This window comes from Drosophila ficusphila, unplaced genomic scaffold (assembly GCF_018152265.1).
Source record: "Drosophila ficusphila isolate 14025-0441.05 unplaced genomic scaffold, ASM1815226v1 contig_106, whole genome shotgun sequence".
In the NCBI taxonomy this organism is placed as follows: domain Eukaryota; kingdom Metazoa; phylum Arthropoda; class Insecta; order Diptera; family Drosophilidae; genus Drosophila; species Drosophila ficusphila.
Genome location: NW_025063993.1, coordinates 2,186,254 through 2,464,648, shown reverse-complemented (window position 1 = coordinate 2,464,648; position 278,395 = coordinate 2,186,254). Strand labels below are relative to the sequence as shown.

Below are 278,395 nucleotides of genomic sequence, written 5' to 3'. Positions count from 1 at the left end.
GGCACTCAGGTGTGCAAACCGGCCGCTGGCTGGCGGACTCCGAGGCTCATCTTCGGGCACCTCAAGGCATTGAGGCATCTCAATATCATGTAGATTTTTGCTAATGTGCGGTTCGCACTGCTCTGCACCTCGCCACGCCACGCGGGGCTGCCCGCGGCTCAATCTCATGCTCTCATACTCGCCATTAATTAGCTGAATTTATTAGATGGCCATCTCGCGATGTGCGAGATGTGCGGCGGTGCAGCAGCGAACGCCTGGGAATTTTTCGAATCCCTGGCATTGCTCTTCGCACTTTGAGGGGGCTATGCAAAGGAGCCGGAGCTCCCAGCCGGCGGCTATCCCCACTTTTTTTGCTCCTTCCTGAGAGTTTTTCAGGAAGGCGAAGGAGATGTGTGCGTGAGAGAACGGTATATGTTCTTTCCTCAACGGACCTCTTAAAAGAGATTTTACAAAAGTGTTTGACTAAACAAGTTTCGTTTTCAAGGACTTTTAATATGAATTTTTATAAATCTTAATCATATATTCATTTGAGTAGGCAAACCTATTACATTCTGCATTAATACCTCATCACTCTAGTTGTTTTCGTTTTCTTAGTTTTAAGCTGGAAGGAAAGAGATAGATCGGCTGGGAAATATAGTATGTACTTGGAGTAAAGAGTACTTCTCTTGAACAACAGGGGTAGATAAAAGTGTAGTTAAGTAGAAAACCAGTTAATTATTTTAAAATAAATATCCTTCACTTCGTCACAGTGCCACCTCTAATGTACGCACCCAACGTGTGTAGCTGGGAATTGGCGAGTCAAGTCAGTTTACGACGTGGCTTTGTTCATGTCGACGGACATCGGCGAGCGAATGGCACCAAATATTTTATCCGACCAATCGTCGTTTGTCGTCGGGAGGAAAGGGTGAGGCGTCAGGGGAACCTGCGTCGGATTAGCCAACTCTAGTTGGGCCATTTGGAGTAATAAATGGTTCCATATTGTTCCATCTCCAGATCAGCGAACTTTATGTTCAATGTATTGACATTTGATTGCTCTACAGATTGGCTTATTAGCAAATAGGCAGTTGATGGGCATCAAGAAAAATAGAAAAACCTATGAGAGTTTGAGTGGATAGCCACGAAATGGATGCGGTAACAGTATTTTATAACGTCATCCATATTCATGGGAAATATTCATTACTAAAAAGTTTTAATATTCTTTGTCCTGTTTTTAAGAAAGAGCTTCTGCTACTTCAAACTTTAACCTGGTGAAGATATCTAGCTTTATGGTATATAATTGATCGCATTTTTGTTTCGAAATACAGAAGGACATGTTTTCATCTTTAATTTATTGTACTCGTATCTTTACTCTCATAGGAAGTGCAATCAACTGTGGTACTGGTTGAATCGATATTAACAAATGGCTTAATTCTCTCATCTACAGCGTTTCAATTCATTAAAATGTTTCTGCACATTTGTCTGGCTGGCAGTTCGCTGGGCATCCTGATCGGTTACCCATTCCCATACCAACCAGCATAGTTCGGCTGTCCAGAGGCCGAACAATCTTTGCCGCAATTCAATGCGGAACTCTGCCATGCCACTCTGGGCCAATGAACACGATTTTGTCAACCTCTGAAGCCGCCGACGCCGCCAAGGCCCAATGAGGTTCACTTTGTGGCTTTGTGATTTCAAATATTTGTGCCAAAAGTCGCCTCTCAGATTGGCCGAGCGAGATCAGATGGAATCGGAAGAGGGTGGGGGGGTTTAAAAACAGTGACCAACTTTAAAACTTTTAAAATATTCAAACAGAATTAGGCCCCAAGCACAGTTTGTAAATTTGATTAAGAGCCATTAGGTTTTTTTTAACGAGAAATCTATTTTATACAAAGCAAACATAACAATAATTTCCTATACGCATCAGTTGCTCATTAGAGATCTTAAATAAATCGAGTTAGGCTCCATCATACTGCAGACCCAAATGAAACGTTTGGCAATTACTTTGGGAGCCGAGCATAAATCATAGTTTGCTAATAAGCCAGCCGAGTTGACGACGTCAATGGATACTTGGATTCGGATACTGCCGTTTGGAGGGTCGGATGGCAAACCTGTTGCCAGTCAATGGCTTTTGGAATCCGAGAAACCTCAGCTCCTCCCACCGGGTTCAGGTGCAGAAGCCCCGGCAGCGGTTCACCTACAGACCAGATATCGAGTTCCGCCAACAATGTATGCTAAAATGGCACTTCATCAGCTGGCTGGCCGAGGATGATTAGCAATTGGTGGGAGACCCGAAACGAGCCGAAATCCGCGGAGCACACTGAATTCCAATAAGAAAGCGAGGGAGAGCTGGGTACTTATCCAAAAGCGGCAGCAGAGCGGGTGCTAATGATTCCAAAGCGGTTTCGCTTTTGAGTTTCAATACCCTGGACTTGCTATACTCTTCAAGTTACAAGTCCCCTGACAAGTAAGCACTAACTCAAGCCACGGTCTGTACAAAAATTTAATATTTCCAACGAATAAAATATAATCTTAAGAATTAATGTATAAAAAGTATAAGATACTTTTTAAGCAATATAATTTTTATTTGAGGATTTAAAATATTATATATCGAATGAGTTATTTTCAAAAGGCTTGAAGATATTCGTTATACTTAAAAAAAAAAAAAAATTATTTCCACATCTTCAATCTTACTTCTTTTCATAATTTTGTAGAGGCAATATATATCTATATCCCGTAGATCTGGGATGGGAATAACTGTGTATTAGGTTTATAATTGATGTTTCATTGGTTATACTTACGTTTGTTTATATATTTTTCTAATGCATTTATCTTAAGCATAAGGGCTTTTTAATGATATCTTTTTTAATTTTTTTATTTCTTTTCATTTATGTAAATCCAATTCACAAAAGTTGTATATTTTTTTTGATTTTTAATTTCAAAGCAAGTTATATATTAATCAATTTGAATTACAAACTTCCCACTGCAGGTGTATAGAGCAGTCGGGCTAGGATCTCCGCAGCATTCCAATTAGGTTTTGTATATGTCTGCTCTTTTTGAAGTCGGCCCAGCCTCTGCCGCCGCAGACTATTTAACAATTTTTTACTACTACTAAAAATTCCGGCAACAAATGCGACTGTCTCTGTCTGCGAGTCGACGGCGCTCTGTTTGCATCTCTTTCCGCTGGTTAGTTGTAATGCGGGCGTTGCGAAAAAGAATCGCAAGTTGTAAAATCTGGCTAATGGCAAGTTTGTTGCGAAAGCGTTAATTAAAAACCAACCAACCAGCCGGCAAGCCGACCGAACAAAGCGAAAACACATTTGAAAAGTGCATTAACTTTGTTGCCGAGGCGATCTCCGGGTCTGTTTGGCTTCCACTTTGACATTCAACCAGGCTAATACCCGCATTGAACCCGATGTTACACTAATTTGGATCTCGACTCGACTCCGTTCCGCGGCGCATCGATCGATTGACAGTTTAGCCTATCGGCGGGCCGTAATCAGGGCCAATTGTCTGCCGCTTTTGGCTCTCGGGGAAATGGATAATAATCCTTAATATGGAGCATAAATGCGACTGCTACAATTCTCATAAATGGCATCGCAAGTTGACGTTTAATGCCAGCGGTAAGAAGGAAAAATACTCATATATGTAGCTAGTGATCGGCTTGGCAACTGGTTATGATCTGCATAGCATAGGGAAGCCATAATGGCCAAATTAAATTTTAATAGACATGGGCATTAGAAGATTTCCTGGGCTGTTTGGTCTGCAGCAGATGAAGAGGTGAAGTCTTACACAAACAAGAAAGGAAGATAGCTTCGGCGAGCTGATGCTTACCATATGTACCCTTGCAGTTGGAATTTAAATATAGAGAAGACGTATCTCAAATCAATAGTAACAAAATTGTATCCAGGTCTTTTTTGCAAAAGCCTCAAAGCGTTTTTAAAAGTTTCAGCGGAATATCTTCAAAACTGAGAGACTTGTTTACATAAAAACAAAGAGACGGACAAAGGTAGCCTGATTCAGATGGCGACGCTAATTAAAAATGTATATATTTTATGGAGTCTGAAGTGCGCCTTTTCTACGTTGCAAACCTCTGCAAGCGTGTTAAAAAAATAAATAATATTGGCTAACAACATTTAAGAATGCAAGTGACTTGAATAGCTCCTTAATACAATTTGTTAGTACTAATAAAAAATAATCGTTAGTAAAGGAAGTAATGTTTTAATATTTTATTGCACTGTTTTTAACTAAAATCTAGTTGTATGCTCGAAAAGGGGCTATTCATTTTCACGGCCGGGACTTCATGCAATTAAACTTATTTATATACTTTTTATTATAGTTTATTCAGCATTGCAACACCGCTTCGCTAAAATTACCCGCCCATTACAGCAGCTTTCCAGTAATAGGAATATAAGTTAGCACTGTGCAATAAACACTTACCGGATTCGATGCGGTTAAAGCGTGGATTTCGATCCGGCCAAAACGCGGGCTCCCACATGTCAAATGCTGCTGCACTCAGACCCCCGTTGGGAACACCATGGAGTGCAAAATGTCTCACGTTCTGGTTTTTAATCTTGACCAGGCAATTGTTACCTTTCTAATGCGCGTTTTTATTGGCCGCCACGTTCGCATCGGAGATCCCAGTCGCGTTGGGGCTCTGCTTTTGGCCCGGCTCTTGGTCTATAGTCTATGCGGCGTGTCAATTCGAGGCCGGCATAATTTGCTTGCCACTGCACACGAAGAGATGTGGGGATTCCCCTCCACCCCCTCCTTCCACCGCTTTTTGTGCGCGCTAATTTCGTTTGTGCAACATTTTACCGACCCGCATTTAATTTGCGCTCATTTAAGCGGCGGTTTGTGGGGCGCGGGGAGTCGCGGACGTTGAGCCAGTTCACTGCCAAATGCAAAATCCATGTTGCGCCTCGTGCAACTGCACGCACTTTAGCCTGCCACTTGGGCAGAGGCATTAGCGGCATGTTTACATCGGCCGCACCGGTAGCCGCGTAAATCTGAATCTCCTATTCCACTGCGCTTTCAGTTTCAGAATCCGGATGCAGTTAAGGAGTGGACAACAAGCTTTATTAAAGGGTATCACTTGGTAACTAACTACTTCAACTAATTTTAGTGTTTTACAAAATTAACTGTAATCGATTTAATTATGCTAATCTGTCATTTAGATATCGAAAATAAACATATTGCTCTAGAGAAAATTACTGCCCTAACGATTCTTTAAAAGTACATTTCGAATTTCGTTGTTTAAAAACTGTGGTTATAAGGTTCCCTGTATTTTCTTTTATTCTATTATCTATAATTATATTCACAGGAATATCTTGGTCAAAAGAGTTAAAATACATCTGTGGTTGTATAAACATTTTTTTTTCAATCACAAGAACACCATTCAAATTGGCAATATTTTGTTATGAAATGTGTTATTAAGAACATTTACAAAAAACAAATCCAAATATTTTATTTTATTCTACCTGTAGTAGTATTAAGTATTTTAACAAACATTTATAGAAAATTCTTAATCGATGTGAAATATTAATTTGAAATTTAGCAAATAACAACATTATTGCGTATCCTGAGTTCCAAAGGCTTATGAGTTTTGCCGCTTGTGACTCCTAATAAGCAGTTGGGGCTTAAATTCCGCAACCACTTGATGCCCAACGGTATCTGAAAGCTTTCTCACACATTATACCCCTGGAGATACTCGTAATTTTATGGCACTGATTTCATTCCCACCGAACCGAGATGGGGGGACCCAACCCAATCTCAATCCCAAACCCAATACCATCCCAAATAGAATCTTGTGAGCGATGCCGACGCAGAGAACTGGGGAATCAATAACAGAGCGAAGGAAGAGCGAGGACTTGGCTAAAAGGCAGCCACAATTGTCATTGAACGGCCATTCAAATGTCACAAATTGTTTGCCAAATCGCGCATTGGACATGAAATAGTTTCGACAGTTTAATTTGCCTCCCGACGGCGGCGACGCCAACAGCAAACAGCAAACAGCAACTTGCGACCAGAAACCAGCAATGTGCAACTGCAACAAACGGCAATGGTTAGTCGGTGGCTTGGTTTGGTTTGGTTTGGGTTGGCTTTGGGAATAGGTAGTCGGGTGACTGGTTGGCTAACCACGAAACACCTACCAAATGGCTGGCCATTGATCGTCAGCTCCGTCCATACAAAATGCCATCTCTGGCCAGCTGAGGGGACAGGCGCTGCCTCCAGTGATGGCCCCCAATAGATATGAGCCCGGCGATAACGTTGACATTCCACCTAAATTTATAATTTTTCGCCGAGTTTTTCCCTTGTTTGCCTCGCAAAGGCTTTTAATTTTTGCCGCCATGTGTGAGGATAAGCACTGTAAAAAATACACTTTGCCATATGGAAATGACAAAACTTGTTCAAAACAAATTGCAAATTAAAATTAATCAGTAAGGATTGTTAAACTTTTAAATCAATTTTACCCACTCCTCTCTATTATAATTTTAATTCACTTACCCATAACGGTTTGGATGTTATAATCGATGCTTTTAAGGAATAAGAATACAAACATTTTTCATGTTTGACGACATAAATAAGTTGTAACCGTTTTATATTAACTTTTCATTGCCACAGATTGCCAAGCTGTAACAAAATTAAGAAAACCTTTATAGAACATTTAAATATAAATGCTAAAATATATATAATATAAATACCTCTCAGCTCATACTTCAGCCAACAATTTTGTTGACTTTGCAGTGTAAATGTTCAACTTCCAGGAAGCTTTTTGCTTTTGAATTGGTTTCGACTCGAATCGGTACGGTTTTGGCTCTTTGGAGGATTTGTCATCCGACGTCGGCGTTTCGGGCATATGACAAGTGGCCCCCGGCTCGTCCACGTCGATGAGAACGAACTTACCATAACTGATCTTGTTTTAGCCACGGCCATGGCGCCTGCACTCCCTTCTCACGCTCTTGCCAGCTCTTTGGGCTACTGTATTTTCGCTCGCTTTTTGTTTGCCAAATGATTTTCTGCGGTTCATTTGAGTCACGAACTGCCCCGAAATGCGCTTCCACCAGCTCCACCAGCGACTTGGCTCTCGGACTGGGTCCGACTGGCATGTTCTTTTGTCCGTGATTTCATTTTGATTTGCACGACAAATCCAAAACGTAGGTGCTCTGCCGCAAGCCTCTGCCCCATCCTGCGGCTCCCTCCCCCCTCTCACTCCCCCACCACCCACTCCTCCCCCTTACGCTGTCATTGAATTTTAATTTAATTCAATGCAGCCAAATGCAAACAAAAAATTGCATCTGACTCTATTACAATGCCGAGACAAGATCGCCCGGCGATAATAAAAAGCTGGGAACATTTTTTTATAGCCTGCTGCCTCTGGTGCTCTGATTCCCATTATTGGTCATGCCGATGATCATGATGGCGATGATGCCTGTCGATGCTGTTCTTGTTTCCTTGCTTCACCGTGCTTGCACCGCTGCTGACCGAAAAATGTCTTCATTTATGCTACGTTTATGCTAATGGATCGGAGATGGGAACTCCGAATGGGTAATGATCGCGGGAGCGCTTGGAGATCTCCAAAAGGCTACCGTTTTCAAATGGGGGAATGCCTTTATAGAGGAGCAAAAAAGGAAGGGTTTCAATATCAATTTATGAAGTTCAACATATGTTTTGGTCTTCCATTTCCTAATTTTCAAAAATTTATTAGACTATTTAACATTTACAAATGAGGTACAATATACATTGTGGTCATACTCGGAAAAATAGGAAGAACACATAATATTTCCCACAAGCGCACCACTTAAAAGCAAATTTAGGAACCCCTTGCACTATCCAAGGAAAGCCGCTCATGAAAAATTGGCTATTTTTAGCCTTTTAGCCACACGCAAGACTTTTTAATAATAAAAATTTAATTTGTGGCGAACAAATTAATTTCTGAAGCGCATTTACACCTCCTAATCGCAATCACTAAATTGTCGAATGGGGCAAGGCGAGCCCAGACCGAGAGACCAAAACCCAAACCCAAATCGAAGCAGCCGGAACCCACAGAGAAGTGGGCGTTTCCCGAAGGCCCGAAGGAAAGCCGTGGCCAAGACCCACGGAGAGCCATTAGGCGCACCTAAGCGGCAAGATTAGTAGAGGAGGAAAAGGAGGAGGGGGATCTCAGAGGGGCCAATGCCAATGCCAATTTTCCCAGAGTCTGGATGCAGTCTGAACCTATTGGAGTCGCTGGAGTCTGGAGCCGTGCAATTACTGCTTGGAGCACAACGCCGGCTATCACTTGCCCCAACAATATCAATATTTATGCAGACGATAACACCTTCTGATTTACACCAGCCTCGCATGCAGATCCCCGCCGCCTACGGACAAATGGAGTCGCAGTTGCAGTTGGGGTTGGAGTGGAGCTGGAGATGGAGCTGGAGCGGGTCCACTGCCTCTTTTTCTATTAAGAGCTCAACACTTGCGCTACCGCCAGCCGGAGATCGGCAACCGGCAATTTCCGAGTTAACGCCCCGAAAACGAGCACGGATCGCACACATATATCGGCGCATATATATTAAACGAGAGAAGAAACTATAACATGTTCGACATAATGGATATTAGCATAAATTTTGCGCCGGCAACACACATCCACAGATGTGGCTGCCGCTCTGTTGATTGCCCATTGCCAGAAAATGTTGCAGGCCAAAAACACAAAGTCAATTGTACAGTGGAGCCTTAAGCTCAAATTCAGCTTAAAGGGGGGACTTTGGCAGAATTTTATATAGAACTACTACAATATGCACAATTTTTACAGTCCAATAGTATTTTTTTACGGCAAAATATTTGTTAAAAAACAACAAATGCAGTGTAAGCTTTTTTAAAAATCAAGCCAATTTTCCCGTTATATATTTTAATGATTTAAAAACTATAAAATGGAGAAATCACAATCCGTCATAGGTTACATGGCTTTAAATATCTGTCTGTTTATTGGGAATTCAAATTTACTTCTGAAAACCACACTTAAGAATAATGTCGCGATTTTGATTGTTTTCCTGAAAAAAGTTATCAAATATTCTGTCGAGTATTGACCGATACTTCTTAATTACACTCCTATATATAGCCTATTATATAGCCAAATATTCGAATCCCAATATTAAATTCAAATTTTATGTATGCCTCAATACTTATTTTAATGAATAAAAAATGATTAATGATTAAATGATTCAATGTACTAAACTTTTGCCCCACTGTCGTTCTGGGCGGAATGGTGGGAAAGGAAACGGGATCGTTGGCTGAGCTCCCAAAGAACCCAACTGCTGTGGGAAGCTGAAAAAGTAGGGAAAGATGGAAATAATGAAAATTTGCTCAGGCAAATAAGGCGTAAAAAGTAAATAAAATAAAGATGCGCATGTTTATTGTTGCTGGCTTTGGTTTTTTGCGGCGTTGCCGATTGGGAATGTTGCTTTTATTATTTATTGAGTTGTTATTAGTGCAAACTACGCTTGTTGCAATTGCGCAGCTTGTTTATCTGATTTGGTTGCAAGTTGCAGATCGCAGTTGCAAGTTGCTAGTTGCATGTTCAGGTAGCCGCTACATCGCGTACGGATACGGATGCAGATATATATTGGCCGCATGTTGGCAAAGGTGAATGTAGCTGCTGCTGTGCATGTCTTGTGTTGCTGCCGAACAGGCTGAGTTATTGCCCAAAAGCCGTGCGGCAACTTAATTAATACATGCAACCGCATTATCGCCTATCACTTGGCCACAAGGTCAGCGGCAATTACGACATGCACTCATCAAGAGTCAACAATCAAATTAACATACAATGGAATATAATTAGCTGCATCGTTTAAGCGCTTCCTTATTTGTTTTATGTACCTAAGTCTTTAAATTGAGATCCGATACATGCATTTTTACCCAAAAATACGATTTTATTGATTATACAGCTCTAAATTATTTCATGACACGAAATGTGAAAGTTTTGTTTAAAACAACTTAAATGAAATATTTTATTACCTAAGAATTATGAAGCTTTTGCTAAATCAATTTACGAGATATAATGCTCAAAGTTTTTAACTCTTTTTAAAATTTTTATTTCTATTTTTATTGTAAGCAAACAATTTTTTAAATAAAGCTAACGTTTTTAGCAAAGGAGTTAAGATTTAACCCCAGTTTTTGGTGACTGTTTCAGTGGAGACACTTTATGCCAAAGACAACTCGAGCAGTCTTCGAGGTGGAAAAACTAGCCAATCGACCTGGCATTGGCAGCTCCATATGTTGTACCCTCTCCCGCATCCCGCTCCCCACTCTCAATTTCCCACTCCATGACTATTTTCAGCTGAAAATTACTTTATAGTGTTGGCGCGCATAAATTGATGTAATCGTTTGTTACCATTTCTGAAACTGAACTGGACTGCCACTCAATTGCTTTTGTCTTTGGTCAAGAGCAACAACAATGGCCCCACTCTCTTATCGCGCATTTGCGCATGCGCTTCACACTTACTCGCCGGTTCCCCTATATCCCGTACATACATACATATATACATACAAACATATATACTTACGTACATATATCGCCGCTGTTTCTCGTGGACTGAGGCATTCGAGCTATCTTTGGCATGCGCTTGCGTACGATCCGGCATGGCCACGGGAATTTATTTTTTATTTTTCCCGGTTTCGCTTCAGCTGTTTACTCCACTTCGGCAGACACTCAACGAATCCCGGCAGGCCAAAGCGAATTAATTCAATTGATTTCTTTAAGTTCCAGTCGAAATAAAAGTGCAGAAACAAAAAACAGTTCTACTCTTTTTTAAATATTTGATGTAAATGTGTTAATTCTGATTTGGAATTTTGAAGTCCAATTAAACTTTGGTATTAAAAAATACATTTTTTCAGAATGCTTCTTCAGAAAAAGTTCTCAATTTACGAAACTCTTTTTTTTCAACTACCCGATTTCGATATTTTAGTCAATTTAAAGCCTAGCAATAATAAACAGACAACAGTTGCAAGGATCAATAGAGGCTGCTTTCAATATCACGGAATATTAAAGTAGGTGTTGACAGACATTAATGGGATGACGCATCATCTGGTGCCATTAACGCGGTGGTTAGTCGCGAAATCATTGCGCAATTTTGGGTGCTGCTCAATGGGGCATGAATTGGGGAGTAACTGCCGGGGATGTGATTACTGGGAATGGGTACACCCATTAACATCACCGGCGGCACAAAGGACACTTGAGCAGCTGCCCTGTCGAGGAGTCGCTTGGCAGGCGGAGGAACACCCGCTCCATTGAATCGCCTGCGAAGTTGTCACAACAATGAGGGCGCTAAAATGAGCACGATCTGCCGTTGAGCAACAATATTTATCGAGAAACATTGTCCCTTTGTTGAGCGGGACTGCTGACAATGCTCGAGCGACCCCGACATCGAGGGTTGACTGTGCGGTATGTCATCGCTTGGCAGCCAAACAAATTTATTGATTAATGCCTCTTCGGGCTGGCAACTGAATGACTTCGATCTCGATCATAAAAGACCTTCTGTGTTGGCTGGGGAAGAAGTAAACTCATAAATTACCAACAAGAGCGACAATTTTTCCCTCTGATTTCGTTTCTGACTCTTGCTGAATGCCGTTCTCAACAATTGCCAATCACCAAGCGATTGGCTCTGCTCTCCTCCTTCCTTTCTACCGATTGATCAGCGTTCCGTTTGCAAACATTTTAAAACTCGGAACTCATTGCCAACAATATAAAGTTCATTATTTAGCAATAAATTTGTTATGACATGTTTTGCTAGGCGTTGGACCGTCGATTGGCCATGCTTCTTTATAAAGTGCGCAGTGATCAGTTTAGCTTTTGGCATTTCCAAATGATCTTTAAATGGGATCCGCTGCTGAAAAACTAAAAATGCTACAGTTGAAGGCTAAAGTCGGTAGCATTTGCATATATCAAGTTTAATATTTTGGATCCCATGGCAGGGTATAATTCCGTTTGTTGATCAAAAACCTAATGCCAACAGGTGCATTATCCGCTCAGTAAGCAATAAATCAGATTCAGTGTATAATTTACAATCGATTTCCACCCAGAAATACTCGATAAAATTACCAATTAAACATTAAACTGTTGTATATGAATATTTTATGTGGCAATGGCTCAAAAAAATAATAAAGAATAAAAAGAAATCCAATTTATGAGCACCATATTAATGCAACTTGCTTTAATGCACTTGAATTATTTATTAAATCATTATTCTTTATAGCTGTAAAGTTAAATATATTTAATGTTTAACAAAATATTTATCCCGGCTATATTCTGTTTAAAGCTCATCTTTGCTCATTTATGAATTAATAACTAAGGTCCCTGGCTACCCTGGCTAACAAAGATTAAATTATCAACTGCGGGAAACATTTAAATTTGAATTACACCAGATTAACCGATCGCCAAAACACTCTCCATTGAATGGCCCCAAAGCAGGTGTTAAGCTTTCTTCGCCGCCGCCGTGTGCCACCAATGAAGACAAATGACCAGCTCGGTAGCCATTACTTATCCACACTTTACACAGTCCCGATCCGCCGCCCACTGCCCACTGCATCGCGCCGTCTCGCTCTCTCCCGGCGAGTGTGTGGATGAGTGTGGTAACAAGCGTCGAGTTTGTCGCCTAAGTCATTTGTTATTTGCTCGATACCGAACGGTGTTCAAGTGAGTAATTGGCGAGTTGATTTGTTGTGATTTGATTTGATTAGCATGTAGATCAGCGTGATCAGCGCAGCCGAACAAAACGGATAAATTGTTTTCCAGCAGCAGCAGCAACAGTGGCAGTGGCAGTGGCAGCATCAAATTAAAGACACATGACTACAATTTTGCGCTCCACGGCAGTTTGTCGCCATTAGCGTCGAGGTGAAATCTCAGCCAGGAGCTGCCCCAGTCGGCCGGGGATCTGATTGCCCGTGACGGCATTAGAAACACACAGACCAAGCGAGATGCCGACCAACGAAACGAAACAAAAAGAAACGTCGGCCGCGGCATTTGTGTCATTTGTATGCAAGAGTAACAAGCCAGCGGGACGATCGAATGCATTGAGTCCCAACAGATTAGCTGGACGCGGGCCGATGGACCGCCCCAGAGCTCGGACAGCTGGAGATTCATGTGCACAATGAATGGACGGAGCGAGAGCGGCAATCGCAATCGCAATCGCAGTTGCAGCTAAAGCCAACTGCCGATCAAATCGATGCCGTGTATCGTGTACCTCTCCATCCTGAGACGGCACTGCCATCGATTTAATTACAACAAACGCGTCAGCAAATTGCCTGACGCGAACATTTGCACACTTTGAAAGCAAAGCAAACAGTTGATCGAAAAACAGGAAAGAAGGCCAAAACGTACTCCTTCGAATGGGGAATACCTGGTAATTTCCGTTGCCTACTTCAGGGTCCTCTTAATGGAACATCTATTTAATATACATTGTAGCTAGAGCATTTTTCGTCTTTTAGTGCCTCAATTTCAATATAATTTGTAGCAAACGAGTATCGTGCACCACATTTGATGGCTTTCGAGGTGCCTTCGTGGGGTCCAGTGCTGTGATACATCTTACACACAACCCGTGGAACGCAGCAACTCTACAAAGTACCGGGTACAACAACGGAAAATCAGCAAAAATAAATGGAATCAAATGAGAATTGCCCGAGCCTCTGGGATGGCCTAGACAGAGGTCCAAAATGTATCCATCCCCAAGCTCGTGTACCTTGGAGCGCCATCGAGTTAACAGCAAGTGGCGGTGCATTTGGCTTTGATCTAAGGCTCAAATCTCTGGCCCTCTCTCCCAACCTCCCAACCCCCCAACCCCCTTTGCCCCCTCCACCTCAGGTATTGTTGCCTCTTGTTGGAGTCACTGAGCCGCATTGTGCGACGGCAACAGCAGTTGCCTCTGGTTGCCTCCGGTCTTGGTCTCGAGACCGATTCTCGTTTGGCCATTAAATGCCACCGAAGTTCACTTGTGCTCTCCGATCGTGATTGCGACTGAGTGATATTGAATGTCTGACGTTGAGGATGCGAATGAGACGCAGGCGCAACTGCCACTGCAACTGCAACAGCCGCTTCTGCGAGTGCATCTGTATCTATATTTGTATCTGTGCATCTGTGTGCCGGCGAGGTGTGAAAGGTGTTTAGTTGTTGACTAATTGTTGACTTTAAGTTGGGCATACCAAATCGATTCGATTCGAGCGGCAGAAAATCAATTGTGACTGACAAGTTTCGGCAATCATATGACTTTTAACTTTGAGCAAATTAAGTTTTTTGTAGTTTATGCTTAATCCGAAAATAGTCATCAAATTTGCTTCACATCTAACTACTAAACAAAAATAAAGAGTAAATTCTTCGAGTATTTGGAGGTGTGAGACAAAAATAAAAACAGAAGCTTGGGGACTAAAATAAAAACAGGAGCTTCAGGCGATACTAACCATAAAACACTTTGACCTGATTTTGTAAATATTTCATTTATTGGCAATTCAGCCTTTTATTGAAAGGCCTCTTATTTAGCTCACAACATTAATAGCTTAAAGTACTCGGAGGCTTGAGTTGGATTTGAAAAACAACGATTACCATAAATTATCCTGCACCCAGTTTGTAAATACCTTAGCTATAATGTACAAACTTTATATTCATGCTATCACTTTGGCAACAAATAGAAAGAGCTCTGGATCGTTGTACACAAATCGTCCTCTTTAAATGCACTTGAACATTTGTTAGGACCTCCGCATTTTATTTGTTTGATCGCAGGGTGCGGGTAAAAAAGCCTGAAAAATAACTCACAAATTGCAATTTATTATACTCTAAAATTATAGAAACAGCAGTATACTTGGGATAGCACTATTCTCAGAATTCTTTTATGCGAAGCTTGATATACAAAACTAGCAATGTTAAGTTTGACAAAGAAACTAACTATGAACCTTAAAGAGGGCATATAACGAAGATTTTCTCAAGCTGCAGGTGAACTGAATTTACAAGCACCTTCAGTTCCGTGCAGTACTTTGTGCATCTTTGAACGAAATCTTCCTAACTTTGTTTTGGTGTTTTGGTGTTTTGGCATGCACAGCTGATGACCGGCCCGAAAATGTGACCGGGAAATCTTGGATGGGAGAAAAGCGCAGGCCGAGGCTGCCGAGCGTGCTGCCCCCGTGACACATTGCACATGCTGGGAGCGAGGCACCAGCTCCGAGGAACCCCTCCGGAGCCACCGGAGCCGCTGGAGCCGCTGGAGCCGCGACGTCAGGTGAGTGAGAATTGTGTCACATAGTCAGGCGCTGACACTCGGCGACTCCAGTCGGAGTTGGAGCCGCAGTCCGAGTAGCGGTATATTTGCCTGTGCCAAAAGTTTTTCCTGGAAACAATCGCCGCTGCGGCAACAGCGCTTTCCTCCACCGCTGCTACCACTGCCTCCGACTTCACTCCACTCCATAAATCTCGCCACACAATGACAAAATATTTGCAAATCGCAAGGCGCGCTTCAGAGGAGCCGCCACTCGATACAAATCTATTTTCGTTCCCTGGCTGTGTTCAGTTTCGGTCGGCATTATTATATTGTCTACCGGGGACAGTGGTAATACATCTCAGTGCTTTAAGCCTAGGAAATAGCGTTGAAACAAAGTGTACATTTTAAGGTGTTCAAATAAAATTAGTTTGTCAAGGTACACCTGAGTTTATCGTTAAGTAAACAAGAAAACTATCTATATACACTCCTGTAGATGGCTACAGAATTTATTTTGTAATAATTACTAACAACTTCTCAACGGGACAGGAGTAAGCTATTAACAGCTTTTCTAATTGCACAGCTTTGTTTATTTTAATTTAAAACTGATATACAGTTTACTACAATAAAACGTAACTACTTGCAAGTGGGAGCCCTATTTAAAGTTGTACATACAAAATACAAGTATATGCAGAATAGATAATGTATACTTTACAGGCACAAATAATTCATAAACAATGCTTTAGTAATCATTTTTAGTAGGAAGATGTTTATTAATTTATGTGCTATATATTTTCTTTTTTTTTTATTTATTTAAATCGGTATTTCTACATCTCCTTGACCACTGTTCTAGGTGTCCCCATCTTAGCCCAGTTTGGGAGCCTCTGAGAGAGTCTTCGCTTCATCTTCTCCGGGCTGTTTGCCTTCGCCTCCAACTTGTTATGCGGCCCATACAATTGTCTATTCTTTTTCAAATGCAACTGCCGCCTGGTAGCAGCCACATCGCCTCGGAGCTGAGAGCTGGGACACAGACGACGACTTCGACGACGTCTCCCCTGGGGGCAGTCGAGGAGTCTCCGGCTGGGATCTGGTCTCCTGCAGCCTGGTGAGACCCCATCCGATCCTCGTCCACTCCTGGGGCTTCGGAGCGCTTTTTGTTTTGTGCTCCTCGCTGGGCGCGTTTAACATACAAATTGTTACACTTACAAGGTGAAATTTATTATTGCCCACGGCGAGGCAAGGCAGCTCTCCTCTTCTCTCCTTGCAACTCATCTGGGGGCATTTTTCACGGCGGGATTAGTGCTCCCTTCCGGTCTGCACAGTCCCCTTCCTCGCCTTCTGCCAGTTTTTACTTAACTTTCAATTAATGTGCAGTCATTTATCCGCTTTGTTTACATTTGGCTGTTTCTGCAACTTCTCTGTTGAGTGGCTACTGTTGCCGCTGACTTGTCAAGGAGTTTATGGTCCATTCCACCTACTCGGCAATAAATCATGCCTTAATTTATGTCGCCACTCAATAACGAAACCCTGACAACCGAATATGGCGGCACGGTGCCATAATTTCATAGCCAAGTTAACCGTATAAAGAAGGCTCGATGAAGATCGCCGAGTGTGCAGTTCACTTCCAAAGCGAATTGCTTAGGTGTTCCAGTTCCTAAAGTTCAGTTTATGTGCTCAATATAGAGTTGTTTAAAAAAAATAACTAGAAACTGAAAACAATCAAATGCAAGCAAATTACGCTTTAAGAATATATACTTTAGCTTCTTATTTATAGGCATTAAAAATATATATCAAACATATAACGCTTAAGATGTATAAAAATTACAAAATGAATTTAAATTTACTTAGTAAACAAATTAATTAAAATCCATAAGCAAAAACCTCCTTTTAACCATTTCCCATATTTTCTACATCCAATCCCTAATATATAAATTGGCAAATAAAATCGTTTGCGGATTTGGCCATGCGTTGGCACGTCTACAAATCTGCAACATTGCGTTTGCCGCATGCATTTGTCAATGTCGCCGCTTTCAATGAGAGGGTCCTCCGCCCCACCTGCCCCTGCTCCACAACCCCCTCCTCCCTTCCCATCCCCCTTCCCAAAATGCCGCCGCTGCAATATGTAACGAAAAAAACTTTCGCCTGCAATCCGCATGGGTCCATTTCCATTGTAACTAACTCGTGGAGACGCTGCGGGCAACCCGTCATAGGTTGATACTCCGTTTCCTGCTGCATTCAACTGCAACGCGTGACTTGGTTTTGGTTGCCGGAAAAAAGTATCTGAAATACCTATAGGTAACTGCAAATTTGCAGCGTTTTTGTGGTTCAGTTCGCACGTTCAGGGCAGCCAACAATAAATGCCTTTTTAGGCAGCCGTTTAAAGCCAAATGAGTTATGACTGTTGGCACTTTGGCTCGACACATTAGCACCACAAATACGAGCGAGAAAACTTTGACGGATGGCGGTCAACCTTACGGAAAATGAGACCCTTTTCAGGTGATCACGATGGGAAAAGAAAATAGCTCAGGACACATCAAGTGGAGGTGGTTTGAAGTGGTTTTGCCACAATTGACTGGGTTTTATATTTTTAAATAGGCTTTCTTCATATTACAAAAGATAAATGTATTTCAAAGAATGATGAAGCAAATTCACTGATTATTAAAGAAAATAACTAATTTAACTAAAAGTTATAATACTTTTATTTAAAAGAACCCTTATCTCTTTGTGAAATCTTCTGGTCAGCCTGTTTTTCGGGCTCTAAGTTCACTCGACTTTGATCGCCCATCCACGCACTCTTCATCCGCACTTATTTGGGTTGACAAGTTGAGCCCACAGCTCTGGAGATCCACTGCAATTACACACATGTTCCGGGACTCTGGCTGGAAGAGCCTCTCGGGTTGGGAATTTGTAATTGCATGTGCATTACGCACTTGTCGCTCTAAGCTGATCCAGCTTTGCCATGCCTGATTGCCATCACTCCGGGCCAGAATTCGGGGGTCAGGAGAGGGGCTCTGGCAGGGGGGATGCTCCGTAATTAAAATGAAATCAGCATACGGCTTAATTCCGGACTGGGACTCTGCCTCGGAGTGACCAACTGGGGACCTGCCCGACTGCTTGTTGTTTGTCTAATGCGTAACATCGTTTGGATTCCCCACCTCACTGCTCCAAATCTGTCCGTTCCCATAAATCCGTCTGGCATTTTGCATGCCACTCATCATCTGCTAACTTGGTGAAGATTAATTTAATTCTTTCTTTCCCATTTTAGCTTCGTATTTTTAGCATTTCCTTCTGCGTTGGCATTCAGCTTTGGATAGAGCTTATCCCCAGGAAGACCGTTAGCCCTCGCTGGAGAATTCACTACAAAGATTGTTGACCAATTTTCACAAATTTTAGATAAACTTATTAAACTACACTTGAAGCATCTCCTTCTAACCTAACATAGCTGCCAACATGGCGGATTATTAATATTGTACTTTTCCTTTTCTCCCTTGGAAATGTTTGTTTGTAAGTTCATTTGTATAAAGGGTAATAATAGGGATCAAAAAATGTGAAGCTGAAACATGAAACACATTAAAATTAGACTGATTTTTGCAGTTAAATGTTATCAAAAATGTATTATTCCTTTTTCTTAGCCTGCCTTGATGTTTACTTATTTACAATGATAAGGGTGGTGATTCAGGGTGGCACCTGAAAATCCCTTTCTCAACAACCACGGAAACTTCAAAGCCTTCATATCTCGATAAGTTCAATTATGAAAAGCTATCGCGCATCACATCGCGATCAATTATAATCCCTAATGTGCCTATATTCGCCGTACCGCAATAATATCGTTGTTTGGCCGGCGAATGCCTTTTCCAGCTGACAGTTCTTGTAATTGATAACACTAACGGCGGCCTAAACGCGTCATAAAACTGTCGTAAACTGTTGTGCTGATCTAGATTGTCCAATACAGACATCACCCTGAGACGCGAGAGCCAGAGTAATTTACCAAAAACGAATGAACTTGTTGCCTCCGTGCGACGCGATATCTTCCCAGATCCCAGATCCCAGATACGAGCTGCCGGCCTCTCCTGGCTTCTAGCTGATCTGGTGGCCAGTGGCCAGTGGCCAGTGGAGAGTGCTACTGGTAAGGCGATAACCAAAACCGAAAACGATGCCCCCAAGGCACTGGCGGGTCTGGCTGAATCCATTTCAAAAGGCAGGCCGCACTGGTCAAGCGGAGGCGACCTGGGTATCATCGATCATCGATCATCTGGCGGCTCTCGCTAAAAATGGCTTCCAGCTGCGTAGGAAAACACCATCGCATGACCAAATCGCACTCGCGAACTCCTACTTTCTTCTGCACTCTGCTCGAGTTGTGATTGCGGGAATTGCTTCTTTTGCAGGCAAAAGGCATCAGGCAACAGGCAACGAATCTGCTCCTCGGACGAGGATCGTGGCCAATGGCCAGTTTTTCCAGCCTCCTCCAGCGGCAGCTGCCTGTCTTGTTTTGGCACATTTATTATTATTATTATTAAATATCAACGTCGTTTGTCGTTAGCAATTTTTGTTATTTATGAGCTCAAGTTATGCCTTTTGGGTGTTTCGAGAATTTGGGCATGACACACACACTTTGGAGCTGTGCTGGCCCCAGAAGATTGCACTGAATTGTGATTGTGCCTCAGAGATACCACAATGCTTTATCAAGGAACCACTGATAAATATACTGTGTATATGCATCCCTCATTAACCTTTTAAATTTAAGAAGTAATTTTTAAACCTTTTTTATACTTCTAATTACATATTAGATTTACAAAAAAATAAAAAATAAAAATTTATATGACCAACAATAAATGCGTAGATTGACGAAATAAAAGCTCATTGGTCTTAAAAAAAAAAAACAAAAATATTGCGATTTTCTTGTCCCTTATAAGGTAAAATAACATTTTCAATAATATATTAAATAATATTTTTATCTTGAAGTTTGAAAAATTATTTCGCATTTATTTTTTGCATTGCATATCAGCCAAAAATAAAGAAGTATAATTTTTCTAATAATTTGTGGTGATAGAAAACGATTTCTTTTGAGCATTAGATAATTTTTACAATAAATATAAACCATCAAAATATATCAGAATATATTACAAAACAGAAGTCAATTTTTAAAAATAAAAAATTCTAAGCCCCAAATATTTTAATGCCAAATAAAATTGGTCATCACTGGCGCCCCAGTAGAGAAATATACATACTTTTATACCCATTTGTATGACTGAATGTGGATCCATCCATACAGCCAATGCCAATTAATGACCAAATTAGTGAGGCACTCATAGACAAACACTTTGCCTATTATGGCTCGGGATTTTCTACTGATTTGGTTCGAATTGTGATTTATTTCTGCTGACTGTCTTTGATTTCTTTGTTAGTCCCGTCGAAACTGGACTCGAACTGGACTCGTCGGCGATGCGTTGCGATGCGATGCGATGGACTCTGCTCTGGGGAAAGTCGGTGGGAGAACAAAGTGAAATGCATACTCCGCATATAAGTAGGCAATCAAATCGACGCTGAAACATCAAAGTGCCACGGCCTTTCATTTCGATTGCAAGTCGGGCCGAAGGACACCAAAACGAGCTATCAACCTCGAGGCGCATCTGTGGCACGTAGTAAAAGCCAACTGGCCATAAAAAGGTTCCAGCTATTGCTGTGAAATACGATGCGCAGTCCTCAAATACTAATTAGCTCTGGCACTCTAGCGACCCCCTCCAAATCAAACCTGAACTGGCGGCGATGGCCTTTTCCACCTGTCCTACAGAGACAGCAAAATATCTGTTCCAACCTATATCCGCGTGCGCACTGGAGTGGCTAACAAATTGTGAAAACAAATTACTGTCATAAACGTCAGCATTACAAACTGACAACAATCAATACATCAATCTCTGCCCCTTGTCAACTCAAACAAAACACAGGAACAACCACAACATCAATGAATTATGACAGTTTTCAGGCTGTAAAAAGTGGAATATATCGGAAAAAATGTCGCTCCTGCCTTCACCATCGTCGCAATTATAAGATAGTGTCTATGTCTCGATCGCTCCTCGACCAACTCGACATCTCACAGCAATGCGAGAATGACAAAAACTCAAGCATTTAATGATATTAAAGCCCAGGGAGCAATTCCCCCGGACCAACACAAAACAATACAAGCAAAAACCGTACAACTAAATGATTACAAAAATCTAAATTGAATTTCGCCATAAATCGAATCAATGGCCGACTCCCTGGACTCATCCACTGCAGCTAATCCAAACATGAAATATGCCGGAATAACCCAGTCCCGACGCTCAGGAGCTCCACAGTATAAATTCTAAGGTAAACGCATAATCTATGGAAAGTAAGAAAAAAATGGGAATTAACTCAGTTGGTTATGAGCGACTTTCCGAATGAGCTACAATGCTTGCAGGCATTACGATGAATTTGAAAAATAGTTGCTTCTATAACCCATAAATATTTACTTAGGGTTATGGTCTTAAACCCACAAAAAATAGAAACAATTTTAAATCCCTTTAAGTTTATAAAGAGACACTTTAAAATAGGTTGAGCTTAAAACAAAATAAATATTGTTTTTAATCTGTTTTCCAAATTTGTTGTCATAAGTTTGTTGTCAAAAATTAGTATTACTTTTTAATAAAATTCAAAATATATGTATTTAGTTTGATAGTCTAAGTCAAAAGATTAAAAATGGCATTAAATGAGTACACCTTAAAGGTGACTATTTACTTACAATGCAATCGGTGTTTTACCAAAAAAGATTAAATTAATTATTTTTAGGTTTTTTTGTTATCTAATCATCTAATATGCCCTTTCGATACATTTACCATTTTATAGGGAAAGGAAACAAAGTAGCATTGGGTGCTGCCTGTAACGGTGCTGCTCTCAGATTAACTAAGAGATTCAGAAATCAGGGGGAAGGAATCAGGGAGAAAGTTGTAAGGGAGCAAGCCTAGACTGGAGAGGAGCTCGGCAATCAATAACTTAAATTACAAAGTAATTGCACAGGCATTCACAGCACGCTGCGCTTTCTGCGCCTGCCACCAGCATCAGTGGCAGTGGGATCCCGAAGGGGCAGGATGCAGGGGCAGAGTCATCGCCATCGTCGTCGTCATCAGTATCAGATTCAGCATCGGCATCAGCATCAGCATCAGACTCGGATTCAGCATCATCCGCAGCACCTGAGGTTCTCGGCTCTCGTTCGCCGCTGGCTGTCGTCACAAATGTTACACTTGATGGTAATGATGATGGACAGATTGGTACCAAAGTCACTCAAAAAGCGTTGCCGTTGCCAGCTCCGATTCTGATACCCAGACAGCGGCTAAAGCCAAGCCTCAGCCGCGGGCTCTGGACCCGAAGTTGCAGGCCATCGCCAAGACTGAGACTCTGGCTGAGACTGAAGCTGAAGCTGAGACTGGGGCCAAGCCAATCCGGTAGCCGGTCTGTCAGTAAGTTGAAAATTGTTTTAAAATTGCTGTTACATGTCTGAATGCAAGCAGATTGAATTACAAGCTGGCCGAGCAAATGCTTTCTGATCAACATCACAGTCACTGACTGTGGATGTGGATGTGGATAGCAACTGCTACCGACTGACGACTTGGGACTCCAGATTGCCGACTGCGACCCAGTCGCTGCCAGAGTCTAAAATTAAATATTGCAGCACCCGATGGTAAAATCAGTCAACGCACACATATATGGTATAATCTATATTTAAGTGTTGACACATTCGACTCCTGGTCAGCCGAAATCGATGCGAGAACTGTAAACAACATTATTGTTTTTATTTAGGCTCTTTGCAGAAAGTAGGGTCACTGGAACAAACGGATTTGGGGAATTAAATTTTATAATATACAACGAAATAGGGAATACTAGAAGACTTATAAGGCAATGTCTAAAGGGATTAAAATAAGTATGGCTTTATATAATTTAGCCATGGTTTTTTCATGTTTTGATTAGATTGCATTGAAATGTTATGTACGAGAATCACCTGAAATAATTATTTCCCTGATAGAAGTGTAGCATTAGCATAAGTCTTTTCCCTTAGAATTGGCCATCGCAACAGCACTTCTTCCTTGCTGAGACCAAAAGATCCAAAGAAGCCGTCGCAGCATTTCCCTAATGACGGCAGTTTTAGTTTATGTGATTAGACTTGCAAAATGATGCGACACCCGAAGAAGAGGGAAGCCGCATATTGGAGTTGCAGCCACGGAGGAGTCCGAGTGCCCAGAAAGCGGAGGAGGGTAGCTGGAGGTGGGTATCCAGGAGGCGGGGCGGACCGGAGGAGCGCGTGACACTCGCCGCCTGGACCGCTTATCTTTTATTTAACATGCTCGCTCTGTATAAATATGGAGGAGCCGCAGTTCGCGGCATCCACAAGTCTGGCCCACTCCGCGAATAGCTTCATTTGTGGCATCCCGGCTGCTGGCACTCGCTGCCATTCCTGCACTTCATTAATTATGCGAACTGCTCTCGAAGCAGATCGGGCCGCAATTGATGGCCATGGCATGGGAACGGGTCCGCAGAACGGAGACTGCTGCCTGCAGCCATCGTTTGCGGCATGATAAAGTTGTAATTTGTTGGCAGTTAAAGGTGTTGCTTATAGTGCAACTAATCGACGTCATAAACTAAACTATTCGTGGCTAAACGAGATCGGTTAATGTGTTTCCGCCAAATGATGATGACAATGCGGAGTGGACGAATGCCTGCCTCCAATACGAGTTCAATTACGCGATCTGGGATGGTTGCCTGGTAATAAAATGTGGGATGGCCTTAAGTTATACAAGGCTTAATTGAAAACTCCTTTTAGGGGAAGAAGACCCCAGTTGATTACTTTTAGGCAATTGTACTTTTCTTTTTACCTAAACTTTTTAACAAAAGTTTTATACGAGCAACCTTACTTAACTTTAGCAATTTCAAACAGGTATTAAACCAATTTATGTGTAGAAAGTTTAGTGTGGGCTTGGGCATTCTTTTCCTTTTTGTTATTTTTGGGATTTTTAAAAAGTTGTTGCCTACACAAATAAATATTGATTAATATAATTATAGCTTTATGTACGAAAATATTATACATGTATTTATATTTAAAAATTACAATTTTTTCGAATAAATGGTATACAAACATAAGGTTAAGTTATTTGTTTTTACACTTTTTATACATACATTTAATTCTGTTCTTTTCTTTACTATAACCCCAAGAATTCTTTCTTCTAAATCTGACCATTTATATCTTTTCCAGTTTTCATCAATCTTGTTGGCCAGTAATTAAGCTTCTTTTCAGCAGCGACAAAAACTTTCTCTGCCGTTTTCCAGGCTGAGAATTCGGCACACAAAAAGCCAACAGTTGAAGATTCGCTAAGCCTAATTCTGGTTATCGCCTGGTCAAGGGGTCGGGGTCGTTGGCGTCTATACACAATATTTCTTAAATTAAATTATCAAAAAGAATTTCACTAGTTGGCATGCCGAGCCCAGGCTCAGGCTCCCGCTATGCCACGCCCCCCAGCCGCCCCCTTCTCTGGGGCAACCTGCTTTTGGGGGCAGAGGAAAAGCGGAGAAGTGAAGGCCTTGCAGAAAGAAAAACCAAAACGAGAAAAAGAAATTCCGAAAATTTTCCCACACTTCTTGAAGGAGGCGCACGCACACACACAAGCTCTGGCAAAAAGCGAGAGAGAGGGAGAGAGAGAGAGAGAGAGAAAGAGGGAGAGAGGCGCATGCGCAGCCACTCATATTTGTTTATGGCTGTGGAAGAAGTCCGGCAGAAGAAGAAGCAGGGCACTTGCAGCACGGAGCACATGTTGCATTTGCCTCCGCTGCCGTTTTGTTGTTGATGAGCTGCATTATATGGCTGGCATGCATACGAGCCGGCAACTGGAATGGCTCTTCTACATCCCAGTGGGAGGGAGGGGGAGGGGGAGGCGGTGGTGGAGCCGGGGGCAGAAGTCGAGCCCCGACTCGCAGCAGAGATGACGACGTTGCCATCGACATGGACAGAGCCGGAGACGCGGGCACAGACAGAGACACTGGCTTAGACATCGAGGCCGCGCCAAATGCCGGCACTCAGGAAAAAGTTTACTAGAAAATGGAAACCTTAGTATATTCTAATTTTGTATACAACCTGAAAAAACATTCAGAAATTTAAAAACTAAACAAATTGTAGAGCCAATAAGTTCTTAATAAGTTGCAAAGCAGTAATATATAATATTTGTTGAATAAGGTATTTTAAAACAAACGCATCAAATTAGTGATGAATTCTTGGTTTAAGCATTCTTCTCTTAAAATAATTATAAAATTGATTTACTAGAACTTGGATTATTTTCAGTGTGGAGGCCGTTCGGACCAATGCGGTCTTAAGCGGGGCCAAATGGGCAGTGCATGGGGCATCGGGCATCGGACATCGGGTATCCACTTGTTGCCTGGTTGCCGCTATTTACCTTTTGGTTCTGCTTGTTGTCTTTTGTCTCGTCGGGTTTTCACTTTAGCGGTTCTTCCCTGGCTTTTCCTCTTATATTTGAGTTGTTATTTTGTCTTTGTGCATTGACACCAAATTCTATTTTGCAAGCGAACACCCTTAGCTTTTGATAGTTTTTGCTGTTTCTCATGGCTAAGAACAAGAAATTCATGGGAACGGGAGTAAATGCATATAAGTGACTAAAAACTATGACATAAGTTATATATTTATTGAATTAAACCAAGAAGATTTGTCATGTCTAATGAATTGAATAAAATGTCGAACACACAATGCTGATTTTTTAGTTATGAGTTAGTTGAGTAATAAGAAAATTGAAGTGAAAAAACAAATGATTTAATGGCAGCACTATCTTTCAATATGTAAAACAAGCCACATGTAGTAAAAAGCAATGGAGTAAGCAGTAAAACAAAAAATAGGACAATAGTCTTTTCAGCACAGTTAGGGGCTTTGATCCCTGTTGTACTTTTCACTCACCTTTTCTCGCCATCCAATAGGTTGAAAGTTGTCCGAGCGGAAAAGTGATGGTTTATCCGAAGAAAGTCACTAATTCTATCGATCAGCTCCGATTATCGCCGCGCCTTATTTGGCCGACGAAATCCTAAGGCGATGGATGTCTGCGTGACGGGAATACGCTATTGCGAAATGGCTCGAAACTGTTTAACTCTTGCTTTCTATGCGGTTCCTCGGGAGCCCCCTTGGCCCCCAATAACCAATAACCGATCCAGCTGGCGACAAACTGCTGGCCGAGTGTTGTTGCTGGCTTTTGGTTTACCGCACGACAAATTGCTTTGCTTTTGGCATCTCTGAAACAGCCCCAGCCTCAGGACTCTCCATATATGGCCAGAAGCCGTAGACACTTTGCGTGTCGGTGTGTTGGTGCTGTATCCGTGTGCATGTCTGCACTAAACAAATTGTTAAATTTATTGCCCCTCGTAAAGAATGGTCCCAGTTACAGTCAGAGAAGCAGAGCAGCAGAGCAGCAGGAAAGCCGACCAACAAAGCAGCGAAATTTCAGCTGTAATGCACTCAACTCGGAATTACTGGAGTACAGGGAAACCCATTACCAGAGCCCATTACCAATCACTATTTACTGTCTGCCATCGGTAACTAAATGGAAAGTTCTGCCAGCGGCCCTCTGACCAACTTAAACCCACCAACCAGGCCATATTCGCATTGGCTTGATCTGGCTATGACAGCCTCGGCATTTCGGCATTTAATTAATTAGCGAACGTGAACTACCCAAGTTAGCAAATGATCGGTCTCTCATTGGCGCCGTTGTCAATCACTCAATCAATCGATCAATCAGCGCAGATCAGCGGCATTCCTGCGAGTTGCTTTCGAAGCATGTGGAGTGAAAAATTACTGCAAGATGGAAAAACAGAAGAGGAGAAAAGCGTTTCGAATATGCAGCATAGAATTTCTGATGGCCATAATGTGGTTGGATTTTTGATTGAAAACTTTAAACTATCCAGGATACAACGGCTGACAAGTATAATTAATATGGGGACTCCTCGTTTTTAAAAATGTACTCACATATGTCAGGTTTACACAAAACCTTAAAAAATCCATCTTAGCATTCATAATATTGGATCTCTCCATTAAAAATATGTTATATTAAGTATTTAGTTAATTTTTTTAAATAATAACATTCTGCTTTAATCTGGAATTTCAAAATAACTTGCATTGTCGATTATCTGCTGTCAAGAACATCTAGTCAAAACAATTTTTATAATATAGTTACACTTCCAAACATAAGCAGCATAACCAACAGAACTTAAATCAAAAATTTTATAAAATTAATAATATATTAGGATAGGCCAGGCAGACTTTAATAGTTATGTGAATACTAAAGCCTTCATAAGGACTGGAAGAAAAACCGGCAGTTCCTAAAATCATAAACAAAGTAAACCCTAATAAGAGTTTCCTCTTCTTTAGTTTACCGCCCACAAATAGAAACATTTATGCCGCGGTGGAAATGACAGAAGCCCTCTTCCAAAGATAGCCGAAGAAAATGTAACAAATTTCGCCGTGCTCCTCATAAAATACCATTTTATCCAGATCTCGGAGCCCAAACAATTGCCAAGGATCGGGAGGACGGGGGATGCCAAGCAAATTAGGAGGCTAATGAAGAATTTACATTGTTTGCCAAAACGAATTATTATTAAGCATGCGCAGCCGGAGGATTGGGATTCGGATTGGGATGTGCATGTGGATCTCTGCGGTCAACGAGCGGCAGCGGCCAATTATATCGCCGAGCTTTGATCTTGCGACTGGTTCTAGGAGCGATCCGTGGGCTCGGGCCCCTAGTCCGTGGCCCAGACTATTAAGCATACCGAAAGAAAGTTGGAAAATGTGAAGCAATTGTTTCTGGCATTTCGGATGCACTTTGTTCTCGAGCCGACAAATCTACACACCGACTCCGACTCCGACACCGACACCGACACCGACTACGAAAGGGGAGAGGCCGCGTCCTCGGCCTCTAATTCCCAGCGCGAGCTGCGGTGCCAAGTTCACCGAATATTCGGATGGCCGCGCAGATTACGCATTGCGAATAAATCAAATGAAGCGTGTGCTATGCCCAAAGGAAAGTTCCCCCAATTTCAGACGCATTCAATTAATGTCAGTCGTAAAACGTGCAGAAAAGAGGCAAACCGAAAAGAAAACCAAGTCAACACCCAGAAGATTTATAGGGCAGACCGTTTTTTGCTTCGCCTCTCGCAGAATGCTCCGAAATCCACTTAAGTGTGGCTCGCTGTGGCCAAGCCCCAAACTTCGTCGTTCCACATGTGTGCAGAGGTGTCTGGGCCCAGTTGGAGGCCCAGTTACTCACCAGGCACCCAGATCCAGCCTCAGCTTTAAGCACTGAGGCACCGAAAACGCTCCAATTTGTCACTTAGCTTAATTTTGAGCGGGCGAGAATACCCTTAAAAAAGGGGTTAATAACTAACAATTCATTTCATTTGGTTTTTTATGTATGCTTTTTCAAGATTTAAGATAACTTACTTATACTTCAAAATTACCCACATTATTTTAACATGTTTTTTTTAATCCACCTTTAAGGAAATTATAATTTTAAAAAATATGGTCTTGTCCCAATGATTTAGTGTAACAAAAAAAATCGTGAAATATTTCATTTTTTTAAATCCCCCTTAAGTTGTATATGATGTAAATACAACAACAAAAATGTTAAAAAAAGGAAATTATAAAATTTTAATTGTATTTATAAACAGTTTAAAGCACTTTCTAAATTTGTACACATTTTGCTTCAAAACCAAATGTGTACATTTTTTACAACCGCTTACACCTTACTATAAAATTTAATGAAACAAATATTCTTGTAGCACTGAGATAATTTTTAATTGTCATAGGGATATATTAATTAAGCATCCTCATGAGGAAGGAGATCCCCAATTCGTATAGGCCGCAGGGTCCCCTTGTTAGCCCCAAAAGATGAGGGAAAGAGAGCCAGGAAGATCGCACAATTGTTATTAGTATCTTTTTGAGCAAAGCCGCCGACCCAGGCGAATATACATACGAACTGGCGAAAACTGAAGCACGCGCTCTTAACAAATTAGGCTGCGAGTCGCTGGGGAGAGAGAAATGCGCGCCCGATGACATCACAGGCCAAATATGTGCCCCAAAAAGGCGCGGCTCCAAATGGAGTGCAAAGCAGATGAGTGATGGAATGCAGCCGACTGCCGGCGTATGGATATAAAGAAAATCTAGATCGAAATCCGCATCCCAGCGACTCACTAGGGAGCCTTTCGTTTCGACATGCCTTCATCAGGGAAACGGTGGCCAAAAAAGGATCCTAAGTGTATCCCATGTCAGGACACAAACTAGTTTCCTCTTAAGCAGAACAAATTACTTGAGAGATCTTCGGGATTCGCCGGGAGTTATGCAAATTCATCTTCGTGTGATTTATGCGAGCTGGGAATGTCTGGGGAGACGAGGCCTGTCCTTGCATAAGGTGAGGCAAATAAAATTAGCAGTCCGGTTATTGTCCTTGGCAGGATGCCGACTCCTTGCTTGTCTTCCCTCGCGACGACACCTTTATGAAGTGTCAAAGTCAAGAGCCAGGAGCGAGTTCATTAATTTGACATGATCCGTGATCTTGAAACGCTCACCATTCAAACTCATCCGGGACACTTACTCCGATTCGTATTCGCATTCAGTGCTCAGTGTTTATATACATAATTGTTGCATAATAAACTCATTAATCAACGCTGCTTGGCTGGAGTTGTATGGCAGACGAAGTGGTCCTGTTCCACGGGATGCTAAAGCATCTGACATTGCTAATGGTTCAAGATGATGTTTTGATGCATTTCGCCTAACACACCCCTCCTCTTTTAACCCTTAAAATGAATTCACAATCAAAGCATCTGCCTTCATTTTAATCCCTTTGAAGTGTTTTACCGGGACAACGACTTATTAATCTATTAAAAAACATTTTTCGGAATGCTTGAAGTGTTGGTAAAAAAGACGAGAAAAGAAGTTACTATTTGATTGACCTAAAATAATTCAATATAATATTTGAATTACAAAACCATTTATAGGATATGTTCGTTTTTTGTTGAAGCAATTATTAAATATGCCAATGTTTAATACTCTTTAACGTTTTTTTAAAACACCTGAATAAGAAATAAAATATAAATTAAATTTCAGATTATTTAAATCAATATTACTGTTATGCAGATATACACATATTTGTTACAAATATATTAGTAGTATTATAAAGATGGCCGATCTTCTTTATTGCCTTATATCGCCAATAACATTGACAGCAACTTGGGGGTCGGAAAGGCACCAGGAGAAGGGGCGGAAAGACTGTAAGTTACAGCTACAACAACAGACAGTGGCAAAAATATGTCCATGTTCCGTGTTCCTCTCTCCTTCTCTTTCTCCCGCGCAGATCGCCTGTCCAGCAGCTATCTCTATCTGACTTCATGCAATGCAATTCTAAAAATTGAATTATTCATGGCGATTGTACGACAATCAATTGAAATTGAAATAAAATGCTGCCTGCCAGTTGTTGGCGATGTTGTTTTTGCAATTGCCGCTGTTGTTGCGTCTACGCGCGTTGTTGCTGGAGAGTTTGCTACCGCCTTTGACATGTGCGCAGATCGATTTTCCGATTTTTTTGGCCCGGCTTGGCCTGCGTTCGTTCAATTGAAATTGTGATTTAAAGTATCTGTATCTGGATCGATTTGGCATCGATCGTATGTCGCCAAATGTCTTCGATTCTATGGCATTCCGGCTCAAAGTCGGCTTCGGGGAGATTTGTCGCCTCTTTTGCTTGTGCCTTGCTGTGATTTCTTTGGATTTTCGTCATTTTTTTGGCCATGGACAATTTGTATTTGGCCATGTTAGCGCACAAAACAGACCTGTTTAAGTGTTTGGCAATCTTGGTTTGGCCTGATTGAAATTTTCTCTGAATAGTTTGAGTAAGACATGGCGGAAAAAAGAGGCGAGCTTTACATTTTACTTACTTGTATTGGTTAACAAATTAACATTTAGTTATATTTTTATTTTTATTATAAATGACCTTTATATCTTAAAGTCATCAATAACAAGAAAAGAAGCTAGCTTCGGCAAGCCGATGCTTATATACCTTTGCAGTCATCAAATATGTTGAACAAAATATAATCGTCCGATTTTGATAAAATTTAATTTGTATTTCAAAAGTCGTTAGAAACCTTTATATTCCAAAAATGATGATTGTCTGATGAAAAACAACGATGTTATAATTTTATTTCGGTTATTTCTATATATATTTTTCTATCTTTCCTATTCTTAATTCAAGGGTTATTTAAAATCTCCATATTTTGAAAATTAAATTAAAATTCAATTGTAGTTAGAAAACGCCATCTGGAAGAAATCAATTCGATCTGATCAAAAACAACGGTGTGAGAATTTTTTATTTCATTTTCTCGTGTGGGAGCTATGCGATATAGTTGGCTGCGTGCAACAACTACAAAACTTCTGGGAAAGTTTCAGCAAGATAGCTTTAAAACTGAGAGACTAGTTTACATAGAAACCGACAGGAGGACAGACGGACAGACAGACAGACGGACGTGATGCAGATCAAGAATATATATTACTTTATCAAAAATATATATACTCCTTCACTGCGTGGCAAACTTCTGACTGAAATTATAATACCCTTTGCTCTGTTAGGGTATAAAAATATTAATAAAAATATTATTTGTATTTTTAAATAAATAATTAATTTGAATTATTTCAATTGGATATTGTTTTTCTCAAAAGTTGTACACAGCTATTAAAATTGTTAGTCGATATTATTTAAATTATGCATTTATCAAAACTAAGAAAAGAAATATTTTCGATATAACAGTCAAGAAAGCAATATTAAAAAACAATGATACCTTCATTAAAGCTTCTGCATAAAATTAAAAACAGATAAAAAATGTACCCATATTTTTTTAACAGTTAAATACAGGAAACGTTTTACTTAAATAAAGAATGTTTATTACCGGTTAGTTATGTAATATTAGCATTTTTTTAAACCATTTTTTTCAATTCAATTAGATCAAAGTTCCTTGCTCCCTATATCGCCACAATTTGCTGAGGATTGCGCTCTAATAAATATGAGCAGCCATCAAAGCTAATGCCCCAACTCATCACCGAGAGATGAGCACGCGAACTGGCGAGATACGCGCCCGTTGCCAAGGCCTAAACTTAATTAAAAATTCGGACAGAGCTGAGGGAAGATGGGAGATTTGCCCACGAGCAGAAGAAATGTTAATATGACGACAAAAATTGCAGTGCAGCGGCTCCAGGAGCTCCGCCGCCAGTTGGCAGATTATGACGACAACTATGCTGACAGGCAAGAAACTAGCCAGGCTCAGTTGCAGTCGGAGTCCGACTCGGAGTCTCCGTTCCAGTTCATGGCTAAATGCTTTTGGCTGTGATAAATTACACGTCGTTTTAGAGTGTTGCGCTTCCTTGTTACTCCGTCAAGTGGTGTTGACACGGCCGCAGCGAATGCAGAGTATTAAATGATCTCCACCGTGCTGCTCTTTTCTCCGTCCAGTGGTGTTATTAAAATGAAATCATCATCATCACCAAGTGACAGAAGCCGAGAGTCTGGCTCTAAGTCGGAGATGGAGATGGCAATGGAGATGAAGATGAAGGTGGTGATGGAGACGGAGACGGAGACAAAGACTGGCCAAGTGCCCGAGGATCACTGGAGTGGGCATCTGAGCGCACGGAGGCAGCCATCTGATCGTGCTTATGACAGGAGAATTCAATTAGACATATGGAAGCGCGTTGATTGTTCCACTGCCAATCGCCGCTGGTGGGAAACCAATTTAAACAAGGAAATATTAGCAGCCTTAAGTATTTATTTGCAAACCCTATTGAATGAAAATAAATTAATCAGCTTTTTTTTTAAAACATAAAAATATTTAAGATGGGAAACAACTGTTAATATTGTTAATGTGTTAAAAGTAGTTTATTAAAAAAGTAATATTTTGTAAATTGGTTCTATTTCTAAAATAATGCATCTCAATTGCATCTCCAGTTTCCGAGTTTCAACAAAAAAATATTTAAAATATTAAAAAAAATACAAAAGACTTAGGCGACAAACTCGTTTCCCTCATTTTGCGGGACAAGCAACTAATTCCCTCCGAAGTTTACTTGATTTCTCCCAATGTTTATTTACACTGATCGCCGGGCATTAAGTGCCCACCTCTTTGCCACATTAGTCGTCCAATACGAGTCCAAATGGATGCACATGCACAATGAAAACAAAGCAAAGCCAACACTCTCGCAGCCAATACACTCGGATGATAACAGTACCGTGTGTAAAGTCAAATGGGGGTAAGAAAAACACAACCAACAGCCAACCGCATCGAGACAATATTCAATGAAAACGAACGAAACGTTTTGAGATCGTGCCGGTGCCAACAGCCAACCACAGTTCAGCGCTCAGAAGAAGCCCGGCGGTAACTTTTCCAGAGAGCGGAGAGTCTCGAGCCTGCGGCAAACTCAACCACCGAACTGCAAACAGATTGCGAACATGTTCGATGTTAAGTCGGTAACAGAGCCCACATAGAGAAAAACAGAGAACTTATTTTAAGAAAAGCAACTGATTCGTTTTCTAAAACATACCCTATACATACAAGTCGGAATACAGAAAATACTTGTAATAATCACTATATCAATAAAACTTATGATACTAAAGCCACCATTTCAAAGGTGAAGTTTTTACAGAGAGTGTTTAGTTTAATCTTATATTTTGGGGATTTATTACCCCATGGGGTAAAAATAAAAAATAAATTACCTTGCAATAAAATAGCATACTTTTCATTAAGCTTTTCTTCCGTTGTTTTTTATCGACTTTCCATTGAACGCTGATTTTCAACTAAAAATTAGTTTAGGTTTATTCATAAAATCTATATTTTTGAAACTCTTTTTTATAAAAAGAATAAGATTATCTGAGTATTTATAATGACAACATTTTTTAAAACGGAAGATCTGTTTAATTTATTTTGAGGGACATTTTTTTAACAGAATTTTGGTTGGCCTAGCGTGCAGTTCAGTTTACAGATCAAACCGCAGTAACAGGGCCGCGAAGCCGGCAGAGAAGGCCGACGCAGCAGAGGCCGGAGCAGCTGTTCGCCAAACAGGATTTCCCGCAGCGAGGCGATCGATTAACAGTTAAGTTTCGCCTTGCCCTGCCACTGTTACACACGCACACAGCCACAATCTCGAGACGCGTGCGCTTTGTTGTCTTTCTGCTGCTGGTACCAAAGCTGCTGCTGTTGCCGTTGATGTTGCTGCTTGCTGCTGCCTGCCGTCGCTGCAGATGTTGCTGCTGGGATGAGACGATCTTTGAGGCCAGGGCCAACCTGGCAGTCCGAGTCTGTTTGGCGCTCAGAACGACTGCGACGATTTAGTCTCGGGTGGACGCTCCGCTGCCAAGCACCGTAATTCAGGCTTCCGCTGCTCTCTCGCTCTCGCAATCGCAATCGCATTATATCCGACTGATCGCGAAGTTCTTCGGCATTATGTGCGCCACGTGATTGCTACGCTTTCTCGAAAAGCCGTCGCTACATCATCAACGATAATTCGGGCTTAAATAGTGGCAAGTGAATAACAAATCTGATATTGTCAATTAATGCTAATGCAAGAATACCCCAGTGTGTGAAGTTATCAAAAATTCCTGACATACTTAAAATCTGGATAAAATAAAACAACAGCAAAATAGTGAATATTTTAAAAGAAAATAATTTATGTAGCTTTGGAAATATACATCCTAAATAAGGTAAGACTTAAATCTCGAAAATGGCCAACACTTTACGTACAACATAAATCAAAATAACTGTAAAGATGTAATTAAAAAAAAAAAAAAATTTTAAAAATATCAATCATAAATCCATTCAAAAATATCAAATAGCAAACTTAACAATAATAATGAATAATCACAAGCTAAAATCAACAAGAGCTTAAATTTTAATGGTGGGGAAACCAAAAATATAAAATTTTGAAAGAAATTCCGACAAAGCTAAAATTTCATAATAAGGGGAAATTCGTATTTATTTCGAAACGTTAACTCCCAAGAGTTCATACTTAGCACTAAGGACGGCCAAGGAGAACCAGAAAAAGTTTGATAGGGAAGACAAAGGAAGCTCATTGACATGCTCATTAATAATGTTATTGCCTTTTGTGCGATAAGTGTCAAGAAATTACTACAATAGGGGCAGAGAATGGACAAAGTTGGGAGATATTCAAACATTTAATTGTCCAACTGCTGTCGGCAATCAAGCAGAAAAGGGCCAGAGGCAGCGTTTCGACTGGATCGTGGATCCTCGATCGCCAAGGATTGAGGATCGAGGATTGTGGATAGAGGATAGAGGCTAGCGGAAGCAGACAATTCAAACTAGAGCGTGTGACTGCTGAGTGGATTTGCATATTGCGAATGTCCGTCTCCAGTGGCGGGCAGGGCTAATAATAAAGCATATTACCGGCAATTGTCTGCCGAGATCGGAGGAGATTCGGGTCGGAGAAGGGTTTGCTCCGCAGATTGTGTCAATGCTCCGGGGTTCACGGAGCTGTGTTCTTGATTCTTGTTCTATTTTGTAGCGGCTTCAAAATATTTGAGACAATCGTGGTTTGCTTGTTTGAACACCTTTTCTCCCTCAGTTGCCTTTATCTGATTTGGCATTGTCCATCATTTTGTTTGCTTTAAAGGACACATTTTTTTGGCCCTTGTTTATTATTCTTATTGAGAGAAATCCTACAGTTTCCTCCAATTTTTTTAGGTCTGTCAACAGGGACTTGATGAGCTTGTTGAGAATGTAGCTGCGACCAACTGATCTGGTTCTTATTGTCTAAGCCGCTCTGAACTTGTCCCCCTTCGGGTTCAGCGGCTCCCCCCAAAACTCGGACAGGCACAGAACATTTTGTAGATTTCCAGAGATTAGATCTAAACAATCATCCACTTGGCTTACGATCAATAAGTATTTCTGTAGCAGTTTAGGTTTCTAATTAATTGTCTGGTTCAGCTCAATGTGTAACATTAATCTTGACTTAATCGATAAGCCTGTCAGCCAAATCGTTCCTGTGTTGTGATCTCCTCGGCTCGATATACACTCAGAAATGAACAATGGGGCTCTGGTTTTCAATTTGAAAGGAATCGGCACGGGAGAGTCAAATTTGAGCTTGCACAACTCTCTTCTGCTCTTTGTTTTCCCACAACCCAAACTGCCCATCGAACCAAATAAATGCCAAGATAACATTCACCTCTGCAGGGGCTCGGCTCGAGGGCTTTTAATTAGCTCGTGGCATGGGAATTATGTCCTCCTTCATGACTTCTTTTCAATGAAATCAGGGGTAACTAAAGACGCTTCAAGAACCAGCCTCTTTCCCAAGTATGCATCCAGTTACGGGGAACAGTGGCCTTGGTCGCCGTCGTGAAAATGCTAAAAGGATTGAGATGCCGCCTCCGGATAGAAATCTGCAACTTTATCGCCCAAGCGTGCCGTTCGATTGCATTTCTTTCGGGTTTCTCAATAAGGCTCGAAATGATTTCAGACTTTGGCTTTATCTTTGGAGATCAGCAAAGGCGAGATCTGTTAAAACTAAAAAGTCGGATTGGCAAGCAAAAATTTCATATAGTACTTCTTTAATCCGGGATTTTAATACAAATTACCACACCTTTAGTAAAATTAGGTAGTATATAAGTTATATAGTATAAGTTATTTAGGGTATTTGCAACAAGAAAAATTAAACCTATACTTATTCATTTTATTTGTTCCGTTTTAACTCTTTTAACTCTAGTCAAGCTAGGCCGCGTTCTTTATTTATCCTTTTTTTTCAAAACTCCCCCATTCAGTTGCATTATTTTCTGGACGCATTCAGTGCAGATTATCACTCCAACTCCAGTACGAGCATCGGTTCTGGGTCTTTCAGACTCTGAGGCTTTTGTCAGCGATGGGAGATCTCGGCTGCTTGATGATTTTCCTAGTTTCTGGAAAAGCGCACCGCTGTGCCGAAAATTGTCACGGCTTTGCGGTCGCTCGCTCGCTCGAGCGCTCGCTGTGAAGGTGCAAATTTAATGTTTGCCAATTTAGCAAGGCTCTGCTGTCACCTTTGGTGTCCATTAGCGAGCGTTTATATGCAAAGTGCCGGGCATTGGCAGGCCAGCGTCGGGTTTGCCAGCCGGCGGGGATCGGATGGGGCTAACCATTATCACAGAAGCAGCATCACGTTGTGGCACCACCACCTGCTGGGCGCGTTTCGCGGATCAGCTCCCTGCCACTGGCAGCCCTGGCCGGGAAAATTTCCAGATTCGGACACCTTTGCGGAGCACTCAACCTGGCTGCCATCGAAGGAAGTCGAGGCGAATTGGGGAAGCTCTGGTTCTTTAAAACCGCACCAGGAACTACCAAATCACATGCATAAAAAGATATAGTAGGTTGCGAATTAAAGATGATATACAGCACTATTTAGAACAGCAACTGCTTGATTTCGACAAAGAAAACGTATATACAATTCTATTGACTTTTTTAGGAAAGTATCTAAGTTTGTGTGCCAGTGTTAAATGGTATTAACAGCCACAATAACAATTAAAAAGTAATAACGAACACATCTAGGAAACGAGTTCCAAATATATTATTTCTTAATCTTCTGGCTCAAAGTATTAAAAATGGGAAACATAAAAAAAGCTTGTGTAATTAGGCAACAAAATAGTTATTTTGAATTTAAACAAAGTATTTTCATTATTTTTTAAAGTTTTAATTTAAAAGCACACATAAAATTTGGAATATAAAACCAATAAATGAGAATTTAACTTATTGTTGATAATTTGCTGATTTGTTACTTAAACCTCCGAAGTTTTTAATTTCAGTATTTCCGTTTAACCATAATTGTCTTTTTTGACTTATGAAAAAACTTACATTAACTGTCATCACCTCGTAATGATAAAGTTTACTCGTTTTATTCAAAAAGTTCCGATTAGAATATGTTGACCGAATCTCTATTAGCACTTATCAAGTTTACAAAACTAGGCTTAGGTTTTGTGGAATTTATTGTAATGTCCTAACTAAAAGTTATACGATTATATTAATTTGCAAGCAAACACATTTATGTCATTCGGGATGATTTAATATATTTAAGTTTCATTAGCTCTGGTGATAATTTCTGCCTATATATACTCAAAATGGCGCATATACCAAACCGGTTATTTTTGGTTTTTAAGTTTTTTAACTTGCATATACAAGTTTAGAAAACCACAAAAAAAGTTACTTTTCACAAAACAGATTTGGCAACGAAAACTCCCATCGCACACAGATTAGCACACGAATGACTCTAAGAATCTTTATTGTATATCCATGACCAAATTGATACCTCCCTCAGATTCTTCACGCTCATTAAAAAGTTGACGCAAGATTTTCGGAAATATTTTATTGGCTCTCCGCTGTGTTTTTTCGCCTGACCTCAGGCTTTATGGGCAGGCAAAACAAGTCACTGCAGTACATTGCATTAGATGTGTGAACGTGAAGTCTTCCCCGGGAAAAGAAAGAGAGACGGATTCCCGGGGAGAGGGGAGAGGGGGTTGGGGAGGGAGCCAGAAGAAGATGAGGTGCAGGGTCTTCTGACATTGCCGCGACCGAAACTTTGATGGTGCAAGCCCAAACCGGTCGCTGCATACCTCAATTTCTATCCACGACCTGTAGCGAAATAAAAAAAAAAACAAAATTCCGAAAAAAAGAATAAAAATAAAGAGAAACGCAGTGGGTCATCGGTTATGCATGTTGTTGTTTTTGCCGCTGCAGTTCTTCTTCAGCTTTTTGGCGTGGCTTTTGTGGTTGTTGTTATGGCCATGGCCTCGTCTTGCTCACAGCTGAGCCGAGAGTCAGCAAAGACACAGCCAAGAGGAAAATATCTGTGAAAGCAGGCATCGTCAATAACAAGGACAATCGTGAAGAGGTCGCCACAGTTGGATTTTTTCAATTAGACCTTTTAGCAACACGTTCTATGAACAGTACAATTGAAAAAGAGAAAAAAGTTAAGAATGATATTATACTACTAATGTTTTCCAATATATGTATTTTTAAATCATGGAAATAAACAAACAAGCAAGAAGGCATTTCTTACTGCATTTGCAGTAATTCCTTTTTTTTTGGTCTTTTAAGCTACTCCTTTTTTGTAAGTTTAAACTATTGTATTTAGCTTAGAAACAATTTTGGAAAAAATTTTTCTTTATGTTAGGCTTTATTACATAATAATTAGGAACAAAATTAAACGACTTAGTTTTCCTACATGGTCTTTTTTTTTGGGATTTCTTTATTGAAACATAGATACACAAGCAAAAGAGAAGCAGAAAACTTTTTAAATGCAAATCTTTATACAATGATATTGTTTTTAGGCTCGAAACATAAAGTGTAATTCAAATCGGACTTATAAGAACGCGTTTAAACAAAAAGTTAGATTAAGAATTCACCAATCAATAATCATTACTTTTTAATCGATGCACTTGATTATCAAGCAATTTCAACATAAATTTCGTAAAAAGCTGTGACAGCTTCAATATAAATTAAATGGATTATTAACATTTTGCCTCTGTCTTTGCAGATGAACCAGCTGTGCAAAGTGTGCGGCGAGCCGGCGGCTGGTTTTCATTTCGGGGCATTTACATGCGAAGGCTGCAAGGTGAGTTTTTACACTATGCCAATAGAGCAACCCAAATCGATATTTTATAGAACTTAATCCCGACAATTGTGAGAAACTCGACAGACTCAATTTCGCACATTCCGTAAAAAATGTGCAAGAAATGATCTCGATTTTGGCTTTTACTTTTTCAACAAAGCAAAATCGTAAACATTATTACAGTAATTAAATTTCAATTCGGTAGATTAATCGATTTTTAATTGACTATAAGTAGATACGTGCGCGCGGCGGACACAATACAAGGCTCACCTTCAAATGGCATGGGAAAAGTCTGCGAAATTCAGAGCAGTCCGCAGGGCGAGGGGGCGGGTCCGTATATAGAGCTAGGTAAGCCCCAAGGCGAGCACAATTGTAAACTGCAGTCAATCAAATAAAAATTACATGCATATTAGATGAGTCAGCGCAATCGGAAACAAAAGTCCCAGACACCCATCAAACACCACTCAAATTTGAACTTCAAAACCAACTGGGGCCAAGCTCTCCGTCCCGTCGTGAGTTGGCATCGCTTCATAACAAAGGGGCATCAGCTGATGTAGTGTAAATGGATCACGGAGAGAACCCTTTTTTTAGCCATTCAAGCTGTCTTGCGAGTAGTTGGCCAAATCATAAACGCACACTTTGTAAGTGAAGCAAGTTCAATAGGTGGAGCAGGCCAGTGACAGGTGCAAATAAGCGAAAACAATGGCAGATTGAAAGTCCAACTGTGGAGAGGTGTTAAGTGGTTTATCTGATATCGATTTGGTTCACTTTTGAACGGATGGGGTATTGATTGGCTATTCAAGTTAATGAGTAGGATTTTTAACACAGAAGGGAATTTGATAAGATGATACAACCATCCAATAAATTTAAAGTTGCTCTGTACAACCACATCTTAAGCTAAAAGCAGAACTTATAATTTTATAAGATTGTTAATTTTTTAGAGGTGAATCCAGGAGATACAAAGGTTTAAAATAGCGTGGGTTTTTTGTGTATTACCTTATAAAAAATATATTTTTTTTAAGCAACGGTTACAAGACAATACAATTTAAAAACTTGTAGAGGTTGTTTAGAAGTTTTTCATTTTTTCAGGAGGATAGGTCCTTGAAAGATGTAACTTCAATTAGAAATTGTGCAGTTCTAAACGGATATCTCTTAAAGGAAACTGTCCGAATCTGAGTATTCAGAGTAGATAATAATTTTGAAATCTGTTGATTACGCTATTCTTGTAATTCTTCTGTTTCCTTGCAGTCCTTCTTTGGTCGCACGTACAACAATATCGCGGCGATAGCAGGATGCAAGCACAACGGGGACTGCGTGATCAACAAGAAAAACCGCACGGCGTGCAAGGCGTGCCGGCTGCGCAAGTGCCTCCTGGTGGGGATGTCCAAGAGCGGGTCGCGCTACGGCCGCCGCTCCAACTGGTTCAAGATCCACTGCCTGCTGCAGGAGCAGCAGACGGCGACGGGCGTCGGGGGAGGGGGCTCGGCGGGAAGCGGGGCGGGAGTCGGGGTGAGCAGTGCGAGTCTGGAGCAACTGGCACGGCTGCAGCAGGCCAGCAACCAGGCGCGGCAGACCTACCAGGACAAGACCAATCCCTGCATCAAGTCGGCCACCGCAACTTCGCCCAGGATCGAGGGAGCGGCTGTGGGCACGGGAGTGGGTGGCGCCGCTTCCCCCTCGTTCCTCCAGGCGGCCAAGTTCCGCCACCACCACCACCAGCGGCAACTGAAGCTCGAGTCCCGCCTCAGCAACACGCCCAGTGACTCCGGAGCGTCCTCCGCCGGGGATCCCAACGAGGACGGAGCCACCAGCGTGCTGAGCGGTCAGATCCCCACGCCATCGTCGACGACCGCCACCAGCCTGCCCAAGTTGGATCTGAGGCACCCCGCCTTCCCGGCCACCTCGGAACCGGATGCGGACATGCAGCGGCAGCGCCACCAGGAGCTGCTCGAGATCTTCCGCAGCCACTCGGAGCCGCTGTACAGCTCCTTCGCCCCCTTCAGCCACCTGCCGCCCGTCCTGCTCGCCGCCGGCGTTCCGCAACTGCCCATCTTCAAGGACCAGTTCAAGGCGGAGCTGCTCTTCCCGACGGCCAGCAGTCCGGAGCTGGAGGAGCCCATCGACCTGTCCTTCAGGTCGCGGGCGAATCCCCCAGTCCGCTGGTCCACACCTCCAACAGCCCCAGCTTGAGTGAACCCGCCGCAACGAGTCACTGTTTGGGGGAGTCCCCGAGCTTCGTGCGGAAGTCCACGCCCCTTGATCTCACCCTGGTGAGGTCTCAAACCTTGACAGGCTGAGATCATCTCGGGATCGCCGGAGAATTCGAGCGCGAGTGCCAAACAATTTCAAGTAGTTAAGGTTAGGGTATGTACAAAGTAATCAATCAACTAAGTCGATGGGTTTCGGGCAAATATTCGGGATGATCATTTCTTTGCAAATCTATATAAGACATCTTCGGTTGCATCTCTTTCCATTTTTAATTCTTCAAGAATGATTCAGAATATATACAGATATTCAGTATGATGTAAAACATAAATTGAGATTATTTCAATATTGTAACCTAGGAAGAACTTTGAAAATCCATCGACTTGACAAGATTTAAGAAGTAGAAAGAAATTGAACATTTTGGTGCCAGTGAAAATATGTACAAAATCCATAAATATTATATATTACATTAGCTCAATGACAGTAAATAATTTTAACTTTAATAAGTTTATTTACGTTATATATATAATAAAATTTAGCCAAATTTACTTAATAATATCATTTGATGTGCTATGTAAGTTAATTTTTGTTTTCCTTATTTATGTTCAGTTTATGAAAATTGTAAGCTTAAGAACTTTTAATTTAATGTGTTGTTCCCTTATTGACTTATTGTTTGTTTTACTATTTTTAAATAATTTATTTTCTTAGGCAGTTAAGGAATGGTCACAATGTAACAGAAGGAATAAAATAAAAATATCTAGAGACAAATTTACATCGATTATGGAAACAGCGCAGCATTTTGGTCAAGTGTTGCATTTAAATGTACAATTGTATCGAGGAACAAATTTCTTTCCTTCTCTCTCTGGAGGCTGACGTAAAAAGCTCCATTCAATTGACACATGACCAACTTTAGGCTGACCATCTACAGCAGAAATTTGTTCGGTATACAGGTACAAATCAACAGATATATAAGTATTTTCAATTCAACTGTCACGGCGTCTGTGTTTACGTGTATATCCATCAAGTGGGGACCAGAAAATCCTGGCCAGTCAATGCGTTATTCATTACATAACAGTGCGGGCTGACATATTTCCAAATGTCAGGCTACCTAGATGTTGACTATATAAATGTAATTATGACAGGCCAAGACAGATGACACAAGTTGTATCAACTCAATGAGAAACCGAACTCTGGAAAGGGGACTACGCGCCAAAACAAATGACTTAGGAACCAAACTTGAATTCGCTTCAGCTCTGGAAAAATGAATATCTTCTTAAACAAACAAATGGTATATAGTAAAAAATTATAATAATGTGAAGTATTCGAAATTAAACACAAAATACACCTTCTTTATTGTACTCTAAAAATGTGTGCTAATATCTTTCTTTGTAGTACAAATAATTGATACTTAAATTTGTAATAACCTTTTTTAACTCAAGGCGATCTTTAGTAGTCCATAACATATTGATTATACACCACATTTGAAAAGCAACAGCCATTATAGAGCCAAAGTCATATGCATATACCCATCGGCTGTTGTCTACCCATCTTCGCTGATTTATGCACCTTAAACACTTCATTCCACTTGCACTTACCCATTACTCACACTCCGAGGTGCACATATATACGAAGACATAACTCTGTTGATTGGCTGCGAAGCTCTCGAATGGCAATTCACACGTCTATTCGATGGGTCTACGTCTGTCTGTGTGTTGGGGAGAGTGTCTTTGGGAACACGCCCCCCGAGAGCAGCAGCAAAGTGAGATACAAAGCTGAATAATCGCACGACACACGCACAATTAGCCGCGCGAACAGTAGCTGCTAAGCAGAAATAATGCTCCGAGCGAAATGGATACTTCGAGGATGGGGGATCCGGATCGGGATCGGGGAACTGGAGATCTTGAGCATGAAACATCGACTCGCGTGCTCAATATGCCTTTAAAATGCATTTATGCACGGAGATTCGGAGTGGGGCGTTGGGGTACAAGTGGCCAGTGGTGTAGATGCTTGTTGCAGATACTTTCGCAATGAGTTTTATTGGTGTCGTCTATAGAGATCTACCGACCGAAGGAAAAGCGCCGGACAAAAGGGGATGAAGACAGAGCGCACTAATACGTTGATGGGGCTTAAGACCCGTAAAGGGCACAGACCACCCAACTTATGTAATACAATACCTGCTCCAATAATAATCATAACATTTTGTGACGATTTACGACGGCTGAACTTGAAGCATTCAATAAAATGAGAAAAATAAATACATCTATAGCATAGGGAGAAAATGAAATCAGTTTACAATCCGATACAGACACAGCGGGCGAGCATTTACAAACAATGAAATTCAATGCAATAATTCAAGATTCAATTGAATTTTAAGTACGCCCAGAGCCGGGCTTCCTTCTGTGTCCGTAACTAGAAACTGACGATAAGCTGGGACCGACCGACTGTCAGTCAGTCAGCCCCACCGATGGCAATCCATCTCGACTCCGTCCGTCTGTCTCTGCGTCTTTCTGCCTGTGTGTCGCGCACGCGCATAAACTTTTCAGCCGGGGATCACTAAGCCAGTTAGCTCTTTAAGAGGGAATTGCCCCCAAAACTGAGACAGTTTTTGGTAAATGTTAAACGTAAACATTATGGCTGCAGAAATAGAAATTTCCCAGGCAAAGTAAACAAATAAAGAGGTTCAATGCCAGCATGGAAAAATAAAGATTCACATCTAAACTACTATTTTTTTTGCATCCATAGTGTTCACGAAAAACAATCCGTTTGGGAAAAGGAAATGTCAAATCTTTAAGAATAATTTTTAAAAACTAAAAACGATGTTGAAAAGTTGTACAAGGTTATCGCTCTCCTTGGCAACATTTTTAGGGGTTCAAACCCCTACCAAAAAACGCCGCAGAGCGGTAAAATTGAATTGAAACTGTTCGTTTTTTTCGTATTCGTATTTTTTTTAAATCGAAAACACCCCCCCAAATTAAATTTAACTTTTGGCTGCCCATACATATGTTTTTTGTTTACAAAATTTATTATTCTGTATATGATGAAAAGCTGGTTATGTTTAATAGTCACCGAAATTCTTTTATTTTTTTTATAGTTTTCACGGCTAACATGTCCCAATCAGTTAAAAAGTGTTATTAGAAAAAAACTTAAAAATGAAAATGAACAGAAATGTTCTAAAAATCTCACAATTTAAAAGGACAAATTTTTTATTTCTCAAACCTAAACGATCATATAGTAGATCCGTTGAAAAGTATTGGCTCAGTGAAATCGTTTAAAGATAACCATCAAAACGCTGCCACCAAGAGTTCAGAGTTGTCAATAAAAATTAATTGCAATTTTATTGCCACAGAAGCCAGCTCTTGCATACAAAGTACTCTACGCATGCCCCTGAAATGCTTAGAAAACACTAAACTATTAAATGGCACTAGCTAACATGGATACAAAAATTACTCGCAAAAATATGAAGTTATAATAAAAATGCGCCTGCTGAGTCAGCGTACAAATTATGTATGTATATTTAATGATTTTAATCTTTTATATACATAATGAAAGTGAAGTGCGATTTGAACCAGAAACTTTTACAATACCTTTTTCTTTACCAACGATTCAAGTGACCTAATTTCGCAAGGCAACACAAAAACAAAAACAAAACAATATTAATTCAATTTTGCGCCAATTGATGCTGCAGGCACCTTAAATGTTAATAAATGCAGAGCACGTGCGAACAGCTGTAAACTGGATCCATAAACCCAACTTCTTTTTTCAGTTCGAACTGCTGCCTTCTTCATTACAAAGCCTAAGAGTATGCCTTAACTTTTGAGTTTTAATTTAATAGTTTACCTATTCTCATTCGTTAATGGATAAGTTCAGATTTTGTGATTTGCTTAAGGGTATACAAAAAAATAAAATATTTTTAAGATAGACGACGGTATCGTGTAATTTAAATTTTCCAATTAAATTATGCTAAGAGTACGGAAAAAACAGTGTCGCCGAATCGCAAAAGATGCAATGGCGCAGTCCCAGTGGAAACGTGTATTTAATATGTAGCTGTTAGTACCCCTCATATTTCCCCCAAATTTCACCATATGTTTTTTTGAAGTTTACTGGTATATTTTTGCGTTCTCCAAACGGTCACACCATGCCGGCTTTCTGAGCATCCCAATTTTGTATTCCCAAAAGACGCGAATTAATATGCAAAATGTATCCCGTGAGCTCACAAAAGAGGTCCTGGACATTCGCCAACGAGGGTCAACTGATGGCCTTTCGCGTGGAGCAGAACAACAAGTACGTCGAGGACCACGAAGCGGAGGCGCAGGGGCGCGACCTTGAGGAGCACTTCCTTACACCCGCGGAGGAGCGCCTGTTGCTGAAGCAGTACGAGATTTACCTCTTCGACTTCTGCCGCCGCTTTGATCCCCCGATGCCGAAATGCGTGGTGGGCACGGCCTTCCACTACTTTAAAAGATTCTATTTGAACAACACACCGATGGATTACCACCCCAAGGAGATTCTGTAAGATTTTTATTTTTCCAAAGATTCACTATTGAGGAATTCTTAATTTTCAGAAGCTATAAAATATTCTTTTATACTGATATTTTTATTTTTTAGAGCTACATGTGTGTTTGTCGCCTGCAAAGTAGAGGAGTTCAACGTATCCATCAACCAATTCGTCAACAATATCAAGGGCGACAGGAATAAGGCCACAGATATTGTGTTATCCAACGAATTACTTCTTATTGGACAACTCAACTATTACCTCACCATACACAATCCGTTCAGACCCATTGAGGGTTTCCTAATAGATATAAAAGTATGTTTTTGATTTTATTTTGTCAGATCCTTAACTAGTTCTATTTTTAGACCCGCAGCAAAATGCAAAATCCTGAGAGGTTACGCCCACATATTGAAAGCTTTATTGATTCCACTTTCTACACGGATGCGTGTCTCCTGCACACGCCGTCCCAGATTGCATTGGCTGCAGTTCTTCACGCTGCGAGCAGAGAGCAAGAGAATCTCGATAGCTATGTTACGGACTTACTATTTGTTTCCGCCAGGGATAAGTTACCCGGGCTCATAGACGCCGTGAGAAGTAAGTAGATAATTTAAAAAAGTATAGAGTAAAATGTTTATCACATTTTGATTGACAGAAATCCGTATTATGGTGAAGCAATATCAGCAACCGGATCGGGAAAAGGTTAAAGCTATCGAGAAAAAGTTAGATAAGTGCCGCAATCAGGCAAATAATCCGGATAGCGAATTGTAAGATAAAATAGCAAATCATGCGTCCCATTTTTTTAATATTTGCTTTTTGGTAAAGGTACAAGGAGCGCTTACGCCGTTTGTACACCGATGAGGATGATATGCCCGCAGAAGATGCCTCATTCCACATAGCTGATGTGAGCTCGGATACATCAGCTATGAATATCAGTCAATAGTTTTTAAAAATATTTATTTTTATTGAAGTGTGTTCAATTTAAAAGATTTTTCTCGAGATTAAAGTTTCTAAAAACAGAAAATATTTAAAATATCTTTGATTTGATAGTTGTTTTTTTTTTTTTTTCTTTGTATTGGTCTACCATATAATATAATAACTAATCAAAAACACGTAATAAAAAGATTTTAGATAATGTATTTATGGGGGGCATTCTTAAATGTAATTTGGAAAAGAGCACGACAGTGTGGTGACCACTCAAATTTAAGATTTTTTGCTTGCAGTCTACGGTCACACTGCACTGAAAAGAAAACAATACAAGCGGAAAAAAAACAAATAACGGAAAAAAGAATAATGCAACATATATTGCCTTCACTGGATGTCCTTTTCCTTGGTTTACCAGGTCACTACTCAGTGGCACTGATAACTCTGCTCCTGTGCGTTTTAATCGCCTTCTATTTCGCAAATTTTTTTAAGGGCAAAACCGTAGGTGTATTAAAACAAGAGCATCTTTTTGTTACTGCCTTGGTTTTTTTACTGTCAGGAATTGGAGGACGAGGGATTAGGAGCTGACGAGCCGCGTGATGAAGAGGATTTCGAGTCGAGAACGCCCCAGGGAGAGGAAACCGATGACGATGAGGCCTACGAGGAAAACTCCACCGAAAGTGAAGTGGAGTTCCTAGAGGAGCAGCGACCCGGCCAGAACTACAACCACCTGATGGGCCAGCTAAAGGCCAAGAGGCTTCAGCACAAGATGGAGAAAACCCTGACTCCCAGCCAGATCGAGGAGGAGCGCCGAATCGAGCGGGAGCAGCTAGCAGCCATCTTTGATCTCTTGCGTAAACAGGAGGCGGAGTTAAACCTCCAGGATCGAATCAGCGATCAGGATCTCAAGCAGCAAGTGCGGCTCTACCGCTAAAGAAGAGATCAGAAAGCTCAGCTTACCTGAAAGCGGAAACTCGTGTGATCTATAAGTTAAATGTTTAAATCCCCGATTTGCTAGCTTAATCCGAATAACTGATACAAAAACATTTAAAAAGTGGTACATTTTTTATTTAGTAATAGCTCCATTAACAATGTTAAAAGGTATTCTATTAGTTTCGAATTTAAGCCTTAGTAACTCAAATTACTCCATATTGGTTTAAGACTTACAAGTAAGCGATATATGCATTTTCCAATCCATATATGAATCTTTTGAACAAAATGTTTTAGCAGCCTAAAATAACTAACATTTTCATATAATTAGCTGCCAAATATGTTGGTTGGTTTTAAACAGTACTTACATAGCATTAGTTTCTTTACATAAAAATATTTGGGCAAGGAATGTATCGCTGTATTAATTGAAGCTAATAAATATTTTTGTTCGACCAAAAATACTTTCATATTCCAATGCCTTGAATGACGAGGCAAAATGTTTAGATTGTTAAGGGATTAATAGCAATCAAATTTAATGAAACTGTCTGAAATGATTCCCAAAATCTTCTTGTCAAAAAAGAGTTAAAAAATTTATATTTTTATTATAAAACGAAAATTAAAGTGATCATTAAATGCGTATTTTAAAATAGTGCAGTTTCTGTATTGGAAAAAGGCGGCATCCTCAAACAATCCTAGAAACAACATACATATGTACACACAATAATTCTTTAAGCGTCTTTGTTTGAAAAAGGTCTATCTCACAGGAACTAATTAGGATTGAAAACTTGGGGCTCTTTTAAGTCTTGCCGGCAAACCCACTGTTGTTTTCGTTCTGATTTGGTCTGTTTAACAAAACTCCCTGTAAGTCGTACCAACACATAATTAACTTAACGGAAAATAAAATTGATCAACACACCTTCGTTCACGCCACTCAATTTTCCTGTCATGTATTTTCCAAAATATTTTAGTACTAAAATGTTTTTAAATTCACGTGGAGCAGAAATTTTGTTGCAGTTCTAAATACGTTCGGTTTGGTTTGGTTGATTGTTAAACGTGTCGTTGTGGCGCCAATGCATGTTGACTATCGTTCATCGATACACTGCGTACACGGCAACCGTGTGTGACCACAAGCACCCAAATCCGTTGACCAACACTGACTGCAGCAGAACACGGCAGACAGCAAAAACAACAACACCGAAGTGCGTGTTCCCGTGTGTGTGTGCGTGTGAGATTGGAAGACAATGGCTGCAGCTGCGGATCTGGTTGTTCCTACCCTTGCCAGTGAGTATAATCCGGGTGAGACCTGGTTCCTAGGGTCACCCGATTGCTCCGCTTCCCGTTGGGCATCGAAAGCATCGTTTCCCATGCAGACGGCAGCGAGAGAAGCCCCAAATTGCGCGACCTCGTGTTTCCACCTGCTAATCGAGGCCATTTCATGCTTGTCGTCCACAGTTCGCTCTAGCGTGGCCGTAGAGTTGTGGTCCTCAGCGGGCCCCAAGCAGCCCTACGAGCACAAGCCCCACCTGCCCCGCGAAGAGACGAAGAGCTCCCGCTCGATCTGCTTCAGCGCCGATGGCCGGTACTTCGCATACTCCAACGGCCAGGGTGTCAAGGTGCTCGAGACGAGCAAGGCTACCACCGCCAGCTGGCCGGTGAAGTGCGTCTTGCCCAGGCCTAAGGCCTTCTACCTCCAGTTCTCGCCACGTGGCAGCTATCTGTGCACCTGGGAGCACTATGCCATCACGAAGGACCGCCCGGAAGGGTCGCCCAACCTACTCGTCTACGAGGTGGCCACCGGCGCCGAGGTGTTCGCCATCGTCCAGAAGAACCAGACGGACTGGCAGCCCTCCTGGTCAGCGGACGAGTCCATTTTCGCCATGGTTGTCGGAGGTGAGGCGCTCTTCTACGACCTCGGAGCGGGAGCTGACAAGGGTTTCGCCTCCACGTCGCGCAAGATCGGAGGCAGTCGTGGCGGTATGCTGTCGCTGGGTCCGGGCAACTGCCCACCTTTTCTTGCTTTCTACACGCCGGGCGCCAAGGGCGCACCTTCCATGTGCAAGCTGTACAAGTATCCAGCGCTGGGACAGAACCAGACTGTCGCTTGCAAGAGTTTCTTTCAGGCGGACCGCGTCGAGATGCTGTGGAACAAGCGAGGCAGCGGACTACTGCTTCTGACCAGCACGGAGGTGGATAAGAGTGGTGCTTCCTACTATGGCAACCAGGCGGTGCACTTCATGGCCACCAAGGGCGACACCTGTTCCGTGCCCCTTTCCAAGGAGGGCCCAGTGCACTGCGTCAAGTGGAGTCCCAAGGCAACAGAGTTTGTTGTCGTGTACGGGTTCATGCCCTCAAAGGCGGCCCTCTACAACCTCAAGTGCGATGTAATTTTCGACTTCGGAGAAGGCCCACGCAACTGTGCCTACTTCAATCCGTTCGGAAACCTCATAGTGCTCGCTGGCTTCGGCAATCTGCCTGGAGCCGTTGAGGTTTGGGATGTGTCCAAACGCGAGAAGCTGGCGAACCTCAAGTGCGCCGACACCACGGTCTTCGAGTGGCATCCCAACGGGGAATGGTTCGTAACCGCCACGACAGCGCCGAGGCTGCGCATCAGCAACGGGTGAGTGGATTAGACAAGGCGTAGAATGTGAAATGATAGCTATAACTCTCATGCAGGTTCAAGGTGTACCACTACTCAGGAGCCCTGCTCCACGAGACCATGTGGCCGCAGGGCCAAGAGCTTCTGGGCATCGAGTGGCAGCAGTTCGCGGACAAAACGTTTAGCGAGCCCAAGATCACCAAGGCCAAGCACGAGGGCATCAAGTCCAGCCAGCCGGAAGCCAGCAAGAAGGCCTACACACCGCCCCATCTGCGGCTGCTAAAGGAAGGCAAGAACCCGGAGAAGTATCTGCCCCAGCCGACTATTCCCGGACTGGCCCCGGCAGCAGCAGCAGGTAATGCGACGCGCAAGTTCTGGCACAGGCAGTACGACCTGGACAACCCGATCATGCGGCGTGGCGAGCAGACTCAGTGCCAGCTGGTGGTGGCCAACGGGCGCGAGGGTCCGGCAACTACCGGCTCCTCGACCAGCCGGTCCAACCGGCGCTATCGGCCCTACCAGCATAAACGCTACTAGGGTACAGCTTGCCAGCTACTCTCACCCATTTCTCACACATTTTGTATTAATATGACATTAGGATAAGGGACTAACGCAACGCGGCCGTAAGTAGGCTCGGCTGTGTGTTTGCTAATTGCTGTTTGCATTTCTACTCGGCCTGCAGGTGGTGCCAACGGAAACAAACGTAACAACAAGAACAAGGCCCGGAGCGCAAGAAAGGATGGCAACGTTGTGAACGGCGGCGAAGCGGACTCTGCCCCGGCTGAGGCGTCTGAACCAAGTGCTCCGAATGCCCAGCAGGCGCTAGTGTCCATCGCTGGAGAGGAGCAGGGGCAGCGGCCCACTCCCAGACACAAGTTCCAGCAGGACAACGCGGCCGATCAGCAGCAAAGTCCACCGGGGCAGGCCAATGGGCAGAACGTCAGCGAGAAGGATCGCAAGATTCGCAGCGTCGCCAAGAAGCTGTCGGACATCAAGAAGCTAAAGGTGCGCCGCAGTCAGGGCGAGAGCCTGGAGCTGAACCAACTGAACAAGATTAAAATGGAAGCACAGTACCTGGACGAGCTTAAGGCTCTTAAGCTGTCTGCCTAGGGGCACGATGATAGCGATTATGAAGACGACTAGAGGAAGGATAAGAGATGCGAGGAGTAATTGCTCTTGTGATTGTGATACACCACCTCTTCTCACCTCCACTCCATTGAGACCTCCTGTCCGTCCCCTTCCTGCTGTTCTGCGCTCATTTTGCGGCGCCCACTTGCCGCAATATGTTTCTAGTTAAAAACATTTTTCTACTATTGTGATTTCTTAACTATTTTTGGCAAAAACAAACAGTAACTCCTAAACAATACAAATTTATGTACCAAATTGTGCTACCGAGTAAATAAAGATGTTTCCACCAAGATCGTGAGTGGGATTCACTGCTCCCAATTTGATTTCTTCTTGACAAACTTCTCCTGTCCGTTTTCCTGGACCGCCACATAATAACCCAGACTTTCGTACTTGTATCGCATGTAGGCAATGTAACCAAAGACTCCGGCGACGGCGGTCAATCCAAGACCCATTACGATTTTGTTCTGGCATGAAAATTTTAAAATACACTTATGTAGACCCAAAAGGTATCCTTTGATCTTATGGAATCCATACCGGTTTCGTGTACAACTCAAAGTTGATCAGTCGGAAAACTCCGGTACTTCGCATGGATCGGATGCCATCGCCTGGATTCTGCGGCTTGCCTTCACTCATCGTGTCCTCGAATTCCGAACCAATAACCGGTAGAATTATTGCACAATGAAATTGTAAATAAACATGTGAAAATATTCGACCATTGGGCAGTGTGACCCTCTCAGCGAAAAAACCTGTGAATACGGAATACAGTGAAGCTTGTCCTAATGGTAGGTGTCTGTAAAATAGTTTGCTTCCCGTTGTAAAAACTATAAAAATTACATATTTTATGTGAATTGATACGCACAGTCATTTACCAAAATAATTAGCAAAATTTTTAATGTATAACAGACTCCTGAAGCGTTAAACAATGCTGTCAAACTACACATGAACAAATAATGCATTTATGTATTTATGTTAAGTTTTCTCCTCTTTTCAGCAATTTCAAGATAAAGAAGCTCCCGCTTCGCACTTAAAGTTTTCATTTCTTCCAGGTGCTTTTCCTGTGCTCTTAAATTTTCTTGCTCGTAGAAAGTTCGTTGCGCCCGTATTAAAAGCAATTTTTCCTTTTGAAACAAACTGCTAATATAATTTTTTCTTCGCAGTGACTTTTCCGACGGGGATGGGAAAACCAATTTGACCTCAGAAGATGTCGAATTACCAGACTTAAAAGTAAAACATTTATCGGAGATTTCCTCACCAAGTTCGATGTCATTCATGGGATCTGCGCATGTTAAGTTATTACCTTTTAAAATAATAAACGTACATTACTTACAATCGCTGTCAGAGTTTTCTTCACCAGAATCTTCATCTCCAAGTATTTCGCTTAATTTTTCAAAGATGGTTGGTTTTGAGGGAGGCTGTCCATACGGAAGCCCGGCTTGTAGTTTTTTTTTTAAAGTCTCGTACTTGGCTCTTAAACTATGACCAGAACGGTTTACTCCAGACTTGCTCGAATAAACGGTAGCCAGATTTTCCCAGGCCAGTTCTTTTTCTTTCCAGGTCGCAGCATCAGCTTTTTTGTTTTCGAAGATCTTTCTTTGTTCGGCCGCTAAAGTAATGAGCAAAAACTCTTCCTCGGTTGAAAATTTTTGAGCCCGCTTACATTTGTTTTTCTGACTTTCCATTTGAACTGTTGTTTAACCACTTGGGGATTTTCCATTTACAAAGTGCTGGGCAATATGCAAACTAGATTTATACCTTATCTGCAGTTGTAACAGATATTCTTTAAAGTGTCGATATATGCTCTACGTTGTTTAGACTTATGCTAAACTAGAAAGAATTTATCCTTGCAATGCATTATACCTCTTAGTTAAAATTAAACCTGATAGTTAAGTTGATGCAGACGATATTCTTTTTGCCGTTCACAGTACAATTTTGTTGAGGATACTCTTGCCGCCTGGCTATTTTATAGCTAAGTATCCCTAAAAAGTATCAATAAAAAAATAAACGTCCAGGTAAATGCGCTTAATGAATCAGTTGTGTAAAATATAATTAAATGTTTCGTTTACTTCATTTGTTTTCAATTATGTAACAAATAGAAAGAAGCACCAATCAGACGAGTCGACTCTATGAACATCGAAACCAAAAGATTTCAATAAGTTGACACGCCTATTGAAATTGTTATCTGAGTAACGGTTAAGTAAAGCAAATTTGTTGGGTTTTGTGCAACATAATTTTTAATAATAAATATTTATATATATCTATGTTTGTATATTCACAAATTTAAGGGCAGTCAAATTCAAATTGGTAGCCGCGGTCCACGAAGCTAAGCCCCCGTTCCGAGTCGACGGGAAAATCGGCTGTGAAAACAATATACCCCCGATATTCCGGAGAGCTTTTGAGATTCTGTGTGGAGACATGGATTAGAAAGAAAAAAATATAATTGACCGCTAAATAGCTACCGCTTTGTCCACGAAATCCTCGAAACCACTTAGCTCATAATAGAGCAATAGAGGTGGATTCCGTCCGGATCCTGGCTTCTGTTTGTACGGTTCTCGCTGCTTAAGGACACTCAATGCGCGGGTTAGAAACTTTGGCGTAAGGTCGCGGCAATAGGATACGTCCAGATGCTCCAGCCTTGGACAGAGTTCCACAAATTTGAGGAGTGTGTCGTCGCTCAGATCGTTCCAGTTGCGAAGGCAGAGCAGCTGAAGGTCTATCATACAGGTGTAGCGCTCCAAGTAGTCGGCCGGATGTGTCCAGCTGCAAATGGCCAGGCGCCTCAGCCTCCGGTGCGTCCAAATGGGCAGCTTCTCATCCCAGCCCGGTTCCAGGGGCATGTAGTAGCCGTCCACGGCGAAGCCCACAATGTCCTTGGCCTTGCGCTCCATAATCTCGTAGAACTCGCTCACTTCGCGGATCTTGTGGTCGTAACTATCCGGACTGACCAGCGGGGGGATGTGCCACTCGTTGTCCAGCAGCACCACCAGTTGTCTAAGAGAGGGCAACTCTAGAACGGCGCCCAGGATGGGCTTTAAGGTGGCCAGGTTCAGCTTCAGAACAGAAAGGTTCCTGAGGCTCTGCACACAGTTTCCCAGCTGCAGTTTGCTGATCATATCGTATGTTCGAATGTCTAGAACCCGAAGGTCATCTAGCTTGCTATAGGGTAAATGAAAGGTGAGCGGCGAAAATTTTAGCCGTGTAGAATATCCACTCACTGGCACACCTCATCCAGGTATTCCTGCTGCAGCTCATACGCCTTGTGCTGATCCTCGTACAGGTGCAACTCCTGCAGATGTTGGAAGTGGGACAGGTACCGCCCATCAATAGGCGTGGTGAGTCGTAGCTTTCTCAATCCCGGCAGCAACTGGGCCAGTTTGCGAATGCTTCGGTTCGAGGGATAGCAGTCGACGTCCTCAGGATCGTAGTAGAAGCTGGTTACCCGAGGCAGTTCCGCGATTTGCATTTCATCAAGATCTTTGAGCAGGGCGCACAGACAGCTGCTGACGCACATTTCCTTGACGTGTGGTCGCATCTGGGTGAGAAAGTATACCAGATCCTCGTAGTTCGGCAGTAGTTCCCGCCACTTGTCCAAATCTAGTTGCTCGTAGGCACGGCTTGTACGCCACTTGGCTAGGCAGATGTGTCGCAGTCGCTGGCACGTCCTGGCAAAGGACACTTCGGTTGGCAGGTCCTGCAGGCGGTCGAAAATCTCGTCCAGACAGTCGTCGTTGAGCCGAAGGATCTGTGAAACCGGCTCCATGGTCTTGGCCCGTGGAGGATTCACGCTACCGGGTGCGAAATGACTGTAGGGATCAAATTTGGCACCCGTTAAGGGAGGTGTTTCTATCCAAAAGCTTTTCTCTGGATCCTTCCAACGCAACGCAATTGAATAACAAACAAAAATACGATTTTATCTTCGTTCCCTGCAGTGTGACCGGGCCCGGACCGCCGGGTTAGCCCTTAGAAATAAGGTCACACGAAAATAGTTTGTTATTTGAAAAGTTTTCTTAAATGTTGTCGCAAATAAACTTACCCAGCTGATAAGTTGATAACAATAACGCGGAAATATCCCTACTAATCTGCGAAATGTTTTACGATTGGGACTTCAAAATAATAACATTTTTCATTAACAAAAAAATAATATAATTTCTATATTTTCCAAATACATAAATGAAACATTGGAGCACCTAACGTCATTATAGTGATAATAATATACATATGTATGTATGTTTGCTCCTGTATGCATTTTGGTAGTATAAATATTTGTCTAGATATAACAGAACTATAATCTTGTCGATATTAATGAAGTACAGATAATAGTTTTATATCCAATTTAATGCGATTTTATAGTTTTTTTTATATTCATAAATTATAATTAATTTACTTGTTTTGTTTTTTTAATTATTTATGTATAATTGTTTTCTTAATCAGTTCACATCGTTTTATTAAGCAGGCCATACTATCACATTTTGAATTTCTTGAAACCGGTAGTTACTGTATTTTACGTGTTGTGTAACTTTTTAACACTAAGTAATGCAGGATTGCCAGACCGCAGGCTACCGGCAAACGTTGCCATATTTGTGATTACTTAAAACACGTGTGTGTGAGCATTCTTTTTTGTGTGAACGAGCGTGAGGCCAGGAATTTCTTGTGGTCGAAAAATATAGAAAAATAGTTTAATCAAACATGACGGACCTGCTACAGATAGCCGATGCAATCGTTCTGGAGTACCTTCAGTCAAAGGACAAGAACCTGGCCAAGGTTTTCCAACAGAAGACGAAGGCGGTGAGTTTTAATGCACGGCGGCAAGTGCAATGTGTCCGGTCCGAATGCACCAAATACCTATGGCTGTCTGCATAAGCAGTACAAGATAAACAATTTGTATTCCAGATCGGTCCACGAGTTTCATTTTGAGCCATCCACTTGCCTTTTCAAGCCTTCCCTATGACCACGTGTTTTATAACCAACATTTCCATATTTCCTATTGACAGGCCAGCGTTGCTAAAAACACGCCGAAGCTGAGTGAGATTCTGCAGTTTTACCAGACCAAGAGCTCCACCAAGATCCCGGCCATCAAGAAAGCCGCGGGGGGCAGCAGCGACGACAGCGATTCTGATTCTGAGGAGGAGGCGGCGCCAAAGAAGCCAACAGCTGCATTGACAAACGGCAAGGCCGCCAAGCCCGCAGCTTCCTCTAGCAGCGGTGACAGCAGCTCCGAGGAGGAGCAGAAGCCAGTCGCAAAGGCCAAGGCGGCTCCAGCTGCCAAGAAGGCGGCCTCCAGCAGTGAGGACAGCAGTTCAGAGGAGGAACAGAAGCCAGTGGCAAAGGCAGCGCCGGCCAAGGCGGCTCCAGCTGCCAAAAAAGCAGCCTCCAGCAGTGAGGATAGCAGTTCAGAGGAAGAAGATAAGCCCGCTGTCAAAGCTACGCCGGCTAAAACTGCTCCCGCCACAAAGAAAGATTCCAGCAGCGACGACAGCAGCTCTGAAGAAGAAGCTAAGCCAGCCGTGAAGCCAGCAGCCAAGGCTGCACCGGTCAAGAGGGCCGCATCCTCGAGCGAGGATAGCGATTCCGAGGATGATGAGAAGCCCGCAGCAAAGGTTCCCGTCAAGGCAGCCCCAGCAAAGAAGGCAGCTTCTTCCAGTGAAGACAGCTCCTCGGAAGATGAGCCACCCAAGAAGGTGGCCGCTCCAGCAAAGGCTGCTCCCGCCAAGAAGGCCGAAAGCTCCAGTGAGGACAGTTCTTCAGAGGACGAGGCTCCCAAAAAGGCAATACCTGCAAAGGCCTCGCCTGTGAAGGCAACACCTGCCAAAAAGGCCGCTTCTTCCAGTGAGGACAGTTCCTCGGAAGAGGAGGCTCCTAAGAAAGCTGCTGCCCCGCCAAAGCCGACACAAGCCAAGAAAGCCGACACGTCCAGTGAGGACAGTGACTCGGATGAAGAGGAAGCCACCAAGAAGCCGGTCGCTAAACCTGTCGCTAAGGCTACTCCCGCCAAGAAGGCCGACTCCGAAGATTCTTCGGATGACAGCGACAGCTCTGAGGACGAAAAGCCTGCGAAGGCTGCTGCTCCCAAGGCTCCGGCCAAGGCTGCCTCTTCGAGCAGCGATGACTCTAGTGACGATGAGACACCTGCGGTGAAGCCAGCTGTCAAGAAGACGGCTGCTCCCGCCAAGAAGGAGGAAAGCAGCAGTGACGACAGCGACTCTGGCGAGGAGTCCGGCGAGGTGAAGGCCAATCCGGTGGCTAATGGCGGAGCGAAGCCTGGTCAGAAGCGCAAGCTGAGTGGTGGCGACCAGGACGAGGCCACTCCCAACAAGAAGTACAACAACTTTGTTAAATCGGGAGAACAGCAGGTGAGCTGGGCTTTCTTTTAACTAATCATAATTTCTACTTCTTAATATTAAATAGAACCATGCAAACAATCACATTCCAACTGAAAACATTCACAAAGTTCTTTAAAAAAAAATCAGTTTTGAATAGCTCTGAGTTTTTTTGGGTACAAAATTGCTAGACTTGATTTAAAGCAACGACTTATTAATGCCCTAATATGTGTAAATACAAATTTTCCGTCTGCGTTCCGAGCTTCAGCCCCGTAGAATTGGTTCCCCTTGTCCGAATCCTATCAACAGAGTTGATATTTCAATTTCTTGACGTTCGCAGAATAATGGTTTTACCTCCACACCCACCAACAATAACGGCCGAAATAATCAGTTGAACAACAGCGGAGGGGGAAGTGGCAGAAGACGGTCGCCCTTCCGGCGGGTGCGCACAGAAGATGTGCTAGTGGACTCTCGCGTTCAGGACATGTCTTTCGAGGCGAAGGTGAGTGCTGCAATGGATTTGAGTCGCGCGCGTGTGTGTGTTTGCGGAGAGGGCTGAGCAGCGGGCGGGGAAGGGAGAGGGCTTTCCGAGAGGCTAAGAAGGGGGCGACACACAAATTAGCAAGATGCGCCGCGAAGAAAACTCAAATCACTTGTGGCACTTTCCTGAACATTTTTATGCCTGCCTGTCAAATCGTTGCTAATTTGTGTTTTGCCCTCTTCGGCGTTTCTCTTCCTTCCAGGACAATGGCTTCAAAAAGCACGGTGGCAAGGGCGGCACCGGGTTCTCCGGGCGGCCTGATCGCAGCACCTGGGAGACCAACAAGAATAGAGGAGAGGATGGCGGCGAGGGCGGTGGCTTCAAGAAGATTGGCGATCGCAAGAGCTTTGGCGGCTTCGACAACAACCAGCGAGGAGGACGCGGAGGCCGAGGTGGCGGACGTGGAGGCGGCGGTGGTTTCGGCGGACGCGGAGGTGGCGGAGGAGGCTTCGGCGGACGCGGAGGTGGTGGTGGCGGCTTCGGCGGACGCGGTGGTGGCGGCCGTGGAGGTGGACGCGGTGGCGGTGGACGAGGGGGCGGACGCGGCGGTGGATTTGGCAACAAGTCCTTCGACTCGTCGGCGCCAAAGCCAAACAAAAAGATCACCTTCGACAATTAGAGCTAGTTAAGATAAAGCCACCCACCCGCAAACAAACACACACACTCGCAGATGTGTTAACAAATTAACATGTTTATATTATTCGTAAACCACTTTAGAAAAACGCTGCGGGCTCTTGGGGCGAGCGGGCCAACCTTGACCTGAAGCACACGCGCGGCAAGTCCTTCAAACACGAAAAGACCAAGAAGAAGCGCGGCAGCTATCGAGGCGGCCAAATTGACACCGGAGTCAATTCAATAAAATTTGACTAGATTTATACATACATCCTATGAAATAATCAATATTCTAACGAATACGTTTAGTCAGTAAGCAAGCGGAGTAACTATGTAGAATAGTTTCTTTATGCAATAATTTCGCCAACATGTAAAATCTTTCCAAACTTTTGATTGGACTCGATAAAGTCCGCTATTTTTAGATCCTAAGTTTTACGTGAAGTGATTCACTGCGAACTGGCGGTCAATAAAACCGTGACCAAGAGATAATTACCTTTTTATCCTTTTTTTCTCACCCTATATAACTTATGATTTTGCGTATAAAACCCTTCCTTTGGCTGATCTGTCTGGATTACGCTGGAGGACTTTTCGCCAAATTTGTGAACCTTTTTAGATTGTAATAATTTTGTTTTCATCGTAATTTGTTAATCTTAATTTTAAAAAGGTTTACTAAAAATCGAAAAACAAAGGAATTGCCAGACGAAGGGTTTATTATTTCACCTAGTGTGTAAGACATTTTTTATTAGTTTGTGGTGATATCCAATTTATGGTTGCCTGTTGTAAAATCCGTCAGAACTTCAATATGTAAAAGTTAAACAAACTTTAGTTCCACTTAAGTAAGATGAAATGAAATACACACATTTTTTGTAAACCTCAAGTGGTTTTTTAACTAATCCGTTTCTATATCCTAATCCTCTATATCCTTTCTATATACCTGAAACAATGTGTGTGACTTAGAGGTACTTCAAAGTTCTAAATCGTACAAATTAATAAGAAAGGAAGCTAGCTTTGACTTGCCGAAGCTTATATACCCTTGCAGTCATTAATATGTCAAACACAGTGACGGATTTGGATTTTCAATCGGGGGGGTTTTCGATTGAACAAAATTTTTCAGTGTAAATCTCGTCTCTGGAATTTATATGTTAATCTCGGGAATTAACTTTATATCAGTTCATATATATTTCTAATTATTCTAAAATTATTCAATTATAAATGAATAGTTTCAATTCAACTTTACCGCTCTGCAAATGCAGACCTGCAGAGACTGCGTTCTTTTTTGGGTTTTTTTTTTTTTTTTTTGGGGTTTGAACCTTAAAACCCCCACGTCTGACCGCAGCCAAAGCATTCGTGCGTTGTCTAATAAATTGAACATTAACAAAGAAAAATTTGGGTGAAGATGGTGCCGAAATTTCCCACCGATTAACAAAAAAACGAGCGAAAATCAATTTGCGAAGATCTGTTGTCCCGCATTGAGAACGAGGCCAACAATTGGATAAGTCGAGTAGTCACTGGAGATGAAATTTGCTGGATATTTGAATATGACCCTGAGACCCGCAGACAAAATCAGCAACGAAAGCCAGGATGTCGTTAATAATTTTTTTCGATATTCGCGGCATTGTCCATACGAAATATGTTACTGAAGGCCGAACAGTGACTGGACTCTTCGATGTTGGCGTCCTGGAGCGCCTGGAGGCCATTCCAACGTTGCCGCAGCCACCCTATAGCCCCCTGCGACTTTTTCTTATTCCCTAAAATAAAGTCATACCGTAAGGGAATACATCATTCCGGCGTAGTACAGGAGGTCAAGAAAACCGTGACGAAGGTACTGAACGGTCTAAGGTCGAAGGATTACCAAGGGTGCTTCCAATCGTGGGAGCAACGTTGTGTAGAATAAGAGGAAGACTATTGTGAAGGTCGATAGTACACTTTCGATTCAAACTTAATTTTCTCCCCTGCTTAGTACAATTTCTATCAAAAAACAATGAGCTAGTAAAAAAAAGAGTTGTTTTGAAATTTAAATATTTATTAATATGAATTTGATGCTTACGTTATGTGTAACTAGGTTTCAATTTATCTCTTTATGATCCTTCACATTTAGTAATCAAATGTATTGTCAAGTGTTTGCTTTCACATACATAGGTGTGTATATCAACGCGCATTAATATAGTTTCTTACTGGAAAGGGTCCAACAAAATACAAAACATCGTTAAAGATTAAAACAAAAGGCGGGTTGTGGGTGTAATTATAAATCATATAATTAAATAATCACATTGCGTTTAAATCGTATGTAAAAATAATGATATTACATAGTATTCGATTAAAATATCCATGTCACGGTGTGTTTGTGGTTCGAAAGGTATCAGCATATCAATTTACAAACTTTTTCGAGGCATTCCCATGGTTGTTTCGAGATTCTTGGAGTGTGTGTACAAGTTGTAGCTTCTGAACTAGGTTGGTATTCCAGGGTAGTGGTTTGGGATGGGTTTTAAAAATATTTCAACAAAATACATTTATATATTTTTATATAGTTAGTAGTTATATGAGATTCCTGTCGGGTTTCTTGCTTCTCCTAACCATCGGCCCACTCCCCATTCATTTCCTATTTTATACTCCTTATTCGTTCATGTACGGATAGTTGACGTCGCGCAGGGGCACAAAGGTCTCCTTGATGGACTGGGGAGAGGTCCATCGCAGGATATAATGGGGACCGCCGGCCTTGTCATTGGTGCCGGACATTCGACCGCCGCCGAAAGGCTGCTGGCCCACCACGGACCCAGTCGACTTGTCGTTAATGTAGAAGTTTCCAGCGGCCATTTTGAACTCCTGCAGAGCGCATTTGACGAAATCCCTGTAACAAAATGGCATGAAATGGAGAAAGTCGCCGGCAAAGACTCTTCTTACTCGTCCTGGCCGAATACTGCTCCGGTTAAAGCGAACTTGGTTGAGGTGTGCACCAGCTTCATGGTCTCAAGCAAGTCCGACTCCTTGTACACATAGATCGACAGCACGGGTCCGAAAATCTCCTCGGTCATGATACGGTCCTTGGGATCCTTGCTTAGGACAATGGTCGGGTTGACATAGTACCCCTTGCTGTCTGAGTACGTGCCGCCGGCGAGAATCTCCAAGTTGGAGGACTTTTTGGCATGCTCAATGTAGCCAGTAATGCGTTTAAATGCTTTGTCATCAATCACAGCAGACGTGAAGCTGCAGAAGTCTTGAACGTCTCCGATCTTCAACTTAGACGCCTCGCACAATAAGCCCTCCTTGATCTGCAGAAAAGGGGATTCAATCGATCAGTTTACGTTGCTCATAGTTATCGTATGCATTCTCATGTTACCTGTGGCCACAGTGACTCGGGCACATACATGCGCGAGCAGGCGGAACACTTCTGACCGCAGTACTCAAATGCCGAGCGTATCGTGGATGTCACCACCGACTGAACATCGGCGGAAGCATGCACAAAGTGGAAATTCTTGCCGCCACATTCACCAATCAAGCGGGGAAAGTTAACATAGTTGTCAATGTTGTTGCCAACCTGCTTCCACAGGCGATTAAAGGTTCTGTTGTCGGAAGGAGTGGGTTTGAATGGGGAAAATCAATAGATTGGCAATTACTTACGGCACAGAGCCGGTGAAATTGATGCCGGCCAGGTGGGGACTGGCGGTAATCGTGTCGCCAAACACGGGCCCATCGGCCGGCACAAAGTTAACGACTCCATCGGGCACTCCCGCCTCACGCATAATTTTGAAAATTAGCCAGTTGGAGAGCATGGCTGTGTCCGAAGGCTTCCACAGCACACCATTTCCCTGCAAGGAGAAAGGTAGTTGGTTAATTTATTGGAAGTTTTAGGTCGTAGGAATAGTATACCATCAGCGCTGGCGTGTAGGACAAGTTGCCGCCAATGGCCGTAAAGTTAAAGGGGCTGACAGCGGCGATGAAGCCATCAATGCCACGATAACGCAAGGAGTTCTTTGTGACCTTAATGTCCTCGCTGATGGGCTGATACTTAGTGACCTCCTTCAAAAAATAGGCATTCATTCTGCGGGATAAAACAAATAAATGATTTATCATTATGGAAGCAACTGCAAATTTTTTAACACAATAAACAAGGACTTCCCATGAATAACATATTCATAAAAAACATAGTTTTTCATGTTATGGAGTTTAACTTAGAATTTTTGTATAAATAGATCTTGTTCCATAGTACTATTGGGTCGGGATTATAACTTGGAATATCAAAAATTAAAAGCAGCAAATTACTTTTACACTTGTTGAGCATTAATTACATGGCTGAACTCACCGAATAAAGTCGATCAGCTCCGCTGCAGAATCGATTTCCGCTTGTATAGCCGTTTTGGACTGGCCCAACATGGTGGCGGCATTTAGTTCCTGGCGGTATGTCGTCGCCATTAGATCAGCTGCCTTCTCCCAGATCTTCAGGCGGTCCGCAATGGACACGCGGTCCCACTTGGGCTGCGTCTCCACGGCTGTTTTAATGGCCTTCTCAATGAGCTTCTTGTCGGCATAGTAAAAGGTGGCCAGCTTGTGTTGGTGGTCATGGGGCATAACCTGGTACCGCACATCCGACGTTTTGTACTCCTTGCCTCCGATCACGATTGGGATCTCCTCGCAACTCGAGGCCGTGCCCTTCAGAGCCTGCTCAAGGTCCTTGCGCTCCTTCGAGTCCTTGCGGTACGTCAGGATAGGTTCATTTACGATCGGAAAGTCCTTTAGTTTTAGGGCCGGTATTACAGAACCCAGACTTCGGGTGCAACTGCACATAAAAATTGTTATATTATTAATATTGGTGTGTTTAAGTAAACAACTCCCTCAAAAGTAAATTATAATATTCTATATAACAGTTATAATGGTAATGAAAACGGAAAAAATTAAAAAAAAAAACGAATTTCAATATGTATATGTTTTATTGTTCAAAAAAATATCTTTAAAAATTTTTAAGACAAAGGTGTATTATTTTGGATTTATCTTGCTCAACATTAAACAGATTAGATAACTCTTCTTTTTATTAATGCACAGGTAAAAGCTCTGAAAATCGCTAGAAGATTATCGATTTAAACATACTTTTTAAGCCCGGGTTGCTGCAGACTGGACCATCTGATGGAGGAACTTCGCAGCATTTGCAACATCTTGTCGGGATTTGGGGGCCTGCCTCCTTCGCTGCCGGATTATATAAGGTGTCTCGCTAAAGTCTTCGTCGTCGTTGTCGGCTCGTGGCAACTTATGTAGCTATCTGCGCGACGAGCAAGTGAAACGAACAAACTTTTGATTACTAGTCATTTATCAGCAACCTTGACAATTCGTTGGGGGTCCGCGCCGAGTCGCGTGATTTTGATAAGCAGCCAAACGTGAACTACCCGACACACGCCCCCCGAGATAAGGGAACACTGCGTGGCGAAATTGTACGTACCGGCCAGAGAATCTAAAAAAACTTGGGCAGTTTGACAATTGACTTATCTTTGCTTAGGTTATTTTCTTTTTATCGATATCTAAGTTCTCTTTCCCACTCACACTCGCTCATACAAAAGCGCTTTTATGTACAAACAGAACACTACATTTTGACGAGCATCAGCTGTTCTGTCTACAATACGCACAGTGGGATATATTCATTAAAAAGTAATGTTGAATGGGGCTGAATATACACATTTATTTGTTTTATATATTTTTTATCTTTAAATTATTAATTTTTTTCTACCATTGTTAGCATACCGACTACTCCATAAGGAGAGCGATTGAAAAAACATTATAGACATTTTAAATGTTCCTTTTTTTAGCAAAAGTTGTACAGTTTAAGTTGTGAAAGTTTGCCGACTGTTATTGGTTGTGCTTTGGCCCAAAGCCTTGTTTGCCGGGTTATAAAAACATAGATTGCGATCATGTTGTTTTGTTGCAAACCATTTCCACTGTGCGCTGGCTACGGAAATTTCCCATTGGCGAAACCAGAAAGATAGAAAAGGGGCTGAAGAGGGGTCTCGAGCAAAAGTAGTTCTTGTTGTTTTTTAACTGACGCTGCCTTGATTTATGAAATTAAGCGACAAGAACAGTGGGGATGGGGTGCAAAAGAGGCACACAAAAGAAAAAACACCCCACTGTGCGCGTGAGTAGACCCAGTAAGAGGGAAAGAGATGACAGGGAGTGAGGGAGGTGACGAGAATGTGGAGCAAGCACTTTTTAACGTAAGCATACTTTTGCTGTTGTGTCTTCCTCTTTCTTTATTCACTGCTTGTCAAGTGCTTAATAATGTACCATGGGTTGTTAAAGACATTGATTTTTTATACGCCAAAAACAGGCATGTCACGAGATTAATTTTGAGGCCAAATAAAGAAACAAATAAGTTTGCTGCTCAGCTGTAGATACACACGCACACACAGGCGCAATGTAATGCAGCCAGTTTGGTTTGTTTTTGTCATATTTATTGTTGTTGGCCCCAATTACGCAATGCAATTTTTTTTTTTTTGCCGCCTATTGGCCTTCAACTATTACTAGCTATTTTGCCTATTTTTCACCTTAAATTCAACAATTTGACGGTATTTGCTTTGATTTTTGCCTTACTTTGTGTTAGTTTTAAGCGACGGCGGCGGAATTTATGCGAGCGCGCGACGGTTTTTTGTTTTGAGTGTTTTGCGAGACTATTTGGTCAAAAAGGAAGGGGCTGCGGATTTGGCTAACGGCCGGGAGTTATCGGAAGGCCGATACATTCGTGGTCTTTTAGAGTCGCACGCTTCCCAACACTGACGATATGTATCGAGTGCGCGCGAACATTAAAATGAACTTGAAGGAAAATGCTTTTAAATTGTTAAATAAAATATACTTTAAAAATTATGTACTTATTGTTGTTTTTAAGCATTTGCAGCTAAGCTTGTCATTTTTCCTCCGCCTGATTTACGATGCTGGATTTTGAGGCATCTGTTATGCATGAAAGTTTAAAAAAATCTAACATCAAGTAGTTCAAGTTCTACAAATCATATCTAAAAAACTATTTTCGTGTTATTTTATCGATTAAGCCTTAAGCTGTTGACCTCCTTAATATTGCTGGTAATAAATAAAATCCTGAATAAAATTGGTAACTTGACAATTAAATTAATTCAATTGGTTGTTGTATTAAAGAATGTAACTCGTTCAGTTACATCTATCTCTCTTACACGTATTGTCCTCTTATTACAAATTTGGATGTCGATATACTGAAATACCAAAGGACCAAACGACCAATATTTTCAAAATTGGTTTTTTAAGGATATACTGATTTGTTCTTTTTGGGAGTTTTATACAAATGATATATATAATATACCGAATTGTTTGTCTTGTTTTAAATAGACACGACAGCGTGTGTCTTTTTTTAAAAAAAGTGTCAAGTAGCAATCACTCTTAATTTTTATTCCGACTTAAATAACTATTACATTATTTGCGTTGATACACTAACGTAGTAGGAAACTTAACCAAAGTGTATAGTAAAACTAGCTTATTTCGGAGTACCACTCGTCCATCAGCCGTAGTATCCGTTTCCGCCCGCACTGGCTGTCGCGAAGCCCCCACTGCTGCTCGCGTAGGCCACGTCTAGAAAAGAAAGCAGGTCCAAAACACTTGTAGACTATTTGGGTGCAGTTACTTCGAAACACCGAGGTGGATCACTTACTCATGCCGCTGCCGCCGTAGGGATATCCCCCGTAGGGGTACCCGTACTGACCATATCCCCCGCCTCCCCCGAACATCGAGTACGGGTTGTAGGGGTACGAGTAGTAGGGATATCCGCCGTAGCTGTATGGGTATCCGTACAAGCCGCTGCCGTAAAGGTTTCCGTACCCCGATCCCGCCCCCGCACTGGCCCCGCCATAGTAGGGGTATCCGTAATACTGGCACTCCGAAAACTGAAAAAGCGTCGCCACCAGGACCAAACCCAACCAGAGGCAACTGCTCGTCCGTGTCGCTGACATGGTTTTGCTGGATGTGTTTGTCGTGTGTAATCCTCGAACGTTGACTGAATGCAAAACACCAGCATCAACTGTTTTTATAGAGTTCGCCGCCAAATGTTTGCAATTTTTAAAGCACAAAACTCTTTTTTAATGGAGCTTAATCGGCCGCCCATCAGCGACTGCTCGGTTTGCTCGTTCGTGCATAACCCAAGCGGCGTATACGCAATTTTTTGAAATCCGCCTATAAACGCATTTCAAACGTACTTAGTAAGCGTTAACAAAGGAAAAACAAAACAGAACATAGCTATTTGGGCCCTTTTTGGCCCATCGCCTCGATTACTCATCTCACTTTTTCTGATTGCCATTTTGCTATCAATTTAAATTAGTTAACCGCTGTTTTCGGCAGGGGTTCACAATTATTTTGCGTAAACACTGTCATTAACCTTAAAATTGGTTGATGGTCCGCTTAGTCATGTGCGTTGTGAACTGTGGACGGTGCTTTCCACTTCTTTGAGGTTCATTGCCGGTCTAGATCGTGGTCAATGCTCATCAACGCCCTTCGAATGAGGTCGACCATAATAATTCTGATACAATTAAATCCGTATTGGTTTCTGGATTTTCCACTACGATTACTTTGGCCGTTGGCCGAGAGTTCATTGTGAGGGACATTTGGATACAGACTTTTACCCTTGGTCATGCATCGATGGAAAAATGTCCAAATACTAAAAATTTATATATATATCTTCTTGTAAAAGTAAGAGGAGACTGATCCGCACAGAGTAAATTACTATAAAGTAAATAAAAAAAAATTTTTCACTCTCTATATTAATATGATAAACTTCAAAATAAACAACTAATTGCAAGTAAAACAAGAGGGCGACCGTTTTTAGACTTTATGCTTAGTCGTCTCTGCAACCTGCATGTTTAAACCAAATTTTCTAGATGTTATATTTCTTAAAGCTTTAATGTTGAGAGATGATGTTGAGTAATGAGAGAATGGAGTATTGTGTTTTAATACGAGATGAATAGTAAATGGATATTAGTATGGTCCCCGAAAGATTGTGATAAAATGTTTAATTTAGTAAAGTGAATACCGGCTTTCGTGTTCATAAGTGAAGTAATAGCTTAAGAATTTTATTTTTATAAGAGCACTATCTTTCTTCAATATGAAGAAAAGTAAGCTGAAAAAATCCGTAGTGGTGTATAATTTTTTTCTCTGCACTAGTTCCTGCATGTGTGCCCGAAAAGTATACATCGTTTCATTCATAAATATTTGAAGCCTTTTTCCGTGCTGTGTTCATTCGTGTAGGTGTGTGTCATTACACTGGCCAACAATAGCAAATGTCACAATTGGAATTGTCTCGCCTTTGGGTTCTCATGCAGCTGACGTTTGTTTTCCGCCCGCTCTCATCTCTCCTTCCGCCCACTCGCACCCCTTTTCCGGGCTCTCTTTTTGTTTGCCGCATTACTTCAGGTTGTCCAGGTGTGTTTTTTGCACGGCGTAGGTGTTGCATTCTTATTGCTCTGCAGTTGAGTGAGTTGCTTTGGCCCGAGTCTTAATTGCGCATGCTCAAGCCTGGATGTGCATATATATTTTGGGACACCCTGTTTTCTCCCAGCTTGAGTTGGATAAATATGAGCCATTTACTAGTCTAATTCGGCTTTGCAGCTTGCCTTTGATTTGAAACAATATAAGTGGGAACTTTTAATTTTATTGCATTTAAAAGATTGAAAATCGGGTTGGGGTTGTTATCAATCTTATCTTTAGATAATATACTCGACTGTCAAATGGGAGAGATGCTATGTGGTAACAATAACTGGTTAAATATAGAAAAAATTGATCAAACCCCTTAAATAACTGGTAACCTAAAAATTGTATCAACCATATCAACAATATAAAAAGTTGCGTTAGAAAATGTCCAGTCAGTTTAGAATTACTCCGTTAAAGTTAAATACGATCTTGACTTGAACTAATCAAGAGGGATTACCATTTCCCAGGCTCCAATACAGTTCCTCGACCCAAAACGAGCAATTTTCATATTAAAAAGTTGTCTATGCCTTACCTCAGTCCTTTGCTTATTCCCCTTTAGAAAAAAAGAAAGCTATCCCTGAAAAACTTTTGTAAACTTTGCTTCCATTTGAACCCACACTTTTCCGTTATTTTGGGACAGTTAAATGCTAATTGTTTGTCCAAAACGAAGAAACCTCCCTGTGGCCATCAATTTTTCAGCTTCCCTCCTACGTGTAATTAATTAAAAATTTGACGAAGCAGCAACTTTTGTTTGCTGTCGAAATTACAGCAGAAACAAAAAGGTAATTAAAACTTAAAATTATGGAGGAGAGCAACTGAAAGCGTGACCCACAGGAGATCGCCCACTCAACTCACTCAGTAACAGCGGGGACTCACTCAACTTGCTAAAATGCAACTGAAATGTTACGCATACGCTGCGTGGAACCGAGCGAGATGCGAGCATTCAGGCCATCCTGCTGTGAGTGAAAGTCGGGGCAAAATAAGGAAAAAAATCAATTAAAATGCACTCGAGTGCACCGCGCTTCTCTACTCATTTTTTGGGTTTTAGCAAATTTGTAAGACATTTTTGAACGAAAATAAGCGAAGCAAAGCATGCCTTCTCGCTTCCCAACAGTTGCTCTCTCGCTCTCTGTCCCTTGTTGTGTGTGTGTGTGTGTATGAGGCGGGGGGATATTTCAATTCAGTTATTTGTGCAATTTCCCTCAGTCAAGTTGTGTGTTTCTGTGCAGTGTGTGCGCTTCTGGCATCCATCAATCAGCCGACAAAGTTCGACGAAAGGAAAAACCTAGAAATTTTCGAAAAATTACCACAAGTCTCCCTGTCATTTCTCGATTATTGACCGATAACAGCGGATAAAGTGCATCATCTAAAAACGCCGCCAAGTGCATTCAAAATCCCAGGAAAGTAAAAAAGACAACCAGAGTGTGAGTGAGACAGAGACAGAGAGAACGGGAAATAACATTTTCGACAGCTAATAACAGACTGTACTTTTTGGCGCCCAAAAGCATTCTCGTGCAACAACAACCACAAAACAAACAAACAACCCGAAAAACATTCAAACTAATTAACAGCGTTTTACCAAAACGTAATTCAATGTAAACTCTGCATAACAAATTTGACAGGTGAGTTCAGACTGAAACTTTAACTAAAACGATCTATTTATTTATAATGCTATATTGGGAAATATGATGAGTTTTGTGGCGGCTCTATGTTAATGCGTGTTAAATGGATGTTTTGATTGAGGCATATGTGAAAAGCTATTGACGGCAATTGTAATTTAAGCTTTTTGTAATTATAAAACATTCCGTTGTTTCTATTGGGTCGCTTTTATGTATATCTAAATTTTATTTGAATTACATATATAATTTTTATTTAATTTTACATTTATATTGCTAATCAATTTACATTTTATTTTAATGCTTACACAATTTATTTTGTCTTACCAAAAAAAATAAAATATGTATAAAGTTTTAGGCACTTAAGGTACGTTTACCTGTTTTTTAAGTTTTAATTTTTTTTTAAGTACCCAAATTTTAATATTAATTTCCATTATGTACAAGTATTAAGGAAAACTTATTTCGTGCCTCCTACATCTACAATTCTTAAGTTATTTTATCAATAGATAGTATCCACTTCTGTTTTTGTCCATTTTATTGTTCCTCATTTGGCGGGGAGCAGAACGTCCCTTCAGCACTCTCCTTTAAAATAATTCACCGAGTAAATCCCATAAAAATTTCAACAACTTTGGCTATTTTGTTGCGACGTCATAATGCATTTTGTTCGTTTCGGAGCAAGACAATGGCCCAGACACAAGGACACAAACAATACAAAGCGGAGGGGAGCTGGAGGATCGGGGCGCGGGTCTTGAGTGGGGACTAGTACGAAGACTAATTAAAACTCCGCTAGACGTCATAATTGGGGGGTGGTGCTGGTCTATGGTGCTGGTGGCGGATCTGAAAGGATCTGGAACAGGAGCAGGCTACAAGTACATTAAGTACGCGAAGACCATAAAAGGACCCGCCCCTTGGACAAAATATTTTCACTTAATAGCCATGGACCAAAAATCCAGAAAACACTAAAAGAGGATGCTGCAGAAAGGGGCGGGCGAAGAAAGCGAAGATGAGCACAAAGCAACATTCCGCACATTTGCACAGTGTAAAAAAGTAACAAGAACTAAGAAACAGACCGACACAAAATGGTGAAAAGAGAAACGGGAGAAGGGAGAAGGGGGAAGCCAGAATAGAAGAGTGAAATATATATTTTTACCGTGCACAGTAATGAAAGGCCTCGGGCATAAGTTTTAAATAAATATTTGTCCCTCTGTGTGTGTGTGCATGTAATTCAACAAAAACAACTGCAAACACAAACAAAAATGTGCACGAAATGATAGAAGAAACGGACAACCAAAGAAATGGGCGAGCAGGCAAACTGAACGCAGTGGGCTGAAAGTACAGCATATCAAAATTATGAAAACCAAAAAAAAAAAAACAGGCCTAAATATAATAGTGTAAAACAACGCTTCAGGCGAGCACATGATATTCCTACTTTTTGGAATATCAAAATTAATTTCAAATTGTATGCTTATACATATGTTAAAATTAAGATGGCACCATATTTACATACATGTTTATATTTACATATGTAAGCAAGCACGTCTTTTCTTGAACATCGGAGGCATAACAGTCTTTTTAATATTTAACTGAAAAGTAAAATTTATTATTTGATCGTCAAACTGTTAAAGTCTTCTTTTTCGAATACCAGGCATTAAGGTTTATAATTTCCTTTATCTTAAAAAGAGTATACATTAAGAACTACATCGTAAAGTGAAATATTATTTTACTTAGCAAAGCAGTGTGGCTCGATATGGGCAAAAAAGCTGGCAACATGTACTAAATATTATAGCACGTTTTTATAATGTTTGCTCGCTCTAGCACAAAATACTTTATGGCCCACTCATTTGTAGGGTATAATTATGAGGGGCGGCACATGATGGGGCGGCTCCGAGGGGGTGGCACGCTGGGTGGCAAAGGGATCGGGCTAGGTAAACATGCAGAGCAAAACAGCGGCAAGAAAACTGGCTGACTGGCTGACTGACTGTGCCGCTCTTTCTGTTGACTTACCAAAAGGGGCCTAACTAGCGAGGGCGGGGTGAAGGGGGTAACTAGCGAGGGCGGGGTGAAGGGGAGTAACTGGAGGGGGCGCACTACAAAAGTCTAAAAAACGGCGTCGCAGCTACACAAAAAATATTGTAAACTCAACGGATATTTTACTTAATGGGAATTTTCTTTGGTATGTAAATATTGACTATTTCTTCTGTTCATTCAATTTTAACTCAATGGGAAAAATATGTACATATGTGGACAAGAGTCTTTATGCTATGGTGAAAAAACGTAAAGTTTTTGTGCTCAGAACAATCTGCACAGTAAATTGTAATTTGGTTATGATTTTAATTGTCAAAGGACGATAACCACATTTATTTCAAAATGTTATGATTTTTTCGGTGTATCCAGCGAGGGAACCAAAAGTAGGTTGAGGTAGCCACTGTTTGGCGCCGCCATGTTTAGAATGTGCACACAAAGCGTAAGGCTAACAAAAAACGGCTAAGAGAGAGACAGAGAGAAATTGAGAATGAGAGAATATTTCATGTTAGACAGTGTAACAAAAGATTTGCACAGCTTTCATGTAAAGCGTAAAATACAAACAATTATGCAGCTGTTAGGCAAGAGATCCTTTATACACAGGAAACTATTTATTATAGTTATCTGAATTGCTGTATACATACTTGTATTTCTGTACAAAGCACAGCATTTAATAATTAATGGCCAATGAATTTGTAATTCCTAAAAGTGCCCTAGATAGATTCTTCTTTTCATGGAAAATAATATATTGATTACACACTTTGAGTTATTTCGTATTTATGAGTACACTTTAAACACTGAAATAGATTTCAGATAAAAATACTATAAATTGGCTTTGAAAATTAGGAAAACTTCTTTATTAGATGAAAACGCTTTCGTAATTTTATGTTTTTTTGCACAGGTTTGTCGGTCGAATTGATTAATATTTAACCGTTATTTAAATGTTATGTTAACTTTTGGGCACATAATACTTTGAGTGCACTGTCAGCCCCCACATTTCCTGTTTAGTAGGCCGTCAGCCACTTGAGTCCGAGGCTTTGCTACTTGAAATTTTGGACAAAGAAGCGGTGACCTGTCCTCCATTTCCCCTGTTGCTGCCACCCAGTTTCTTGGGCCACCATCCTGTGCAATGTGCAACGTTGTCTGAGTTGAGCTGAGGCCTACAAAATATGACAAATTACAAAATAATTGTGCGCACAGTCAAAACGCTGTCCTCGTTTGTTGTTGCTGTTGATGTTGCCGTTGCTGTTGTCCTTCCTTTCATTCTTTCCTTGCCTTAACCCCTGACCTGTCCTCATCATCATCGTGAGCATACCTTGCAATATTAATGAACTCTTTTACATCGTCTGTCATTTCCACGGCGGCAGGGTAAACCGCAGCGATTCTCCCATCCGCCCCATCTGCCCCGTCCCCCCTGTTCCCTTCTGGGGCATATTCCCCATGTCTGCCTCTTTCCAATACTCATTTGGCTCCTATTTGCATGGCTTTGGCTCCCGAGGGGCGGAGGGCGGTAGGGGTTGGCCTTATAAAGCCGACTTCGACAGAGGCCCGGCAACATGCTGTATTTGCTTTGCGGCAGGCCTAGCAGAAAAATTACACGTTCATGCGGCGGGAAAACTGATTTGTTGGTTCCCAGACCGTTTCTAACCTCAATCCATAATATCCTGCTATCAAACGAATGGTATCCTAACAAAGCTATCTCTCTAACAACATTCATGCAAACTACATTCAAACAAAAGTTAAGTAAAAAGTTAGGTGACAGTTTTTGACCCTATAAAGCATCATTATGTATAAATGAAAAAAGCAAAATTATTAATCATTACAACTATGACTTTCAATATGGTTATATTAAAATATAAACTCTCTTAATAGCAATTTTGATTGCACTAAATATCTACAAAATTTTTACTGTTGCACATACTGTTTTACTGGAACACATATATGTACTTGTTAATAGCATAGAGGTTTTATTAGTCATAGATATTTATCTTTATTTACAATTTATGTTAAACTTTAAACTTACACACAAACAACTTTGAATTCATTTGTATGAATTACAAAATAAAAATATTTGTCTGTTCTGATTGCGTTGAGTTTTATTTATCTGCCTTAAACACTTTAATTTTATCCATTAAATGTTTAGCCAATTCGCACTTATTATACAAACTTTTTAAGTTTAAGATGACACCGATTACTAACTAAAAAAGATTTAAAATTCACCTAAAGAAAATAAAAATGTCATATTAGCCAAATTTTTAAACGCTTGTTCGAATCGTGAAATCATGGCGCATAAATCCGGCTGTTCCCCCACCATAATTGACTGCCACCAAGGGAAGTGGGGGTAGAGCGGGCTGAACTATTCACCCACAACTGTCACGTTAGGGGTCCGTCGGCACCCCGAACCCGATCCCTGCCACCCCCTTTGGGGCATCCGCGGAGCTCCCAAATGAACGCGTTCGCAGTGTTTAAAGTTTGTTACTCGAAATGCATTTTATATGGCCCGTTAGCCGTTACAGTTGTGTTTGCATTGGCCCGCGGGTATTCATTAAAGCCGAGGGATCCGCACGTGGTAAGTGGAAAGCGGAAAGTGGAAAGTGGAAAGCGGGTGGTTGGCACGAACAGGCGGCTTAAAGCTGACAATATTCCGGCTCCGCTCCAAAGGGACGGACGGAAAACCGGCGGACGGATGAAGAGGAGCTCGCTGTGGCAGAACATGGCAAGTTAGTTTGGCGTCGAAAAAAAAAAAAAAGGAAATTAAAGGAAAATGTTGCGTCGCTCCCCTGGTTTGAGTAATGGAAGTTTTGTCGGTTCGGGAAGAGGGATTGGGGATTGGAATTGGGATTCGGATTCGGAATGGAAAGGGAAACATAGAGGGGAAGAGAGGGAGGGGAATGCGATGGGTCTGTGACTGGGGCGACGAATGGATAGACAGACCAGACGCCTGAAGTTGGCTTATTACATGGGCCAACTCCTCGACGTGAGAGTGTGCTGGCCGAAAACTTATTAGACAGTCGGAAATTGAATATTGTTCCTGCAAAATTGTTAAATGTTTGTCCTGGACTTCTCTCTGTCATGTTGATGTTTCCTGTTTCGGCTTGATTCCACCTGCTCGAGGAATACTTTGTCCTGTATGTGTGCGGTTTCCCCACATCTGGTTCCCAAATTGTTTTGTTGTGCCTCGTACGGGGCAAGTAATTAGAGCAATGTTCAAATGTGCAGCCAAAGTTTGCCACACATGCATATTTGCCGATGTTCTGTTGATAAAGTTCTAGCTGTGGCCCCTTGGCTAAAGTGCAAAAAGTGTTGGGATTAGCACACTGTACAGGAAAACTTGATACGAGGGGTAAGCCGGATTAGAGGGAGTGGATCAGGATGTGCGGCGAACATTATTTCTGTCTTCATTTTGGGATTTTAGGGCATGGGATTTTAATTAACTAGACCAACACAGTCATGAATCCATTAGTGACTTTTAAATTGTTCATTTAGTTCAAATTGCTAGTAAAAGCAACATTTTCGAAGGAATATATTAAATACTATGCGTTTATTTGGTATGGAAGCATATAAAAACAAAGTTAATTACTATAAACTTTACTTTGTAGTTCAGCGTTTAGTTTAGATGTTATGCATTTAAATACTATCTGTATATCTCAGCAGAAATTATGCAAAATAATCTGTATTTAAGTATAACAGAGGGCTTAAGATGTGAAAGGGTATGAGGTCCTTAAAAGTACGAGTGATTAGGCTCCATAGCCTCGTAGTCTGTTATGTTCAATGTTGCTTAAAATTCGTAAGCCTGTTTTTGTTGTCATGACGCCTAAGATCTCTTGAGTATGAATATAAACACACACTCAAAGTCCACAGACGGTTGATTAGTTTCATTGCAGGCCCTGATAAGCTCATTAGCGTAATGCAAGTAACAATGTTGTCATTTCGCCACGTTGCAAGGCGGTAGCTGGGTGTCAGAGGGGAATACGCTGCGTATACGCAACGTGTGCATTGCGGGGGGATGGGGGAGTTTGAGCAAAGGGCTGCTCAAATTGTAAGTAAACCCTGGAAACCACAGTTTGCCCAGAGCGATCCCCGGAGCCGCCCACCCACTCACCTGGAGCTTATTAAAGCCCTTCCGCTGCAGACGCTTTCAAAGCGATTTCCATTCTGCTGCCGATCCCCCACTCTACCCAATCCCCCGCTCCGCCGCACTCTTGCCATCTTTCCACGACCATCCAGCTATTCAGCCATCCATCTATCCTTCTTCTTGTCTGTGTCTCTGTCTTAATGCCTCTTGAGTGCTCCGCTTGGCTGGGCTTAAACTCTTTGCTGGCATTTCAACGCTGCAGCAGTTTGCAATTTCACCCCCCCGCCACCTCCGACCTTCGACTCCCAGCCTCCCGACCTCCCAACCTCCGAATTCCCTTCAACTTTGCCACTTTGCATTTGTTTCACCCACACACTCGCAGAAAAAACTCAAAATTGAACTTCAATCTTCCTTCTCCTACAAAAACACTAACAACAACAACAACAGTAGCAGCACAAGAACACAAACGCATGTAAATTGGCCAATTTTCTGTAGCCGCCTCCCCTGCCCAGACACGCCTCCCGCCCCTTTTTATCACCCCGCTGCTGGTTACTTCTGCTTGCCATCTGAGGAGCTCACTTAAAAAAATAGCATCTTATCTATTGGTTACCAGTGTGGTATTTATATTTAACCTTTATTGGATTGAATATATTTGTAATTCGATTACTGCAATTATTTTCAGTATTCAACATGTTGCACGTTCAACAAAGTTCTTAATCAGCAAACATATTACAATTTATAAAGAAAAACACAGGCCAAATATAAAATATTTCCAATTATCTGCTTTTTTCTTTGGTTTAAATTAAAGTCATCACCACAAAATCATTTACAATTATCTGATAATAAAACGACAAACGATGTTAAGACGCCTTAAAATAAAAATATATTTTTTTCACTGCTTAACTGTGGCACGAGCAGAAGCAGCGAAAAATTGCATAAAAATCCTTTTCTTTTCGGTTTTTCTTTTGATTTGTAACTGGCGCACTCTGTTGATTTCTCCTGGCCTCTGCTCGGCAGGACTATTCCTCCTATTCGTCCTTCGCAGCTTCCCTTGGCATTTTATTTGTTATTTGCTTGACAGCCGCTGAGCAGAGCTTCTCGCAAGAACTGCATTTCGCCCAAAAATGCTGGAATATGAAAATTGGCAATTGGAAAGCTTTTGCATTTTTTGTCAGAAAGGGCATCACGAATGTTTCCAACATTCCTAAGCTGACAGTCCAGCTGTTTGTCTTGAACATTTTTTATTCGTTTAATTAGAAAACATAATCCTATCAGCGAAATAGTCAATAGGAGTTTCAAACAAAGTATGTAGTTGCATGTAAAATTACTTTGACAAAGTAATAATATTTTGTAACACCTTTGTCAAGAATTATTTCTTAGGAAATGACCTTGCGAATATTAAAAAACATGACTTTACACTGCAAAACTTAGACATTTTTAACGAACTAAAGACATGAATAGCTACACTGTTTTACCAAATAAACTACTATTGCAACATTTTTAATTGCTTGACCAACGAATCCTCAGTTTGTGTTTCGCCAGAATAATCGCTCAAATGGTAAAGGGGATTTGCTCTTATTGCAGGACTATCAATTAGGAAAAGCGAACCGCTTTCGATTTGCATTGCAATTAGAAATGCTGTCGCATCTTGAGCCGTGTTGGCAACCGAGCGGTAATGAAAAGTTGTGGTTTTCCCTTCCTGTTTTCAGCTCTAGCGCAGACCACAACCAATCGCTCGCTGCTGAATGGGGAGCGCGATGGGGCAAAAGTTTTAATGAAGCTGCCGCCCTCGGCTCGCCTCACCTGAAACCGTTTTCGGTTGACGAAAGCCATCAATCGGGAAATGGAGGTGGCGGCAGGAGCCGCACACTTCAATCCGAAGCTGTGGTAAATGCCTTTCCTGGGCCGACGCTAATCAAATTAGAATGCCAAAGCTCTCGCCGCATAGCTGGCTGCTAAATTATGAGACAGCTACTTTCTGCGGTCGACCGAAGTTTGACGAAGGCAGTTCGGTTCGGCTGCCTTTCGCCCTGCTGGTGTTGCTGATATTACTTTTCATTAATTATTTGCACCCTCGGCTTTCCCCGACCCAGCACCATATTTATTTAAAATTTTAATGAGGCGCTGCCAGCGAGCGTTCCCGGGAAAACTGCTCCTGCCCCGATCCTTCCCGGCGGTTGCCTTGACAAATCCCGGCCAAGGAGCAGCAAGCATATTTGTGCGGCTTCCCTGGGCCACAATAAACTCACGCACACCCCGATACCCGTTGCACACGGAGTCAGATACAGATACAGCTACAGATACAGATACTTAAGTGAAAACATCGTTGCATACTTTTCGGTGCACTTGGACAAGGACACGGCACATGATTGATGTGGCCGACAATGCCACTTGAGGGACGATGGGCGGTGGGCAATGGGTGGCAGAGAGCTTACATGCTCTTTACATGGCCATTAGATATATCATACGTATCTCCGGGCTGCCAGGGAAATAACATTTCAGGCTTGATTCCTCGTGTCCGCTTTCTTCAGCCTTTTCTAAGGGGATTTGTGTGCGTAATATATTTAAACTGATTTCAGTTTGATGCTTCCAGGAGAATAGTTTTCTGCGCCGGATAAATGGAGCGACTTACAATTTTATGGCTTTTCATCTTTTTAATTTTTACTGAATGGAAGTTAGTGGTGGCCATATAGCTTTATTCGAATAAAGTTGAAACATTTATACCTACATAAATACTATATGCATGTAAAAAATTATAAACTGAATTGCTTGCCCTAAAATAAAGATATAATGTTCGAAAAGGTGATCATTTTGACTTTCCTATTTTTCCCAAAAATCAAAAACATTTCGCATTTTATAAATATGTATGTAGTTTGCATTAAAAAAAGCTTTTTTAGAGCTCTAATGCTTAACAAACGTTCTTAATTTATTATTTTACCATTTATCTGAAATAAGAGTACATACTTAAAATTTTTGTAATTAACATTTTTTTCATAAAAAAGCGTACTAATTAATTTTCTTCAATGTTCAGTCGTCCCGTTTAAACATCTCTGTTATTGGCTTGTCATTTGGACCTCTGTTCTCACACGCCAATTAGTGTTTTTTGGGAACTCTGATTCGATATTCTGCAACTTATTCTGGCTATTTGTACAAATCCTGTCGAATGCGTAGCATTTAATTAATTTAACAACTATTTTGGCTGCTTTAGCCATGCAGATAACATACACAAAAATCAAAAATAATTACACAAATAAATTTGTTCGTTTTGTTTTGCTGCTGTACTTGCAATTTTGCATATTTTTGCGTAGCCATGTAAATGGCAAAGGAAAATTGCTGAGGAAAAGAAAAACAAGCGAAAAAGCTGAGAAATCTCGGCTATAAATACACGACGTCAGCGAACGGCGGCAACGACAACTACAACGCAGGCACTCCTAAGTGCCCCCCAATCTTGCCCCCTCCCCAGTACCGCATCCCCACTTTTGGGCGGGACGGATCGGATGGACGGAGATTCTTCGCTCTATGCCAAATGCAGTGGCCTCAGTGCCACAACAACGCTCGAGAGTCGTCACAGGGCTGGGGGCAACAACTTGGGTCTGTCCTCGACCGCCTCTCTCCGTCCCTGCACAGTGGAATATGCAGATTCTGGGAATCGACGGACACAAGACAAAACCAACATGGCGGATGCGTAATTATTACAACACAGATTTGCCATTCTAATGCGAAAACTTTCTGAGAGTTTGAAGTGTACGATATTTTCTATCGAGCAAATACATTCTCATCATCAAACCACTGTGCCGGCATCTTTTGGAGTGGCTCACTCGGTGGAAAATGTTTACGCAGCTCAGGCCTCGAGAAGTGGTTTATGATGCCACGGCAATGGCAACATTTTAAGCTTCATCGGGAATGGAGGGCTTGGCACTGGAATAGTTGAAGAAAATGTGAAGAATGTCCGTGGGAAACGTCCCGAGCGGAGAATCCACCAGAAACATCCGTTAGTGTGTTAAAAAATAAACAGTATCCGTAAAAAATGAAGGGGGCACCCGGATTTGAACCGGGGACCTCTCGATCTGCAGTCGAATGCTCTACCCCTGAGCTATACCCCCATCTGAAGTCAGTCGATATTACAGATTGCCAACAGCATTCTATTTTTGAATGATATTTAAATTTTAGCTTGTTGACTTCCCAATCCTTTTTTTGCGAGAAGTAATAGTAAACTTGTAACCTGATATTTACCTTGTCTGTAATATGAATAAGAAACTTTCAGTTTATTAATAGCAGCTTTTCACTTTCCTCTAAATTTGTTGACTTATTTGAAGCCAGCAACTTCATGTTAAACTTTTATCTAATATGGTTTATTTGACTTGCATAAATTTCTTTGCTTTCTCGCAATCTTCATAATCTTAACTCGTAGTGTAAAAGGCAATATTGTATTTGTCAAAAAGTATATAACTGGTAAAAAATCAGTATTGTATGTTTGGTCAGGATATTGAGGCGAGCCGATCCCATGTCTGTCTGTCTGTAAAACTGCTAGAATCTTGGGATTAAATATTAATACAAAAATTTGCCACGCCCATTAAAAACGTTTATTTAAGTATCGGATATTTGATGGAAAAGGGCCATTGACTATATGACTATATAGTATAGTTTTCCTCCTGTTTTATTTAATTTGTGTGCGAAATTGTATTAAAATAAATATTAACCCATAGAGTTGCTCCTGAAAAAATACAGTAACATTTTGAAGCATTAAAGTAACAGTTGTCTTTATAGCTTCAAAAATTGATTAAAGAGTTTTATTAAAACAAATTTTGTCAAAACTTAAGTCTAATTTCTATGAGTGTATCGTCTTGGTGAAGATGCAACCCTTGCGGATTTCTCTCTGTTGTGTCTGCATCGGAACCGCATATATGTCGGCTATATATTATGTACTAAATCTGTCGTTTTCCTTCAATATGTCAACGTTGTCGTGATATAGCCCCTGCCCCGCCCTCCGCCCTCCCGGTCTGGGTCTGTTCTACTCGGTTCCGTTCCGTTCTGTTCTGTTCTGTTCTGGTTGCGTTGTCGTCGTCGCTGCTGAAATTTAATTAATGTGAAAATTTGCACAGACTCGGGCTATTTATAAGTTGTTGTAAGTGCTCGCCATGACATAGGCAACCCCCTTCTCCGCCCCCCTCGCAGCCCGTGCAGCCTCCGGTAAATGCCATGTGGAAATTGAAAATTGGGAATTTTCCCTGGAGAGCTGAAAGCTAAACTTGGCTGCAGGGGGGAGCGGGGGGAATATTTTTAGGGGCTTTGGCTAATTTAAATATGCAAAATGTTGCATGGATTGATTTTCGTTTCTGTTTGCAGAAGGTTGCTCTCATTTCGGAGGGTGTTGATGCAGTGGGGGTGGAAAACCGGCGGGCTGGGAAATGGAAAACGGGTAGGTGTGCCACAGCCACAATCAAACACTTCAAAGTGAGCCTGAAAAGCCTCTGAACTCTGTCACTGCCAGGCGGCTCCTCTCGACACAATTTCGATCGACCTCCTCCCTTCACCTGTTCACCAGGTGGGCGGGGGCTGGCCACGCCCCCGCTGGCGCCGCAATTCTTAAGAGCCTTGCTGTAGTGCAGGTGTGGGGCGGAGTGTAATTGAATTTTGATTTAAAGTCCTTTGATATATCAGAAACAAAGTGAAGTCTTCAACTCACTTACGCCAGCAGCAGAACCGAGCTGGACCAACTTAGGTCAATTCAATTTGGACGCCCCTGCTCCCACTTTTCATCGGAGAGTTAATCGATAAGCCCCCTGCTCCTCCCAGTATCCCAGTATCCCAATATCCGAAAACACGAAAACCCAAATCCAATAAAAATTCGTTGGGAGTAAACTGCACAGCATTGGATTGGATGTGTGGCGAAGTTGAAAAGTTGTTGCATTAATTGATTTGTTGCAGATGTTTTGGGGCTTTGCCGGCTTTGTCTGCATTTGCCAGGCATTTTCCAAATGGAATTCTTTCTCTGCATTCCCTCTATCTCTCTTTCTGTGTCTGTGCAGCTGTAGAATTATTGCTATTCTACAGTAATTACTTTGATTAAATGGCAAGTGCCATGTGCGTATGTGTGAGCTTGTTAGCCGTCGAGATTGAACATTTAATTACAATTATAGGTTAGCCATCAAAGAAATTGAAACGGATATTGCATTGATTTGAGAATTCAATTAACCTTTGTTATTGTTTTGGTCAAAATCATTAATCCGATTAAAAGTTACATTTATAAAACGTAACTTAATAAGACACCTCGAGAACTTGTGTGGGAGTACGCTTTTAAATATCTGTTAAACTTGATTACCTGCCTCTAGTAAAACAAATACAAGGAGCTTAGCATAGGGCTCAAATCATAACCAACCAGCTTTTAATACCTGAAAGATATTATACTCATAAAGTATTAACATGCTTGAGCATTATTGAGTTGATTTGGAAATCTCTATTTATTCTATTGGTTTTAACGCAAATTCGTTCACTTTTTAAGCTCTTTTGCTGCAACTTAAGTTAGTATATATATCAAAACGGTACTGTATATCGTATAGGTTAATAAAAAATATAGAAAAACGTGTATAAAATGTTAGAAAAAAACAAGAAAGCAAGTTTGCTTTGGCGAGCCGAAGCTTATTTACCTTTCTTTCATCACGAATGTCGCGGAAAATACCTAAAGTTTCTTTTAATTTTATGTACTTTTACCGATTGTTTCTATGTCAGCTATAAGATATAGACATCAGATTTCAATGAAATTCGAGAGTTGTTTAAAAGCTTTATATTCAAAAAATTATACTTTATTTGATCAAAACAACGATGTTACAATTCTAGATTTTTCGATTTTTCCTACATAATAGTTAGATTTTCATAACATTTTTTTGCTTCATGCTTGTGTGATAAAAAAAAAATAAACAATTTTATATCGATTTTTTTCTATTTTTTTTTTTATTTTCTATGACAGCTATTAATAATATAACAATTTAAGAGTCCGCAAGAAACATACAAATTGTTTCCCAATATTTTTTTATCTCCCATACTTACCAATTTACTGGGTGCAATAATAACTTTTGGTAAAGAGTTTTAAAGGATCTGAGGTGTCTCCTTCACTGCATTGCAAACTTCTGACTGAAATTATAATTCCTTCGGCAAGGGTATAATTATGCAATCTGGAAATGCGCATTGAAATAAAATTCCAGGGCTTGGAAAACTTTTATACAATTTTTACTGCTGATACACTTTGACATAGCATTAATTATTCAACAGCGTTTATCCACTGTATTACCATCACAGGCTTAAGTCCTGACCCGGAGCAAACTTATGATGGGCTCATTAAAGCTGAACACTCCAATTTAAATAAATTGCTCGAACTTAACCAACTCAACCCTTAGAAGTTGAGGAACATCCATAATTGACGTGCGCAAACTGTGGTAACTTTGGTGGAAAATATTTTTGTAATTCAAACCCGGCGACAAAAAACGGGAAAACGAGAAGGGCCAACAATCGTTCACCTTTTGCGGTGGCTAAGCCACGCCCCTCGGTTGGAAATGTTTTTCTGGCTTTCCATTCTCTGCCGGTGCAATGCAAACGATGATGGATCCACCAGACTCTGGAGATTTCCACTGCTGCACCACCAAAATGTGTTTTCGAAAAAAAAATAAGAGCAAAAGTGAAAATAACGCAGAGAAACTCCCGAAAGCAGTGCACAGTTATTTTAATTAGAAACAAAGTAATTTGCATATTAAACAGGGGATAGAAATTGGTAGCTAGTAGAAATGAGATGAGGTGTGCACAAAATGCGAGGCGAAAAGGCAGCCAAATTCGTGTGAAATTGAAAAATTACCAATTAAATTGGTAAACGCGAAATAGCAGCCCGACTCGCCAATAAAAATAAAAGCCATAACTTGAAGGCCGACAATTTAAAAGTAAATTAGTAACAACAAAATAAAAATTATTTAACTTTAACCTTTGAACAACTACTTATTGATTATTTTTTGGTAGTGATTGAGCTTTAAAGAAAGCAAAAAAGGTCAAATTTTAAACTGGGATTAAGAAGGATTTTAGTAAATCTGCCCACAACGTTTATCAGAAGTGATTTCTCTATTTTTTAACAATTACTTCAATAATATTAGCATATTCTGCAAGAAAAGCTGTAACTCATCTTGCTGTTAGTAAAAAAAAATACAAAAAAATTCAATTTAAAGAAATTTGACAAAACACATCTACTGTTGAATTTTAAACTATATTCCCTACACATTCTTAGACTAGACAGTTACAAAATCAAAAGAAATACCAGCCCCAAGCGTAGCGAGTGGGGATGAATTTAGATTAAAATTGACACTTAACTGCGATTATCACAAAAAAGCTTTTTAGCCTGGCCAACTAAAAGGAGCCGCAGGCAGCCAGTAGAAGCGGTTTGCAGAGAGAGAGAGAGAGAAAGAAAGCTGACGTGGGCAGGACATGTGAGGGCAATCAGTCAATCACTCAGTTGGCCCGTCACTCATTCACTCACGCATTCAGTTAGTCAGTCAGTCAATCAAACGGGGACAAATCAGAGAGCTTGAAATCGCGTCCCAGTCCTTGAATGCCCGAAAAGCGTTAAGTGTCCCGTGTTTTGTCCTGGTGTTTATCCTTGTTTAGGGACGACAGCAGCAACATCAAAGTGTCACCTCCATCGAAAATTAAATTTCGATTCCGCTTTCTGCGCTAAAGGACATGCAAACTAGAACTGATTTCGAATGCAGCTCCTCAAACTGTAATCAAAACTCAGCTAAAGCAGAGGGGGGCTATAAAATTTGAAATTACCTGATGGCATGTAAACGGAGAAGTTTGCCAGGACCAAGACCGTTGGTCCTTCAGCTTGAGTGGTTGGTGACCAACTTTAAGCAGGAATTCAAGGTGTCAGAGGGAGAATAGGAAAGGTGACATCTCGGGATTTTCGTAGGTTTTTAAGGTAGAATGGAATATAATTATTTCAAGTTTAGCCGGTAGCAACCAAAATTTTTTATTGTCCTTAATATTTTAATGCCGGCTTGTTTTTCCTGAAATTTAATGCAATTACTTAGCAGTAGATGCACTACTTCTGTATTGCATGCTGATATACACATTTAAACATTAGTTTAAACATTAAACTGGTAGATTTAACCGATTACATGGATGAATTGGTTTTTGCACACATTTTTAATTCGTTTCATCCGATTTCTTTCACACTCCTATTACTATTAATTTTGTTTTATTAAGTCTTTAATTCGGTGTCACTTAATATATTCATTCTCGGTCATAAATTTTCAGGTCCCATTTCTTTCGAAATAAATCCCTGATTTCAAAAACATTTGTCCTTATCATAAGATAAGATATATATAAGTTTTGAGTTATATTAGCTTATTTTTAAATTTAAAAAAAATCCTTTTATTAAGAATACTCTACAATGAAGAGATCTTTCACAAATCGAAATAATAGAGTACACCTTTTATGATATAATTTCACAGTAGGCTATACTTTCTTTCTCGTTTTTATCAATAAGAGTTAATAGCTTCAAGCATGTTTTTAATGCGTTATACACAATTTTCGTACCTCGAATATGACAAACTATTTAGTACGCTGGTTTCAAAAAGTGTCACAACAAATCCGGTCAGACGCAACCACCGCCTATGTAACATAAAAACCCACGGAATTTTCACATCATCATTAAAAAAACACAACCGTGAAAATTATATGCTCAAGTGCAGCGGCGTGCGGGGAGCAGGCAGCCGCAGGACCTGTGCAGGACCCAACAATATCTCGGCCGGATCCCCTTCCCACTCTCCTGCCGTTCTCCCAACTCCTCAACTAAAGTGCTGCCCCAAAAGCATTTAGAGGCAAACTCTGCGTCGCGTCAAATGCCTCACGGGCAACTTTGTTGTAGTTCCCCCTTCTCAGCCCCATTTTCTCGCTCTTTTTGCCGTTCTCCATTCTCCGTTCTCCATTCTCCGTGTTGGTTGTAACACGGCAAATAAAAATTGAAAGCAAATGAGACAGGAGAGACAGACACGGGCTGTCCGCTTCGTCCAGGAAACCAGCCCGTTTCAAGCCAGCCTCCTCTGCACCGAGAGAAAAGTTGTATTTTTTATTGAATTTTATCATCAACTTACCAAAAACTCTTCTCACATTTTGAAAATCTATTGCCAACTGAATATGGTTCAAAGATTATATTAATATTAATTTAATATTAAATCGAACTTAGTATTGTAATGATTTTACAAGGTCTAAAAACAGAACATAATTTTGAAATAAAAATGTTCTCAGTACATGCCAACCAGGTTGTTTCTCTTTTCCTCCTCTGTATGTCCTGTGTGTCCTGTGCCTTGACAGCTTGCGCTAAAAACGTTGAGTGTCTTGTGGGGCTCGGCTGCCCCAACCCCCAGTTAATGCGTGACAGAAACACCCCCGCAGCCCCTCAACCCCTCAACCCCTCAACCCCTCCCTCGATCCCCATTTTGCGAATTCAAATTTGATGGCGGCTGTGGCTTCCTCCGCCGCCTTTTATCGTCCTTGTAGCTCCTGCCCCTCCCCTCGTTGCCACTACCTGTCGCTATCCTGATCCTGACTGAGGCTGAAAGTTTAAGCGAATTAAATTATTTGCTTTTTAGATTTCAATATTTCCGCAGCTGAGATTCCAGTCAATATCCATGGAGAGGCGGGCCGTGAAATCGTTTGCCGAAAGAGGGTGTGCAGGCGTGACTGGTATAAATTGGGTTTTTATGATGTGTCTGTAATGATAAAATGCTCTGGGCAAGTGCTAAGCATTTGTTGAATGCTCATTGAAACCCATTGTCAGGGAACATTTAAGTGGGAATATTTCACAAGATATGGACGCGCTGTCAACTCGGATCTTTAAGTGGTTATAGTTAAATGGAAATCGGAAAAGATGCGAAAAAATGTGTTATGGGAATAGTAGTAGGATTTGTTTTTACGTTCTTTTTAGGTCAAAGTTATAAAAAAGCAAAACAAAGAAATTAGTTTAAATTTATAACTCTTAGAGGCGGGAAAGGAAACAATTATCTTCCCAAGCACATGTAGTTTTTCGCACACTGCCTCCCCGACAAGTTTAATTGTATCCCTGCCATGTTGAGTTGGCTCTTCGTGGGTTAAGAAACTGCATACCAATCTTTGTGGGCCAACCCCTGCCAGTCCCTTCGTGACAAATTACCCCTTAATATTTCACATGGTTTCGCATTCAGCCATCAAAGTTTAAGTTGCCATGCCCAACTGAATAGCGACCCCTCGCCTTTTCCACCTTGCGGAGCAATTCTCAAATGATTTCCTAGCACGCTTTTCGGCTGAGCTTTTCGGGCAAAAAGTATAAAGAAAACTGGGTTCCGCCCAGTTGAGTTTCGGCTGTGGGCTCCTTTTCGGGTAATCACAATCATTAAAATAAATAATATACAAACAAGGACGGCCGGCCAAGCTGCTACGTGCCTCCCCCTCCGTTTTCTCCCACTTTTTGCCGTCGCTTTTCCCGCTTGCCTTTTGCCATTTAAATTTCTACTCTAATTCAATTTGGGAGCTGAGCTTGCCTTTTTTCGAATTTTCCCATCTAGGCCGGTCGGCGAAAATATCAAAATAAAGGAGAATTATTTCGAGTTGAAGGCAGCCTTAAGCCTGATTATTATGGAGCCACTGAAAGTTAATTTTTTCCGCTGCGCAAAATGGTTGCAGCACAGCAAAGGAGTCGCCCCAAAGTTTCCAGGGGGAGTAGGCAAACTATTCAAGCGCGCACTCATTTACCCATCCACCCACCCGCTCGGGTTGGGTTGGGTTTCTCCCTTGGCTTCTGCTTTTGCTGTTTGCCGGAGTGAGCCACTCCGTTGCATGCCTCAATGGTCGCGCAAAACATGCCATCATCATCATCAAAGGGAAATAAACCTAAGCGGCCACGAAGCCGCCTGTTCAGCTTGTTCCGCTTGTTCCAGCCAGGCCCACACTTTCTGGCCGAGTCCAAGTGCGATTCCGATGCTGATTTCGATTCTGGCTCTGAATCTGAGCCTGAATGCGGCTCTGACTCTGACTCTTCAGAGGCTTTGACCATCCGGCGACCGCAAAGTGAACTGCTCATGCAACGCCCGCATTCTTTTCTGGCAATGCACTCCGAGGAAACAGGAAAACATTGCAAATTAGGCTAAATTAATTTGCAATGTTTCCTTCAAAGTGTATGTTCTCTATTATTTTTAATATTAATTTCGATATATGTAGTTACGAAGGTAGGTATTAAATCTGGTTCTTGCACCTTGCTTTGTCTTCTTGATAATCAAGATCCTATAAGAAATATCAAATAACATTGGGACACTACATTTTGATAAGATGATAAATGAGTAAGTAACTATTTATATTTATTATAGATTATAAAATAGGGAAAAACCTACTCCTTTTTGTGCTGAGTGTATGGCTGCATCCTTCCGTTCCTGACCAGCTAAAGCATCTCCAATTGCTGGGCTGTTTTGGCAGAGAGGTTAGCCAAGTCATGGATCGCTGTTGATTCGCTGCTAATTGTGGGGCCGATTCTGTTTGGTTTGGCAACGTTAATTGAACTCCTCGTCTTCGGCTTCTTTTCCTTCTGAAAGGAGGAGGAGGTTCTAACGTGGTTGCTTCGGAGCCAGATTGATTGCGCTTTTTGCAACGATTAGCTTGCAACCGCCGCAATAAGAAATCACAATTGCTGTTTACCTATTTAGGGTCTAATTTTGTGCTAAGTTAGTTAGTTACGAGTTTAGTGCTTGTGGCTAAAGTTTGGCTAATTAGGTTAAATTAGCGTGCAACAATGAGTTTGGATGCAGTGGCACCGACAATAGTTTCGAGATGAATAAATTGATAGCTGGCATCATAATTATTATGACTTTACCACACTGACATGATTTGCAAGCCTTGAAACGTTCAACCTGTCGACCTCTAAGGTTCATTTTAATTGGATTGCTAATTATGTTTACCAAACTTTCAGTGAAAAGTAATTATTTGAAGCTTTTTCGAGAGCGCATGCCAATAGAGGCGATCCATGGTTGCAGTAAAATGTTTTGATGGAATCCAAAATCGCTTAAATCCTGCCCGTTGAGTAAAAGGTTTACTTATTTACATCCATTTTTAAACCCTGATGATTTATTAGAATAAATAAATAAGAGCGCAGTGTCCCTACAAATTTCAAATTTCACTTAGCTTCCCAGCATCGACACACGAATCCGCCGCATAGAGTTTTGGTCCGTGGTTCCGTTTCCGTCGCCCAATTCCGCCCCGCTAATTACCCGCGGGACTGGCGGATTGGCGGACTGGCGGATAGGCGGACTGGCGAACTGGCAAAAGGGAAGCCCTTAGCCCCCCGCCGTGGGAGTGTCCAAAAATGTGCGGCTGCTTTGGACGCAAAAGCGGGACTTTGGTTTGGCTTCGCGGTTGACACTGTTTAGTGAACGGATGCGGGCGAGCTGGTTAAATGAAGCAAGTGCACACAAACAGGAAGTGGGATGAGGATGAGGAGGCGGAGGCGGAGGCGGATCTGGGTGACAGGGGTTGAGCCTTATTAAAGGATTTTGTACTTAACGCTGGGCTGAGCACTCGCAAGGTGAGCGCGCGCATATTGATAAAAATAGTCATTAAAAGGGTTGCTCCTGCTCGCTGGCCCCCGCCTTTGTGCTTATAAATACATTTTCATTTAGCTTTGTGCACTGAGACATATTTAAATTAAGAAGCAGCGAATTGTGAAATGCACTCCCCTTCCACATGTGAGCGCTTTTCCTTTCCGCCGGCGCTCCCACAGTTTCCAATTCGGTTTTGTCATTGTCCAATGGGCAATGCCTCCTCCGGACTCTGAACTACGGACCTCGGAGCTCGGACTTCGGACTTCGGACCTCGGACTGGACTTATTTGCGCCGCCAAGCGTGCTGAATGGAGAGGCCCGATGTTGGTCCTGGCTGGTTGGCTCCTGTCCTGCCGTGTCCTGCGATGTCCAGCAGCCTGTCATCCGTTCGATAAAATTAAAACGTCTCCCCGTGTGCAGGGCACCTCGTCCAGGTCCGAAGTTTGCTCCTTTGTTTATCGACTTGGCAATGTCCTGCTGCCACATCCTTCGCTCCACTTCCTGCAAACTCATTTGACTCATCCAGGGCGAAAACTGTTTATGGGCCACCCCATCTCCATAAGGTTTTGTCATCTTTGGGCAGGATGTGAAATAATGTAAAATTGGTAAATATATTTATGTATGTTAGGAAATAATAAAATAAGTATAATTTTAGGTAAGTTTCTTAGGAAAAATTAAACCCACATTAAACCCACCCATTAGCACTCCACTACCTGGGTAAATTTCTATGTTTTATAGAATACATAAACATTTCAAAGTCTGTTTTATTTTTATCAATTTGAGGATAAATGTTTTCATATCCCAGTTCAACCTCTTAGCCGGGGTATTCCTCATTCGACCTTTAGCTATCGATTTCCACCTGTTAAAACTTTTACCTTCCTTGTGCTCTCGTTGTTATTTGCCTGACCGGCGCCGTCGTCCTCGTCATCATTGGATGCACAGCTGCTGAATTTACAAGCCATTTTTTATGACAACATTTTGTCAACTCTTCACTTTAGTTATTTATCGATAATTGGAAATTGCTGCCACACAGACACCGTCGACCAGCAGCAACAATAATAGTAAAAGGTCCAGCTTTGACCATTTGCATACGGCACTCATTGGCTGCATTATCGGATAGCCTGTGGTTCTGGTTATGTTGCCCGACCTGATCCATGACTCCTGGTGTGGATGTGGGTTGGGTTCCAGTGCACATGCAAAAATATAGTCACATTTAAGTGAACACACACAATTCAAGTTACAAAAGAAATGGTTTTTCTTCTGTCCGATTTAACTATGTTTTTATAGCTGTGAGCGAGCTCCGACTTATGGAAATCAACTGGTTTACTTATGATGGACTCTCAACATCAATCATTTACTCAAGCTTACTTTATGCAAAGAAGAAAATTTAAAGCTTCTATAGTTTTCCGTCTTGCTATAAATCAACAAAATTGACCACTGTTGCCAATGGTGGCTTGGGGGTTTTTTCTGGGTTTTACATCTTTAAAATTTTCCACTTCTGTTCATACAGATGAATTGACTAACATAAACAAATTATTATTATTTTAAAAACAAACTGGCTGTTGACTGTTTAAATATATTTTTAATTTAACAAGTTATTTGATTTACTTTTAATTTGCTTGCTTTTTAGCAGTGTGTCATTGATATCCCGATTCAATGGCGCAATAATGCCCAACTGAAAATGGCATTATAGCCAAAGGAAGGTCGGTGGTGCCAGTTCCTCGCTGGCGGACCTTACTTGACCCGCCTGAAACAATAAACTTCGGTTCCCGGGTGTTGTCCACTCCCCGTGGCTTTTTTCCTGCGGTGGCTGCACTTTTCCGATAAGCATTGATTCCACGTGCCCCACCGCCGCTCAAATTACGCCCCTCAACGGGGGCTCCCATTAACCGGATGGGGTTGGGAATGGGGATGGAGTTGGGGATGGGGATGGGGATGGGATGGAACGACATTGTGTTGCATCGACGGGCTGGCTAATGAGTTGCTAATTAGACATGTGTGCTTAAATCTGGCTTTAAATGACAAAGTGTTGCCGGATGGGCGTTTTAAGTTGCAATTAGATGTCGGATATTCTTTCGCTGCGGATGAGTCACGAGAGAACTTAAAATGCACTCGAAAAAGGTAACCCTGAAGCCCCGACAAGTAACTTAAAATTTTCGATTATTAAACATTTATACTCATTTTACCATTTGCAGAAAGATGTTTAATACTTGTTTGATGTTTTTCTTTCTAAAGACTTTAATGATGATAAATGATGATTAATTATAATTTTTAAGATTTGTGCAAACATACATAATGACTACATAAAAACTAATTTTTAAAAGTTGTGAAAGTTGCCAGAAATTTTTTCTATGGAGTTCTTGCTATGTATTTTTTGAAAAGCCTCAAGTGGTTTCGGTCCTACAAACTTACTGAGATAAATGAAAACCCATTTCTTAATTAAGAAACGTCGACTAACAAGTACTTTAGTCAAGTGTGTTGTCTAAAAGTTACCCATTATTCTAATGAAGAACTGAATACTGTACTTTTTAAACTGTGAGTTCCAAAAAAAAACAAGATTTACAGCCGTTCTATTGGGCGTGGCACCGTTTTAAAACAATTTTGAATCCACATCTTAATATCCAATAAGTTATCAGTCGAACAGACAGACTAGATCGACTCTTTTGATGTTCCTCTGCCAGTTACTGGTGTTCCCTTTACTCTACTTTATAATCAAGGGAAAATGTTTCGACTACTATTACAACTTGAATAGTATCTAAAGAATACACTAACTGCTATTAAAAACTATCGACCAATTTCAGTTTGGCCAGATTCATTTTCAAAGGGACGTGGGTGTTTTGAGGAGTGGAAACCATCGATATCATCACCACAGCCAGTGGCATTGGATGCGTTCGTAATGACCACTCAATGCAACCACTTGATTATCAGGCCAAGCTTGATTTCCCTTCAAGAGCTCACTAGCGCGCTTTTCTCGCTTCAAGGCAACTTTCACTCAACCTAGTGAAAGCCCGTGGCCCGAAGGCATTTAAAGCTTTCTGCTGCGGCAAAATTCCCAGGAGATTTTTATGTGCATAATCGTAATCGTAATCATAATCATAATCCTTTCAAATCGTGTAATTAAAATGTGTGCATATAATGCTTTCAATTATAAATGAGAGTGGAAAGCGAAAGAATGAAACGGAGAGCGATGGAGAATCGCAATGGGAATGTAATTTGCATGCCCACATGTACTCTCCCTCTCTCTCTCTCTCTCTTTCATAGATGGAGATAAATTGAAATTTCATTAAGAAAGTTGTGTTAGAGGGAGATGGCTCTCACTTCCCCTTCCCCCTCTTTCTATGCCCCTCTCTCTCTCTTGTCACTTCAAAATTGAAATGTGTAATGGCTGACTTGTGGGTGTGTGTGTGTGTCTGCACATATGTCCGTGTGCCCGTGTGTGTGGGCGCACTTCAGCGACTTAATTGTGTCGCGTTAACGTCAAACACATGCAACAAACATGAGCAAACAAATGCTTCCTGTGTGGGTGTGGGCAGATGTGGGTGTTGGTGTGTGTGTGTGTGTATGTCGGCCCCGTGTTGACAGATTCAACCACCTAAACAAAAAACCGCCCCCACCGCCCGCTCATAACATACAAAGCCACTCTTTTATTTTATAGAAGGAGCACACGGAAAAAAGCTCTCGCACATACACACACTCACTCGAGCGGCAAAACATATCCGCACACATCCGATGTACTGCCCCCGCCCCCAGCCACGCCTCATCCCGCCCTCCACCTTTGTTTCCAGCGAACACAGCTCAGCAGCCAGCAGCCCATTGCCACCTGTCATAAATTTGCATGTGCGCAAAGGTTGAGTCCCATACAACACACACACGTTTTTCTGCTCGCAGGACGAGGCGTAGCCGCAAATACCCTTTAAAAATATAAGCTTTAAAGATGCATTTCAAAGTCTAACAAAAAGCCTTATCCGTAGGAACTGCAAGTATCTCTTCTTCCTTCAAAGAAGTGGTTGATTTACTTGGCTAAACAAATCATATCAAGTTTTAAATGGCATAATTCGTCGCTAAAAAACTATTATGTCTTAAGTATATATTAACCTATTGTCTGTTTAACCTCGCCACTGCCAAGATCAGAAAAAAAGGGATCGCGCAGTGGACATTACAACAGGAGAAATATATAATATAATAATAATAATATAGCGTTAAAACTTAAATTTTAATTGGTAATTTGTCTCAACACAAACTTAAAAAAATATGAAAAATTTAATTTTGAATTAGAAAAATTAGACGGCTTAAAATGTAGACTTGATTTAGAAATAAAAAAATACAAAATTTACATAAACCATAAAAAGGGTTCCCAAAATATGAATTTAAATAAAAAATCTACACTTTAGATACGATTGGCTTTTAGCCCAATAAACATTACATTGCAGAAAGTGGAAAGAATCCGAACCTCCTCCTCCGATTGAGGCAATGACTGGAACATTTTTGTAGGCTCTACACATCGCCTAAAAGCAGCTGTTCCGTTTTGCGATGCCCACCCACACACCAGCGGAAAAGGCAGACGAAGGCTTATGCATAATGGAGCCACGTGTGTGTGTGTGTGTGTGCGAGGCTGGAAAATCCATTTTCATAACCGACTCAGTCTCGTTCTCAGCCTGATTCTCGCAGTCGCAGTCGCAGCGGGAGCGGCTTGAGCGGCGGCTATGACCGGGCTAAATTACCGCGAGCACATGGAAATTTTCAATCAGCCACTAGCCCGGCATTGTCCGGGCCAAATTGGATTTTCGCATTGGAAGAAGCGCTCCTCTGTCTTGGCCATGTGCATGTGCATGTGTATGTGTACGTGGCCGGGCGCTGATAAGTTTTAAGCCTTCGAGTGCTAATCAAACGCTGACTGGGCAATCAATTTGGCGGGGAGCTCTTTTAATGAAGCCGCCTGTTGCCTGTTGCTTGTCGGTCGCTTGGCGGCTGGACGGATGGGTGGCTTTGGCACAAGGACGAGCAGGGGGGCGGCAGGATAAAGCGGCCAGCTCAGCTGCCCCTGCACTCTGCAATCCGCAGCCCTTTCCCCCGACCCTTGTGGCCAGTTGACAGTTTCATTAGTTGGTTTACATGGCCGAAAGGGGGAGGAGGTCGGGTTTGTTTGCTCTGTATCGCCATGTTGTGCAGGATATTGGCTGGCATTCTCCCTGGACGTGAATGTGACTGAGAATGGGAATGTGGATGTGGATATAGACGTGCATGTGGGCGGTTGTTGTCACTGTTGTTGCTCGCCGGCTTTCTTGTTGCAGGTTGCTGGTGGCTGGTTGCTGGTTGCTGGTCTGTTGTCTTGTCTTGTTGTGCCACACACCGGATGTCGGCCGATAAGTTTAGGTGGCACGCTCTGCCAGCTGAAAGCTTTCATAAGTTGATTTAAATCTTGACTTCTTCAAAGGCTGTCACGATCTTCGTCCCCATCCCTTCGTTCGCTCAATAGAAAAAGTTTTTGACAGAACTAATGGCACAGAAACTGGAAGCAATCCATAAATGTTGCTCAAGTGAATTGTTAAAGGCAGGACTCATTTCAAAATACTATAGCGGTTTCTATTGGTGAAAAACTTGGAATGATTTAGCCATGCTTTTATACGTATACTTTTCTTGAATATTTTATAAAAGCTATTACATGATTTCACGCCCATTGTACTCCTTTTCAACACGTGAAAAGGGAACAGAAGCGAAAGAGTTATCATGGCAAACACCTGTCATTCTCCTTTATTCTTCGGCCAGGACAAACCAACGCCACTGAGAGCTCCACCCTTTCAGGTAGAAACTCAAAGTCGGCATCATTCCGAATCGCCCAATCCGAATCTTACACAATCGAACATGTCTAACGCACAACAGACAAATATTTTCATTTCGCTTTGTCCGTGAGCGCTCGCTCTGGTGACCCATAAAAAACGGAAGGTGATCCGAGGCCGGGGAGTCGGGAAAGGGGAAAGGGGAAAAACCAAAGCGAAAACCAGCCAGCTGGGAGCGCTGCACGTACAGGTCGGCATCCATGTGTTGACCAAGGAGATAGCCATGCAAAATTGAACGGCTCTTGGCTGTCAGCGTCAGGCAACCACCTCAAATCAGATACAGTGGCAGAAATGATTGTTAATTCAGTAGATGTCCCTCTAATCTAGGCATGTTGTTTTTAATCATCTACTTAGAATCTTGGAGCTTTTGAAATTAGTGGATTAAATATTTAAAAAATAAGATAAAACAAGTAAATTGCTGTGATGGTTAGAAAGGTTATCAAACTCCAGGCTTTTTCAATTGGTATAAGGTCAATCGAAGATAGCTATGTGTAATGAATGAGTTATTTACTTTCTGTATGTAAGGCAAACACAAAAAATGGGTAAATAGCTCAGCGTTAACTTCTTAGAGGAAACATTTAACTTTAGGCATGTTTTTTAGTTTTCCATTTTTCGCAGTGAACAAACAGAAAGCGACGTATACGGCCAGTCGTTATACAACACACTCGAATTGTGTGCAACACAAAATACCAACAGCAACTGCCACCCGTCGGCAGCATCCAATTGTTCGTGTATCCTCCGTCCCTGCATGTGTGAGTGTATGTGTGTATGTATGGGTGAGTGAGTTGGGGCCAACACGCGATGTAGTCCTGTCCTGCTTGGGTCTCCGGTCTCCCAGGGCCGGATTTTCCCTCCCTTTCCCCCGCTTCCCCACTCTGCTCTTTGGCCAGGAGGAGGTGCCCATCCGTGTGCTTTGGTCATCATCGAGTTGAGTTTGGCATATGTGTGCCACAATGTGCGCAGGTGGTAGTGTGCAGTAGGTGTACAGGTGAGTAGGTGTATAGGTGTGTGTTTGCCTGTGCCTATAAAAGTGAGCGGAAGTTAATACGTTTACCGTTTGATGCTCTTCCTCGAACCCTACGGCATATCCACTAAAGAAAACATTTCTCGAATCTTGTGAAAACATTATTTTCGAGTTTGCCTATTTGTTTTATTTCTGATATGAAAAAGACGACACATTTTAAAAGAAAATAATAAACAATCTTTAAAAAAGAAATTTTAGGTAGCCCACATTTAATTTGTCAAGAATTATTTTTTTCAAATGAATTAAAGTTAAGTAAAATACTTGTAATTAAAAGGAGCTGAATCTGTTGTTTTTATATTCGAAAGGTCATTAACAATTCGTTGTTATCTGCTGACTTTGCGCAGGTGGCGCAATCTACATTGTTTTGGCCAGCTCTTATTGCTGTAGTTATTCCTATCGTTGCTGTTGTTTTTTGTCCTTTGGAGGGAGGCAAAATGGCCCGAAATTGAATTGCGTTAATACGCTTATGGCATATACCATTATAGGAAGGGCCCACAGGATGTATCCGGTGTTTGGTGGCGGCTCTGTAATAAATTGCGAAAATAAAAATGCATATGAAAACCTATGATAAAACAACCAGAGCGTTTGCGATTAATTTGTCGAATATAAGATACCTATTGTCGGGATTTCGTGATACATATACGAAAATGACTTACTTTTGGCTGAGGATCGAATACATTTTTTCCAACTCTTTCATATATGAATAAGAAAATATATGGGTTATTCCGTACATTGTGGCTGCTTGTTCCACTTAATGAGGATACCATGTAGAGAAAGTTTCGGTAAAAGCATTTATGTTTATCCTAGAGTGTTCAACACACCCCTTGCGCCTTAATTACGTTCCTCTACAGGGTATGTGAAGGCATCAAATTGAGATTAAGTGCAGGGCAAGTCACTTGGGACAGTGGTTGTACATAGGTGGCGGAGTTATGTGCATATGTACAGGTGGATGCTGGCACGGGAATCCCTGGGATTCGGGCCTCATCCAACATTTATGTGCTCGAACATGGCTGTAATTGTTATGCTGGGCTTATGGAATTTGGCTGTGTATATGTTCTGTTTTGCCTACTCTGTTTATTAAGTGCCGCTGATGCTGCATACGATTTCGTTAGAAAGAATTCCTGGATGATTGCAGGGAATTATAATCCTCATCTTGCCTTGATTTGCGCTCGCTCACTTTCTCAATTACTTACTTCTTCTTGGATTTTAAATTCCGTCTGGCATTTGGCCTAAGCCAAATGAATCCGCCTCCCTCATTGCCGTTGTCCTTGGCGAAATTGCATTATTATGTATTAGTTCCCGTTGCCCTCCGTCCCCTCCGAATTCGCAGTGGAGCACCTGGTTCGACTTCGACTGCCGCTCGAGCTGCCAGCTCCTTTGACATTTTCTTAATACACTAAAAGCCAACGTCATAGTTCAAAGTCGGAGCGGCACTTAGGCAACATCAACGGCAACGGCAAATGCAACTGCACCATCCGCCACTCCTTCGCCTCCGATTTCTTCCTCGCATCCTGTCGCACTACTCTACTTTACACAGAGAAAAAATGTTATCTTAGCATTGATTGGTAATCGAACCTTGTTCCATTTGCCATCTATAAGACCGTAGAAAGTTTTATTACCAGCTATAACGATGAAGTTTTAAGCAGTTTATTATGAGAGTTTATTAACAAAGAATTGCGTTTTAAAATCCTTTCTTTAGTTTTTCACGCATGCAATATATTTTGTAGCCAGTTGCAACTCTTAAGAGAGAGTACTTAAATATACATTTACAAAAATTTAAAACAAATAAACATATTTATACAGATAATTTCTCTAAGTGACTATAATTTCCCTCTGTCTATCCAGCGTAGAAGTACGTATTTTTTCCCATAATATTTCCACTTTGATTCAATTTCTTAATACCTTTAAGTTAACATCCGCTTTGGCAGGGACTTTCTCGGCGAGCGAGGAATGAGGGCGCGCCAGGCACTTCCTGCCAGAGCGGAGAGTACTTTGGCATTATCCTTGCAATCAGCGCAACTGTAAATCACACACACACACACAGCCGCTCATGCGGGAACTATTAGAATAGTTGACACACACAGTTGGAGACAGAGAGACACAACTAAAAATGGCATCGGGAAATGATGCTCGCTCGGTTTGGCCGGAGCATCCTTTTGTATTATGGATGTGGCCGTAACACGCCAGCAAACACTGCACGCGCAGGACACACATTCACATTCAAACGCCACCACCGCCACCACCGCCACCACCGCCACCACCAGCTCCTCCGGCCTCATCACCGCCATCCTGTCGTCTTCCTGGAGCTCCCTTGTCCTTCTTCTGGCCGCAGGACGCAGTGTCGTCCGCTTCGTCGCCACACTGACGGATATTCCGGTGCTTGTGTCAAACGCTTGTCATTTTATACAGTCTCCTCAAAAAAACCCCCACCCTCAAGCGAATGTACACACACACTCACTCGTCGCCCCCGCCCCCTTTTATCGGCTTAAAATGCGAAAATTGCGAATAAATACGCTAAAGTTTTTCTACGTCTTCGCATCGAGCACTTCGTTTGGCTGCCTTGGCTGCTAAATTATTTACTTGGTTTTTATTTGACGTTAAACGCTCGGGACTTCAGATTCGATTGTCGAGTGTGCACTAGTGCACTGAAAAGAAAAGGATAATGGTTGATATTATTTAAAATTGAAATTGTATTTCGGTTGTGATAATAATAATATCACTGTAAGCATTAATGTTATACAAGTAATATTTTAATGAAAATTAGCAAAACATTTGTAAAAATAAATCATATATATTGTATACTTGTTACTTTTAAATGTTTTGGTATCCTTTAAAAATGCTGATTTTATACCCTTATTAAGTCGAATGCTTGGACACACAGTTAATTTAAACCAAGGAAGGAACATAATAAACTCGAAACTAAAACTGCAGTGTTCCCTGCATTTCACACCATCTGCACTTCAGCTGAAGTTTAATTTGGCACCATTTATTTCCGCCATCAGCTGCGCAGCTTCTTTCAGTGCTGGGAGTACCACTCAGAGTGCAGATACAAAACATGCGTGCGAGATACAACTTCGATCGTTAGCCCGATGGCTCGTGCCATTTGGCAACGGGGAAGTCCTAAATCAGAACGGCGCTAACCCTGCGATGTACTATAGTTGGCCATGTTCATTTCGGGTGCGCGCCACGAGTGCTGTCCAAATAATAGCTGGCATCCATCCATCCATCCATCCGTCTATCCATCCCGCATCCATCCAGCTCCCATCGAGATTGCAGATGAAGTCCGCCCGGTGTTTGGCTTCCTCGCAGGAGGACGCAGCTCGCTGGAAGGCGGAAGGTGGAAGGCTTACTCGTTGTCGAACTCCACTGCCAATTCCGCTTGTTTGCCGTTGTGTTGAGTGGAAATGGAATTGATGTTCGCCGCTTGTCTTGGGGGGCGGGCTAGATTTTTTCATATTCATTCAGGCGGCGATTGCTGTGAAGAGTGCCGCTCTCCCGCTTTTCCGCCTTTCCGCTTTCCCAAACAAGATACCCGTTTCCTTGCCTCGTTTCCCCGGGCAACCCCTTTGAGTCCGCTTTTACCTAACCCGGAGATTCCTGTTTCAGGCGCGGCATGTGTCAGCATTTGACACATTTCATTTACATTTTTTACCCCCCTCCTCCCAGGCTTCCCGTGCCGCTGCCTCTGCCACTGCCACTGCCACTGCCCATTGTCCATTCAGATGTGAAAAACATATCGGGTTTGCATTCAATTTCCCCAGCTTTCTTTCTGCTTTTTGGGTCGCTTTCCCAGCCACGTGCGACGAAGCTGCAGGAGAATTTAGTGAGGCGAGTGGAGGGGGAGGGGATGTGTAAGGGGGAGGGGATGGTGGGCTATGCAAACACAGCAGGAAGCTGTTGGCAAGGGGTTAAGGCGAGATAATTAGTTACTTTGTGTCCTTGCGGTTGGTCAGCAACCCCCCGTCTCCTGTCTCCCGCCTCCTGTCTCCCGCCTCCCGTTGGGACGCCACTGGTGTCTGCGAGGAGGATTTGTAGTAGATGGCGCGTGCCTTGGTCCTTCGGAGGCTCGAACGGAGTTGCCACAAGGATCGGAGGCGGGAGAGAAAAAAGGGGAGGTGGAAGTGGGAAGTGGGAAGTGGGAAGTTCGGTTTGTCTGTCTCGGTCGTCGTATTTGTATTGGTTGAGTGTATTTGCTTATGCTCTCTACGCTCTGTAGGGTTAATTGAATTTGCTTTTGAGGTTCCTTTTTATCGGAGGGGGTGGTCCGAGCGCAGGGGCTGGTCGATTTGAGGCGCTTTGGCCACATACTCGCTTCGGTATGCATATGGAACTGATTTATAAATATTCATGAACTCACTTCACAATTGGTTGTGCACCAGTAAAGTCAAGTTTTGAAATTAAATGTTCCCGGCCAGATATTCTAAGGCTTGAATTGATTGCAATCGGATGAGAGACCTGTGAAGTTATCCTAAAGAAAAGCGGTCGCAAAGGTACGAAATATATCATAACTGAACATTTAATCAATCCAATTTTGGGACAAGAAACTTAAGTAAATGATTGAAAAAGTATACACATACCACATAACAAATTTAGTTAAAAATTGTAAGAAATTCAAAAGAACTGCTGAAAAAGTCTTTTGTTTGTACGTGCTCTCAAATGCATATTTCCTTACAGATGTAACACAATCTTTGCTATCGGTTTTTATTATTATTTAATATTTCTTGTGCACATTCGTTGGTCTATTCACCTAAATAAATACAATAAAACAGCATCTCAATTATATTTATTGTAAGCTTTAGCTGCCGCAATCATTGAGCCGTTGTGCCAACTTAAGCTATTTCTATGAACCGACAGCAAACATAAACACACTAAATGCAGCAAGAAAAGAGTCAACACAACGAAAACTGCATTTGATATTATTCCACTTTTGGTTTTGACTTCGCTCAGTTCCGAGCTAAAAAGTTTTTAATTTGCTTTCATAGCCTTTTCAACTTTCGTGTTTTTTCGGCTGTGTGTATACAATTTTGTAACAGTAAGACGTTTGTTGTATTTCTTTAATCACTTTTTATTCCAAATATGCGACTGCTCTTCTTAATTGTCTGACATTGAATGCCTTTTTATTCTCTTCCTTCTTCTCCTCGTTTAGCCGCGTGAGCGAGCTCGCAATACATGATCATTTACTTATTCTATTATATTCTATTCTATGAGAGCGGGAGAGATGGTTAGACATCTCTGGACTTTAACTGTAACTCTTATTCTATAGTACAGTGGGTCTTGTAGGTAAACATCCTACTACATGTGGTACAGTGGGTATTGTAGGTAAACATCCTACTACAACTCGGCCATCCTGACTGTATGATCCCCTGATCACTGCGAGCGTAGAAATACACTTATAATTTATATCACAATTAATTTATCTTATATTATATTATATTAGGGTAGTATTTCCTTATGCTAACATTTTTTTTTTTTTTTTTTTTTTTTTTTTTTAATTTAACAATTTGACCATAATTAATTTCTTGTACAATTTATCTATTTTTGTTTCCTATCCAATGCTTGATATTTGAAATGCTCCAAACCCCTTGGTACGGATTGCGCGATACCTGAAATCCCTCAACGTCTTTTAATAGAAACCTGTCATTTCTTAAAACTTTTGCAATTACATAAGGACCTTTATTCTTTGGAATCAGTTTTCTTGAAACGCCTGTTGTGCTATCGAAATTTTTGACCATTACATAATCTCCTTTTTCGTACTTGGACGGTTTTCTGGCTGTTTTATCATATTGCTTTTTGTTGTACGTTTGTGCTTTTTCTAAACATTTTCCTGCTTCTTCTCTAACCTTTTCCAAATTTCTATTTTCTTCTGCATTGTCTAACTCTTCTAATTTTTCTTTTAGTTCGTCTACCAATTGTCCTCTTTGTTCTAAACCGAATAACATTTTGCTTGGAGTTTGTTTAATACTGCGGTGCTGTGTGTTGTTTAACACATGTTCTACTTTGTCTATTACCAAGTCCCAGTATATGCCTTTTTCTGGTTCGATTAGCTTTGCTATCATTGGTCCAAGACTGCGGTTGATTCTTTCGACCTGCCCATTTGCCTGTGGTGATCCGGTTGCTATTTTTATGTGTTTAACTTCGAATTCTGACAAAAACTCATCAAATTCTCTAGAAGTAAAACAACTTCCTCTATCTGAAATTATACATTTCGGTTTACTGTATGCTCTAAAATAATCTTTTAATGCTGTGATAGCTTCCTTCGAGTTTGTGGTCTTGGTTGTATACAACCGAACAAATTTTGTGAAACCGTCGACGATAACAAATATGTGCTTTTTTGATCTGCCTGAATCAACTGGGCCATAATGATCGATATGTATTAGTTGAAAGGGTTTGTCACCTTTTGGGATACAATGTAAGAGCCCTTCTTTGCCGGTCTTGGGGGAAAAAGCTACACATTTGAGACAGTTTTCTATATGACTTAAACATTTATCTTTAGCGTTGGGAAACCAATAACTTTTCGAAATAGCTTCTAACATCTTATCTCTGCCTATATGACCAATCTCATTGTGGTATTTATAGAGTACATGCTCTTCCATATCTGTAGGTACGTAAAATAGCAATCTACCATCGTTATTTTTTCTATAAATTATTCCGTTTCTCATTTCAAAGAGTTTATGCTCATTTTCCTCTAATTGTTTTTTTATTGTTTGAATTTTTGGATCCTTGGCTTGGCAAATAACTAGATTATCTTCAAATGTGTTGGTTTCCACGACTAGAATATTTGTACATCTGCTTAAAGCGTCAACGTGTTGCATTCTTTTCCCTTCCCTATGTATCAACTCGTAGTCGTAACTCTGAAGCTCTAAAGCCCATCTAGCAATGCGTGGATTAAGTTCAATCTTATTAAGTGTTAGTGTGAGAGAATTACAGTCGGTAATAATTTTGAAACGTCGACCAAATAAATATATTCTAAACCTGCGAAGTGCGTGAATGATAGCCATTGTTTCGAGCTCGAAACTGTGGTATTTCGACTCAGCGACGGTTGTACGTTTGGAAAAATAAAATATGGGGTGCAGTTTTCCGTCTTCCTTTTTTTGAAAAAGAACAGCTCCAAAGCCTTGGGAACTAGCATCACAGTGCAATTCTACCTCGTCTTTGTAATTGTAAATGGCTAACACCGGTGCCTCCACCAGCTTTTCCTTAAGTGTTTCAAAACATATCATTTGCTTTTCTCCAAACTGAAACTTTTCATCCTTTCTTAAAAGGTCATATAATGGCTTTGCTATTGTTGAAAAATCCTTAATGAATCTGCGAAAATATGAACATAAACCGAGAAAACTTTGAACGGACTGAGTTTTGTCCGGGATAGGAAAATTTTTAATCGCTTCTATACCTTTGTCGTCAGCTCTAATACCTTCGCCATTTATAATAAATCCTAAATATTTAACGTTAGTTTGTAGGAACTCGCACTTATCCATTCGCAATTCTAACTTGTTTTTGGCCAATCTGAAAAACACTTCCTTTAGGATTTGCAAATGTTCGTTGGTGTCCTTGCTAGCAATCATAATGTCGTCCATATATACTATCACTTTATTGGTTCTAATGAGATCATCAAAAATCTTGTTTATGAACCTCTGAAACACCGCTGATGCAGTTTTCAGACCCATTGGCATCCTAAGAAATTCAAATTGTCCTAAAGGTGTTACAAAGGACGTATATTTAATAGATTCTTTATTGACATAAACGTGAAAATAGCCGTTTTTCAGATCAAGTTTTGAAAACACTCTTTTGTTTACTAATTTGTCGAGTAGGTCGTCGATAAGGGGTATTGGGTAATTATCCTTAACCAAAACCTTGTTCAGTTTTCTAAAGTCTATACAGAGTCTTATGTCCCCGGTTTTCTTTTTTACTAATACTATAGGGGAAGCAAATTCGGACTCGCTCGGTTGTATGATTCCATCTTTTACGTAGTCGTCCAATAACTTTTGCAGTTTTTCTTTCTCTGCGTAAGCAAGTCGTCGTGGAGCACAGCTAAAAGGTTTCGTATTTTCTAACGTGAGCTTTATTTCGCTTCTAATAAACGGTTCTTTTGGCTTTTCCACTCTAATATAGTTGTGTTCAATTATTTCTCTCAGTTGACGGTTAAGACCTTGATTATCAATTGCGCCGCATATGTAATCGGTTTGTTCGCCATCCATATAATTTATGCTTAACATTTCTTTAATCGTTAGGGACATAAAATTTTCTTCTTGGTTTGCTTCTATTTTACTAACCGGTATTAAACCTTTATCTTTATCTGTATTATTTACTGTTTTGCTAATTGCTTTACTAACTGTATCACTAACTATTTCTCTAACTGTATCCCTGGCTGTTTTGCTTACTGTATCACTAACTGTATCCCTAACTGTCTCACTAACTGTATCGCTAACTGTTTCACTAACTGTATCACTAACTGTCTCACTAACTGTATCACTAACTGTATCACTAACTGTCTCACTAACTGTTTCACTAACTGTATCACTAACTATCTCACTAACTGTTTCACTAACTGTATTACTAAGATCCGAATTCACATAGTTATTCATTGTTAAAATACGTTCGGTATATTCAGGCTCAACCGTAACCATCTTCAAAGTATTCAGATCCAATTTCAAATTGCAAGTATCCAGAAAATTTCTTCCAAGAACCACATCATGACTCATAGACTCGTTGGGGACAATGTAAAGGTGAAAAAAACATTTTATTCTTTCTTTTAAAACATAACACAAAATTTTTCCAAATATTTTTAGTTGGCTTCCATTCAGCCCGAAGTAATTTTCAGAAACTATCTCTCTTTTTATTTTCGTGGATATGATGCCTTTTTTTGCAAATGAGATGGGACTCCCTGTGTCTATGAGGCATGCTGCAATTAATGGGGTTTCAAAAGTGTTGTTAAAAAATATTTTAAGGTATCTTACGTAATTATTATTTGTATTTGCGCTTTTTCGATCCGGGCATTGCCCCACGAAGTGTCCAAACTTCCCACACGCATAGCAGGATCCTGACTCCCTTTTCGGTTTACGGCATTCCTTTGCGAAGTGCCCCTTCGAGTTGCAATTAGCGCAACGCAGATCAGCTTTTTTATCCGAAGGACGTTGCGAAGAACTGCCAATCTGCTTGTGCTCCGGCAAGCGAATCCCTGAGAAGGCTTTCAGGATCTGCATAGGCTCGGAGAAACATTGGATGTGAGCCTGGTCGCGCAGTCCCTGGATAGGAATTCCTTCAATGATGCTCTCGAGAAGCTCCTCCACGTCGATGTCGATGTCGTTCGCCAGCATGATTTTTTCCTCGAAGTAGTCAGAGAACCGCTCACCAGAACTCCAACGACGATTTTGGAATTTATTTCTAAACTCCCCTTTAGACATCTTCGTTCCAAACGCCATGATTAACTGCTCACACAAACGGTCGCTTGTCTCCAAAATACGCGTGGCATTTGCGTGCAGCCAGATTTGGGCCTTCCCTTTAAGTTTGGCAATGAGAAGCATTCGCACACCCGAAGTATCCAAATCATACACTTTAGCAATGTTTCGCAATTGTGTGACCCATTTTCGTGCGCACCAGTTACCGTCGTAGTCCATTGTGACTTCTTTTGCTAATGCAAGCGAGGCTGTAAAAGATTCTGAACGTTTGTTTACATTTGCGATTTGACGTTGATCCTCACTGTCTGCCGTTTTCTTTACAACACTGGCACTGAAAGGGATGTCGATATTCTCGAAGCCTCTGCCGACGTCGCTGTTGTTCTCGGAGTTTCTGTCGCTGTCGTCGTGCCTAGCGAAGTTTCTGCTGCCGTCGCCGTCGTTCGAGAAGTTTCTGCCGCCGTCGCCGTCGTTCCCGGAATTTCTGCTGCTGTCGCCGTTGTTCGCGAAGTTTCTGTCGCCGTCGCCGTCGTTCTCGGCATTTCTGCCGCTGTTTCCGTTGTTCTCGATGTTTCTGTCGCCGTCGCCGTCGATCTCGAAGTTTCGGCCGCTGCCGCCGTCGATCTCGAAGTTTCGGCCGCTGCCGCCGTTGCTCTGCTGGACATGAACTGGCTTGTTTCTGTTGGCGCCAGCGATCTCGGCCTGGATTTTCATTAACACAGCCTTGTTTGCTTCGATTTCGTCTCGAATCTTCTGCAACGCAGTTTTCTCGACCTCGATAACGGAAAGCTGCTCCATGCCGATGCCGTCAACTGCCTGTGCCGTCGTCAAATAGGGGTTGATCAAAACTTCCTCGAAGTCATGGTCTCCTTGCTGGAGCGGTAGTGATTCGGCCCCATCCATCTCGCCAAGCTCCAGAGCTGGTGGCTGCTCTTGTTGCTCTGCTGCCTCGCTTGGGGGGTCACCGCGTGCTTCCGGAGAAATCGCCTGTAGACGCGCCATTAACTCTGCTTTTGAGCCCAAGGTTCGCAGCCCAAGCACTGTTAACCAGGTTTTTAATTGAACCACCGAAAACTGATTTAAATCCGTGTCAGGCATTATGAGTAATAACCACTTCTGATGTTGTAACAGTAAGACGTTTGTTGTATTTCTTTAATCACTTTTTATTCCAAATATGCGACTGCTCTTCTTAATTGTCTGACATTGAATGCCTTTTTATTCTCTTCCTTCTTCTCCTCGTTTAGCCGCGTGAGCGAGCTCGCAATACATGATCATTTACTTATTCTATTATATTCTATTCTATGAGAGCGGGAGAGATGGTTAGACATCTCTGGACTTTAACTGTAACTCTTATTCTATAGTACAGTGGGTATTGTAGGTAAACATCCTACTACAATTTTGTGGCAAATTAAATAAGCAGGCGAAGCGTACATAGCCCCAAACAAACACCCTGAAATATACATACATCCATACATACATACATACATACTTACATGTGTATGTATGGAAACACCTCGGCGAGAGTCTGGGCGCAGCAAAGTATGCAACGCAAATTTCGGGGTCGCGTTTTTCGTGCCACATTTAAAGCTTAATAAGCGCTCGCAGCTGCTCAGCTTCAATATACTACGCGTGTGTTAGTGTGTGTGTGTGCGTTTGTACAGGCCGCCTTTCTCGGGGAAAGCAGGTTTGGCAGTCTGTGGGATGGATTAGCGGGTTAAGGTCTTAACAGTCTATCAAGAAAATTACAAGAAAAGTTTCCGAAACACGTTTTTACAAAATAATAGAAGTTGCTAACTGGGCTTCATATTATTTCTGTAAAGGTTTTCAAAGGCGTATTTTAATTAATTTTGTTTTTCACAGAAAAAATTAAATGTATACACAGCTAGGTAATCAAATATTTGTTGATATTTTTTAAGGAAGAAATATTTAAGAACAACAAAAGAAAATACAATTATTTTATTAAATAATGTGAATGCTTTTTTTTCAGGAAAAAATTAAGGACAACTTTAAGGGCAGGTATTCCTTGTTTCGAAACAAATCAAATTTGGGGTGTTACAGAAATCTCCTTCGATAAAATGTAACTGAATGTAGTTAGTGGATTTGATGCACAAATTAAATTCTGTAGTGAACGATGGTATCAAACTTGTCCGTCCTCTCGTCCATTTCCCCGGGTTCAACTTTGCCTTTTGAGTCGCACAGAGACAAAAGTTTTGGCTACAATTTAGTTAATTAGCAGACTCGCATGTAGACTTTTGGTTTCCTTTCTTCGTTTCCCATCACGAGCTGCTTATCACATTATCATCACGCTCCCGTATTTGCTCTATTTAAGTTATCTCTGGAGAACTTTCCTCCACGAACTATACAGCACTTGTATTTCAATTTTCCACGGCGTTTTCTTGTTCCCTTGGTTGTCACGACGTGAAGTTTAAGTTCATGCCTTTCGGACTTCTCTTGCCTTATCGACGGTGGAAATACGCTCCAGCACACACACACATAGGGCATAAGGAGGCTGTCGTGTCCTGCAGGACCTGCCCAGCACTGGCCATATTTTAGGAGATAGGCAAAACATTAAGCGGATTAGTTTTCCTCCCGAGGAATCGGGGGCGAGACTTCTGCTCAGGTAAGGCCATTAGTTGTGCGTCGTCGCAGGCTTTTTGTATCTGCGAAGGAAGGAGTGCAGCTCAAGCTAGTTATAAATTGTTGGCTATTAGTTAAATGAACTTGCCGCTTTCTTGCTCGAGCACGGCTTTGGCCATTTCAGTTAGCAACCACTAAGCCACTGAAAGAGGCCAACTCAAATAGATTTACATTGAAATGTTTCCTAAGAACTTAAAGCTTATGAGAGGTGAATGATTTACAGAGAAGTGGGGATAAACGGAAATAGAGTGGTGGAGGGCAAGGACTCCTCTTAGCGGTTTCTTCAACAAGTGTGAACAAATGGGACAGCATTTTCTGGTCACATGGAAATGTCTTAAAAATTCTAGAATGCTAGCGCACACACAGTAAAGATACTTTTAGGTTCTTGCAGATTGCGATGCAATTTACGTCAGAATATAGTAAAAAACACATTTCCGAACTTATGAAGTATATGAACGCATATATTAAAAACAGCATTACTTTTAGAGTTAATACCATATATAGCTCCTTGTCCTTACTCTCTTCTATATTTGTGTACAAGTTAGAAAAAAAGTAGGAACAAAATTCCATAGCTTCAAACTTTTTAAACAATTGTGAAAGAACTAAATTTGTATACAAAAATCATAGCAATGCTAAGTAAACAAAAAAAATTGGTGAAAATTTTTCTATTCAGTGTTAGATATTCATAAATTAAATTTTAAATGGAATCGAATATCTTAATGTGAAGCTGTTATAAAAAAGTGTGTAAAATTGTGAATTGTAAAATGTATTCTTTAAACAATATATAGTAATTCGAAGAAGTCGGAAAATCACTTTTATGAAAATTCTTTGTTTGTTCTTTAAAAATGGCTGGTAATTACCAACTTTTATGCCAAATAAATATAGAGAATTTGTTTTTTTTTCTTTGGCTTACATATACTTAAACATTCTGCAAAAACCGTAAAGCCTTCTAAATAGATTATTAATGCTTTAATATTGAATACCAGTATTGAGTTTTTAGTCAGTCACAATAAGTTATAAAGCTGAATTTTTTGTCAATGTAATGGCAAATTGATTATGGACTGGACCAATGGCGATTTGCATAATCCGGATCGATAATGAGTGGATTGTGCAGTTGATAAATGGGCGGAGGGTGTGGGCGGGGGAAGGACACTGAATCGGTGGCAATCGGTTATATTGACAATTTTAGTCGCATTTCATGACAATTAGAGCTTATTCAAAATTCAGACGACCTAATTTCGTCTGTCAAACTGTTCGCCAGCTTTTCCAAACTCCTCTTTTCCACCCAACACCACCCACCGTCCACCACCCACCACCCACTAACCACGAACCACAGGCAGTTAACTTTTGGGCACAGATAGGAATATTTTGTGGGGCACGTCAAAGTTTTTTGCCTCTTGATTTCCTTTTTATTTCGGTTTGTTTATTTATGAAATTCGATTGCTCCTCTTTCATCAGGCGAAGTCAGGTGCGGCAGGACTGTGCCCACACATGCACGCAGTCAAATGAGATTAATAATAATTTAATTAAAACTCGTGGGCTTAATGCATTTCGCTTGTAACGGACTTCAATGCGGACTTCTGCGCGATGCTCCTCTTCTCTAGGGTTTTTCTGCTGAAATGAAATTTAATTAAATTTTGCACTTATCGTTTTTACACTGGACACACGGACAAAGCCTTCAATTGAAAGTTGGGCCGTCAGTTGAGTGCAGAGCCACTCCCACTTCCCAGATACTTTTTGCCATAGCCCACTTTTTTGCCAATTTTTTCTAAATATTGTTTTTCTCTTACCAATCATCAATTAATTGACTTTACCTTTGTGTTCGTTTATAAAGGTTTTCATTTTCTGCGACAAAAAAAATGAATGCACTTTGTGTACTAAAAAAAATTATATTTTAAATGAAAGCTAAGACCGAAAATCACAGAACCACCATACCATAATTCTAAATTTAATATTTAACAGGTCCGATATTTATATAGCGAGAAAGTTCGCATGCAAATTCTTGTAGCGAAAAATAAGAGAAATTTTAAAGGCCAACAAGAAAAAAATATGTGTTTTTTAAGGTTTTGGGTTTGCAAGATCCTCAAGATCTGTTTAAGTCAGGCAACAGGATTAAAGAGCCTTTTATGTTTCTCCAAATTAAAACAGAAATACAATCCCGCAAAAATGGGATTAAAGATGTTATAGTTTAAAAAATATATATTATTTGGATACAAAATTAGACATTCTAAAACTTAAACGATTTAAGCTTCTAAGTAGCTCAGCCCTGCAACAATTTCAAACTACTACAACTTTATGTAATTTAGAAATAGTTAAACGTCGAATATAGTTCTATTTCTATTCTTAAAATTATACTGTGTTATAAAACACATCGAAGGTATGATATTTGTTGGATAAATTTTCTATAGATTTTTCGCTTTTTTTAATGGCAGCTAAATATTGTTTTTTTTACTACGTTGCAAACTTCTAGATGATATTTGTTGGATAAATTTTCTATAGATTTTTCGCTTTTTTTAATGGCAGCTAAATATTGTTTTTTTTACTACGTTGCAAACTTCTAGATGAAATTATAACACCCTCTATAAGGTTATAAGAAGGGATTTAAACGGGTTTTCAAGAAAACCATTTCCAACTTCGACCTCAATCCTGATCCTTTAAATTTTGACACTTTACGAGGCCGCGGCTTTTTGGAAGTATAGCCAACTGCATACATACATAGGTATTGTCTTTCAAATGTCTAAGCCTTGCGTGTGTAATAACATATTGATTTAATAACAATTAAACCCGGACTGAAATTACTTTCAATTTATTATAGCACCATTTGTTACACCTTAAAAAACACATAATTCATTTAACCGTTTCCAGGAAAACCATTGGTGGATGCAATTTAACTAGTTTTACCACCTTTGAAGGTCATTTGGGACGATGAAGCCTAAATAGGAAACCCAATCAGAAACATTCAAGTTTTATCGCAGTCGGGTCTAATTGGAATTTCGTTGTTGTTATTGTGGCTCGCTCATTTATAATGAACTGAAAATATTTGTGTAATCCTTTGTCGTTTTTGTAAGCCGTTTCGGCATAAAACTAATTACATAATTTAATTTAAAAGCAATTCATTACATGTGCGTTTGTTTGTTGTTGCTAGACTCAATTTGTGCATTATGTTTTAGTCCCTTTCATTAATTGCAAGCGACATGCGAAGGTGGAAAAAGGAGGATTTCCCAGTCGGAAGCTTGCGTACGCAAACCAAAAAACGATGCTTCTATTATTAATTTTTTTTATATAAGAACAATTTAACAAAAAGAAAAAAATCGGTTGCTTTGTTTCAAAGAATTCGTTAAAACGTTGCGAAAGGCAGTATTTTGAGTTTTATAAGATTTCTGTAGTTTAAAAATAAATTTAGGCATTGTACATATTTAATCTCTAATGTGGCACCTTATTGAAATAATTCTTACTGATTTCGCAAAAAAAGTTTTGAAAAAGTAAAGCTAGGTAAAGGAAACGAATCACTTTTAATAAAGTATCGAGTAGTCAAAGTCAAAAAAGCCTCCACTGGCTTAAAATGTAACCCACATTCCACTCACTCTTCCCATTGGAACTATCGAACGGGAAACTGCAGTGATCGGGAAATCAAATCAGAGTTTCTGTTATGTCTAACAGTGCCAGGCCACTCAAAGACTCACTCAGCTCTCTCGATCATGCGCAGCCGAGCCTTCAATGAGTGAGAGCGGGACGACCATAGGTCTTGCACTCTCCCAAGCTCACTCGACTTTGTCTGTATGTGTCGCACACATACGGAATTGGACTCTCGGCTCTCTCGCTGACGCTCTGAGCGCAAAGTACACCCCCGTCGCCTGTTCCGTTGTTCATCGTTCTGCTTACCTATGCTTTAAAATTTATATTCCGCAGCCGTAAATTATGTTTCCATCAGTTCAACTTTCAGTTCATTTATTCGTAATCTGCCTAGCTTTTTCTAGCTCCTCCCTCCCACCACCTATTCTATCACTGGCGCTCTCTCTTGCTCTTAACAGAGCTGTTAAGATACAACGTTTTTCTGTTAGGAAAACGCAAATAAGCGCAAGGAGAGCAATAGCGTGAGCGGGAGAGACAGAATGTCTCCCCCACAAGCGAAATCCGTCCGCTCTCCGTCATCGCAAAAGCTGCCACTGTTATCTTACACACTTCTGTTGAGAAAACGTTGTGTTCCTGTTAAAAAATTCATTTTCGAAAAAAATTTGGTGGAGTTCGGTCTGCGTCGCGCATTATCGCATTGTCTCGCATAAGAATATATCTCAGAAATCGGAAATTCAGATTGGTTGAGTTTACGGTGTGCAGCAGAGCCTCTGAAAAAGTAACGAGCGGAATAAAACGGCAATTGTCGCTTCGCAAATGCAAATTTAAAGTGTGCGCAGAAACAAAGAAACACAGAATCGGTAATTAACGTGAAATACAATCCGGCAAATAAACCCGATACCGATTCCGTTCTGCAGCAAAAAACGTGAGCTCCTTTTCTCTAAAATTGATTGCTTTCCTGGGCTTTTTTAACGGCCCGGCCGCGGTGTTTTGTGTTTGATTAACAACAAATTAAGCATAATCAAGCGTTCTCTCTGCGTATTTTCTCTGTATTTTACCCCAACCGGCAAAAAAGCCGTCGCGTGTTGCTGTCTGTGTTTCCCTGTGTTTGTGTGAGTGTGTGTGTACTGCATACAGCTTTTTAAACTTTGTGCAAAAAAGAGGAGCGAACAAAATAAGTCCAGCATCCACTCAAATTGATTTTTGTTCTTCTCCGTCGTTATTTTTCCTATTTGCCTTCTCGCGTTCTGCGCTCTTTGTTGTCATTGCCGATTCCGCTTTGTGCCTGCATTCGCTCTGATACCCTGTAAAATCTGGAGAATGGAGAATATGGCCCGGAATGGGTCAAGTCAGCGTTGTTTTGGTGCCCCATTCGCCACCCCTATTCTTAACTGTTTTACTCTGCATTATTAATGCCCAAATACTAACGCAAAACCAGTCCCGATATGCTCTCTATACCCTGGCAAAAAAACGCTTCGTTGTTTTACGCGCGTCTTTGCCTCAGTCGCTCTCTTTTTCGCTCTCAGCGCAAGTCGCTCTTTTCGCTCAATTGTTCAATTGCCAGACAAACTGGCTCTGATTGCACTGGTGTGCGTTCGTGTGGTGGCGTCGGACAGTGTTGCAAAGCGCCGCCCAATTGGAATTAATAATTCTAATTGGCGTGGGCAGCGGCTCAAGCAAAGCGCGCGTTTTCCTTTGCCTCGTTTCTTTGTTGTTTTGGGCTTGTTAACCGAATAGGGACTCTTTCATTAGTAAAAAAATGTTCCTTAACATTTCCTTTTATATCAAGCATGCTGGTGGTAAACTAAATCATGATTTGAACTCAAATTATTGTAGTATTATTGTAGAATTGTTTATTGTAATACAAATTAAAGTTATCTTGTCAGTTAGTTTCATGCCGAGTTGTTTGCAGAAAAACTAAAATTGGCCCGCCATTCAAATGTAAAATTCTATTTGTAGGAATTGCTTGTTTTAATATTTGCATGATGTTTTTGTTTTCTCGGATTCCAAGACTACAATATTTGATGCGTGAAATTGTTGAACATTGGTTTAGAAATATATTTGTTTAATTATTTATGGTTTGCAAAAGAATGGAATGTGTTTATGGTAACAATGAAATGGCGACCCACAGTATACACACAGTTTAAAAACAAGCAAACTCTATGACTGGGTTGTAAGAATCAATTTTTGGCAGGCGGCCCTTTCCCTTATTTTTCAGTGCTGTTTAATCACTTCCGCGTCGTCAAACGTTTGGCTCGCAAAAAAGGCGTTGCCAGGGCTCCTTTTTGATACATATAAACGAAATATAAGTCTTATCAGACCCTGCCAAGGCAACAAATTCAGCTTAAAGAAGTTGGGTCCAAAAAAATTTCGAATTTCAATTTTGAAAAGTGGAATGAAATGACCATTTGTTGACCATTAATGCCCACCTTTTAGATTTTTTGACCACCCCCCATTTCGAAGATATAGAAGTTCGAAAATTTTCGAAAATTTTCGAAAAAAAAAAAATGTTTCATTTTCAAAATTTTTTTTTCCTAACTGTTAGAACTACATTTGACCAGAAATGCCCACCTTTTAGAATTTTGAAAAAATGTATACTTTGGAAGATATAGGTCTCCAAAGTTTTTTATAAATTACGTCTTAAAAAAAAATGTTAAAAAATTTTTTTTTTTCGGAAAGCACTAGAGAATTGAATGCTTTGAAATGCCCACCCTTTACATTTTTGAAAATTTTCACTGTTCAGGATTTACAGAACTGTAAACTTCAAAACAAATTAAAAAAAAAAACGTCTGCCGACCCCATAAAAAATGAATTTTTCGAAAAACAAATTTATGCCCACATTTGACCACCAGCTCAAATTTAAGATTCTAAAAAAATTATTTGACCACCTCTTAAAAACGAAGATTTTTAACAAAATTCGTTTTTTTACTCGTCAAAAGTGGGGGTCTCATAAAAACAACGTTTTTTGACACCTTAAAAATGAATTTTTCGAAAAAAAAATTTAAGATCCCATTTGACCACCAGCTCAAATTTAAGATTCTAAAAAAAAATTATTTGACCACCTCTTAAAAATGAAGATATTTAACAAAATTCGTTTTTACACGTCAAAAGTGGCTATCACATAAAAACAACGTTTTTTGACACCTTAAAAATGAATTTTTCGAAAAAAAATTTAAGATCCCATTTGACCACCAGCTCAAATTTAAGATTCTAAAAAAAAATTATTTGACCACCTCTTAAAAATGAAGATATTTAACAAAATTCGTTTTTTACACGTCAAAAGTGGGGGTCTCATAAAAACAACGTTTTTTGACACCTTAAAAATTATTTTTTCGAAAAAAAAATTTAAGATCCCATTTGACCACCAGCTCAAATTTAAGATTCTAAAAAAAAATTATTTGACCACCTCTTAAAAATGAAGATATTTAACAAAATTCGTTTTTTTACACGTCAAAAGTGGCTATCACATAAAAACAACGTTTTTGACACCTAAAAAATTAATTTTTCGAAAAAAAAATTTAAGATCCCATTTGACCACCAGCTCAAATTTAAGATTCTAAAAAAAAATTATTTGACCACCTCTTAAAAATGAAGATATTTAACAAAATTCGTTTTTTACACGTCAAAAGTGGGGGTCTCATAAAAACAACGTTTTTTGACACCTTAAAAATGAATTTTTCGAAAAAAAATTTAAGATCCCATTTGACCACCAGCTCAAATTTAAGATTCTAAAAAAAAATTATTTGACCACCTCTTAAGAATGAAGATATTTAACAAAATTCGTTTTTTACACGTCAAAAGTGGCTATCACATAAAAACAACGTTTTTGACACCTTAAAAATTAATTTTTCGAAAAAAATTTTAAGATCCCATTTGACCACCAGCTCAAATTTAAGATTCTAAAAAAAAATTATTTGACCTACTCTTAAAAATGAAGATATTTAACAAAATTCGTTTTTTTACACGTCAAAAGTGGCTATCACATAAAAACAACGTTTTTGACACCTTAAAAATTAATTTTTCGAAAAAAAAATTTAAGATCCCATTTGACCACCAGCTCAAATTTAAGATTCTAAAAAAAATTATTTGACCACATCTTAAAAATGAAGATATTTAACAAAATTCGTTTTTTTACACGTCAAAAGTGGCTATCACATAAAAACAACGTTTTTGACACCTTAAAAATTAATTTTTCGAAAAAAAAATTTAAGATCCCATTTGACCACCAGCTCAAATTTAAGATTCTAAAAAAAAATTATTTGACCACCTCTTAAAAATGAAGATATTTAACAAAATTCGTTTTTTACACGTCAAAAGTGGGGGTCTCATAAAAACAACGTTTTTTGACACCTTAAAAATGAATTTTTCGAAAAAAAAATTTAAGATCCCATTTGACCACCAGCTCAAATTTAAGATTCTAAAAAAAAATTATTTGACCACCTCTTAAAAATGAAGATATTTAACAAAATTCGTTTTTTTACACGTCAAAAGTGGCTATCACATAAAAACAACGTTTTTGACACCTAAAAAATTAATTTTTCGAAAAAAAAATTTAAGATCCCATTTGACCACCAGCTCAAATTTAAGATTCTAAAAAAAAATTATTTGACCACCTCTTAAAGATGAAGATATTTAACAAAATTCGTTTTTTTACACGTCAAAAGTGGCTATCACATAAAAACAACGTTTTTGACACCTTAAAAATTAATTTTTCGAAAAAAAAATTTAAGATCCCATTTGACCACCAGCTCAAATTTAAGATTCTAAAAAAAAATTATTTGACCACCTCTTAAAAATGAAGATATTTAACAAAATTCGTTTTTTACACGTCAAAAGTGGGGGTCTCATAAAAACAACGTTTTTTGACACCTTAAAAATGAATTTTTCGAAAAAAAAATTTAAGATCCCATTTGACCACCAGCTCAAATTTAAGATTCTAAAAAAAAATTATTTGACCACCTCTTAAAAATGAAGATATTTAACAAAATAGTTTTTCTACACGTCAAAAGTGGTGGTCTCATAAAAACAACGTTTTTTGACACCTTAAAAATGAATTTTTCGAAAAAAAATTTAAGATCCCATTTGACCACCAGCTCAAATTTAAGATTCTAAAAAAAAATTATTTGACCACCTCTTAAAAATGAAGATATTTAACAAAATAGTTTTTCTACACGTCAAAAGTGGTGGTCTCATAAAAACAACGTTTTTTGACACCTTAAAAATGAATTTTTCGAAAAAAAAAATTGAAGATCCCATTTGACCACCAGCTCAAATTTAAGATTCTAAAAAAAAAAATATTTGACCACCTCTTAAAAACGAAGATTTTTAACAAAATTCGTTTTTTTACCCGTCAAAAGTGGGTATCTCATATAAACAACGTTTTTTGACACCTTAAAAATTAATTTTTCGAAAAAAAAATTTAAGATCCCATTTGACCACCAGCTCAAATTTAAGATTCTAAAAAAAAATTATTTGACCACCTCTTAAAAATGAAGATATTTAACAAAATTCTTTTTTTACACGTCAAAAGTGGGGGTCTCATAAAAACAACGTTTTTTGACACCTTAAAAATGAATTTTTCGAAAAAAAAATTTAAGATCCCATTTGACCACCAGCTCAAATTTAAGATTCTAAAAAAAAATTATTTGACCACCTCTTAAGAATGAAGATATTTAACAAAATTCGTTTTTTTACACGTCAAAAGTGGCTATCACATAAAAACAACGTTTTTGACACCTTAAAAATTAATTTTTCGAAAAAAAAATTTAAGATCCCATTTGACCACCAGCTCAAATTTAAGATTCTAAAAAAAAATTATTTGACCACCTCTTAAAAATGAAGATTTTTAACATGAATGGGTTAACAGTTAACCTGTTTGAAAGGGTTTTCCCGTTTCATGTTACTCTTTTAAAGGGTTTTTTATATGACTAGTTTTTTCCGTAAGGTGCAATAAATTTTATAGATTGAATATTTCCAAACTGGAGCACTTGTCACTTAAAAAACGGTTTTTTCCTCGACTTTCGTATCAGGTATAAATACAAAGTGAGTCAATTCTTGTAGGTAGGAAATAAAATAGTTGACCCTTTCTATGTTCAATGAATGGTTTACCTACTTCCGTTTAAGGTTTGAAAACGGTTGTACCTGTTATAAAGGGTTTTCCGTTTCATGCAATTTTTTATGGGTTTTTTTATATGACAGGTTTTTACGCAATGTGCAATAAGTTTTATGGATTGCATATTTTTAAACACTTGTTACCTAAAAACGCTTTCCTCCGCGATTTTCATATCAGATATAAAATAGACACTTACAAGCCGAAGTTAGTCTATTTTTTGTGTGAAAAGTCAAGTGAAAAGTTGTGCGCGAATTTAATTACGCTTACAGTCCGGAACTACTTAAAATCGTTTGTTCAAAGTGAATAAAAGTGAAGTGACATTGCACGAAATTCTAGTATATTCTTTTTATTTGTGTTTTAAATTGTTGATCCTTGTGAATTTTGTTGATAGTCTTTTTAAAGACTTGCTAAATTTTCAAGTTTGATTTCGACGTTAAATTTCACTTACAATTTTACTTATTACTAGAATTTTGTGCCTTGTCATAAGTGTTCCAACGTGAGTGTCTTTAGAGCTGTGACAAATCCTTCGTTTGCAATCACAAGGAATAAAGCTGGTGTGGAGTTGCACGAAATTCTTAATAGCAATCTTTGTGTTTAATTTAACGAATCTTTGTGAATTTGTAGAGTCTTTTTAAAGACTGACAACATTTTTCAAGTTTGATTATTTTTTCAACCATAACTTTTCTTTTTTAATTTTTTAAAGAACTTAAAATTCAACAATTCAATTCATTTTCTGTCTCAAAAAATCCGTTTCTTTTTCTTTGTGTTTTGTGATTTTTGTTGATAGTCTTTTTTAAGTCTTGCAAAATTTTAAAATTTTTATTCATTCAATCCCATTTAATTAATTTAATTTTTCTAAGAACACAACCGTTTAAATTTTTGGCTTTTAAAAAATTTTGTCTTTCCGTTTTAACTCACTTGTTATTAGAATTTCGTGCCGTGTCATAATTTTCGGTTTTACAGCTTAGCGGCATAAATTTGGATAGTAACCTACTGCTGCTACAACTGTGAAAACTGCAAGTACATCCTTTTTTATATATTTTTTTTTTATTTATATTTAATTTTTAAATTAACATTACAAAAGTACTATATTTATAAGCTCTTAAAGTTTTTTTTTTATTTTTAATATACATATCTTATACTTATATATTTTATTATAATAATTTTTATAATTTTATACATTTTTTAATTTCTTACAAAAAAAATTGAAAAAATATCATAACCCTAATATAATTTATATAAGACAACACTTTATGTGAATTTTATTCGTAATTTCGGTATCTTTACTTAAAGTTTTTATATTCCACTGCTTAAAACTCGCAGTGATAAGTGCGTAAAGTGGTAGTTTGCTTGTAGTGATAAAAAGTGATACCAAAAAAACACAATGCCATACGGGAAATATATTGATTTCGTTGCCATCGTGGACGCACTGTGCAGCGTCAACATATTCACCGAAACTGGTGCTCTTAAGCCAAGGAAAGACAATGTTTGGACGGATGCAAGTAACCAATTGCACGGAAAGATCAACGCAAGTACATTAAATTTCTACGCCCGAGTCAACAGAAATGATGTCCTAAATATGGTAAAAAAACGATGTGGCTTCACGCAGTTGGATAAAACTGCCAACAGTACCCTAAATTCCACAGTACCTGATAACGACCCTGAGTTCCAGGTCACCGAGCCTTCAAAGAATGGACCCCTCACCACAATTTATATAAACCTGCACTTGGACGAAGAAGTTTGGAGATCGATTGCCCCTAAAGCCGATCAGGAGAAGGACTTGCGTTCGAGGAACAATCTGCAAAATAACTGGACGGATATAATTGCAAAACTTGTGTACGAAAAAGTTCCGCTTCCTTGTGCTTTTAGTTTCAAACGGGCCAAAATATCTGGAAAAGCGGACAGTATCTGGCTTCAAATTGAAGGTCTTTGCAGGGAGTGCAACTCTATATTAAAAGGACATTGCCTTACTGAACCGCATTTGGACAGTGGCATCACCATATCGGTCTCAGTACCAGATACTCGAGGTATTCCTCACTGCAAAAAACGGAAGTGTACTGGATCCAGAAGAATGGAAATCGGAGAGGAATTGATATTGAAAAAAGCGGCATTGTGGAGAAAGGAAGCCACCAAGGACATGAATGAAGACGACCCAGAGCCGAGCCATTTGCCGTCATTACCAACTCTTCGAAAACTGCGTGAAGAGGCCACTAACAAGCACCTTGGAATCATTAAGGATCGTGATCCAATAACGTCCCTATATTTAAAAAAATATGATGGTGAATTGGCTGGATGCATCCTGGATATTGGATTGGATGAGTTTTTCTGCATTTATTGCACAGGCGCCCAAATTAAGACATACGCATCAAGAATAAAAGCAGTGCAAAAAATTTCGGTGGACGCTACTGGGAGCGTGGTGATGCCAATCAAAAAACCAAACGGCGATACAAGTTATGTGTTCTTATACCAAATTGTGATGGAGGGCGATGACAGCATATTTCCTGTATTTCAAATGCTTTCCGCCAAACACGACACTGCAAGCATCCAATTTTGGCTGAGCAGATTTATCACTAAATCTGGACATTTTCCCCAGGAGGTTGTGTGCGACTTCTCCCTGGCTCTTCTAAACGGAATAAGCTTAAGTTTTAATGAATGCAGACTCAGTACATATATGACAAAATGCTTCCATCATCTATCAAATGAAATGCCGACTCAACTGCCTCGATGCTATATTCGGCTGGACATCGCACATCTGATAAAAATGATGTGCAGGAAAAATGTCTTCAAAGGAAAATTGACAAATGTGAAGGACTTTTACATAAGATGCATTGGAGTTGCAACGACTTGTGAAACCAAGGAGACGTTTGCCCAAATGCTGAAGTCCACCCTAATTGTTGCGCTCAGCGAGTCCTCCGGAGAGGATGAAAAAGGAGAAATCTTGGCGAGTTTCAAAAATGAAAAATACCTCCTTACCCAAATCGCCACGTTTACCGCTCCGGTTTATGAAGAAGAACTGAATGAAAATGAATTTCTACCGGAACAAACGGAGGATGTTAGCAACGATATATCTGACTTCATCTCCAGCATTAAAAACTCTGCCGAAGATGAGGCATCCATGTGCAATTCTGCCAAGTGCCGACCAAACCCATATTACCTTCCTGAATTGGTGCAACATCTCCTAAAATTGGGACAATATTTCGTGTTATGGACAAATGTTTTAAAAACAAAATTCTCCTCAAAATATGACGTCGGATCTTCGGCCCTCGTGGAAGCCTACTTTAAGGATTTGAAGAACACCGATATGAGCATATTTAATCGGCCAGTGCGAGCAGATAAGTTTGTGGTGCAACACATCCGCTGTATAGAAGCCGTCTGCAAACTAGAACGTGCAGCGATGCGAAGAAAAAACTACAACGTCCCCGCTTTCATAAAAGATACAATGATAAAGGAAAAAGACCGAGCGGAACGGAAAGGACTTCCCGAGGAAACTCAGAACAACAATGATATGGAATATTTAATGAACGAAGAGAACTGGAAGGTGAAAAATAACACCATCAAACCAAATGAATTTACGGAGGACTGTGAACCCGAGACTAGTCATATGGCAGCAACAAAATCAAATAAGGAAATTAAAATACAGGACGGAACAAGCGGAAAACCGAGGGGAAAATATTTAAAAAAATGTCCGAACGTTGAATTAATCTACAACCGACCTCATCGAAGGAAAAGGGACGAAATATTGCGCAATGGCGGTGCAATGGGACCTGTTTGGATTGGCTCACAACTGCTCCAATTTAAAAATACCTGCCCGTTCGACTCACTTGTGGAAATTTTATCAACCGCATACATCGACAACTTTTTTTATAAAAATGAATTGGATAAATATTATACCGACAACCTAACAGTGGCTTTGGTTAAAAAGTATGCCGTCGAGGGAATTTCTCAAGGACTGTACTGCGATAGAGGGCTGATTTTGATGAGTTTCTTTGATCAGAAGAACCAGATCATATATTGCCACGCCAACATTGGAACATTTGTTGATCAAGTGCTTAATGGGATACCTAGTGCAACAACTCGCCGATCGCATGAAAACAATAGCGAGTGCGAAAGCCACGGATCCTTGCACCATCGGTTGGAGCTTGCAGATGCCAAACAAATCAGTGACCTCGGCTTACATAAGGGACTTTTGGCCTATCTTGAGGAAACCTTTAAAACAACCAGAGAAGTATGCAAAAGATGCGGTGGCCAACAGATCCTTGAAAGAGACCCAGGTCCCCATATCATTGTTGACATGGAGTTCGCCATGGAAAGTGCGTTCCATGATATCTTTAAAACCGGAGTTAAAGGAACGGCAACATTGCTTGAATTACCGCCAGAAATTATAATTGGAAAACAAAAATATATACTCAGTGGTGCGATTGAATACGTGTCTGCGACAGGACCTGGAATAGGCCATTACATATCCTATTGCCGCAGGATTACTGGATTTTGGGAGGTCCACAACGATATGTGCAGACAGTGGCGAAAATGCACGGCCCTGAAAACGGAAATGATCCTACACATCATCATATATACGCGATCCGGATAATTTTAGGTACATATAAATTAATAAGTTTAAGTTTATTTATGTATATAAATATAAGTATTTTTTAATATATTAAAATGTAACAAAAAACATAAATATGTATATATTTTTAAGATGTATTAACTTGTTTTTTTTAAATAAAATTGTTGTTGTTTTTTACAAAAAAAGAAAGGGGGTGCATATAAAATAATAAGTTTAAGATTATTTATGTATATAAATATAAGTATTTTTAATATATTAAAATGTAACAAAAAACATAAATATGTATGTATGTAAATATAAATAATATAAAATGTATAAGTATAAATAAGTATTATGTATATATTTTTAAGATGTATTAACTTGCTTTTGTTTAAATAAAATTGTTGTTGTTTTTTACAAAAAAAGGAAAGGGGGTGCATATAAAATAATAAGTTTAAGATTATTTATGTATATAATTATAAGTATTTTTTAATATATTAAAATGTAACAAAAAACATAAATATGTATGTATGTAAATATAAATAATATAAAATGTATAAGTATAAATAAGTATTATGTATATATTTTTAAGATGTATTAACTTGCTTTTTTTAAATAAAATTGTTGTTGTTGTTGTTTTTTACAAAAAAAAAGGGGGTGGGCAAAAGATTTTTGTTGAAAAAATTTATTTAAAAAAAAATTTTTTTAATCTTAAATTTTTTTTTAATTACATAATTGAAAAATTAATTTTTCCAAAAAATAATTTATGCCCACGTTTGACCACTTTCCCAAATAAAAGGTTTGACCACCTCTTAAAAATAACAATTTTAAAAAAAATTGTTTTTTTTTTTTTTTATAAAACGGGCTTTTACAAAAAAAAATTCATTTAAAAAGTGCATAACACTTTCGCACAGGTAGAAATAATAAAAAAAATCAATCAACACCCCCGTGTATCTTTACATACATAAATAAATAAATATTTTCTTTTTCAATCACAAATTCTTTTCCTGTTTCTTTCGCGCTTACGAAAACCTTTCACTCGCACTCATGGAAGTAATCCATAAAGGAATGCTCAATACGGTACTCTCGCTCTCAGCAAAAAAAAACTCGCGCACTGAGAGAAAGAAAAAAAGTTTTGTTGAAAACAAAAATTAAAAAAAAAAACGTTTTTACATTACAGGCTACTATAAAAAAAGTCATAAAAAACCATTAAAAAATTGCATAAGACTTTTTTTTAAATAAATAAAATAAATAAATAACTTTTTAATGGCACATGCTTTTCCTGTTTCTTTCGCATAAAAGGAATGATCGATACGGTACTCTCCGCTCTATACACAAAAATTTTTTTCGTTTTCTCTTTCCTCTTATTCCGTTGCTAATCCAAATGTAAATTGTTTTTCTTTTTTTCTTCGAACTCTTGCACTGGAATTCATTTTTGGCGCAAAGAGTGTTTGATTAAAATTTGTATGGCGGGTATATAATATGAGTTATCGGTTTGTGAGCACATTCATTGCCAAAAATTTTAAGTGGGAAATGCAAAGCATAATATGTTCATGACTTAAATACAACACTTAAATATTTTCTTCTTATATTAAAAAAAAACTTTTTTCTTTCTCTCGCTGTAGACAAAAAGCAAAAGTCCCTACATGCGTGCACCATTTGCTTTATTTGTGTGAGTTTTTTTTGTCAAGAGCGGAGAGTAACGTATTGAGCATTCTTTTATGGATCACTTTCATAAGTGCGAGTGAAAGGTTAGGTTTTCATAAGTGCGAAAGAAACAGGAAGAGTAATGGCACTTTATAAAGTAAATATTTACATTTTCTTTAAACACGAATAGTTAGTCGATCCTTTATTTTTACCTGTGCGAAAGTCTTATGCAATATTTTAATGTTTTTGTGTAGTAAAAACACATTTTTGTTAAAAATCTTACTTTTTAATTTTTAAGAGGTGGTCAAATAATTTTTTTTTAGAATCTTAAATTTGAGCTGGTGGTCAAAAGTGGGCATAAATTTGTTTTTCGAAAAATTCATTTTGAAGGTGTCAAAAAACGTTGTTTTTATGAGACCACCACTTTTGACGTGTAGAAAAACTATTTTGTTAAATATCTTCATTTTTAAGAGGTGGTCAAATAATTTTTTTTTAGAATCTTAAATTTGAGCTGGTGGTCAAATGGGATCTTAAATTTTTTTTTCGAAAAATTCATTTTTAAGGTGTCAAAAAACGTTGTTTTTATGAGACCCCCACTTTTGACGTGTAAAAAACGAATTTTGTTAAATATCTTCATTTTTAAGAGGTGGTCAAATAATTTTTTTTTAGAATCTTAAATTTGAGCTGGTGGTCAAATGGGATCTTAAATTTTTTTTTTCGAAAAATTAATTTTTTAGGTGTCAAAAACGTTGTTTTTATGTGATAGCCACTTTTGACGTGTAAAAAAACGAATTTTGTTAAATATCTTCATTTTTAAGAGGTGGTCAAATAATTTTTTTTTAGAATCTTAAATTTGAGCTGGTGGTCAAATGGGATCTTAAATTTTTTTTTCGAAAAATTCATTTTTAAGGTGTCAAAAAACGTTGTTTTTATGAGACCCCCACTTTTGACGTGTAAAAAACGAATTTTGTTAAATATCTTCATTTTTAAGAGGTGGTCAAATAATTTTTTTTTAGAATCTTAAATTTGAGCTGGTGGTCAAATGGGATCTTAAATTTTTTTTTTCGAAAAATTAATTTTTAAGGTGTCAAAAACGTTGTTTTTATGTGATAGCCACTTTTGACGTGTAAAAAAACGAATTTTGTTAAATATCTTCATTTTTAAGATGTGGTCAAATAATTTTTTTTTAGAATCTTAAATTTGAGCTGGTGGTCAAATGGGATCTTAAATTTTTTTTTCGAAAAATTAATTTTTAAGGTGTCAAAAACGTTGTTTTTATGTGATAGCCACTTTTGACGTGTAAAAAAACGAATTTTGTTAAATATCTTCATTTTTAAGAGGTGGTCAAATAATTTTTTTTTAGAATCTTAAATTTGAGCTGGTGGTCAAATGGGATCTTAAATTTTTTTTTCGAAAAATTAATTTTTAAGGTGTCAAAAACGTTGTTTTTATGTGATAGCCACTTTTGACGTGTAAAAAAACGAATTTTGTTAAATATCTTCATTCTTAAGAGGTGGTCAAATAATTTTTTTTTAGAATCTTAAATTTGAGCTGGTGGTCAAATGGGATCTTAAATTTTTTTTTCGAAAAATTCATTTTTAAGGTGTCAAAAAACGTTGTTTTTATGAGACCCCCACTTTTGACGTGTAAAAAACGAATTTTGTTAAATATCTTCATTTTTAAGAGGTGGTCAAATAATTTTTTTTTAGAATCTTAAATTTGAGCTGGTGGTCAAATGGGATCTTAAATTTTTTTTCGAAAAATTAATTTTTTAGGTGTCAAAAACGTTGTTTTTATGTGATAGCCACTTTTGACGTGTAAAAAAACGAATTTTGTTAAATATCTTCATTTTTAAGAGGTGGTCAAATAATTTTTTTTTAGAATCTTAAATTTGAGCTGGTGGTCAAATGGGATCTTAAATTTTTTTTTCGAAAAAATAATTTTTAAGGTGTCAAAAAACGTTGTTTTTATGAGACCCCCACTTTTGACGTGTAAAAAACGAATTTTGTTAAATATCTTCATTTTTAAGAGGTGGTCAAATAATTTTTTTTTAGAATCTTAAATTTGAGCTGGTGGTCAAATGGGATCTTAAATTTTTTTTCGAAAAATTCATTTTTAAGGTGTCAAAAAACGTTGTTTTTATGTGATAGCCACTTTTGACGTGTAAAAAAACGAATTTTGTTAAATATCTTCATTTTTAAGAGGTGGTCAAATAATTTTTTTTTAGAATCTTAAATTTGAGCTGGTGGTCAAATGGGATCTTAAATTTTTTTTTCGAAAAATTCATTTTTAAGGTGTCAAAAAACGTTGTTTTTATGAGACCCCCACTTTTGACGTGTAAAAAACGAATTTTGTTAAATATCTTCATTTTTAAGAGGTGGTCAAATAATTTTTTTTTTAGAATCTTAAATTTGAGCTGGTGGTCAAATGGGATCTTAAATTTTTTTTTCGAAAAATTCATTTTTAAGGTGTCAAAAAACGTTGTTTTTATGAGACCCCCACTTTTGACGTGTAAAAAACGAATTTTGTTAAATATCTTCATTTTTAAGAGGTGGTCAAATAATTTTTTTTTAGAATCTTAAATTTGAGCTGGTGGTCAAATGGGATCTTAAATTTTTTTTCGAAAAATTAATTTTTAAGGTGTCAAAAACGTTGTTTATATGAGATACCCACTTTTGACGGGTAAAAAAACGAATTTTGTTAAAAATCTTCGTTTTTAAGAGGTGGTCAAATATTTTTTTTTAGAATCTTAAATTTGAGCTGGTGGTCAAATGGGATCTTAAATTTTTTTTTCGAAAAATTCATTTTTAAGGTGTCAAAAAACGTTGTTTTTATGAGACCCCCACTTTTGACGTGTAAAAAACGAATTTTGTTAAATATCTTCATTTTTAAGAGGTGGTCAAATAATTTTTTTTTAGAATCTTAAATTTGAGCTGGTGGTCAAATGGGATCTTAAATTTTTTTTCGAAAAATTCATTTTTAAGGTGTCAAAAAACGTTGTTTATATGAGATACCCACTTTTGACGGGTAAAAAAACGAATTTTGTTAAAAATCTTCGTTTTTAAGAGGTGGTCAAATATTTTTTTTTAGAATCTTAAATTTGAGCTGGTGGTCAAATGGGATCTTAAATTTTTTTTTCGAAAAATTAATTTTTAAGGTGTCAAAAAACGTTGTTTTTATGAGACCCCCACTTTTGACGTGTAAAAAACGAATTTTGTTAAATATCTTCATTTTTAAGAGGTGGTCAAATAATTTTTTTTTAGAATCTTAAATTTGAGCTGGTGGTCAAATGGGATCTTAAATTTTTTTTTCGAAAAATTAATTTTTAAGGTGTCAAAAAACGTTGTTTATATGAGATACCCACTTTTGACGAGTAAAAAAACGAATTTTGTTAAAAATCTTCGTTTTTAAGAGGTGGTCAAATAATTTTTTTAGAATCTTAAATTTGAGCTGGTGGTCAAATGTGGGCATAAATTTGTTTTTCGAAAAATTCATTTTTTATGGGGTCGGCAGACGTTTTTTTTTTTAATTTGTTTTGAAGTTTACAGTTCTGTAAATCCTGAACAGTGAAAATTTTCAAAAATGTAAAGGGTGGGCATTTCAAAGCATTCAATTCTCTAGTGCTTTCCGAAAAAAAAATTTTTTAACATTTTTTTTAAGACGTAATTTATAAAAAACTTTGGAGACCTATATCTTCCAAAGTATACATTTTTTCAAAATTCTAAAAGGTGGGCATTTCTGGTCAAATGTAGTTCTAACAGTTAGGAAAAAAAAATTTTGAAAATGAAACATTTTTTTTTTCGAAAATTTTCGAAAATTTTCGAACTTCTATATCTTCGAAATGGGGGGGTGGTCAAAAAATCTAAAAGGTGGGCATTAATGGTCAACAAATGGTCATTTCATTCCACTTTTCAAAATTGAAATTCGAAATTTTTTTGGACCCAACTTCTTTAAGCTAACAAATTCATCCCGAGGAAACTTTTCGCAGCTTTGCTGTGTTCGATGTTGTTTTTGTTGCTGCTTGCAGCTGGGGAAACTCAATTGTGATTACTTTCGAAGGCAAAACCGTCGACTTCGCCTCGCTGCACTTGAAAACGGATTTGAATCTCCCCTACACTGAAAACTCCAAAGCCTATTTTGCATTTTAAAGTGGTTTTAAATATTTATTTTATTTTAGTTGCTATAAACTCAGAATGTTAGGAAACAAAAATGTTTATAATGCTGATTTGGAAAGGAAAATATAAAAAGTTTATACAAAATTAGGAAGTCCAGAAGCCGGTTCTTCGGGTATAGAAATAAGTTTTTATTTAATTCAGCTACTAATCAAATCTACAAATTAAATCTTATCATTCTGATAAACGCTTGATCCAAATACTAATTTATTCAGTTTAAATAATCCGTTTTTTCTGTGCAGTACACTTCACAAACATTGCCCACCCGCTCGCTTTCTTTGTTATTGTTGGGGGATATCGCTTACTATATTTACGAATACGAGGGGAGGGACTTTCGGGAGCTCGGCTCACTGCAATTATTCCGTTCGTCTATTCATGGCGACCAATTATTGCTGAAATCACATTTAATGGCGTTACACGAAATCAGCTGAGCCATTATTTAATCGAAGTTCACTTTCATACGCTCATGGAACATATTAATGATATTTCGCAATGAATAAAATCAATCGCAAGAATTTCTGTTCCGTATAGATTTGAATAATAAGAAAGTAAAAGTTGATATAAAGTTCAATTAACAAACTCTTGTTGAAAATGTTTGTTAGCACGTTTTAGAGTGATACAAAAAGGTTACAAAAAAGTTAACTTACACTCAGGTAAGACAAGTTCGTACATTTTAGTAGGGTGTCGGACAACCTTTAGAATTCAAACTTGCAATGAATGTAAATAACTGCTTATTTTGGTAGAGTATCTTAGAGATCGTAGAAATCTTTTGGCTATTGAATAATCTACAAAAACTGAATTTTACGCATATACATATGTACTATCATTTTATCAGTAAGGTATATGTTTATTAAATTTCTTCAAAGAATACACGTAGATAAATTCAACAGGAATCGCGAATCCCAACTCCCAGACAGGCTCAATCTTAGCCAGTTTTCCCACTCTCCTGCCCCCTTTCTCCTCGCTTTTCATTTGGCTCTACGGCTTTTGACTGCTTCGCTTTGCGCCTTTGTTGCATTTTCTTTTTGGCCATGTGTGTGCTCCCATCTCCTCTGCAAATTTTTCGCACTCGGCCTGTTTTGTGCAATCGCTTTGTCGCCGTCGTCTTCTTCTTCTTCGTCGTCAACGTCATCAGCGTTTAGCCATTTTTTCGTGTTGCGTTGCGTTGTGTGCATTTTCCTTGCTGTTTTCCATTTACTTTTCCCCAGTCGCTTCACTCGTTCGTTCGTTCTGCTGCGTTGGATTTCAACCTGTCAAGCGGGCGCAAGGGGGCGGTGGGTGGTTGGGCGGTGCGCTTGCCTCTGTGTGAGTGAGTACCCATGTTTGTGTGTGTGTGTGTGTGTGTTTGTGAGTGTGCGTTGGCTGGGCTGCAGATTGAGGTCTGTACTATGTTGCACTTTCTTGCCCGCCTGCATTTTCTAACTGGTTGGGCTAGGACTAAGTCGTCGCTTCAGTCTGCACTTCTGCACTCCAAAGTCTGTAGGCCGTTGACTGCATTGAGTGGCGTCGCCTTCCTGCCCGCCACTCCCCTTTGCCCGCCACTCCCCTCTGCCGCCTTTTATCGTTGACCCTGCGCGCCACTTATTCGTTCCTCTTCGAATGCATCTTCTGCTGCTGGTGGCGGTGCACCAGTGCATTTCTTTTGCTTCGAAGCCCCACCAGAGCCAAGCACTCAACCCGTTTGGTGGTGGCTACACTTTGGGTGGGTACAGTAGGAATTCTCGGCAAGAACATTGCGCTTATCACGGTTAAGACGGTTCTCAAAGGGTTTTTCTATTAATTAGCAGGGTAATAGAACGAATTATATCGGTAGTAAATGTCATTTTGTAGCAGTTGTGGATACAAGTATACGTTGTTCAAAATTAAAGCAAACTATTTAAATTAAACACCCGGTTACTAAGTTTAAATTGTTCATCCCTTAAAAAGTAAAATTTTTATTTTCATTGATCTGAAAAATTCGAAAGTTGTCAAATTTTAAAAATGAAGTGTAAATACGTTTATTTGACAGTTTCATTTTTCTAAGCTATTTAAGCGCTAGAATTTAATTAAAACTAAAGCAAAATGAAATACTTTTTGCAGATGTAAATCCAAATTCCAATCCAGAGTACAATCCCCATTCTTGGTTACGTTCATTGCCATAAATCATTGCGCTGAAACTTCAATATTAGGGAATCGTCAAAATGACTACAGACCAACAGTTTTAATTTGTTCTCTGTCAAGCTGGAAGAGTTTGGGAACACATTCCGAACTCTTTGGCAAAGGGTTCTCATATCCAGTCCGGCCTGTTGTGCAGAAGTGGGCATAGGCTCTTTCTACGAGGGCTTTTGGCTGGTGGTGGTGGTGGTGCTGCTGCTACCTCGCCACTTAACCGCTTTTCCGTCTCTTGGCTTTTGTCTTTTCACACTCTCCACCGAGCAGGAGGATGTAGAGGGGGGGTGATGGAGGTGGAGGGGGAGGGTGGTGTAGGAGCAACCACCTGACCTGCCAACCAATTGGCGTATGCCACCAAATGTCATCCAAGCCACCCACTCGAGTCGCCCACTCTTGGCTGGTGAAATATGCAAGGCAAATGTAATCATTATTGATTTTGTGGTCTCACTGGATCCGAGAACTGAACCGACCCAAATGGGAAGAGGTTAAGAATGGGGATGGGGGTGGGGGTGGACTGACTGGGCATTCGCACACACATTAGTATGTTAGATTATCCGAGCCGTTGCTGCTGAGGCTGCTTAAATATGCAAAACGTTGACGATCCTTGGGGCAGCAGAGGGTGGATTGGAGGTGGGTGTGGGGGTTGGGGGTGCGCGTAAGGAGACCAAGGACCCGTCACACACATTAGAAATTTAACAGGTTAATGTCCAAAGTCGTAAACGAGACCATTTATTTATGGCCACATTCCGACTTCCCTGCGCACTCAGTCAGGTTCTCCTAATTTTCATAAAATATATGAGACCAGTTCCACTCGAGTGTGTGCGTGTCGTGAACATAAAAATCTGTAGAACAGACGCTCGCCTTGAGAGACCTTGAAGGGCTTTGATAATGACTGCCGCCTCTCAAACCACTCATCCCCTTCCCATGCCACTGCCCCTTTCCCCTTTTCACCCCCTTGGTTGGCAGCATAAGCTTTATGTTGTTGAGCTCCTTTTGGGGGTTGGAGGGACAGAAACGCTCGTTTCTTTTTCGGGCCAGCTGTCAGATTTGTCAAAGGAGTGAAGGACTCGGGCGACTTGGGGCAGCTTGTGTGGCAGGAAGTCGCACTGGCGGCTTCCAGCAGCTGGGGGAAAGGGGGAGGGACCGCATGAGGCGGTGGGGAGGCGGGAAAAGGATCCGGATTCGGAGGGAATGTATCTATCAATCTTCATAATTGCACGCGAAGGGAAGAGCTCGAAATGCAGGCATCTTTCGCCGGTTCGCCGTATCTGCAGATGGCAAATACATGGCACAGTCATTATTCACCAAGGAGAACCTCCACACGGATTCGGGAAATAACTTTCTGTCAATCTTCTAAAACGATTATAAACGAGAAAGATTTTCAACTTTGAAAACAGCTTTTATTAGAGCTTACAGAATTCGTTATACGATTGCCTTCCTTTAGCATTCTTTTCCTGTGTGTCTTAACAAATTTTAAAGATTTCAGTCATAGAGTCTATAATCTTCTTCACCTACTTAAACATTTAGCATACGTTATTGACAACATCCCGGATACATTTCTCCTTAACCGTAATGTATGGTTTCACTTGCTAGTCGAGGAAGTATTTATCAATTCAAAACGATATCTGGTCAATCTGAAAAATATTGGCAATCGGTTCAACCAGTTTGATTTGCATCTCGAAATGCAATGCGCCCAGTTGGGCGGGCACATTAAGACCGAAAATACATAGCTGATATTTCATCAAAACTGCTGACGGTTGCAAAATGTATCGCCCGGCCAGTTGCCCAAATTGCATCTGGAAATGAGCAGACGGTAACCAGGCAATCGCGTTCGCCAATCAGAAACGCACTCGGAGATTCAGACCATCCTCTCCCTGGGCTCCTCGGTCGGTCCAAGCCGCATCTCGGGGGACATGTGTCCGACCAGACATTCGTCCATCTTGTCAATCAGTGGATGACCATTTCTAGGAACGTTTGAGCCCGGCGCAGCAGCTGTCTCATGGCGTTGTCGTTGTTGCTAATTACCACACTGCCAAACGGCGAACCGCAAAAAGGCAAGGCAACACAGAGACAGAGACTGCAATAAACATTGATTTTTCCAAAGACGTCGAAGCGGCTTTAACCACTTGACCATATTGGCGTCGTCGATGGGCCATATTTGGCCAATGCGAAAAGGTTTTTCTTTCCCAAGAAACGGCAACGAAAATTGCCCAATTTGTCTGAGCCACATTGCTTGGATAGTTTTTACTCTGCCAGCTGAAATCATTAGCAACCGTAAACTGCATTGTTACCCTGAAGCCAAATGTCAACATATCAATTCCACCAGCACTTCCCTCGAGCAAAATAATATATGTATCTCGGAGACACATCGATGCGACAACAAATCTTAGGCACGTCGGCAATTTAAACAATTCTAAACGGGTCGACATCAATAGAAGCTTCGACCTGTTTATGCAAATCAGGCGAGAGGCAGAGAATATCTTGTTCGCAAATTTCTATACAAAAAGTTGATCAAAAAATATACAAAGCGCGAAAAAATAAAAACATTTTTATTGAGTTAAACTGCCTGCACTGTGTGGGCTGGCCTATAAATGCCTTCAGCGATGAGAACAGGCGAAAGATGCAGAAGGGGCCTGGGGAAATTCGGGGAGAGCATTTCAATTGCGCGGCTCATGAGATTATTAAGTCAATTTGATGATTAATACTCGTGGCTCGTAATAATGGAAGCGTTTCAGAGATTGCGGATGATCGCCTTAGACTGGAATTCAATCATTTTTTCAATTTAATGCCATTTAATGCCACAAAAAACCAAAAACTCTTCATATATTTTATAAAACTTTTTTAAAAAAACGTTCTTTTAATTTTATAACAATTAGTTTAATAAAAGTTTTTAAAACTTCTGTGCTCGTGATTTTTTTTTGGAACTGCATGGTATGTGTCCTAATATAATAATATCAAAATGGTACTACAATTTCCAAACTTGGACTGGATTTCTCAATGCTTTCCATGCTCTTTTGCTTCTTTGTGGAAGTACTCTCACCTTAGGTTTTTGAATTTGCCAAATTCATGTAAACATTTTGTCCGGCAATAAATTATTTAAAACGTGACGCATAGCGAGAGAAGCTCCAATTTGCGCTCGCGCTCCGTTTGGAAATGCTCTCCAGCTTTGAGTTTGATAAACAATTATGATGGCTCTCTAAAAACGCCTTCTGTTTCTGTTTATTTGGTTTTAAATGTGTTTTTTTTCGCTGTTGCTTTTTCGCTTTTGATCAAGTAAACTAAATGTGTGTGCCAGAGTTGTTGGTTTTGCCTTTGTTTATGTGTCGGCATTTTCATTCATAGTCAGTCCGACAGTTTTAGATGATAAATCTTTTTATGCGAGGGGCAGCACGCGCTACTTTTTCATACTCTCATCGCAACGCAAATGTGTCTGTATCTGTATCTGTATCTGAAAATGTGTGCTCGGTGGGTTATGGCATTATCATTAGCTCTTGGGATTTTTCGCTCTCCTCCCCAAGCAAGTTCATTAACTTTTGGATTGTGCGCGGGGGCAACAATTTGTCAAAAATTCTGTCAGACATGCGATTTTTTAATTATTATTTTATATACTCGGATTATGTGCACATAACTTCTGTTTATATTTTGTTTATTTATTTCTCTCTCGCATTCTCAATCCCACCTGACCCACATGTGTTTTGCTGGCATTTCTTCTCCATAATTCTCTATTTATGCTTGACATGCGAGCTACCAAATAAAAGTTTGCCCAACCAATTAAGAAGGCCCAGACAAAGTTGTGTCCGGTTTTAATTTTGGAGTTGTCTTTGATTAGTTGTTGCTGGCCCACTTGACCAGATGATAGACACACTGACTGAATGACTGACTGACTGACTGACTCACCAACTAACTGACCGACTGACTAGCTACCTGCTGAGCTGGTTTACTTAAACTTTTAACATCTGTGCGTTTAGGGGTTAGCAGTGCCAGTTCCGTTTCGTAGCCCCTACTGACGTCACAGTGCTTGAAAACCAGAAGAGGCTAGGTTGAGTTAAGCACCTGACTACTAGCCAACAACGGATTATGCCATATCAGTCATAATTCGCATAATATGCATTCAAATTGCCGTTTAGGAAAATATTTACCCTGTTTTTGAATCAAAATCAAGGGCACATGTAGTACCGGTTCAATAAAACCATCACAGATCGCTTCCTCGTGCTTTGAATTCAAAGCGTGAGACAAAAGATTAAATCAGTTTTTAATTATAGGCGAATTGGATTTATATGTTTTACGTCACATTTTTCTAACGATGCGCGCTGTGCTGTGCGTATTGACCGAGGAGTAATTTTCCGTTTCCTGGTCCAATCTAAACATTCGAAATGTGTTTTCCAACAGCTGGTTGCCAAAGTAAAACAGCCGCAAGAGAAAAATCCAATAAATTCATCGCTTAGCGGCCAAGTTTGTTTATCCCCCAGACACTTTCCTTAGCTCATTTAGTTTTCCCGTCTTAAAATTATTTACTTTGCTCGAGTTGCTAGTAAATTTGAAGTTTGTGCCCCAGTACATTCCATATGCAAATGTTTCCGGTGGAGATTCTGATTTATTTACTTGAATGATTTAAAACTATTTTGTTTCCCACTTGCTCAAAACCCTATACTCATTATTTTCTCTGTTTTCTCTCGTTTCAGGTACGTGTCCATGAATTGAATTTTGTGCCAACGATTTTTGAAAGCATCTCCCGTTTCGTGTAAGATATTTCCCCCGACCATTAAATGTCTGGCTGTGAATAGATTTCTCGGAATGAACTTATTCCAGTAGCAGATGTTTTAGTAATTACGGCATTCATCAGTCTAGTTGGCTAGCAAGCGATTTAGCCATCAACAAATTGGGATTAATCATGTGAACATAAGTGGAGAGATTGGGAAGAAGAAAATTGCTATAAGAGTATTTTGATCGATCAGAATCGATAAAATAAAGGGTTTTGTTACTGCAAGTGGCTTAGATTTGCTAACCTATTGTGTTTCGTAATTGGTTTTTGTTTCGATCTATTGTCTAACCCAATTACTTTATTGCCACAAAAAATGTTGGATTATAACTAGCATACACAACCAGGTTTTGTTTTTACCCGAGGCGCACCCAAGAACGGTTAACAATTTCCGGCCAAAGAGAAGGAAGTGTATTATTTTCTCTGCGGATTTCTGATTCCCCTCATCTAATAATTTTCACATGCTGTCGTTGGCTTGGGAGCGGGACTTAGGAGCAGCGCACAAGTTTGATGGCTGACGAATAAGTATCAGAGAAATTGTAGAAAATGTATTTTGCGCTGGCAAGGAGAAAAACTAGTTATTCCTGCCACTCTTCTGCCTGTGTTTTCGGGTTAAAGAAAACTTTTCCCAGCTCCGGCAGCTGGTGGTTATGGTTATCCAGTAGCAAAAACTCGTATCATGGCCGAGAGCCGAGCCGTTCGTCTCTTTTCGATCCGTGCGCCTGGGCCAGAAAGTTTTCCATCATAATCTACTTAACTTTTGCTGCAATCAATTGCAGACTTTTGTAGCAGCGTTGTGCCGCCTCATTGCATTTTACACAGCCTCTCCAGTGGCTCTCCACCCATATCTGTGCAAGATTTCTTTGTGTAGATACAAAACGAGCCGAGAGATACTTTGCCATTGCCGTTGCCTTTCGCATTCGTCGAGCGGGCCGTTAATAGAAAAGTTGTCAATGTTTTCCTGACGCCAGAAGGGGCGGGTGTCAGCCGCTCTTATCTTATCAGTGCGAAGCGGGGGAGGTGGTGGTGAAGTTGCAACATTCTGCTGCCTGTCGTTTGCATAGTCTGGACTGCGGATACATCTGCCGTCCGGCTTCGGATACAGCTACAACAGCTACAACAGCTTCAGCAGATACAACTGCATCCACGGCACCGTGTTCGAGTTTCTCCTACAAGCAAAAGCTATCCAAATACGTGCACAAAGCGAGAGAGTACACACACAAAAGCTCCGCAGATATAGATACTGCCCACAGGCGGCACATGCATTCTGTAGATACAATATCTTAAAGATGCATTGAAGCGTAATTGTTGTTACCTATCCCAAGCTTCGCTCACCGCCTGCGTCCCTCTGCGTGGCAGTCTTGTTCAGCTTGTTAATAGCATTGAACAAAAACAAGAAAGCTATTGGCTTCCCCCAGCACCGAAGGTTACAGAGTATATGTCAAACAAAGGGCAACGTTCTTTGCATCGCAAACGATGGAAAATGATTTTCCTTTAAACACAACAAAGGGAGATTGAAGCTACAGCTTTTTATATGATCATTACATTGAAAGCTTACTGTAACGATTACCTATTAGGTTTGTTATACCCAAGTTATATTTAAAACAAACTTCTTGCTTCAGGAAGTGTTTTCGTCATAACTTATAGAATATAAGAAGTACTACTGAGAATGCTTTGCACTACGAGCGTAGTGAACTAATCAACTCTCCTCGCAGCGCGCCTTATACTGACCTGCTTAGTCATCTTGGAGCTTAATTCCCAGCCCCCAATTTGGCTGGGGACTCAGAGGCTTGGGTCAAGCCATATTGAACCCTCAAGCTCCGTAAGCCCTCGTCTTTCCATTGTATCTAAGTATCTCGTTTTTCAAATTGGCACATGAGTCTGGGCACTATCTGTCTTCCCTCCCTTTCGCTCGCTCTTTTCGATTTAGTTCGAGTTTAAGGCTTTGTGCTCTGCTGACTTCTGGCTAATTGTTTGCTGCCGTTTTGTTGTTGCTGTTGGCAGTATCTATCAGGGCGAGTAAGTGGATGTATCTGTGAGTATCGAGTATCTATTTGCCATTGCATTGTTGTCTCGTTTGCTCACATAATTGTAATTGATAGTTTGACTTTTACAAAGGGAGTGAGAGAGAGTCGGATGCACTGTGCATTAGTTAAAGGCTCTGTTTACGGGCTTACTTCTCTGTTGTTGTTTCTGTTGTTGTGACAGGGTAATTGGATACCTACGAAAATAGTCCGGCCCAAAGACCTTCAGCTTGACTTGGGACGCCGTCGAATCGCTTGAACTGTGATATTTTCCGCGTTAAACCTTTGCAAACCAGTTTTCCCCCCACAATGCGAGACATTACTCATACGCCAAGTGGAACATTAGCACTTCTCCCGGGAGACTAGCTCAATTCATCGCTAAATTATGTGCATTTCAAATGTGTGAGCAAGGAAAAAAGTTCATTCTCCTCTTCCTTATCCGTTTTTGTAGCTATTCTATCGCAAACTCAATCAAATGTTTAAGTTCTCTCCTTATCCCGCTGACTGCATTGAAAACAATTTAAGTTCCCCTGGGACTATTTTTTTTATTACTAAATTAAAACAAACTTAATACCAACGTTGTACCAAAATCATTTTCATAGATATCGACAAAAAACGTTCCTTATTATCACAAGAAAATCTACTTTTAGATATACGTGCGCTTTTATTAGAAAATACCTTAATTTTTTTCAGTGCACATGCAGTGAAATCGGTTCTGCATGTGTGTGTTTCTCGTTCCGTTGGTTACTCTCTTCCTCTTGATTTTTCTTCGACTGTTGGTTGCTTGTGTTTTTATTTTTTTGCGTATATCAAGCGTTCATTGCCCGCGTTTTGCTGAGTCTGCTTTTTCTTGCCCTGTTGTTGTTGTTTGTATTGCTTTGGCAGTGCAGCATTTTGATTTTATTTTATTTTATTTTTAACGCACACACAATTTGTTAATCTGCCTTTTTTCTGCCTCATTGTGTGTTTTCTGTATTTGTTCTTAATTCGCATAATTTTGCATATTGATATGATGAGGTCAGATAAAATGGAAAGAAGGGGGTGTTAAATAGGAGTTGTGACTTAGCCAACCCTTCAAGGTCACAGAGTTGACCTTCTTCTGTATAATTCTTCAGTCACAGTTAATAAAAATGGGGATGTCCGGGAAATTTTATTTTATGGTGGTAATATATACAAATGTAAGTTCCTTTGGTACAGGTTTGTAGCTATTTGAAACGACCTATCTTCATAGTTCTCTGGCATTTCCGATAAAAACGTAATGATTTCTGTTATCGTTAAAATATGACATTTAAAATGTTTACTTACACCTATCGAAAGATCGTTAAGGTCGTCAAAACCAAATTTCTAAAATTTGGTGAATTTCTAAATATATGCGAAGAACAATAATACCAATTTTTTATCTCTTTCGTGACTCAGTACCACATTATTAGATTTTTGTTACCCAGTCAACCAAACGCAATATTTTTTAATTTAATTTAATTATTTAATTATTTAATTATTATTTTTTAATTTGTGAGTGTTTCTTCTGGTTTTTATTCTTAATAATACATATATTAAGCTGTTAAAGTACCAATGGATTGTTTGCTGGCCAGTGTACTAATGAGATCGATTTAGGGAACCTATTACTACACATTTATCGCGGTTGTATTCCGCCTCCCCACATTCTCTGATGGTTGATTATTCTCTAGCAGATTGCTTATCAATTTATGGTGCTAGTCGCAGTTGTTGTTGCTGTTGAGCTTGCCGGCTCTTTCAGCCACTTAATCAGTCGGTAAAGTCTGTATGAATGTGCACTTTTTATATTTATAGAGCTCCGCATGTAAGGGCTTCAGTTTCTTGTGCTTTGTCTTGCTGTATATAATTTGCAGCTTTAATTTAACTTGAATGCAATCGAAATACAGTAAGAAACAAGCTGCTTCGCATTTTATTTTAAATTCTATTTTTATTCACTTGCCCATGCGTTTTGCTCTGGCTCGCATTGCTTTGTTTTTCCTTCTGCCTTTTTGCATTTTTACTTTGGCCTGCCAACTATTTTTGTTTACTATTTACTTTGTGTTGTTGTCGCTCACTGTCCCCGCCGGCATTTGCGAAGGGGGCGTGGCGGGAGGCGTGGAGCGTGGAGCGGTGGGCTTAGTGCGTTGATTTCCCGACCTAGCCGGCGACAATATTTGTTGTGCACTCGACGCCAAAGCCGCCAGAAGAGAGGCAAGTGAGGCTGAAGGGGCAGAAGGGGCATGGGTAGTGCGACGCGGAACAGGGAGCACCAGGATCCACAAAAGCGGGTTGCAGGGGCATGGCGAGCAGACAAAGGCCAATGGGGAGGCAGTCCGTCCGGCATTCCAAGCACTAGGCTGAAGGAGCCTAGGCATTTTTGCGGTTACAGTGGGCCAGCCACCGGCGAAATACGAATAAATGAAATGCACACTACTGAAAAGTACTTGCTTGAAAAACTCTTTAACATTAAATCGGCTTTAAATAATACGAACAAGTCAGACTTTTCCATTTTTAGTTTGAAGATCATTAATGACAGTTTTTGGCTTCCCATAATAATACGATTCTCTAACAAAGATTTTGTATAAATGAAGTATTACTCATAACATATTTTAAACTAGTAAGATTAAAAAAAAAATATTAAGAATTTCATCAGTGTTAAGTTACTAAGACCAACGATCTGCCTATGGAACTTTATGATCTCATTTTGTATGAAATTAACATTGGGGTAAACAAATATATTTGTATTACTTACTTGTTTCAATGCTCAGTTCTCTTTGGTTTTAATTTCCATCAGGTATTTCGGGATAAGTTTGGAATTCAAACTCAGGTCGACGTCGCTTTTTGCTCTCTTTGCTACGACATGACTTGACACAATTTTCGGGAAACAAATAATTTAACTTCAATTGGGAATTACACCGCCAGCCGCATTTCGACCACAAAAGCTTCCCACACCTGATTGTTTATGGTTATGGCCTCCACTGTGCCAGCTCTGGGTCCCCCTCGTGCTCCTCGTGCCCCGGCTTCCCCCAACCCCCTCGGCACTCCGCCACTGCCAGGCTGCCAAATGAGTTTTGTAGTTGCTTTGCAGTTGCTGCTGGGTTGCATGCCACTCGCAACGGCGCAAAAGTTCCTAGACCACTCCAAAAAAAAAAAAAAAGAGAAAAACACAAAATTTATATGCGCCGTCGCGCATGCAGTCGCAGTCGCTGCCTCGGTCGACGTCGAATGTTGACACGTACGACGAAGTCGCGCCTTGTATGGCTTTCAATGGCAAGCAGATTATTAATATTGCGAATGTGTGCGGAGAGCAGAGCTGTGTGGCGATACCGAGCGGGGACTGAGCATCCGAGTCTATAAATGTAGCCTGGCATTAGGATATGGGCTTATCTGCCACCAAGATGGCCTATCGGGGTAGATTAGGCGTGTGTTTCACAGTTACATCGGGATAAATGACACGAAACCGGTTACGAAGGTAATTACTTCAAAGTCGAGCCCCCTTAACGAGGTTCCAATAAAACTAAATGCGAGAGGCCAAGCACTCTGGCAAAAAGCATCAAATTAGTGTTATTTAAATATACATTTAATTGCAAAGATTATTGGGGTAGCGTGTACTAATTTGGAGGCAAGATCAACTGACAGCCTGCCTTAACATTTTTTTTTTCGGCTCCGTTATTGTCCTATTTTGAATAAAATTTGGTGATTCATTAAATTGTTTTACATTGGCAACGTATTTTTTCCAATTAGCAATATTTATTTTCTTTTAAAAAAACATAAACTGAACATCAACAAATAATTTCTAAATTTCTAAATAGTTTCAACTGAAATACTCAACATTTTATTGCTCGAAATCGCCCCAAAAACCTTTGCGGAAATATTAAGAGATTGAGTCTTTCGATTTTCTTCGCAACCGAGATTGCAGATGATCCGTTGATTGCTAGAAATAATTGCGAATCTTGCGGGAAGAGAGAGCTCCCCATCTCTAGCTCTATTCCTGTCCATCTTCCTCGCATTACTTCAGCCGTAGGGCAACGTCATTATCAATATCATAACTTCATCATGAAGTTGGCAGAGAACGCATATATCGCCAGTGCACATTGCACATTGCTCGTGGGCAACGTCGACATGCGCCTCTTTTGTCTGTTGACTTCCACTGGGTGCATCTGTGGGCATAACATATATATTTATATATATATATATGTATACATATATATGTATACCGGGTATACTCCACTCTGGGTACGATATGTACATATCGGCGTGTATATATTGCGACTGTCTGCGCTTCAGAGTTGTATAGCAATTGAATATTTGCAAGAGATTTCCGTTCATTAAACCCGACAGCAGCACTGCAGAAAGAGACGGGTATACAGGAGGAGAAAAAAACAGAGAGATAGAGAGAGAGAGGAAAAGAGAGAAAAAGAGGAGAATCACCGTAGGCGGACTTTTGGGCCTCGAGGGGGATCCGTTTTGGGGGGCGGGCGCCGGTACTCCGCTGCTGCTGATTTTAATTTTTATTTCATCCTCCCTCGAAGCAAAGAAGTAGATAAGCGAGCGAGCGAGACAGAGAGAAAAGTGTGAGAGAGACGGAGAGATGGAGCTTTGGCTATAATTAAATTCCTCTTTAAAGTTTCGCGCGTCGATTTTGTATGCATTTTGTTAAGGGGCCGGGAGCAGTGCACTCGGAAAACTCATTTCCCAAAAATCAATTTATTCGCAATACTTTGAAAACTGAGGTTAAGAATCTGATACACAGGTAAAGGTCGTTGAATCATAATATTGAATAAAATATATTTATTTGGTGCTCTTTTGGAATATTTTTTGAAAATGCATACCCTTTCGCGGCACCTCTGATCCAGCCGCGCCAACCAACTACTCATTTCTGGCCTAACTTTTCTTTTTTGCTCGACAGAGTTTGCCCTCACTAAGTCCCAGATGAAGTGGGCAAAAAGCTGTTTAAATTGATAAAAAGAGATTAGTCCTTGCGCGGTGGCCAACTTCCGCCAAGCGTTTCGAATGAAGTGAACTGCAGCTGAGCAAATTTTCCCTCGATGGGCTTGCTTTCCCTGCATATTGATTGAAAGTTTATAATATCGCCTTCGCCGAAATGTATCCACCCATCAAAGTGGCAGCCACCCAAGACTGCTGCAAAGTTTGCCACAAGTTGGCAAGCAACCACAACTTAAAGTTCAACTCGAAGTTTTCGGGATTTCTCCGGAAAACTCTTGAGCTCCCATCTTTTTTAGCTGTTCCTAATTGCTGCACGTTGCATGTTCCCGGGTTCATCTGGGACATGTAAGCTACCTCCACCAGACCAAACCAAAGCGAGGCGAACCGAACCGAACCGAACTCATCATAATACCCTTGAAGGATTTTCTGTGGCCAAAAACCAAAGAGTCTTGGCCAGAGTTGGTGGGAATGCATGAATGACCGACTGATGTGTGCGGCGGCTCCGAATCCGGATATCTCTGCTGTTTTGGCCGGGCAAGGATTGCGATTCAACTTGAACCAGGAAAACATGTTTGCAACTTGCAGCTCGGTGGCAATGAAAACTGCTGGAAAAGGAGGAGGAGGCGAGGAAAAACCTGCAGGTTCCACAACTTTGACTTCGGCTCGGATGGCGGAGAGGCACGCCAAGTTTTTCCTGGCCAAACCTGCCCCGTCCCTCGTTTATTCATAGAACATGTTTGGCCATTTTCTGCTGGCTGTATCCCCGCTTTCCGCGCCCCCCTCTCTTCTATTATCCCATGCATTTTATGTAGCTTTGGCTTCTTTTCTTTCTGGTCGCTTTTTGCCCGCTGCTGCATGCATTGATGCATTTTTCTTGCTAACAACAGCCAGTTGTGGCCAAGAGGAGGGCGGGCTTGCCTTTTTTCTGCAGGTATGTTGGCCCGGTCTGGTCTGGTCTGGTTTGGTTCGCTTTCTTTCTCTCTTTTTCGGCCTGGCTTTTCACGTTGTCGCTGCTTGTACTAAATATGCACTAAATGCTATTTATTTCTCGTGTGTCTGTGTGTGCGAGTGTGTTTGTGTTTGTGTGGCAGTGAAGCAGCATAAGTTCTTTGGATCTCTTTCTGAAATGCGGATAAACGAATTAGAAATGCTCTCGGCTCCACCCAAATATTCAAAGAGGATTTATTAAAATGGAAATGGATCCCAAGTCTTTAATCTGTACGATTCTAGGTATTTAATGCTGAAGATATGAAAATTAAAATAGTGTGTTTTAATATACCAATTTGGAACTCGAACATTTTTAAAGGTTTATGTTGCTTTATGTTATGAGTTATGAGTTTTAAAAAGCGGAAAATGATGTTTACTGTTTATGAACCCTTTTTTAAAAAGTGCTCGTTTGGGTTTGATATAACCTGACTTAATTTGTATATTAAAAGGGATTAAGCTATTTTTAGTAGAGTATGCGCGATAACCCAAATGGTTTTCGGGTTCCCTGCAAAACATCAACTCATACATACACACCTAAATATCTCCATTTCTAGTGCTCCCCGGTCCCGACCGTTTGGCATATTTCAGCAGCTTCCAGCTACCCACACATTACTCCAGTGCTCTGGCTCTGGCAATTATTTCAAAAAGTGATTTTCGTTATACAAAAATATTGCATAACTGCTCTGCTGGTGCTGTAAGCTGCGAGTGTGGGTTGGGTTTCGGTTCGGTTTGGTTTGGTTTTGGTTAGGTTTTCGTTTTTCGGGTATCCCCAGTTGCCTGTCCTAAAAGCAAACTTTGTGCGGTATTTGTTGTGATTTCAGTTCCTTTTTTTGGCTCGGAAAATGTATGAATTTCATGGAAAAGCTTCATCCACCAACTCAAGTAAAGGAGTTCTTTTTGTGTAGATTTTAAATTCAGGCGTAGTTAACCTTTCAAATCTGGCATTTCTGTCATGCCTTGGCCCCAAATTAAGTTTGCTTCTGCAGATTATCTTCGAAAGAGGCCGCTGAACGGCACTTGAAATGTGTGCTTTCTCGCCTGCCAACTTCATCAGCGACTTCTTGTCCAACTTTGTTTGTTTACCAATTTGCAACGAAACTGAACCAAACCGAACTCGAGTCTCGACCATCAATCAAAGAAGAATCATTTCGCTATTCCAGAAGCAGAACGTATCTTTCACTCGGCCTCTGGCGCTTTATGGGGCTCTGCAAACAGGGAGAAAATAAAAAATATAAGTAAACTTTGAACAAAAGCATTTTTCAAGCATTTCCTTAAGCGTTTCGCTCAAGTTTCATTAGGCAAAGCAAACTTTTAGCGCAGGAAAATATATAGAGTGGTAAGAGAAGGAAAAAGGGGAAAGGTAACAAAAGGTTCCCGAAAGGCTCTGGGCAGCCTTTTCATTATGCGACGAGCTCGGGAGGAGCGCCTAAAAGTGTTCTTTATTAAAACCCAATTTGTTATTTATGCTCTTCGTTTTAATTAAATTTTAAAACATTTATTTACCGCACCAGAAATCCTGGAAATATATATTGCTTCGTTTGCTCTTATTATTTTTTATGGACGCATTTATGTGGGTACACTCGTATATCTGGTTGCTACTTTAATTGAAATTCCTTTTTCCATTGCGTTATTTTCTCCACAGATTTTTATTTCGCTAAGCCATAATTATATTTCTGGCCAGCTCAAATCCAATAAGCATTATGACTTGCCGCTTTCTCCCTGCCCTCAAGACATCGTTTGTCCTGGTCTCCGCCTCGAATCCACTCCCTCACATCCTCGGCATCGGCATCGGCAGCGGTCTCAGAACCCAGAAAATTTAATGTACTGCCAATATTTTGTCTCTAAAAATAGCTGGGAGGAAAACTTTTCGGGCTGCCTTAAATTTTATGGCCTCGACGACTGTCGCGCTAAATATCCTTGCTCTTGGCACAACTCTCCTGGCCTCCTGTCCTGCTGTGAGCTCCTTCGGCAATGGGAAACATTTTTGTCGCTTTATTGAATTAAAAATTCAAAATTTTCTTTGCCAAGGCAATTTCTTTTCCTCTCGACGGCATCGACAGGCCCCTTTGCCCTGGCCCATCATTAAATTAATAAATTAAAATGGAAAGCACTTTGTTTCAGACTCCATCTCGGAGCTACGGAGAACGACGCTCTTTATTTCCCTCTTTGGGCACAAAGGCGATGAAATTATTAATTTATGTCATTTACTTAGTTGGAGCTGCAACATTTTTAAATTAGCTTCGACGTTCGATCAAAATGAACGGAAGAGATTTCCTAACGCTCTATAATTGGATTTGAGTGTCCCTCTGCGCAGCTCATTAAGGCTTTAAGTTGGTTGAAGTCTGCATTGCGCGGGACCAAATGACCCGATAATCGCATTTTAATTTGGTTGTGAAATCCATTTATATTTAAATTACATTTATTTGATGTGAAGATAAAAACATTCGGGCTTTTCAATACCTTTCAGCATCAAACTATAAGCTATAATGTTTTAGAGCATTTAATTATTTTTGCTGATGGATTTAATGGATTCAAAATAACAAAACGAAGATGTATTCTACTGTTGAGGCATTTTCCATTGCTTTATCACTTTGCCTACCACTTTGATATCTACTTTAAACACTTACTTTTCTATTATCCCAAGTTTTGCACATATTTAGCGCTTTGAATGTTTCTTGGCTTGTGCCCCACTGTATTCGACATCGAAAACTTCCTTCGGGCGAATGTCTGCGTCTTCCTGCTCCCTAATAGATTTTGTATTTTGATTGATTGCCTCGCTTATTCAATTGTGTTTGTTGTACCCCCATTCCCACTCCCCACTAAACCAGTCAGCCTGGCTGAGCCACGAACCTCCCATCGCCCAACGCCCAACGCCGCCCACCTCCCGGGGCACAAAGTCGCGTCTGCCTGGGCTTATGAAGCGTGTGATTGCTTTACTTACAGCTCCGCTCCTAAGTTGGTCTGGTCTGACAGGATTTAACTGCATTATTAGTTAAATCTGTAGCATAAATTTCAATATCGATGCGGCAACCTCATCCTTTCTGCCCCTTTCCCCGGGGCTTTTTGTGCGGGTGGTTGGCGAGGGCAACCTAAATGAATTTTAATGCCTTTTAAAGCGACTTTCATATGCTGACTGGGTTCATGTTCTAGTTGCTATTGCTGTTTTTATGGTTGTAGTTGTTGTTGTGAAACCCTACTAGCGGCCCAGAGTGTGTGTCCGTGAGTGTGAGTGTGAGTGTGGCTTAGACATGCACTGTCAGATACTTTTCGAAGTGCACTGTTGCATAAAAGCCGAGAACGAAAGCTCTCGTTCTCTCGGTGGTTCCCCAATCTGAAACCCACCGAGGAACTTTTACGTCAGTTCCCATGTAAGCTGATAGCAGTCGAAAAAGTTGAAATCGGCCACGCCTCTCGGGGTTGTATCCCGATGACATTTGACCGACAAAATGTCTAAAGCCAAAGGTGTAGATGGGGCGCAGAAAGCGAGACAGAGATAGAAAAGGGAATCGAGATTCCATGAGATGGACTTTTCGGGTCTGCAAAATATTTACCCAAAACCCGAGCGGTGTTGCGACAATTTTGCTGCAGGCTGTGCAGAGAGTTTTCAGCTGCAACACCTGTGCCGTGCCAAAGTTTACCCTCTAATTAGCGCCAGGATAACGAGATCGGTCAGTTATATTCAATTAGCTAATTAATGAGCAGGTCCGAAGGCGATTGCTCTTAACTTAAATTGGTTGTGGTTTGCAATCGCAGTCTGTTAGTTACTGGAGGGTTACTTGTGGTTGGAGTGCACATTGCGGCTGAACACGAATCCATTTCTATTAGACTTTAATTCGAAGATACGAGTATACGAACTCGAACTCCGAAGCAGAGATTCTTGGCTTGCGGTTATGTTGAGTTTGGTTTTAATGCTTTCCTTGCATTTACATTTTTCACGTTCCCAACAATTATCCGTTCAGTCATGAATAATACAAATGTTTTTAAAATTTTTTTTATTTTATTTAATTAGACCCTTTCTTGTAATTACTCAACCACTTATTCTTTGCCAACAACTTTAATGTAATCTCCATCAAGAGGGTATTAAATTGTTCTGTTGGTTTTTGCCAGCTTGAGTTCTATCCCCATTATACTTCACCTACATACAGATAGCTCGAAAACTTTGTTGTGTTCAATGGGAAACAAATCTTGTTCAAGAAATTAACGCCGCCTTTGATGGCTGATGTCTGGCGATGATGACGAAGATGAACGATAATGATGATGGTGGCACGCCAAATCGCATTTCATGCTTCGGCATAATCATCTTTGGGTGCTAAAAAGGCGAATGCCCCCTGAAGATAGGTGCAAACGGGGCGAGTGGCAGGAGGGGGTGCATGTAATTTATGCGACTTGCAACGGTGCCTTCCGCTACTGCAACAACAAAACAAACAAACAAAGATAGAAACAAACATCGCCTGGGCCATATTTTCAGTAGGTTGTTGCTGCTGCTGTTGTTGCTTTTTTCTCTCCCTATTTTTCTAGTTTTTCTCCTCTTGCTTTTTAATAAGATTTCTTCAAGCAGACGATGACGATGTCTCAAGACAGGTGTACATGCCACACAGGTGCACATCCATGTGTTTCCCTGTGCGTGTGTGTTTTTGCGTGGCAACATTTGTAATGTTTCGCCCCGTTGACGTCGTCGGCGTTAATAAAGATGCGCCTCCATCTTGGACCTGAGCCCGCTGAGCTGCAGCAGAAGCTAGGTGGCGTCTGTACTCACTTGTCTATGGGTGGCCTACTTAATTTATGAGACGCGAGAATTCGTTGCACTGCGGAAAGGAAGGCACTGGCCAGAGAACGGCGGCTGGGGGCTGGGGGCTTTGGCTACACGCTGCAATTTGTAATTAGTGCAGGGTGCAGAGCGTAAATCTGCAGCCAAAGAAAATGTATCTGGCAGATACTTAGTGCCTCGCAGGCGACAGTCGACGACAACGGAACGGAACGGAACAGAGCGGATAATTTGCAGAAAGCCATGGCAAACATCGTGTGATTGACCGCGTTGGGGCGAATAAATGGGCGGAGGGCACGGGGAGTGGTATGCAGACGTGGGAGGTAAATGAGAAGCGCTGGGAAACCTTAATGAAAAATCGAATCGTATGAATCTATACTTAAAACGAACTTCAGACATTCGAGATTTTATTTAAGAAAAAGGAAATTTAAACAACTAAAGTTTACGTAACTCTTTTTTTATACCCTTGCAGAGCAAAGGGTATTATAATTTTGGCCAGAAGTTTGCAACGCAGTGAAGGAGACACCTCAGACCCCATAAAGTATATATATTCTTGATCAGCTTCACGAGTAGAATCATAATACGTCTGTACGTCTGTCCGTCTGTCCGTCTGTCCGTTTCTGCCTAAACTAGTCTCTCAGTTTTAAAGCTATCTGGCTGAAACTTTCCCAAAATGTGTGTAGTTATTGCACGCAGTATATAAGTCGGAACGGGCCGGATCGGCCGACTATATCGGATAGCTCCCATACGAGAGAATGAAATAAAAAATTCTTACTCCGTTGTTTTTGATCAGATCGACTTGAATTCTTCAAGATGGCGTTTTCTAACTGTTATTGAATTTCGGATTAAATTTGATCAAAATCGGATAACTCTATCATATAGCTGCCATAGGAGAGATCGAAAATTATATATAGAATTAATGGAAATAAATTGATAACATCGTTGTTTTTTATCCCACGAGCAAAATTTTTTGAATATAAAGTTTTTTAACAACGTTTATATTGAGAAAAAAGTTTCATAAAAATCGGTCATCTATATCTTATAGCTGCCATAGGAAAGATCGAAAAATCTATATAGAAATAATGGAAATAAAATTATAACATCGTTGTTTTTCATCAGACAAGTATGATTTTTGGAATATAGAGTTTTCTTACGACTCTTGAATTAAATTTGATCAAAATCGGACAACTATATCGTATAGCTCCCATATCTATAGTCAAAATATGGAAAATGAATAGAAAAATCGTCTTAGCTTCGATGTTGTCTAGCCTTTATGAGTTTTGTTCGACATATTTGATGACTGCAAGGGTATTTAAGCTTCGGCTTGCCGAAGCTAGCTTCCTTTCTTGTTTAATATAAAAGCAAGCAAAAGGCACTTTTAAATTGTTTCCATTTCATGTTTGTTAATTTACTTTAATTAAAAATTCATTTTACAATATATTAACTTTTCCAAATGTTTTGAATTCTCAACAGCACAATTTTTACCTTTTGTAATCAGTGAAAAGAATTTATTCAAACAAAAATTAAACCGCTGCTATGCTAAGGCACTCATTACACCCAGAAAATACTTACCTCATTTGAAATAACTCCCTTAGTAAGCATTCCTTCATTCCTGCACACAAGCTTGTAAATCGCAAATAGTTCGCTTCTGCCACCCCTGCAATGTTGAACCGCACTAAATCCGTCCGAAAGTCAAATTATAAACATGAATTGCGGACATTTTGGCTGCAGAGAGTGGCCTCATTAAAGTTATTATCAGGCTGCAGAGCAGACTGTTGGTGAACTTTTTGCTGACACTGTGCGTATGGCCAGGGCAGCCACAACAAAGGGCCAGAGATCTGCCAGGGGAATTTCAACGTCGAGAAGAGAACGGGGCTCGAAATGATTTGGACCGACTGGCGGAATGGAAATGTAAATGCACAATAAAGTAGAAGGATTAAGGATTATGTCACAACCACACACAGGAATTGAGAACTGGGGAGGATGATAAACAGAGAGACAATGCAACAAACAATGACAGGAGTGACAAAAATGTTGGCACAGGTTTTTCCTTCAACTCGTTTTACTTTTTTATTCTGCCCATCCAGCATCCTTTATCATCCGTTCTTGTGTGGATGATGATGACGGCGATGTGGACATGTGCTTTGTCAAAGAGAAAGACAAAACGATGATATAGCTGACAGAGCCAGAGGCAAACCCACTCGTAGACACAAAATATTTTGATACTTAAATGTCAGGCAATGCGAAGTGACATTTAATTAGACTGTCCGAAACTGATGACCGGGTCAAAAAACATAATCAAAAGCAGACCCAGAAAGCCAAGGCAAATATTTGCCACACAAATAGGGAAATGTTTGTGTACAAGTCGGCAAATGGTTAAACCCCCAGAGTCTGCTTTTGTATTTTAGCTAATCAAATCAAAATTGAAGGCTTCTGTGTCCATTTCTTGGAGAAGTCTCCAACTTTGGGTGCATTTCGGGCACTCCATTTGGAAATGTATAATTCACTCGCACAGATTTATTTATTAATCCAGCAGTTTAGTTTTAGTTATTAAAAGGGGTAAAGGAGGAAAGGGAGGTGTCCCTCCCAAATATGCAAATCCCTACTCAAAATGAAGGCAGAGCTTAGGGAACATATTGCTAAAGGACCTGGCATAAGCCAAAGTAATTGGAAATTAAATTGGGGGATTTCCGTGAGTGGAAGTGACAGCCACGTGACAATCAAAGCCATAACCCACTCACGAGTCACGACTCACGTACTCGCTGCTGCAGGCTTTCTATTCGATAGCTGGCCTCGTTGATGGCCAATAATTGCTTTATCATGGCGGACTGACTAGCAGAGAATATCATTTTGCCATTAATAGAGTAAGGCGGGGGGAATCCTGCTCATGCGGGAATAGGAAACTATACAAAACATATATGGTAGAAATGCTGTAATAGGCACAGAAAAAGATTGCTTCGCCCGTTTGTGTGGGGGAGGTCTGTGGTTATGGCATAGAGTAATTTTAATAGGTCATCATATTAAGGGATTCCCGGGCAATTCGTTCGCTTTCTGGTTATGGTTATAGTTGCTTTTGCAGAGGGGGCGCTTTGTTTGCGTATCGATTCCGAGGCAACGGATGCTGAGGCTGGTGCCCACCTTCCACCCACCTTCCACCCACTTTCCACCCGTGCTATCCCCATTTGCCCGCTTGGTTATTGGCCATTTGGCCACGCGATGACATGTGCGTTTAATTGCGTTTTACTCATTTGACACAAATTAATATGGCAGTCTCGGGTGCTCCACCCTTTGCTAATGTCCGTGTCGAATCCACATAAGTATGCTATAATTTTCCCCTGAACCGTGTTCTCGGGTTATTAAATATTTCTGCAACACTTGCGACTGCTCGGGATGCGAAAGGAAAATACCATTTTGAGTAGGGCAAGGAAAAGCCACGAGTTTTCCAAGAGGAAAACCTTCAAGTGGGAAATCTTTTAAAGTTCCCTGGGTCTGTGTGTGTGTCTGTGTGTGAGTGGCATCCACCGCATCATAAATCAAATTATGACGACCTGACGAGGAGCAGGAATCATGACCGAAATGTTATTAAGTGCAGCCATGGGACCAAAGCGAGTGCCCAAGAACGTCGAGCAATCCAAGAACCCTTGACCACTTTCAACTTGAAAGTTTGTTTGAGTATTTTACGTTATTAATATTAATATTATTACAGGAGACGACACAGGTTTTTGTATGTGGCCCAGGCCGTGTGTGTACACATAATTATGCAATTTAATGAGTTTTCTCTTTGCTGTCGCAGCCCCAAGCTACTCCCCCTTCAGGGAGACAAAGTGGGCGGGGCCACAACTCCAGCCGCCTCTTTGCTAGGGCAGCTGCACATGTGCATAATTAATTTGAAAAATTAATTCCATGCAAAGGAGTTCGGCTGTGGGGAGTTTTAAAGAACGTTAAAACCTATAAAAGAGAACAATTTAATATTTATTCAATGATAAATGGAAGGGAGTTTCAAATCCGCAGCTTTTGTTACTGATACTGGGGAATCAGTCAAAATGTTCCTGGAGTTTTTACTTCCAACATGGAGGAGCTTCCTCCTGCTTCACTGCCACTTTGTACGGCTGTATAGTATTCTTTTGCAGAGATGCGAAAATTGGACCAGCAGACAAGGTGAACAGTGTAACGAAAATGTTGTTGAAGACAGATGACGGCGGTGATGATGATGACGATGATGCGGTTGACTTTGCCACAACAACGCCGTCGTCGGCGACGACAACTTGACATGGGAGCCGAGGCTGGTGACTAGAAAAGACAGTCGGGGTGAAAGCCTCCGCAGCAGCAGAGCAGCCTCCTCCGCCTGCCGTTGATGTTTGCTTGGGCCCCAGCCCCAACCAATTCCCCCCTTCCCTTCCCCTTCCCCTTCCCCCTCCACAGCACCTTCTCCCATTTTGCCTCGGCTGCCATAAACGAAACGAAAACTCCTCACGACGGCGATGAAATTGACGTATAAAGTCAACGGCGTCAACAAAGTCGCTCTGCCAACAGCCTTCCCGTCGCCCTTTCCCCATTTCCCCATTTCCCCGGCTCATCGCAGAACACATGACAGCCTTTTTGAGCCATGTGTGTGTCACGTTCAGCATTTAGCGTTTATTGTGTCTGTGTATTTGTTTTCTCTCCTCTTTTTTTGCGAGATAGCCCGAAATTGAATTGGAAAACTTGCCGAAAGGTGGGTGCCTAGGAGGGATCTGTTGGTTTTGGGAGCCCCGAAGTAGACTACGATTGTTGTGCTTTCTTTTTATTAAAACATAACTTGCTGTCCCGCTCTCTGCGAGGGTTTCGATTGAAATGGCTGAGCATGTAAATGAGTTTGAAAACGCAGTTTATGTCGGGGTTACTCTCCCATTTGCCAAGTTTCATGAAGTTGGCGAAGAAGAATGGCAGAGGACGGATGAGCAGATTCTTTTGTGATTTGTGGCTTTGTTTTTCTCTCGCAGGAAATTAGAAATCTTTTCACACAGCCACATTTCCCATCTCCGCCGTCGTCGGTGTGTGCGTGTGGAAAGCCAAAGAAAATTAGAAAGCAAACTGGTTTGGCTGCCATTACAGACATTGGCATTTATATGTCGAGTTAATTAAAAGAAAACTAGTTATGCTAGTACTAGCGAGTGCTGCGCTCCTGCAGCCCCAAGAAAAGTCATTAAAAAGTAGGAAAGAGTGGAGTCGAAGCCAGAGTTGTCTGTCAGACAGTGCGTATGATTGATAATGAGTTGGACGAGTGGATGGGAATGGAGGTTGGCGGAGGTTGGTGCAAAGTAAGGAACTCCGCTCAGACATCTTCATTTTTCCCAGCTCATCCTGTCTGGGCGATGCGAAGAATGCACATTTCTTGCAACGGAACCTATTATTTTATTGCACTTGGCTTGGACACTTGCAGCCCTTCTCCGTCGAAAGTCGCCCATTGTGTGCGGCTAGAATTGTCATTGTTGTCCTGCCAGCTTCTCCCTCAGCAACTCCTGCCCCTCCCACTCCCACTCCTCCCCAGCCGCCGACCTTCAACTGCCTGTTCCCCGGAGTGCAACCTTAAGACATCGCTGCGGGCGTTCCCCAGTGCCGAGCAATAGATATTAACATGGGTTTGCTCGTTGGCTCCAGAGGGAGGGGAAACCGCTACCTCTGTCTACTGACAGCGACTGGCTTCCAATGGTGCCCCCATTGTCGTCGTACCTGTAGGTGCAATTTACATATGACAGCCCAGTTAGGCAGTGGGGAGTTCACGTGGTTACGCAGGACGGAGCTGGAATTGTAATTTCCAATTTGCTTTCATCTTTGATGCGGGCAGATAACTGGCGAAGGGGTTCTGAGTGTTTAAACCATGTAATTATACATCCAAGGTGACTTTGATTTAAAGGGCCGCAAAACCAGTTTTCTGGTCAAAGAAAGTGGCGAGATTCGGGAAACCGCTTCAAAAACATAAACGATCTTAAAGAACAAGAAAGAAATATATATGATTTGCCACCTCCTGGTGGACTATTCAGAATAACAATGGCTAAGAACTAGCTTATTTGTTCGTTTTCTCTGTGATATAAATTGTTTCTTGTCAGCTCTTCATTTTGCATTTACAGCATTTTAGTTGGCCTGGCATTGATCACCACTTACATTGGTTGTTCTGCGGGCCTCCTGGATAGGAGTAGAATAACCTTTGACCGCCGCTCCAGGACATTCAAATTAGGTGTGGCTGTGGCGCGGGTTTTCTTTTTTGCAGGTAAGCCTGTTAGCCCGTCAAATGCTAAGTGCAGCGGACTCGCCCAAGTTATGCGCATTTTTGGTGGGTAGTCTGGGCTTCAGAATTGTGTTTCTGCCAGTGGCTGGTCCTGGTCCTGGCTTTTTCTGTCTAGGTGGGCTGAGCCACCGTTACATGGGGAATTAGTGCGCATAATTTCATAAACAACCCTGCCATCAGGCAGGGGCCGCTGGGAGCGGGAGGATGTGGAGCCGGGGGAAATGACAGGAAGCTTTTCGTAGTCATCGCGTTGGTCGCTGCGCAAATATTTCTCGTGGCCCCCGGGAATGATTTCTGCCTGCTGCCTGCTGCCGATGCCGCTGCCGAAGTCGAGGCAACATTTGTACATATCCGTCCGTACACATGCATTCGTACACGGGATACATCGAGTTATGCTGGGAATTTGTGGAAAGGAGGCTGGGAAGGAGCCAGCGAGAAATGTGTGCGAGTATCTGTACTAAATTGCATATGAAGTGATTTCAAGCGTAAGAAATGCCCCGGCCCGGCAACAACATCAACCAACAACAAAAAGCACAGGCAGCGGCCGGAGTACATCAATATTATGTATGCAGAAATACGGACGAGTACATACTTGTACACAGCGTTTGGAATATGCGGAAAAACTTGGCGCAGGTTCAAAAAAAGAAATCCCAAAAAATAAGAGAAAGAAAAAGAAGAATTTCATATCAAAATTACAAACAGGCCCAGGACAGGGGACAGGGGCCACTCTCTGCCAGCAAATGCTGAACGGATGATGAACGAGTCCGGTTGGGGGCCGCTCGTCCTCATTGTTGTTGCGCAGCCAGAAGTGCCGGAAGTCGTGAACTCTGCATGGGAATGTGATTAAATGCATTGCTGGCACTTTGTGCACAAAACTAATTTGGCTAATTTTGTGATTTATTGACCCGAATGAAAAATAAAACATTTTATGCGGCAACTTAAATTTTATAAGTAAATTTTGAAATGATTTATGCGTGAAAAACTAACCATTTCCATTTTATCTTTCCCATTGCAGCCCAGCACCCGATAAATATACATCTCTAATGCATCAGCTAAGCAACAGTATTTTTGCTCAACAACAAACTGACGAGAACTCTTAAGGCAGAAAAAGAAAAATCAAATATTTTCATAGCAGTGATTATTTGTTGCATTTGAATTTGAATTGAAAACCGCAGATAGCAGATACGAGCAGCAAAGAGAACGCAGCGAGCTTAAGCCAACAACGGTAGTACGACTAGCAAAAGACACCACCAATTTAATTTTTATCTAGAAAAGCATACAATACCGCAAGCAAAGTAGCCAAAATCTCTATATGTATAGTTCATGTATCGGTCATTTATGATTGGTATATAGCAAAGTTATATTTACAAACCCCGCAACCTAATCGGAAAGTGAGCCCCTTGAAAGACAACCAAGACAACTGCTGCGATACAGACCGATCCACGCGGTCAGATCCAGATAAATTTCATCCAAACCGAGTTAAGACAAGGCAGCAAAATAGATACCATGGAAGACAATAACACGAGCAGCAGTGCGGGCGGTGCGTCCATCAAACACGAGGATCCATCGGTGACGCTCACAATAAGGCTGATTATGCAAGGAAAGGTAAGTTGGAATAAAAATACACTGGGAAAGAGAAACAGCAGTTAATTTATAAGAATTAGTGCATTTGAAAATGTTACTCATAAGGCAAAACGGGTTCAGATTAGTTTAAAAAGTGTCATATACAGAGTTTTTAATTCCTTTGAAAATAGTATAGACCGTTCCGAAACCAATCATTTAGGGGCCAGTAAAATGCAGAGTCATCAAAGTGGGCTTCAACTTGCCTTTCGACTACTCCACCCACTTTGAATCGAGTGTAAATGTCTATTAAAATATGAACGCTTTTATGCACACCATTGAGCTCTGACATCTTAAATATTTATAGACCTCTTTTTTCGATTCGCACAAAAATCAATAAGGGGAATGGGGGAGCAGATTGAAGGGCAAACAAATATCAACCATCCCGGGGCAAACATTAATGAAAAAAGTAACAAATTAACGCGTGAATTTTGTATGCAAATTAAAATTAAATACGCGCCACGTCACGCATTATGCCATTGCATTTTAGGTAAATGAGGGGAAATGGAAATCGAGAGGCAGTTGCGGGGGAGTCGAGAAATATGTGAGTGCATATAAATACGTACAGATATAAAAATTGGGCCATAAAACGAGACGAAGGAAGGCATCGGCTATTAAACAATCATTACGGCTCCCAGATATGAGTAATAAAAAACAAAAACAAATAAAGTACACCAATTTATAAATTGTTTTCGCTGCGTACAATAACAAAAGTGGTACATACACTTGCACATATTATATGTAAATGGCATATGGAGCCACTGACAGGTGGGACCGCGGGTTATTTCGCATAGCAAATCAGCCTTCGGGACAACGGGTTAAACCAGTCGCAAAAAGATGCATGCAAAAAATTAAATATTAAAATATTTGCCTGGACAAAATTAACCACAAATCGGAGTCAGGAGCGCGCTGTATGCGCTTTAATTAAGGGAAATGTTTTGATAGCAATTCTCCAACATTAACACCCAGCGGCGAGCAATTAAATTAAAAACTTTATCAAAAGCTTTAGCTGGCAAAAAAAAACAGCAATAAAGAATGTACGAATGTATTTAACTTTAATAAAACGATTATTCCTTTTATTTAAATTGGATGGCACTTTTTATGTCTTAACTTTTAAAATAGTTTTTATGAACGCATAAAGTTAGCATAAGTGGATTTATCAGCTTATTGACATACGCAAAACGTTTTCAACGTTTTTAATTACCTTTGCTTTTTGTAAAAAACGGTGCACTTGCGGCGACTCCATTAACTTCCTAACAAGGAAAACCCAAAAAAACGTTGCTTTCCATTGAACTGCAGCCTACGTATGGTACTTCAGGCAGTGATTCACAGCAGCCAAAGCAGTCAAGATAAAAGCGGCATTAAACAAAGAGATTGAAAAACCGACACTAAATAGCTGCTTATTTATTTAATAACAGTCAACAGCCATTAAAAACTATTATTCAACAACATTAGCCACCAACAACAACCCAGAAAAGGCTGTCACGCAAATCCGCAGCGGCGTTGTTGTTACTTGAGTTGAATCGAGTTGAGTTGAGTTGAGTTAAGAAGCGATGCGATGAGAGGCTTGCCACTTGAGAAATGTTAGCCAGAAGACGGGGAACGGGTAATACTCCGACTCCAGAGCACGTGTTGAGCTGGCAAAGCTGTCATTTATCTCTTTAGCCTTATTCCCCCCGACTGAGATGCTAAAAAAGCCGATTTGCAGCTTTAGATTTGCCCAGGCATCGATTTAATTATAAATTTGGTCGTCGTTGAATACTATTTTTATATCACAAGCAATTGAAAGGCAGAGACAGGTGCAGATAAGGCGACAGGCAGATGCATCGAGGTGTGCGGAGGGGCGCTGCGCTTTACATGATGTGTAGTTGAAAATTGGCAAAAAGGCCAGAAATATGTTTAGACGCGACAATTTATGGCAGAAACAGCAGCCAGATAGACAAAGAAAGCAAAATTAATCCAAGGCAGTGAAGGGGGAGGCTGGGGCAAGATATCGCTACCTGGTGCGGAATACCTCCGCCGCGCCGATCACGGATCTTATGAATAATTGCGCACTTTTCTGGCTTTTGCACAATATGGCAGCGTGAAAGGCGTCCGTGTAGGAATAAATATTGTGTAAATGCAAATTCTGCACATTTTCTGAGATTTTCTTTTTCTGGCGAACGCAAGGACTCGGGCAATAAATTCACAAGACACTTTTGTACGGCGCCGACAGACTAAGGCTGTCGTTTGTTGGCTCTCTTGATCGATAGTTATAGATTAGCATGATTTATGCGATTTTTTCAACAGCCGCGCAGATGTGAATAAATTTGAAGCGCAATGCAAATCAAGTGGCGAGTCGGAAAAAAAAAACGACAGCCCAACAAATAAACAGCGGACCACTGTCAACTGAGTTGGCATACAATTAAATTAAACACAGATCTCGACATCCGTATCGAAATTGTTTAATTGTCTTGCAAGAGCAGGAGCGCTTTTGAGGCAGGTTAAGATGGGAAATCTTTTTGGTTTTGCTTATTTTATATTCTCTTATTTAATAATTCTCAGGCTTGAAATCGCATTCTACCTTTAATATGTATGGAAACGATTCAAGTGCATTCGGAACAAGAGTTGTGTAATCGTTTGACTTCGTCTTAACAAACGATTGATTGCTATAAAATAATAAAAATGGCCAAAGCAGATAATAATAAATTAATTATTAATTATGTTGAATAAAATATTAATTTTTCTCGATTGCTTTGTCATTAATCTGACTCGTCATCCGATAAATATGCAAGCCGATAAAAATTGCAATTATTCATTAACGGATAATTGAGTATAAATATTTTAGGTATACAGACGACAGTCGTGGCCACAAAAATGAGCAAGGTCATCGCCAGAGCCAAAACTGCCATTGTTAGCAAAGAATTTTCGATATTTTCCTGCGTCTCTAATTAACTTTGGCTTATTAGTTCCATGCGGAAAGGCGCGTTGAGTCTCTGGGTCTGAGTCAGAGTCACAGTTTCAGTTGCAGTCGCGTCCAAAGTCGTGATGCAGTTAATTAATTTATGAAAAACGAAAACAGAAACGCGAGGAAAATAAACAACTTAGCCATGCAATCGAGCGACAGGGTGTGCAAAAAAAAAAACACCTTTTTCTTTTGTTTTGGGCCCCCGGCCGCTGGGTTTCAGTTTTTCTCTTCACCTTTTTATTTCTTGGCAGCCATCCGCAAATTGCATAGAAAAGAAACCGAAATGTGGGTTGCTCTCTCGCCTAGAATTGTCAGGGCAGTAGACAGAGATATTTGTTGCAGTTGTTCTTATTTTTGAATCATGCATTTTTAATTAGTGAAATTGCACGACGCCGACGACGGCACCTTTATGCGAATTTTCATCACAGTCTGCCACATTTCCCGAGCACTTGTCTAATTTTAATTAACTATTTTCCGAAGCGTCCGACTTTAGGGCACGGTTGTGTAATGGATTGAAGTGGAAGGACAGGGAGAAGCTCAATATTTTCGAAGACTTTTTTTCTGGGGCAAAGTTCGTTAGTTAACTATGTATTATAATACATACACAGTATCTTCCAATTCCATTACCCAAATTAGGGCTTAGACTTTATTCCTGCCATCCAGATTGCGTTTCAGTCTCCCTTCGCCTGCAGGAGACATTTCTCATTCGCCCGTGCGTTGTTTTCGTTATTTAATCAAATTAAAAATTTGCCACTTGCTGCGTGGCATGTTGCCCTGTCCTGCAACTGGCCCTGGCAAATTGTAAATAATTTAATTGTGCAATTTTTTGCGTTTCGCATGCCAGCAGCAGCAACAACGCCACGGCCAAAATGCGAAATAAAAGTTTGCAGGGCGACAAATGCGCTGCATGATTTATTGGACGGGAAAGGGTGGCAGGGGAGGGGAGGGCGGCACATGTGTGCCGCAGCAGGCCATATGTGCGCTCCCCCGCCCCTTTGTCACATTGCATTTTCCAGCATTTGTGGCAAGTTTTTCTTGCATTTTTCCTTTGCCGACCGGCGGCAGCAGCAGCAGCTCCCATAAATGGTTCTCACGGTTTTGCAATTGCTGTCAGAGATTTTTTGCCGCTGATGGTGATGTTGTTGTTAGCGTTGCTGCTGGCTGCTGTTTCTTTGTTGCTGCAATTCACTTATTTTTGTACAATTTTCATCGCCACCACACACTAAAACCAAAATCCGCAAAGATCGAAAAAGGGGAAAAACATGGAACAAGTCATGCTACTCGAACTTTTTTTTGTTGATTGTTGAATGAGCTACAGCCAAAGCCGCGTCTGTTTTCTTTCTTTTATATTTTCTCCGTCTTTACTGTCTGCTCCACTAACATCAAAAACTCTTTTGCCCCAACCTCCCCTCTTGGCCGCTTTTATTGTGGCCCACAATTAGCGTTAGCCATTCTTCGGACTTCAACTTTAATGCGTTTTCAGTTATTGTTTGTTTTTTTTTCCTCTCTGATGGCCTTTGTTACTGTCATAATCTTCTGAGCTGCCCATGTTTCGTCTTATAGTGATAAATGGAACTAGCCAAATTTTGCGCTTGGCTAGATATTGTGTGGGAAAATACAAAGAGATGGGCACAAACAATTGGACATGGGTTTGCTGTTCTATATTTAATGATTATGCAACGCAGGCGGTCAAATAAGTAGCTTAGAACAACTTCATAAAATATTCAAGTACCCTGCATTCACTGCTATTTAAGGTGGTACAAATGGATTTATATTGTCTTCTAACTTGTTTCAAATCTTCCGATTTGTATTTGTCTTCTCAGGCTTTGCTTAGTTTACTTCTTAAAACGTTTCATTCTTGCTGCAGATAACCTGCTGTTCAGTCCTATTTAATTTGTTTCACCTCTCTCTCATTGCTGGTAAAAGGCTTTTATTTTTACCAAAGGCCAACCAATGTGTAATAATCCCTTGTGAAACATAAAATCAATAGAAATGAACAACCAAAACTTATTCTCTGACCACATGGAATGTTGGCATTCTGAAACGTCAACTTTTCCTATGCATATTTTATGCAAGCCATTCAAATCGAATTGAATCGATTCAGCCTGAGCCCAACAAGCTGTGCGTTGCCGTTGCCGAACCCAAAACATGCAACAAAAGGCTGGCGAAAATGTTCCAGCTGGACCACAAAGTGTTTTTTGCATACGAAAATCGCACGCATGTGGAAATCGGAAAATGCGAAAATGGCAAATGCGATTGTTCATTGTTGCAGGAGCCGGGTAAGCGAGGAATGCCGTGAATTTAATTGCCGATACTGAGCACGGCAGGGGATCGGATCTGTGGGGAAAGATGGTCAAAGGCCAGGCCAAATCAATGCAATCAAGTGAAAGTCCCGAATTTCGCTCTGTCCACCGTATCCATCGAAACTGCGGGGGAGGTGTGGGTGTGGGATGGGAATGTGGGATCAAGTAACGCGTAACGTCAGTCAGATCCGATTTATGCAAATTGCGCAAACTTCTGAGCGGAACTGGCTCGCAGTCGCAACGAGATAATTGAATGGAAGCAGCGGGCGGAAGAGGGGGAGGGGGAGCTGCTTTTGGCCACATTATTAATGATGATGAGGCCGAGGCGCTGATGAGCAGCCATCAACCTGAATGGTTACGAGGGACCCCGAAAGTGCGTGGTCTCTGGGCCTCGCTTAGATACTTATATACCGCTTACGCAGATACAATTTATATCTGCTTAAGTTTGCGGCAGCAAAGTTGTCCCATAAATTACACTGGCCGCCCAAAAATTCGTCTATGAGTGCAGACAGGCGTAAAAACGCATTCGCGACGGGTTCGCTGCCGTTCAACGATAATTACGCCAATAATTATGCCAATTCGCTCTGACATTTGTGTACAATAAATATCTATACAGCCGAATAAACGGCTCGCGTCTATTTCGCTCTCGTGGGCATAAATTTTGTGGCGAAGAGTGGCCACTGGCCAGAATGCAAGCGGCGCATAAAAATTCGGTTTTTGTGAGGAGGGCAGATTTCCCTCGCACATTGTTTTGCCCAGTTTGCATTTTGTCTGGCAAGCTGCCCGCCCCAAGATGCATTAGTTGGCTTTGGGTGTGCTCTTTTAGTCTGCCACAATGGATTGCTGCACTTTGGATTTGTGAAGGTTGTTCTATGGTTTATGGCCAGAAAATTGAATGCCTGCGAGTCGTAACATTTTAACGTGGCCGAATAAATATTTGAAAACTGAACGAGGTAACATACAGAACATTTTATGCAAGAATTATGTTCTTTGTTTCAAACCCTAAACTTTGTTACCACCCAAACATGTTGCCAAGTTATTTACTCAGCTAGCAAACGCCAAATATTATAATACAGGAGTGGTTCCGTTTGCATATTTTTCAGGAGATCCTGAAATCCCTATTTAAAATGTTTACGTTTAAATTGAAAGCTTTCCGTTCTTGCTGTTAACCAAATAATCTCGCTTGTTTTTTATTTGCAAGCGACTGACAGGCGAATATGCATTGAGCTTTTATTTCAGTGATGAATGAAAAAGTCCCTTATTAAAAGTGATTGATATATTGATTACCCAGCGAGGTGGCAAGGGAAACAATTGCTGGGCAAATGGAGGAGCCCCTCTGCCATTTCCTCCTCGTAGTTCCTCCTCGCACTCCCCGCTTTCATTTTTCGCAATGGTTTTTGTTTAAAACGCAGTCACTGGCTGTGGCAGTGCTGATATTTACAATCAATTAAAACGCGTAAAACGCGCTGGCCGCAAATTTCATTACGTGCGACAGTTCCCAGCGCCGACAGGCGACTGACTGCGAAAGGGAAATGGGTTTGCTCGGGGCTTGGTTTGGGTTTTCTGGTCGCCACTGTGGATGTGGATGTGGGTGACGGCGGGGTGTGTCGCGTGTGAATTGCTTTTTGTGGCAATTAAATATGCAAAAGTAGTTACACGCACACACACGACGGATGGCCCGCTTTGGTGTATGGTGTATGCTCCGGCATAATATCACTTAATATTTAATCAAATTTGAGCATCGTCGTTGACAGTGGCAGCACAAAAAAAAATTAAACACGAAACTCGCTAAAGTGTTTTTGATGTCCGCAGACGGCAGAGGGTGGCAAGATTGTGGCCTCGAGCGAAATACATCTTAAGAGCATTTAAAAGTAACTTTGCAACATGTTTTCCCAACTATAATGCTAAACATATTTTTCGCATTTTGTTTCCTTGCAGGAAGTTGGTAGTATTATTGGTAAAAAGGGTGAAATTGTCAACAGATTTCGTGAAGAGGTAAGCCCGCTCGTCTTTACCGATCATTAGAAACCCTTTTAACTTTGTATTTCCTCCCCAGTCTGGTGCCAAAATCAACATTTCGGATGGCTCGTGCCCGGAACGCATTGTGACTGTGTCTGGTACAACTAATGCAATCTTTTCGGCATTTACGCTCATTACAAAGAAGTTCGAAGAGGTATGTGTGCGGTACAACTGGCCGTTCCCTGTAAAAATCGCCCTCAAATCCCAATCATTTCCGGTTCACATTACTAACTTCTGACCCGTTTCAGTGGTGCTCGCAGTTCAATGATGTAGGCAAAGTTGGCAAAACTCAAATACCCATTCGATTGATTGTGCCCGCCAGTCAATGTGGATCGTTAATTGGTAAGTGGGCTCTAGCCACCCAAACCCAAAGTCATCAAAGCTAATGCTATTTACTACACCCGGCCCAGGCAAGAGTGGTTCAAAGATCAAGGAAATTCGCCAGACCACCGGCTGCTCCATCCAAGTTGCCAGTGAAATGCTGCCAAATTCGACAGAGCGGGCGGTTACTTTGAGCGGCAGTGCCGAGCAGATCACCCAGTGCATCTATCAGATATGTCTTGTCATGTTGGAGGTGAGTCAGCCTTACATTATCCAAACAAACTGCTAAACATTATAATCACTACAAAAACGAAAATAACTGTTGATAAGAAACAAATGCTTTATATTCTTTATAAATTCCTTTTTGCCAGTCAAACATTGTGACTCAGTAATGTTTACTTCCTTTGTGTATATGCAGTAGTTTTCGGTTATAATACTGAAGCTACGCTCAGAATAAAAAATAACTAAAACAACATTTTGTAAAATGACCGCAACTGTAAGTCTTATTAAAGACCTAAATCTCACAAAATGATTAAGATTTGCAATGTTTTAACATGGTGCAGTTTGTTGTTGGAGATTCTTCCACGTATCTAACTAACCAATTTTTCTTTTGTTAACAGTCCCCGCCACGCGGTGCTACCATCCCGTACCGACCAAAACCGCAAGTTACTGGCCCCGTCATCCTGGCCAACGGACAGGCCTTCACCATTCAAGGAAACTACGCAGTGCCCACACAAGAGGTATGTAGGTGCTCCGTCTGGCCGATTCGCACCCAGAAAAGCAGGCTAAACGTGTTGTTAAGATCAGTGAACAGTGTTGTGTACTCTATTGCCAGCCACTGCAGCTATATCTCTCGCTCTGTCTCTATCTTAACCGACCCCACATAAGTCCAGCTAAACAGTTTTGTATCAATTTGATTTAGCCCCGACCTAGTCCCACTATCTTTTTGGTTACTGCGCGTCTTCACTTTCTGTTTCTCCTCTTAATATTTCTTAAGTTCATGTCACTCTATTTCTCTGTCTATATTTCTCTATCTTGTGTTACTGCCGATTATCCAGATTCCCTGCTCGTCTCTAAAGAACCCGATTATAATTTGCGACACCGCCCACGAGTCCTTTCCCCCTTTTTCTGTAAACTCTTCACTTGGAGACCCCTGATAGCTGCCCAACGTTCTGTGACCCGTTTTTGACCCTTTTGAACCCAACCTCTCAATTTTCTGTACCGATTCCGTTACCGATACCGATACCGTTACCGATACCGATTCCGATTACCGAACCCCATCGTCGTACCCATGAGATTCATCTACTTTCAAGTCCAAGTGGTGACCCCAATCAGTGAACAACTAATGTGTTAACAAACTTTACAGCCATCGAATCGACTATGAAATAACTAACGAAACAATTTTGAAATAAACTTTAAATATGTATTTTTGTTTTGCTTTTAGTTTCTTTTGCACTCTCTTCTCTCAGGTTAAGAGCGTGTGGCTGCGAGATCGGTGTCTCGCGCTTTCTCACTCTGCCCCGGCATCTGTCTCAGTCTCTCTGCGAGAGCCGGGAATCTCCGAGAATCGAGTCCGCAGCATCCTGAGGGGAGAATCGTTGGGTTCCTCCGCCTCGGAGAAAAGAGTTCAAGGCGTGGCAAGGCGAGGCGAGGCGAGTGAGTTCGTGTGAAAGAAAGAAAGGCTCGCGGGGAGCGGGGGCTAGAACTTTCTCTATCTCTTCACTCTCTGCTCAGTCTCTGCTCTGTGTCTCTAAGTTCTGTTCTGAAGAGGGCTCGCTGGCAGCGTGTGTGAAGAAGTATGTTCAATCTACACTAGTCCACAGTCCACCTCAATCTCCAAACCCGTCTACAAACTGATACCCCCATATCTATCCAGCCCGAAAGTAAACAACCATTAACCAAGTACCTCGACACACCACAAGATCCACGAAGTCTTAAACTCCTCCTTAAGCGCCAGCTAACTAACCGTATCGAGTACTGAATAACTCAACACCCACCTATATATTACTATATACGCATATTTGCCAAAGTCCTTCGTTCTCTCGGTAGCTTTCTTGTTTTTGTGTAGTACAGCCAATTATTCAAATTAGCTTTCGGTTTGAGCAATATCAATAAAACTACACCACATAAATAAAAAGGAAGCTGACACATTTAGATGAGTTTTGACCAAACAACAATGCAATTAGCGATTATAACAAAAGCATACTGCTCCAATACCTTCCTGCCCGAGCCCTTACATATCGCACACACTCTCTATCCATCCGTATCAATAAATATTGTTTATAACTCTGTTGAAAACTCCGTACAAAATTGAATTTGTGCTCTACAGAACCACAGGAAACAGCACACAACGGCAAAAACAAACAGCAAGCTAATTCTATTCAAATCAATTCAGTCCCCAGTACAGTCAGTCCACTACAACACAGTTCGGTACAGTACAGTACAGTACAGCACAGTAAAGTTCTGTTCAGTTCTCCGCCCTTCAGAGCCCCCCTCGCCAGCCATTGCCCCAACGAAAAATAAAAGTTTCTCAAAACTAAAACAGACAAAGTTCTTGTTGTCGCATCAAATTCAATTAATGTCCAGAAAAAATTTAATAAATCAAAAACTAGCTGTACCATCCATTTGCGATCTCTCTCTCTCTCTCCGTCTTTCTCCCACAAATCGCTCTCTCTCTTTCACTCTCTCCTCCTGGTCCTGGTTTTTGTCGGTGTTGGTTCACAATTCGTTAGCCCAATGCAGCGTGTAGTGTGCAAAACCCCACAGTTGTCAATTTGGCTCACAATGGGTACTGTTTGCTGGTTTAACTTTTGAACTGCGGTCAAATGTATTGATATATATATGTATATATTGTGTTCCTGATACCGGCGTACCCAGTGTGATTTCGATGTGCCAAAGAAGTCCTGGCAGTCCGTTGGCAACTGTACCTCAACCTGCGCTAATCTGTCGGCATTAGACCCACAATTTAAACGTCCTTCATGGAGTTGTTTGCCCCTGAAGCCCTTGGTTACCTGAGCCCCGAAACCGACCCACTCGAAATCGCTGTAAAAGCCCCTTCTTTGTTCCTCCTCTTAGATGTCATCATTTGTTTTAGTATGTACTTCCCCCCGATATCATTTATACTTTGTTCTGCGTTGCAAATATCCCCGTTGAGAACCCCCGCCTTCACACCAGAAACTTGCACACACGTCTCGAAAGCTTTCTCCAAGAGTTTCTCTAGCGATACGTCTATATCTAAACATGTATCTGATAAGCTTACATCTCTCCATAGCAACTACAAGTTAAGATCTTAACCAACTTGCTCTGAAAGACATTTATTCGTGGTATACAACTTTCGTTCTTCTACTTTTCTTTCTTCCTTGGTCACATATTTTGAATCGCAAAAAAAAAAAAAAAAAAAAAAAAAAAACACGAAACAAAATTGTAACTCCAAACACGCACACCAAACACACACAACCGTAAACCGTAATGATCAATCAATCAATCAATCGAACATAGACCTGTCCAGTATTTCCACTTGCCCTGGCTACCGGCGGTCTACATGCTGGTATCTCAGGCTTGGCGGATCCTTTGTTAAAGGGGGCACATTTACAAGGAGCGATACCAGCACACCACCATCACCTACAGCAAATGCCCGATGTGAGTTTTTAGCTATCGATGCGATTCGGTTCAAGAAAACCAATATCTCCACCAGACTCTTGAAAGAAACCGTACTCGATTAACCAATATAATCAAACGCAACATGACCCGAGATTCCTCCTCCGCCAGGCAGAGCATGATGAAGTACCGCCGCCCCCCTCGTCCCCTGCCTGCACCCCATGCATCAGACTAAACACTCAGAACAAAATCTTAAACTCAACCTTAAATCAAACTTATAATTGGATGGTTTCTGCTCTTTAAATACCTCTTGGTAAAGATAAATTCGACTTTTCTATGATAAGTTTGCCAATATATTATAATTCGTATAATGACTCGGTAAAGACTATTTAATCATAATGAAATGGGGTTGGGAATACAAGAAGAATAGGGTATTGTTTTTGGCTGTTTGAATTTACAATTTTAAAGCATAAACTTCAATAAGTATCATATGTATTTCACTTTGCCTTTTGGGACATAAAACTTTAGTATAAAGTAATTTCATTTCTCAAAAGACTAATTTAAAAAAAAATCGTGCATAGTTTTGCAGTTAATTATTGGTTAGAGGTGGTGCTACAAAATTACCCACACCTCGATCCATTCGAACCCTCAGTTTTGTTAGTTAAGCCAAAACAATTTTTTTCTGAGTGTAGATAGTCATGTTCGTATGTTGCTGTTGTACTTCTACCCTCCGTAGCAAACTCCTCAGTAGCCCCAAGTTCCAGTTTTTGTAGCTTGTGTTCCCGGTTTACTACCTTTGGCATTTCTTTTACGATCCCCCGTCGGCGCAACCGTTGGCCGCATTTCAATGACATTAGCATTGGGCCAACTGCAGTTCCCGGTCCAAGTCCAGGTCCCTGAAGTCGTTGCCGCCACAAAGTCGTTGGCCGAAGTCACACTAAAAATCAGACCAAGGGGACCTGGAACCCGAGGACCAAAGCGAACCCTTTATCCCAGCCAAAAGTCATCAGGAAATGCACTTTATGGTCCCCCACCTTCCCCCTCTGTCTTTTCTTGCTGTAGTTAAAGTTTTTCGTAGTTTTGGAAAATTGTTTCTACTTGTTTTCTATCTGTATCTGTGTGTTCCCCCCTCTATGTGTTGTGTGTGCTTGGCAAGAAGTGTTTGTTAATATGCCAACACACACAAGTTTTTATGACAGTTTTTGCTAGATAATCCATTGTAGTTCCCCCTCCTCCCCCTCTCTCTCTCTCTGTCACTGAACTTTTTATTGAGTTGCAATTCATTTTTGGGTCATAAAATATTTCCATATCGCATGTTTTATTTGTTTCATTTGGAATTCGTATTGCATTTTGATAAATATTTCAGTTCTTGTTTCCTAAGCTCTTACCCAAACACACAAATGCATCCGCCTCCCCCAGGCTCACACAGATACACACAGACTCACACAGATGCATCTCCCTCTGTCACACATGCACACAGAAATAAAAGCACACAAAGCACTTCAATATTGTATGATTTATTTGAGATTTTCTCTGTCCCTTTTTTTGTGCGCTCTTTCTAGTGTATCATAAATCCACGCCCTCCGTTCTCCCCTCTCCCTCAAGCTGCATTCAGATGCAATTATTCGAAACATATTTGCAAGTGTTGCATTTGATTTGATTAATTTATAAGGCGCGTGCATAGTCCCCACTTCCCTGCCCACAATTCCCACCCACTTCTTCACCCTTTCGAGCCCCAGTTCACATGCACACGTGTGCGTGCGTGTCAGTGTGTGTATGTTATTTGCTGTAGGTGTTATTGGTGAAAAGAGGAAAATAGAAAATAGAAAGCAGAAAACAGAAAACAGAAAACAACTTTGGAACGCATTGAATTTCGCCTCGAGAAAGGGTAACCTAACCCAGATATGGGAAAACATATAAAGGAAATAATTTACAAAAGCATTAGCATACTTTTCGGAGAAACCTCAAGCACAAACATCAAAGATGTTTTAATGAAGTCCAAGTCCTTGCGGACTGAGTCAGTTATTTGAGAAGAACTCAAGTGTAAGCTTCCCCTAGGTGTATCCCGTGTAAATCTATTCAATGTGTCACCTCTTGCTTTCTCTGTATCTGTATCTCTGTCCCTCCATCTATCTGTCTTTCAACCATGTATTTTGTAAAGCCAACTTGTAATATGTGTAGAACCATAAACCGAAGTAACACACAAAAATAGCGCAAGACTGCGGAGAAGTCAGATCCATTCACATCAGTCTACACTGCACAAAATACCAACACAGACACACACACACATTGCCGAACACTTTGGCTCCATGTACAAAATAAATACGATCCCCACCACAGTCCACTCGATGGTGTTTGTAACTATAAAGAGCCAAGATGGAGTACTGTATCCCGTTTGCTTTTGCCTACTGCATTCCGTTCATGTATCTATCTGTTTGATGCTATTGCGTTTCCGTTTCTGTTCCTGTTTCCGTTTCCGTTTCCGTTCCAACCTGCCCCTTTGTTATGTTCCATCTGCGTTACCTGTTACTGGAAGTTGACGCGCGTTGTGTTGTGATCTTGTGATCTACCCTCCCCCGAAAACAGACCCCGCCCCATGATAAATAGATGATAATTAACCCAACTGTATACATACACACACACCTTAACCCACGAAGCCCCTGAGCCTCGAAGAAGCCATACAATCTAATCAAATCTGATCTAATCCAATCCAATCCGTTTCGCCCTCTCCCCGCTCTGCAAACAGGTGGCCAAGAACCCGCTGGCCAGTCTGGCCGCCTTGGGCCTGGCTGGGATGAACCAGGCCGGCACTGGGGGCATCAACCACACAGGTGAGTTGAGCGCTTCTGCGGCCAGATGCCAGACAGATTTCCAATCTAATCTAGGCTCTGCCCCAGCAGCCTTGGCTGCCCTGGCCGGGTCGCAACTGCGTACAGCGAATCCCGCGAACCGAGCCCAGCAGCAGCAGCACGAGATGACCGTCTCGAACGACCTGATCGGCTGCATCATCGGCAAGGGCGGCACCAAGATCGCCGAGATCCGCCAGATCTCGGGCGCCATGATCCGGATCTCGAACTGCGAGGAGCGCGAGGGCGGCAACACCGACCGCACCATCACCATCAGCGGCAACCCGGACTCGGTGGCACTGGCCCAATACTTAATCAACATGAGGTGAGTCCATCAGTCCATTGATCTTGTATCCAATGATCAGCATCGCGTCTCTGTGTGCGTGAGCGTTTGTTGCGTTGCGTGTGTTGTTGTCTAACATCAATTTTGTCGAATTGACTTGCTAATTGACAAAGAGAAGGTATAAGGAGGTCGTCGGTCGAAGGTCGTCGCAGATCGCATATCGCAGATCGGAGATCGTAGATCGAAGATCGATGATCGCAGGTCGTAGGTCAACTCTCAGTCGCGGAGTGGCGGAGCGTTCAAATGTCCAGACCATGACGAGTGGAGGGGGGAGGGGAGGGGAGGTGGGTGCGTGGGTCAAAGGTGACGAAGGTGGTTGGGGGGTGGGGGAACTAACACGATCCGTAGCCTAAGCCACACACAAGTCCTAGCCTGTAAGTCGTAAGCCCGGCAAAGCCACAACTAGCACCACAATCGTATAATTTCCACCCTCACACTCCTAGATCGTAGTTCGCATCGAACGCTAGCCTAACCAACTGTTCTAGCTAATGGAAATCTGTATTTATCTAACTGTATAAACCTAGCATCTAGTCTTACCAACCAACCATGTATTATATAAAAGTTCAGCAGGCCCCGGCCGAATCCGAGGATGAGCAGGCGGCGGAGGATTATGAGGATGATGAGGCCAGCACCGAATTAATCTACGCATCGCACACTTTTCACACAACCGAAAATGACAATCAAAAATAAACGAAAAACTGGACCTGATCCAATTGGTACTTCAAACTGCAGTTCAACTCCAAATCGATCCAAAACCTCACTCCCCGTCCAAAAAACAAACAAACTGACCCAGCCGAATCCTACCACCACCACCACCTAGTTCATCCTCCAAATCAAACAAACTCTTTTTCGGTCCATGCCTCCCCATCAAAAAGCGAACAGCTCACCAAAGTTTTCTACTCCTACCATCCAAAATTTGAACGCCGCTCTCCCACCAAACCCCCCCAAAAATCGCTGAAAAAGCTCTTCTTCTTTATCTCTCTCTCCGTCAACTCCGAACCGTTCCTCCACACAAAACCTCCTTAACCTTTTGCATAACAAAACACAAAAAAAAAAAAAAAAAAAAAAAAAAAAAAAAATCGAGAATCGAGATCAAGAATCGAAACCAACTCAATTCCACAAAATCGAAAAAGAACCAAATGTTTTGAGAATACCTATCACCTGCCGCAAAGCAAAAAGAAACCGAAACAAGTACCAACAATATCCCAATTTGTTCCTTTCTTTCTCTCTCTTTCTATCTACCTTAACCGAACCTCGTCCACAGTGTTGAGCTGCAGAAGGCCAATCTCCTGGAGCAGGCCCAGGCCCAGCAGAACGGCGGTGCCATCGCAGCTCCCGGAGCGGCTGCCGCCGGAGTGCCGGCCATTGCCGGCGCCTCGGCTCCTCCATCGGGCTCGAACGGAGCAGTCACAGCGGTCGCTCTCACCGGCAGCGGTGGCGCAGGAGTCGTGGGAGCGGGTGCCACAGCAGCCGCCGCAGCAGTGGCCAACGGTGCCGCTCCGGCGGCCAACGGCGGCGGGACCAACGGCAGCATCTCCGCCGCCGGGGGATACGCCAGTGCCAACGGCACTGCGAACGGAGCGGTGGCAGTGAACCCGGCTGCGGCCGCCGCCCTCTCCAGCCCCTTGGCCTCGGCCCTGCAGCTGCTGACCAAGCCGGGAGCGCTGAGCGCCCTGTCCAACCTGAGCGCCCTCGACCTGCTCAACCTGACCACGCTGGGCAACAACAACGGGGCCGGCGGCAACCCGGGCGGACCGCCGGTGCAGACGACGGGCGTGAACCGGGCCAAGGGCCACTACGCCACCTCGCGCTTCCGGCAGCACCAGACGGAGACCGGCGGCGAGGCGGAGAAGCCGCGCAACAAGTTCAACCCGTACTAGGATCCGTAGGCTACGGATACGGAGGGAGCTATAGTCGCTTAGTTTTGTAGGATTTCCATGATAGCGTTGCGAAAGCTTTAGACCTAGATTCTTGAAGAAGAAACAAAATTGTATAAATTCGCTTTAAACTTATGTGGTATGCGTACACGCTGCGAACCTAATCGTATTGTATTCAAATTCGTATTCGAAGTTTCAAGACAGTTTTTTGCGTCTAGTTAAAGCACAGTATCCAAGTAACCGATAGACAACCCTACGCAATATTTATCAATGTTTTTGAAAAACAAACTAACCAACAATCGTAAGCAGTCACTCTTAGATCGGCCACTTAGGGCAGCTAGACATTATTTAATCCAGCACTCAACCATATTGTGCATCGAATAGGTAGGGAGCGGGCCATCCATGAACGGCCCGATCGAGATATTTTGACCAAGTGACCAAGGACCCTAGTGGGCGCTATAGATTTTGGACCCCAAACTTTTGATAAATGCCTAATAACATATATACATGGGTACATAGGTACATAGAAAATGTATCGTACATTACTGAATTTGCCAAATTTTAGCGCATCCCTAGCAGCGTTCTTTGAAGCTTTAGATTAGACTAGATCGCGTTTATCGGAGTCGATTACCGAATGCCGATATAGAGCAGCCAACAATCTTTCCCCAATCCATTCATTGTAACATAAAACACGCTCCAATATCTTATAATCCATTGTACTCTCCTAGTCCGTAAGCACTAAATGTATTTTTCCCTATATATACGATTATATATAATCAGCATTAAGCATAAAGACCCGAAAGCCATTTGTCGAGAACAGAAGCATCTGCAGAAAAAAGTGAAACAGAAACAGACAGAATATGAAGTAAAAGAACCTTCTATAAGAAGTTTACAAAGAAGAAATTCCAATGCGTTGGGCCCCAAGGCAAAAGAGGAGCGATGAGATTCGAGCTCTCGGCGGAGGGGATCAACGACCTTTATGGACCAATTCGCTCTAATTGACGCAATCCACGCAATGAGCGTACAAAAACCAACTATTTGAATAGAAATCGAAACAAACACACTGAGAACAACATGGAAACGCCAGGAAAAGGCAGTCAGAGAAGCATATTCAAGGCATATGTTCTGTAGGAGGAGAAGAATTTGAATGAAATTTGAGAAAACGTTATCATGTATTAGACTTTAAGTCTCCGATTGTTTATAGAACTTAATTTTTGTTAGTTTTACCAACTTAACCAAGCCCCATTTGTATTTATTATGCGATTGTACATTTTTGTTATTATTTGTAGCCAAGACACTTTTGAATTGGTCGAAAATAATGTTGAAAAAGTATTTGGAAATTTAATTTTCTCTACCCTAAAGTACACGAAACTATTGTAGCTACTTTGAAGGAATTTGATATGATTTTCTTATTTTTACATATACCAGTAGCCTTAAGACAAATGACACACTATGTAACACTTTAAGCTAAGCGGGCTTACGATTTTATAACCAAATTATATTCCTAACTTATCATACATCCTACATACATACAAACATACCCACATACCCTTACATACATACATACATATATGCGAAGATAATTCTTATGGCTCATTAACACAAGTAGTTAAAAAGAGAAACGGATTAACGTAGTAACATGAAAATCTTATAATGAATAATAATATTTCTCGATATTAACAATAATAGACACCCAACCAGAAAAGGCTTTACCTGTAGAACAACAACAACAACAACAAGAACAGAAGGAACAGCAATAGCGACCGAAACAAAGCTAAACTATTTATATGCAATGAAAACATGATGAAAACACATGAGTTTGTAATAAAGTGAAAAATGAATACTAAATCGAACGTAGAAGGGGTTCCTCGCAATCATTCCTAGTCGGGGGAAAAACTTTTCGTTGTGGCGAAGTTTGAGACGCTTTGTGGCAGAGTTCTAATGCGCCTTTCCTCCTTGCCTTTCAGAATATCAATGGAGACTGCTGGTCTGCCCATACCCGGATACCACTACATTGCGCCCAGTGCAATTGTTAAAACACCCATTCACTAAATGCAACAATCAACCACAAGCTAAACAACAGCCACATCAGCCAACTGAAAACGGAGGAGGACTGCGAGTGGAGGACACAGGCGGAGTTGGAGTTGGAGGAGGAGGAGGAGCAGTGAAGCAGTGGAGAAGTGGAGCAGTAACATGAAACGTCAAATGTTAAATCATAAGCAATACAACAAAAGCGGAAAATTAAGGAGAACACAACCCATATGACACTGTCGGAAATCACACATTGAATTCATTCACCCACACCCACACACACACACACACAGACACACTCATAGACAGACTCGAAGAGATCCATACAAACACGTTATATTTATTCATTGATTCTTATTAATTATGATATTTTCATTAAGTTTTAAATGCAAGGCGAAACAAATACAAGAACTCTTTTATGTTAAACCGTTTTCGAGGGGCCCAGCGGATCACGTGCGGCCACCCACAGTAAGAACAGAACAGCAATTAATTGTAAGATTAGTCAAAATGAAGACAAAATAAAAATATAAAATCAATTAACCACATAAACATACGAGAATACAAGAAAGGCAGAGATTTCAAAATGCAGTTAATTCTAAGCCAACTATTTGTGCACGAGCATGACCAAAAAGGAAACAACAAACATGAGAGAACAAAACAACAACAAGTTTTAAGCATATAGAGAACGGATATGAAGGAGACATTGAACAGACAAGCAAACAAACCAAGCAAGCAAAGACAGAGACAGATGATAACAGCAGACACAACATAAATTATATTTACAGCAAATTGCATCTAGCATCTAGCATCGATGTTTGCGTTTGTTAGTTGTTTGTTTATATGTATACATATATATTATATATAGACACGGCGATATATTGATATGGTAATTTTTATTTTATTATTTCTATTATGGTAATTGTTATCGAAATTGTATTTGTGATTTTTGAATATGTTTAGACTGATGTGCAAAATTGATTCTGTTTATTAATTACAAGTAAACTACACATAAATAATTATGGACTAAATATTAGATATCTCTCTTTTTCGTTCTTCTATAATTCTATTCAAATTACTCATTTATTCAAAATTAGGTTTAATTTGTTGACAGCAACAATGCTTGATAAGCGAAAATCTAACTAGCAAATGGATTTCCAATTGAATATCTTATCAAAAGTTTTGTAGTTTCTTTCGTTTGGTTTCTAGTGAAAATGCCTACTGCTGAATGGTAAACCACATTATTTAATATACTTACAAATTAGCGAAAACAATTCGAGTTACAATAATATTTTTAAGCACTTTTGCGGCGATTAAAAAGACTTTTTCTGAAGCGTTGAAAAAAACGAGATGTGGATTTAAATATTATATTACAATTATGCTTAAATTAAAGTATAATTTAAATTTATTAGCTGTTAACTTTATACGCAAAACAAAACTAAAAAAACGAAACAAAAAAGAACCACAACAAAAGAGAACATCAAAAATAAACTGATTTTCAATGTTAAAATTAAATTAAATTAATTTTATTCTAATTTAGTTCATAGGCTGGGCAGTTAAAACCAAAAACCAAAAACACAAGTGTGGTAATTACTTTAAGACATACTAAAACGTTTAGTTACTCACACACACTAATTCATTATAGAGCCTCTGGATATGAGCTAAACGGTGTAGAAAACCGAAGGTGAAAGCGAGAGCATCAGTTTGCAAAGGCAAAATGTGTCAAATTTTATTATACATATTAATTATTCAGTAAGAGGAATTATCAAAGCATAAAAGAAAAAAAAACATATCCACTGCAAACGAAAACCAATCTAACCACAACTTATTATATTAACCAACACAAGATACAGAAAGACAAATTATAAATCCAGTGCATACATATAAAGGAAACATATCCCAGAGAACGCAATGCATGAATCTATAAAAAAACATGTTTAATAACTAACCCCTGTGTTACCGAGGTATATGTTTTGACTGAGCAGTTGATTTAAGAATGACTCAGAACCGAGTTTTCTTGAACCACTTCTATTGTCAACAGCCCAAATTATTCTTTTGTTCCATCATTGATAATTTAACATCTTCCGCTCACACAAGAAAGACAAACTTATGAGACAGCAAAACTTGATTACAGGAAATTGTTAATAGCATAAAAATTAATACTATAAATAAATGAACATGAAACCACAAAGAGACGAGCCTGGCCCAAGTCGTTAGCTCCTCTTTTTGAAAAAAATGATGATCTATCCGAGGATCAAGCAAAGGCAGGCGGTGGAAAAATGATATCATATGGCGAAACTATTTCGTGATTTTAGTGACAAATATATTTCGCTGACGACAAACAATTTGAAGCAATCATTTTGAAAACAAGAACTTCGGTTCCCAACTTATGGCGGAACTTGAGAAAAAAATAAAATATTGAGAAACAGAAATGAAAAATCAGTCAAGAAACCGTATATCTATATATAAATAAATGATATATCTATATATAAATATACAAAAATTAAATATATACTTATTATGTACACTTGTATTTAAATGTATTTGAAATATTTAGTAAATTTTTTGCGCAAGTTACACAAAAAAAAATATGAAACAAAAACACTAAAAAAAAGATGAGGGCGGCTACGGAGAAAGACGGGTCAACAGTGGCTAACTGGGATTATTTGTAAAATAAAAATAATGAAAGGGATAATTAATTTATGTGTATGTGTGTATAAGAGAAATAGCTCAAAAGATTTCACAAACAATTTTTACTAAATATGCGTGTAATTAATGTAATTATTAACGACATTTTGTTGATACTTGTACTTGTAAATTTGCAAAGGAAAAATACGTGTAAGAAAAGCAATTTTAATGGTGCCTTAAAAACCAAACCAAGCAAATTTCTTCTACCTGCCTTGCCTGCCCCCCCCTCAGTGAACTCAGTACTCAGCTGGATGGCACGTGAGTTTTCCACTCCTTTCTCCAACTCTTCTCGACACTTCCCGCGGGCTATCTTTCGGCCTGGCCAATCGGATCAGATCGGATCGGACCAGCTGGCAGGACCCGCTGATATGATTAGTTAAAGCTGTGTTATCGTTTCGACATACGAACTATCCCTTTTAGCGACACGTGGTGACCCACAATTGCTCAAAGCTATCCGAGTCTGTGCGCAGTTGCCCGTTACACTGCAACTCGAGTTCGAATTCGAAATCGAGTTAGAGTTTGGCTCGGATTCGGTTGACAACCGAACCTAGCTGCAAGTACACTTAGTGGACTACGACACTGAGACCCAAGAGAATATCAACAATTAGCCCGAACAATGGATACCCAGAACACAAGCAAAACAGCAAACATATTATTCAAATTATATACAAATACAGCAAACCAAACACACATATTAATGTTTCTCTCAGTGTAATTACAAATCACTTGAATGTATTTGCTCACGTTTTTACAATACATGTCGAAGAACTCTACACAATAAGCAACAAACGTAAAGCATTTAAGGCACTTGATCGGTCGAATGAATGATGGATCGTTGGATGAATGCAAGGTCATTGTTAAAGAAAACGCAAAGTAGGAAAAGAGTATAAAAAAAAACAGTATAACGGAAAACCAATCCAAAAAAAAAAACACATATTTATATACAAATATAAAGCAAAAATGGAACTTAACTCTAAGGTATTTTAGATATTCTTATTTAATATCCAGAAAACGACATGAAATTATACGAGCAGAGTTTTAATTTAGACGCAGAGATAGGGAGAGAGAAATGGGAGATCGGGTCTAAGTAAAACAAATATATGTGTATTTAACTAACTAAATATCGGTGTTAGAATTGTTAAGGAAACTAGAAATTCGGCGAAGACAGAAGATTGGGATCGAGGGAGAAAAGACGCCTTGCGACTTACGGGAGAGTGTATGAGGGTCAGCTCTACAAATTCTTCCTGCTGAAGAATGCTAGCAATCCTGTTTTTCGATTCTGTTACTTACATAAAAACAAGTATTCCACTTTGGTTGCCACATTATCGCGTATGAGCCGCATACACAGAGAGCGAAGGGGAAATATAACTACGTGTATTCCAATTCATCAAAGCAATTGAAGAATTAATAGAACACCTAGGCAAGGCCGCGCCACGGCCCCTTGTCACTAAAAATAAACGAAACATCTAAGGTTTCTCAGCATAACAAAGCGAATCAAAGCAAAACCAAATATCGAGATTAATATCTTATAGACCTACGTAGAGCAGCAACTTAGCCACAACATACACACATGCATGCATACATGTAGACAGCAGCAACAGGGTCTCATAGCTTCTTCAGACAATATAGGTACACGTATCCCTGGGTTTGGAATCGGATTGGATTTGGAACCGCATAGATATTGGCCCATACACTTAAACTTCTAAGGTGTTTCCAATGAAATTAGCATGTGTATATGTTTATGTATATGTGTGTGTGTTTGTATATGTGTAACATTAAAGTTGAAGATCTCTCAATCCAGAAAGGGGAACCGGAACGGAAGCCAAGAAGATCACTGCATTCCTTGTTAACCGGCATGTGGATATTGAAAGGGGCAAACTATTTGCCCAGCATGTCGAACTCTCTTGCTCTCATCTTTGGAGAAGACGAAAATAATGAATATGCAGCATTAAATTGATAAAACTGAACAATTGGGATCAACTTATATTTTAAATATAAGATTAAATTGTAAAGACAAAAACTAAGCAAACCTTTTAATTAAGCCCCGGAGTTTGTAGGAGTTACGTAAATCTAGCAGCGTCTAAAATGTAGAGAGAATTTGTGCCAAAAAACAATGAGGTAGCAGGCGAAGCAGACGAACAATAGATACCAACTTTAACTGGCCAAAAGCACAACAGCAGCCACAAACGAGAACACAAAGTTAATTCTTTGCTTATTTTCGGGGAACAACACATAGGAATTATACGAATTTCAATGGATTCACAGTCGACAGACAGCTACTCACAAAAGTATTTAAATGTTCACATTTGCTCAAGGCAAAGCACTTAAAGGAGCTTATTTAACGAAAACCAAACCAAAACCAAAACCAAAACAAATCAGTACTAAACCATATAGATGTGTGTAATCATTTTCACATAAGTAATATTCAATCTGGCTGTATTCGCAGTTTTATTGCTAGAAGGTGCCAAAGATCCCAGATGAACCAAAGCTAAAGCTAAATTTGAGGCAGTTCATTCCCCATTGGTTTCGTTGCGTACTTTTAGGCGAAACTTTGAGGCATTCGAGACTTGCGTTGCACTTCGGTTAGCCCCTGATATTATGTTGCTAATCTGCAGACACAAAAGGGAGGCAACACAGTCGCAGCCAAAATAAAATACTCATTAATTGGAAAAGGTTAAAGTAACAAAGCAAAAACTAACTAAACATATTTACAAGTTGAAGAAAAACTGCAAGGCAATCATATAACTAGAGCTTCAATAATAAAGAAATGGACAAAAGTCATAAAAGAATGGAATTATGGTTACGAAACCAGTTGAAAATGCCTAGAAAGTGTTTTGGATAAATATATATTTAAGCAATACTCACAAATGGATTAAAACTATTTGCGTTATTATTGTGGTTGAAGCAATCCAAATGAGGGGATTAAAAGAACAAAACCAAAAGTTAGTGCCAATTTTTAGTGCAAATTTTTGCGTAATTGTTTTCATTTCAACGTTATTAAAGATACACCAAAATAAAAAAAAGCAAACGAACAGTTGGTTTCAGAACCACCAATTTTTGGGAGACTTTCAAAACAGAACGACGTTAGGCAAACCAACACGTAGCACCAGCACCACATAGTTTTCGATCAGAACCAAAGTGTGTAGTGTAGTGTAGAGGCTAACTAACCCACGTACATGTAGCTTAGCTCGATATACATCTTCACCATTATTTTGCACCCCGAAAACCGGACAGGGAACCTAAGTAGGAGGCTTTAGCATTGCCAGAGGTTCCAGGGTACATTTTGAAGGCAGCAGAAGAAGAACTTTTAGGTTACAGTACACTGAAAGAAAAACTTAGAGACAAGGAGAAACCAACCAACACACCCGTAAAAATGAGCGATGCAGTGTTGACCTGGCTATCGCAAGTATAAAAGTAAAGTTAAGCCATAAGTGAAATTAATATTGTTTATCTGTGTACAACAATAATATTTAAATAATTCTTAAATGTGTATTACAACTCTATAAAGAACAAACCAAACCGAACAACACTCAACCGAACTCATTGACACACGGCTATATCGGAGTGACGTGGGACAGATTCGAACAGACCGCTCGAGAGAAGTTTGGAGCTTCGATCTGAGACCCGGACAGCCCTATAGACGATGCTCTTCATATGTTAGACTTTAGACAGCGGCATGCCCGAATGAATACACAGAACTTAATCACAATAAGCAACCTAAGCGGTATTAATGGATTCTTAAATAATTGCAAAATGTACAAGAAATCGGTAAAACACGAGTTGAAATAAACAAAACAAAGTAATGAAACAAAGCCCGAAAGGCAAACATTATTTACAACATATTTACAATTCTAAAATTATATTTAAAAGTATTTACATATATATGAAGAACAAACTGAATGTGTAAGTACGTGCGACCCCACATAGAGTGCAAAAGAACCCCGAAAGAGGACACGGTCTCACACACACACACACAGGCATCACAACACTTACGCATACGTAGGCATCGCCATCAGGGTGTAACGGTACAGGACGAGGAATCAGGAGAGCGCAACTCTGGGACTGCCTTCTCTGATTACACCGACACTCACACACGACACACTCACAGCCACAATACGACAGACTCCAACACACACACACACACAGTCACACGCAAAGTTAAGTGCATTATAATTGAATTTATAGAGTTAAACGAAGCTATTAAGTGAAATTATTTAAACTGATTAACTGATTATGATTATTATTACGATGCATACGCATTTACTCACAACTCATATACACACCTATATATAAATATATATATATATACATGGCATATATCGCTGAAGAATATTTTCGTTGATCAAACAATCCATATAAGCAAATAAATTATAAGTTATCATATACCACATCATATCAAACACAAAAAAAATTACTGCAAGTTTACCCAATCAAACAGAATTTTAAGAAATCAAGATCGATTTTTGAAAGCTACATAAATGTGTTGCGTTCTTTGAATAAATGTTTTTGAGTCACATTTTTACTTCAAAAACAAATAAGAAACCTTAATAAACAAAAAATTAATAGAAAGCAAGAAACACACACCTCTAAGCATAAGAGCGTTGAACTAGATACATTCTTACTGAGTATCTGTGTGCAAGTCGCGGGAATATTGCAGAAAATTGATCATGAAAATGTACCACTTGTGTAAGGAAAAAGCAAGAAGAACAAAACCAAAACAAGAATTTAACACAATTTTTGAATTCATTAAATAAAGGTATGTGTTTAGATATATTCAAAACAAACCAGAAACGTTGTTTCACTGAATAAGGTTGTGGGCTTCCTTTCATCTCAGCAGTATTTCAACCTCGTTAATTACGGCCTCTGTATTTATAAAGCATTCACAATTCGTACTGTGGTGCTTTCAACAGCGTATGGAATGATATATATAATAATGGAACAGACGCCACCAGGAATGACAATACGTATACGACACGGTATCCGATTGTTCCGATTTGATCAATGCAAACGGCGAATGGCACGAGGCCAACTACAAGTAACAACAGACGCCAAAAGGCCGCCAAACTTCATTCATAAAAAGACACAAAAATAAACAAAATATACACATGTTTAGATTCAACGACTACGAGCAAAAAAATTAAAAAGAGCAAAACAAAACAGTAGAGAGTGACCTAAAGTAATTTTAAAAGAAAAAAATTTAGATTTCACGGCATTCAGTTATATGTTAGCTTGTGTAATTGCGTTCAACAACCGGATCATGAACCAATTTAACTTGTATTTTGACAGGTTAGCGTTTAAGGTTGACCAACACGTTCTAGAAAAAGCCCCATAATCATCTCCCGCAAATCCAATTCTTATTACTTTTCCATAACAAATAAACTCTGTCGTGCAGTTAAAAGATAATGAGTACAGTCCTCCCACCTCAAGAAGTGCTAGTAATTCTACAAACTTAGCAAAAATGTATATCCAAAATAAATATTTTTAATATGTATTAGAAAATATAAATTATATTACGAGCAGAGTAATAATAACGTACCTTTATTAGGTAAATAACGATAATAAAATTGCTAATTTCACACCTTTGTTATGTTTAATAATATTGAAACCTCTAATAGAACTTTTTTGTGGACCAATTTAATACATTTGGCAAGGTATCTATGTGTTAACAAATTAGATAATAATTGAAATTACTTGGGTAATTTATAAACTACTGACTTAACAATGTTATGGACTATAATATTTTGGAAAAACATGATTTAAATTACTTACCCTCATTTCCGGATGATAGTTTTTGTGGACCTACTTATACCTTATACATTTAGACCAAAAGCAGGCATGGGAACTCTAGTGCCTCCTCTCCGATGCCCATTCTCGGACGTTTTTGTTATAAATAAATTGACCTACTAAAGGAAACTGGTCCTCTAACGGGGTTTTTACTGTATATCGTTTTTAAAGTAAGTACCTACCGGTTTTTCCAACTTTTTATTTCCCCAATATTATAATTTAAGTCAGATGTTTGCAAAGCGGGAATTACATTTCCCTGACTAATTAATTCCTTTTGGTATAGACGTGACAGTCGGGCTATAATTAACCTTTCTCAATCGGGTTGGGTTTTAAAATCTTGGGCAACTTAGTTGCAACTGTCGTAAAAACTTTTGTGAAAAATTAGAACTTGGTATGAATTAAATTCCCTGCTCGAATATCATATTAAGATGAATTATCTATCAATAATATACATTCTATATTACATTTTTGGTTTTGTAAGTCGCTTTATATTATGTGAAGGATTACGCTTAGGAAAGTTACAATTGACAAAACCTTAAGGATATTTTCGTTTTATTTATATAAAATTTGGTTAAAAAATTAATAATATCCGCTTATCCTCGCTTGCATGACATTATATTGCAAGAGTCTCCAAATGTAAATAAGTGGGTCATAGCATAAAATAAACAAGTTCGTTATTCGGTCGTAAATTGAGTTCATGAAATCAGTTAATTTTAGCTATTACGCTAATAAATGGATACTCGTACTACTTTTCGAATTAGATATGCTTTAAGCATTATTATTCATATTTAGACATTTCTGGTTCAAGTACCCTATAAATTTGTTTTTCATTAGACTTGTACATTTTATTAGGTCTTATATAGTTGAAATCTGTCTGAATGTTTGTATAATTTTATTATTATTGTCTCTGAACTTTACTTGCAATTTTCTAATTTAAGCACTAGTAAAACCCCACAGACAAAACTCGCTTATATTATTACGTAATATTCTTATATTATTTTTATAACGTGACAAACATCTGGCTAGGTCTAACATACCTTAAAAAGCTATTAAAATCAAAATACATGCATTAATCTAAAATTACTTAGGTCTGGTCATGAGCCTGGACACGTGTAAAATGTGTGCTTGGATTTCTTTCTATTGTATATAAACATATATACCTATATATTTGTATGTATATTTTGACACTGAGTAAGTGCGTTGGCCTTTATGGTTTGGCCACTGGCCAAATCGGAAAAAGAAATTATGTATAAATTATGGAAATATCACGTTTGCAGAACGTGCCTCTAAAAGTGTCTAAAATATATATAAAAAGTTTCCTGTTAACAAATAAAACAATTTTTAAAAACACGAAAAGGTAAATAAATTATCCTCTTAATCAGAGAATATACACAAATGGAAAAATATTAAAACAGAGGTTCGTTTACGGCAGTGAAGATAAAAAACGCAAAGGAGTTTATGCTATTATCAACTGCGTGAATTAACTTTTAGCTCCAATACAACTATCCATGAAACCTGTCTCTTGGACTTTGAGTACTATCACCCTACCAGCCCGATCCACTTTCTCCGCAACCAATCCCGCAGCGACACACTGCGCGGAGCTTAATCTCCAAGCGAGCCTACCCGAATCTCGGCACCCCATGAATCCGGCAGTCTTATCAAGGCGCCCCACCGCCAACAGCCGGTGGTTCTGGCCCGATCATCCTCACTCGTCGCCGGACTGCGATCGTGACCGCTCGTCGACTGAACGCATCGCATCGGACCGAAGATCACGGCAGTTCGCGGCGCGTTTCGCTGCCCTACACATCGCAAAGTGATCGGCTCCGTGGGTAAAAATAAATATACTCATCGAGTCCGTAAATGAAAAGTACGCGGCGCGAGTGCATACATAACCCGAAAACGTGTGAGTTAATTGTGCGCGAATCGTCGAGGGCAGAGTTTGGGAAATGGCAGCCAGCGAAGCGCCACCCGCGGACTCTGCGGTGGAGGTGCCGTCGCCGCCACCGGCGAACGACTCCGAGGACGTCACCCTGGACGCCATCCTGAAGCATCTCGGCCAGTTTGGGCGCTTCCAGCTGATCATATTCGTGCTGATCTGCCTGCCGATGATGTTCCACGCCATGTTCTCGGTGACTTATGTGTTTACCGCGGCCACCGTGACGCACAGGTGAATTTAAGGGCCAGTGATTGGACTTTCTCGGCCAGTTGAGCGAGACTAAATAGGTTCATACCAACCCCGACAGATGCAACATCGCGGAGTGCGATTTGCCGGAGAGCGCCTACTACGAGGAGCATACGGAGTGGAGTATTCCCAGGAACGGAAAGGACCTGGACGCCTGCAATCGGTACACCAACTCCGAGCTGCCACAATGGAACCAGTCCTCGGACATTTGCTTGCCCACTCTTTTCACGAAGGTTTCGGAACCCTGCCCCGACAATAAGTTCGTCTTTCGCGACGATGAGGTTACCATTTCCAATGACGTGAGTACCAAAGTTCCTCCGCCAGTGGGGGTGCTGTTATCAGCTCCTACGACGACTGCATGCCAGACTCTCGAATCTCGCGATGGGAGACGTTGGACTTTGATAACAAGTCAGCCGATTAAGGCACCTGCTGCCTGGATCGATACACGTTAAGAATAGACGCCGAAGCTTGTCATTAACCCGGAATTTCACCACAACAAAAACAGTCTAATCTCTGAATTATCAGAGTTAAACTCATTATATCAAAGTTTGATTAGCTTTTTTAAATGCCAGAATTTGCTATTAGTTTACTCGTATTTTTTGCAGACGCTATATTTACGTACTGATTTTTGTTTTAAGTGTGCTTTTTATTGAATATTTCCGATTGAAATTATATGAAAATATTTATATGTGTATTATGTTATAATCTTTCACCGTTTTTTTTTTTTACTTTTCGTAGTCTTTGAGTTACAGAGTAATTATTGATATTTAATTTTTACCACATGAATTGCCACATAATATTTACGATAAGGCAGGACATCATTTTAGAATGAGATGTTAAAAAATGTCTTATTGTGTTAGGAACTTTTATGCTAAAAATTAAAATGCAATGAACATAGTTTTGGCATCTTTTGCAGGGTTATGCTTTGCACTTTTTTCCGTGTCCCATTGTTCACTCCTTATTTAAAACTTTATGTTTTGTTTGGTGAACAGTTTTGTACTTCTGTTGATATAAGTTCCGCTATTACCAAGACAACTTATTAGAATGTATAAATGTATTCGTTGATTAAGAAATTCATTAACTAGCTAGTTTCCCACTCATTCATACTTTTAAATGTCCGAGATTTCTAGTTGTGCGCTTAAAGTTAATCGAATCAGATCGATCCCCCCAGCTGCTTTAAGATCACAAGATCCACCCATTTGTTCGGGTTCAATGACTAAATTGTGAGGCAAATATATATACTTCCCTGATAACCGACATTGAGTAGTTTACAATCGTAATCAAATAGTGGGCAATCAGACGGGGCCCGAAACGGGTTAAGAAAACTACGGCAGGATTGCAGTTGATGATTGTAAAACTCTCAACGTATTGATTATATACCCCATTTGGCTTTCTTTATAACGTGTACGCCAATTACGCCACCTGAATCAACAGAAAGACCGTTGTGAAGGTCCAAAGGTAAACAACTCATAATATTTAGATAGCAATTTAGGAATTTTACCACTCATGGGGTAAACAAATTTACTTTTCGCTGGCATATCAGATGTAACAACCTGTCAGCAGATGATTATGTGCCCGAAGATGATGTCGGAAGCTGCTGCCCAAGTGGCCTGATGAGCTTTTATGCAAAACGTTCTTTATCAGAAAATTGGGCATGAGAAACCGAGAACAAAAGGCAGCAGTTAAGTGCCTCAAAGTCAGACAGACAAGCAAAAGAATTGCAACATAGAAATACAAATTGATATTAAGATAAGAGGTTGTTATTGTGTTAAATTTAAGGGAGACTGATAAATACTAGTGTAGAACAGCAAACAATTCCCCAAAAATTTAACTTTAGAGTCTGTACACTTACCAAAATATAAAAGGGGGAAATTAATTTACATTACAAATGTGTGCTCAAGCCTTTACAAATATACAAATTGTGAAAACAAACAAAAAATAAGAGCTATTACAAAACTAAACATTTTACCAATTAATTACCATACAAATAAATTTTTTTTATACGTTAATTACGGAACATGAATAACCATCTTGAATGAGAGACTACAATTGACATTTCTTTTTAAGCGGACGACTGACGATAACAAAAGATTTGCATCATAAAAATGGTTTCTTTGTAGTTTGGCATTTTCTGCGACGATGAGTGGAAGCTATCAATGGTCGGAACCATAAATAATCTGGGACAGTTCTTTGGCATTCCCATCGGCGGCTTTGTGGCAGATCGGTGGGTGTTTAAAAAGTCTCTTAAGTCTCAAATCATATCCGCTAAACCTCGACCTCTCCGATCAGATATGGACGAAGCTTCTCGATCGCGCTGGGCGGCATCATGGGGGCTGTGCTGGGCGTGGTTCGCTCCTTTTCGCCCAGCTACGGGTGGTTTTTGGTGTTTGAGTTCCTGGACAACATGACCAGCAGCACGCTGTACTCCACCTGCTTCGTGATCGGCATCGAACTGGTGGGACCCAGGCGGCGGGTGCTGGCCTGCAGCGTGATTACGATCTTTTATGCCGTGGGCGAGGTTGCGCTGGCCATGGCCGCCAAGGCGTTTCCCAACTGGCGCATCCTGCTGCGCATCACCTACATGCCCTCGCTGATCCTGCTGGCCTACTTCTGGATCCTGCCGGAGAGCGTGCGCTGGCTGCTCAGTCAGGGCAAGGAGGAGCGGGCCAAGAACATCCTGCGTCGCGCCGCCAGTGTCAACAAGCGCGAGCTGCCGGAGAGCATGCTGGACAAGCTCGTCCTGGCCAACCGGGACAAGTTGCAGCAGTCGTCTGAGAGCCGCTTTCCCATCCGCGAGGCCTTCAAGAACTTCAAGTGGCGCATCGCCAACTGCTCCTTCTGCTGGATCGTCCACGTGCTGGTCTACTACGGACTGAGTCTCAATGTGGTGCTACTTGACGGGGACAAGTACAACAACTTCGCCTACATCGCCCTGGTGGAGATCCCCGGTTTCTTCTTGCCCCTGCTCATCATGGACCGCTTCGGCAGGCGGTACTCCCTCTGCGGCCTGATGTTGGCGAGCGGGCTCTGCTGCATTGGAACGATCTTCGCCGGCGCAGATCAGCCGGTGCTGCAGCTGGTGCTGTTCCTCGTTGGAAAGCTGACGATCACAGCCAGCTTCCAGGTGCTCTACTTCTTCGCCTCGGAGATCTACCCCACGAATCTGAGGAACAGCCTGCTCAGCTTCTGCTCGATGATGGGCAGGTTCGGCTCCATGCTGGCCCCGCAAACGCCGCTTCTGGTGGGTAATCCCCACTGCTGCTCCTTCGTTTGCGTCTAAGTGCCCTTTTCTCTTTTCCTTGCAGGCCAAGTATTACGCCAGTGCGCCTGCCATGCTCTTCGCTGGCGCCGCCATCGTGAGCGGACTGCTCACCCTCTTCTTTCCAGAGACCACCAACGTCATCCTACCCACCACGGTGCAGGAAGCGGATGCCATAGGCGTCAAGAAGAAGCCGTCGCAGGGCAAGGATCTCGATCTAGTCGTTGCCGCAAGTCAAACGCAGTAATCAGTAGGATAATCATAGCCTAAGGCAGCCTGCAAATACAAAGACATTTCTTTACAAATGTGTTATACTCTAAATATAATTATAAGAATGAACAATATATATACTATATTTTAGCATCCAAAGATCAGCAGTTTTTATTTATAATTGGTAATGATCAACATTTATTCTTAAGTCTAGAAATCCAGCAAAAAAAAAATACAACTAATAAATGTGACTTTTATGACGCGTCTTAACCGTAGTGAATTTACAATAAACAAATAAAAAAATATTAACAAAACAAAAAAGCAATCCAGAACCTGATTGTGAAATTCATTAATTATACTTGTATCGGCACAATGTTTTTAATGCAAATCCGGAATCAAAACATAAACAAAAAATTAAATTTGTTTATTATTCGAAGCTTGATAAATCTTCAAAATAAAGCGAATGTTGTCACCTTTATATTCCCTTAAATCCTATAGAAATCTAACATGATTATGATAAACTAAAGCTCTTTTTTGTTCCGTTCGTAGGTACTCGTATACTTAATGTGGTACTATGGCCGGCCATTAATGCCTTTGGCTGAAAAACTGGGCAATTGTTTTGCTTCCACTTGAGGAGGCGGAAATTGTGGTGTTGAGCTGCTTCTGTTTCTGCTTCTTCGGCTGAGCCGGTGAGCTTTTCTCCTTGCTCAAGGCCGCTGTCCGAAGGCGCAGATCTTGCTGGTTTAGTTCGCGTTGCAGGTTCCTGGCCACGTGGTAGTCCAGATGCTCCGGCATGTCTACGCTCTTGACGAAAGCCTTGCACTCCGTGCACTGCTGCATTTGAACATCACTTGACGGCGGCTCCTGTGTTGGCTTCGCGCTAAAGAACTTGGTTATGCTGTTAGCCGGGCAAGGTGTCGTGTTGGATGTGCTTGCAGAAGCAACCGCCTTCTTAATCTTCTTTGGTGGTGTCGGCTTGGGGGACACCTTTTGGCGGTTCTGCGCTCTCTCTTCCCTCTCGGTGCTTCTAATTTGTCGACTAAGTTCCTGGGCGAAGTGATGATCTCTGTGGGTTTGCAGGGCTTTTACTTCGTCTGGTATATTGGCCCCACACTGATCGCATTTTACCATCGGCAAAAGATCTGTGCGGAACTCGGGTACAGCGAACTCCGCGTAGCTTTGCTTGTAGTTGGCAGAGCTATTGAGTTCATCGAATTTTCTTTTGGAGGTTGAAGGCTGCAGTTCTTCTTCAGTAAGAGGCGGATGCTCTGCTTTATCAGATGGGGATGAATCCCTCTGTGTCGTCGCATTGGAGGTGGTTGGTGGCTCGCATTGTAAGGTCTTGGATACGGAAGGCTGCTCTTTAGAAACTTTGGGGATATTACCAGTTAAATCCGTCTCCTCCTCAGTGTCTTCATCAAAATCGTTTGTATTGCCCGCATCAGCGGCGTCCAGTTCCTCGGCTAGTCCCTGCATATCTGAAGACTCCTCACGGGCTCCCTCTCCCTCTTTTTGTCGCGACTCTCTTTGTTGCTTCAGATACTGGGAAAAAAGCTTTTCTTGAACTCAGGCGGCGTTGAGGTGAGAACAGTTTCCTCGGCGGCTGCTTCGGTCTTTGTGGCCTCATGGAGTTTCTGCTTGTACTCCTCGGCAAAACTTTTTTTGCCGCGGGTTCAGCCGGCGTCGTAACTTCATCAGGTTTCGATTCCTCTTTTTTGTCATCTTTTTTGCCTCCTTGCAGGTAGTTGGCGAAGAAGTTCTGCATCTTTGACTCCTCTGTCTGCTTTGGCTTCTTCTCCATCTGGACCTTTGGTGGTTGCACTGCCTCCTCTCCGCTGACTCTTCGTTTTTTAGCAGCCTGGTTGGCGAACATCTCTTGTAGCTTGTTCTGTGCATTAGAGACTGTTTCGAACTTTCCCACACTGATGCCCAGAAATTTAATAGCGTTGTTCAGTGCAGACTCGCTGCCGGGACGCAGAAATGTTTTAGTATTGGCCATGATCAGGTCAAGGGACATTTTTACGATGGACTCCCTGTCGTAATCTTTAAGAGCTGTCGAGCGGGAGCTGGACACCTCCTCACCATCAATGTCCTGCACATACTGAACCACCATATGCTTTGCCTTGCGATTGTTTTCGATTAAATCCTTTTCTAGCCGATCGTTAATCTCGGATGAGAGCTCACCCAGCCAGTGCCGAAGGGTTTTCAATCCCGTGATGTTGTTCCGGCCCGGGAATCTTTTGCAGCATCCAATGCTTTTGGAGTAAAAGCGCGGAGTTACGGGTTCCAAGTCGATGCCTCGTGAGATGTTGAACAGCCAGGTGCTGAAAAAAAAATAAATAAGTAACTCGGAATGAGATTTCGTTTGGTTCAGACACCTACCCGTTCTTTTCATCAAACTTGCGCTGCAGCTCGCCCTCCGTGAATTTGACCACCTGGCCCATGAACTTTATGCCCAGGGTTTCGCAAACCACCTCGCCAAACTTGCCTCCTAGCCCCTTGATCTTGCCCACTGGCAAGGTGTCGAACAGACCAGCAGTCTCTGCGAGTGGCAGGATGGTCTGCTTGTTGGGTTTGTTCATACCGGCTGCCAGTTTGGCCAGGATCTTGTTGTGCGCTATACCTGCTGAACATTCGTACCCGGTCTCCTTCTTAACGGCTGCCCGCACCTCGCCTGCCACAGAAGCACCGATGAGCAGACGAATGTCGCTCTGGCGCACGGCGGGTAGGTCGTTTTGGTCGTAGGACAACTGGAATCGTTCGTCGTCCATGTAGGGATTCGCAAAGCGATTTGTGATCTTGTTAACATAGTCTCCGATGTTGGGATAGCCCACGGCGAAGGTGTTTACCAGCTCCTGGGGCTTCAGAGCAAAGACGCCCTGCAAGATGTTACAACGGATAAGAAAACGTTCTCGAATCGAAGCCAATCACTTACGCTCTGCATCTGCTGCATGCGCAGGTTCACCGTTTCCGTGATGTCCAAGTACGCCTCATCCACGGAGGCGCGCTCAAGAAGCTGCGTAAAGCGCTGCAGCACGTTGGCCACCTCCTTGCCTGCGTCGCGGTACTTGCTAGTGTCCGCCTTCTCGCGTATGTTGGGCACCTGACAGAGCACGATGTCCGGACATAGGTCCTTGGCCTCATCTCCACGCATGTGGCGCGTCACTCCCTTGGCGCGGGCCGCGTAGTTTACCGCGATGATGCCGCCCCCGCGCCAAGGATTGTATTGGACGACGGCCAAGGGTCGGTTGCGGTACTCCGGTTGCTGCTTCTCCTCCACTTGACAGAAGAAGCAGTCCATGTCCACAAGCAAGACCACGCGATCGTACTTGTTCTGGATGCTGACATGGCTGCGTGCGCTGGTCATGGTTTCATTTTTGTATTTCCAATTTGCGCGAAATTGCCCTGCGCGCCAGGAGTGTGACCTTGGCTAGCAGTGTTGAGAAAAACTCATCAGGAAAATACCGACTGCAAAATATTTAACAAGCTGCTTGCACAACTTGTTTAAAAATGTGTTTTAAACTTTTAAGATAATTGAATCCATTTTAATATTAATAAAAATTAAATTTGAAAACATACTGCCACCCACAGTAGCATTTTTTTACTCCAAAAATTGCTGGGCTACTTTTTATCCGCAAAACAGTACAATTTTTATACAAAAACTTTCGGTCACACTAAAAAGAACATCTTTGATATGTTGTTTATTTTTCACTCGGGAAAAATATAAACAAACGATAAAATATCAAAATGTGTGGTGCGGTGATAAATTATAATTATGCGGTATAAAACCCGCTAGCTGACAATAAAAATTATTCCTGGAGGAACGAGGCCGCAGCGGTAATTGAGTGCTTCCTTAAATTAACTGAAATTCTCTTCGTGCTGTTTTTTTTCTTCAGGAAATGTTTAAAATATAAATATAACATGATGGTGAAAAAGTATAAATGATCACTAAAATTCGGTAGTGACGCCATAAGAAAAACGTATAGATATTGATTTTTCTCTCGATGCCGCTGCCAAAATGCAATTTACATACACACATCCCGTGCTCGCTCACCTCCCCCGCCTCAAAAGATTTGCCCATCCTGGCATTTCCATTTCCCAAGTTCATTTGGGTTAATGCACGGATTATAATCGCTGGATTTATTGATTTAGCCAGCGACCAGAAATAAATGTCCCCCTACGCGGCCGGTCCTATTTCCGGCAACCCCAATTCGGCTGTTCGCCTTTTTGCCGGTTGTTTTGATTGATGCGTCGAGTGTATGTCCAGTGTTTATCCAATGGCTTAATTAGGCTAACTCACGTATGGCCGCAGCCTGTCGGAATCGGTCTTTAAGCGCGGACCCAACCCATTTCAAGTGGCTCTTAAATCGGCTGTAAGGAGGCGGGGTGTGGGAAAGAGGGTGTCGCGGAACAGGAAGGGCGTGTTTTTGTATACTGCTGTGACCTAATTTCTTGTCTGTTTACTTTATGAGCGGAACACAGGAAACCGCAGGAATGCCAGCGGAAGTAAAAGGTGCAGCACTGACCTATTGTGGTACTCCATTAATTTTTTGTTGGGATAACGTCAGGATTGACTTAAGCATATGATTGTAAAGTACTAAAATGTTTGCTTTGTTTTGGATTTTCGTCAGTTTATTTTTAAGTTTTAAAGGACTTCCTTATAACACTGAGTATCGATTTCATTTATTTGGTAAACTGTTAGAGTATTGTAAATAATAGTTTGATTGTTATGATATACCTCATAAACATTAGTGATTTTATAATAACCACAGTTAAATATGCGGTTCTTTGTGATACCAGCAGTTATCATAAATGCCATGAATGGCATTACAGTCTCAGTTGTATGGCTCTAATCAAAATTAATTGCTTCACTCTTTAAAAGGCCTATCCCATAGCTTTGGGTTTACCCTTATCCATCCTCCCTTTCCCTGACCACAACATACGCGTACAATTATGCTAATGGTTCACATGCCCAAACAAGAACCACTTGACTGAGCCCCCGCCAAGTGGTCCGCCAACCCATTCCCCTTCGGACTTTCCCCTTTCTCTGTCTCGCTCTCTGTTAGAGAATTCTCTGCTCTAGCGACTGATTCACCGTGAGGCCAGTCCGCGTACGTCCGGCGATGAAGTCACTTCACCCATTTGAGGGCGTAGCTTGCAATTCAGAGTACCTTAGTGAAAAAATCCGTTGCTCTTTTTCCAGTAAGCCACCATGGTGAAGATCCTGCAGGCCTACAACTTCGCCAGGCAACAGACCTACGCGCTGAATGGCGACATCCTGGCGGGCAGTCTGATCGGCAATAACCGGATAGCTATCAGCAGTGCGGAGCAGTTCATTGAGATCTACGACATAGGGGGGTAAGCAGCCTCAGTTGGAGGAAACCAGGGGAGCGCCGTCCGATGAGGGGCAACATAACGAGGCTGGCGGAGATTCGTCCACCAGCGGAGGTGACGAGCGAACGCCGAGCAGGAACACTCTGGCCACGGTGGGAGAGGTAGTGCAACTGATTTACTGTGAGGCTGGTGAGTAGATAAGTGGTATTTTCCTTAAAAGCTGGTTGAAAATAAATATCCCACAGGCAAATACCTGCTCACCCTGGAGAAGGAGCAGGCGGGCAGTCCAGTGCACTCCTCCTCCACCATCAGCTGCACATCGAGCAGCAACAGCAACACGGTCTGCTCCGAGGATGACACCAAGATGTTCGTGCGCATCTACGCCAACTTTTGGAAGTTCCCTGACAGCCGGCTTAACGAGCTACCCATTACAATCCGGATTGCTTCGATGACCACGCCCAAGACGCCGCTGGTTGAGAGCATCGATGTGATCGAGCTGCCGCTGCGCAGTCCGCCGGAGCTCGTGCAGTGTTGTCAGACCTCCGGCAACATTATCGTGAGCAGCCGCGACAGGATCTACCTGTACGAGTACACGCAGTGTGTCCACGAAAACACCCAGCCCAGGTTCGCCTTCATCGACTTCCTGCCCTTCAAGTTCTTTGTGCAGCTGAACTTCGTTCCGGTGCGCCTGTGCCTCGCCGAGAACGTGATAGCCTGCCTCAGCCATCGCTACTGCGTGGCTTTCAAGGTGGTGGACGCACTGGCAAACCGGGCCAGTGCAGGGCAGGACGTGAGCTGCCTGGACAACGACTACGGGGGCGGAGATGAGCCGCTCTCGGAGTCGCTGAGCCTAGGCAGTAAGGCTAGTGTCAGTGGCGGCGGCGGAGGTGTGGTCAGCTCCAGCCACAGCCAGCAGAGCTGCGAGAGTGACTCTCTGCAGTCGACGAGCAGTGGAAAACCGCCGGTGGCGATGAACGGAGCCTTGCCCGGACGGTCTCCCCTGGACTTCAACGTGGCCAAGATGGTTAACAACGCCTACGGAAAGGAATTTGAGCCGGAACTGCGCTCCCAGTGGGATGACAGCGAGTTCGGAGGAGGACGGGGTCAGGATGAGAACCAGGATATTACCATCGGCCCCCAGCGAGCCCAGGACATTAAAATCAAGCTCGTCAACGAGGCCAAGGCCATGAATGTGAGGGGCATCGCCGGGGGCAGCCACCAGGATGACGCCTCGGTGCAGTATGATGTGCGTAAGCTGCTTCAAATCTGCATGAAGACTTCTGAGAACCAGCCGCGGGTTTTGGACATTCTCCGCTGCATGGACCTCAAGGCCATATACCAAAGAAGCAGCCAGGGAGTTGACCAGGAGGACGACGAGTACGACATGGGCAACCAACAGGTGCCGAGTGCGGTGACCACCTTTAAGCACGTCAACCGAAGGACACTGAAGTCTTCGCAGCACCAGAGGTGCATGGGCCACGCCCTCTTGGTGGCCAGCAGTGTGGACGGCTTCTTGTACCAGTTCTCCGCCCAAGGGAAGTGGTACAGCGAGAACGAGAAACCGGTGGCCAGCTACAGCTTCACGGCTCCGGTAATCCAGGTGCACATCAACGACTACGTGGTGTACGCGGTGACTTCCGAGTCCGTAGAAACGCACACCTCGCGCATCGGGCACAAGCTCTTTCACAATCGCTTCGAGTACCCCTCGATCGGCGGTCTGTTCCCGGAGGAATCCGCCCCGGATGTGAGCTCTCCAATCGCCGTCGTGGGCTTGGCCGCGTTCATGCACGTTCAGTTTGTGTGCGTGAACCGGGAGCAACTGGTGCTGATCACGAACGCTGCTCTGGAGCTACACAAGCGGCGCAGCACCGGCGAGGTGCCCAGCGGTCAAGTGGTTGCTGTCAAGAGAAACATTGCCGCACGCCTGCTGGCCGAGGCCAAGGCCAAGCACAGTAGCCTGTTGAGGAGCAACAGCGCAGCCCAATCCTCGACGGTGCCCAACGAATGGACTCTGTACAACCTGGAGATTCCTCGCGTGGAGAGCGTCATCGAGGACCTTGAGGCCATAGCGGAGTCGTACCGCAGTGCGAGTAGCTGCAATTTCTACGATCTCATGGAGGAAGCGCACGTCATGCTGCGGCTGAGCCTAACTTTGCAGGGCGATCGTTTGGGAGCGGAGCGGGAGCAGCTGCTTCGGAAAATGTTCGCGACGAACTGCAGAAAGCTGGCCGACTTTTCCATACGGTACGAAAAAGAACAAATAAATTGTACTTCAGATATCATTTACATTTGTTCTTGGAATTTCAATAACATTATCGCTTCTTGCAGTTCCAGTAAACAGGAGGTTTATCTCCAGGCCACGGGATTTTACAGAATGTGCCAGCTGCATCTGGTAGATATCTTCAATAACTACATAGAGAACTTTATGAATGGTGGTGAGAGCGCGGATACCACTGAGCTCGCGGGACTGATATACACGGTTAAGTTGTTTTTGCTCAGCCTGGGGACAGATCGCTTGAAGTCAGCCTTTTTGAACCAAACGGTTCGTCCATACTTCACGCCGGCTCGCGTGATTCAGCAGGGCTACAAGCAGGTTCCACTCTCGCTGGAGTTCCTCAACATGTTCATAAAACACTCCCCGGTGGATATTCCGCAGATAATGCTAATATCTCCAGTGGTGGCCGACTCAATGAGTGGGGAGCTGATCAACTACCTAAAGTATTTGGACAAGCTGTAAGTGAATTTCCAATTTCTAAAATCAAAATCCTACAATAATTGTGTCTTACCATCCAGTTCCTCTGACGAAAACCTGTTGCTTGCTGTGACCGCCTGCCGCATGTCCAACTATCTGCTGGCTCAGGAGATCATTGCGAAGTCCACAAGACGCAGCCTGGCCACCGCATTGATCCGGCATAAGAACGTTCTGTTTGACGACAGCACTGTGATCTATCAGCGACGCCATCAGCAGCAAGCTGACTCCCAGGTGTCTAACTCGAAGGCTATGAAAACTCGTCGGGTCGGAGGAAAGAGCAAGGTCGCTGCGGTCAGTACGCCTACTCCGAGCACCATCGTTTCCTTCTCGGACTTCAGCGAGACGATTCTGCTGGCTAATGAGCAGCCAGCGCTAATTGAAGCGATCAGCGACGCCTTCATCCATGCGCTGTGCATTGAGCACAGCATGACGCTGGACATGATCCTGCAGCTGTTTCTCAACTACATCGCTTCGCACATTGGCCAGAAGGGATACCAGACCTCGCAGAAGGTGTTCGTGAGCATTCTGCAGGTCTACTTTTACGATCTGTACGACGTTAGCTCGACTCTGCAGCCGCACGAGATTCGATCGCAGACTCCGCCGCAACTGGACGACGATTACGACGAGGAGTGTAGCAGCTCGCGGGCTCCTTCGCTGCACAGCGAGGCGGATGCCCAGTCCTTGTCCAGCTCTTGTGCCAGTTCGGCGCATGAGGACCGGTCGGCAAGCCTCTCAATCAGCGGCAGACAGCAGCGGATTGTCTACGACCAGCTGCAGGAGCAACAGTCCTCGCCATTTCAGAAGCGAAACTCAAATGCCTCGCTGTCACAGCCACAGGCGGATGACGACGTGGCTGCTACTAATCTCAAGGGTCTTAAGATCCTCTTTCGCATGTACATGGGCCGGCTGAAGGCCCTGAGTGATCTCATTACCGACCTGCAGTCAGCGGATGTGGAGCAACAGACGAGCCGCGAGGAGTTTATGAACCTGCGTATGGAATGCATCTCCTACATGGTCGGCATGGCTCCGAACTACTGCCCCAAGCCGACCATCAAGAACCCCAACGATCCGCTGGCCGGCAAGCTAGTCTACGTGCCCTTCATCCCCGACTACAAGCTGCCCGAGGGCGAGGAATACGATCGTCACATCAAGGCCTACATTCGCCCAATACCGTGCCTGCTGGAACGGCCGCAGTACCTAAACCGCTTGCCGCCCTTCGAACGCAGCGACTTCAGCTACCCGAACAAGGACGATGGGGAGTTCGAGGTGCGGTTTCTAAGTTGGCATAACGAGCTGCTGACTCTCACCCTGAAAATTCAGAGCCTGCTATCCTCCAGCAAGGTGGATCGCGAAATCATCTCAGAGTTTCTCGCCTTCATACAAAAGTCTCCGCACTTGATGGGAATCGACAGTTTCCTCGTAATCGTTTTGCCCAAGAACTTGGCAATTAACTACCTGCTTAGTTTCTGTCCGGCATTTCTTTGGCAGTATGGAAAGGCAAGTCAGCACTAGTATTTTGTAATGGTTGAATGGTAGAATGTGTTTAGAACTGCAAAGAGATTTGTCAGTCGAATGTTTTGAAGTGTGTTGTGGTAATTTATTGTTTTGATTTAAAGTTATTTATCAGGTAAATGTCTTAATTAATTTATGTTATTTTGCAGTCTTGTGGTTTCACGCCCAAACATTGGGAAAGTCTCTTGCGAAAGATTCTCAGCAAGCAGGAGGTGTTGCCCAATTGGAAGGCACACATAACGGGTACGTAAACACAATGGCATGAAAGACCTGAAAGTAATGTGTTAAAAACTTGTAGAGATACTAAACAACTTGGTGGCTGAGCTGAGCTTCGAAGAGCTCCTGCAGTGCTTTCCCAGCGAGGTGATCCAAAACCGGAACACGGCGCAGTACTTTGCCAAGGAATTCGCCGAGACGTGTGTCCTTTATGAGCACGAGGAGCTCGTCTTCAAAACTCCAGATCGGAAAGAGGGTCACAGGGATCACATGCCAATGGACAACATCGACGAGGACAATGTGTTTGAGTTGACTCTTCGCAAGGCGGTGGCCAAACAGCGAAGTATTGCCTTGAGGTCCATGATCGAGTCCACTGGAACCCAGCTATTCGACGCTACCAGCAATCCCATGTACAACCTGTAGTCGAACAACATTCCACTTTGAACTAGTTTGGGACGAAATAATCATATTTAAAATCGATAAGATTGATTGATATTATCGTAGCAAAGTAGAGAACACGGAATCTTTGCTTTCACTCCGTGAATTGATAGAAATGTATTCTGTAGTTTTAGGACACACCCATAACGAGGCATTATTTATTGACAATTTTGTTTGACACAAAACGCAACATTCGGATACGGACACTTGGGATGATTTATGGAGCTGACGGGAAAGAACTACTAATCTGTAGGTTGTAAAACTAACCAGCTCGTCCCGCATTCATGCGGTATTTGCCATATTAAACCAGTTGTGTGATCGGAGTAATTAGAAAACCTTCTCTCTACCTGTATTGTATTCGTACGCAATGTTAATCCAAGTTTCCTTTGAACTAAGCTTTAGAACCCTTAAAGTATTTGTACTCTATTTAAACATTAGTTTTATAGTATCTGTATTTACCCACACCGCATGGCACACTCTCTTACAACAAAAACAAGATCAAGTGATATTTTTAATTCTTGCATTGAATCTGAACAATAAAATCATAATAACAGTACAATGTGTCTGCTGAGTCCCAGTTAGGCCGACAGTTTATTCACCTGCTAGCCGCTGACAAGCCCAGCAATTAAATCCATTCCGTGGGCGTGCTAAGGTAATTAAATGCGCAAAAGGGTGTTGGCAGAACTGCACGGGGGGACAGATCTCTCCGCCGTGAATAGTTTAGCCGGTTGGGGGCATCACTTATTCACTTGGCGAAGTTCTTTAGAACCGGCAGCATGCAACTCGCATTGAAGGTGGAAAAGCCCGAAACCATTACGAATGTCTCGGTCGAGGAGAAGGCGACGGAGGAGAACCAGTTGGACGCGATCATCGTTGAGATCGGCCAGTTCGGTCGCTTCCAGATCACAAATTACCTGTTGCTCTGCCTGCCCATCATCTGCAGGGCCTTCTACTCCATTTCCTATGTCTTCACCGCCGGGGAAGTGTCCTACAGGTGAGTGGGTCACATAAGTGTTTTGTAATTGGCATCTTTAGATGTGATCCACCAAAGATGCAACATCACCCAGTGCGACGGCCTGGACACCGGGTACGATGAACCCTTCCTCAACTTCACCACTCCGCTGCGCCACGGGGCTTGGGATCAGTGCGAGCACTTTGCCGTGATATCGGATCTGGAGGGAACCACTCCGTGTAATGCCAGCAGTTTCAATGTATCCCATCAGGTCCCCTGCGATGCGGGCTTCAAGATGTTAGGGGACGAACAAACTATTGCCAGTGAGGTGCGTATAAAAAGAGCTATTCAGAGGGACTTGATTTGATTTTTGGTGTTTTCCCTCAACAAAACAGTTCGGCATCTTCTGCGCTGACCAATGGAAGCTTTCGATGGTGGGCACAGTCAACAATATTGGACAGTTTGTCGGTATGCCTCTGGGCGGTTATATGGCCGATCGGTATGTTTGGAATGCTTTTGGAAGATAAATAGATTTCGAGTCGTCTAAAAGGGGTATATTGCCATTGTCGCCTCTAAATAAAGTTTTGGGTTGCATTGATTACCGGAACTTAAAAATTGATTACTCCTTGTGTGAAAATTTGTAATTTGTGAAGTCTTCAAAGTCTTACCATTTCCAGTTAAGATCCTATTGTACCCTTGCAGAGCAAAGCGTATTATAATTTCAGTCAGTGAAGGAGACACCTCATACTCCATAAAGTATATATTCTTGATCAGCATCACGACCAGAATCCAAATATGTCTGTACGTCTGTACGTCTGTCCGTCTGTCTGTCTGTCCGTCTGTCTCTCTGTTCGTCTGTCTGTCTGTCCGTCTGTCCTCCTGTCTGTTTCTATGTAAACTAGTCTCTTAGTTTTAAAGCTATCTTGCTGAAACTTTCCCAAAAGGTGTGTAGTTATTGCACGCAGTATATAAGTCGGAACGAGCCAGATCGGCCGACGATATCGGATAGCTCCCTTACGAGAGAATGAAATAAAAAATTCTCACGCCGTTGTTTTTGATCAGATCGACTTGATTTCTTCAAGATGGCGTTTTCTAACTGCTATTGAATTTCGGATTAAATTTTATCAAAATCGGATAACTCTATCATATAGCTGCCATAGGAGATATCAAAAAATATATATACAAGTAATGGAAAAAAAGTTATAACGTAGTTGTTTTTAATCCCACGAGCATGATTTTTGGAACATCAAGTTTTTCAAATACTCTTAAATAAAGAAAAAAATTCATTTAATGACTGCAAGGGTATATAAGCTTCGGCTTGCCGGAGCTAGCTTCCTTACTTGTTTTACATTGAAATTAGACACGTAAAAATGCAGACCTTTTACCTCGTAGATATGGTCGGAAGTTCATGCTGGTCGTCTCAGGAGCGCTTAGCGCCTTCGCAGGACTGGCTCGCTCGAACGCGCCGGAGTACTACAGCTTTCTAAGTCTCGAGTTCGTTGACATGGTAGTCGGCAGCACCTTGTACCAGACCGCATTCCTGATGGCCGTCGAGCTGGTGGGACCTAAGCATCGTGTGGTGGCCGCCACCGGGATCAGTCTGACCTTCGGTCTAGCGGATGCCCTGTTGGGCTACCTGGCCAACTATCTGCGCAACTGGCGCTTCCTGCTGCGCGCGCTCTACGTGCCGGCGCTCCTGCACCTGACTTTCATCTGCCTGCTGCCGGAGAGCGTGCGCTGGCTGCTGAGCCAGGAGAAGGAGCTGGACGCCAAGGCCGCACTGCGGAGGGCGGCTCGGGTGAACCGGCGGGCCCTTGACGAGGAGAAGCTCAACGCGCTGGTGCGCTCTAACCGCCGTCTGGTGGCCCAGTCCTCCGCCAGCAGGGGTCACTACAGCGTCCGCCAGATCTACCAGGCCTTGGGTGGTCGCACCGCCCTGTGCTGCTTCGTGTGGCTCACCAACTCCCTCATCGACTTGGGCCTCAGCCTGAACTCCACTCATCTGAGAGGCAACAAGTTCGATAACTTCAGCATGACGGGGTTAATGCAGCTGCCGGGAATCCTGATGGCCACCACACTCATGAACTGGGTGGGACGGCGCTGGGCACTCAGCTCCTTCCAATTCTCCTGTGTCACTATCCTTCTTGCAGTGGCCGCCACGGATGAAGGTGAGCTTTTATTCTTGGAAAAATAACTTTGAATTGTTATAACGACTTTGAAATGTCTTTATAATTATATTTGCAACCAGTTACTTTTCAGTTGCTTTTTATGGGAGCTTTAAAATTGCCCGATTTTAGTACCGTCATAAAAACTATAACCTGTCATATGAACGAATATAAGTTAACAGCAACTTTTTTTGCACTTGCAAAAGGGTATTATAATTTCAGTCAGAGGTTTGCAGCGCAGTGAAGGAATAAGCTCAGACGCCATAAAATATACATATATGTATATTCTTAGTCAACATCACCATGTGAATTGATCTATTCGTGTACGTCTGTCCTCTTGTCCATTTCAAGATATCTTGGTGAAAGTTGATCAAAAATTGTGTAGGTTTTACACGCAGAATATAAATTTAAACAAGATCGGGAGACTATATCGGATAGCTTCAAAGGGAGGGGTCGAAAGAATAACGAGAAAATTATCACGCCGTTGTTTTTGATCATATCGACTTGCTTTTTTCGATACGATGTTTTTAACTACTATTGATTAAATTCAACCGATGTTATAATTCTTGGACCTAGATTTTGTGATGGTATGGTATTCGGTAGAATCATGCGATTTGCAAGATCTTTCGTTTTTAATTTAATTGTAGTCAAAAGAGCCGATTTTTTATATGTACATTAAATATATTTATATATTTTATGGGGTCTTGTATGTCAGCTTCGGACCCCCAAAGCTAGCTTCTTTTCTTGATTGTATTTTAAAATACAATCGGCAAGCCGAAGCTTATATACCCTTGCAGTCATCAAAGAGGTCGAACCAAATACATACATGCTAAACAACATCGAAGCTATGCCGATTTTTCTATGAAGTTTCTATATTTTCGAAGATTGTTCATATGACAGCTATATCGTTCGATTTTTATGAAATTAAATTCGAAATTCAACAGTCGTTAGAAAATTATAGATTTTTCTATCTCTCCAGATGTCAGAATTTTATGAAATTTTTTCTCGAATTAAGAATATTTAAAAAACTCGATGTTCTAAAAATCATGGTCGTGGGATAAAAAATAACAGCGTTATAATTTTTTTCATTATTTCGATCTTTCCAATGGCAACTATATGATGCACAGTTAACCGATTTTGATGAAATTTAATTCGAAATTTGATAGTAGTTAAAAAACACTATTATTACGGAGTTTTAAATTTTTTTTAATCTCTCGTATCGGAGCTATCCGATATAATCGCCCGATCCGGCCCGTTCCGGCTTACATATATACTGTGTGCAATAACTACACAACTTTTGGGAAAGTTTCAGCAAGATAGGTTCAAAACTAAGATACAAGTTTATATAGAAACAGACGGACAGACGTACAGACGTACAGACGTATTTCGATTCTGATCGTGATGCTGATCAGGAACATATGTATTTTATGGGGTCTGAGGTGTCTCTTGCACTGCGTTTCAAACTTCTGACTGAAATTATAATACCTTTTGCTTTAGGGACCACTGATATGATGTTATTTTGTAATAAAAGAGCAATTTTATCGCTTTCCGATTTTATCATATAATAAAAATTTATATACACATTTACTTGTTTACATCCCTACAGATTACCCCTTGACCTCTTCGATACTTTTTTTCTTGGCAAAATTGACGTCCTCGGCCAGCATCATGATCCTGTACTTTTTCACCTCCGAGATGTTTCCGACGAGCTGCAGGAACAGCGTGCTCTCCTTATGCACCAGTATAAGTTTCTTAGGCGCCATGCTGGCCCCCCAAACAATTTTGTTGGTAAGTTCCTTTTCCATGAGTATCCAACGCATGTCAATGAGTACTTCCTTTTAGATCGATTACTTCGAATACGCTCCCCACTTGCTGTTTGCAACATTGGGATTTACCTGTTCGGGGCTTTCCTTGCTTTTCCCGGAGACAAACAACAAGGTGCTGCCCACAACTCTGGCTGAGGCGCGTGCACTGGGAAAATGCATTCCAAAGGAAAAAGATTCGAAAAGTTCTGTCTAATCGTAATTTAGGCATTGTTGTGTGGTAAACATGCAAGTTAGGGGTAAGCAATAAACCAATTCAATTTCTAAGTATTGAAGGAGCCAGTAAAAACTAAACGGTAAGGTCAGTCGGCTTGAAATGTTAGTTTTGATTTTTTGTACGTTCTTTATATAAATTATATTTTTTTTTTCTATCTTTGAAATGAATTGCTTAATGTCGGACAAAATGCATGAATGCCTAACAACATCGAACTATAATGTTTTTTCTCTTATTTTCAATTATTTCATAAATTATAGTGTATGGTAGTAGTCAGTCATTCCAAAAATCATTATTGTATGATAAAAAATAATGATGTTAATTTTTGAACCATTAATTTTATATATGTAAATCTTTTAATCATTCCTATGGCAGCTAGATTCAATCGCCGTTATAAAACACGATATTCCCAAAAACCCTGTTTGTTCGATATAATACATATCATTTCCGTATGATACTTTTGTCCCGTTTTTTTTGTATTCGTACGCAATGTTAATCCAAGTGTCCTTTGAACTAAGCTTTAGAACCCTTAAGGTATTCATACTCTATTTAAACATCAGTTTTATTGTATCTATATTCACCCACACCGCATGGCACACTCTCTTACAAAAAAAAACAAGATCAAGTGATATTTTTGATTCTTGCATTGAATCTGAACAATAAAACATAATTGCAATACAATGGGCTCACTGAGCCGACAGTTTATTCACCTGCCAGCGTGGAGAGAGACTGCACTTGAGCCGTTCATCGCAACTAGTAAATCCAGCAATTAAATCCGGGCTTTCGTGGGCGTGCTTAGGTAATTGAATGTGTGAAAAAGTGCTGGGGGAACCGTCCGGGGACAGATCTCTCCGCCGTGAACAGCTTAACCAATTGGGGGCATCAATCCGGGCTCAGTCACTTGGCGAAGTTCTGTGGAACCGGCAGCATGCTTAACCTGCAGCCAACATTGAAGGTGGAGAATACCAAATCCGCACCAGATGTGGAGGTCGATCCCAATTCGACGGAGGAGAATCAGTTGGACGCGATCATCGTTGAGATCGGCCAGTTCGGTCGCTTCCAGATCTCAAACTACCTGTTGCTCTGTCTGCCCATCATCTGCAACGCCTTCTACTCCATTTCCTATGTCTTCACCGCCGGGGAAGTCTCCTTCAGGTGAGTGGGTCACATAAGTGTTTTGTAATTGGCATCTTTAGATGTGATCCACCAAAGATGCAACATCACCCAGTGCGACGGCCTGGACACCGGGTACTATGAACCCTTCCTCAACTTCACCACTCCGCTGCGCCACGGGGCTTGGGATCAGTGCGAGCACTTTGCCGTGATATCGGATCTGGAGGGAACCACTCCGTGTAATGCCAACAGTTTCAATGTATCCCATCAGGTCCCCTGCGATGCGGGCTTCAAGATGTTAGGGGACGAACAAACTATTGCCAGTGAGGTGCGTATAAAAAGAGCTATTCAGAGGGACTTGATTTGATTTTTGGTGTTTTCCCTCAACAAATCAGTTCGGCATCTTCTGCGCTGACCAATGGAAGCTTTCGATGGTGGGCACAGTCAACAATATTGGACAGTTTGTCGGTATACCTCTAGGCGGTTATTTGGCCGATCGGTATGTTTAATCAGAAGAAAAACCCCATTTAATAAGAATATTTGAAATCAGGTATGGGTTGGGAAAATAGATAGATTGTAAGTACTCTAAACAGTAAATTTGATAAGTACCTATTATTAAATGAGATAAGTATTATTAAGCAGTCGCCTTTTTAAAAAGTTTATTGCTTACAATAAAGTATATCATAAATCATATTGGATAATACTGGACGTATTAAGTCGAAATGACATAAGACAGAATAGATTATTGAGACTACGCATATATCGGAAATGTTGTTGGTATGAGTAGAATATTTAGGTTATATTATATATGAATGTTTATAGTTTTGTGTCTACTATAGTTTGATTTAAGGGGTACAACTAGTGTGATGGCCAAAAAAAAGGTGGTTTTTGGGAATTTATTTTAAAAAACTACTTGATTAATTATTTTAAAATTTTCAGAATATATTTATACATGTTTGAAGAATATACAGTGAAATTTTGAAAGAAAAAAATTAAATATATTTTAAGTTAGAGCCGATCTCCAACGGCGCTAAAAAAAAGTGCCCTCTTCGTGGATGAAATCAAAAAATGAAAAATTCTCGTTAAACTAGATGATATTGTCTATACAATGACCTACAATAAATCAAAAATATCAAAAATTTGAAACAAAAAAAACGAATTTTATCCAAAATTTTGGTTGTTTTTGGCCTGCCAAAATTTGATTTTTGATCGGATCAAAAAATCGATATGTCATTGTAGGGAGAACTATATATAGAACATGTAAAAAAAATTTGATAGTGATCGGATCATTAGTTTTTAAGTTATCACTACAGCAAATTGCTGTTTCGAGAAAAAAGCGTTTAAAGATAAAATGATCGTATTCACTGTTATACGAGCGGCTGCTCTTAAAATTGTTATAACTCAAAAACTATTTGAGATATCGATTTGACATTTTAATATGTTATTTTTAAAGGTGTAATCTACCGAAATATGAAAGAAAACAAAAAGTTTTTTTTGAAATGCCACACTAGTTGTGCCCCTTAAAGCTATCCCTAAATCTTTGCCATTTTTATTTAAGCCTTTTTTTATAAAATGATTCATTCGCAATATCAAACTCCTCTTTCCTCGTAGATATGGTCGAAATTTCATATTGGTTGCCGCAGGAGTTCTAAGCGCCTTCGCAGGACTAGCTCGCTCATTCGCACCAGAGTATTACAGCTTTCTGAGTCTAGAGTTCCTTGACATGGCGGTGGGCAGCACCCTGTTTCCTACCGCCTTCCTGCTGGCCGTGGAGCTGGTGGGACCTAAGCACCGTGTGGTGGCCGCCACCGGGATCAGCCTAACCTACGGCTTGGCGGAGGCTCTCATGGGCTACCTGGCCAAATACCTGCGCAACTGGCGCCTCCTGCTGCGCGTGCTCTACGCGCCGGCGCTGCTGCACCTTACATTCTACTGCCTGCTGCCAGAGAGCGTGCGCTGGCTGCTCAGCCAGGAGAAGGAGCTGGACGCCAAGGCCGCACTGCGGAGGGCGGCTCGGGTGAACCGGCGGGCCCTTGACGAGGAGAAGCTCAACGCTCTGGTGCGCTCGAACCGCCGGCTGGTGGCCCAGTCCTCCGCCAGCAGGGGTCAGTACAGCGTCCGCCAGATCTACCAGGCCTTGGGTGGTCGCACCGCCCTGTGCTGCTTCGTGTGGTTCACCCACACCCTCATCGCCTTGGGCCTCAGCCTGAACTCCACTCAGCTGAGTGGCAACAAGTTCGATAATTTCATCATGACGGGGTTCATGCAGTTACCGGGCATCCTGATGGCCACCACACTCATGAACTGGGTCGGACGGCGCTGGGCACTCTGCTCTTGCCAATTCACCTGTGCAGCCCTCCTTCTGGCAGTGGCTGCCACGGATGATGGTAAGTTTCGAGATTGTGTTGAAGGGGAATCAAAGCTTGAAAAACAAAGGGCCTGGAAAATAAAACATAGCACTTTCATTACGACATACTTATTTACGTCTAAGCCATTTACGAATTACTTTTTATGGAAGCTCAAAAATTGTATACGGTTTGAACTACTTTAATAAGACTTAAATCATATTTTTGATTAAAAATATATTGACCAAGAGATATTTCTTCACTTTGCATTAGATTTTTATGCTTTCCGATCATATGTCTCTTATCATGTAAATTTCATGTCTGTATTCCAACAGCCTATCCTTTGACCTCTTCGATACTTTTCTTCCTGGCAAAAATGACGTCCACGGGCAGCTTCATGATCCTGTACTTCTTCACATCCGAGATCTTTCCGACGAGCTGCAGGAACAGCATGCTCTCCTTCTGCTCCAGTATTGGTCGCTTCGGCTCCATGCTGGCCCCCCAAACCACCTTGTTGGTAAGTTTGGAATTCTCCATCCGCATCCAATGCCAGGTAACGAGTACTTCCTTCTAGATTGATCTCTACGAGTACGCTCCCCATTTGCTGTTCGCTCTTTTTGGATTTACCTGTTCGTGCCTCTCCTTGCTTTTCCCGGAGACAACCAACAAGGCGCTGCCCACATCGCTGGCTGAGGCCCGTGCCCTGGACAAAAGTATTCCCAAAGAAAACAATTCGAAAAGTGCTGTTTAATCGGAATTGGGCACTATCTAGTGTGATTTTTAACGCTCGGCAAACATGCAAGTCAAAAGTGAGCAATTAATTCCTAACCAATTTAAGAAGGCAATGAAAACTTTAACGGTAAGCTCAGTCGGTTTGATAAGCGACTTAAAATGCTTTTTTTCGAAGTCAAAAATTATGATAGGCAATACTTGTTAAAAAGCCTTAAGAGAATTAATAAAAAAATAATGTTTACCATTTTATGCCCCAATATAGTATTCCAAGATATGTATTATAAAGAGAATTTTTTTTTTCTGAAATAAGGTATATAGAAGGGGTTCTGTTTTTGGTGCTTAATGTGCAAGGCACAACAAGACCACATTAGCCATTTTAACAATAGAAGAATAACTAGTTTTAAACCTTAAGTACCCTAGTTTATCATAAAGCATTCATACGAAAAAGAAAGAAATAGAAATTGATGCTGCTAAATTTATTTAGAAGAATGATTGAAAGGCTCCACACTGTATTATTATTTTTTTTTTAACTAAACCCCACCAAAGCAATCCGAAGAGATGCTAATACTTGGTTTATAATTTCATTGATAAAATCCAAAAGGTGTCGCAATGGACAAACGGGAGAACTAACCTAGGCCAACCCTATCTACCGATCGTAAAACGCCTTCCAAACCCCCAAATCCTTTAATTATTTCCTGCTTTGGTGCATTTTGTTAGATAAAGGTATATGTTGTTATCTTCAGTTGACTTCTATGGTGCAAGGTCTTTAATAAATGAGATGCATACTAAATACTAAATTGATTTTTATTCAAGTGGCTTAACAAAGCAAATACTCGTATGTGCTTAACTGGAAGGTTTATCTAATTCCGTTTGCAATCGGAGCTTATCAGCCGCATGACCAGCGTTTCAGCGAAACATTACTGATTTATGCCTCCCTTGTAGAGGGGCTTGTGCCATAGATCCATCAAGCAATTTCAATTACAGCGCGCCATCAATTCACCGAGCGCCAATTTATTGTGGCTTCATCGCACTTATCGCTGATGTATCTGCTCGGCAACCCAGCGATTGAATAGTCAGTCAGGCACTGGACTTGCGGACATAGTTTGCTCGGGTAATAATCTTATGGAGGGGTAAAGTAAATCATGTGTAAAGGCAAACAATCTAGAGACATGTGCCAAAGTCAATGACACGGGCAAGTGGTGCAAGATAAGGAACAGAGGGACAGGTCGGGCAACTTGTTGACCTAGTGGAGCAATCAGCTAACAGGCGGGAACAGCTGTTCTCCACCTTCCACCCACTTGACACCACGTCTCGCCGTCTGTCAGATAAACAATTCTAGCCAAACCGGTTCCCGAATCGATTGATATTAACCCATTCAGAACTAAACGCGTTCGGATTTGGATTGTTTGGGTTATACGCACTGGTATCGTTGGGAAGTGCAAATAGCTCGGCGGGATTGGGCCTGATAAGACCCCGATAAGGAGGGAAGAGAAGCAACATGGAGAAGAGCAGACGGATTAAAAATAGAACCGCCCGAGAGCGGAATTATCGGAGTGCGTCGAATCAAAGCGGCGCTGCGAGCAGCAAACCCGACCAGTTCGAGTGCTCGAGTCAGTCAATGCGTAGCACTGCTCCCAGCGCGACTGAAGCGCTCCAAAGCGTCTAAAAATAAGGCCAACAGCTGAAAGCGTAAATCGTTCAGCGGAAAGATCGCGCCGTGCGAGTTATAAAACAGCGATTAAAGAGTGCATTCTACCACGTGTCTGGCTGCCCCTCAGTTCAGCGGTGCGAAATGACCAGCCAGAAGGAGGGAAACGGCAGCAGCGCCAAGTCCAATGGACACTCAGACCCGGAGGCGGCACCACCTACTGCCAGCGGGGATGAGGACAACTCTCTGGACGCCATTCTGGTGCGGATCGGCCAGTTCGGACGCTATCAGATCATCAACTACGTGCTGCTCTGCGTTCCCATGCTCTTCAACGCCTTCTTCTCCATCTCCTATGTTTTCTCGGCGAGCACAGTGGTGCACAGGTATGCGAACTGCCCGTGAAATTGAGTTCCAAATCTTGAGGTATTCAACTCGACTCAGGTGCAACGTTCCGCAGTGCGACAGTGCCAGCAGTTTGTACGAGGAGAGCTGGCTGAACTTCACCATCCCGTACAAGAACTCCGCTTGGGACTCCTGCCACCGCTACGCCGTCAATCAGACCGAGCTCCTCACGGTTCCATCCGGACCTTACTGCGCCAGCGAGTACTTCACTGATAACTCAGAGACCTGCGGGCGAGACTTCAAGTTCAGGGACGAGGAAAAAACCATATCAACGGAGGTGAGTAGTCACACGTACGGGAGTAACTAAAAAACTGGAAAGGGTTCGATAGGTATTACTTTTATCAGAGCCAATACGAAAAAAAAATGTAATACTGAAATATGATTTTGTTATTAGTAACACCTTTTCAAGTACCAACCAATTGGAAGGTAACTTTATTTAAAGGGGTTACAGGGTGACAAACTCATTACAAATTTATAATTACTCTATAGACATTTATCACGTTTCTTAGGTAAGTGTACGTGGAAATATGTGTTAGTGCAGAAATAAAAAATGAAGCGTAAATTCTTTTGTAAAGCTTATCTTATCTCGGTTTAACTTCATTATCCTCCTCCTCTTTGGTATAATAATTAATGAATAGTTTTGGGAAAAGATTTAAGTACTAAGTGTAACAGAGTTACTAATAATATTCTTAATATTTATTAACAACTTATTATGAAATCCGATAAAATGTACACCTCTCAAGTTTGGAATTTACTGCGAAGACGAGTGGAAGCTTTCTATGGTGGGAACCATCAACAATGTTGGCCAGTTCGTGGGCATCCCCCTTGGAGGATACTTCGCAGATCGGTAAGTGATATTAACTTTTTGTGATTAGTATTCGATTTAAACCAAAACAACTTTATCCAAGGTTCGGACGTCGCACCATGCTGGCCGTGGCCGGAGCCCTGAGCGCCCTCATGGGCGTGATCCGCTCGCTGTCGAGCAACTACTCCATGTTCCTGGTGTTCGAGTTCCTCGACATGGCGGTGGGCAGCACCCTCTTCCCCACCGCCTTCCTCCTGGCCATCGAACTCGTGGGTCCGAAGCGGCGGGTGGCAGCTGCCACGATCATCACGATCTTCTACGCGCTGGGCGAGGCCTTCCTCGGGTTCCTGGCCTCGCAGGTGCAGCACTGGCGCTGGCTGCTCCGCGTGCTCTACGCCCCGGCCATCCTCCAGATCCTCTTCCTGTGGATCCTGCCCGAGAGCGTCCGCTGGCTGCTCAGCCAGGGCGCCGAGGAGCGGGCAGCCGCAGTACTGCGGCGGGCGGCGCGGATCAACAGGCGGCCCCTGCCCGAGGAGCAGGTGGATGAGCTGCTGGCCACCAACCGGCAGAAGCTCAGCCAGGCCAACGAGAGCCAGTACCCGATCATGCGCGCCGTGCGCTTCTTCTCGCTGCGGATCGCCAACTGCTGCCTCTGCTGGTTCACCCACACGCTGATCGCCCTGGGACTCAGTCTGAACTCGGTGAACCTGGGCGGCAACAAGTACACCAACTTCATGCTGAACGGCTTTATCCAGATCCCCGGCCTGCTCCTGCCTTTGATCATCATGGATCGCGTGGGCCGGCGCTACTCGCTCTGTGCCTCGATGCTCCTCTGCGCCATTTGCATGGGAGCCTCAGCTGGAGTCGCAGCAGGTAAGTGATGCTTTAAGTTTCAAATTAATACTAATTGAGTGCAAATGCGCAATTGTATTTTAAGGCATCTGATTTTTACAGAAAATATCAGACTGCCTCGACATACATTTGTTTTAATTTAATTTAATTTATTTTTCATACATTTAATTGAAATATTTGCAGATAACTACGCTGGTTCCCTGACCCTGTTCCTGATTGGAAAGCTGGCCATTACCTGCAGCTTTCAGATCCTGTACTTCTTCACTTCGGAGATCTTCCCCACCAACGTGCGGAACAGCTTGCTGTCCCTCTGCTCGATGGTGGGTCGCATCGGCTCCATGTTGGCGCCCCAAACTCCTCTGCTGGTTAGTATGGCAATGGTTTTTAGTTTGGCAACCACTTAACCCATGTATTTACTTTTTCAGGCCAAGTACTACATCTACGCCCCTCAGATCCTTTTCGCCACCTTCGCTCTGATCAGCGGCTTCCTGACCTTGGCCTTTCCGGAGACAGCTGACAAGGTGCTGCCCACCACAATGGAGGAGGCGCGCGACTTGAATGTGGCCAAGAGGAGGCGGGAGCGTGAGGAGGCGGCGGCGGAAGAGTTGGGGGAGAGGGTGGCGAGCAAGGTCATTCAATAGTGATCTTGGACTGGGAACTGAAAGGAGGCTAGTAGAAGCCAAATATGTGTTAGTTTAAGTGACAGCCAATGCATTTGTTGATTTTTTAAAGTGTTTTATTTATGTAGCTTAGGTTCGTCCGTACAAGCCGATTTTATCGTTAGCTGAAATATTCTGTCATATTTATATTTATAAGCCTAATAGCTTCTTTTTAATTTGCAGAACTCACAAAAATCTGCAAGCGCCACTATTTATTTTTTAATACATAGGTGATCAAATCGATCTTCTAATGGCAGGGAACAGGATAATACCTCAACATAAAATAATATTGAAATTAATCTTAAATTGTTAATTTTTATCCCTCCTCCTTTTTAGCAACCATTGTTTCCCATTAAAACCAATTAATTAAAACATCCAATGCAATTATAGTATCTAAGTTACTTACAAAACGAATTATTTTTTCAAAAGTGATTTTCGTTTCACAAAAATTACAGGCTTGCGATATAAAGTGTTGTTATTGTATTTGCATTCAAACAAAGAAGCGAATAAAATTGTAAAACTTCATTAAATTGAAACAAATTCCGCCAAAAAGTTAAAAAACTGTCTGAAAGTGTTGCCAGACTTTTGGCATGTTGACTTGTATTTCTACATTGATTTCTACACAACATTTGAAAGTGGCTTAGTGGCGCCGCTTAACGCTAGGTAGAAAGTCTAGTTTGGCTGACATACGTTGAGGGGCGGTAAAGTAATGTAATTTTAGCATAAGAAGATACAAAAAATAACCATTATAAAGATGGTACTTAAGGAACTATAACCACAAGAAGTAATATCACATAATTATCATCTTTCTTAACCTCTCTGTATTATCAGAATTTATTTTTTTTTTTTTTCAATCGGCGCCAGAAACTCATAAAGAACAGAACATGAGTATTATTTAGCTAAAAAAAAACTTAAAGAAAAACTGTTTGAATTATTACTAACAAATAACTGGATCTTCGAGTTGGGGGTCAAAAAATAAAGGTTTTTATACATGTTTTTTCAAAATGCAAAAATAGGTAGAACAAAGTTCTTATGATAGTTCAAGTGATCCGAACACAGTTCGGTCAAACTTGAGATATAAATAGAAACACTTGAGGCGCCCCAAACGCATGTAGCGTACTATATGCACTTTAAGTGTGGGACAAATCATAAAAACATAAACCTTTCCCAAAGCAGAAACTGTTTGATGAGCGTAAAGTATAGCAATCAAGAGATCAAACAAACTTTCGCATTGCCTTGCTCCGACTCAAGTGGCTTCCCCTTCGTTGCAGGTGGAAGTGGAACTCCACCGCTATCGGAGATACTCAAAAGTTTTGTCAAGAAGTCGAGCTACAACTTTCAGTGCTTGTATGACTCATGTCGGACAATAAGCTGAACAACTTCGACTATTCGACGAGGGGGACACATGAACTAGGCTGTAACTAATTCAAACAGAACCATTCCTCAAAGGAACCGATTGGGACTCCATAAACCCCGGTTCGTGTGCTTTTTTTATGAATGGGCCACACTGCTGTGATTTGATTTGATGGCATTTGTAATTGCAATTAAAGTCGGCGAACCTGTGGGTTCGGGGGTGTCTTATCAGAGCTGTTTTGTTTTCTCTTTGACAACCTATGCAGCGATGATATCGCCCCGAAGACCCTTATCTTGCGATCTCCCGATCACTCGATCGGTTGGCCAGGTCCGGTGTGCCAATTGCCAGTTGCCGATACCCGATTTCCAGTCAGTTTTAATTTGCCGATGGGCCTAGACAGACATGAGCGGAGGAGACTACGAGAGCGGTGACTACTTTATGCGCAGTCGGTTGGTTCGGGTTAATCAGGATATGATGTCACCGCTAACCAGCACTTCCTCTGCCTTCCAGGAAGGTGCGCGATAGACCGCCGCTGTGGGACTCCTTCCAGGACCCACCATCCAGGAAGACGAGCGGCTCCGACGTCGACTGGAAGAAGCTGCATTTCTTCCTTAAGCTCTTCAAGCTCTGCGTCTACCTGCTGGTCTTCGCGGTGGTTCTTGCCACGAGCGTGTTCGCCAAGCTGCTTTATCTCTACATGGCCGGAAACACAGGCGGCAGCGGACCGCGAGTGCAAGTGTGCAGCAAGTATCGTAAGTGATTACCCCGGATTACCCTGTTGGGATTTACCATTCAAGAGTTGCTTATTTCCCCACTCTAAGTTCTGCGACACGGCCAGGTGGAGGCGGTCTCCAGTGAGCTGGACCAAATCGCCTGGGTCTGGGCGCTGATATTTGCCTTCGCCGCCCCCGAGCTGCTCACCTTTCTGCGCGCCCTCCGCATCTGCATGTTCAAGCGGGAGCAGAGACCCAGTGGACTGGAAGTGGGACTGGTGGGTATTTCGTTTACGGGCAGTAATGGGGTGGCACGATTTGTGGGCGAAAAATAGTGCATCACAATTTTGAACAACCATTCGTTAAGCTTAAAACAAGCTTGTTGTTTTTTTACAAAAGCTTAACATTTTCAGTGTGGTCAATCTTTTATCTAACGTAAACACACTTATCATTTCAGTTTGCTAACATTGCATTATTTTATTACAAACAAAAGTAAAGCTTTTTGCAGTGAACTGCATTTAATGGCGGAGTGTAGAGCAAACAGAACTTTGTTGGTTGAGAAACTCGTATGATATATAAATATTTAACCATCAGTAAATGCTTAAAAGAGTATATTCTGAGAGTTTAAAATACTTATTCTTGTAAATGATTTCATCAGCTAATAACTCTCACAGATTATAAAGCAATCTGTTTTCATCTGATGAAATAAAACCTTCTTTGACATTTTCCCTCCAAAAAAAAACCTTAAGATCTTACTCCTTAACTGAACCCACAAGTTGAGCCACCCTAACCCAGGTGGAGATTGATTGATAAGTCCCCGCTAATCAGGTCACGCTCTTCGAGCTGCTGCACGTCGTGGGTTTGGCCCTGCTCACCTTCACCGTGCTCCCTGCCTTGGATGTGACTCGCGGTGCCATTCTCGGCTGCTGCGTCTGCTTCGTGCCCGCCCTGCTGAGTGAGTAGCTCCCCGAGAACCAACAGCTCCACTCCCCCCCTGACAAGCACCCCAGCTGTTATCGGTGACAACAATTAAATTGATTGCCCCGCTGCTCAACGTTTCAGACTTGCTGACGGGCACGCGGGTGCAATGGAGGTCGGCGGACAGCCTGGTCCTCGGCCTCTCCATCCTGGCCCTCGTTGCACAGGGCAGCGTCTTCCTGGTCTGGCCCTCCATGAGCGACAGCCTGGAGGTGCAGCTCCTGGCCCTCCCGCTACTCCTCGTCTCGTTCCGCTGGTGGGAGAACTTCGCCAACACCCATGAGGCCATCGGTGAGTATGTTGCTTGTTGATAACTGACTGAGCCTTGACATTGGAGAAGGTTAGGTTTCAGCAGGATTCGTAAGACAAGTTTTAAAGGTTGAGATACTTATAGCTCGATACGATAGTTGAAAAGTACTGTCATAGCGATATTGTGACGACATAACAAAACTTTATTCAAAATTCAATACAATTAAAAGAATAAGTAATAAAAGTATTCGTTATTATTTTATATATTATAAAATATTTAAATAAATTTACCATTTTTTTTGTAAATATATCCGAACGTATCACTCCCTTCCATACTAATACTTTATACTAACAATCCATACATACTTTTGAATAAAAATTTCTCAGAAATCAGTTAAAGTTTTGCAAAACAACAGGTCGTTCTTCAATATTCACAGATTTCTAAAGAATTCTAGTTTCAAATGACCAATCAAACTTTGGAATGCTTTCTATTCTCTCCCCCACCGCCAGCATACATCATTCGTACTATCCGCTGCACCCGCTCCCGCTACCACACCTACCTTTACCTGGCGCCCCTGAAGGTGGTGGTCTTCGCGGGGGTGGGCTTCCTTCTCCACGGACAGGAATTTGTTCAGTACTTCAGCCGTTTCCTGGATGCCTGGCAGCCGCACCTCATCACGCTGGTGGTGAGTGGAGTCCACCCAGTGAGCTAGTGGTTACCCCTCACATTGAGCAAAACGTTTTAAGATTCTGTTTCATTTTCAAAAAATAAATAATTGGGTTATTAAAATAGTTATATCTCATAGTTATACGCTTAAATCATTCAAAATTTAACTTCTTAGCTATAGAAGGCTTATATTTTTTGGCATGACTTGTATTTACTAAGAGTAATTTATTTTTATTTTTAAAAGTATGTGGTAAAATATTATGAATAACCAAGCGAGATTTTTGACAATTTTATTATGACTACTTATTACTTTCTGTGCACTTGCAGCAGAGTGGCGGCGACCCCGATGCGCTGATTGCGGCGCAGACGAACTCATCAATCAGGGCGCCGCCGCCGAGGACGCAGTTCACCATGCAGTCGAGTCCGAACGCGGTGGTCTACGCACTGGTTGCCCAGGTGGGGGCAGCGTACCTGAGCCACGTCTTTGGCAAGTTCGCCTGCAAAATCAAGATCCAGGTGTTCAGCTTTGCGCTGCCCCTCAGCCTGGCGGGACCTGCCTCCGTGGTCCTGGCCACCGTGCTCGCCCAGCTGCGGGCCGCGGATCCCTGCGCTCTCCACGGCCTCCTGCCGGACTACCTGGCGCTCCGAGCACTGGCTGGAAATACAGAGGAGCTGGGCGAGCAGTGCCTCAACTGGGCCCTCTGGCTGTGGCCCCTGTGGATGCTGGCGCAGCTCTGGACCTGCCTGCACGTCTGGCAGCCGCGCAACGACAAGAACGCGCAAACCGAGAAGCTCTTCGTGTGTCCGTGGTACTGCGGACTTCTGGTGGACCAGTGCTCCCTGATGAACCGCAGGATCGTGGACTGGAGCGAGGAGTACCTGGCCATCAAGGTGAGTTGGGGGTGGATGGGAGAAGGACTTCCCCCGGAACTGAGTGGGCCAAACCAGATTTGCGCCGAGTTCATGTTAATGAATTATTGTAATCAGGCGCCTGCCTGGCATCAATCATCGCGCCAACTTCGCAGTTCGCTCCAAGCAGAGCCACCTATTCCGGGGACTTTCGACTATTCCGGCGGAGAGTGCCCGGACTGCCGGCACTACTGATGTGCGCTTCAAATGTCAGGCAATGTAATTAAGTTAAATGACGGGGAAACTGCAAAGTTCAGGAAATGTTTGCGTTTGGCCGCGTGGAAAGGGGAAAGGACGTGGCTGGGATGCGAGGCTTTTCGGTGGGTGTAAACTTAATTAAAAGTGTTTCAGCTCCACTCGCATGTTTTCGGGGCCTACCCGGCATAAAGACATTAAAGTAATTAAAATCAGGGCAAAAGAGTTGATTTTGAGGGCATAAATAAGAGGGTCGGCGAATTATGTGCATTCGTAATGATGTCGTGGCATTAGGTGGAAATAAGCCTTAAAGTTGCGACAAACATTGCTCAAAATTGGGAATGTAAATTCGAGGGGCACACAATTGCAATCCCAAATCCCAATTCCGAAGAGCAGGACTCGTTTATTTACAATTGTGTACTTCTGCCAAATTATTCTTGGCAACTCTGTGAGGCACTTGATGTTCCGCAAATACCGCATTGCCTTCCCCCAGCAACCACTTGATATGCACTGCAATCATTCGGAGCTTAGACTAAGCCCGTATCTCTGCACCCACATCCACACCCACATCCACATCCTCTCCATCCGCAGAGCGACCTCACCACGCCCAGGGATCCCGTGGTGGCCCTGGCAGGAGACGTCAATGCCAGCAGGGACATCCTGGAGGAGGACAAGGTGCCGCAGCTGATTGTGTGCGCCACCATGTGGCACGAGACCGAGGACGAGATGATGGAGTTCCTCAAGTCAATTGTCCGCTTGGATGAGGATCAATGCGCCCGCCGCATGGCGAGGACGCACCTGAATGGCGGAAAGGCGGACGACGAGTACTATGAATTGGAGAGTAAGTAAAGGGGGACAGAATGCGAGGGCGGGGATGCAAGTGCAGCTGAAGCTTCTGTCTTCTGCAGTCAACGGCAACTGCATTTGCATTGCACATTTAAAATGTGTCAAAGTGGAAATTTATGCAAGCCCGGGAAGCCGTTTGCAGCTCTACTTATATTGCTTGGCGACTTCATTTCCGCGCTTGCCAAAATGGCACTAAGCCAAGCATCGGCAACTGTCTGCGACAACTTTACGATCTGCCTAATTCCAGCTCTACACAAGGAATAAACAATGTGTCGAAACCGGGTCGATTCGAAGTCATAAATTTTAAAAGCCTTGTTAATTTTATTTTAACTCTTTTGAGAATGTTTATTGAGGACAACTCTCGTCCAACGCACCATATAGTACATACATTTAAAATAATTTAGTTAAAATTACTTATGTGTCCAAATATTTTAAATAACTTTAACTTTCCCAAATAAAATCATAAAACTTGCAATCGATTCGTTAAAAAAAATTAAATTCTTAGAATAAATTTATATTATTTCTGAGAAGTACAAATAATGATAATAACTATTGTTACTGAACCTAGCTTTATTATTCAGAAACTTTTTATTAATACTGTTAAACATTGATTATTTTTAAGAATGACTTTAAAAAAGGTTTTGGATTTATTGCCCCCGAAAAACCATAAATATCAATTATGCTGCATCCACAGCAAACATATTCTTCGACGATGCCTTCGTCTTGGACCCTCGCCAGTGCCAGAACAAGCGCAACCCGCCGATCAACGAGTACGTGAAGACCCTGACCCGCACCATCGACAAGGCCGCCTTCGAGGTGTACGGAGTCGCGATCCGGATGAAGCCGCCCCTGAAAATAGAGACGCCCTACGGCGGACGGCTGGTGTGGACCCTGCCCGGGCGCACCAAGATGGTGGCCCACCTGAAGAACAAGGACAAGATCCGGCACAAGAAGCGCTGGTCGCAGGTGATGTACATGTACTACCTGCTGGGCTACCGGATCATGGAGACGGAGCAGCTGTCGCCGCGCCGCAAGGCGGTCATCGCGGAGAACACCTTTATCCTGGCCCTGGACGGGGACATCGACTTCCAGCCGCGGGCGGTGCAGCTGCTGATCGACCGGATGAAGGCCGTTGACGAGCTGGGCGCCGCCTGCGGGCGGATCCATCCGGTGGGCAGGGGGCCGATGGTGTGGTACCAGCGCTTCGAGTACGCCATCGGCCATTGGCTTCAGAAGGCCACGGAGCACGTGATCGGGTGCGTCCTCTGCAGCCCAGGGTGCTTCAGCCTCTTCCGAGCGAGTGCGCTGATGGACAACAGCGTGATGAAGCGCTACACGATGGTCAGCTCGGAGGCCATGAAGATGGTGCAGTACGACCAGGGCGAGGACCGATGGCTGTGCACCCTGCTCCTGAAGGCCGGCTCCCGGGTGGAGTACTGCGCCGCCTCGGACGCCTACACCCATGCTCCGGAGAGCTTCAACGAGTTCTACAACCAGCGCCGCCGCTGGGTGCCCTCCACCATCGCCAACATCTTCGACATCCTGGCGGACGCGGAGACGGTGGTGCGGAGGAACAACTCCATCTCCACGATGTACGTGTGGTACCAGGGCATGCTGATGATCGGAACAGTGCTCGGCCCTGGGACAATCTTCCTCATGATGGTCGGCGCTCTGGTGGCCGTCTTCTCCATCGACATCTGGACCGCCTTCCTGTGGAACTTCTTCCCGATCATCTCCTTCATCCTGGCCTGCGTCTACCTCAAGCAGAAGTTCCAGCTGCTGATCGCGTTCGTCATCAGCACGCTCTACTGCCTGGTCATGATGGCCGTCCTCATCGGCATTATCGTGCAGATGCTGGAGGACGGACCCCTGGCTCCCGCCTCGCTCTTCTTCCTTCTCGTCGCCGTGCAGATCACAATCGCAGGTGAGGTCCTCTATTTGAGTCATAAAGTTCTACCTGATCTAAGTTTTCGGTTCGGAAAAACTGATAGCGAAAGAAGAATGAATCGCGCTTCTATTCTATGAATTGGTTTTAGTTTATATTTTCTTACAGTATATGAAAAATATTTATTAGTAGTGGCTAATTAGCTTGAATCGGATTGAAGTGAAAAAAATCCTAACAAGAGTGAGTTAAAACAGGAAAAATGAAGGCATAGTATTTCAATAATTGTACAATGCAGTATAGCTAACTAAAGACAATAACATCGCCTTTCAAAAAAATTTCTTTCGTTCCAATATTTCATTGCAAAATATCATCCGGTGGTATCTTAAAATTGGTCCGTTTAAGATAAAAACTTTCATAAATAATTTCATATGTAATTCACTTTTTTGGTTTATGTATATTGCTACCTTTCAAAAGTATATTAAATATAAAGTGTTGATCTTACCGAACTGGCTCAGAGTCCAACTAAAGAAATAACTAGGTGTTATAATTTTGTATAATATTTGAATTTATGTGGCTTCTAGGCTTCATGCATCCGCAAGAGTTCTGGGCTCTGCTGTGCGGGGTCATCTACTACATCACGATCCCCTCGATGTACATGCTGCTGATGATCTTCTCGGTGTTCAACATGAACGACGTCTCGTGGGGAACGCGGGAGGCGCCGGTGCTGAAGGACGACGGCAATGAGGCGCCCAGCGATGCGGAGAACCACCTGCCCGGCTGGCTGAACGACCCGCTGCTTATCCACTCGGAGCTGGGCGAGGTGTCGCTGATGGAGCAGCGCTTCTGGAAGGACCTCATCAAGCAGTACCTGAAGCCGCTCGAGCTGAGTCGCGAGCAGAAGCAGGCGATGGCCGACGGGCTCAAGGAGCTGCGGAACATGATCGCCTTCGCCTTCGTGATGGTGAACGCCATCTTCGTGCTGATAGTGTTCCTGCTGCAGCTGAAGAAGGAGTTCCTCCACCTCAAGTGGCCTATCGATCCCACGGACTTCGTGTCCTTTGATAGGGACAACCTGATGGTGGGCATCTACCGGCAGTACAAGGAACTCGACCCCATCGGCCTTTGCTTCGTGATATTCTTCGGGCTGATCCTCATCATCCAGTTCCTGGCCATGTTCTTCCACCGCTTCGCCACCCTCTGCCAGCTGCTGGCCACCACCAGGGTGGACTGGTTCCGCTCCGGAGGGCAGTTCACGGACGAGGACGCCGCCACTGAGCTGAAAGGCAGTGCGGTAAACATCGCCCGCAGGCTGCAGCGACCCAAGAGGCTCTTCGACGACGACGAGGATGGGGAGGGGGAGCACCCCCACTACGACGAGGTGCTGATGGAGGGGGCGGAAGCGGAGCACCGCGAGAGCATGGTGCGCCGCCAGACGATCTTCCGGCTGCACGAGACGCGCAACAAGCCGCACGGCGACTACAGCAACCTGGTGCTCAACTTCGAGCGCCGCTTCTTCGGCGACGACGAGCTGAACCTCAAGAACCTGGCCCTCAACCGCAAGTCCGTCAAGCTGCTCCAAGCTCGCCGCTCGGAGGCGAAGGTCAATGCAGCTGCCACGCCCGGCGGCACGCCCACCCCCAAGAACGGGCGGCGACCGCCCCAGGTGCCCAAGAAGGTCAGCTTCTCGTCCGCGAACCGGAACAGCATGGCGATCTACGACAACGGTGGCTACGAGCACACCGAGTTCTAAGGGGGTCCTTCAAGTATTTACCAGAGAATCTTTTAAGCGTACTATTATTCCTCCCCAAAGGGTGTGTTGGAAAACTTTGTAGCTAGCTATTTATTCCTTTACATATAATCACTTTTACATTCAATCTATTCTTAGAAATTTAAGTTTATATTGTTACCTATTTCCCACTTCCATTTTGTTGAATTATCTTAATCGAATTTATCGACAGCTTAATTCTTAAAAGGTTGTGTGTTGAAACAACATTTTTTATTATTCACAACATATCATATTTCTTTCCAGTTTCACTTTCAAACTTCTGGTAGGATTTCACGTTGCGAAGATTTTATTATTTACTATTCCAACTTGATGGATTACCGAGCCCAAATTTATCGAAATGAAACTTAGAAAGTTGTGACAGTTCAGAGTAATTAACAACCTAATTAATAGACTTCAAAGTCCAGAGTTTTCCGAAGCACCCACTATATCTCTATATCCTCATGCGATTGTACAATCGAATCCCCAAGGCTCTTGGTGGCGTAAAAAATATAATTAATTGCATTTAACTCAAGTGGCAGAGGCAGCCAAGTCTACTTCCCTTCTAACTGAAGACATCTCATTAGCATAATTACCAGATGCAGTGGGCGGGGCCGCGGGGAGGGATTCGAGGGATTTGAGGAGGTGGAGGGGGTCTGCTTCATTCATCAATGTCGGGGCAACGCTTAGAGTTAAGTGCTGCTCGTGGTGGCGATGCGCTTTTTGCCCGGAAAGTTCTGCAGCTCTTCGTTACAAAATGCAAATCAAAGTGTGATTAGCTCGGATTTGATGAAGTTTCTGCAGCAATGCACAAGTTTCCTTCGCCGCGCCTCCTTCCCCCTCCCCACTATTCCCCCTTTTCCCCAGTGTGTGTGCGCGGGGGCGTGGCAAGGTGTCGGCGTAAGTGTTTTGTAAGTGAATTTTTCACCGCCTGGGCAAAAAGAGGGCGAGGTGACAGGCGAAGGGGAGTCCTTGCCTCCGAGGACTGGCAGGACTTACTTTGGCAATGCGCATACATTAAGAGCGGGGACAAGACAGGACGAACAGGAGTGGGGATGCAGCCAGGACGAACTTACGGCCGCAGGATGCGGACTGTCTTTGGTTTGCAAAGTGCTGAGGCACCAGATTAAAAGGGACGAGTGCTCGGCATGTAAGAACACGGCTAAGTAATGAATTTGGTTGGTCAAATGGAAGCGGAATATCGATTCGATGGTAACCGAGTTATGCGCAACTTTCGCTGGCACTTTGAAGTTATCCTGTGGCAGACTCCGGATTCCGGCAGCAATTAATTGGGAAACTCTTTGATGCAGCGCCTGAAACGCATTCAGCCAGATGAAACAATAATAAAAACCAGATATTTACGTATCAGTTTCAAACAATTTCAGAGTTGAGTAGGTTTTCGCCAGCACAAAGCTCCAGATAAAATACAATACGAGAAGAGAGTTTCCCGGCCTGGCAAAGAAACCCCACTAAATCACCCCAGCACATTCCGCTCGACTTGACAACTATTTCTACCAGTGGCCTACTTGGCGTATGCGTAATATTCTTGGCTTCTTACTCCGGGGCATATAAATTTGCAGAGTTCTTGCGACCTGCGGTCAGCACTCAGTACTGGAGCAAAACCAGCAAAACCCAGTCATAAACAATGGCAGAGCTCGATTGAAAAACTTGTGCCAGTTTTTCGAGGAGGGGGTCGAAGGAGGGCGGGACATAATTTTGCACTTATCTGACCCCAGGCAGCCCAACCCAACTGACTGGCCACTAACCCCGCCTCTCCGGAGGCCTGTTGCCATTTGGTATTGTATTTTATGGCTTTTCTATGCATTGCACAGGACACAGGACTACACCACTATGCTGCAACAAAACTTTTTAATGTCATTTAATTATGAAAATAATTCTGTGTCCGGGTGTCAGTCGTTGTCTTTGTCAGGGCTTGATTCTGCCGTTTCCGGGGATCCATTCCGGATGCGCTGGACATACAAGGTTAGCTGGCCCCCCTGGAACTGCCGGCAATTCACAGGTCATCCGAAAGTCGTTTCCCCCACTAATGTGGCTGCTACTTTGGGCAAGTAATTAAATGAATAGCTGCAGGATAGTTCAACACAATGTGCACTGATTATGCGCCCGGCGGAATTCTCTGTCAATTTTCCATTGAAATAAACATGTTGACATTTCCAGCAGTTAATTAATATTTGCAACAGCCTGTTATTTATGGGTATTTTTTAAGCGCTTCAATTTTGGCCGAGAGGCAATAATATTCGATGGGTAATTCAGGGTGAAAAATACTTAACTGTGTTTCCGTTCAAGTGGAGGCCCTTCGGTGAGTGATTGCACCAAGGGGTTTTTCGAGATACCTGGCACTTCGTCACTGCCGAGCGGAGTGTCCAAATGGCCTAGCAAACACAAGTCGCTAGATAAGCGCTCTTCCCGTCACTTGCTCCACTTGATAAGACCGCTCGGACTCTCTCCGGTTGGGTGTTTGTCACAATCTGGGAGCGAGCGAGCTGCTCTGATTGATAACACGGCCAGAGAGGCCGGCCGAACACCAAATTTTAATCGCAATCGCAATGAACACTTACAATTACACATGTTTGCCCCACATTATCAGGAGCCGCTTTCGGGGCGGTCAGTCCGTTGGTTCGCCTCAGTAGAACTTGTCGGGCTTTGCGGTGCGGTTCCGTGCGCGTTCCGTGACTTTAAGAAGATCCGTTGTACTCCTAAACAAATATCCCCCAAGACTAAGCCCCGAAATGCTGCGCAACAGCTTTCTCCTGGCGCAGAGCCTGCGCAACGGCTTCTCCAGGAACGCCTGGCGAGCGGTCAGCTCCCACGGACCCCGACAGCCTGTGAGTGGGGTTTATGTAACCCGAATAACCAAGTGCCGTGGCAGTTATTTCCCGACTCGTCTAGTGTCGATGGAAAAGTTCTTGGATGCAAAGTCCGTCTCGGGTTTGTGCTAATGCAAACGGACCTTTGGTTGCTGATCAGACGTTATCAGTTCTTTGTGTTCAGGTCAGGAGAATCATTTGAGCAATGGTAGAACCGGATTGAAACTGGTTCCGAGTGGGAGGCCTTTGTTTGCAAAACATTGCCTTTAGGGGCCAACAGGTAGAAAATAAAACTGGATAACATTGGAGTGCCAAATAGAAAAATAGTTCGGTGATTTTGATTTCTGTGACTTTTGGAAAGTTAAATATACAACATATTTTTATTTTTTAAAGCTGTATTTGAGAAGGTATTTTTCATTCACAAGTGATTATTTGATTTGAATCGTTTTAGATACAAAAGCAGAGTGTTGATAGTCAATAAACAATTTACAACCGTCTTCTTATTCCATATATAAGAATTAATTTCAAAAACTTAGCGTTAATAAATTAATAAATGAACACATATTTTCGCTGATTTCTGCACTGTTGATTAGTTTATATTCAAATAATTACTACAATTATTTTGTGGTAGTTCATCTTTTTCAGGCATTCACAGTAAAACTTCCATTTAGTAAAACAGATTATAGACCTTTTAGTTAGGTACAATACCATTAGGGTCCACCCTAATCAACATACGTACAGACACATTAAAAAATATATATTAAAAAGGCTATTAAGAAATTGGCAGTCTATTGACCGATAAGAGTCGATTGATGATGATTTTGGTGGAGGGGAAAGCGATGGCAACCCGGTCATGACGACTGAGCGTGAATTCATTGTCTCGGGGCTTCTGGGTTCCCTGAAACTCTGATACGGCGACCATGGGAACCCCTGAGCAACCCCTGGTGGCACTCAGTAGGGACCCTTTGCAGTCTAGTGCTTTGTTTTGATTGCGTAAGCTCTTGAACAACTTGTGCTGATTGGGGATACCTCAACCGAACTGCTGCTCGGAAATTTCCCTGGCACTTATGGCTAATCAACGCCCAATCGAAGCAACAAAACACTATCGTAGGATTTTACTTTACGTTCATTACGGTCAACCGGCAACAGCTTGAAAGGGTTTCGGCGTAACCCTAAAGCAGGCCATAAACTGCGGCAAATGGGCCATCAAAAACGGGGTCCGGCTAATTGAATGAGCATCGATCGAAGGACTCTCTCGCTCCGAGCTGTAAATCATTTACAGTTTCGTTTTGATTTCCACTAACATGAAAACCAGGCAGGCAGGCAGTAAAACTGGGGTGGGGGAGCGGGAAAAGTGCCGGACAATCTGATAAAATGTTGTCACAGCATGACAGCTGCTGGACCGAAGCAGAATTCTGGGTCGGGCAAATGCAAAAACGTGTTCAAATAAATTCTAAGAGTGTAAATATTGCAGGGAGGGGCTGAGGGAAAGGAGCTTGGCCATACAATAAACTTAAAACCCCTTTAAATATGCAACAACATTTACGCTGCTCGCCCTCCGGCGAGGACTGTGTCCTGCCCCAGGCTCGGCTGCCCCTCGCCGCATTTGCATATGTCCGACATCGGGCCCAGCCTTTGACACTCGAAACGACTTGCCTAGGTCAGGGTCGTTTGAGCAGCCCTTACCCTGCCACCCAGACACCCAGCTACAAAACCACCCAACCCAACCACCCTACAATCAGCCATCCTTTTTCCCACGTGGCGCCGCCTCCCCATTGACTCACTTCATTCTGACACGTGTTGGCAGTTATGGCGCCTTCTTTCTCGGTCTCGGTCTCGACTCTCTTTTCTGGCAGTGCGTGTGCGAGGCACATCATAAAAAAACATAATAAAAAGTTCACCCGACTAACAGATACCCGGCACTTGGCACGTGGTCTAGGAGCTCAAAACTAATCTGATTGCCCCAGGGCCACTGCAGGTTACACCCAATAAAATGATTTTAATTTTATACACAATTTTCTTAAAATTTTGATGATGGACACAGTAATTTTACCAAAAATCTTAATTAATGCGGATTTTAGTTAAAAATTAGGAAACTTGTCTCAGTTTCTTAAAGTAATTTTTATATACTGTGTGCATATTTTTGAAGGGTTCTAAAAACTTTGTTCTTTCTTTTTCCCAGATACAAAATAGTCTTTCAAACAAACAATAAAGGCTAACAAATTCATTTAGGGCCACTTTCTGAAAAACTCAGTCAAAGCTAGTTAGTCGAACAAAAGCGTACAACTTAAAAAGGCTGAATCCAAAATTGTAATAAATTGTTGAACAAGTGTTAAACCTCTTATGTGAGCTGTACAAATTTGATAACCTATTCAAGGACTATGACTAAACATAAGCAGCAATTTTATTGACACTACAAGGCTGTTAAGAAATAAACGAAATAGTCAAGTTTTCTGCATACTCAACACTTGGTCGTTACTTTCTTGAGAGTTATTTAACAGGGAGAAGTTGTCAATATATACTTAACGAGGACAAAAATAGATTATTCGGCTAAAGTTCATGTATCCGCAACTCTAATACGCCCACTTCACGAGTACTAGGTATAAGCCCAAGAAAAAATCCCCGAGTTGGGGTAAGGGCAAACCATGACGCACAGGGAAGCAGGCGAACTATAAAGCACAGCACTAATATTGCCCAGCTCCAACAGCCGAGAAATTGAGTCAGTGGGCCACGAAATACCATTTCCGAACATCTGTCGGGGGCAGTTGAAGTTCTACATCGCTGGACTGGACTGTAAATATAGCAGAAGCCTGAGAGCAGCCACAACTCATGCATGTTAACGGAGCCAGCATTAATTGCCCAGTAATTACACGGAGTGTCATCGCATTTGACGGGCCTCAGACACTGGGAAATCGGGAGATGGGGCAGCAGATTATAGCCATTCGATTAGAAAACAATCGAATTGGGAGCCAAGGCCTGAGGCGACTCCTGACCTTCGACTAATTGCATTCGGTATCACGCATACGCCATGATAGCCAGCTGAACAAAAAGTAGGCTTTCAGCGGTGAGTTGGCCAGACACAGTCATAAAACAGTTTTGGTTGTTTTGCTTTTGGATTGCTTTGCGATAGTGATAAAAAGTTTATTTGTGATAACAAGCGGGTGAACAATTAAATGAGTAAATAAACAGAGCATTTGTGATTGTCGGCGTACGTTTTTATTGAGCTGCACTTGACACTTGCCATCACAATTGCCAGACGAGTGTAACGAAATCAAAATATTTACGCCTCAATTTGAGCTGATTTTTCTGAAATAATTGACACGACAAATGCGATGAGTTATATGAACAAAAAGACCCCTGATTTGATGTTATTGCGCCTGAAAGGCAATCAAAGCTACCGCCCAAACAACCCGTAGCATGGCGCGAAAAATAAAGAAAAGCTAATAAAAACACTTTTGATTGATGGATGAGCGAGGTGGCATGATGAGCTGCAGCTGTTGGGGTAGGAAAAACAAATTCGCTGTTTGCTCGCCTGTTTTCTCAGCAGTTATCTCCCCGCCGAGCCAATCTTATCCGCTTTTTCTACCCTTGCAAAGCCTGTTGTGATTTCGTTAAGAGGTTCGTCGTTGTTTGTTCAAAAAGTGGAAACATTTAATAAACTTATAATGTATCAGGAGCTTTTTATTGTGTTTTCTTATAACTTTAAATACGAACCCCCGTTTATGTTCAGCTTCTTCCTCTCTCGGGAGAGGATGTGCTCAGAAGATCGGAAGTGTGATCAGCGCTTGTAATGTAATGTTATAATAATATAATATAGTCTAATATACATGATTAGTACGCAGCCTGTTACAATATTTATATTATATTAAAGAGAGAACTGCAAGTCGGATTAGGCAACTATTATTTTATATGTCCAATTGTTTTTATATCTGAGAGCATACTTTGCCTTCAAATTTGGTTCTGCAACTACAAAATTTACCATTTATATTTAAAATATAATTGAGTTTAACAAATCGTTCAGCGAAGATAAAGAACAGCAATATGTGGGCACTTCAGAGAAAGTTGCTGCCAAAGATTTATTTTTGTTTATTTATTTATTTGCATACTAACCTCGAACTTGCTAGAAGCTTTTAAGGATATTCAGCTTGCAGCTCTTGTGTTGATTTTGGCCCTTTTTTCCAGGAAGCTCCAATTTAGAAAATACCAGTTAAAAATAGTTGAATTTAAGGCTTAAAGCCACTTCTATAAAAGCACGCCGAGCATAAGATATGATTATTTTGCAATAGTCTGATGTCGGAATTGTAAAATTCAATTAGCCGTAATTCCAAATTGATTATGAATTGCGTGTCGAACTAACTGACTTTTTGACCACGCGCCGCTGGCTAAAAAACCAATTAACACACATAATAATTATTAGAAATTCGAATAAAGCCACTGGGGAAGGGACTCCGTGTTGCAGTTTTGCTGATTACAAGCTGATTAGGTGCGTTCGACGGGGACTGTTTAATTAATTGGATTGCCATTTATTCCTCAATTCGTTGTTTTTATGACACACGTTTTCGCTGTCGCAATTTATGACCTCACTTTGGTTCTGTTTTCGCCGATTGACGGCGATAAGACAGTGGACTTGGCCTGGAAGAACTGGCTAATGATTTACGACTTTTTTCAGCTGGTGTCGCCTGAGAAGCGCTTGGAAAAGGCGCATCCCACATTCACCGAGCGAAGTCAACTGAAATACGCTAGAAGACTCGTGGTCAAGCTGGGAAGTGCAGTCATCACCCGCGAGGACAACCATGGATTAGCTCTAGGCCGATTGGCCTCCATCGTTGAACAGGTCAGATATTATCCCAGTTACAAGCGAAGTGCTTGAACTATGATAATGAAAATAAGAACTTACTTTCTTGTTTAATTATAGATATTAAATTTTTAAATAAAATGTATTTTAATGTGTGTATAATTAAGAAAAAAAAAAAACATTTTATAGAACTCGACTATGATATTTAAATACAACTTAAATGTGCGATAATGACGAGCTTACTAAAGTATACATACGAGATCAAAAATATTTGTATAATAGTATTAAATACATATAACAATATTTAAAATGTTCTAAATATTTTTTCATAAAACATTAGTTTATGCCATGTTTAGGCTCTTATCTTACTCCTCTATAATATTTAATTAATTTTAATACAAACTAAAGTAACACACTAACTATAAACCGTTTAATCCGGCAGGTCGCCGAGTGCCATTTGGAGGGCCGCGAGGTAATGATGGTCACCAGCGGGGCGGTGGCCTTCGGAAAGCAGAAGCTCGCCCAGGAGCTGCTCATGTCGCTGTCGATGCGCGAGACCCTCAACCCGAAGGACAGCAAGGAGGTAGTAGCTGGAGAACGCCAGATCTGAACCTCTAACCGAATGCTTGCTTCCCAAAACAGTTCGAAGGCGCCTCGCTGGAGCCGCGAGCGGCGGCTGCGGTGGGTCAGTCCGGTCTGATGTCCCTCTACGACGCGATGTTCGCCCAGTACGGCGTCAAGATTGCCCAGGTGAGCCCCGCAAAGCTCCCCCACTAATTGGACACTGATTTGAGTGGGCTTGCGTTCGCGTTTAGGTGCTGGTGACCAAGCCGGACTTCTACAACGAGGAGACACGCAACAACCTCTTCTGCACGCTCTCCGAATTAATTAGCCTGAATATTGTGCCAATCATAAATACCAACGACGCCGTATCCCCGCCGATGTTCATACGTGACGACGAGCCAGCCGGCGGCGCCAGGCGGGTAAGTAGGGCTTAAGGGGCTCCACCTCCCCGCGTAGTCACGTGACCGGGCTGCTCCTCCGTTGTAGGGAATCCCCATCAAGGACAACGACAGCCTGTCCGCCATGCTGGCCGCCGAGGTGCAGGCGGACCTGCTAATCCTCATGTCCGACGTCGACGGCATCTACAACAAGCCGCCCTGGGAGGACGGAGCCAAGCTGATGCACACCTACACCAGCGACGACATCAACAGCATCGAGTTCGGCAAAAAGTCAAAGGTAATCGAGTGGCCCCGCCCGCCCTGTAATTCCACCCACTCACCGGATCGAATCCCTTGCAGGTGGGCACCGGCGGCATGGACTCGAAGGTGAAGGCGGCCACCTGGGCCCTCGACCGGGGCGTCAGCGTGGTCATCTGCAACGGAATGCAGGAGAAGGCCATCAAGACCATAATTGGCGGCCGGAAGGTGGGCACCTTCTTCACGGAGGCCACCGAGAGCGCCAACACAGTGCCCGTGGAGGTGATGGCCGAGAACGGTGAGTGGACCGCAGGGGAAGTGGCTTACGAAGGGATAATGACGGAGAATAATGCGAAGGGGCTTGGGGAGCTCCTCAGTGGAGCACGTAATTAGCGGTTTTGCGAAGGTTCTTCCAGCCACATCGATGCCCAATCATCCGGTGCGAAGCTATAAGCCGGAACAAGATAGCCCTGTTAGTGATGTTTCGTGGCGAGAAAGTTGCAAGATGCAACAGACAAGGGTGACTGGACACGGGCTTATGGCCATTAGGAATTACACCAGCTAAACAAGAAGGGGGTAATAAGAAAGTGGGTCAGCAGGGACTGTCTGCCTAGGGAATTCCAGTCAGGTTAATTTAATTTGATTGTTATTAGGGCTAAGTGCAGCAGCTGGCCGAAAGTGCCTGTTAATTAGCCGAATGCAACTTGTTTTCAGCAACTATTTTTCCCTCTTTTTTCAGCTCGCACCGGCAGTCGCCAGATGCAGGCTTTAACGGCTGCCCAGAGGGCCAGTGCCGTCAACACCCTGGCAGAGCTGCTGGTGAGCCGCGAGAAGTTTATCCTGGAAGCCAACGCCAAGGACCTCGCCGAGGCCCAGAAGAACGGACTGGCCAAGCCGCTGCTCTCGCGCCTCTCGCTCAACTCGGCCAAGCTGAGGAACCTGTCCGTGGGCCTCAAGCAAATCGCCGAGGACAGTCACAAGGTAAGGGAACTTAATTACTGCAGGGAACCACTTCCCGGAGTGCTGGCCAAGGGAGCTGGCTGCTGACCCCCGAAAGACTCCGGCAAATTGCATTTGTTGCAGTGTCGAAAAGTCAGCCCCAAATTGAGTTAGCCCTGGGATTTGTCTGCCTGGCAGAATGGCCAAATGGCAAAATGGCCATTTCATGAGCTCCGACAAAGGCGGACTTGGGCAGCCATATGCAGTTTCCCAAGCCCTAACAGCATTATGAAATCTCCAAGCAATTTTACACTTCAACAAAAATTGACACCCGCCCGGAGGAGCCCAGCTGCCGGGGGTGACCCAACTCGCAGCTCGACGGGCTGGTGACCTACCAACGCGCTTAGAGAGCGGCCATCGGAGCAGTCTGATACGCCCGGAAATGTTCGATGGGTCGGGATGCGATGGCAGCTAAGCAAGTGGAAGATAAAAGACACTTTCTCGTATGCGCCCTCGTCTGGTGTCTTGCCAGTGACATTAGCCCGCATCCTGGCCCTTTCCTGCCCTTATCCCCTTTTAGCGCCAGACAGAGTTGATCGAATATCGCTGGGGATTGGGGACTCAGGGTCGGGGGTTGGGGGTTGGGGGTTGGGGCCTCCCTCCCAAGCCAACCGTTTTATTGGATGTGATTGTGCGGAAACGCAGAAAGTTTTCCTTCATGTTTTGCCTCTCTGAAAAAAGTTTTACACTGAGGACGGGGGCGGGTGTCGTGGAGCCGGGACATGAGTTTATTGTAAAAATGGCAAGCGAAATTGTGACACAAAATGGCGGCAGCGTGAAAAATCATAAAAAGGGCGAACGTATAAAGAAGCTGGCTGGGAATACAGAAAAACCATAACGCACTCAATAAATGTCGCTCCGATGGCGATGTTGTTTTTTGTCCCACTTTCTTTTTTCATTACTTGCCTGCGACAAACAAATGCCGCGGACATTGTTCGGCCTCTGGGCCACAAAAGCGCTCCAAAGTTTAATAGGTGTGAGGACTTACTGTGCTGCTGGTACTTCAGTTTTCAATTACCCGGCCTGCCAACACTTCATATAAAAAGTTTTATTGCGAAGTAAATTCTGAATAATGTAAGAGTCGCCCAATAGAATTAGGCCAAAATGTTTTGCCAAGATTTCCTCACACGCGTTTTTTCAATTTCCGGAGTGAAGCACTTATAAAGCCCCCTACTTCCTGCATATTTTATGGGACGTAATAACCTTGTGCAACTTTTCTTTGCATCCTTCTACTGGTCACTACATCAGCTCCGACTTACCCAATTGTCCCTCGCAAATATAATTTAAAGTTTGACGTCCTACAATGCCAGAGTCAATAATAATGACCATATAACCAAATTTACCCAGCGCCCCAGTCGAGTTTAATGGTTAAGCGGAGCGGGAAAGCAGCGTGAAGTGCAGGAGGAGGACTCCTCCTTGGTCCTGGGAAGCTCCTTTCTATGCAAACAAGGCCAGCCAACTGCTGTCAGCAGCCGTCCAGCCCAGACCAACCCGCAATCTCTTTATGTTATCTGCAGCCAATTTTCTAGAGATTTCTCACAACGGGCGAAGGACGAGGACGAGGAGGAGGGACGAGGGACGAAGGACCCGCTGGAGGGGCGGGCCAGCTGGAGTGCGGGGGCGTCCGACAGCAGGCCATTAAAAATAAATAAAGATTACGACGCGCTGAGCGACTTGATTTATGTAACGCCTCAAAATGGACGCCAGGGAATCGAGCTGCGGTGTGGGCGCGGCATACGGTTCTCCTGCAAGCGAAACTGTCGCATAAATATCGAGTTATTTTTATGGCCCCGATGGTCCCACATGGCGAATGCGTTATGCGATTTACGCTGACTTGTGAATTGACTTTCCTCCCGCCCCTCTACATCCCCATTTCTTATTCCGTATCTAATTTCGAATCGCTTTCCTTGCAGAACGTGGGACGTGTCCTGAGGAGAACCCGCCTCGCCGATCAGCTGGAGCTGAAACAGGTCACCGTGCCCATCGGCGTCCTGCTGGTCATCTTCGAATCCCGCCCAGACTCTCTGCCCCAAGTGGCCGCTCTGGCCATGGCCTCCGCCAACGGACTGCTCTTGAAGGGCGGAAAGGAGGCGGCCCACAGCAATAAGGCTCTGATGGAGCTGGTCAAGGAGGCGCTGGCCACCGTTGGAGCGGAGCACGCCGTGTCACTGGTGAGACTGATTTGGATAAGGCTAAGATAAACTGATTATGGCTACATTTAAAAAACACTTAAGAAGTTATCCATAGCACTTTTCAGAGTGCTCTAAAGTTTAATTAAAACAACGCAGGCCGAATAGCAATTTAAACTCGATTTTTGAGTTCCAATAGAGAGTACCTAATTTGAATGTTTATTTGAATAATAATACTCATCTAATATATTGAGAATACATTTTAATAACTTTGAAACAAAAGTGACACGATACTTTTGTCAGACTATTTTGCGCTCAACCATATCAAATTTAGTTGGAACAAAAAATAAACAAATGTTTAAATTAATATTGTGTCATCAAAGCTGTGCATTACATTCAGGCAGCATTTCTGGATAAAATAGTAATAATTGTAGTAATTATTATCATTTCAATTGAGGAGTGTTTTATAGCCATGTTGAACTTTCCTTTTTCCCCTAATTTGCCCATTTAAGGTTTCAACGCGAGAGGAGATCAGCGACCTGCTCTCGATGGAGAACCACATCGACCTGATCATCCCGCGAGGCTCCTCGGAGCTGGTCCGCAGCATCCAGCAGCAGTCGCTGCACATCCCAGTTCTGGGGCACGCCGAGGGCGTCTGCCACGTCTATATCGACCGGGATGCGGACCTGCAGAAGGCCCTGCGCATTGCCCGCGACGCAAAGTGCGACTATCCGGCGGGTAGGCGACCTCCCCTTCCAATTGACCCACAAAGCGAGATGCACCACTGTCCTTCCGTTTCAGCCTGCAACGCCATGGAGACCCTGCTTATTCACGAGGACCTGATGAGTGGCGAGATCTTCAACGATGTCTGCAACATGCTGAAACGTGAGGGGGTCAAAATCTACGCCGGCCCCCGGCTGAACCAGCAGCTGACCTTTGGCCCCCCGGCGGCCAAGAGCCTGAAGCACGAGTACGGAGCACTCGAGTGCTGCATCGAGATTGTGCCCAGCCTGGACGAGGCCATTAATCACATCCATACGTTCGGCAGCGGCCACACCGATGTCATTGTTACGGAAAACGGTAACGAAATGTTCGAAAATTGAAAATTAATTTCTATTGCCGGCAATCGAAGTTGAAAAATGGTCTCCCCATTGTGTCCCCCGCTTTGTCCTCGCGCTCCGATGCGTTCCAATTTGATTTGGTTTTTGTGAGGTAATGAGAATTGCGAACCGCTGGTGGGGAAGCCCTCATAATGGTTATTGCTGCAGATTGTTTGGTTTTGGCGGCTGCGGGAAGGCAGATACAATGTCTGAATTTAAATGTGCCACAGAAGATATGTACTATGGGTTTCATTTTAAATAACAGCAATTTAATTTCAAAATGTAGTAGGTTAGAGTCAACAGGGAGTGTGGAAAACTAAAGGAACACCTATTAAATTAAGTGGGGAATAGCGTGATAGTTTCCCGTTTAACTGGTAATGAAACTTGTAGGTTTCACTGGCACTAAAAAGCAATAGCGTTTAATGCATCCGGTTATACAAACTTGAGGCTTTTTAAATTTCCAACTTTTTTATAAAACCTTATCTGTTAATCTTGAGTTCGTATTTTGCCATGTATTTCCAGAAGTAGACTTTAGAAAACTTTATCCGAGCAAACTGAAATGGATAGGTAATAATGAAGGGCTGCTATGGGTTAAACCGTTCCATTTATTTAATCAACATGGTTTTGCTCACTTCTAAATTTATTTACTTTAGTACCTTAGCATTAATTTTGCCCAAGACCTTTTCATAAAACATTATCCGCGCATGCTGAAAAAGGCAACAATGAGGAACGTTTGTGGGTTTTACCTTCTGTTTATTATTTTAAACAATAGCTATGACAAAGAATGCCGCAAGATTTGTATGGCATGGTACTCCTCAATTAATTTTTAAGGATGTTTTGAGGAATTCCACAGCTATTATTCTAAATGCAAGTGCATTCAAGTACTTCCCCGAATATTCCGTGCTGAATATGGCATGACCGCCCGCTCCTCCACGAGTAATTCAATTTAGCCCTCAATGCCATTCCGGCATGCAGTTCTTCAGCAATTCAGGCATTCTGACTTGCAACCGAAACCAAACCCGAATCCTAATTCAAGTCGGGCAAGTTTAGCGTGCAAACTTTTGCATGCATGCACAACTATGGAGCCCCTTTCCCACTCACCAGTCCCCTCCCCCCTTTTGCCACAACAAATTTAAATCATTTGGGAAATTAATTTTATTCAACACTCTTGCCATCCGTGTGGGCACTGCACATTTCCACATTTCCACATTTCCACATTTCCACATTTCCACACTTCCACCGCAGTGCAGCGCAGCCACGCAATTCGAGCAGTTTTTGAATTTCAACCCGCTTTCCGTTTCCATTCGCAGATGCGGCGGCCAAGCAGTTCCTGGGCAGCGTGGACAGCGCCTGTGTGTTCCACAACGCCAGCTCGCGGTTCGCGGACGGATTCCGGTTCGGCCTTGGCGCCGAGGTGGGCATCTCCACCGCCCGCATCCACGCCCGCGGCCCGGTGGGCGTGGAGGGGCTGCTGACCACCAAGTGGATCCTCAACGGACAGGACCACGCCGCCGCGGACTTCGCCGAGGGAGGCGGTCGCACGTGGCTGCACGAGACCCTGCCGCTGGAATAACCTAGCCAACTGCAACCCACAGCCACTCCCACATCCACACTCAAACCCAAACCTAACCTAATCTGTACTTAGTTGTAGGACCCGAATCGTTCCCAAGTAGATTGTTGTTCCATCATCTCGGCGAGAAGTGCATTTTGAGCGAAGGGTAATTACATGGGGGCGGGCCGGGGCTTCGATGACAGCTGCCGTAGTGGCCACATGGGAGAAATTAATTTGAGTGAAAAATATTTGCCGAGACAACTTGGGTAATTAATAAAGTGAGGAGAGTGCGGCGGGGGAGTCTGTCAGCCCTTGTCTTGGGCTCGCAAAGTTCCCGGCGAAAGTTCCGCCCTGCAGACGAGAGAAAGGATGGCGAAATAAAGCGAAAGGCGCTGGGGGAACTCCGCTTAAAGTTTCAATCTTTGGCGAGCGCTTTGTATATACGCATATTCCTATTGCAAATCATAAATTAGTCGTGAAACGTGAAATGCAGCTGAGGGTCGCCGCGCATCTGCCCCGCTGCCCTCGGCGCCTCCGACCTGGTGTGCAACCGCGTGGCAAGTATTTTAATTTTTATGTGCACCGCGTAAGTTTCTTAGACCAGCTCAGCTTTCTTTCGCTCTCTTTCACTTCGCAAACTTTCCGCATTGCGTGCTGGCCGAAGAAGCCGTTGAAGCCGCAGGCGGAACCGGGGGCGGGAGGGCGTGGCATTTGCTCTGCCACCAAAGGTGGTTCGTCCTGTCAACGCGCAAACTTTTTCGGAGAATTTCCCCTCGGAAACTTTAAGCTAAATTGAAGTTGGGGTCAGCCGGAACCAGGGAAGATTGAGCAGTATCGGAAACCAAAAACCGAGCTGAATTGCTTCTGGACCACTTTTATTTTACTTTCAGCGGAAGTGGACTTTATTCAGTTAAGTCTCCTGGATCCCTTAGGTAACTTTAAAGGTAAAAGAGCTGTGTGCTTACTAAGTTCTAATCTTCAATCGGATTATTTAAGCGGATGAAATATTTTAAAGTTATGGAAGATAACTTAAACTGTGATCAAATAATTTTAACAATTTTCATCAGAGATATTCAAACCTTTTTTTCAATATGATTGGTTTTGCCTTGTTACCGTTTGCTTTTAGTTTTTAATTTCAGAGTGATAAATTGCATTCGCGTTCTTTATTTTAATACCAAAGCGCGGTGTTAAATAAAAACAATTATGCTTTAAAGCTTTCTGTAAAAGCTTTGAACACAGAATATGAATTTATTTTATTTAAAAAAAATTTATTTTAATTGACAGAGAGGTTTGCACCTTTCGAGTTTAGGAAGACCAGTTTTACGCCAGGTGAAAGTTAATAAAAAATATACGTTAAATTTGTACTTTTATGCCATTTGCAAGTGCAAGTGTTAAAGTACCGAATCGATCCGTTAAACAGCGAATGCCAATGAGCGTTTAAGCCAGGCTGAATTATGAACTGAAGCCGTTTCAAAAGTTCGAGCCACCCTGCACTCGAAGTATCTGCTCTGCCGTTGAAACTGCAACGTTTTCAGTGGCAAGCATAATTTTACCTCTTTCAACTGCTCGCCGCGCGTGCGGACAATGATACGTGGATGTTGTGTGTACCTGATCCGCAGGGCAGGCACGTAGGACTCGGTAGTTGCGGAGCACTTGGCAAAGTTAACGGCGGAAGTTGGAGCCCAGAAGTTTGGCCATTTGCGGAATGCCCGCGGAATGCACTCGCCGCAGTCGCTCCTCCGACGGGGCACTCTTAATTAGAATTGCAGGCATTAATCTCGTGGCTAATGCCACGTTGAGATCGAGCGATATCGGTGGACAGGCGCAAAATTGCCGTCGGCCGAGTGCACTCGTACCGCTCCCCATTCCCCCGCTTCCCTTTTTTGCTCCCAGGGCCGCTTTGCGTGCATGCAAAATATTTAATTCTATTTTTTCAATTTGATTTCAATGAAATCCACACGACGTCGTCAACATTTATAACATGTGTAATGCTTTGGCTGCATTTTTGTGTGTGACAGCATTCGGGCCACACCATCTATGGACTGAGCGGGGGTCTAAAAAGAGCACTGGCACAAATTTCTCTTACCCGAGCTGGGAAAAGACGCTAGCCAGGCCAGCACAAGAACAAATCCACTATTTGTATTGTTCGCGGTTGTTCTTGTTGCCGCTGCTGCTGCTGCTGCTGCCGCCTTTCGCGGGGGTTTATTTATATAAAAACTTAAAAATATATCATCAGATGCCTATACAAGTCCTGGCGCATATTTCCCTATGTTCTCTTCTCTGTGTTCTTGTCGAAGTCATAGCAAAGTTGGCAGCCAGACATAATTTAGCGAAAACGAAATGAAACTAAATGATAAATGGCCTACAGGAATGGGGGAAACTGAATACCCTGAAAGATTAGAGGATTAGAGAAAACACAGCTAATGCTGTGGGTAATACTCAAAACATGGGCTAATGAAAATAAATTATTCTTCCAAAAAAGTCAACTGCTGAATAAATCACGTTAATCGAGGCTCGTTAGATGAATCATTAAACAGTGATTACAACATAATGCTTTGTTTGTTGAACCTGTCAAGGTTTTTCCCAAATTGAAAAATTGAATGTAAGGAAGATTTTACACTTTCGGGTTGGTATCATTAAAAAAACCTGAGGCTGTAGGAACCACTTTCCTTGCAGGTCGTTAGATAAATCGTTAAAATGTGATAATCAAATAATGGCTTTATTGATTTTAAAAGCAGATTTACTCCTCTTATGGTTGACAGCTCAATCGAATACGCACTTAAAATCTGTTTCAATTTTTTGAAAGTAAAAGGAATCACAGGAATAAAATCTGATTAATCAAAGTCTGGAAGATACTGCAGAGTGGAGTACTGAAGATCGCCTTCAAGTGTTTAATCACTTCACACAATGAAAACGCTTTTTCTGACTTCTGTTTTGTCAATTTCTTGAACTGAAAAAATGTTTTTAACATACCACTTAAATCAACAAATAAATCTCTGCATTCAGTTTTTCGAATCATATTCTTTAAGGCATATATACATATACTATATATATTGTATTTACCAATTTCATTAATTTTAATGAACTTGCGTTAAGCGAATCATTTAATTGCTGATTTAATTTGGAAACTCTAATCGATCGCCAAAATCTTTCGCAATCTAACGCGATGCCCCATGCAAAGTACCCGGAATCAGAACACTTTGGTATAATCGAAATGATGTGCATCCGACCCTCCGGTGCGCCTCCGCCCCCCGCGGACGGTGGATCCCCAGCTGGCGGGGCATATCGCGAAATTCGTCAACATGTTACTAGATGAACAATTGTTCAAGATGACAGGGACATGGGCGTGGGGCTGGCGGGGCGGGACAGAACTTATTTAAATGCAGCTGTCGGAGCGCAGAACGAATCACTCTGATTGCTGTCGCTGTTGGATTTACACGTCGTGAGTGTCGCCCTGTCCGCACATCCGCAACCGCAGAAGGATAACCGCTCTGTCTGAATCCTTGTAGTGCCTTGTAGTGCCGCTCCACTCCACTCCGCTCGAACCGAACCGAACTAACCAAACATGTGTGACGAAGAAGCATCAGCCCTGGTGGTGGACAACGGCTCCGGCATGTGCAAGGCCGGGTTCGCCGGAGACGACGCGCCCCGCGCCGTCTTCCCCTCGATCGTGGGCCGTCCCCGGCACCAGGGAGTGATGGTGGGCATGGGCCAGAAGGACTGCTACGTGGGCGACGAGGCGCAGAGCAAGCGCGGTATCCTGTCGCTGAAGTACCCCATCGAGCACGGCATCATCACCAACTGGGACGACATGGAGAAGGTCTGGCACCACACCTTCTACAACGAGCTGCGTGTGGCCCCCGAGGAGCACCCCGTGCTGCTCACCGAGGCGCCCCTCAACCCCAAGGCCAACCGCGAGAAGATGACCCAGATCATGTTCGAGACCTTCAACTCGCCCGCCATGTACGTGGCCATCCAGGCGGTGCTCTCCCTGTACGCCTCCGGCCGCACCACCGGTATCGTCCTGGACTCCGGCGACGGCGTCTCGCACACCGTGCCCATCTATGAGGGTTACGCCCTGCCCCACGCCATCCTGCGTCTTGATCTGGCCGGCCGCGATCTGACCGACTACCTGATGAAGATCCTCACCGAGCGCGGCTACTCCTTCACCACCACCGCCGAGCGGGAGATCGTGCGCGACATCAAGGAGAAGCTCTGCTACGTGGCCCTCGACTTCGAGCAGGAGATGGCCACCGCCGCCGCCTCCACCTCGTTGGAGAAGTCCTACGAGCTGCCCGACGGCCAGGTGATCACCATCGGCAACGAGCGCTTCCGCACCCCGGAGGCCCTCTTCCAGCCCTCGTTCCTGGGCATGGAGTCCTGCGGCATCCACGAGACCGTCTACCAGTCGATCATGAAGTGCGACGTTGACATCCGCAAGGATCTGTATGCCAACAACGTGCTTTCTGGTGGCACCACCATGTATCCAGGTGCGTACTTGTTACTGCATGGGAACATAAATCTAAATTTAATACAAATGGACTTTTAATTATTTTTAAAATTGTTTTTAAATAATTTTTAAATTTATTTTAAAACTATTTTGAATTTGAATTCCAACATCGCTACAATGATCTTGTGGGGTATACTTTTGTACCATTTTAATTCTGAGTATTTGGATACTGATTCTGGTATCTTTCTTTAAAAAAGATCTTCAATGGGTGAATATTGTAACCATGGAAAAGCAAAAATAATAGTTTACCAATTTAATTTTTTTTTCTGTACAACATTTTTAGAAAATGTTAAGCTAATTTCAATTTTCTTTTTAATTGACTATAATTCTTTTTTTGTACCAAAGCTCTTCGTATATTTAACGAAATACTAATAGCTATTCAGCAGAAATTTGTTCTTGATAGTATTGAATATTTTTTGTTTTTATAGTATGAAAACTTTTTCAATTACTCAACTCCTCAAAAATCAATATTTATTAGAATAATAACAAAACTAATTTTGGGCATAACTCAGCAATTAAATTTAATTACAGATCAACTTATTTAGCATATAATAGTTAAGGAGCACCACTAATGCATTTCGATTCTATATGCTCCAGGTATCGCCGATCGTATGCAGAAGGAGATCACCGCCCTGGCCCCGTCCACCATCAAGATCAAGATCATCGCCCCGCCAGAGCGCAAGTACTCCGTCTGGATCGGCGGCTCCATCCTGGCCTCGCTGTCCACCTTCCAGCAGATGTGGATCTCGAAGCAGGAGTACGACGAGTCCGGCCCCGGAATCGTCCACCGCAAGTGCTTCTAAGCGCCCAAGCCTCTAGACCAAATCGAGTCCTCGGGATCGGTTCTGGTGCTTGTCTCGGGAAAAGACATTCGACCAGGTTCTGGAGCCCGGGACGAGGACGCAGTTCAGTGAAAAGTATCTTTAAAATTACATTTAGTTGATGAAGAAGTTTTTAACATAGATAGAGAGAACAAGAGAAAAGAGAACAGAGAACAGAAAGACCGGAAACGAGCGGCAACGCCTTCTTTTTTTATTGTCATTGCTATTTTTATTTGATTTGACTCGGAATTTGTATTGCTTGATTCGCTTGCCAGCGAAGAAATCGCCAAAACAATCGGTTGTAACGTACAATAAAAACCAATAACCCATGTGAATCGAATCGGAGTCGGACGTCACGGGAAAAGCGGCGGCGAGGAATGCGTGCTGGGGAAACTTTTCTAATTAGGCCTCGGCGAATGTCAATCAGGCACTTGGCCAGCAAAAGTTTTGTTTTTCGGACAGCTGGCAGGGCAATCTCAGTGCGAGTATCCGTGTCTCTGCTCGTCTGTCACATTTTGTTTGTCCTGCCGGAAGGGCTTCCCACACGCATCAAGATCCTGGGTCCAGGGGATGACTTCTGGAGAACAGACATCGTGTTTCCGACTACAAGGACGGCTGACAGTCTTAACTGGCTGCCTCCAAACTGCTCAGAGAACTTTCCGCCAACGTAAATGTTTGCGCTCAACTTTTGGCTGCAAACTTCCCAGGTTTCGCCAAACTATGCATAAACCAGGTGCCAAAAACTGTTGCTTAATTAGTTAGGGCCAAACTTGCAGCAGTCGTCAAAGAAGGGTCTAACTGAGTTTATTGGTTTAATGCCTGCTAAGTCGCCATCAACACGGAAACTGTTCTAATGACTTGGCTCCAACACATTCAGTCAGTTCCTAGGTCCGAAAAACGTGTCCAAACTAATTGTCAATGGCTTGTCAATTATGATTTCAGAGTACGGTTTCGGTGTTAGTCGCTCCATGGAGCTGTCTACTCGACATCCTTTGGCTGCCCACCCATAATTACCCTTTTAGTTCGCAGTTCCTGCACTAACGTCATCGGTCCATTGGTCGTGGGGTCCGAGTGCGGTTCATTATCCACCGCCCAGCGAGTGGGCACACAGGGAATCGCACATAAATATTTGTTTGGCGGCATTGACGGGGTCGAAATGATTGGGAAGGCCTGGCTGGAAATCGCCACTCAATCAATCAGAGGACACAGCGGGCCAACCAAATTTGGGCTCGAAAACCTACAAATGATAGTTTGGAGGACGGGTAGTTATGATGAGGAAAGGAAAATGATTCTATTTCCTTATTCATTCCAATAATATCCCTCATCAGGTAAGTATATACCACAATTTCACCTATTGACTAAAGTGCCTTAAGACAGTTAAATCGAATTAAGATAATTTAATTACAAACAATTTTCCCCACCCAAAATAAATTTTATTTGAGTTTCGCCTTTGATGTTTTTCTCTGTCATTATTTGGTTATGTTTGCAGCTCTTGACTGCACGTCAAATTGAATTTAATTACAGCCCGGCCAGAGTTTTCATTCCCCCGCAGATATTCCTATCGTGCAGCCCGTCAATACAGAAATCCCTCCTCGATTGTTTGTTTGTTGTTGTCGCTTTCAGTTTGCGTAAATTGTTGAGCATTTACTGCAACTGCAACTTCAACACCGAGCTGCAAGCGTTGTGTGTTTATTTTATGCTAATTTAATGCACTCGCCCCCAACTCCCGCCCATTGCATTGATACCATTATAATTTGGTGTTAATTACGAAGGCAAATACTTCAATGTATTTGCTATTTTCATTATGCAGATTGCCCAGGCGCAAAACAAACAAGTAGGAATTTAAGCCCAAAGTCAACGAGTTATCTCTCCTCTGCTGAAATCTGAAAGCTGAGGGCCTCTGAATATGAAGGGAGCGGGTGGTTGTCGACAAAAACTTGGACTTGATGGTCGATGGTTTTGACAAGCTAACAAATTGTTTTCCTGGCTGGAGGTGCACCACATGCGGACAGGAAATTAATAAAGAAAAGGGCTCCACTATGATACCGGACCCCTCAATCTTCATCAGCCCAGGCGTCCTACATGCCTCCTAATGTCCTTCCCCTCCTGCGAGCTTAACTGACCACAGCAGACCTAGTAATTGAGGCGACTCCATCAACATCTTGGCCCATCACCATCACTTTCAGCAACCTGAAAATTTAAATTTATTTGCCAAATGGCTGGAACTGAAGTTCGCCCAAAAGGGGAAAACTTTCGCACACGCACATGCGTTCTTAGTAATTTAAACTTAAATTCAATTAATGCACAGCAGGTGCAGGATGGTTTTCCCTCCCTGGATGAAAAAAAAGTAAGAGATAAAGGTAAATCGGTCGGCGAAATGTCAAAGTTGAATGATCGCAGGCAGCCAAACAATCGACGTTGATTGATTGTCGCCTTTTAAGGACCGCAATTAAAGCTTACCCACGCATGTAAAACTCAGTTTGTAAATATTCCAACTGAATAAAATAAATATGTCCTCCACATATATAATTAAAATTTCATATTTATCAATACTTTCCATGATATGGAATTGATTTTTTGATATTATTATAATTTTAATTGAAAGAATGTATTAGACTTGAGTTAAAAAAATTATATTATTATTGTTGTTTGATTAATAAAACCACAGCTTACTGACACAATGTATCGTTTAAACCATTTGGCATATTAATTTAGCATCGGATTTAGCCAGTTCATCTTAAAAAATCCCATAAATTATGTTGAGCGATTTTTCGGAATTGGTGAAAAAGATTTTCACGTAGCATGCATACATAACTCAAAGTTGTGCAACACAAGAAATCAAGTGTGAAACGCCGAAGCATCGGCTCTATACTTGAGAAATTATCGACACGCCCTGCTCACTCAAACACGCGGTCGAACACATACGCACATCACTCATTGCTCCCTCCCGACTTGTCCCTCCAGGACTCCGCCCTCTTATCCCTTCTGCGTGGGCAGGTTCCGGGTTTAAGCCCCATGAATGAAGCGATTATCGCATCTTTGTCAGCAGCATCAACAGAAGCAGGCGGGGCAACCATCCATCCGCCCGCCGACGTGAACCAGCACAAACAAGCCCCGGGAGGCGGACCATCGTCGGACTCTCCCTGTCGAGCCATTGGCAGTGATGGTAAATGTCTCTATAGTTGCATCCTGATAGTACCGCTCAGGTAAGTACCGTTACCTGTAGCCAATTGAAGCTTGGCTTTCAGTCAAAAAGACTTCCCTTAGCCAAGCTTAAAACCAAACCAATGATTATGAAAATATATAATGTTTTTAATTTTAAACTCAACAAATTGTGTATAATATTTATCATTCCCGCGTTCCCGCGGGAATTCCCAACAGATTATTTTCAGCTTCCACAAGAATTTGGGTCAGAAATACCGTTAAGCCGCACACCAACTGAACAGAGAATCTGAAATTTAGAGAATGTTTTATATTTTCAAATTATGTTTACGGCATAGTGTATAAAAATGATTATCTTTTGCTTCCAAGTTGACTTACTTACAAGAATAACCCTAGGAATACTGTTTTCTTAAAACCTTAACTATACATTTTTAAAAAGGGCTTAACCCTAAGTATGTTAGAAAGTCCCTGCATTTCTTAACACTAGTTTCCTTACTTGGAAGGTATGTACCTTCGGACTTTCTCATCACCGAGAACTGGTTGGGATCCGCCTCACTCCGATAAAAGCAAGGGTTTCATAAACATTCCCGGCGATTTCATGGCCGATATTGGAGTCCAGTTTCTGCTGCCAGGCAACGTGGAAATCCCTTTTCCCTTGACAACATTCCCGCAACTCTAAGCCTGAGTGGGTGTGCGCTCTTCTAATTCAATTAATAGTTGCTCGCAATTAAGTGCAGTGATTATTGAAAAAGAGGAAAAGAAGGCAGTACAATAAATGCCGTCCTGGGGAAGATGGTTGTAGGAACCCTCCTCTTTCACTCCGTCCTGATGATGCGGAGAATGCGAAGCGAGTTTAAACCGAACCAACTATGAAAGCGGAGAAAGCACACGGAAAATGCAAAAAGAAAGCGAGTATGGAGCATGTGAAAGGGAACTGTTTTTAATGCCCATCAGTCCGCATCAGCTTAATGCCGATTGCGAGGCTTCCGCCGGGATGACGCTGAAGCTCGAGCGATGATGTGATGAGTGCAATCCAAGAGCTTGAGCATACATAATTACCAGACTGGAGGACGGCAAGACGACTCAAAAGGGGCAAACTGAATTACGTAAGAACGTGAATGGGGAGCAGTTGTTCCGTCACACAAAACACTGACTTTAATTACCATAAATTTAGCATTTTTAGCTGCGCTAGCGTCGGAAATTCAAATACGCTAAAATCGTAAAAAGGAAGTGCTGCTCTCTAAGTGAGTGTGGCTCCGGGTTTCCGGCTGTCAACAGCTGCCCGAATTGAGCCGAAACCATTTGCATAAGGGCACGGGCGCCTCCAGGCTACCTTGGCTTAGAGGTAAGCCCCTCCCTGTTTTGCAATAAAGCGTCTCCCATATGCAGGTGGGGCAGATGGACTGCTATATCGAGCGGATTCCGTACTAAGCAGCTGCTATTTATGGGATTGTAATTCAGTGGGGAGCAGGCAGCTTTCGTCTCTATAAAAAGTCAATAAACATAAAAGTTGAAAGGAACTTTTTCGTAGAAACTTCTTAAAAACGTCTTATGATTGGTTGTCTTTTCTACACTTTGGATTCCCACGCTCTCGAGAAATAAAGCTGGCTGCTATTCGCAAGCAAAACTTTAGCGCTTCTGAAATATTTAATTTGTTCCTTAATGTTCTTTATTTTTGTGTTGTCATATGAAGTGGAAAAATAGGCAAAAGTTCGAAAACAAGCAGACGTTGGGTCGGTCCCATTCTTCTTGGGAAACACGCTTAGTATTTGACCCTGAATGCTGCCCAGTTGCTCGGATTCAAGCGCAGGCAGCAAACTATTTTCATTTGCCAGTCGAACAAAGCCGCAAATGGGCTGCTGGGGATGAGGGCAAGGGGGGTGTGAGCCCGAGAGGGCACCGCCAACGCCAATAAAAACTTTCGGGCTTAAAACCGCAGAAAAGTTGAAAAGTTCGCTCTTGATTTTATGAATATTGACCGAATCAAATTCAATTGAATTGGGAAAGGGGCCGTGCAGCGAGATCGCAACAACTGCGGGGGAGAAACTATTTAAAAGCGTATTTCGGTTTGGCCCAAGTTGAAACAATTGCAGTTTGGGCTTCCGTTTTGGCGCCATTTAATTGCAGCGAAAACTGCAATTCATGTTCGCACCATGAGATCCCTTCAGACCCATTGCCCAGCAACTAATTGCGGTCGGCCAGGGAAAGTTCGGAATCGAGGCTGAAAAACCCAATCAGGAGGCAAAATGAAGCCGTTAGAACGAAAATCTTTTGTTAATGTTTCCCTTTGTGCGGGGTTTTATGTTTGTATTACTTGGCTGTTATTTAATAAATTTGCATTAGGCGGTCCCTTAATAGAACTGCCCTTTTCTTGCCGGGCTTGACTTGATTTTGATAATAATAATATTGCTAAATTTAAATTTCAATTTTTTCATATTACAATACAAGCTTCGGATATTGAAATTCCAGACGCGGTCTCGGTTTGTTTGCAGTCCCATTGTTGTTGCCGCTGCCCTGGGCTTTCTTTTAATATTGCACACAATATGCACAAGGTGGAGGAGGGACGCGGCGGCTAGAGGCTGTTTGGGGGTTGGGGGTGAATTGTGAGGGGTGGTGGGTGGTGGGGCAGCTGCAAAATAAAGAAAAGTGAGCGAGGAAAGTGAAAAGGTCGAGCAGAATATGGCAACTGTTCCAGTGGCTTTTGCAGTTATTGTGCGAGTTTAGCTAAACGAGTTGGTAATGCCGGCGAGTTGTGGCCATAATTTATGTTTCCCCAATGGGCTGTGCGAATCGTAGGAGTGGGTGGAAGTTAGGGAGGTGGATGGACAGGAGATGGAATCCCAGTTAAGCCGAGAGTGGACTTTAGTCAGGATATTGAAATGGTCAAGTTGAGCTGATGCAAATGGGGGAATAAATCAGAAAGAATATTCTATGTTGGATTTAAAACTGGCAGAGCTCGCCATAAAAAAGGAATTATGTCTAACTTGATTTAGTTTTAATTAAACATCCCACTATCTCCACACTCTTCACGTACATCCGAATGATGCTCCACAAACCTTTGTGTTGAATTTAGTTAATAATTGAGCAATGCAATAAAAATGCTTACCACTCAAAGTTAAACAGCTACGCGTTGATGGCAATTGAAAAAATCATTGATTTATATGTATAGCCGTGCGGCTCTCTTGGTGACATCGAAAATTGAAAATTGTATTATCCAAGCCGCAAAATAGACAGCATCAAAACAACAGCCTTTTGACGGCAGCAGGAAAATACAATTTCAATATTAAAAACGTGCAAAACAAAGCAATAACAAAAATTGCTTCGCACTTTGTTATTGACACAGCGTATCATGGCAATAAAACGGGCGAAACCACAATCAAATTTTTGAAAAAATTGACCAGTCATGGCATTTGAATTCAGTTTGGATTGGTTTGACTTTTTTCGATACGGGTTTTTCACTGCGGTGCGGATTGTTTTGAACATGGCCAGGGGTTATGGCTCGCTTAAAAATTGTTATTAATAGCCAGCTGAAATAAAATTGTAAATTAAGTTGTAAGCTGAAATTAATTGCATTTCAGGTGCATTAATGAAGGGTTCGTTTTCCTCGCAAGCGAATTAATGATGGCTGAAATAGTTGTGCTCGACAGAGTTAACAAAGGAACCCTCGATGTTTGATTTACCTCTATGTTAGCGGGCAAGCGAGGATTGAAAAAGGTTTAATTGTTTGGAATGTGTGGCCAAGTGAACGTGACTAATTAAGATTTAATGGGCTCTGCAGGGAAGCAGAAATGAAAAATTATGATGTCTGCTGTTTCATATAAATGGCGTTGAACAAGTTGGTACGATGCCACACTCTGCAGCCTTTTTAAGCCAAAACAACTTTACCGCATTAGCACATCATATCCGCAAATGCATCTGGTGCTGGCCAGTAAACATCTCATCACCCTCATCATCATCTTCATCGTCGTCGGGTTCACTTCAACTTTCCCCAACTGAGCTATTCGGATCTGTGCAACATATCCTTCTCGTTCGCATTCCCTGCCCCACACACAAAAATCATTTGCAACGAGCACCCAGGCGAAACAGTTGTTGTTTTGTTACCATCATGCAAAATGCAAATGACACGCCATTACCTCACAGAAACAACAACAACAACAAAAAAACAGTAGTAAAGGCAGCAGCTGCAGTCAGGGGGGAATATATAGTGGGTGAAAGATGCTGTTCCCACGTATAGTTTTTGTTAAGCCCTAATGGCTTTTAATTGTTATATGAAATTGGGAAAAATGTTGCAAGCAAATAACGGCATGCGGGGCGAATGCGCAATATAAAGAACACGCCTCGTTGGACGCCAAAGAGCAATAAACTCTAAAGAAACGGAGGCTGCACAATTATAAGCGATTTAAATTAGATCATTTAATCAGGATAAAATACAGAATATTTCATAGGGTATTTTAGTCAGTTTATTTTTCAAAATATTAAATTTATCTGTTCAAACTCGAAATTGTTTCGGGGTTCCAAAAGGTTGAAAAAACCTCTGTTTAACTGTGGGCATTAAGTACTTGAGTTCGGGGACCCGCGCACTGCTTTATCGACTTACGCTTCTCTTAGTTGGCTCTCTGTCTGCTCTTCGCTCTTTCTCTCTCAGTTTCCTCTCAGTTTCTCTTGCTGTTGGATAAAAACACAAGTGTTCTTTGCCTGTGGCTGCCTCTAGGCACAAATCACAAACAAAATCGGGCCGTTGAGTAGGTCAAGACACTAACTCAATTTGTTTTCAAAGCAAAAAGTTATCGCCTTGCTGCACTCGACAACGAATCCAATACTTGCTGTGTGTAAGTTGGGCAAAAAGTATCTCATAGATTATTCTCTATTTATAAATGTTATTTTACAAACAAATAGAATGGTAAGCTAACGCCCGAAAACATGTATAATGTATTTTAAGAAAGTGTATAAAGTGTTTTGTAGTTGTATTGGATTAAATGATGCACAAATCCTTTTAGAGTCAAAATGATAATTAAATTGTGCTCCGTAATTGGGAATACTTTTAATAAAGTTTTCCTTGACGAATTATTCTACTTAGTTTTTATGAAAATCCAAAATCCTTTTTAAGCTAGCAATTTAATTAAGAATGCATTAGTGCCATTAGTTTGTTGTGTGTTAATTCCTTAGAGGTTTACGGCTTTCAAATCAATCTTAATTGCCGTTTTTAGCTCTTACTCATTTGGTAGACATCTGAGTTTTTCCGCCCTGTTTTCCCGCTCTAATTGCACACGTTTTTGCCTGCGCAAGAATTTCTTTAAAGAAACCGAACAGTCTCGGATGGCTGTCCGTCCGCCGGAACGCTGACTGACTGACACCCAAACGCTCCTCGGATTCAGCAGTCGTTAAAGGCAGAGCAGAGCAGAGCAGCCAGAGGAAGGAAGACTGACAGAAAGCAAAGCATTGTGTGCGGAGGAAAAAGTATCTGTTATTATGATTGTTTAGTGCTGTCGCCGGAAATTTCATTCAAGTGGATGGAGAAAGACAACAACAGCAGCCGTTGTAACGACTGCAGGCGACAAAACTGCAGTTTGTGGAACAGTCAGTTGGAAAGTGGACGTCGCAGTCCAAACGAAGGGAACTGCGAAAAAAGTCACAGCCGAGGCACACTCAATAATAGCTTCTCTGATAGGGCTGCAAAAAGTACAATTTGGGGGCCAAAGGGATGTGTACATATCCCATTTGATGCAATTATCCTGATTCTTCCGGCGCGCGTTGGAAAATACTCGTCTTTGAGGAAAACGCTTTCAGGGCAAACACCAAATAAACTTGTCCGAGTTGATGATGGAGTGTAAGTACCTCCGACTACATTTGTAGCACTGTAACTGCAGCCGCATCTGTACTTATTGCCGCGCTGCCCAGATGCTGATGCACGCTATGAAAAGTAGTTTTGCATATTTCATGACATCCTCGCAAGGAGCGCAAAACAGGGTGCGACTGCCAGAAGTTTCGGTATTAACTCACACGACCCCGGGGGCTCGGGGACTCCCATCCTGCTCTTCCTCGAGATCCTTGCGCCTCCGCCCAGTTGGGCACAACTCAGCTCAGCTCATTTCGTCATTGTCTTGCCTCGCACTTTGTTTGCCGTAACAGTTTAATCATTCGAATTACATGCGTGAGCACGAGGAGCGACGGGGATAAAGGAGGCGCACCCACTCGTTCCGAGCGAGTGTATGAATTATACACAGATGTGTACACGTGCAGCCAGCCGGAGTGGTTCTAGAAGTTATGAATCGACTGCACAACGAGAACCATCAAATGTCACTATTTTGCAACCATAAATAATGTTATTTGTTATATTGTTTTTATCGCTACTGTATGCAAATTTTTAAAAATGTAATTTAATAAGTAACATTTTCTGAAAATGGATAATGCAGAAATACAAATTTATATTTTCTGTTCTTATTTGCGAAGGAAAGTAAATGTTTTTTGCATATGTTAGCACACTAACCAACACAATCAATGTAAATTTAACTTGAACTTTTTGAACTCTATCTAACTTATTTTTCGTTGAATATATGTACATTACAACCATTGATTAATTTTTGCTTGACTGGTGCCCAGAAGTGGTTAAACAACCCGTGTAAGCTGAAACAATAAATTAATAGTAGCATTAAGTATGTATACCGCGAAAATGCGTAAAAATTTATGTCGGAGGGTTTTTCAGGCGAGTTCTCTTGGAAGTATGCAATGGTCCTGGCAGATTAAACTGCAATAATGGCGGAGGGGAAGGTGGAGGAGCTGGGGATGCGGCATTGGGAAGTGGTAAAGACAAATGCTTAATGTTGCATGACTGAGAGACTCGTCGGCTGATGAGCTGCACTAGAGCGGATCTGACTGCTGTTCGCAAAGGAATCTGATGATATATGAAACATTAAGCCCAGAGGGAACTTGTTAAGAAACTTTGCATGTAAACAGCAAGTATCGGTTTACTGTCTTCTCTTTTTTTCAGAAATCTGACATCGCACAGAGCTTTTATTTGAAGAGTTATCGGGGATATGCTATTAGTAAAACACAGCTTTAGAGGTTTTAAGAAAGAACTGAAAAAAATGTAAGTTGTTTTGATAAACAGCCTTTGATTGGTAGTTGGGGGAAGTTGGCAATTGAAAAGCGCAAGAACGAAGAAGAAAATCAGTCGAGCTATTTTAAATTTAAATGTTGCAAACAAATTGATTTCAACTTTGGTTTCCAGGAACTACTTGAAAGGGAAAATAACAAATAAAAAACAATCAATAAGAAATATAGCTTTTATGAGTATGTTACATTAAAGTTTGACCAAGTCAACAAAGAATGTCTTGCGATAAGTTTATATTCTCAATTTGTATTGGAAACTCGTCTTGATGAACCGTATGGTAATTGTTTTCCTCAGAAGTATTCAATATTGGCTTCGAGATATGAGGGAACTCCAAGCCAATCAAGAAGTCTCCATGTCTTTGGAAAGAGGGAATCATAACTGAAAGTCAAGAAACTTTGGACAAACTTGAACGACATCGTTGTTGGCTTTGTGAGTGATGGCAAACAGAAGTTATTCGTCAATGCTTCCCCACTTTTTCTTCCTCCCTTCCCCTCCTCCGAGAGAAGTCCTCCAAGAGAAGTCGGCACTTAAATTCTTGTCGTTTGTCCATTAGCAAAGCCCCCCGAAGCCTGGATACATCGTGTTGAAATGTTAGCGAAGCACATTTTCCCACAGCTCCGCCTGCCGCCTTATCCTTCTTAAGGGGGAAACGAACGTCTCTTATTCCCCTGCCATTATCATCTTCCTCGGCATCGGCATCGGCGTCGGCATCGGCATTGTCATTATCATTTTCGTTTTCATTTTCATTTTCATTTCGGAAATGCCTTCACCGCACAAAAGAAACATTTGTCTTGCTTTGAACAATTTTTCTCTGTTGTCGAAATAAAACAAATTGTATGAATTTAAGTGGACTTCCTCCTCACGGGCGCTCATCGCAAATGCCTGTAGTTATCATCCGCCATCTATTATGTTCCCCAATCGAATTGTCATTTGGCCAGGACGGTGTCCGTGCAACACTTTAAATAAAAAATGTGTTTTCCATTGCGCCCACCCGTATGTTACGGTCTGTGGGAGGCCCCGCCCCCTGGTTACGCCCCCTGACTTAATTGCTTACGTTTGCGGATCCTGTGGCATGGGTTAAAATAAATTCTGACCCCCGGGAGGTGGGTTAATCGTTAATGGGATATTCAAGCTTGGGCCGATGATCCATCATTGTTTTGCCTCCTGACACGCAACTTATTAGCCAAATTGTCAACAAAAATATGAAGGAACAGAAAAGTTCGGAAGGAAAGCCAAGAAAGTTTGACTCGACCCTGCCAATGTTTGGCCAATTGATTTGGGCCGAGCTTCAATGGCGACTCGACGAACCCTCGTATCTCCAGTGCTCGTGCGTGTTTGTGGCTTAGTGGCAGCCATTCGAGGGCCGGATCCACGAACCCTGCGGCCTGCCTCAACATGTCAAAGCGATGAACAACAGAATTCGGGGGGCGGACCCCCTATGTCAGTTATTTACACGAAGCGATTCATTCGCCAATTTCCCCCAAGCTTGAATCAACGTTGCATGAGAGCGACAACAGACGAGGCGGGAAAGCGGGAAATCGGAGCTGTGAAAACGGCAGCGGGAAGATAAAATCCAATTAAAATAGCGTGGAATTTATAAAAAAGAACAAGGGGAAACGCTAAGCGACTAGATGGGGCCGCCTGACTAACAGACACTCTTAAAAACGGAACTCCAGTGTGGAAAATCCAAGTAGAAACTCACTAGTAACTGAATGTTATTCAGCGTGTTTTACGCATATGATTTGATCAACGCTTTAAAGAGCCCGCACCTTAAATCTCTCCATTGAATCAGTTATTTAGTTATGCCACAAGGCTGGTCATGAAAGGTACAGGGTGTCGAGCTGGAATATAAAACAAAGCGTGAAATCTATTTGCAACTGGCGAAACGGGGCAGCAAAAGTTTATGCCATGTAAATAACGACATCATAAATTTGGTTACGTGGGTTCGGCCCCTGCCGTGCATATCTCGGCTATCCAAGCCCTCCGAGCCATTTCCCCACATATGCAGTGGCCACCATTGGGGCTAGTTCCGTTTTAGCAAACAAGTTTTTGCTCGCCGTTCCAGTTGGCTCGGTTGCACAGGAAGAACTCTTTTTAAGACTCGTTCGACATTGCTTGCGAAAAAACGTTTCCTTTCTGCTGTAAAACTCGGAAATATACACACCACACATTTGGGTATTATTATTAAATCTTAAATACCAGTTCAAAAGTCCCATTTTTCGCATTTTCTTTCTGTGTGAGGGGCCCACGCCATTTGACTGTTTCAGTTTTCACGGGGGACGCTGCAAGCGGCTCTTTGTCATAAAAAACCGACAACAATGAGCGGCTGTGGGCGGTGGGCGGTGGGAGTGGTTGGAGGGTTGTGGACGGTGGGTGAAGGGCGTTGGATAGTGGGCAGTGGGCGGAAGGTGAGGGTGCTTCAGTTTTCGCTCTCTTTTTTACGTGCTGCCATCAGGGGAAATAAAAGTTACGTTGACACGGACACCACGCCGCCAAGTACCAAAGAACCAAACACTTTTGGCCTGCCCTCGAGTCACAGTCCATCGCCCATTGCCTCTCGCAGGACACCCAGGACATCCAGGACTCCCCACCGCCGCATTATTCCAGGTACATATATTTTTTCCTATCTGGCGCTCTTTTGTGTGCAAGTGAGTGAGCGGGTAAGATGAGTAGCGCGTAAAATGTGCAAGAAATTAAAACGATTTACGCCGGGCGGCATTCGAATGGCGGAAAGTGAAGTGGATTGAGGTTGAGGCTGGCATTCGAGGAAGGGTAAAGTAAACTCGGCAGGAATAAGGGCCGCAAGAAGGAGCCGGCGAAAGAAATCTGGTAATGGAATACGCAATTCGAGCTCCTCTCAAAGAATGTTTAACCGGAGACTGAGATGGAGTTTTTCCCATTACCGGACAATGGGAGCTCAGGCTGAAAATGGGGCGAGTGGAACGGCATGCAAATAAGTACTCAAGTTGCTTTCGTTTAGTTTGGTTGGGTTGAGAGATCTACAGATAGGGCTGAGGTTAGTCACGCCTTCACGAGGCAGTTAAGGTTAGAAGTCGAATTTGTTGCATGCCGAAATTTAATACAAAGTGGAAGATATTAATTTAAATGGTACCCAAGAGGTCTCCTTTCCTGTGTTGTGATATTCGGTACTCTTTTGTTTTCTGCACTTAACTTTATTCTGGTATAAACTGAGAATATCTCCCCCACCTTTTCGCCTAAATTCATCATCCGTTTTAAAGTCAGCAGAATTCAATGGCAGTTATCTAGTTCACCAAAACATAGCGATTAACACTGAAGTCAAGAAAGCACCTGCTGTCGCTGCCAGAATTGAAATCTCCTGGCAAGGACACATTGTTTGCTTTGGTTTGTGCGTTAAGCGCTTTGAGTTCAATTATATTGAGTGGCCATCGCATGCCGGGCATTCCTGCAAGTTGCGGACAGCAGCAGAATCGGAGGGGGATAACTTTAATTGAGATTTACAGGGCGAGTTAAAATGCCAGGACAGGCCAAAGCGGAATTTGTTCCAGCTTGAGCTTAACCTTGTTTCTATTTCTCTGGCGGGTCTCGGGCGGGGTCATAAATTTGTAGACAGTAAATCTTTTTTATAGTCGGGCTGGCTCTCCTTCCACGGAAAAATCTGTTTCTGCCGGGTGTTTATTTGCTGATGGCCGGAGACGAAGACTCGTTCCTGTTCCCCTCGGCCCGCTGCCATATTAAAGCTCAATTGCGTTTAAGTAGCTGACTTTTATGGTTTTGCCTGCAGTCTTTTCGGTCGGTATCCGTGTGCATGTTTATACCCTAGCCGGGGTTATATAATTCCGATTCGCTACCCATAGCACATATAAATGGCACGCTAAAAACAATGTGTTTGTTTTAACAATTCAATTTGGCCTTGAGCTAATCAAATAAAACTAAAATCGAATATTTGCATTTTCTATGCCTGAAGGTCTGACTGATTGATTGCAATTAAATCGCAAAATTGTATTAAAGAACACGCTCGAATTAATTCTAAAGCCTACCTAACTTAAACGTAATTTTGTTATACTAGTTTCCATTAAACATTGATATTCCCATCCAAATATCTTTGATTTAATGGAGCAGGCTTTAATAATGCGTAAAAGTCATATTTTATTACTATCCTGACTAGATAACTTCATCATTGATAGACATGACTGCTTGGATAGGGTGTTTCTCATTTCGGTTCCCGAGGCCAGGCTTCCTTCCTGCCCGTATATAAATATATATTCAACAGTTGTTGTCCGCCTTGTTCTCGCTGTTGTTGCCATTTGCAAATTTCGGCAACGGAGGCAGCTGAGCTGCGAATGCGGATGCGGATGCGGATGCCGATGCGGATGCGGAGGGGAGCAGTGGAACAAGTGAATTGGATGGCAGAAATAGCCGGCAACATTTTTTTGGCTTTCGCACTCCGCTCAAGAGCTAACGAGCTGCTGCGGAATCGGGGGAAGTGGCAGGGGCAGTAGCTCTATATATACATATAGTACGTACCCTCGCTGGGGCATGAATGTTGTCCGATGTTGGGGCTGCGCTGTTGTTGAAATGATAAGCATGTGTGCAATTAAAATGAAAGCGTGCTCGCTGCTCTCCAACATTGGGACCACGGCTGCAAAGTGGCGCAAGGAGGGTTCCGGGGCCCCCGACTTGGGGATGGGGAGCCGTGACATGAGGCGGCCCATGACAATAAAACAAATGTCGCCTATTTTACATAAACGTTGTGTGCAAATTTGTTGACCTTGTTATTGTTGCTGTAGACGTTGTCCAAAAAACATTCTACTGCCACCACAAGTGGGCGGGGCGGGTGCTTAATATCCAGTGGCTCAGTTTTGAAGGGTTCATGATAGCTTCTTTAAATAAAATAGGTCAGTACAATAGAAAATACAGATTTATTCTTAGGTAAATAAAGATTGATATAACAAACAAGCAATGAGGAGCTGTAAACATATAGGTTCCTATCAGAAATATACAGTAAAATAACAAATAAATTTGCCACAAAATAAAGAACAGTTTGCATAAATTTGAGCCGTGTATCCACAACACATGCAAAACAGAATTATTCTAGTTAGTAAAAATGTGTTTCCGAGACCCTTGAACTATGAATAAAGAGACGCTCCTGGCGCATCCTGCAGCGCTCCTAAGTGGGCCTAGTCCGAGTATCTAAACGCGACCTGCACATTAAGTGTTCACAGCACCCTCGTCGAGTCAGCGGTTTACCATTTAATTTGGCTTTTTCTGGTGCTGGGACTCCGAGCCATAAAAACGCTACAAATTAAAAACGCATTAAGTTTTGCCGTCCGCTATCAAGAGTTGGCCACGTGAGGGCGTTTGATAGCCCCTCATTGGCTTTAAGCGTAGGGCTACGATTTCCGGATCCAATAATTACCGAGAAGAGGCGTTTGCTTTAATTCGGCCCAGAAGGCATCAGTGCGACGCCCAGCTGACAGTGGCTGTAAATGAGCAATTAGCCGCAATAAAAACATCTCTGAGGCGTCCCACAACCAAGTGGGTGGCTGTCGAGGGCGTGCACTTAAATCAAATTGCAAAAACTTAGCCTCGGCATGTGCGGCCCCTCCCCCAAAAGGGATCCCCATCCAAACCCCTCCGCCGCCTGTCGCACAGGCGTAAAATTAACACACACTCGTCGCCGACGGGAGTGGGGCAAATCCGAGAATGGAGAGCTCTCTGACAGCGGCAACAGCTTAGACATGCAGCAAACGGCCCAGAAATGGTAATGCGGCAAGCGAGCGGTGGCATTCCCCAGAACGCTTTCCCGACCACTCTCACTCGGCTCGCCAAATATTTGCATGCCCATTCCCGCCCGAGTGGGTGGGAGAGCGGTCCCCTCCCCGACGATAAGTGCCTGCGAAAATGCAAGCGCTCGTCCCATTCATTGGAGAAGGCTCCTGCCCTGCTCCGTTCCTGGCTGCATCCGGCTGATGTACTGCCTTCAGCAAACACCGGTATTAGACAGACCTGGGCAAACAAATAGACTTACGGACAGACAATGCACGGGTACGGGTACGGGCTAATGGCAGGATGCGAGTGGGAGAAAGATGAGCAGCTGGAAGGACTCGACCCCCTGGAAAGCACTGACTTCGCTCAGACAGGCGTCATGGAAAAGGGAAATTTCTTATCACCTGCTTCGCTTTTCCAAGTCAAAAGGGGTGTAGTTAAGGTATGATAAATACCCAGGAGACCTTAAAAGCTTGTGGGCTAAAGTATCTTTTAAACACAAGTGTATCATATCATACACATCATTTTAACATGAACGTCACTAATTCCTGCAGAAGATATATAGGATAATTTACTTTGATAAAACATATTTTATATTAAGCGTTTCTTGTTATCATACCCTAATAAGGAACGGATGTAATTCGTTTTTGCCAGAAAATTAAACTCAAATAAATTGGTCTTTTGGGACTTTGTTTTAATTTTAGCAAACAAGGAAGTGAGTTAACACTTGAATTCTTGAGAGTCAATTTGTATACACAAAGACGGGAATACAGACATGGCTTATAACGATTTACTGTATATCTATTTTTAAATGCATGTTAAGCAAAACGGTTCGAGAAAGTGGTTCATGTTCTCTGAAAAACAATATAGCCTTGAAGCCTACAACTGAGGGGTACAAAAAGCAAGGACAAGCTGACTTCCTCTCATGTTGATTCTACTATTTTTGTGTTTTGGCAACACCTGCTGCTATTTGGCTTTCCCCGCCCCCACCTGCCCCCTGCGATTCCGCCTTCAGTAGACCGAGCCAGAATTGTTATTATTTTCTGCTGCATAATAACGAGCCAGAAGGTCGCCGTCGTAGTTTACGGGTTGCCTTTTCTCGGGGCGCCGCTTGACTGGCTTGGCGTGTGTGTGACATCACTGATCCCGGAACTGCTTATTCCGGTCCTGGAACTGACGCCAAGCCACACATGGTCGCACCAACACACACCTAATGCGAATCCGAGACAGACACATTTGACAATGTCACGTTGCGGTCGAGCATTGCGTGCATATAAATTTAGGATAAATATAAAATACAAGCGAGAAAGGGAAAGTGAAAGTGAAGCCAGGAATATACTCTTTGGAGAGCAAACGATGCAATAGAATACGTATCTGGAAGCTAAGGTTATCGGAATACCGAATGCACATATAAAGCTAGCTTTTGGGCAATACTTTCTATTTTTGAATATGGTTTACAATTAGAGCTTCATACCATAGTTTTGTTACTTTGTGCTGTGGTTATTACTAAAAGGCCAGCACTGAAATTTTTAAGTTCATAAAATGTTACAAAACACAATTTAAGAAAATCGGATTAGAGAGGATTAGACCAATTTAATTCACCTAGCAGCAGATAAAGCCAGATAAACCAGACCACACTTTCCCACTCGGGGTACTGCATTCTTCAGCTCCATTCGCATATACCTCTACCGGAATGTACGGCAGCCAAACACAATCTAAATAAAGAGCCTACATTGGACCGCCGCCGTGTTATGAGCCGGGCTTTGTGCGACTTCCCGTGCGCCTGCCACCTCGCAAACATTCTGACCCACTTGCCGCCATTTGCCGCCTGGCTTGTTTGTCTGTTTGTGTTCGTGCGGCTCATTTTGATGGCACGGAAGTTGCTTGTTTGCCCAGCTCCGCCGTACTCCGGGATCACCTCCTCCTCCTCTTTTTTTCGGCTGAGCTTTAAGTGTTTACGTGGCGTATTAGTAATAAATGTAATGTGCATAAGAGCGCCCACACGGCCGGAGCTCATAAAACGGGATGTTTACAATGTGTTTAGGCTTCCGAGCGGGCACGCTTTTATGGATTTTTACAACTTTATCCAAGAGCAGCGTCTAGCATCCCAGCATTAAGGCCTCCCGGCATCCAACAGTCCATCAGACGAGTCGAGGGCAGCGTCACATGCAGGCACTTAATCAATCAAAAGCCCAGGGACGAGAGCCTTATTAGACATCTCTCACTGGTTTCGGCCAAAGTTCTTTTCCACTGCTTGTTTGCTTGTTTGTTTGTTTGTTTGCTTTTGGCAGCACAAATTATGGCTGGACATGTTCAAACATTTGCCTGTCCATCTGACCGCTTTTTCTGCCGAATGCGTTCCACGAGGAAAGGGGAAAATGAGACCTTAGTTGGAACAAGGCTTAGAGGCCAGGGCCGATAAGTCGCCGGACTAAGTCTCGGATATTCGAGGCAAATGGAAAACCAACAGCGAGATCCCTCCTGGATTTACTCTTCCTATGAAGTAAGCCCTTCTCCAATAGTCACACAATTCCTCGCCAATATCCTAGTCGGCCGGCCATTCAATATCTCGGAACGCCTTTTCTCAAGCAGTTTCCTCTGGCATCTACCTTTCTCCCCGGCCAGCCAATTAAAATTCCGCAAATTCAAGAAGGACCGGGTCTAATGTTCCGAGCAGACATCCTTGAAACGCTATCCCCAACTCTTCCTCTTTCCCTTCCTTTTTCCACGACCGTTATCTCTTTCTATTGCGTTTCATAAATTCATTGCAAATACTTTACGCTACTTAGCGGCCATTTTTCATCTTTGTCTATGACTGCTGCTGCAAAGGAAAAAGGGTTCTTTTCACAGAATATTCTTAATTAATTAAAATGTTTTCAGTTTCTGCTAAAAATACCGCACAGAGCTTTCCCTTGCTACACAATTGGCCACAGTTTTGATTTAATGTTGCTTTAACTCGCAGTAGAAAAGCTGAGAAGGCACTGCAAGCTGTTGGCCAACTTTGGGCGATTAGCTTGCCTTGCTGGCCAACTAATTAGGCTCAGCCAAGGCAGTCGGTCAAGGGCCAGGGAGTAATGTACCCCGGCAATAAAAGGTTGCACCCTTCGCCGGGGCTAAACACCCCGCTGCAGGTGAGGGTCACCGGAGGGCAGGTCAGGTCAGCCCCTCCGACCTAAGCGTGCCCCAAGGACCCCGAGGAAGGAACTGCAGTGAGGAAATTAAAAGTGTGCAGGTCCAAGTGCTCGGCTCTCAAGTGGCTGCTGCTGCTAAAATTAGCCTTCCCCCGGCGCCAAGTGGAAGTTTTTATTTCCCCACTTCCCATTCCCCTCACTTGTGTTTTTGCTCTTATTTCTTTTATTTTTCAGCTGCCTTGAGCAGAAACATTTTTGTGTGGCTTACTCGCAGATGGATAAAAGTTAAGCTGCAGCTCATAAATTTTATTCCTGAGCGGCATCCAGAAGTACTGAGCAAATACTCGAGCAGCGCGGGACGACTTGGCGTATGAGCAATGGAGTCGAATCGAGCGGAATGGAGCGGAATTGTTTACGACTGTCAAATGTTTGCGGAGGGATTGTGCAGGTGCGTTGGGTGTAATGGGGCGTGTGCATGATTTTCTGATGAGCCCATGCAAAACACTTTGGCGAATTAATCAAGTTAATTGCGGAAGCATTCCAAGGGGCCAAATTAATCCACAAAGTTCGAATTCGTTTCCATCTAATCGCTGCCCTTGGCTCCCAGTCACGTTGGCCAGGGAAGGCCATCACAGACTAATTGCCAGCACGTGTGTGCCGCATTAGTCTCCGAAGAAAAGAAAAAGTTTCCCGGCTTCCTTGACCCATATCAAAAGTCAACAAACTGTGTACATGTGTCCGCAAACGAAAAGGGAAAACTGTCATTCGGTTTATAAATACCAGCGAGCCGGGGGAAAATCGGAGAGCTGCCTGCTGCCTGGCAGCAGACAAATATGATGATGTATAGGCGAGGCGAACATGGAGATATTTATAAATATTCTGCAGCAATGCAGCAAAAATTTGACACAATGTTTACAGATGGCGCTGGATTTGTTTGGACCAGCTGAAAGTATCAAGAGCGGTTCCGCTGACCATTATAAATGAGCAAATGAACGGCGGCGGCATGCAAATGAATAAGAAGTCAAATAGAAAGCGAGATTGATTGCGTCGGGATATGAATTATGGGACGCGAAATGGGAAGCGTTTTATCAGACGGCCATGGAACTGAAGTTCGGAGAGGAGCTCCACGTGGCCTTTGTTAATGAACTTCTTATCTAGTTGACCAAGAACAGGAACGTGGTAAGTGATTGTACATCATAGGTTCACAAGCTCAACTTTTCTGCAGAGGCGGAGGAACCTCGGCTGACCTGCTGTCCATTCGAATGAAGTTCCGTGATTTTTAATTTCCATTTTAAATGCATAGCAGCATTTCATGGTGAAAAGCTTTTAAACACTCCCATTGTTTTCTTTTTCGGGCCAAATAAACAAAGAGTGTTGCAATTGAAATTCCATTCGCACCATATTCGATTTAACTTCTGTATATTAGAAATTCTGCACCACTTTTTGCCGCTCTAATTGCCAGACTGCATTATTTATGGGTCTTTTATTGTGCATGTATGATGTGCATATTGTTTATTTACGCGAGTCAACATATCTTGTCAGGGGAAAACGCTGGGAAATGTAGAAAGGGAAATGGAAAATCGGGCATGTGTTAATTTTTATTGCTTTGTCGCGAGCAGTTTTGTTTACGAATGAATCAGTATCCGAATTCAAATTTCGATATGAATATGAATGGAAATGCGGAACGGTGAGTTTGATGTGGTCGGGCCAAAAATAGACGGCCCAAAGTGCTCAGCCAGGAAAGCTTTGGTCCGTTTTCCCCTGCGCCGAACACCCATTTATTTATTTTGATTATTTTGAATACGATTCGCCCCTGGCCTTGGTACCTCAAGAAATTTCTATGCAGACGACGTTCATGACCTTCGACACCGAACGGTGATTGCCTTCAGGCTTCTTTGTTCACTAGAACCAGGTGGGCGAGGGGCGAATGCATGTTTTGGGAATAGGGACTGAAGGTTTTGCCACTTGATTCCTTCAAGCTTTTTTTCCGATGTTGAACTTAGGTTTTGTGAATGAAGCCAGGCTGAAGCGCTACATTGTTTGACTGGCAAGTAGCCTTCAATTTCTCGCAGGTACAATTCAATTCAATGTTGGGGTAATCATCGAATTGTAAACAAGACTTTTGTAAACAAAATCCATTAAGCTTTGTGACAAAACATAAACTTATATACACATACATTCAGAATAAACGAATTATGTACATAAGTTTATGCTTCCTCCATTGTATCCCTGAATTAATCAATTTCTTTATTTTTTTTCAATTTGGACTTACAAAATGTTTTTGCAGGTAAATTTAAAAATAATTTTAGATATGATAGTGTTTTCTATTATTTAAAAATGGCCAAGAATTTCTATTGTTTTGAAGTTCAAGCACGCCTGTCGTGTTGATACGAATTTTTAACACATTTTTTTACATTTATCGGAGAGGGAAAATAATCTGCATATTATTCATGAAAACTACCAATAAAGATTTTTGGTCTTTAAGACAAATATATAAAAAATTTATAATATAAAAAGTTATTTATTTATTTATCTGATGATTATTTCTAATAGTGTTTAATCTTCAAAAACGTAGTATGAATCTTTAAGCTTAATAAAAAGATATGAAAGTATTGTCGGTAATCTGAGAGGTAAATGGGCTGCCTTGTATCAATTAAAAGCAAGGATACCGAAATAAAGAATGACAGAAAAGTTAATTTCTCCCTCATTAAGAATCACGATTACCCGTAGGCTCTTCGTGCAATGAGTATACAAAAAGTAGTTGTCAGCTTTGATAGGTACTCCTAATCCCTGATCTAAATTGCTGAATTTATTGTCCTATTACCCCGACTCATTTCGCTAATAACTGAATAACTTTATTTAATGCGACCACAAATGCCGGCATTTTGGGGTTTCATTAACGGCTTCTTTCGGGTTTGAAGGTCTAACGAGGCGCACAATCCGCCATTAATTAATGGAGTTAAGGTGCTTAGTGTACAATAAGTGTCAGGAAATTCCATTAGGGAGCAGACAATCTTTGACATTGCCCTCTGACCTCGAGAGCTATTGAACTTGAGCTTCGTTTTTGTTTTTGTTTTTGTTGACCTGGTCTGGACAAAAAGGTCGCCATACAATTGGCGAGTGTCATCGACAGCCGCGATTTGGATTTCTGCCAAGGCAAATTTATTAACAATAAAGCACCTTTTGTGCATAACTTAAGAGCTTGGCCCTTTGTCCTGGAACAGCTGTTGTGGCACTTATTAATAAACGGCAACGTGGGAGTGCCGAAGGATTGCAGCTTATTATTAAAGTTGATTCCTGGCAAATGCTTCGCGAGCCGTCGACAATTGCCGTTTAGCGTTGCCAAGTCTACAATTATGCGCACCGGTAGTCAAATAAGGCGGTGGCGCCCCACCTCTTGGCCCTGCCCCTATGCCTGCCCCTCCCCCGTTTCCGCCCCTCCGTCGCCCGCAAGCTGTGTTGGCGTTCTCCTCCGCTCCTCCGCAGGATGAGAATCCTGCGAGTGTAGTGCAAACATTTTGCAATTTTCAGTCCAACAATGGAAAGCAATTACAAAACAAACTCAGCGCTAAATGAGTGTGTGGCAACATGGCAAACAAAGTGTGATGAAAGGCAATGGGCGGGGGGTGGCGGTGGGGCTGGTGTGTAGCAAGGAGGGGGAGGGTGCGTGCCGCCATGGGGGGCGTTACTGGTGGCACTAAAGCACACATGACTGGGATTGAGGACGGGCGTGGGCGGAGCCTTGATTGGATACGCATGAAATGATTTCCCCTGGCAGCAAACCCTTTACGTTGACCAAATTTATAAGCAGAACAATATTGATTGGTAATAATTGAGCTTAAAGGATTTTGCAATTATCAAGTGTACAAGTGTACAAAAGGGACTCTTTTACGCAAATGTTTCCCGCTCATTAAATAGCTCCTGTATTTTCAAATAGTTCAAGCACCTATTAAGTTGTAATAATATCAGGCATCACTAAGCTTGATAGACATTGAAAGTATTACTGGTGGACTTAAAATGCAACAACGTACTTAGCATGTTTATGTATACGATTCTGTACTAATTAAAGCTTTTAAATAGACGAAGCAGCTTAAAGGTGTTGCCAAGGTTTAAAGCTCTCCCTAAGTATTCTTTAGCATGAGTTACTAATTGCCCGCGAGTTCCAAATTGCGTTCTCGCCCGGTGAGCCTGTCAGATTCGCCTTATAATTGCCTCCTTGGCGTTGGGACCGTAAAACAAGCGACACACAATTGCTGTATGGAGTTGATATATCCGTGGGCGGAGAGGCAAAAGGTCCCATTTCGCGTTTCCCCAGGTGGCCGGCCTGGCAAATTAAAGTCACTGAGCCCGCCAACTAAATATGCCATGAAATGTTGCCAACGGATGTCGTCCTTCTTGTCGCCCTGCTGCAGTTGCAACTCCAGAAAGAGCTCCTCGAGCCGAGTGGAGGGAAAGTTTGTGCCTGAGTCCCAGCGCCGTTTATTGTTGACTCAACTGGCTGCCATTTCCGGCATCCGGAACTCCGGAGAAGGAGGAAAGCGAGGCGGAGGAGCTGCAGCTGGCGGACTCGCAGCCTGAGAAGACAGTTTGTTTTATGATTGCGCGTCGACTAATTCGCCTTGCAATTTCGCAATTAAATTGTAGGACGTGGCGCGGATATGCAAACTTCTTGTTTCGGTTTCTTGGCTGAAGTATATTCTTTGGCTGAAGTATATTAACAGTTTCTTGTTTGGCCAGCCGTTGCAATTAGTTGGGAAAACTGAAATTCGAGCTGGGATTCATCAATTATCTGTCCATCGTAAGCTGAAAAGTTCTGCAGGTATTTCCATACGTCAACTTGAACAATTTCAGCAGGAGTCATCAATCAAATATATGGATTTCCAAGCCCAATGGGAAAACGAGAAGAGCTTACGTTGGAGAAGCACACTGACTGTGGCGCAACGGGTATTTGGTCACATGTCCCTCTCCAAGTTTAATATCCATAGCTTCTTGTCAAGCTTAACCTTGGAATTCCACAAATTATTGCAAACTGGAAGAGTTCCCCTAGGGCAGCTCATCTCCAGTTGCTTGTCAGCAGTCCTGGGTTACATCCTTAGACACGTGCTTAACCCTGTCGTTCAGTTACAACTTTAACACAACACTCCGGTGCACATTAAAAACTGCAAATGACGTGCACTCCATGTTAGCTGTTGCCAGCGATTCCGAAGAAAAACAACATGTACTTACAGCCAAATAACTAAACCTGCAGAGCACAACAATAAAGTGATATTAGTATTGTTGCATATTTATCGAATTATTATTATATTATCGAATGTAATGGTTATCAAATCAAATTAGGTGTAACCAATTTAATTTGATTTTTAAGCCAAGTTGATGCGTAAAAAACGCCTTTTAAAAAATACATTATTTTTGTATCAAATCGAAATCTGCTTAATTTGCATTTATTTATTTTCAAGCTGAAATGAAATGCTTTAGACAAGTAATTTATGGAGTCAGAGCCATTTTAAATAGCATTTTGCAGCAAAATGTTACTTAAGCGTTTGTTTGCGTGTTAATTTATGGTGTCCATAGTTTGCCGGCCATAAATTGCCTCAGTCAGGCTCACATATCGGTAGAGCCATTAAATTGTTTAACTAAACATGCTATCTGAAAAACGGCAGCAACGAGTGGAGTGAAGCCAACAAATGCATAATTAAAATGCCAAAGGGAAACCAATTGTTGCTGCCACAAAATGCAGTTCCTCGCCTCCTTCTTTGTTTATGAAATGTGTTAATTAAATTGTCACTCGCATTGTTTTGCGCCCTGCTGTTGTACCATTACCGTTTGTGGAACTTAGAATGAGCGAATTTAAATACCCCTTTATGTACAACAAGCTGAGGTAGAACAATGTTGGCAAAATGTCAGGCCGATAAGGTTAAAGTGCAGTTGTTATTACGCAGCAGCAACTAAATCTTTAAAGACATTATTTGGCTTTTCCTTTTCTCTCCCCACTCCAAAGGGAAGTGCAAATGTTAACTCATTGTTAGAGCTCCAAAGCCAGAACTGAATGCGGAGCGGCAAATCCCATCCAATTATGAGCGAAATGCATTCGCCCCACCAGGAATTTTGCTCAACTGGCGATGGCATTAACATCAACAATATAAACAGCGCGTGCAGCTGAAGTAGTGCCGTGCAACCCCCGCCCCCGCCACCGCCCCTTATCCTTGTTCAAGGGCAGGAAAAGCGCGCTTTTTCGGGGCTGGAGGAAATCAAGCTTGAAGATCAACAGCAATCGCAAACACAAACAGCTAACAGCAAACTGAGCTGTGTGAACTTGTGCAAACAGGCAGGTTGGGATTTCGGGCGGTGCATTTGGGGCTGTCGCTCAAGGAACGAAAAGGATTTCCTTGCTCTCCAGCCGACACAATGGAATATAAATATTAAAAAATTCCTTGCCACTATGCAGATACGAGTGGCTGCACGGTCCCACAAATTCAGCATTGACAACGTTTTAATTGCAACTTGCATGTGATACATGGCGCAGGGAGCACTCCACAGCACACAGCACACAGGACACCGGCTGGTCATAACTTTCGCCCCACAAAGGACACTATTTTTCTTGGTAAAATATGCACAGGGTAGTTCGCATGGACATGCATATATAGTACACCTGCCATGTAAAGTGTCCAATAAAAGTTTTCCGAGCAGCAGAGAGTTGCATCTGTCCGAGGCTCTCCGATTTTTCTCCTTAAGGTGTGTTTATATTAAATTCACCCGTATCCCCACGCTTTTCTCATTTGCATTCAGAGCAGTGGTGTTTAGTGCACCTCGGCTGCTCCAAAACGAACCCATGACTATGTAGCTCAATGAAGACTGTTGCAAACACGCAGCAGAAACAATTCCCCAAGCCCTCTCGACTGTTCTTCCTTTATGCGAATACTCGTATGCAACTTTGCAGCCTCTCAGCAGGAACAACACGAAGAGCACTCTGATGAGAACAAGTGTGGAACAAAACAAAACTCGGGCGAGTGTTTCTTTGAGCTCGGTAAAAGTTTGTACCCCCTACTCACCTGCACACCTCAATTTTTTTTTGACTAGATCGCTAATTACACGCTCAGGCTTAAGGTAATATAATTTTTAAATTAATTTCCATCTCCCGTCAACTATAGAGAATGCCTTCAGGACTCCAACTCGCGCTCTCTTTGCTGCAGCGAAAACCAATTTCCAGTCGATTTCCCCACATTCTTTGCCTGCCAAACCTTACAAAATCAATTGAAAAGCTCAAATGCAATTACGTGTGGTCTTTGAGACGTGAGCGAAAATCGCAAAGAAAAATCGACTCCTTTAATGGGAGGTGATGCAGAACACAAATGAGATTAAGTGCAATCCATCTCTACGTCTTTGAATCTAGCTGATGAATAAAGTTTTTTCTCTGCAAACTAAATTAAGAAATCAATTGAGACAAAAGTTTAGAAAGTTCGCCAAACTTGATTAATTATCAAGTACATACGTAGTGTGATTAATTAACACCCATTTTTAGGTGAGGCCTTTGGCCAAGTCTTTAATAAAAGGTTTGTAAAGGCGAATGAAACAATCTTTTTCCATTCCTTTTATTAAACTTTTAGGGCAATTGCAATATTTTTGAATCACATTATTTTCCTCTTTAGTACTCTTAAATGTTTGATTTTTATTTGGTTATGAGCTGTATCATAGGCTATTTTTGTATGGTTAAGCAAGCCCTTTCAGCTTTTTAGACAGTCAAAGTGCTGACCTGCATAAGCCGTTTATATTGTGGTTAACGCATGATAGCCATAACTCAAAGGCTGGGTAAGTGAGCGTAAGTTTGCCGAGGGGATCGGGGGAGAACCTCCGAGCCTCCAAACGAGCATTGTATGCTATACATCAAGTATACGCACTGTTTGCCCGACTATTTGACTCGGGCTTTGTGCGGCCGAAAAGTATTAGCCAAACAGAGAGACAGAGACAGGAGCTCAATTGGGAAGACAAATTAACAACAAATGCCATAAATTACACAGTTCGATAAGCGGGAGGCCAAGTAGACCCCTCACTCCCCACTCCACTCGAATGTCAACGGGCATTGTCTGTTTGCTCGGAGCTCACATGTGCATACTTATGTTTAAATAGACAGATAAATGTGGACGAATTAATCTCGCAAATTGATGTCAGACAGCATTCGCAATGAGATTGTGCTAACGGCAGGCATTTATCAAGTATTATGGTCACGGAACCTGTCCGAACGGCGATCATGTTAAATTTTGCTGGAGAACCATCAAAATTGAATTTCGAATTGCATAAACAAAGTGCAGGCATGGTCAAAGCCCTGGACAATTGCAACATGTTTATTTTGGCTTACAGTCGCCCGACCAGGGCAATGAATTATTCATGCAAATGCACAACTCAAATGCTCGCCCGAAAGTATTTAGTCACAAACTGTCACATGTGATTGTGACGCATTCGACTGGGCGGTCCGCTCCAACAGTTGTCATTCTGTGGCCAGGGTAAATAAATAAAACCAATCAAACAGTAATAAATCTAGTGTGACAAACAGAACCAGGAGGTGCGACTAAGCGGGCTGGCCGGACGTTTGCCGAGGGTGGAAAGTACAGTTTGTGGCTCCCCAATCCCCTGCTTAATCCTTTAAGTTAGATACTGTAATATTTCATGTTCAGAAGGATTGTCTGTTTGCAGGCGATAAAAGATTCAGGCCATTCATTCAATGTTACAAACTAAAAGGAAACGTTTTTAAGCATTTTAAGCATTTAAAGCATGAACTGCATTAATTTAAGCAAAACTATATCATACTGATCGAACCTTTTTAAGGGTTTAAAAAGGTTGAAGACCAGTTTTCTTTATGTAAAGAATATTTTTAAATAGCACCTACCAAGCAATTTGATATGGCCTAGGGTAACTTCTCGCCCCACCCCTGCGATCGATTAAAACAACATTGCTCGTCTTCCCCATTTTATTGCATAAATTAGGTAATTAAAACAAAATTTCATGTGCTATTATAAGCTGCTCCAGTCCCGCTCACCCTCACCGATTCCAGTTTTTAGGGCCCAAGGCTGCTAATCACATTAAAAGGTGACTGCCGCCAACCGCCCGCTTGACGGTGCACAAATGATTATAGCAATTAAAAAGTTGGAATGATTTGTGTGCGGCGCATTTATTTCAACTGATTCGATCGAACCAAATGCGCACAACGGGTGCTGTTTACTTTTAATTCTAAGCTGCTCTCGCACAATGTTCTGGAGGAGTTGACTGGGAAAAAGGACAGCTTCTAAGTCAACGTCGTACTCGTCGCCGTCGTCACCACTAATGGAATTAATTGGCGCTCTGTGTTGAATGCTAATACAATCACTAAGCCCCACAACAAGAACTAACTGTGCGCAACAAATTAGACAAAACTTGAATGCTTTAATTAGATTGCCGACGAAGAGAAAGAGTGTGGTGTGAAGTGATGGAGGATGGACGAGGGGGGATGAGTATGGGAGTGTGGCAGAGGTTGCACTTCGTCGAAATTCATGGCACTCCCCGCACCTCGGCGCAAATTGTCAATTAGCATAAACTCCAAGAGGATTATGAGTGGATTAAAATAAATGTGGGCTGCGCCCGCCGTACTAAGGGCTTTACTTAACTTGGGTTTGCGTAAATAGCATTACCAAAGGTTAAAGGTGAGCTCATTATGAGTAAGCCGCAGTTAAATGCTGAACATAATTAATGACACTTTATGAGCTACACGAACCCTTGCTCGCTTTGAATTCAACTTTAACCAGGATCAAAATTATTAATTCCCACTTCATGGTTAATGCAACTGACCGCTTGTCGGTCGAATGACAAAGGGTCGATTCCCGCTCGACACGGCCCGTGTCGCACTCCTTGGGACAAAAGGTTCCAAAGGAACAAGTCAGGCGTCCCTATTTTCCGCCACTGTGGGCCAGACAGCCGGAGGACCGGCAAAAGGTGTCCGTAATTGTATGTGAACTTGTTGAAGGCTTCAATTATGACGATTTTACACGGCCTTCGTGTGGCGGTAAGCACAGCGCAGGGCTGTCGATCGATAATATTTTCAGGGGGCTTCAGTGCGCTCCACAACTAACGATTTAATCGATATTCTAGAATAATTTCAAATAACTTTTTTTTAACGGCATTATGGTCAGCACACAAAATGCAATACGTAGCTTAAGGTAATTTTTAATTTGTAAATAATATTTTGCTGGTTGCACAAAATTGAGAAAGCCTAATAAAGTAATAACCGAATTTCGGGCCCAGTACATCCTACTCTTATAAACACTTCCTAAACCTTCAGTTCGTTATAACTATTCGATTGAGCAATACGTCAGCGAATAAGAATCATATGCAAAAAATTAGGATTTCGTGTTTTCTGAAATTTCGCGAAACGGCACTTCTGGATTTAGTTGCCAAGTCAGTTTGACCCCCTTTGTGGGCAAGCCCCTGGCACGCACATTCCCACACAGGCGCACATCAACCGCAGCGCGACTTGCACTTTGCCACGATTCAGTGGCGCTGAAGGGGGTCTTCTGGGAGGAGGACCGACGTGGTCTGGATGGCCTGCTCCTGCTACTCCGTGCTGCTCGGCACCGGCTGACTTGACTTGGCTTGGCTTTCATGTTGTTGCTGTGAAACGCTGGATAATTGGCGTAAATAGCAAAACAGCAAATTGCCATTAACTATTGGAAAAACGTTCGCCTCGCTTGCCCTGACTTTCGCTTCGGGGCGGAGGCAGCAGCACAGGAGGGGGCGTGGCACTGCTGCTGATGGCGCTTGTGCTGCGTAGGTGTCGGTGATTACGCGAAATGCAATTAAAAATATTTAAGCTGCATGCACGGCGGCAACAGCAGCAGCAGCAGCAGCTATAACAACAGCAACACCAATACCCGGCAGCAACACCCGAACATAAATAATGTCGAACCGTTTATTAAAGCGCTCGTGTGAACTGAAGCGGGAAAGCAGCCTTAAATCCCCGTTTTTTGCTGCATTCCCAGTGGCCTGATCTTTGATGGTTTTCAAGGATTTTTTGCCATGTGCAACGCGATGCTTATTATGATGTTGCCGCAGCTCGTAAAGTGGGATTTAAATCCCCTCCTTTCGCGCTTTTTTGCGCACTCAATGCGATGGCTATTAATTAACAAGGGATAGCGATTGTTTGTTTTTTACACATGCCAAGCACGCAGATTAATAAAGTGATACAACACACCGAGCCAGGCAGAGCGAGAGAGAAGATTGTGAGTGAGCGAATAAACAACACGGATCGAACTCGAACTGAGCCGATTGAAACGTCTCCCCCAAACATGAAGCTTTAAGTAGTCAGTGCGGATTACAAAAAATCGATAGGTGCTATTGTTAATTTAAATTTGTTTCCTCCTGGGCGCCTGAAAGCCTAAATTACAATCGAATATTATCTGATGGTAGTGCAGTTCCAAAAGATTTTGATGGAACAACCGACTTCGACGTGACAAACCGCCAAAAAATAGAAATTATTTTTTGATTTTTCAGGATACACTTTATAAAAACTAATTTGATTGTATTTATGTTTTTATTAAGGCAAAATGCTTTTAAAAACATGAGTGTAAGCTAAGCGGGGATATTGCAAGTAGCGTATATTAATTTTAATAAGTGCCACAAATTACAAAGTCTGATTAAGGACAAAACCGGTGAAAATTAAATCTCTTATTCAAACATCCGACCCTCGCCGCAGACTTTGCATAGTTTAACATAATTTGATTTACTTAATTCCAGAATTCTAAGCCAACTGACAGAGGTAAAAACATTGCATAATTTGCGGCGTCGCCTCGCCAGACCGTAAGCGCATTTCCAGCCGAAGGACCTTTCCCCAGGACTTGGAAGCTCACGGCCCGGAGCTCACGGAAGGAAGTCTGGATTTGACTCTCGGGCTCTGGCGCAGTCTCAGGTTCCGGCTCCTGATGGTTATTATGTTAATTTACATGTCTGATGGCCGTAAAGCTGCGCACGACTGCGCGCCCCTTCGCCCGCCCCTACCCCCGCAACTCATGTGGGCGTGGCAGGTGCGACTAATGCATAAATTCCATATAAACATACGAGTATAGATTGAGTAGAGCCACCAGCCGCACGCATACGTCAGAGCCGCACAAAGTATGCAAAGTTATGTGCAGGCCTAAGCGCAAAGCCCGACTGTGCCACAACCCCGACTTTGCCACAACCCGACTCTCCCCAACCCCCTCCTCACCCTCCCTTGGAATCGCATGAGCAGCCGCGCGTGCTTTATATGCCAAAACAAAATGAGTTTCTCGCATGCCTGCCTAACGCTCTCTGATGGAAAGCTGCGCTGGAGGCGTGATCGGTTCCCCGATCGTGAGTGCCTCGTGAGGAAAAGAGCTCGAAAACGAAACAAGATTAATTTTCCAAGAAAATTCTATGTACATATTAGGTTTGGCAATGATGATAGATATAGCACATCAGAACAGACATCTAAAAAGGTAATGATTTCATTTTTAAACGTTTTTATCATACAGCACTTTATAATTTTAAGCATAGTTAATAATCTCTACTGAATTACAAAGAAATAATAAAACAGTAAAAAAAATAATAAACAATTTAAATGTAATAAATTTCCAATGAAAAATTCTTGCTCTGACTCCATTAGCAGTTTTTCTTGATCCTTATGACCCAAGAGTATCACCTGTTTCTTGAAATGCTCCTTTGCAGTTCACGCACCCACCTCGAATCGAAACCCAAATGCAGCTGCAAAGACATCGCTGCCAAGGGAGCCAACCTTCGGGGGCAAGTGGAGCTGATGGGGTGGGGCTGCCCCATAATTGAGCTAAAATAGTTTGCATAAAAATGCAAATTGTCACATATCCTGCACTTTTCCATTTAGCTTCGAACGTTTTCAGCCAGCAACAGTGGCAGCAAATTGTTAGGGGCCTTATCCTGCCACCAAATCTCGCTGCGAGCAAATGAATGGGAGGCCCCGGGAAATGTTGTCCAATTTGTGTTAGCTGCCTATTTGAATGCGGGAAAAACGTTAGCGACGCTTTTTGTAGCTGCTGATGCGGTTTCCAGGCGAATATTGCGTTAATTGAAATGCAGCCAAGCGGCGATGGAAGCCTTTGTGGACGCGAATGTGGAGGAACAGTTGAGGGGCCCACAACTGAGCAGATCTCAAAAGGAAAAACACACTCATCCCTTGTAGTCATAAGCATATTTCCTGTGCCAAAAGTAAATTAAGAAATCCTCTGATAATGTCGAGACACGCACCAGAAAAATTCATTCAAATACGTCACAAAATAAATGTGTCTGCATATTTTACTTGTGTGTTTTACGCGCCGAGGATAAAATTGAGTTAAGAAAATATTTTCGCATATTAAACAAGTGTCAAAAAGGTCGAGGCTCTCAAGCAATGCTGGCCAGAGACACGGACTTAATAAGATACATTTTTGATTTAAACATTTTTTGCAACGCAGGAGGCGAGCTTAAGCTATGAACAACCCGCCGCACGCAAAAAACTATTTTCATTTTTACGAGATTTTATCTTATTTAATTTAAACATACTTTTTGTCCTCCTCCACTCGCTCCTTCCGCTTTTCCGCCGTTCAACACTCCTTGCCCTGCGGCTGTCAGCGGCAGCTTTGTCCTTTGCCGCTGCGCGCTGCCAACAATTTAAGGACAAAAGTTGGGCCAAGTATTAAAAGTTTTCTAGTTACTTGTTAGTTAAACAATAATGCGTAAAAGGAATTCGGAATGCAGCAGCTCCAGCGGCGGCAAATGCAATTAAATGGAGACCGCACCTGCAGTCGAATTAGCCGTCTTCAAAGCAAAAGGGAACAAGGACGCATTTCCGGCAGCGCTTTTGTTTGGGGCATCTGCACTTAGGCACGGAAAAATAAGCGACCGCAAGCCGGGCGAACTTTCTTCGGACCACAATAAACCAAATTGGCAGGCTTAGATGTGAACCGCTTTCAGAGCTTAGACAGTTCCAAATTTGAAATGATTTTCCGCCCAGGCCCCGTTGAAATTCACATGGCGCCAGTGCCAACAAAGCCACCAAAGGACCCTTCGTCCCTGCAGCCTTACAAATGCAGAGTCTTTGGTTTTCGAGTCCAGACCGTCTGGTCTTCGGTGCTTTTTCCATTTGACTTTTGGCCCGGGGCCATAGACGAACAAGCTGAGCATTTTTATACATTCCCTTTGTACGGAGAATTTACGACTTGGACATGTTAATATGTGCGGATCATATATAGCGCATTAAGTTGTGATTTATGCAAACTTATTTAAGGCCAACAATCAGATAAATCCCAAAACTTTATGCGTGGATTAAGTTAACTTTTGCGGTTGTGGAGAGATGAAAATGTTGGAATGTTTTAATAATTCCGTTGGTTTGCAATGAAATCATCTGAAGTCCATTCAGAGCATTAGCTTCAGTTTTACTTTGGCGTTAAGCTGTGGTTGAACTGACTTCCGATGGTTCAAACTTAAAACCTTTTTAAACTGCTAAAATGACTGGGCCAAGCCCATTATTTTGTTATGTAGTGCGCGATGTACAAATTATCCGGGGCATTAACTCAAAGTTACCCACGTATTTCCTGGCATGCGAACAGGGCTCACTTTTAAGCTTTCGCCCACGACAACTAAAAAAATGCACACCATCAACCACTAATTAAGTGGAATGGCGAAAAGGGAAACCAAATTGATGTGGTCATCATCAACTTTTATGGTGCTTCGCTAGGGCGAAAATCCTTAAAAAGGCCAGCAGTTTGATAGGAACCCATTCGCACACTGGGGATATATGGCGCATACTACATGACGGAGGCCCCTTTATGGGTTGAGATTTGGGCAAGAGGGCAGAGGTCATTGATATGCCCGCAAACTGACAAACGCAAATATGCCGAGGAGCTGAGAGGCTACGCAAGCCGGAGCGTGGCACATGACAATGAGGACCCTTGGCCCAATCCCAGGACATGCCACGGAAGTTCCTTTCACACGCACACACACTGACAGGACGACCTTCGGGCGTTCGGTCCACTTCCGCCTCAAGGCGACCGGAAGTGTGCCAAACAGTCGCCGTTGAGCGCTGTCAGCCGGCGGAAGGGAGCAGGAACGGTCGAGGGGTGAGGGGGAATAGTTCTATCCCGCTGTGTCACCTGATCAAAGTTATTCCAACAGCTGTGCTGGGTTCAACACGAAAGCCTGACAAACACATTCGTAGTAGGGTGTATCGCGCGTCGAAAGCTCTTTTAATCCCTCATAGTACAAGGAAAATGCAATATTACAAGAATCATTATAACCAAATAACGATACTAATTTATCCACTTCGTTCTCAATTCTTGCTGCCTATGTAGCAAAGAATACATTTAATATTAAGAGACCTTTATTTAATTGCACGCACCCTAACGCAGGAAGTTCTGTGCTTATCTATCGGTGCTTCTTGCAGGTGTTTTCCCAAAGATTTCATTGAGTCAATTAGCAGCTTAGTCCTGCGGTCTGTCCTTCTCAACCATCCCAGAATCCTACTCTTCTGCCTGGCTGTTTTCATCACAAATTCTACTTAAGCTGCAGCCTCCGCCACTTTAGCCCCCGGCAAAACGAGAATTTGCAGTTAGTCGCCCATAACTCACACGGTTTAGGTTATTAGCGTAATGCAGCCCAGACGATTGTCGCACGAGGAGTCAAGATGGCGGGCGGAAGGAGAAGGGTCCCGAGATTGCCATGTGCATAAACCGCAACGTATGCGAGAGCCGAGAGCACATAACCCTGACAAATGGGACTCGGTTCCCGGACAGGTTCAGCAGCCAAGTGTCTGGGTCTGCGCTTGAAATTTATAATGCGGCCATAACTAAAGTCGGGCGGACCACACGCCCACCCCAGATTTGCACCCCGAAATTGCCATTATGAAAATGCTCAGCGAACTGTGGCGAGAAGAACTACTTTCGAATTATAATACGCCCTCGGGCTGAGGCATCAGAGCTGAAATAAACTTTAGAGTGAATTACCTCGCACATCGGCAATAACTCAACCCAGTCAATAAAAATAGAAGCGCAGCTGCGGGAGAATCAAGAAAAGCACTTCATAGCTTGTTTATGAAAACCGAAGGCGCATAACAAATAAATTTCCTCAATGTGCAACATAAAAGCGTATTTACGACCGGAAATATATTGCAAATTGTCGCGTAACATTCGTTTGAGCAAAACAGATAATCAAATAGGACTAGCCCACTCAAGCAAAGGGCGGCCTCAAATGGAGATGACTCGACAATCGAGAATCTTTAGCTGTCATTTCTAATAAGTCAGAACCGATTTGAAGGGTCGCAGAGGTTTGGATTTGGATTCGAAGCCGGCCAGATGACGTTAATGCGCGATAAAAATGTGTCATAAAACTCGGGAAGATGAAGGAAAACAAACAGCGAGTAAATGGGCAATGAGTACAATACAAAACTTTTACAAGCCTCACAAAATTTGTTTGGCTTGCTAAATATTTTACTGGTTGCCATTGACTTTGGGACAATTTAACATTATAATTCCCTAAACGCTTAACAAGCAATATAGAAATGATGTACATAT

The 278,395-nt window shown here is 42.0% G+C and overlaps 20 protein-coding genes, 1 long non-coding RNA gene and 1 other non-coding gene across 51 annotated transcripts; 15 read left to right on the top strand and 7 right to left on the bottom strand.

Moving 5' to 3' along the window:
* The first annotated feature begins 22,184 nt into the window (after positions 1-22,184).
* Positions 22,185-22,980, top strand: LOC108088825. Its single transcript, XR_001771249.1, has 2 exons — positions 22,185-22,669; positions 22,721-22,980. It is a non-coding gene; the product is annotated as an uncharacterized LOC108088825 (long non-coding RNA).
* Positions 22,981-34,592: 11,612 nt separating this feature from the next.
* LOC108088820 (protein embryonic gonad) lies at positions 34,593-42,672 on the top strand. Its single transcript, XM_017186788.2, is given in 4 exon segments — positions 34,593-34,975; positions 39,787-39,864; positions 41,110-42,010; positions 42,013-42,672. Coding segments are annotated over 3 exon segments (1,125 nt in total). The 5' UTR covers positions 34,593-34,975; the 3' UTR covers positions 42,159-42,672.
* Positions 42,673-46,183: 3,511 nt separating this feature from the next.
* Positions 46,184-47,579, top strand: LOC108088817 (cyclin-H). Its single transcript, XM_017186785.1, has 5 exons — positions 46,184-46,575; positions 46,672-46,873; positions 46,924-47,152; positions 47,211-47,322; positions 47,381-47,579. Exons 1-5 carry the CDS (start codon positions 46,262-46,264, stop codon positions 47,496-47,498), a joined length of 975 nt encoding a protein of 324 aa, XP_017042274.1. The 5' UTR covers positions 46,184-46,261; the 3' UTR covers positions 47,499-47,579.
* A 209-nt stretch (positions 47,580-47,788) lies between these two features.
* LOC108088887 (matrix-remodeling-associated protein 7) lies at positions 47,789-48,868 on the top strand. The gene is made up of 2 exons (XM_017186885.1): positions 47,789-47,980; positions 48,039-48,868. The coding sequence occupies exons 1-2, from the start codon at positions 47,849-47,851 to the stop codon at positions 48,411-48,413; spliced, it is 507 nt and encodes a 168-aa protein (XP_017042374.1). The 5' UTR covers positions 47,789-47,848; the 3' UTR covers positions 48,414-48,868.
* A 523-nt stretch (positions 48,869-49,391) lies between these two features.
* On the top strand, positions 49,392-52,451 carry LOC108088886 (eukaryotic translation initiation factor 2A). Of its 2 annotated transcripts, none has more exons than XR_001771251.2 (4): positions 49,392-49,690; positions 49,862-51,026; positions 51,083-51,628; positions 51,688-51,715. XR_001771251.2 is itself a non-coding variant. In XM_017186884.2 (4 exons), exons 1-4 carry the CDS (start codon positions 49,651-49,653, stop codon positions 52,113-52,115), a joined length of 1,911 nt encoding a protein of 636 aa, XP_017042373.1. In that variant the 5' UTR covers positions 49,395-49,650; the 3' UTR covers positions 52,116-52,451. The 2 variants fall into 2 exon arrangements, 1 of the variants encoding a protein (XP_017042373.1); XM_017186884.2 differs by having other exon boundaries at positions 49,395-49,690; positions 51,083-51,360; positions 51,688-52,451.
* LOC108088888 (small integral membrane protein 8) lies at positions 52,360-52,891 on the bottom strand. The gene is made up of 2 exons (XM_017186886.2): positions 52,668-52,891; positions 52,360-52,597 (listed from the first exon to the last, which is right to left on the bottom strand). The coding sequence occupies exons 1-2, from the start codon at positions 52,764-52,766 to the stop codon at positions 52,439-52,441; spliced, it is 258 nt and encodes an 85-aa protein (XP_017042375.1). The 5' UTR covers positions 52,767-52,891; the 3' UTR covers positions 52,360-52,438.
* Positions 52,892-52,997: 106 nt separating this feature from the next.
* LOC108088819 lies at positions 52,998-54,034 on the bottom strand. Of its 2 annotated transcripts, XM_043208020.1 has the most exons (3): positions 53,461-54,034; positions 53,386-53,409; positions 52,998-53,293 (listed from the first exon to the last, which is right to left on the bottom strand). In XM_043208020.1, the coding sequence occupies exons 1-3, from the start codon at positions 53,810-53,812 to the stop codon at positions 53,268-53,270; spliced, it is 402 nt and encodes a 133-aa protein (XP_043063955.1). In that variant the 5' UTR covers positions 53,813-54,034; the 3' UTR covers positions 52,998-53,267. The 2 variants fall into 2 exon arrangements, with proteins under 2 accessions (XP_043063955.1, XP_017042276.1); XM_017186787.1 differs by having other exon boundaries at positions 52,998-53,409.
* Positions 54,035-54,341: 307 nt separating this feature from the next.
* On the bottom strand, positions 54,342-56,075 carry LOC108088863. Its single transcript, XM_017186842.1, has 3 exons — positions 55,346-56,075; positions 54,590-55,286; positions 54,342-54,533 (listed from the first exon to the last, which is right to left on the bottom strand). Exons 1-3 carry the CDS (start codon positions 55,888-55,890, stop codon positions 54,411-54,413), a joined length of 1,365 nt encoding a protein of 454 aa, XP_017042331.1. The 5' UTR covers positions 55,891-56,075; the 3' UTR covers positions 54,342-54,410.
* Positions 56,076-56,702: 627 nt separating this feature from the next.
* Positions 56,703-60,477, top strand: LOC108088861 (nucleolar protein dao-5). 3 transcript variants are annotated; one of them, XM_017186838.2, is made up of 4 exons: positions 56,703-56,915; positions 57,122-58,480; positions 58,788-58,949; positions 59,191-59,823. In XM_017186838.2, exons 1-4 carry the CDS (start codon positions 56,817-56,819, stop codon positions 59,605-59,607), a joined length of 2,037 nt encoding a protein of 678 aa, XP_017042327.1. In that variant the 5' UTR covers positions 56,703-56,816; the 3' UTR covers positions 59,608-59,823. The 3 variants fall into 3 exon arrangements, with proteins under 3 accessions (XP_017042327.1, XP_017042325.1, XP_017042326.1); XM_017186837.2 differs by having other exon boundaries at positions 56,706-56,915; positions 59,706-60,477; XM_017186836.2 differs by lacking the exon at positions 58,788-58,949 and having other exon boundaries at positions 56,705-56,915; positions 59,191-59,865.
* Positions 60,478-61,830: 1,353 nt separating this feature from the next.
* Positions 61,831-66,283, bottom strand: LOC108088862 (delta-1-pyrroline-5-carboxylate dehydrogenase, mitochondrial). 3 transcript variants are annotated; one of them, XM_017186839.2, is made up of 8 exons: positions 66,171-66,283; positions 64,683-64,851; positions 63,901-64,374; positions 63,468-63,639; positions 63,219-63,406; positions 62,938-63,160; positions 62,502-62,869; positions 61,831-62,448 (listed from the first exon to the last, which is right to left on the bottom strand). In XM_017186839.2, the coding sequence occupies exons 2-8, from the start codon at positions 64,745-64,747 to the stop codon at positions 62,214-62,216; spliced, it is 1,725 nt and encodes a 574-aa protein (XP_017042328.1). In that variant the 5' UTR covers positions 64,748-64,851; positions 66,171-66,283; the 3' UTR covers positions 61,831-62,213. The 3 variants fall into 3 exon arrangements, with proteins under 3 accessions (XP_017042328.1, XP_017042330.1, XP_043064682.1); XM_017186841.2 differs by having other exon boundaries at positions 64,683-64,880; positions 66,171-66,249; XM_043208747.1 differs by lacking the exon at positions 66,171-66,283 and adding an exon at positions 65,029-65,148.
* A 688-nt stretch (positions 66,284-66,971) lies between these two features.
* On the bottom strand, positions 66,972-67,598 carry LOC108088832 (shematrin-like protein 2). Its single transcript, XM_017186799.1, has 2 exons — positions 67,252-67,598; positions 66,972-67,172 (listed from the first exon to the last, which is right to left on the bottom strand). Exons 1-2 carry the CDS (start codon positions 67,547-67,549, stop codon positions 67,102-67,104), a joined length of 369 nt encoding a protein of 122 aa, XP_017042288.1. The 5' UTR covers positions 67,550-67,598; the 3' UTR covers positions 66,972-67,101.
* Positions 67,599-70,286: 2,688 nt separating this feature from the next.
* Positions 70,287-176,460, top strand: LOC108093572 (poly(rC)-binding protein 3). 22 transcript variants are annotated; one of them, XM_017193684.2, is made up of 11 exons: positions 113,480-113,763; positions 156,226-156,815; positions 164,019-164,075; positions 164,137-164,253; positions 164,348-164,441; positions 164,510-164,673; positions 165,041-165,160; positions 167,919-168,059; positions 170,764-170,848; positions 170,903-171,188; positions 175,051-176,460. In XM_017193684.2, the coding sequence occupies exons 2-11, from the start codon at positions 156,717-156,719 to the stop codon at positions 175,133-175,135; spliced, it is 1,248 nt and encodes a 415-aa protein (XP_017049173.1). In that variant the 5' UTR covers positions 113,480-113,763; positions 156,226-156,716; the 3' UTR covers positions 175,136-176,460. The 22 variants fall into 22 exon arrangements, with proteins under 22 accessions (XP_043063263.1, XP_017049173.1, XP_043063270.1 ...); XM_043207335.1 differs by lacking the exon at positions 175,051-176,460 and adding an exon at positions 172,471-174,940 and having other exon boundaries at positions 164,360-164,441; positions 170,918-171,188; XM_017193676.2 differs by lacking the exon at positions 175,051-176,460 and adding an exon at positions 172,471-174,940 and having other exon boundaries at positions 170,954-171,188.
* Trnac-gca lies at positions 80,804-80,875 on the bottom strand. Its single transcript has one exon. It is a non-coding gene; the product is annotated as a tRNA-Cys (tRNA).
* Positions 176,461-185,302: 8,842 nt separating the features above from the next.
* Positions 185,303-189,393, top strand: LOC108093590 (organic cation transporter protein-like). Its single transcript, XM_017193716.1, has 5 exons — positions 185,303-185,750; positions 185,827-186,064; positions 187,886-187,989; positions 188,055-189,006; positions 189,071-189,393. The coding sequence occupies exons 1-5, from the start codon at positions 185,530-185,532 to the stop codon at positions 189,269-189,271; spliced, it is 1,716 nt and encodes a 571-aa protein (XP_017049205.1). The 5' UTR covers positions 185,303-185,529; the 3' UTR covers positions 189,272-189,393.
* LOC108093589 (DNApol-eta) lies at positions 189,373-192,653 on the bottom strand. Its single transcript, XM_017193714.2, is given in 5 exon segments — positions 189,373-190,781; positions 190,784-190,900; positions 190,903-191,558; positions 191,617-192,113; positions 192,170-192,653. Coding segments are annotated over 5 exon segments (2,664 nt in total). The 5' UTR covers positions 192,602-192,653; the 3' UTR covers positions 189,373-189,819.
* A 1,704-nt stretch (positions 192,654-194,357) lies between these two features.
* Positions 194,358-200,042, top strand: LOC108093580. Its single transcript, XM_017193703.1, is given in 7 exon segments — positions 194,358-194,587; positions 194,589-194,757; positions 194,814-196,812; positions 196,897-197,301; positions 197,362-198,817; positions 198,982-199,075; positions 199,131-200,042. Coding segments are annotated over 7 exon segments (4,605 nt in total). The 5' UTR covers positions 194,358-194,446; the 3' UTR covers positions 199,472-200,042.
* LOC108093582 (organic cation transporter 1-like) lies at positions 200,022-205,321 on the top strand. Of its 2 annotated transcripts, none has more exons than XM_017193706.2 (7): positions 200,022-200,138; positions 200,253-200,480; positions 200,538-200,766; positions 200,834-200,937; positions 201,831-202,606; positions 204,210-204,391; positions 204,446-205,321. In XM_017193706.2, exons 2-7 carry the CDS (start codon positions 200,263-200,265, stop codon positions 204,620-204,622), a joined length of 1,686 nt encoding a protein of 561 aa, XP_017049195.1. In that variant the 5' UTR covers positions 200,022-200,138; positions 200,253-200,262; the 3' UTR covers positions 204,623-205,321. The 2 variants fall into 2 exon arrangements, with proteins under 2 accessions (XP_017049195.1, XP_017049196.1); XM_017193707.2 differs by having other exon boundaries at positions 200,026-200,138; positions 200,245-200,480.
* Positions 205,322-205,437: 116 nt separating this feature from the next.
* On the top strand, positions 205,438-209,087 carry LOC108093581 (organic cation transporter protein-like). Its single transcript, XM_017193705.2, has 6 exons — positions 205,438-205,795; positions 205,853-206,081; positions 206,149-206,252; positions 207,365-208,140; positions 208,434-208,615; positions 208,673-209,087. The coding sequence occupies exons 1-6, from the start codon at positions 205,569-205,571 to the stop codon at positions 208,847-208,849; spliced, it is 1,695 nt and encodes a 564-aa protein (XP_017049194.1). The 5' UTR covers positions 205,438-205,568; the 3' UTR covers positions 208,850-209,087.
* Positions 209,088-210,422: 1,335 nt separating this feature from the next.
* LOC108093598 (organic cation transporter protein-like) lies at positions 210,423-213,606 on the top strand. Its single transcript, XM_017193723.1, has 6 exons — positions 210,423-210,861; positions 210,920-211,157; positions 211,624-211,727; positions 211,789-212,558; positions 212,721-212,902; positions 212,963-213,606. Exons 1-6 carry the CDS (start codon positions 210,623-210,625, stop codon positions 213,176-213,178), a joined length of 1,749 nt encoding a protein of 582 aa, XP_017049212.1. The 5' UTR covers positions 210,423-210,622; the 3' UTR covers positions 213,179-213,606.
* A 1,344-nt stretch (positions 213,607-214,950) lies between these two features.
* LOC108093595 (chitin synthase chs-2) lies at positions 214,951-223,284 on the top strand. 2 transcript variants are annotated; one of them, XM_017193721.1, is made up of 10 exons: positions 214,951-214,999; positions 215,061-215,302; positions 215,372-215,541; positions 216,092-216,218; positions 216,326-216,532; positions 217,001-217,176; positions 217,485-218,048; positions 218,853-219,102; positions 219,802-221,031; positions 221,574-223,284. In XM_017193721.1, exons 1-10 carry the CDS (start codon positions 214,953-214,955, stop codon positions 222,740-222,742), a joined length of 4,182 nt encoding a protein of 1,393 aa, XP_017049210.1. In that variant the 5' UTR covers positions 214,951-214,952; the 3' UTR covers positions 222,743-223,284. The 2 variants fall into 2 exon arrangements, with proteins under 2 accessions (XP_017049210.1, XP_043064257.1); XM_043208322.1 differs by lacking the exons at positions 214,951-214,999; positions 215,061-215,302; positions 215,372-215,541; ... (1 more) ...; positions 216,326-216,532; positions 217,001-217,176 and adding an exon at positions 217,269-217,400.
* Positions 223,285-225,378: 2,094 nt separating this feature from the next.
* On the top strand, positions 225,379-237,492 carry LOC108093592 (delta-1-pyrroline-5-carboxylate synthase). The gene is made up of 12 exons (XM_017193718.2): positions 225,379-225,600; positions 230,252-230,416; positions 230,820-230,960; positions 231,020-231,127; positions 231,193-231,360; positions 231,428-231,616; positions 231,679-231,874; positions 232,316-232,557; positions 234,489-234,746; positions 235,217-235,442; positions 235,506-235,784; positions 237,115-237,492. Exons 1-12 carry the CDS (start codon positions 225,505-225,507, stop codon positions 237,375-237,377), a joined length of 2,331 nt encoding a protein of 776 aa, XP_017049207.1. The 5' UTR covers positions 225,379-225,504; the 3' UTR covers positions 237,378-237,492.
* Positions 237,493-240,716: 3,224 nt separating this feature from the next.
* LOC108093583 (actin, larval muscle) lies at positions 240,717-243,022 on the top strand. Its single transcript, XM_017193708.1, has 3 exons — positions 240,717-240,798; positions 240,866-241,846; positions 242,464-243,022. Exons 2-3 carry the CDS (start codon positions 240,922-240,924, stop codon positions 242,667-242,669), a joined length of 1,131 nt encoding a protein of 376 aa, XP_017049197.1. The 5' UTR covers positions 240,717-240,798; positions 240,866-240,921; the 3' UTR covers positions 242,670-243,022.
* The last annotated feature ends 35,373 nt before the right edge of the window (positions 243,023-278,395 follow it).

What these genes read in the sequence shown, in the direction of transcription:
- LOC108088817 (XM_017186785.1), top strand. Translation starts at nt 46,262, where the DNA reads ATGTATCCCGTGAGCTCACAAAAGAGGTCCTGGACATTCGCCAACGAG. An exon ending in TACCACCCCAAGGAGATTCT is followed by an intron (nt 46,576 to 46,671) that starts GTAAGATTTTTA and finishes TTTATTTTTTAG; the next exon opens with AGCTACATGTGTGTTTGTCG. An exon ending in GTTTCCTAATAGATATAAAA is followed by an intron (nt 46,874 to 46,923) that starts GTATGTTTTTGA and finishes TTCTATTTTTAG; the next exon opens with ACCCGCAGCAAAATGCAAAA.
- LOC108088887 (XM_017186885.1), top strand. Translation starts at nt 47,849, where the DNA reads ATGCAACATATATTGCCTTCACTGGATGTCCTTTTCCTTGGTTTACCA. An exon ending in ATTTTTTTAAGGGCAAAACC is followed by an intron (nt 47,981 to 48,038) that starts GTAGGTGTATTA and finishes TTTTACTGTCAG; the next exon opens with GAATTGGAGGACGAGGGATT.
- LOC108088886 (XM_017186884.2), top strand. Translation starts at nt 49,651, where the DNA reads ATGGCTGCAGCTGCGGATCTGGTTGTTCCTACCCTTGCCA. An exon ending in AGGCTGCGCATCAGCAACGG is followed by an intron (nt 51,027 to 51,082) that starts GTGAGTGGATTA and finishes ACTCTCATGCAG; the next exon opens with GTTCAAGGTGTACCACTACT. An exon ending in GGCCCCGGCAGCAGCAGCAG is followed by an intron (nt 51,361 to 51,687) that starts GTAATGCGACGC and finishes CTCGGCCTGCAG; the next exon opens with GTGGTGCCAACGGAAACAAA.
- LOC108088888 (XM_017186886.2), bottom strand. Translation starts at nt 52,766, where the DNA reads ATGAGTGAAGGCAAGCCGCAGAATCCAGGCGATGGCATCCGATCCATG. An exon ending in TTGAGTTGTACACGAAACCG is followed by an intron (nt 52,598 to 52,667) that starts GTATGGATTCCA and finishes TTTTCATGCCAG; the next exon opens with AACAAAATCGTAATGGGTCT.
- LOC108088819 (XM_017186787.1), bottom strand. Translation starts at nt 53,812, where the DNA reads ATGGAAAGTCAGAAAAACAAATGTAAGCGGGCTCAAAAATTTTCAACC. An exon ending in AGAAAACTCTGACAGCGATT is followed by an intron (nt 53,410 to 53,460) that starts GTAAGTAATGTA and finishes TAACATGCGCAG; the next exon opens with ATCCCATGAATGACATCGAA.
- LOC108088863 (XM_017186842.1), bottom strand. Translation starts at nt 55,890, where the DNA reads ATGGAGCCGGTTTCACAGATCCTTCGGCTCAACGACGACTGTCTGGAC. An exon ending in TACCTGGATGAGGTGTGCCA is followed by an intron (nt 55,287 to 55,345) that starts GTGAGTGGATAT and finishes TTTACCCTATAG; the next exon opens with CAAGCTAGATGACCTTCGGG. An exon ending in AGGATTTCGTGGACAAAGCG is followed by an intron (nt 54,534 to 54,589) that starts GTAGCTATTTAG and finishes GTCTCCACACAG; the next exon opens with AATCTCAAAAGCTCTCCGGA.
- LOC108088861 (XM_017186838.2), top strand. Translation starts at nt 56,817, where the DNA reads ATGACGGACCTGCTACAGATAGCCGATGCAATCGTTCTGGAGTACCTT. An exon ending in TTAAATCGGGAGAACAGCAG is followed by an intron (nt 58,481 to 58,787) that starts GTGAGCTGGGCT and finishes TGACGTTCGCAG; the next exon opens with AATAATGGTTTTACCTCCAC. An exon ending in ACATGTCTTTCGAGGCGAAG is followed by an intron (nt 58,950 to 59,190) that starts GTGAGTGCTGCA and finishes TCTTCCTTCCAG; the next exon opens with GACAATGGCTTCAAAAAGCA.
- LOC108088862 (XM_017186839.2), bottom strand. Translation starts at nt 64,747, where the DNA reads ATGTTGCAAATGCTGCGAAGTTCCTCCATCAGATGGTCCAGTCTGCAG. An exon ending in CAGCAACCCGGGCTTAAAAA is followed by an intron (nt 64,375 to 64,682) that starts GTATGTTTAAAT and finishes TTTTATGTGCAG; the next exon opens with TTGCACCCGAAGTCTGGGTT. An exon ending in CCGAGTCACTGTGGCCACAG is followed by an intron (nt 62,870 to 62,937) that starts GTAACATGAGAA and finishes CCTTTTCTGCAG; the next exon opens with ATCAAGGAGGGCTTATTGTG.
- LOC108088832 (XM_017186799.1), bottom strand. Translation starts at nt 67,549, where the DNA reads ATGTCAGCGACACGGACGAGCAGTTGCCTCTGGTTGGGTTTGGTCCTG. An exon ending in CTACGGCGGCAGCGGCATGA is followed by an intron (nt 67,173 to 67,251) that starts GTAAGTGATCCA and finishes TTTCTTTTCTAG; the next exon opens with ACGTGGCCTACGCGAGCAGC.
- LOC108093572 (XM_043207328.1), top strand. Translation starts at nt 156,717, where the DNA reads ATGGAAGACAATAACACGAGCAGCAGTGCGGGCGGTGCGTCCATCAAA. An exon ending in TTACAAAGAAGTTCGAAGAG is followed by an intron (nt 164,254 to 164,347) that starts GTATGTGTGCGG and finishes GACCCGTTTCAG; the next exon opens with TGGTGCTCGCAGTTCAATGA. An exon ending in TATGTCTTGTCATGTTGGAG is followed by an intron (nt 164,674 to 165,040) that starts GTGAGTCAGCCT and finishes TTTTGTTAACAG; the next exon opens with TCCCCGCCACGCGGTGCTAC.
- LOC108093590 (XM_017193716.1), top strand. Translation starts at nt 185,530, where the DNA reads ATGGCAGCCAGCGAAGCGCCACCCGCGGACTCTGCGGTGGAGGTGCCG. An exon ending in AGGTTACCATTTCCAATGAC is followed by an intron (nt 186,065 to 187,885) that starts GTGAGTACCAAA and finishes GTTTCTTTGTAG; the next exon opens with TTTGGCATTTTCTGCGACGA. An exon ending in GGCGGCTTTGTGGCAGATCG is followed by an intron (nt 187,990 to 188,054) that starts GTGGGTGTTTAA and finishes CTCTCCGATCAG; the next exon opens with ATATGGACGAAGCTTCTCGA.
- LOC108093582 (XM_017193706.2), top strand. Translation starts at nt 200,263, where the DNA reads ATGCAACTCGCATTGAAGGTGGAAAAGCCCGAAACCATTACGAATGTC. An exon ending in GCCGGGGAAGTGTCCTACAG is followed by an intron (nt 200,481 to 200,537) that starts GTGAGTGGGTCA and finishes GATCCACCAAAG; the next exon opens with ATGCAACATCACCCAGTGCG. An exon ending in AACAAACTATTGCCAGTGAG is followed by an intron (nt 200,767 to 200,833) that starts GTGCGTATAAAA and finishes TCAACAAAACAG; the next exon opens with TTCGGCATCTTCTGCGCTGA.
- LOC108093581 (XM_017193705.2), top strand. Translation starts at nt 205,569, where the DNA reads ATGCTTAACCTGCAGCCAACATTGAAGGTGGAGAATACCAAATCCGCA. An exon ending in GCCGGGGAAGTCTCCTTCAG is followed by an intron (nt 205,796 to 205,852) that starts GTGAGTGGGTCA and finishes GATCCACCAAAG; the next exon opens with ATGCAACATCACCCAGTGCG. An exon ending in AACAAACTATTGCCAGTGAG is followed by an intron (nt 206,082 to 206,148) that starts GTGCGTATAAAA and finishes TCAACAAATCAG; the next exon opens with TTCGGCATCTTCTGCGCTGA.
- LOC108093598 (XM_017193723.1), top strand. Translation starts at nt 210,623, where the DNA reads ATGACCAGCCAGAAGGAGGGAAACGGCAGCAGCGCCAAGTCCAATGGA. An exon ending in AAAAAACCATATCAACGGAG is followed by an intron (nt 211,158 to 211,623) that starts GTGAGTAGTCAC and finishes ACACCTCTCAAG; the next exon opens with TTTGGAATTTACTGCGAAGA. An exon ending in GGAGGATACTTCGCAGATCG is followed by an intron (nt 211,728 to 211,788) that starts GTAAGTGATATT and finishes ACTTTATCCAAG; the next exon opens with GTTCGGACGTCGCACCATGC.
- LOC108093595 (XM_017193721.1), top strand. Translation starts at nt 214,953, where the DNA reads ATGAGCGGAGGAGACTACGAGAGCGGTGACTACTTTATGCGCAGTCG. An exon ending in AGGAGTACCTGGCCATCAAG is followed by an intron (nt 218,049 to 218,852) that starts GTGAGTTGGGGG and finishes CTCCATCCGCAG; the next exon opens with AGCGACCTCACCACGCCCAG. An exon ending in CGTGCAGATCACAATCGCAG is followed by an intron (nt 221,032 to 221,573) that starts GTGAGGTCCTCT and finishes TGTGGCTTCTAG; the next exon opens with GCTTCATGCATCCGCAAGAG.
- LOC108093592 (XM_017193718.2), top strand. Translation starts at nt 225,505, where the DNA reads ATGCTGCGCAACAGCTTTCTCCTGGCGCAGAGCCTGCGCAACGGCTTC. An exon ending in GGAGGTGATGGCCGAGAACG is followed by an intron (nt 231,875 to 232,315) that starts GTGAGTGGACCG and finishes CTCTTTTTTCAG; the next exon opens with CTCGCACCGGCAGTCGCCAG. An exon ending in TGTCATTGTTACGGAAAACG is followed by an intron (nt 235,785 to 237,114) that starts GTAACGAAATGT and finishes TTCCATTCGCAG; the next exon opens with ATGCGGCGGCCAAGCAGTTC.
- LOC108093583 (XM_017193708.1), top strand. Translation starts at nt 240,922, where the DNA reads ATGTGTGACGAAGAAGCATCAGCCCTGGTGGTGGACAACGGCTCCGGC. An exon ending in TGGCACCACCATGTATCCAG is followed by an intron (nt 241,847 to 242,463) that starts GTGCGTACTTGT and finishes TATATGCTCCAG; the next exon opens with GTATCGCCGATCGTATGCAG.